Source organism: Equus asinus, chromosome 8 (genome assembly GCF_041296235.1).
Source record: "Equus asinus isolate D_3611 breed Donkey chromosome 8, EquAss-T2T_v2, whole genome shotgun sequence".
In the NCBI taxonomy this organism is placed as follows: Eukaryota; Metazoa; Chordata; class Mammalia; order Perissodactyla; family Equidae; genus Equus; species Equus asinus.
This window is the reverse complement of record NC_091797.1, coordinates 82,605,386-82,864,403: the sequence shown is the minus strand read 5'-3', so window position 1 is coordinate 82,864,403 and position 259,018 is coordinate 82,605,386. Positions and strand designations below refer to the sequence as shown.

Below are 259,018 nucleotides of genomic sequence, written 5' to 3'. Positions count from 1 at the left end.
CACCTGAACTTCTGTCTTCAACCAGGTCACTGAGATGAAGATCTAGAAGGATCTAGATCTAGAAGGATGGTCTAGACCAAGGAGGGCAACTACGTGACATTTCTGCCATCACTGCACCGTCCTGTCCTCTTGGTAGACATTGCTAATCGATCACAGCACGCTTTCCTGCTGCCCACAGATGCAGCCTCAGGGCATCAGAGTTGCCCCTTGATGGGGACACGAGTGAGCAGCGCTGATCCCATGCCTCCCCTCCTTTCACAGAAGGAGGAACTCAGGCCCAGAGAGGGAAGGGGGACTCTCCCAAGTTAGGTCCCTTCTTAGGGTCAGGGGTGGGTTTAGAAACTTCCAGAAGCCCAGTCATTTGAAGTCTTGGCTGTGGCCAGGGGAAAGTCTACAAGGGTCCTGAAGAAGTTAGTTTCAGTCAGGGAGCTTGGGAAATGCAGAAAGGAAGATTCTGTCCTTAAGATCCTGCATATGATCCTATCTGGTAATCCGCCCGCTTGGAGAGAAATCATTTGTCTTCCAGGGAACGGCTTCCCCTCAAAGCCTGAATGCTGCCCCAGCCATGTAACAGCTGGCCTGGGGACCTTAGGGAAACAGGGCACGCGTGCGCGCACGTTTGTGTGTTTGTGTGTGTGTTTGGGGGGGGGCGGGTACAGGGCAGGCCAGCCGGGAGGCCTGTTCCTTACTTGAGGTGGTTTGTAAAAGTTTCTGTGGTTCAATCTGGACATCTCTGAAGTTAAGGGATGTTGTATATAGAGAGGAGGGAAAGGAACCTGACTCCAGTTGCTTTTTGGTTTCTTCCCTGCATGGAAGGCTCAAAATCAAGTTTCCACCCGGCTAAAATTCCCTGGGGTCCTAGTGGACCACCAGCTCTACTTCTAAACTCTTGAAATGCCTCTGATAACCGGCTTGGTGGCTGAGGGTACTTTCCATCTGCTGCCTCTTCACTTCCTTCCTCATCCTCACCACCACCACCTCCTGTCAGATAACATCTCCCCCGGACCCTCAGCTACGGAGAAAGTTACAGTGGTAGGGATGAAAAATAGCTGCCATGCATTTGGCTTAAATTAGCTCCGAAGAACGGCTCCCCCTCCACTGAGCGGCAACAATTGTTCATGCCGTGCTATTTGCATCCTGCCTTCTGAGATTGGAAAATCTAATGATTAAAACCAAATCTTAGTGTCTCTTTTCCACACTTAAAAAAAATACCAACTTGGCTAGTTCCTCTAGTTTAAAAATACCTTGACCTCCAGCGCTAGAGTGAGAATTTTGGAAAAACTGATGCCAGGATAGAGGGAAGAAGCCAGACAGACAACAGGCAGAGAAGGCTTTGCCGAGCGGCGAGCGAAAGGCTGGTCATGGCGGGAGAGGGGCCCTCGCGTCCCCCACAGACACTGATGTCCCGGTCAGTTTGGAACCCTATGGGCTTATTTCTTCATCAGCCATGTATTCGATGGGTTATTTATTGAGCATTTACTACATCTTAGACCCTCATATTCAGTGCTGAATGAAGCACAGTCTCCCCCATTCTGAAGCTTAGAGCCCAGGCAGGGAGACACAAGAAGCCTGCCAACAACGGTATCTAAATGACAACTCATGCAGGCCTGTGGAAGGAAAACCCAGGGGGGCGAGTCACATGAGATGGGGGGACTCCTGTGGAGGGAGCTGTTGGCAAAGGTCTTTCCGAGGAGGTGACATTTAAGTTGTGATCTAAAGGAAGAGAAGGAGGAAGGGTGGATCATTCTAGACAGGGGTCTCTCAGCCTCGGCACTGCTGATATTTGGGACCAGATGATTTGTTGTGAGGTGCTGTCCTGTGCGTTGTAGGATGTTGAACAGCATCCTTGGCCTCTGCCCACTCGATGCCAGTGGCACCCTCCCTTTCCTGCCAGCCCCGTGTTGTGACAACCAAGGATGTTTCCCGACATTGCCAAGTGTCCCCTGGGGGGGTAGAGTCACCCCTGATGAGAACTAGCTTTCTAGGCAGAGGAAGCAGAAACACAGAGGCCCCAAGGGGAGGACGTGTTTGGCGTGGCTGGAGACCAGCACGGAGGCCGGGGAGGACAAAGTGGACAGTGGATGGGCTGGGCTGGGGGCCAGGGGCTGGGGAGGAGGAGTGCCAAGCTGGGGAGGGTCTCTAAGGTCTTCTGAGGGCCGTGGGAGAGCACTGGGAGGTTTTAAGGAACACGGTGTCGCCACCTGATTTTCACTGGTTTGAGCCAAGGTGTGAGGTCTTGAGCGCGCCGTCTCCCGGCCACATAGCTAGCCTTCTGCCGGCTGCAGCCTTTCGTGAGACAAAAAGGAAATCGGACAGAGCAAAACGGGAAAACTCAAGGAGGGGGCTCCTTGAGAAATGAGGGCATGGCAATGGGTTCTAAAAGCAATAATTAGCCTCTTCAGTGGTTTGAAGGCTGCCGAGGCGAGGAGAATGTTGACTAACCCTTCACCATCTACGTAGACAAGACAAGGTCTGAAATCCCAGCTTGTGGGGCAGGAAGTGACCCACGGGTCCCCTGCCCAATGCCCGGCTCTCCCAGCCACATTCTCCCGCTTTCCTTCCGCAGTGGCCACTCCGTCCTCCCACGGTCCTTCTATGAAGCCAATCTTCTTCTTGAGCTGAAATGTTAAGACTTGCATCAGGGAATCCCAGTGCTGCTCTCAGGGGGCTCCTCAGGGAGGTCCCCTCTGTCTTCCCCAGGAAGGAGAGTCCCCAGACATCTGAGGGCCTCCCCGACCCTCCTTCCAATCCCCAGTTATTTGTGGAGAAGAGAGTTATACTGGCTGCCTCTGGTGGAGACAGAGCAGTAAAATGGGCGATATGGACAAGAGGTGGCAGTTCAATCCCGTCCCACGTGGCTGATTTGGGGATGAGGCTGGTGGTGGGTATGGACAAGCTCTGTAGGTCCTGCTGCTCCGCCCCTAGACTCCGATCCAGGGCTTCCAGCAGCCCCAGGATTAGAGAGCAGGGCATCAGGCTTTGCAAAGGGCTGGCGCTGGGGAAGCTGTCTGGGGACTTGGGGACACTCAGCCAAGCACCTTCTGAGAAGGATGCTGAGTTGATTGGGGCCCCGTCCCCTGGTCGGTCGACCTCTCCCCACCCCAGCCTTGCCCGGGATGGGGCAGTGGCAGCTTAAGTGTGTCCTGGACAATTAATGCCATGCATTGGTCCTCCAAAATTGTAGCCATTTTGCTCTGTTTATTTTTCTATCCGTGTTGCTAATAATAATAATAAAACGGGTACATATGAACTCATGTAAGTTCAAGTAACTGCTATGTAGCTACAGTGTAGACACCAGGCTACCCTGATGTACTTGTCCTGCCACGCCAAGGGCCCCACCCTGGCTCACTTGCCCTCCCAGCAGCCCCTGTGGAGCGCGGCGCAGCCCCCTGCAAATCCTGGGCAGCCGGCGGGGCAGTGCCTGGCTGGCTTGGCCTGGGGCATGGAGTGAGGGTGCCGTCAGCCAGGCCCAAGCACAGCTGGGAGATGCACGAAGTCTGTTCTGGGCTCCTTCCTCCTCCTCTTTTTTTTTTTTTAGGAAGATTAGCCCTGAGCTAACATCTGCTGCCAATCCTCCTCTTTTTGCCGAGGAAGACTGGCCCTGAGTTAACATCCGTGCCCATCTTCCTCTACTTTGTATGTGGGACGCCTACCACAGCATGGCTTGCCAAGCGGTGCCATGTCCGCACCCGGGATCCGAACCGTCGAACCCCGGGCCGGGAACTTAACCGCTGTGCCACCGGGCCGGGCCCTTCTTCCTCCTCTTTGTCAGCAGTCTTTCCTCCACTGAGGCCCCTGGGCCCCCTGCCCCAGGGAGTGCTGTAGATAGTCGCTCCTCTGCCCGCACACACATCCCGACCTTGCTGTCAGGAATAAAGCCTCAGAAAGCCCCAGGCCTTGGAGCACCGAGGCTGGGAGCCCCCAGGATGGAATGTCAGGCATAGTGTCACCCGAACTTCTCTGACCCCCTGCCAGCCAACATCCAAGTGGGAGCCTCTGTTTCCTACAGGCTCCCCGTATCGATTGCACATCCCGCCAGACATTGCCTCCACACCATGGTCCTCTGGTGCCACCGTACCTCCTCCTTTTTGGCCCGTTGGTGGCCTTAAAAAGCTTCCAGTTGAGTAGCTGAAGGATTCTAAGAAAGTCTTCTCCATATTTCGAAAGTTTGTGTCCCCAGCCACACTCACCACACCCTCAGCAGAGCCCCACGTCAAGCAACCCCATCCCTTCATCCCCGAGACTTCATTTCATGCCCTCATTCAGTAAGTGGTCAGTAAGTGCCTCCTGGGCTCCTGGGAAAATGGGGAAGAAAAGCAGCCCCCGCCTTCAGGGAGTCTGAGTGCAGTGGAGGAGATAGAGAAGTTCTGATGGGGTCCTGAGGAGTTTCAGCCGCAACAAGGATGCTCAGGGAAGGCTTCTCAGAGGCGGGGACTCCTGGAACCTTGTCTTGAGGTTTGAGTAGAATGAGAGCTGGAGGTAGGGAACTGTGTCCCAGGGAGAAGGAACAGCCCATGTGCAGGCTCAGAGGCAAGATCATGATTTATTGAAAGCCTGCTCCTGAGCACTTGCTCTGCCCTCCCCTGCTTTCCCCAAGCCTGGTGCTGAACTCTGGGAAATTCCATCCCCAAAAAGAAGGTACCCTGGCTCAGACACGGAGACCTCGACTTCTCCTCCCACCATGCCCTGGTTCCTGCTATCGGCCTTGGTGTCCTGGGGAAGAAGATGTCCCGGGAGGGTTTTGTGCTTGCTGGAGTCAGGCCAGTCTTAGGCTGCCTCGGACTCCCTCTGCATCTCCCTCGGGGTCCTGTGGCCCTCCCTCTCCATTGCTGCCTGCCTCCTCACAGTCTCTGATTCTTAGCACCCCTGCCTGCGGTTCTGCAGTCCACGGGCATCTCTGCTGTAGAGCGACTGGCCATCAGCCCTGCTCTCTAAAGCTTCTGCTTCACTGTCCCTCTACCCCTTCTTGAGACCTGTGTCTCTGATCGCTCTGAGGCCCCCAGATCTGTCTTGCCACACAGAAAGCGTCCCTTGGCTATCTCACCATGGCCTCCTTCCTGGAGAGTTTATGTCCCTCTGTGCGTAGGCCACTGGCGTGTTGAGGCCAAAGACGTACATGAACGTGGAAATTTATTGATGGGAAGACATTACAGATGTAATGGGCAACATACTAGTTTGTTACAGAGTGACTGAAGAAGACCTAGGGATCATAGTGGGCCACAGGCCAAGTCTGCAGTACAGCCTAAAGGGGGAGAGAGAATGCATCAACCCACTTGGTGGGATGGTGCGTCCCACTGTCCCTATAAATATATGTCAGGGCTTGAAGAATAGGAAACACAGTGTCTTTGCTGACCATAGGACTCCCAGGGTGTGTGTGTGGTTGCTGTAAATTAGCAGGACCTGTTTCCCTGCTTCATCTGGACTCAACATGCCTTTCTTGAGCCACTCCCTATTGTGGATAATGACCTCACCATCAATTTCTCAGTGCCAGCACTTCCCCCGAAGCATTCCTTGGAGTTTCCTAGCTTCGTGCAGCCTGCTAACACTTAGCAAATCGCTAACCCTTCAGGTTATGGGGGAGTAAATGAAATAATCAATGCGAATAGCATCACACAACACTGGCACACAGTAGGTGCTCAGTAAATGTGGTTTCTCTTCTCAATAACCCAACTGAAATGTCCACAGGAATTCGCTAGGGGGACGTTCCTGAAACCATGGAGGGCTGGAATAGCGAGGCAGTGGGTGTTACCATTTTCTTGGATGCCGGTGCCCTGGTGGACATGGGGACAGACGCCCATGGCTCATAAGGCCAGCCCCCCAGCTGCTGTGGGGGTCAGCATCCACAGGGCAGAGGCTCAACCTTGGGGAGTTGGCAAGACCAGTTGCCCCCAAGGCCCCAAGATGGAGGCCAAGGGGATTCACTGGGGCCAGATGATTCTAGTCACACCAGGTGAATGGCCTTGCCCATGGCTGGACCAGGCTGAGAGCATCCCAAACTTGGGTGGTCAAGTCCCACCCCAAGCCTTTCATTTCTCTCTCCCTGAGCTTTGATCTTGCACTGGGGTCCATGCCACACACTTACCGCATGATTCATCCGGTTGATTATTCCCAAAGTTCTTGACCTTAGAAAATTCTCAATTGTAAAAAGGCTTTCTCTCTATGTAAATTATGCTGTTACCTTTTCTATACACAAAGTATATATATCTATAAATATTATACATATATATATTATATATATATATAAAGACGAATTCTTGTACAGACCAACATGGACCAATGGCCCACATTGTTTTCTCCTTGTTTGTGCTGACTGTTGCAGAATGAGTTCATGTAAGAAGCTGGTTTCACCTTTCCTTTTGGGGCCACTTCTTTCTTTTCCCTTTCTATCTTTGTCTGTCTCAGTCTCTGTCTCTCTCTCACTCATTGCCAACGTCTCATTGCTGGGAAAGAACAGTCGATTCAGATGCCGTCCGAGAAAGGAAGGCCAGATGGATGGAGAGTCCACTGTGTATATTTGTACAGAACCATTTATAAAGTTTTCTACACTTCTCAAAAAGTATTTCTATCTTGGGCTGTTGGACAGGTTGTGAGCCTCTGAGCCAGCAAGCCTATTGTTCTTGTGTTTAGTGCAATGTTTAGTGAGAACCCGATGTCTGAATTATTTATGCCAATAAAGAATTTGAGAATTACTGCATCGCACTGCAGCCAAAACAGGTCTGAATTCTACTGTTGTCTGTTGTACAGAAGGAATCTTGAGATGTGACATTGGCCAGTGTATCAGTCAGCTATTGCCACAGTAATACTGTGTAACAAATTTCTCCCAAATTCCATGGCCTACAACAACCAGCATTTATTCTCATGCTCCTGGGGCTGGAGGTCTAGGTTGGCTTAACTAAGGCTCCTCTTTAGGCTTTGGGCCAAGTTCAAGTCTGCTCCACATGTCTCCTTGTTTCAGGGTCCAGGCTAAGGGAGACACCCCCTGGGGCATGCTCTCCCTGTGGCAGACCACCAGAACTGAAGTGCCAACCAAACTGCACAAACGCATTCCAGGCATCTTCTCAAAGCACATCCACCACCATTCCCGGGGTCAAAGCAAGTCACACGACCCCGCCTTTCAACAGGAGGGGGCTGTCGACTCCACCCAGAGCAGCAGAGGGAGGGAAATGAAATTTGCTGAGCAGGAACGCGAATTATCATAGCCGGGCCAAGTGTCATAACATCCAGGCAGTCCCAGAGGAGCGTTCTCCCTAGGGGTGAATACGGTGTGAATGCATACGTACACACATGCACACACACACGTATGCACACACAAATATGGCTCTCCATATGGAGCACATGTTCTGTGCCCAGCCCGAAAAGTACTTAGCATTGTCTCATTAGTCCCCACAACCCGGCGATTCCAGTTGACAGATGAGGAAGCCAGGTGCAGAGGGATGAAGTAACTGGCCCAACACAAGGTGAGACCCCAAAGCTCCTGCTCTCTTGGGTACACACACCTGCCGACAGGCTCCTACATACCTTGGATTGCTAAGCCCACTTTGCAAGGTGCTTTTATGAAATGAGACCTCTTCTGATCTGGAAAACCAGTCCCTGAGGCAGGGACTAGTCACCTCATTCAAAGCAGAAGGAACTGAGCGCTGGAGAAACAAGCTATAGGGTAACTCTGACATGAACTCCTCCCTGGAGACCATGCTCTGAGCTTAGAAGAGCTGGCCTCATCTGCCCTAGTCAGTTCTTCCCGGCACACACGCCCGGAGCCAGAGGACATTGACAGACCTGGAATCCAATTCTAGCTCTACCACGTGCAGGCTGTGTGGCCTCGGGCAGGTCACTTATCTTCTCTGAGCCTCCATTTCCCGTTATTGTACTTCTAGTACCTACCTCCAAGTGTTGTGAGGTTTACACGAGTTCACATCAGTTCTCGGAGCAGAGCTGGCCTCTAGTCAGCTCTCTGCAGATGTTAGTTGCTGGTGTTAATTACAAGTCTAGTTTATTACTAACACGGCTGTGGTGCAGGGCCGGCCTTAGCAACCAAAGAGCGAACTCTGCCCCGAGTTTCTGCCCCATCTCTGCTGAGAGTTGACCCAGGCCCGACGCACCCCCAGCATCTCTCTCAGAGAACAGCACCTGGCTTCCAACACTCTACCCTGTCGACCCACCTTCACCAGCGTGATTTCTTCCCACTCACCACAATCAAATGGGGTGGGTGGTAGGAATTGCCGCATTTTACAAATGGGGAAACTGAGGTTCCAAGAAGCGAAAGTCTCCTGAAGCTTCTGAGTTTCAGTCCTGGGCTACACAGCTGTGTGCCCTGGCTGAGCAGCGGCGTCAACTCCCAGAGCCTCGGTTTCCTTAACTGTAAAATGGGGATAACGACGGCTCTCGCTTCAGAGAGCTGTGGTCCAGTTTGAAAGCAGGTAAGACACTTAACTGGCATAAACAACCAATAACCATTAGGTACTTCAAGCCCAGATCTGACGTTTAACTCTAGGACGGTGCTGACGTGGGGAGGAGGTGAGAGACAAGACCAGAACGTTCCAGCCCCGTCTCTCCTCTTTCAAGCAGAAGAGAAGGGGCCTGGAACTAATTGATTGTCCCGGTTCTGGCTTGTGGTCCTGGCTTGTGGTCCTCTCTGGCCTCGGGGCCACCATCAATCAGGCACGGCAGGTGTTGAGCTGAATGAGGGAGGCCTTGCAAGTCCTCAGAACTGCACAGCTCATTAACCTCCACACACAGGCTACAGGGAAGTGCCTGGGAGCCAGAAACAAGGCACAGAGGCAGCCACCCAGCTGCCCGGGTGGCGGGGACAAAGGCCTCTCAGACCCTTCCGGCCCCTGTGCTCCTCCTCACCTTTGCCCAAATTGAGACCCTCCAGAGGCCACCTTCCTCTGCCATCGCCCATCAGCCTGCTCCCAGACGCAGTGCTAAGCAGGTTACATGTGTCATCTCATTTCACCCAAACCATAGTCCTGTGAAAGCAAATACTCTATTGTCCCCATTATACAGATGAAGCAACTGAGGTTCAGAGAGGTTAAGTGACTTGCCCAAAGTTACACAGCGCTAAGTGTGGCGCCAGGATCCAAACTCAGACAGTTTGAATGTGGGGCCCCTGTTCTGAACTGCAATGCTGGATGCCCTCCAGGGAAGAAAATTGCAATGAATTCAAGCGATTGCCATGAATCAACGGTTCTCAACCAGGGGCGATGTTGGCCCCCGGGGACATTTGGCTGTGTCCCACTGGAAGATGCTATTGGCATCTAATGGCTAGAGGCCACGGATGCTGCTCAACATCCCAAAATGCACAGGACAGACCCCCCACCACAAAGAATTACCCAGCCCAAAATGTCAGCAGTGCCAGGTTAGGAAAGCCTGCTATAAATGTAGCCAGGCCCAGGGCAGGGAGGGGAGTGCTGGCTGGGCTTACAGGGGAGCCGTGTAGGAAAGCTTTTCTGGAAGGAGAAAGTAACTCATCCACATTCATTTTACAGATGTGGCAAAAGAAGTTATGCAAGTTGCTAAGGGACGGACTCAGACTCAAGCAATAATTCCTAAACACCTTCCCCGTGGCAGGCTCGGGGCCAGAGATGCCACCAATTCTCGCACTGAACAATCGTGCATTCATGCACCGCCTTGCTCAATCCCAGCCCCGGGAGGTGGGAATCACCGTCCTCATTTTGTAGCTGGGGGAGCTGAGGCTCAGAGAGGTGATGCATGCTCAGAGTCACACAGCCGGAAGGGGCACAGCTGAGGTGGGAGCCTGGTTCCCCCATCGTTGGCGCGGCCGCACTTTGAGAACAAGAAACTAAAGACGCTGACCTCACAGCGTCTGCTGCCTGCACGCGGGTCTGCGTCAGCCAGGAGCATCCTGTACGCAGAGTCAGGTAGGTAACTCCGGATGTGAGCTCGAGTTCTCGCGGTAAACGGCTTCCCAGCTCTGTGCCCTCCAGTAGTCACTCCACCTCTCAGAGCCTCTGTTTGCTCGTCTGCAAAATGGAGATCGTAGGGGTACCTCTTTCATCAACTTGTGAACACTCAATGAAGTGACGTAAAATACTTAATGTGTTTGGCACAGAGTGAGCCCTCCGTGTGTGTTTTAGTTTGGGGCATTCTGGGAAAGAGGGCTAGGACTTGGATGGGGGACACCTGTTGAGGGCCTCGAATGCCGGGATAAGGTTTGAGGGCTCCATCTGACAGGCGGTGGGAATCTGGGAGTCGCCAGTCGGGGGGTGGGACATGGTCAGACACGTGGATTCCACACAGCCCTGAGGTGTGTTTCCCTCCCTCATGAAATGAGCTCCAGGGTGAAGCGGCCCCCAGGGTCTTTCCTGCATCTCCCAAGAGGCTACCGGAGGCCCAGGCAGGGCCTTGTAGGGGCTGAAGTGGGTGTGGCTGTGCAGGTGGCTGGAGCTCCGGCTGGGGGTGGGGTTGGGAAAAGGGGGGCCTCTGGCCTCTGGCTCAGACCCTCTTCTCAAGGCCTAAGGTCAGAGGTGATCCTCAAGCCCCTGTCTTACCTGCCAGGAGCTGCCCTTCACGTGCTCACGTGGGCGCACACACACACACGCACACTCACCCACTGTGAGAACGGTCAAATTCCCACTGCTCCCCCCACAGGCCCGCATACCCTGAGCCCCACACACTCTCACTCACCCCCACGCCCTCACCCCTCTGCTCGGCCTGGGGACCTGCAGCCTTACGTGACATTTGCATTTGTGTTTCTGAGACATGCCAAGGGTCCGTCACCGTCTGTCTGAGCGGTCCGGGATCATTGCTCCTGGGGGTGGGCTGCTGGTTCTGGGGCTGCGGGTGGGCAGGCTAGGATGCCCCTGGATCCAGCTCTACCCGATGGCATCAATGGGAGCCCTGCCGTGCCAAGGCTCTAAACCATCACAGCCTTTGACAATTGGGTCATTGTTTCACCTGCACCATTTATAACTCGGGAAGCTCTCCTGGGGGCTTACGCACACATGAAATGCCATCTCAGCCACTAACAAGCCAAACAAGGGAAAACACAGTCTCTGGTCCCTAAAACAGTGACTTCAGCCAGTAGGTGGAATTTTCCTGAAATATGTTCATAGCAGGCTAGGGAGTGTGGTCAAAAAGCAAAAGGGCACCAGGGGAGAAACTAACTTAAGTACATTCCTTCACTACGGGACTTCTCAGAGCCTTTAATATGCTCATGTACATACCTCATAAACTCTCCCAGAGGGAGCTAGAGTCTGTGGGTTTCCCAATTTATCTGGCCCAGAAGCCTCTGTTCCCTGTATCTTCGAGGATTCGTGTTCCATGGAACTTTTAGAAACACTGCTCTCAGCCACGGGACAAACTCAAAGGACGTTCTCGGACCCTTTACAGACTATGTAGCTTTGATGGTCCACGTTTGCTGGAGTGTTAAATGAAAGGAAAAAAGAAAACCTTAAGGGAAGTGCTATATTGTCTCAGCTTTTTATTTTGCCAAGTAAAGCTATCAAAAAACAAGGAGAACCCAAACAAGATCTCTCCAACTTACGATCACCATTGTTTTATGAAAAAAAGGCTAGCTATCGTCAAAAACTTAAGGCAGCCATAATTTGAGGGATAAAAATTAAAATACCCTCACATTTTTCTCATTTCTGCAAAGCCGGGCAGACACTTTGGCACAGACCAAAATACGCGTCCGTATGCAAGTGTCTGGGGGCCACCAGCTTAGCGTGACAGTCCCAGGCCTTTGAACCCAAGCTCTTCTGCTTGTTGACCTTGGCCTTGAGGAGTTGCCAGGATGCGCCCCGCCCCGCCATGTGCCTCTGCTTCTAACAGCTGCTCCCAGGAGCTCTCAGGAAGGCTGCCCTCCTCCGGCTGCTGGAGCTGCTGTTGCATCCCCCAGGGCAGCCCTTCGCCGTGACAGCCTGGTGCAGAAGTCCCAAACCCAGCACCCCTGGCCTTGTAGCCTCCAGGATGTACCTTACAGTCCAGCCCCCCGCAGGGTCAGGCTGAGGCGGGACCTTGCAGAAACGCTCCTTGCCCAGCTTCTGCCCACTACCTCTTCCCCTTCTCTCCTGGGAAGATTTCTTTCATAAATGGCTTGCACCTGGCCTCTCATCTCAGGGTCTGCTTCTGGGAGCGCCCAAACCAAGATAGTCAGCATAGGCAATTCTCTGAGCCTCAGTTTCCTCAGGCATCATACGGGGATGATAATCACATCCACCTTCTCAGCCGGAAGTAAAGACCTTGGGGAGATGATGGGTGTGAACCATTTAGCATGGAGCCCAGATCACAATTCAGGAAAGGCTGATGCTGGCCATTTTATTAGGTTGTTATTGGAACGTATGTGTCTTTGGGGTTTTAGCAGCTCTCTGCAGGCCCCAAACTCACGAGATCAGTTGGCTGGCTGTGGAGTCACTGCCCACCTGGGATTGCCTCTCCCGGAAGCTGCAGACCCAGCATCTCTCCTGCCCCCGACTCCACCCCCTGCCAGGACGTGCTCCCAGAACAGGGGCTGGGGCTCAAAGCTCTGGCCTCAAGTCCCCTCTCCCACCCGGCTCCCTCCCCTCTGACTTTTCATTCAGAAAGAATGCCGCCTCCAGCAAAACCCCTAAGGATTTCAATTTATTTGTTTTCTCTTTTTTTATTAACTTCTGATTCCACACCCGAAGCCTGACCGTGGGGTAGGCGTCAGCAGGTGGGGGCGGGGCAGCTACGAGCTGCTATATTCTAGTCCAGTGCCGTCCTGGTTCTCTGTTCTTTGTGACATTTTCCAACCCCAGAGAGATTTTTTTTTAAAAAAAAGGAAAATCAGATCCCGCTTAAGGAACGACTAGAAGTTTTCCAAGAAACAAGAAATTGGTAATATCGCCTTGACAACGAGGCAGATGTGAAACACAGCTGAGCAATGTCCTCTGGGCACCGAACTGGGGACACAGGCAGACTGACCGCCCTCACTTAGCGACACCCAGATTTGTGATTGCTTTATTACACATTAAATTGAGTCCTCTTAAGGCTGATTTCGTTTTCGCTTGCAACATGTTTGAAATGATGTTTGGCAGCGCTGGGCAAACGACAAGGCCCCCAGCCCCATCTGAACCGCCACCAATTTTTGTACAGCATGCAAAATAAGCATGATTCTTATTAAATGGTTGAAAAAGATCAGGAGAAAAATATTCTGCGACGTATGAAAATTATAAGGAATTCAAATTTCAGTGTCCATAAATGGCGTTTTATTGAAACCTAGCCACGCCCACGGTGTGGTCTGTGAAGCCAAAAATATTTACCACGTGGCCCTTTACAGAAATCATTTGTGACGCCTGCATTAGGGAATTCTCAGCACTCTCCAGGGAAGGAGGGGGCAGGTCTGTTCGGGATGGGACAGTGAGAGGACATCAAGCCACAGTGGACTGGGTCTGGGAGCAAAGTTCTTTCCCAAACGTAAGGGTCCCCATTCTGCTCTCCTCCCGCCCTCTCTCCCCCATGCACAGGGACGCATCCCAGCATCCCTGTCTGCTCCACAATGCCTGACTCTGCCTGACTCTGCCCGCCCACCAGAGCTGATTGGTTCAGGGGCAGACACCTGACCTCGGTTGGGCCAATCAGATTTCCTTTCCTGGGAATGTAGAGTTCTGACTTGCAGGGAGGGTCTGGGCAGGCATAGGCGCTAGATCTGTGGCCCCGGTGAGGTCTGGGATTTGTGCTACTGACATCCCCAGAGCAGACTTGGTTTCTGCATTTCCTCGGGTTCCTTCAGTTCTCCAGATGCCCTATAGTCTAAGCCATTCCCCCCGCCCCCTTCCTCTTCTTTTCCCCTAAAGCTCAGTTAGAATGGTTTTTGTCACCTGCACACCAAACCAACCTGGATGACCTGGTCTCTAGCCCAGCTCTCTGCTCATCATTCATGTGATGCCAAGTCAGGTCTTAGCGTTATTTCTTCTCGAAAAGAGGCGAGGCGAAGCACCCAGAGCCAAGCAAATGAAGACAATGATCCTCTAAGTAAATTAGAAAGATCAGAGCAGAGCAAAAGATAACTGGTTTTTGTCTTGTTTTGTTTTGTTTTGGTGAGGAAGATTGGCCCTGAGCTAACATCTGTTGCCAATCTTCCTCCTTTTTTTTCTCTTTTTTTCTCCAAAGCCCCAGTACATAGTTATATATCTTAGTTGTAAATCCTTCTAGTTCTTCTATGTGGGATGGCGCCTCAGCATGGCTTGATGAGCAGTGTGTAGGTCCGCGCTCAGGATCCGAACTGGCAAACCCTGGGCCACCGAAGTGGAGCACACAAACTTAACCACTATGCCACCGGGCTGGCCCTGAGGTTTTATTTTTAAATATAAAAACATTGTGTAAGGCAATTTCAGAATCAATATCATTAACGGTGTCCTTAAACTAATATTCTGTTAGATAAGTTATTGAAACTATTGGTGACCCAGTTTTTTCATCATTACCAAATGGGCATGTGACATGACCTTGTAGGACTAATGTCAAGTTGATGCAAAATTACTGAGGAGCTATAGAAACATAAAGGGGGGTCACACAAGCGAACAATATCACACAGTGGAGAAGAAAGCAAGGGCTTCACAGTCAGTCGGACTTGCATTCGAATTCCACCTCTGTGGCTGTGTGACCTTGGGCAGGTTGCTTAACCTGTCTGAGCCTCAGTTTCACCCTTGGTCTAATGGAGACAATACTAAACTCTATGCCACAGGGTTATCGTGAGGAATAAATGATATGCTACATGTAAACCGTTTAGCCCAGTGCCAGGCACACAAGAAGCCTTCAATAACTGATAGCTACTGTTCGCAGTTTTATGACAGGTCACCCAGAGAGAGGTCAATGCTACTTCTTGGTAGGAGGCACCCCTCCAACCCCATTTCTCACAGTATAAGCAATCCCGTGACCTCCCCCTCCCTGCCTCCCCTAAGTCTGTGGGCTGCCTGGTACTGGCCATCCTTCTCTTTCCTTCTTATCTTCCCATCAAAGGTTCACTTTCAAGATTCAAAGCTTTGGCTGGAATGAGCTCGCAGCCTCCCAGGACCTCGGAACGAGCCGGCTCTTCTGACCCTTGAAGCTTTTAGTCCCCTCCTTGTCCCAGTAAGTTTGATCAGGATGTGGCATTCAAAGGGCCTCGCCCTACTTCCCTCCGAGGCTTCTTTCCCGGCCTTGGGCGACCCCCGACACTCGCCATCTGCCCTCTGCTGACCGCCCAGGAGGGACCTCCAGCCTGGCACACCAGGCCCCAGGTGCTGATGGCTGCTCTCTGCGAGGCTTTATCCTCAGCCCCCCAGCAGCTCTTGGAAGCTGTGCTGTCTGATGCGGTAGCCGCTAGTCACATGTGCTTACTTACATTTAATTAATAAAATTAAATAAAATTTGGAAATCAGTTCCTCTGCCGTACCAGCCACATTTCCAGTGCTTGGTAGACACACGAGGCTAGGGGCCACCCCTGTGGGGTCCACGTGGCCATGATGGCAGAAAGGTCTCCTGAGCAGTGCTGGAACAGGTGAGGAAACTGAGGCAGGGTCGTGCAGCTGTGCGGTCAAGCCAGGACTGGTGCCCAGGCCTCTGAGTCCAAACCACCAGACCTGTCACTTCTGCAAGTGCCCAGCACTGGGCTGGGGTCCAAGGACAGAAAGACGGGTGAACTTAGAGGACAGAGACGAGTAACAAAAAATGACAGTATCCCATAGCAACCCACGGAGCTGTTGGCTCAGGGACACCTCACCCACTGAGCTGAGAATTCCTGACCTCTGGACTTCACTCCCCTTGATCAACAGAACTTTCCAGAACTGCATTGCCCAATACGGAAGCCACAGGCTACAGGCAGTTTTCGAGCCCTGGAAATGTGATGGGTCTGCCTTGAGACGTAAGTGTGAAATATACACTGGATTCCTAAGATGCTCAAAAAACAGAAAGAGTGTAAAAAGATCTCATTCATCATTTTTTATAATAATTACATATGGGCATGATCATTTTCAGCTATTTTGGGTTAAATCAAATACGTTACTATAATTAATTTCACCTGTTTCTTTTGCTGTAGCTACTAGAAATTTACAACGAGGTCTGTGGCTCACAGTGTGTTTCTACTGGTCAGCCCTGCTCTAGATGGCCTACTGTGTGCTCGTCCCTGAGAGCTACAGAGGCCGCAGAGCAGAACCAGAAGAGAGTTCGGCTCCTGGCTGCCTGCAGCCGGCTGTGAGAGCCCAGACAAGGGACACGCTGCTCTGGGATCGGTCTCCGGAGCTGCCCACGCGCTCCGAGCGTCCAGCGGCCCTGCCTTCTGCACAGGGGTCCTGGGAAGCTGCGCACAGGAGAGCCAGGTGCCCGGATCTGGGGCCTTAAGCAAGAGACTAATCTTCTCTGCTTCCTCATCTGTAAAATGGAAATAATAATGATCCCTGCCTCCTGGAGTTGTTGTAGAGATTAAATTAATGAATGCAAACTGCTTGTCCCATAGTAGGTACTTAATATGAGATTGTGGTTTTCAACCAGGGGTGATGCTCCCCCAGGGCATTTGGCAATGCCTCAAAACGTTTGGGGGTGTCACAACTAGAGGGAGGAAGTCACTACTGGCATTTAATGGATGGAGACCAGAGATGCTGCTAAACATCCTACGATGCACAGGACAGCCACCCCTACACCACAAAAAATTATCCCATAGTGTTGAGGTTAAGAAACCTTGATATATGGCAATGGCTGTTATTGTTATTAATATTAACCCCTGCTATAAGTACAGGTACCTGGTTGTAAGTCCAGTCACAAGATGGTAGGCTCTATGAAGGCAGGGATTTTCATGAGTCTTGACCACTGCTATATCCCCTGTACCTAGAACAGTGCCTGGCACACAGTAGGTCCACAGAAAATGTTTGTTGAATGAAGAATGAATGAGTAAAATGACAGGGCTACTTGTCAAAGTCTCAGGTGCTCAAAGTTAGGACATTGGAGTTCATCATCCCAGTCTGTTCATTTATTAATATGAGAAACATTTGCTGACCACCCACCACGTGACACGCTCTGTGCTTAGGCACTGGGCGTGGAACGGTGTAGACGCGACGGAGAGGTGGAGACTGGGGCCCGAGGGAGCTCACAGGAAAGCTCCTGCCTGGGGTGGGGGATGGACTCAGAAAAAGCTCCCAGGAGAAGGTGGTGTCCACAACTCGTCCTGGAGAACGAGTAGAGATCAACCAGCTTTTGAGAACTCTCTCCCAGTTTCTGGAGTCCGCTTGACAGCACCCTGCTGGAACCCTTGGAGTGACGGAGAGCTCATTCCCTTACAGGGCAGCCGACTCTGTGATTTCTCACAGTTTCTTTCAAGAATATTCTCTTTCCTCGTGACTCACCACCAGGGCCCAGGGTGCAGTCACCTGAGCTCAGAGCCCTTCCCTTGCCATCCTGAAGCTTCAGTCCGTGCCCTGGGCACCTGCCCCACGTCTGGCTCAGGGGGGTGGGGTGGCCCTGGGCTGACAGCCCGGCCAGCTGCCTGCTCCCTTCTCAGCTTGACAGTCCAGACTGGCTGAGTCACGGGCTCGGCTTCTCCCAACCCACGTGGGGTCTGGGTCTGGGCCAGGGGGGTGAGCTGCCTGCCAGGGTGCCTATAAGTCAGACCAAAAGGAGCCCATGAGCCCCACTGAGGTTTAGACCTGAGAACGTTCTGGAATCCCACAGCCCACCTTGGAGTCCCCGAGGGGCACTCCCAGCAGACAGGCACAGGAACCTGTCCCCACTGCTCACTGCTGTGTGCCCCGTACCTGTAACAGAACCTGACACACAGTGGGTGCTCCCATGAGTTCTCTTGTTGAACAAAGGTACAAACGAAAACAGCCTCTTCTATTTTCTGAGGACATACTACACAGAATTACATATTTATTTGTGTGTGTTTTAATTTCCTGTCTGTCTCCACCACCAGGGCAGAGACTGACTCTGTTTTGTCCGCCATTATGTCCCCAGCAGGGTGACCCGCACACAGTAGGTGTTCACTAAGTGTTGATGAGTAAAGAGGTGGGCACTGGGCGGATTCCTGTGTGTCCTCACAGAGCGCAGGCAGCTCTTAGCACATTTCAGAGACGAGACATTGAGACCCGAAGAAGCGAAGTGACCTCTGAAGGTCGTGCAGCTGGCGAGGCGCAGAGCCAGGCTCTGACCCCGAGTCTGTGTTGCAGAGCCTCTGTGTGCTCTTCACTGCTGGGTCCTGCTGCCCCTGGCAGTGAGGGGAGAGGGCAGGCATGGAGATCTCTAGGAAGGGCTCCTGGGGCAGAATAGGGACTGCCTCTGCACCCCCCAATCCTGCCCTGTGAGTCCCAGTTACAGAGCCCTTTCAACATGGTGTCCCATTTGGTGTTCACTGCAGCTGCAACAAAGCCCAGAGAGGGAGAGTAATTTGCTCAAGGTCACACAGCAAGTATTCTGATTCCGTATCCAGTGTTCTTCCCCTTAAACCTCAGCCATGGCTAAAACTTGGAGCCCTAATATAAGCAGAGACTCATGTGGGTCAGGAGAGAAGGCTTACGTTTCAGCAGTGGACTTTGCTTTTCCAAGCAGCCTGGCCCAACACGTCTGGGAGAAAATCCAAATTCCACACTTTGCTGCCTGACCTTGAGAACTGACTTCCTCTTCTGAGCCTTAATTTCTTTATCTGAAAAATGATGACCCACTTTGCAGCTGGTGGTTAAAAATCCCCGACTTGGTGTCTCTCCTGCTGTGTGACATAAGGGAAGAAGCTTAGCTTCTCTGAGCTCAGTTTCTTCATCTGCAGAGTGGGGGTCATAAATACCCACCTCTCGGGGCAAGAAATGTTTAATGGGGGAGAGTGTGGCACTGCACAGGGCCTGGTACGTAGTAAGTGTTCAATAAAAGATGGTTTGGGGGCTCCTTTGCAACCTCAGTGGGTGGGCCTCCTCGGGATCTAGCAGGCCCAGCCCGGCCATTGCAGACCTAGTGCATGCACTCCTGGCTGCCCACAGCCATCTGGAGAGGGGGAAACCTGAGCCACCTTCTTCCTGGGCAGACGCTGTCGCTGTCGCTGCTGCCTCTGAAATGAAAGGTCAGAGCCTAGGGAATCAGGGCCGGGGTGAGCGATGAAGGCGGCCAGCAGGAGAGGAGGGGAGGGGTGGCCGGCGGCAGCCTGGCCGCCCTTGTCTCTCCCGGGGAGGCCAGAACCGGCTGGGCCTGGGTGCAGCCCCCCTGCCCAGGCCTTGGCCTCCTAGCCCGGCAGAGCCGCCTCCCAGCCTGCCCCTGGGGAGGGGCCACCTGGTGTCAATTAAACCCCAGCCACTCGGCCGCACCACGCCAGGCAGCTGATTAGTGCTGCTGGCCTCTCCAGATGGGGAGCCCTGCCTGAGAGGGGGCGGCCGCCACCACGCCAGGGGGAGGCTCGCCGGAGCCGGTGAGTACCCCAGGCAGGCGGGCTGGCGAGCCCTACTTGGGCATCATGGGGAGGGGGCGCATCGTGTGGTTTGCTCTCCTGGGGCATTGTGGGGCCTCCCAGCATCCCTGACCCCTTTGCCTCGGCCTTAGCTGAAGGGTACCCAAGGGGACCAAATGCCAGCCCAGTGTCCTTCGCCTCAGGTTGCACAGCTGCAGCGGCCACCCCTAGACTGGCTGAAGGAGACCTGATGGCTGGATGAGGGACCAGCTGGCACAGATCGAGGCTTTAGGGTCCCAATTCTCCTTGTCACCCCCCGGGGCAGCAGGTTCTTTGTGCCGGCCTCCGTGGCCTTCTAAGGCTGTGTTCCTTCAAGCTGCCAGCCCTGGAGCTCATGCTGGGCGGTGGCCCTGTTACGTTGGCGGGCTTGAGACCCCAGCAGGACGCAGGCACGGGGAAGCTGTTGGAGTTCACGGGGAGGCCTCTGGCTTCAGAATGCCACATGTCCTGGAGCACGGCCAGGGGCCAAGTAGGGCCCTGGCCCAGGATCCACAGATGCTTCCGAGGACACTGGTCCAGCCTGCAGACTGGGCAGCTCTGCAGGGTCTGAGCCGCCTCCTGGTTCCCGTGGAGAGTAAATCCCAGCAGGGGAAATGAGGGGGCAGCTGCTGCCCAGGCGCAGACTGGGAGGTCACAGAGAGGGACAGCTCCAGGACCCCCAAGCAGGGAGGTGCCACATGACTTGTCCCTGGGCCTGCAATGTCAACGCTAAGCCTCAGCTCCTGGCTAACAGGGGTCCTGTTATCCGTGAAAGGGGGGCCATGTGACAGATGGTGTTATCTCTTGGTGGTGCCACCAGGTGGTCTGTGGCCACTGCCCGCTTAGGGCAAAGGCAAGATGTGTTTGGGGCAGGATGGGGGCCTAGAGAGATGGAGCCATGCTGGGTGTGTGTGCACACGCTTGTGCCGTCTGGGGTGCATTTGGAGGCTGAGCAGGACCCCCTTTGTGAACCACCAGAGCCTGCTCTGGACAGCACCTCCAACGCGTGGCCTGGGGAGGAAGGCTGGGTCATGGGCAGAGAGCCCTGTGCCCAGCAGGGCACAGCCACATGTCCCCATCGGTGTGCATGTGCATGGTTGTATTGATGCCAACGCCGTGCAGATGATGGCTCCTTGGCTCTGTCGCTGGGTCACTGCGGTCCGCTCCTTCCAGCTCAGTCCATCTCGGGGGGTGAATGTTCCCCGACAGCAGCGCCCATGAGCTCCCTGCTGAGCCAGCCAAACCGTCTCTCAGTTGTGCACCTCAAGGAGCTTAACTTGCTCTGCTTCCCAGACCCCGTTTCCACCTGGCTGAGGCCACGCAGGGCGGGTGGCGGGACCTGAGGGCCCCGTCTCTGGAAGCCGTGTCTGTGAGTCTGGGCCGAGTGGGGAAGCGGGGAGGGCAACCGCAGCTGACGCTCAGCTGCTTTCTGGGAAATACTGGATCTAGTTCATTCGCTCCATAAATACTCGTCACAGGCCTCTTCCAGGCTAGGACTTGAGGTCAGAACTGAAACTGTGATGGCGAACCTAGAATTCCACCATTCACTCAAAAATATTTATGGAGAGACACCTATACCAGGTGCTGAAATTTCATGGTAGATCTCAAATTCATCCATTCCTTTGTGCCTTTGTTCGCCCCATGATATTTCTCGAGCGTCCACGGTGCACCCGGTTCTGCGGCAGATACAGGAGCGAATCTGGAAAATTAGAACCCATTGTCTCTGCCAGCTCTCCTTACCGTCTCTCCACAATGAGCCTGGGTCTGGACGATAGCCAGATGCTTAAGAAGCAGAAGGACATCGGGCTTCCTTCTCTGATCCCTTCACAGCAAAGGATGAGGGCCCTATTTAGCCTTGCGGCTGCCACTTAGAATGTCCCCAGTGTCCACCTAGAATTGGTGGCTTCCACTAGACCCCAGTGATCACGACCCTGACGTACCCTCTTAGGTCGCTGGGGAGGGTCCACACCAGACAAGATGAGCTCCACACACACCCGTGGTTTAACTTCCTTTTCCAAAGGAAAGTATGATAATTTTGATGATTAATTAATTACCAAGTATGCCCAAGGCACTTGCTCAGGTAATTAATAAATACTAGAAGTTACCATTTAGGGCCGGCTGCATGGGCCAGTGGTTAAGTTCACGCACTCTGCTTCAGCAGCCTGAGGTTCGCCGCTTAGGATCCTGGGCTCAGACCTATGCACTGCTCATTAGGCCGTGCTGTGGCAGCGTCCCCCACAGAGGCACTAGAATGACCTACAACTGGGATGCATAACTATGTGCTGGGGCTTTGCGGAGAGGAAAAAAAAGGAGGAAGATTGGCAACAGATGTTAGTGCCAGGCCAATCTTCCTAAAAACAACACCCCCCCAAAAATAGTTAAAAATTTTAAAAATACCATTTATTCTTTGCCATGAGTCAGGCACTGTGCTTAGCCCCTGACATGATTCACCATATTGAATTCTTGCCCAACTCTCAGAGGGTAACTCTATTGCTTTCCCATTTCACAGCTATAGAAACGGAGGCTGGAAGGGGCTTAACCACTTGCCCAAGGCCTTTCTGACTCCAAAGCCCGTGCTTTTAGCCTCTAGGCGGGAGCCTTCAAGGAGTTCCGGTCTAGATGAGGACATAAACAGGACATCTACAAAGAAAATTTAGACGAGGCAGCATGAGGGAGGATGTGCCCCGTGTCAAGGTTGGGGGGAGCAGATAGAAAGTGAAGCTAGCAGAGGGCTGCTTAGTCTTTGCAGCCAGAGAGCACTTTGGTTCAAACAGAATCTCCTGAAAATAGACTGAAGCAGAGCTGTTCTAGGTGAAACTAGGGTGTGGGTCCTGCCCAGCCCAGTCCAGGCTCCCTCTGATCCCCTGCCCTCGGGGGGCCCCTGAGGTCCCTCAGTGAACCCCTGAGGCATGTGGGCAGCTGGCAAAGCACTTTGGTAGAATGTCAAAGGCAGCCAGGATGACCATGGCGGGTGAGGATACCTGGCAGGTGAGGATGCCTGGCAGGTGATGGCTGAGGTGGCCTTGAAGGTTTGCAGGAAACCTGGATAGGAACTGAGAAGGGCAGACATCTGGGCAGAGGGAAGATGAGGCATTCATTCATTTAACAAACATTCGCCAAGCTCCTACTATGTGCCAGGCCTTGGTCTAGACACTTGGGACAGAGAGGTGACTACGGAAGACCAAGCTCCTCCCCTTGGCCAAGGACTGATTCTCAGCCCCACCTGACACGGAGGCCCGTGTGACTGGAACAGAGGCTTGGCGTGGAGGGCAGGAGAAATGGCTCGGTCATTCAGGAATGCACGTGAAGCTCCGACTGTCCGCTTGGCCTTGGTGCTGTGGTCGCAATGATTCAGGGGTCAGATTCCCTAGGAGCAGAGTCTGAGATGTGACTCTGTGCATGGGGTGTCCGGAGGGAGTGCCTTCTAGAAAAGGGCAAGTGAGGGAAGCAGGAGAGGGCAGCAGGAGGAAGGCTGGGGTCTCAGCTGGACCTGCCTCAGCTCCATCCCATGGGGAGCTGTGGAGCTAAGCTGCCCCAGAGCGGACCCCTCCCGAGGCAAGGGGGTGGGCCTTTGTATCCCTGTGTCAGCCAGTCACTGGCTCAGGCTGTCCCCAGTAGGAAGGAGAGGTGTCGTAATTCCCCTGCAAACCCGCTCCCCTGCCTGAGGCAATTCTCTCGAAAAAAGACCAGTAGCTGGGAAATGGGTGCGCTGGCCCCCCCCCCCCCAGCAGTTCCGGGCCCAGTGGGGTCCAGACAGCGGACAGATGAGGACCTATGCGGGGTGCGTTGCCTCAGTGGAGAAGCGCAGAAGGCTGAGGGAGCCCAGAAGCGGGAAGCCAGACCCCGTGTGGGAGTCAGGGAGACGCGGCACTGAAGAGTTCGGAGCCTGAGTTCCAATCCAGCGGTTGACATCGGGCCATTTGCTCGGCTCCGAGAGCCTCTGTTAAGTAGGCTCTAAGATGCAGATGCTACTCGGGCCTCCCTTCTAGAAAGGCTGGTAGGATCTGTGTCAGAATCGAGTAGCCCAGTTCCTGGCACGTGGTCGCTACTGGGGCGACGCAGATGGCGACATTGGTGGATGGAGGCTCGGGCAGGTGATAGAGTGTCTGTGTTCCTGAGGAATCCGGGTCCTGTCCTGCAAACTCCAGAGGGACCGGGAGGCCCCAGAGGTGAGCTGGAAGTGGCTGCCAGGGCACGTCCTGAACATTCTCAGTACTTTGGCTCCTTCAGGAGGAGGCATACATAGGGTGTGTGTGGACTGGGCAGAGCTGGTGCCCAGGGGCCCATGGCTTGGCTGAGAGCTGGAGGGGGCAGGGTGCTGGGACTGACAAAGAGGGGGCAGACCCCCCCATCTTCTCTCCATGACTCCCTCCCAAAGCCCAGAGCCCTGGCCTGAGCAGGTCATCACCCTCCCTAGGTCTCACACCCTTATTCATTCATTCATTCATTCATTCATTCAAATATTTCTTGAACACCAGCTACGTGCTAGGTTCTAAGGATGGATTCATGAAAAAGACAGAAAGGACCCCTGTACCTGTGGAGTTCAGAGTTCATGGTGGGGCCATCAAATGCCAAGGACAGGGTACAGAAAGAGGGACACCACTGAGGGGTCAGGAAGAGGAAAGCATTGAGCAGTTTCTGGGCATCGCAGGAGAGGCCTAGTGGCAGGGCTGTGAGGACACGGGCTTGGCAGGGAGGGGAGAGAGCACACGCTCTGCTTTCAGTTGGAAGAGGGGAGGGGATGTGGAGCTCCGCGAGTGACTGGCTGATTTGAAGAACATTGTGTGTGAAGACGTGTGTGCGGGGCTGTGTATGGAGGATTGTCACGGGGGGGCGGGTGTGCAGGTGTGTATAAGGGGGATGCCGGGGGGACGTGTGTGAGGATGGGTGGCATATATGAATGAGAGGGTTGTGAGGGTCTGTGTGTGTGAAGGATTGTGGGGAGTTTTGTGCAAGAATGTGTGTGTATGCAAGGGCGTGTACATGAGGATGTGTGTGTGAGGGCTTGTATGCTTGCAAAGCTGTGTTTGAAGGCATGTGTGTGAGAAAGAGTGTTGTGTGTATATAAGCATGTGTGTGTGTGAGGGAACACCTGTGGGGGGGTGTACGAGGAGTTGGGTGTGTAAGGGTGTGTAAGAATGAGCTTGCATGTGGGTGGTATATATATGGTATGTGTGAGGGTGTGTGAGTGACTGTACCTGTGAGTGTGTGTGTGTCAATGTATTTTCATCAAATTCCAGATTCTTCGAGCTAGAGTCTTGAAGCTCGTTCAGTCCACCCTTCCCCCCTCCACCTCACATGTGCACAGCACCCTACAGCTTGCACTCTCCCATTCCTTATTCCCTGGGGCCCTCACAGCAGCCCTGTGAAGATGGCTTCATCCCATTTGACAGATGCGGAAACTGAGGCCCACGGGCCCAGAGGGAGATGGTGGCCATGTCTCTGAGTCACAGGATCTGGTCTTTGGCCAGAGGTCGGCTCTGACTATTCATTTCTGTCTCTTTTCTAACTCAATGCTTACCCAGGTAAGAAGATGCCCGTTCGAAGCTCACATCCATCCATTGTATTATTTCTTTCTCCTTTGACTTTATTACTTTCTTTTTTTATCCTATTTCTCCCCTGGGTTCCACTTTCCTTCCACTTCATTAGAAATAAACGAGACTGGAACGTTAACACATTCCTCACCCCTCCCTGTCAAATGCATTTTAAAAATCACTTTTCAATCAAGAGGAAAATTTTTATAAAAAATGTTTAAATCAAAGTGAAGCTCATTATGCAAGAAAATCCAGTTAGGAAAAAAATTGGTTTGCAACGCTTACCATGATCCCCTCAGAACAATGCATCATAAGGAGACATTTAACACTCACAAAGAAAAACAAACGATCTCAAACAAAGACCAAATGTTTTCACAGAGTCGAACCCCAAAGCAGAGAAAACAAATTCAATCTTAAGGAAGCTGGCAGTGCTGTTGGCCAGCAATCCTCACAGATTCAGGAAACAAAATTGGCATTCTTCCGCCCACTTGATCCTGCTTGCTGAGCTGATGACCCCAAATGATCTTCCTGCTCACATGGGCACCACAACACCTACAGCTGGCCCTCCAGGTCCCCGCATGAATATATGGGAAGTGGTGACCCTATTACATTCTGACCTGCCAAGCAAAAATCTCCCAGGCACTGACTCATTTCTGATGAGGAGGTTAAGTGTGGATTGTCTCGACTCTGAGGAACTCCTGTGGCCATTAAAACCCTTGGACTTTAGAGCATCTGAAAGATTTAGCCCAATCCTTCCCCCACTTCTTACCCCATCCAACCACACACATGCACACACACACGAATGATTCATCCACCCACTCACCTATCTATCCATCCATTCATCCATCTATCTATCCACTCATCCATCCAACTGCCCACCCATCCATCCATTCATCCATCTGTCCTGTCATTAATCTGTCCATCCACCTAGTTCTTCATCTATCCATCCATCCAACTGTCTCTCCATTTACCCACCCATCCATCCATCTGTTTATCCATTCATTCATTTATCCATTTATCCATTTATCAGTTCATCTGTCCATTCATCTACCTGTCTTGCCATCTGTGACTGAGGTCCCAAAGACCATCCCAAGGTTTGATGATACTCTAGGATTCAGGATATAGTCGCATTCACAGACTTATTACAGTGCAAGGATACAAAGCAGAATCCACAAAGGTACAAGGTGCCTGGGATAAAGTCCAGAGGAAGCCAGGAGCAAGCTTCCGAGAGTTCCCTCTGAGTGGAGTCACAGGGGACACACTCAATTCCTCAAGCAGCAAGTTGGGGCAACATGTGTGGAATGGTTTCTACTAGGGAAGCTCTTTAGAGACTCAGTGCCCAACGTTTTTATCGGTGGATGGTCATGTAGGTACTCTCTGCCTAACACATACCAAAATTCCAGATTCCTGGAGGAAAAGCAGGCGTTCAACATAAACCGTATTGTACAAAGTTTAGGCACATGGAGCTACTTATTAGTTCTAGGAATGGTGGAAACTCTCCCAAAACCCAAGTTCCTAGATGCCAGCCAAGGGCGAACCTGGCAAGCAAGCCTTTCTAAGGACAGCCGTCTCGGGCCTGCCGTGTGAACTCTTTCTTTCACACCATCAAACTCTCTATCTGTTAATCCACCTGTCCATCCTTTCATCCATCCATTCATTTATCCATCACCCATTTATGCATCCATCCACCCAGTGTTCTGTCCATTCATCTGTCTACCTGCCTGCCCACCCATCCATCCATCCATCCATCCATCCATCCATCCATCTACCCTTTAATCATCCAATGTGCATTGAACATTGACTCTCTTCCTGCCTTACTGGGCTGTGAGACTGCAGAAATGGATGAGACATCCCTCACCTACCGCCATCAAGTTGCTCACATTCTCGGTGCCTCTAAAGAGCATCTCATTCCTTCTCCTCCTCTACTGGGGAGCTGAGGGGTGTGGCAGAGAAGGGCTCTCCTGGGGCACATATCTCTAGAAGGAACTGAGGGTCAATGCTGAGCTACAGGCCCCTGTGAGCCCAGTGTGGTCTGAGCTGAGCACAGAGCAGCCTTGGGCATCCCCTGCTCTGGGCAGTCACAGCTGTGTCTGCCACATGCGTTCTCCCTGCTCTTCTGATGGGGCTGTGATAGGACCCTTCCAGCAACCCAGTTGGGACCTCAGCTGCCAGCAAGGCAGCCGCAGGAAGTCTGTGTGAGATGAACCCAGTTGAGAGAGTGACCTTGGAGAAAGTCTCTTGGGGACTGTGCCTGAGTTAGCTCTGGGGAGGGGACAGAGACTCTCTCTCTCTCTCTGTCTCTCTCTGTCCCTGTCTCTCCCTCCCTCACTGGCTCTCTGAGCGTCTCCCCAACTCTGCCTAGTCATGGTCACTCTAGCGATAATAATGGCAGCCCTTCATGCTGCTGTCACTTACACCTCCCACATCCCTGACGATTGGTCCTCCCACCTGCTCCATGACATGGGCAAGGCTGGAATGATCCTTAGTCCTATTGAACATACAGGAACCAGAGGCTCATACAGGGTAAGTAGCTTGTCCCAGGTCACACAGCGCTAGGCTATACCCCGCAAATTGAGTGTTTTCCAATCCAGAATGTTCTTTCCCATGGCATCACAGAGTCTCCCTCATCTCCTTAGCAGGTGTTTATCTGCTCTGGCTGACACCTTTACTTTAATTTCCCTTCTATTCTCTTGACCAGGTTGTAAGATATAGAGACAGGAGCATGAGGAGAGGGTGTTACCATTGGCCATCTCTCCCCTCCGCCCTGTGAGAGAGCAATAACACTAGCCTTCACCTTGGTTCCCATTTATCAGGCACTGGGCAGTGCTTTAGGTGCTGATTTGAGGAAGAGGCACACCCCACCCTTACCTACCATTGCTGGAAACTGACCCAGACTAGAAGAATATTGAGCTGACCTGTTTGTCTGCAGTGGAGGGCCCGGCCCAGGCAGGATATAGGGGCCAGGCTAAGCATTTCGAGCACGAATTCCAAATGGGCAAGAATTTTCGAGCAGTGGGGGTGGCCTGCAAAACAGCACAGGGCTCAGTGTCTTTCGGACATGGACTACTTTTAAAGGGCACATATTCCGAAACACTCGCTCTCAATGTTGCCATGAAATATTTTTGTTACGATGCTGCTGAAGTGTGTACCAGTAAAAGGCAGGAATGAGTTCTTCATGCTTATATTCCTATAAAAGCAAAACAGATCCACAAACTGAATACAATCACAATTGCAAAACAGATAAAATTCGAATTCAAAACATGTATGCGATGGCAGGAGCGATGTTTTGCTCTCAGCGCGCATGTACAACAGGCTGCCTGAGGGCTCTGTGGATTTCCACTGGCCTCTGTACAGTGGGCCCTGCGGTGGCTCGATTTCCCCCACTTCCCCCTCCTTGCACTGCTGCAAATCCTCTCTCCATACAGTGTGGCCTTCCAGCCTTCGGCCTTCACCAGGCACGATGAGGATCATTTCTGTATTTCATCCACAGCTTTTCTCATTATTGCACTATAATTAAAGCAGGACAGCTCAGCCCAGTTGCCGTCACAACAGAACAGTCACTAGAATCCTGTGGCACTTCTTAGTGGTAAGAAGCTATCAGTGAATCCAGGAAAGGCTGATGGGAATGCCTTGCAAATAAAAATACAATTACAACTCTTAAAACATGCTCATAGTGTTTTTTGAACCCCAGGGGACCCCAGTTTCCGAAATTCAAGTTCAAGTGTGTCTTGCGGTCGTGGGGAGAATGCATTAAAGTTGGGGAGTCCAACTGGGAAGTTATGGTGACATTAAGGTTTGATGCCAGGAGGGCTCCAATGGCTGAAATGGGAAGGAAGATCTGAGCGATGTGCAATGGAAGATTGGGCAGGATTTGAGCCCTCATGGTGACGCCCAGAGAACGGGCACAGGGTTCCTTCAGCTTCCCAAGCCCTGGAGTGACAGGAGGGGTGAGGAAGTAATCAGCAGGCAGCTGGGCAAGGAAAAAGCTTCAGCTGGTTTTCCCCAAGACCCCTGGGATCCTAGGCTTGGCTTCACTTGATTTGTCTGATCCTTGGTGTCTTTATCAGTTACATGAAAATAAGACATCCCGCCACACTTGGTAGTGTAGACGACTGAGTAAGAGCACAAGCTGAGGAGTCCATCAGATCATAGTCTGAATTCCAGCTCTACAGCTTACCAGCCGTGGGTCCTCAGCTGTAGTCCCTGAACATGGTTGGGCTGTGTTTCCTGGGCTGTAAGAGGCAAACTATATTAGTACCTGCCTACAGTTATTGTCAAAGTTGAACGCAATAATGGTCACAAAGGGCTTGGGGCAACATCTAGAACCTTGTGAGCTCAGTAAATTACACCGGCTGCTCGTGTTGTCACTGTGACTCTAACTTTGTACCATCAGCAGCATCCCTTCATCAGCATCTCTAGCTACCTCTCCGTCAATCCAAGTCCTAGATGCCATCCACACATGGGTCCTGCTCTCTGCCTGTGAAGACTTTATCAAATGCCTTAACCTGCCAGCTGTTCTCCTGTCTCTAAAGCAAGTTCTCAACCTGCCTCCTGCCATTCCAAGTGGTCTGGCGAAGCCTACAGACCCCATCTCAGAAGAATGTTTTTCAACGCATAAAAAATCTCACACAAGGTTGCAAAGGAACCGATTATACTGATATGTAGTTACCAAAATATCTTTGAAAGAAACAAATGTGATATGGGAGAATGTGCTTCTTTATTAACGCATTAACTAACAAGACTAACGATGAGTCTAGCAAATGCTATAATTTTGAAGTAGTGGTGAGCATAAATATTTTGAGATATTTGCAACAATTGTAAGGTGATTTGAAAATACCTATGATTTCTATCGGTGATGAAGCCACAGGGCTGATAATACCAATGTGGCTTTTTGTCTATTTTCAAATGAAAGCAAAAGCTAAATTTCAGAGAGAGGTTAGTGAAACAAAGATGTAATTATTTTTCCCGTCCAAGTTCACGGTCCGTCTGAGTTGTATCCAATGTTGGGAACTGCCTGTGCGGTGCATTTGGCTTTTGCCACTGGTTCTGTTAAGCTAAGATTTAGCTCTATTTCAGTGTTCGAAATCTTTTATCTAAGAACACACACATGGTTAAAAAATAATCAAATGAGAGAGAAAGCCTTACAGTGGGGAGTAGTTTCCCACTCCACCTCTTCCTACACTTAGCCCACTTCCCTGGGGCTACTGTTCCTCTGTTTTCTAGCTGTTTCCTCTGTGCTTATCTCCAGATCTCTAAAAGCCATTCTTATATTTGATATTTATTGATTTATAGACCTTAGACCTTATCTATTGACATTTCCTGCCCTGTCCTTTCAATATAAGTCTACCACTATTTTTAGTTTCCCATTGGTTACCTTGGCAACTTGAAGAAATGCCTTTACTCTTTTATTTCTTCTTCCATCAACTACAGGCGGTACATTTGGACTCCACACTGTGTCAGATGAGATGTTGGTGTTCCAGCTCCTTTTCCTCCCCTCCCTTTCCCTGCCTGGTCAATATCAATAGCTCACTCTTTTTATGTTAGGTCTTGTATTCCTCATATCATTATAAGCTTCTGGAAAGCGGGGACCTGGTTTAGTTTCTCTTGTACCCAGCGCAGTGTTTGGCACATAGTGGGTGGCAGTAAGTCTGTGTCCTGTGCTCTGGCCCTTGGTTATGGATGTACCCCCTGAAGTGGCTGCCTATCTGGGCAACAAGCCCCCAACCACTATGACCAGGGGACGGCATAGGACTCTTGCAGTGCAAGCTAATCCCTATTGACTGGCCAGAGGGCATCGTCGCCCATGATTATGGACTATAGGAATTCAATCCTGGTCTTGGGTCTGAATTTCCCATTAGAGCTTCAAGGAAGCTTCTTCAGGGAGAATATTAGTGAGTGTATGAATCATTGGCTCTCCCCCCACCCTCCACCAGTATCACTAGATTTTCAGCCAGGCGTAAAATGATTCTGAGAAAGGAGACAGCAAGACCAAACTTCCGAAGGAAGAAGACTTTTTAGTATTGTTCTTAAGTTTGATGACTTGCCTCCTACGTGCTGTTCCTAGTTCAAAAAGGGAATCCATTTCCTGCGAGGGAGATTTCCTGCAAGAGACAACTTTCTGAAGCCTGCTCTCTTCACTCAAACCTCTTTAACATCCATCCAAGTCCCCCGGAGTCCCTTGGTCGGGGGGACAAAGCTCAAACTCAGCCTAAGGCTCTGGGCTCCAACCAACTCTCATTCCTTCTACCTTCACTTCCCGTAATCCAGCCAGACAGAACCACTCACGATTCCCCAGTCAGCATACTTTCTCTTGCCCTTGCACATGCGGTTCCCTCTGCCTGGAAGGCCCTTCTCCCCACAGCATCCTCTGCTGGTCCTCCCTGCCTCAGCTTAGACATCAGCTCTGCCTGAGAGTCTTGCCTGGCTCTCCTAGGTCTGTGTCCTCCCACAGCCCCTTGTACTCAGCCCTGTCGTAACCCATTTCATACTTAATTGACATTGCCTATTTACTTGTGTGTCTCCCCCTCTAGAATATAAATTCCTTGAAGGTGGGATCCATATGTTATTCCATGTTAGATCCCAACAGTGCCTGGAAGCTAGAAAGTGTTCGATAAAGATGTTCAAGATGGGTGTGTGGGCGGATAGATATACAATAGGTGTATGAATGGATGGCTGGTTAGATGGATGGACGGATGAATAGATGGACGGATAGATGGATGTTTGCATGGATATTTGGTTGGTTGGATGGATGGATGGATAAAGAACTGAAAGGATGGGATGGATACATAGATGGGTGAGAAGATTAGTGGTTGGAAGGATAGAAGAAAGCTGAACTTTTGGTCCCTGATTAAGGTGTAAATAATAAGAAATGCCACAAGAAACAAGATTTGTATTTCTTTCATCCTAAAACTCCATCTTTGATGGAGACATCAAAACATGTGCCATAGAACGACTTGATTGGCCCTACTCCATGTAGCCCTGAAGCTAATTTCATGCCCCAACTTCCCCCAGGCCTCCCAGTAACCCATGGAGGGGGGGATAGTTCACTCAAAAATATCTCTGAACCTTTATGGAACTTGTACCTTTATGGAGTGCTTTTGGGGCTCTGAATTTTAGATGTTTATTATCAGTGGTGTACGCAGGACTTTCTTTGCATGTATTGTCCAGCAACAAACATTTCCTAAGGATATATTATACCCGAGCAAGTATGGTAGGTACCATGGATGTGGAGTGGAACAGTTGCTGCCTTCCTGGAGCTTAAAATTTGGGCAAAGTGGTGGATGTAAATGTGCCCTCAGCTAAAGATAACACGATGCCAATAGCAGTCAACATCACTGCCTTTGAGTTCTTACTAACAGGAGACTAGGACACAGAGCGGGAAAGAAGAGAGGTTGTCCTGAGAGGAGAAAGTACAAGAAAAACATAATAGCCCATGGTGGGAGGTAGGTCCTATGAGCTTCATGGTATAAATGGACAAGGTGAGGCTCAGAGAGGCTAGCTGAGTAGTTCAAGGGCACACGGCTGATAAGAGGCACAGCCAGAATTCTTCCTACCTCCTTGATCTAGGCTTTCAACAATGACGTGGCCTCTGGCATAGCATGCAGCAGACCACGAGAGAGGGACCAAGAGCGGTTTAAGCCAGCTACCAGGGGAACACAGTGGAGAGAGGGATGAACCCTTCCTGGAGGACAGGTGGAGACCTTACCCAGCGAAGTGGGTTCTCCGTGGATGTGAGGGTCATTGTGCACAGAAATGGAGAGGGGTCGTCCCGTGGTTTCTGATGCCTCAGTGCCTGGCGAGCTCTGCGGTGTGGACCTTGAGCTGAGACCGACCAAGGGCAGGGAGAGCATTTTCCAGGCAGGTCTCATCACTCGGTTTCCCAGAGGCAGCACAGTGCCCAGGATGGGACCCAGCTTGGGATGAGATAGGCCTGAGCTGGCATCCCGGGTCTGTGCTTGCCCTGGGACAGGCACGTGACTTCCTAATGTCTGCCTCCCAGTTTGAGCTCTCTGAGCCTCCGTTTTCTCATCCAGAAAATGAGAGTCATGATGCCTACATGGCCCGATTGTTAGTATAGGGACAGTGTATGTCAGCCTGGCACATACAGCTCAGTAAATGGGGGGGGGCGTCCCTTCTTCTGGCTCTCAGGCACAAGCGACCTGCTCAGACCATTCTCAGAGGCAATCCCTGTGTAGTAGACATGGAACCCCTTAGGGAATCTGACAACAGCTGGAACCTCTCTCTGAAGGAAGATGCGCATACACCCTGAATTGCCTGTGCCAGCTCAGGAGGTCTGCACACCACTGGGGTCTTAGGGGGATGGCGTAAGTCCTGCATTTGCTCACATTAGCATTTTAGTGATCTCAGCTTTTGGAAACCCAAGGGACCATAGATGATTCGGTTTGAATGTCTCTATGGACAAGCAAGAAAATGCACTAAACATCTGTGAATTGATAAAAGCGACCGCCACCGCCATTGTTGGGACATTCCCCATGTTCTGAGCATTGCGTGGAGCCTCTTAGATGCAGCGGCATTTTTTGAACAAACAGAGCAACCCCACCTAGAATCCCCCTTTTACAGATGAAGACAGTGAGGCTCAGAGAAGGGAGGTTACTCACCCAGGATCATTTAGAAAGTGGCAGAGCCAGGATTCGAACCTGGGTCTATTTAACTATAATAGTCATGTTCCTAAGGGGAAGGGATTAATGTGACTTGGGGCCAGTTGTCACTGACACCCAAAGAAAAATGTAGTAAGATGGTGTCTTTGCTGGACTAGAGTTCGCGGGCCTACAGCAGAAGCAGAGTAGACGCAGTGGAACCCCTCAGTAAGAGGTCGGAGGGGCCCTAAGGACCGTGACGGAGGCCTGCTCTGCTCCCAGCCCTGGGACTCGCTGTGTGGCTGTGCAATAAGCTAACCTGTTGGAGCCCATCCTCCTGGCCGGTGACGTGGGCTGCTCTCCTCACAGCAGCAGAGAACAGTGGGACGACACCTGCTAATGACACCACATGGGCCTCCTTTAATCGGATGGTCAGTCTCATTCCTAGAATTCTGAGACTGTCTAATAATAGGAGAAGCCAGTGGGCCATGCAGTCATTGGAAATTGGTTGCCCAATGACTTTGCCTCCTAGAAGGGATGCGGTAGTGGGTTTTTCTCCACCATGACTTTGATAGGCAGAGAAGCACCAGGCTGACAGCCTAATGGCGATGTCCTCCCACACACAGGGTTGCGAGATCCACTGAAGTGGGTGGCTTCAGTCCCTGGCCCTCCTGGGGTCTTGGCCGCCATCGACAGGGAGTTCGCCTGAACGACCAGCTCATGCCAATTAGAGCCCTTGCCAGGGGACACCTTGTCCCCTCTGTCGTCTCCACCCACGGACTGTGGGAGATGCAGCAGAGCAGAAAGGAGAGAGGAGGCAGCCTGGGAATGTGCCAAGTTCCACCGCTGCTCGGGCCCGGAAGTGCTGAGGGATACCACACACATTCTTGACATCGCTGGGCACCCTTCCGAAATGCGAGGGGCAGTAGCAATCCACTTTGCAGTTGGGCTGTGGGGTATTGACTGTGTTGAATGAGAGAGGTGTTAGCTGGGGCTACCATAGCAAACTCCCACAAACTGGACAGCTTAAATAAGAGAAGGTTATAGGCTCACAGTTCTGGAGGCTGGAAGCTCAAGATCAAGGTGCCGGCAGGATGGCTCCTTCTGCTGTGGCAGAGAATCTGTGACTTGCCTCTCTCTGAGCTCTGGTTGCCTCGGGTGTTCCTTGACTTGTAAGTGGCACTCTCCGCTGTCGCATCACCTTCCCTCTATGCGGGTCCATCTCTTCCTATGGCGTTCTTTCTATAAGGACACCCGTCCTGTTGAATCCCCCCACCCCCTCGACTTCAGTATGAGCTCCTCTTAACTAAGTACGTCTACAATCACCCTATTTCCAAATAAGGTCACCTTCTAAGGTCCTGGGGTCAGGACTTCAATATACGATTTGGAGGTTGGGGGAAGCGCAATTCAACCCGTAACAAGAAGGGACTTCATGGTGACATAGGAATGTGCAAGAATGGCTTGGAACCTGTCATCCCTTCTATAAGCAGTCAACAGATAAGTAGATAAGGGGAAGGATGACAAAAGAGAGGGGAGAGAGAATGTGCTCATGAAGGTATGGAACCTGAGAGTAAAGGACACAAGGCCTGTCACCAGAGCTCGGCTACGGTTCTCCCTGCTTCTCCCTGCCCCCCTCCTCCCCTTCCTCCTTCTCCTCCCTGCCCCTCCCCCCTTTCCTCTTCCTCCTCCTCACCCCCCTCTGTCTCCTCCCTTCTTCAGATAAATGCAGAGTGAGGTCCTTGGGCATTCCGAGGATGGTTCTTTTATAGGAAAGAGGACACTTCCACCAACTAGAGAATTGAGTGCCCAGGGATGGGTGGACAAGGAGAAGCTGTTGGAAGTCTGGAAAAGAGACTGTGTTCGATGTACTTGGCCTTTTTAAATGAGAGGATTCAGAAACTGCCCTCCCCCCTCCCTGCTTAGGTTCCTGAGGGCTGAGCTCTTAAACCTCAGCATACATCTGATGCACTCAGGAACCCAGTTAAAAAAGAAAGAGGAAATTCCTGGGCCCTGCATCCAGAGATTCTGACCAGGACTAGCTAGCTGGTTGCAGGGCCCCAAGCAAAAAGAAAATGTGGGGCTTTTGTTCAAAAGTTGATAAGCATTTCCAGAGGGCGACAGCAGAAGCACAGGGCCCCTCTGAGCGGGGGGCCTGCGTCACCACACAGGTTGCATGCCCACGATTCTGATTCAGAAGGTCGGGTGGGGCCCTGGAATCTGCATTTTACCAGGTCCCTGGGCGATTGTGAGGCAGGTGGCTGGCGACCATCAGTGGAGAGACCTGGCCCAGTGGGCAAACTGCAGGGGTTTCCTGGACACGCAGATTCCGGCTGTGGCTGCCCGAGCAGCCCACGCCCCACCAATCTCTTAAAGATAGTTCTGACGGTATCACCTGTCAGGAAAGATGCAAGAACGTTCAGAGTTCTGAAGGGCTGCCCTGTGGAAGAGGGTCCCTCCTCCCACACACCCTGAAGGCAGTTGGGGGAAGGCGTAACCCGGGGCTCAGCCCCCTGCCTCTCTCATCTCTGCAGAGAACTTTGGCAGAGTCCAGAGGACAAATGTTTGTGCCCTGGGCTCTCAGCCCCTCATGACCCACAAGCCCCAACACAGTTTGCGAGGAGCTTGGACCAAAGTTGCCCCCAAAGTGATGTCAGGGAGGGTGAGCTTGACTTCGCCGTGAAGCTTTCCTGTGCTGGAAAGAAGGCAACAGCTGGCATACCCACAAAGGCAGGTGAAACAGGGTTCTCAGGGGAAGGGGCATCCCCAGGACTGTTTTTAAATGGACTTGTGCCAGAAAGCTCTGAGGAGAGAACTCTCTGGGATTCAGGAGACACTGTGCCTAAGATGGGCCCTGGAGCTGCTGGCCAGCTTTCTGAGCCTGTGATGGGTGACAAACCTATCCCAGTGCCTGGTGCGTTGAAAGGATGGATTATTAGCTGACAAGGGGCATGAAAAAATAAAGAACCAGTAAAGACAGACAGGCAAGGGGCACTTCCCTGGGTCTTTACCTGCTAAAAGTAGCCAGCAGCCCCCAGCCAAGTGCCAAAAGATGAAGAAGCGTTTTGCCCAGGTCTGCAGGGAGCTCTGAGCAGCAGTCTCTCAGCTGGCCAGTCTCGCCGCATCCTGATCGCTGACCCTGGAGGTGTGCACAGCTTCAATGCTCCCCAGGTGGGCGGAAATGCTGTGTCCCTGATGCCCCACCCCAGCCCCAAGCCCTGTTCCCAGCGCTGCCTTCTCAGCACGTGGCTGGACCCACAGGGGTCAATCTAGCTCTCCTGGTCCTGGACCAAGAGAAGTTCTGGGTGGGAAACCGAGTCATGGCAAGGCCACAGCCTCTGTACTGTGGAAGCCCGCAGTCCAGCCAGTGATATTAGATTTCACAGGAAACAGCTGGAGAATGAGACGATGTAATCAGTACTGAGGATTCGGGAAGAGAGAGGAGAGGTTGACGTGAGCTGGACCCATTGTGGGGGCTCCTGGAGAAGGTGCGGGTTGATGTGGGCACCTCCAGCCATCCCCCTGCAGTAGTCAATCAACAAGGTTCAGTATCAAATTGGATGCTTTCAATTCTCTTTCCTATCCTCACCTCTTGCTGAGGGTTGAACAATGTCCCCCAAAAAGATACGGCCAAGTCGTAACCCCTGGTACCCATGACTATGAGCTTATTTGGAATAGGGTCTTTGTGGACGTGGTTAAGTTAAAGATTTCATGATGACGTCATCCTGGATTGCGTAGTCCTTGAATCCAATGACCAGTATCCTTATAAGAGAAAGGAGAGGGAGGATTGGGGACACAGCGAAGGAGGGGCGCGAAATGGAAGGGCGGGAAATACAAGCCGAGGACACCAAGGATGGCCAGCCAACACCAGAAGGATGAAGGATACTCAGGACGCCCCTGTATTATTGTTTTACAAATTCCTGTATTATCTATAATTATCTCAAAATAAAGTTTTTAAAAAGAAAAAATAATAAAATAAAATAAATATGTTCTTAAAAAAAGAAGAAACTGAGGCAGAGGCAAGAAACGAATTCTCCTCTAGAAGCTTCCAAGGACGTGTGGCTCTGCTGATATCTTAATATGGGTCTTCTGGCTTCCAGGACTGTGAGAGAATAAATTGCGGCCGTTTTAGGCCACCAAGTTTGAGGTAATTTGTTACGGCAGCCCCAGGAAACCGGTACAGATGTGATGGACACAGACAACCCCGTAGGATTTGGCACAGAGTAAGTTCTCAGTAAATATGTGTTGGTTTTAGGGAGTTGCTTTTCGTTACACAGACTTTTAAACAAGCTTATCGGGGATCTTAAGGTCCAAATAATCGGCGTTGCTACCAGAACTTAAGGGCATAAGAGTGCGTTTGGAAAAAGAGGTTTTGTTGATACATTTGAAAAACACTCATCTAGTACCTTCCTTGCCTGGAGTGTGGTCACCTGGGAGTTGGTTAGAAACGCAGCATCTAATGATTATAGTCAACAATTCTGTATCATAAACTTCAAAGTTGCTAAGAGACTAAGTCTTAATTGTTCCCACCGCAAAAGAGAAATGGAAATTATGTGACATGATAGAGATGTCAGCTGACTTACGGGTGGGAATCATGTTGCAATATATAAATGTATCAAATTCACACGCTGTACACCTTAAACTTACACAATGTTCTATGTCAATTGTATCTCAATAAAAATAAATAGGGAATGCAGATTCTCAGGCCCTGCCTCAGACTTGCTGATTCAGACTCTGCATTTCAGGAAGAGCCCCAGGTGACCCATGTGTTCATCAGAGTTTGAGAAGCCTTGATCTCGAGCACCTGTCTCCACTCGTTTGGGTTTTTTTTTTTTTTTGAGGAAGATTGGCCCTGAGCTAACATCCATGCTCATCTTCCTTTACTTTATATGTGGGACACTGCCACAGCATGCTTTGATGATCTGTGCTAGGTCCACACCTGGGATCTGAGCCAGCGAATCCTGGGCCACCAAAGCAGAGCACGTGAACTTAACCACTGCACCACCAGGCCAGCCCCTGCCCCACTCCTGTTTTTAAGGAATTTTCTTAAACGGGGTTTCTGCCTCTCAACTGGAAGTCATCTACAGCTTCCTGAGCCTCTGATTCTTCATCTAGAACATGAGACCAAGACTGCTTATCTCACAGGGCTGTTTTGAAGATCGAATGAGACTGGTCTAGAACCTGACACTTGTCCCCTGCCTGGCCCTCTCCCTGTCCATCTTGTGGGCAAGAAGCTCTTTCCCCTGGCATCAGACAAGTAAAACACTGGCTTTTGCTCCCATTCCAGGGCTGATCCAGGGTGGCTCCAGAGTGAGGTCCTTCCACCAGGCACAGAAGAAATGACAGTGTCCATGGGGTAGGGTCCAGCCTCAAAGCCTGGACCACCTCAGCAGCCAGTAAAGCTTTGCTTCTCCTCTGCAGCTGCTATTGGCTGAGACAAGCTCTGTCCCTGGGCAGAGAGTCAGGCGACGTCGGCTGGGAGCTGCAGCCTGATGACAAGGGCCAGACCCTCCTTCAGTGAAAGACGCAGCAGCATTGGTGGGGCAGGGAGATGCAGTAACAGGCTGGAGGCTGGGAGCTGGGAAAAGGAGGAGGGAGGAGGGGTTTGGTCCAGGGTCACTGGGACCCTGAGAGCAAAGGCTGAGAGTGGCATTCCTAGGAGTTGGGGGGGTGGAGGGGGTTGAACTGAGCCCCCCAGATTCACTCACCCAGTCTCTACCCACCTGGCCCCATGCTCAGGAGTTTAATTTTTTACCCAGTCATTCACCAAATGTTAATCGAACACCTACTATGTGCCAGGAGTCATGATGATAAATATCTCAGTCCAGCTTTCAGACAGCTCCAAACTACAGTGGGATATTACAATCTAGTGTGATTGGTGCTCTATCTGAGGTACAGGTGGCAACAGCAGGATGTGCAAAGTCCCTGGGGTGAGGAAGAGGGAGATGCAGCAGCAGAACTGCAGGCAGCCAGGCATGGCTGGGACATGGAGGCTGGAGGGGGTGGGTGAGGAGAGATGAGCCTGGAGACAAAGGCAGATCTGGGTCAAGGTCGGGCCTGTCAGACATCTTAAGGAGTTGGGGCAATGGGGCGCCAAGGAAAGGATTTGAGCAAGGGAAGAGGGGAGATCAATTCAGATTTATACTTTAGAAAGATCCCACTGGCTGGATGGGAGTGAAGAGCAGCCAAGGGACCAGTTAGGAGGCATCCACAGTAATGCTGATGAGAGATGGTGGTGACTCAAGGCTTTCCAATAATGGCTAAGGAGTTGAGGGTAAAAATGCCACCTGTCTCACCTATGAACTCTCAAACTTGACCTAGTCAGATGGCAGAGGTAGAATGTGTCACCAGCGGAGTCAGGCACACACCCCAGTTCAAATCCTGGCCATGGAGGAACTTGCTGTGTGGCCTTGGGAAACATGCTTAAGCTCTCTGAACCTTGGTCCTCCTGACCATAAAACAAGGCTAATCACCTACCTCGCAAGGAAAATAACAGCTTCTACTCACATAGCCATGTGGATTGAATGGGAAAATGCACATAAAGAGTGGTGCCAACAGAGAAGAACCCAGCGTGGAGTAGCTGCAGTTATTTCATTTATCGGTTGTTCAATTCTCCAGTGACCCAGCAGCTACTTTGTGCCGAGCTCTGGGAACCTGGCCAGCAAGATGCTCTCCCTACCCTGAGGATATTACAGGCTAGGTGGGGAGGCAGACATGTATGTAAAAGGAAGAGAGGAGGCCCCCAGGCCTGGTGTACCTCGCAGGCATGGGCGACGGCCAGAGGAATGTTCGGGGGAAGAGGAAAAGCTCTGGACAGAAACAGGGGATAGAACAGCCCCTGGGATCCTCAGCCCGCCTGCTGGCCGGGAGCACCGAGCAGAGGAGCATGATCAGGCCTGGAAATCTCTGGTTGGCATGGGGAGACCACGGGCCGGTGTGTATGCACGCGCGTGTGTGTGTGTGTGTGTTGGGGTCGGCGAGGTTACCTAAATAGCCCAGATCACAAGGCTCGTGGTGCAGGTTTGTGACAGCCACAGGGTCACGGGATCCACGCAGAAGGTGCCACCTGAGATGAGAAGGCATCCGGGCCTCGCCTGGCCCTGGGCCGTCTGGGGAAAGGACAAGGGCGAAAATAACCCCGGATTGTCAGAAGCTGCATGCCGGGCCAGCCTTCAGGAGGGCCCCTGACAGGGTCTGTTAAACTGAACATGCTGCCCGCCGGTGACCCTGCCACGTCCACAGAAACTCCAGCCAGGGACACGTCGATTTAAAAGAGAGAGCTAGTCTATAAGAACTCACATGATGAGGTCTCAAACACATCCTCTGGAGAGAGAAAAGAAAGTTTAGAACAAAGTGCAAAAGTTGATAATATTCATGTATATTTAAACATTTGTCCATATACAAAATAACGCTATATACACTCTATCAATACATATGTTTATATGTATCAGTATAAAGCAAGGTTGAAAAGATACACACAAGACCCACAGCATTGAGCACCTTCGGGGAGGACTAAGATCAGAGGGTATTTGATTCCTAAAACGGATCATTTGATTTTTAGGAATAATTCTGTAACGATAAGTATCATTTTCATGGTTTGTTCTCAGTTTTAAAACCAAAGTTTTTAAAGAATAAATTTCAATCTTAAAGATATATTCAAATTCAGCAAAATAGATCGTGAAGGAACTAAAAACTTGCACTGAACAAAAAACAAAAAAATATTATATCTAGCAATTTGCACTGTTTCACTCTTAAATTTTAAACACCGGTTAATTTTAAGTACCACTCCAAGTGGTAGCGAATAAAAAGGGAAGTCACTCAAGTACCACTTCTTTGTATTTATCGTGACTGTTTATTTTGAATCTACCGTTTAAACTTAGCAATCTGTATTATCCCAGAGGTTAGAGGCAAAACTGATCCCAAAACGACTGAATAATTCTCAACTGTGATGAGCTTTTGAACTTTCAAAACAATCGCGTATAGCCGAGTCTGCCTGTGTCAGAGCCTGGTGTGCAAATGGGGATTCTCTGAATTTGCTTCCAGCAGAACACTATGTTCATTAAAGAAGAGGGAATAAAAATGGGCTAATTTGGAGCTTATTATTAAAACTTAGTAAGGCAGCCATGGTTTAGAATTTAGACAAACAAAATACTTTCTCAGGGAGAAGTATTTGATCACTGAATTTGGTTAGAACAGGTACTGCAAGGTGATAACAAAAAGCAGACGGGCTTTAGTTGGTTTTATTATCATTGGCAACTTTTCTACAGACAGCTCAGCTCATTATTGCCTGCCTTCAGGATGGGCCAGCCCCTCGGCCCCACCCCTGGTACCACATTGCTAGGAAAGCCTGGTAGGGACCAGGGTCGGGGCTAGGCATCAAAGGGACTTTAGGTTCACCTATAACATTCTAATTTGTTCCAGCACAGTGGCTAAGAGTATGGGCTCTGAAGTGAGACTCCTGGGCTCAAATCCCGGCTCCAAGTTTGTGTTACTGAGCAAGTGACTTTCTTTCTCCCAGTCTCCCTTTCCCGGTCTGTGATATGGAGCTAATAACGCCGTGTCAGAGGACTGAGAGCAGGACGTGAGCTAACTTGTATAAAATACGTAGAAACACCTCCTGGTACATAGTAGGCACTCAATAAATGTCAGCCATGTTTTTAGAAGGACAACCTACTCATACATTAATAACATAATTTTTAAAAGTGTCTACCTAGGGGCTGGCCTGCTGGTGTAGTGGTTAAGTTCGTGTGCTCCACTTCGGTGGCCCAGCGTTCGCAGGTTTGGATCCTGGGCGCAAACCTGGCACCACTCGTCAAACCACACTGTGGTGGCATCCCAATATAAAATAGAGGAACATTAGCACAGATGTTAGCTCAGTGACAATCTTCCTCAAACAAAAAGAAGAAGATTAGCAACACATGTTAGCTGGGGCCAATCTTCCTCACCAAAAAAAAAAAAAAAAAAGTATCTGCCTAAACATACTCTTAACCACATGATTCAGCAAGTGCACTCCTCAGTATAGACTCAAACGAGCTGCAATCTTAATGTCCACACAAGAACCTGTAGACAGCAGTTTAAAGCAGCTTTATTCATAATGGCCAAAATTTGGAAGCAACCAAAATGCCTTTCAGTAGGTGAATGGATAAATAAATTGTGGTCCATCCAGATGATGGAATATTATTCAGCACTAAGAAGGAATGAACCATCAGCCATGAAAAGATGAAGAACCTTCAATGCATATTATGAAGTGAAAGAAGCCAGTCTGAAAAGGCTGCATACTGTGTGGTTCCAGCTATATGACACTCTGGAAAAGGGAACACTATGCAGACAGTAACAAGAGGAGTGGCTGCCAGGGGCTGGGTGGGGGAGGGAGGGCTGGACAAGCAGAGCACAGAGGACATTTCGGGCAGGGAAGCCACCCTGTATGATGCTCCAGAGGTGGATACACGTCTGTCATCGTACATTTGTCCAAACCCACAGAATGGACAACACCAGAGTGAACCTGAAAGTTAGCCATGAATTCGGGGTGACAATGACGTGTCAGCATAGGTTCGTCCATTGAACAAATGGACCCTCTGGGGCGGGGCACTGATGGCGGGAGAGGCTGTGCGTGCTGGGGGGCGCAGGAGACATGTGGGAACCTGTACTTTCCGTTCAATTTTGCTGTGAACCTAAAACTGCTCTCAAGTATAAAATCTATTTTTTTAAAAAAAGCGTATGTCTAGAAAAAAGGCTGGAACATCAAAATGTTAACCAAGGTCAGTGCTGGGTGGTGGGAGTATGCAGGGTGTTATTTTATTCTTTGTGCTTTTTAAAAAATCCTGACCCAGCACCCCTCGCCCCTCATTTTGAGGCTGGAAGCGGGGGAGGTGGTCCCTCTAGGGCCTACCCTGCTGACAGCCCAGCCCTCAGCCCGACCTGTGGAACTCTCTTGCATGACCAGGAGGCAGCTTTCCTCTCTGAGTAGATTTTCTTTGTCTAGGGGTGGACATGGGGAGAAGTCAGGCTGCTGGGGAGGTGGGAGGGCCTCGGGCCAGGTTGGTGGGGGCGCAGGGGAGCAGCTTTAAGGCTCTGGGGGTGTCTCAGGGAGGAGAGAGAGGACAGGGGACTGATCAGGAGTCTGCCTGCAGCGCAGACCCTGGTGTCCGTCCATCCACCTGTCCATTAGCCTCTCCAACCCTCTGTCTGTCTGTCCATCCATCCACTGCCTTTCTATCTCCCTGTCTGCCTGTCCCTCCTCTCATGCACCCATTTCATTCATTCATTTAGTCCACGAATGTTTATTGAACACCTACTACATACCAGGTTCTGTGCTAGGCCAGGGAAATCACCATGAACAGGGCAAACCCAGTCCCTGGCCTCCTGGGGCTGACATTCTGGGACAGAGGAGGGGGACACAGACAGACAAGTCTATCATCACAGATTGGGCGAAGACTTGAGGAGACAACCAGGCTGCTGCCTGCCTGGCTGTCTGGCTGGCCATCCATCTGCTGGGGTTCCCGCCTCTCCTCCCATTTCTCAGTCCGTCCTGCTAACAGCCTGGCTGGACCCCAGGGTCCCACTCCCCTAGCGGCCTCTTTCCAGAACTCTCCTTCACTCTCGCCCCAACTTGCCCCATCGTGCGAATCACCGGTGCCCCTGTTAAAAATACGAACCCCCTTAGAGATAACCACGTGGGACGTGTTTAACAAGCTCCCTGTTGTGATGGCGGACAAGCCAGGGGGTGCTGCCCGGGCTGAGTGAGCCGTGACTCAGCTCCCCCTGCCCCCCCCTCACCCTCAGCTGCAGCCCCGAAGCCTCATGTGCAGCCCTAGGATCATGGGACCGCTGGGCCAGGGTGACAGGGCCTCAGGGACACACCTGGGCTGATTCTCACGGCTGGAGCCCTGTGGGGAGGGCTCCTTGAGGCCAGGGGTCAGACCTGCTCAGTGCCAAGCTGCCAGGAGCCCAAGGAGGCCAGGTCTCTGGGGGAACAAGGAGAGAGGTGCCCTCAGGATCTGCCAGGCACCCAAGCAGGAGGAGGAGGAGCCTCGAAGGGTCTCAGCAGCCTCCTCCGCAGCCACAGCAGGTACAGGCTTGGTAGGGAGGGGCCATCTGCCAAGACTCCGGGCGGCTCTCGGCTGAGGCCCCGCCCTGGTACCACCCCCCTTCCCCCGACAGTCCTGAGCAAGGTCTGGATTTGGTTACAGAAATCGCCTACGGTGGGCACTGGAGGGGTCAGGGCCGGTGTGAACGGGCAGAGAGGAATAAGTAAGGCGTTCTTGGTGGCAGCCACAGCGGGAGCCAGGAACAGGGCGTCTGAGCATTTAAGAGAGATTCAGACCACCCTCATTTCCTGAGGCTCCCGGTATTGGAAAAAAATGAAGACATTGCAAAACAGAGTTTAAAACACGCACTCGTATATTTTTAATGCTTGCAATGAACTAGTGAAGCTCCATTTAATACTTACCCACAATAGGGCAATATAAGTAGATGGGTCATAAGAAAATGAAAGGATTCGTTTTAAATATTAATTCAAAGCGCACCACAGGCAGCACAGCCTGGCACCAGGGCAGATGCTAAAAGTTGTTTGCTGATTGTCATCTGCTTGGGACGTTATCTCTGTATCTGGCTGACTGTATGAATGACCAAATTCAGAGGTAAAGTCAGGCCTCTGGGTTTGGGGCTCCCGCTCCCTGCAGAGCAAGGCCTGTGGGCAGATCATTAGGGAGACATGTGGGGTTTCTGGTGGGGGGAACTGGGAGATGTGCTTGGATGAGGCAGGGCACTGTGGGAGCATGGAAGAAGCATCTTGTCAACCTGGGGAAGCCGGGGGTGCTTCCTGGAGGAGGCAGCTCTAACCTGGAACCTCAAGGATGAGTCAGCATGAACCAGAAGAGGAAGGGAAAGAATAGGGATCCAGGAGGAAGCAACAGCAGGAAATGGCCGGAGGAGGCAGGAGCCCTAGGTAGGAGGACTGATGATGGAGAAGTGGGTAGGCAGATGCAGAGACGGAAGGCCCCTCAGATACTCGGGCATTGGGACTTTAGCTCCCAAAGTCAGTTCAGCCAGACTTTCTTTGCTTCCGATATCGCCAATGTAGTTTTGAAAAGTTGCACGCACCCATGTTCCTTGCAGACAAATTGGAAAATGCAGAAAAGCAAAATGATCAGGAGGGCTTGTCATCAGGAGAGAAAAAGTACACAGGGCTTGAGAAGGGCAACCTGTGGCTTTCTCCTTCCCACTCAAAGTAATAATGTTAAAAACAATGGCTTCTATTAATGGAGGGCATCAGGACTGTGTGTACAAGATATTTATATATATACATATAAATCTATTATATAAGTTATCTTTTGCTGCATAGGCAAATCACCAAAAACTTAGTGGCTTAAAACCACACCAACTATGATTGCTCAGCTTCTGTGGGTCAGGAATCCAAGCACAGTTCAGCTGGTTCCTCTGCTTCAGTGTCTGTCACGAGGCTGCAATCGGCATGTCGGCTGGGGCTGGGGTCTCATCTGAAGGCTTGACTGGGGAAGGGTCTGTTTCCAGGCTCCTGTGTTTGTTGGCACAAGTGAGTTCCTTGAGGGTTGGTGGACTGAGGCCTCAATTCCTTGCCATGTGGGCTTTTCCGGAACAGCTGTTTGCTTCATCAAAGCATATAAGCCATGAAGGTAATAGAGAGAGTCAGCTAGCAAGATGGAAGTCACAATCTTTTTTGTAAGCAAATCACAGAGGTGGCGTCCCGTCACCTTTGCTGTGCTCTATTGGCTGAAAGCAACTCACAGATCTTGCCAACACTCAAGGAGAGTGGTTACACGAGGGTGTGAATACCAGGTGGTGGGAACCACTGGGGCGACCTTAGAGACCACCCACCATAAGTGCCCACAACAGTTCCAAGAAGTCTTTCTCAATATCCCCCACTTGCAGATGAGGAAACTGAGGCACAGAGAAGTAGGAGAGGAAGCTGCCAGGATGACCTCTCACGTATGTCCACTGGTTCAGCACCTACAATGCGCCTAACACAATACTAGGCACTAGGAGATATGGAAATAATTAAATCAAGGTGCCGGTGTTCAAGGAGCCCCCAGAATAGTGGGGAGCAAAGATTGGCATAAAAATATGAGTGATGAGTGGGTGATTAGAAATATGCCCAAGTACAAGGTCTTATAGAGAAAGGAATAATTAATTCAGTCTGGAGGAGTAGGGGAGATCAAGGAAGTCTTCTTGGAAGAGGTGGCACCTGAATGAAGTTCTGAGCCATTTTCTAAGCAGACAAAAGATGTGGCTTCGGAAGCATGAGATGGCTTGTTTCACCTGGGGAGGCACCAACAGTCCTTCATTCATCCATTCCCTCCATTCATGCAATGTACATTTATTGAGCGCCTGCTGTGTGCCAGGCCCTGGGTGAGATGCTCTTAGATGCTGCCAGCCATCAAATCCCCACCAGCAGCTTTGTTGAGCAAGAATTGGGCAGAGAGTGCCTACTGTGTGCAGAGGGCTGCCCTGAGCACACCCCCTACCTGCCCGGAGCTTGCACACTTCAGGGTTGCACAAAGCAGCGGCTCCCAACTGCGGGTGACGTGTGGGATGCACCAAGGGTTGAAATAGTGACTAACATTTGTGCAACACCTGCCTGTCTTCTCAGCATCTCCACGTCTCAGGCGCCTCTGACGGCCTCCTCGTCCCATCTCCTACGTGTCTCTCACTCAGGACTGGTTCTGAGTGTCTTGGGGCTCCAGTTCCCAAGGGAGGGATTCGGGCCGGCTGGCTCGATTTTTAGTGCCAGCCGCTAACAGGGGGCTTGCCTGGGGTTTTAGCTGCCGCAGCGAGGGTCCCCAACCAGGTAACGTAGGAATGAACCCTTCCCTTGGCCTTGCTAACATGTGCTTAGCCCCTAGGCGGTCCAGCCACACCTGGGGGCGCGGTCTCATTCGCTCACTCGTCCGTTCCACACACTTTGGGTGTGCACCTACTGTACTAGCAGGCTCTGTGTGGCCTAAGAAATCTCCAGTTCCTGCCCTCCGGGAGTTAAGCCTGGGGAAAACAGAGGCGTAGAAATCAAGAAAGCAGCAGATTCCAATAAAGCTAGTTCTGTTCTGTGTGAGAGGGCATGGGGGCTGGCCTGACGCTGCCTTATGTGGGTCTAGAGAAATCAGCCGTGGAGTTTCCTCGCTTAGAATGAGTAGGAGCTGAGCCCGAGCGGAAGAGGTGAGGGAGGGGGAACAGCATGTGCAAAGGCACGGAGGTGGTATATTTGGGGCAAGCTGACAAGTTCATCATGTGGACATCAGGTGTAGTCAGAGGACAGGAGAAGAGAAGAGGAAAAGAGACATTGTTTGTAAAAAGTTAGGATCCTAGAAAGTGTGTCATACCGTGATGGTCTTACCACTTCCGTGTCCGGACCAAACGTCGGTCCCTTCTTGGGAGCTAAATCCAGCTGCACCAGAAGTAGTTGTTTCACAACGTAGAATTTTTATTTGCGGCATGCAGCAAAGAAAAACGGAGACCACAGGGAATAATTTCACAAAGCTCAGACCCCGGGCACGGGGAGGTGGGGGTCTTTATTATTTGGGGTGGAGAATGAATATTCAAAGGGGAAGTCTCATCATCGCGTGGAGAGGCAGGCATAAGCTTGCACATGCGTGGTTTGAAATCAGGCTTCTGCATACATCGCATGATCTAAAAACGGCTGCTTCACCCCTCCCAGAAGAGGGGCATTTACAATGTCAATGAGGGCAGGCTACTTTAGGACAAGTCTCTATCTGTGCCCGCGTCAGTCTTCTGGTTGCAGTCTGGGCCGGTCTGGTCCGTTTCAGAGAGACTGGGTCCAGGGCAGATGTCGCTCAGAGCTTCTTCCTGGAACAGAGCTGAAACCGCGTAAGCTCGAGGCCCCAAGGTGGTGGATGAAGGAACGCCTGCCCCTTGGAAGGAGACGGGACAATCAGGTCAAACACAAAGGTCAGAGTTTAGGCAGGACACGAGAAGCGGGTTACAGTCGGTGTGTGGTGACACTTCCCTGGCCGTTCTGTCCTCGCCTTATAAGCCAGTGGTCACGCCTGAGCAGCTCCCAGGTGCGCACGTGCCCATTAGACTGCAGTGTGACATCCTGTTGGGTTGGCTTTTTGAGGTTGGTTGCCAAGATTTAAACTTCAGGAGATTTTACATTTTAAAAAACAATCCCAATTTCCAGCTTCTTGTCAAAGACAACCTGGCCACACTGGAACCTCCACATTCCCACTGGAACAATTGGCCAGAGCTGAGGGGCAGCGATGGGTGCCCCCAGTAGACAGGGCAATGGGTTCTCCAGTTCAAGCTGGACCCCCACCCTCAGCCCATGGCCACATTTGTATACACCCGGCCTGGCCCCAGGAGGCATCAGTGGCTGGGATTCCTGCCTTGGGACCCTCCATGTCAGAGTTCCAACATATCCTACAAGTCACCCTATTTCCTGCAACCCCAAATGCTCATCCAGCATCCCCTGGGTGTAACAGGGCATCCAGGGTGGTCGTATGGAGGGTCCTAACCACTCAGCCACCCCTTCCAGCCCCCATACGTAGAAGGGCTGATCTGGGCTGAGTCATGGGCCAGGCTGGCTGAGTCAAGTTCAAGGCAGCTGTAATTGGGTGAGATAGAAGGCCGCAAGGAAAGGACAAAGGGGACCGTGGGAGAGAGGCCCGGCACCTTTGGCCTCATCTAAGACATCCCTCCCACCTCCTCTGATTCATCCATATCTCTCCTCATCTTCCCAGTAGCCCAGTAGTCATGGCTCCAATTTGGTGCCATGAGGAGCTCAGTTTGAATCCTGGGAACTCACTTCCCCTTAAGTGGGAACAACAATGACACCCACCTCATGGGGTTACTGTGGAGATGAGGTGAGGTTGTATACATTAAGGGGTGGGCGCAGTACCCGGCCCTTTGTCCAATGACAGACAGCTATGTCTGCGTATTATTATTTATTCAATGTAGTTCTTTCTCTGACTGTCTGTAGCAGACGCTGTGGGTGTCCCACGCACATCAAGATTTATTCTCCATGTCTGTGCACCCCAGCTCTCCGTGTGCATCCACTCCCGACAGCCAGGACCTGCTTTCCCTGGGAGAGAACCCGAGTGCCTGGGAACTTACACCCTCCCGGGCGTGACCCCTCACCAATGACCGGGGGTGCAGCTCCCTGCTCCCAGTGGGGGCAGTTCTGGGGCACTCACTACACCGTCTGCAGCTCCTCCCTGAGGGACTGAGCCTCTGGGAACTTCAGTGATAACACAGCCCTGCTTGGTCACCTTCCCTTCCCCCGCTCCCTGACCATTTTTCCTGGAGACATTTCCCCGTAAAGCTCCAACACACAAATCCTCACCTCGGGGTCTGCTTCTGGGGGACCCAACCCAAGACACGATCTCTTTTGTCTCGGCCTTCCAAATCCCCTGCCTCCCAACCTCATCCCCTTCTTCCTCGCTCTTACTGTCTCTCCTCCTGCTCTGCCTTCCCCTCCAGGCCCGCACTCGCTCGCTCGCACCTCCACCTCCGACTTGGAAGCAGATGGCATTCTCGGGGTGCGAGAGCTCCCTTTCAGTGATTTATGACCCTCGATTGGGCAACCGTTATTTTTAGCCGCCTCCCTCCACCTTCTGCCACCCTCCGTGGTGGAGCAAGTCCTGCCCTGTTTCTTGGGCATCAGAGGGCAGCTATGTCAGTGGTTTTCAACTGGAGACAATTTTGTCCCCCGAGGGACGTTTGGTAATGTCTGGAGACATTTTTGGCTGTCACAACTGGGGTTGAGGGTGCTTCTGGCACCTGGTAGATGGAGCTAAACATCCTACAATGCAAAGGACAGCCCCCAGCACCACCACCACCACCAAGAATTATCTAGTCCCAAATGTCACTAGTGCTGAGGTTGGGAAAGCCTGGGCTACGCATTTCTCTACTTCTTCTAACATTTGGTTACAGTATGAGCATGTCACGTCCTCCCCTTGTCAATACGAGAGAGCAGTCAAGATGCTCCGTGGCCTGCTGTAAGAGCCGGCAATGAGTGAGAGGCCCAGCAATGAGGAGACCTAACATGCTGATGTTTACTCTGTGCTGGGCCTGTAGCCAGCAGCTCATCTTATTAGGTAATTTCTGCCTCACAGCAATCCTATGAGGATTTCCCCATTTTGCAGGTGAAGAAAATGAGGATAGGAGAGAGAGAGGGGGCGTTGAGCATCAGAGCTGATCCTGGACTTGTCTGTCTGTCTCCAAACCCCATGATCTTACACACTGTGCTAGATTAGTCTGCTGTCTGGTGGTTTATCAAATGGTTTCTGCAGACGGGAAGCAGCTACAGGTGTTCACTGTGCGAGAGGCATCTGTGGTCCCAACTTTGGAAGTCCCCAAGAGGACTGACCAGGAGGCAGCAAGTATCAAGGCTCTGGCTCCATGGAGGAGTAAGGTCCTATCTCTGTGCATGCTCCAAGTCTGAGAGACATCGGGTCAATGACGGCCCTTTGCAACTGTCTCTCCTCGTGATGTATCAGGAAGCTTTGGCTGTGTGACAATCCACGCCAAAAGGAAATGCCTGTAATTTGAAGTCACTGTTTTGGTTCACAATTCTGCAAGTTACAAGTCTGGATCTGTGGTCAGCTACCAGGTCAGCCGGGGGCTGGCTGACCTAGAAGGCCCTTAGCTGGGATGGCTCGTCTCTGCTCCACCTGGTCTCTCGGCCTCTAGCAGACTGGTCGAAGCTTGCACACGTGGCAGTGGCAGGATTTTAAGTGCATTAGAGGAGGAATAAGGACTCTTGAAGCCTATACTTGGAAATGTCACTTCTGCTGTGTTCTGTCGGTCAAAGCAAGTCACATGACCAGCCCAGATCCAAGGGATGGGGCACTTGATTCCACTCGAAATGTTATTGCCATGCAATATACCACAATGGCCCTTTCCTTCCAGGCTGGGGTCAGCTATTCACGTAGCGTCTTCATGGTTGGTGGCACCAGCACTTAATCGGGCTCCACGAAGCTGTCAATTCCTTAGCTGTGTGGCCGTGGGCGGTGACTTACCTTCTCGGAGCCTCAGTTTCCTTACTTATGGTATAGGCAAAATATACTCATTCTGCCTGCCTCACGGGTTGTCCTAAAGATCAAATAAGAAAGTGGAGGGAGAGGGGGCTATTATTTTATTATCTGTCCTTGAAACAGAAGGAGGCCCGGCTGCTCACGCTTGGCACATGCGTTCCTCGCCCTGAGCTGAGTCTTCTGTAATTCATCAGTAGCCAAGCCTGACAAGCCCCCAGTGACGCTCCATCAATCCTCCTGCCTATTTTCGCAGGAAAAGCAAAGTGGCTTTGCCAGGAACTCTCGGGACCTTTTTCACTCAAGTTCAAATATTAAGCATTGGCCAAGGGTCTCTTTTATGATTTTGTTATGTGGTCTAAGAGCAAACCTTGAGATTCCTTGGCCTGAACTGCTCCCAATTAACCCCGCTCCCCGCCAAAAGCTTACACTTATTTAATAAACACAGCCTGCACGCTCTGAGACGTCCCATAGGCCACAGGTCCTGAGAGAGCAGGAAAGAGCTGTGTCCTCCCGGGGTGGGCCAGGTCTGTGGAAGAGGATCAGGCCGGCTCGGTGCGTGGTGGTCCTCCTGCAAGGGACCCCAGACATCAGCCAGCAAGCATCCCACAAGCCTGGGGAAACTGAGGCCAGAGGCATTAAAAGAAGAGCATGGTTATCCCAGCTGGGATAATGGGTCTTTGGGGGGTTTGGGGCAGAGGAGAGAGAACAAACACTGTCATTTAGTTATTATGATGGATTGATCCTAGTTATTGAGTGCTGCCTTTGTGACAGTGTCCCCTGCTCATGGTCAGGGACCATTCCTGTCCTGTTCACTGTTGCCCTCTGTGCCGGGCACCGGGCCCCATCTAGGAGGTGCAGGGCAGTGTGGAAGGGTCTTGCTTAATCCTCCAACCCCCTACCCAGCAGCTACCATTATCATAATCCCCATTTTGCAGATCAGGAGACTGTGACCCAGAGGGGAAAGGGTCGGCCCAAGTCACACAACTAGGAGGTGGCAGAGTCAGGACTCAGAGGGGGCCTGTCTGGCTCTGAAACTCACATTGTCTCAGCCGCACTGTGCCCTTCCACTCTGCCGGCTCCATCACAGTCTAGGCCTGTGGGCGGAATGCAGGGGCGTGCGGACAGAAATGTGCAAAGGAGGAAGATATACGTTATTATTATTATTATATTACTATTATTATGGCCATTGCCATTTTGGCTTCTCACCATATGCCAAGCACGGGCTGAGCATTTTATGTGCCCGAATCCTCACATCAGCTCTATGAGGTGGGGACTCTCAGGATCTTTTTACAGAAGAGGAAACTGAGTCACAGAGAATTGAAGAGACTTCCCCAAGATCACACAGATAATAAACAGCAGAGCCAGGATTCAACAGGCTAAGTCTGGAGTTCCTGGTCTTACCCGTTGTGCTGTGTTGCTCCCGCTGCAGGAATGGAGCCTGTTGAGTATGCACGCTACGTGCCACTGAGTGAAGAGATTAATGAGTGAGGGAATGAGTGAAGGGGGCACTTCCGGGCACCCCCGGCGCCCATCCCCAGGGACAAGAGGGAAAGAAGGTCTCAGTTAAAGAAGTCTGCGCTGGAGAAGAGGGCAGGGCTTCAGAAGAATCCAGGGAAAGGTTTCCTTACAGAAGCATCATCCTTTTACTAAGCCCCTGGGGAGGGGCCCCAGCTGGCCAGCGCTCCAGGGGCCCCATGACCTTTCCTGGCCGGGCGGGGAAGCGCAGGGGACTTGGGAGCAAGCTCATCATCCTCTGCCTGTGGAAAGGTCACCGGACGCTATGTTAGGGAGAACTGGCAGTGACCCTCAGTCCCCGCGGAGGGCAGGATTCCGTTTCTACCAGGGGAGTTGCACAGAGCTTGGCAGAAGCCACAGCCACGGAGCAAGGCATGCCATGTCCACAGTCCCCGCAGAGCCAGAGCCCTCTGGAAGGAGCACAGCCAGAGAAACAAGCGACTTAACGGATGTCTAAGGCGCCTCCTCTTTCCCCTCCCTTACAACAACGAGAACCCTGCTTTCTCCACGTACAGGGCCAGTAGCGTTTAGAGGATGTTGCCAAGCGATGGCTGTGTGCCCAGCTCTGTGTGCCCCACAAGCCCCCAGCAGTCCATCATATCCATCACATCCTTACAGCGACCCTATGTTTACGCTCCCGCATGGAGGGAGTCTATGAAACCTGAGTCAGATGGCATCGCTCCCCTGCTCAAGGCCTTCCAGTGACTCCCCAGCAGCCTCTGAATGAGGTCGCAAGTCCTCACCATGATCCACCAGGCCTTTCCCCCACACCCATTACCTCTGGGCTCTCTTCTCCCATCACCCTTCCCTCTCACTGGCTCCACTGCAGCCACCCTGCTCTTTCTCCAGCACACCAAGCACGCTTATGCCTCAGGGCCTTTGCACCAGCTGTTCCCTCTGCCTGGAAACCTCTTCCCCCAGGCAGCCACACGTCTCATTCCCTCAACTCCATCAGGTCTCTGATGAAATAATTCCTCATCACAGAGGCCTTTCTTGTGACCACTCAGCATCCCTGTCCCCCTCCATCTCTCCTCCCTGTTCTGGTTTTCTCCGCAGCACCATTACCCCTGACCCACTAGAACATCAGCTTCATGAGTGCAGGACCTGGTGCGTTCATTCTGTGTCCCTGGGACCTAGTACAGCGCCTGGCACTTAGTAGGTGCTCAGAAAGCATTTGTTGAATGAATGAATGAATGAATGAATGATCCTATCTCACCGATGAAGAATCCGAGGCCCAGAGAGGTGAAGGAAATAGTTACAACAGTGCCCTTAACTCCTGGCCTAGCCTGGCTTCCCTCAGGGGCAGCCAGCCACGGCAGCACCCCCAGGCGATCAGCTTCCATTTGGGATTCTCCACAGCATGGCGGTCCCTCCTAACCCCTTCCCAGAGCACCAGCTGGATTTCGATGAACTGTTTGTTGCTCACCATTCCTAACAATGCTAGGCTTTGGGGTGTCTTCTGCCAACTGTGTGGTGACTTATTCTTTCACATACGACCTTCCATGAATCTGTCCGGAACTTCCTCCAATCTAATCCTACTCTACTTTGCATAAATTATCTGAAGTTTTGTGCAATGTGGATCCATCCTTCCCTCATTTCCAGCATCGATAAAGCCTTCCCCTTGGTTTCTATATTCCGTTGGTAATTTGAACAGACATCCTGGAGAGGAACAAGATGGACCCTGCAAAAGTCAGCCACTAGCCCAGAATCCATTTGCTGTTCCCTGAAGCCATACAGAGCCAGCATCTAATTAAACAGGGATCAGACCTCACCTGAGAACGTGCTGCTTGTAGTTTATTACACAGACCAGGAGCCCTCCTATTAGATCTAAATTGCCCACGTAACTAAGTGTACTGTAGACATTTAATCATGGCCCAGGGCCCGTTTTCTGCTGGAACTAAGGCACTTCCAGGCTTTGAGAAAAGAGAAGAGGAGTTAGACTGAAGTTCCTGAAGCCTTGGAAGGGCTTTCATTTATTAAAAAAAAAAAAAAAAAAAAAGGCGGGAGGTCTGGGGCTGGCCTCTAGCTCAGAAATAGTTTCCTCCTTCTCCAAGCCCCACAAAGTCATGCTGAGTCCACCCCAGCGAAGTGGACAGCCCGGACTTCGGCAAAGTCACAGATCACGAGACCAGCCAGCCTTGATGTCCTTCCGGGCCCTGGTACGTGCTCCCAACAGCTCCATCAAGGACATGCATTTGCTATCCCATTCTACAGATAAGGAAACTGAGGCTCGGAATGGTCCAGTGAGGGCCACACAGCTGGCATGCAGCAGAGCTGGCATTTGAATCCATGTTTCATTGCCTTTCATTCTGGGAGCAGGCTGAGGAGGTAGGCATCATTGTTGCCGCTTTAAAGTCAGGCAACTGACACCACAGAGTGAAGTCAGCCGTCGGCTCACCCTGCTGGGGTTCGATGAGCCGAGAATCGGCCGAGGCAGGGCCTGGGGGCCTGCTGGCAGCTCAGGACAGAGGTGTGACCTGATGCGAAAGTCTGGGGATGCAACAATGGGTAGATGATGGTTGAAGCCACTGGAGTTGGAAAGAGGTGGCCTGTGAGAGAGAAAACGACGACTGATAAGAAACCCTGAGCAAAGAAACGTGCATGGGATGACACAGGAAGACGTTGAGGAGGGGCCGGGACAGGGCCGTCGTGAAAACCAAAGGGGGAGGGTCTTTCATAGAACGGGGTCCTCCAAGGCCTGAGCTTCCTCTGGGAGGGGCACTGAGTGGACAGTCTCCCATGGGAGCTGGCATCAGAATCACCCAGAAGGCTTGTGAAACTCAGATTCCTGGGCCCCGCCCCGGAGTCTCTGATTCTGCAGGTCTGAGGCAGGCCCCGAAATCTGCATTTCTACCCACCTCCCACTTGACATCCATGCAGCTGGTCCACGGACCACGTTCTGAGAGCTGCATTACAGAGGTGGCTTTGTTAAGGGGAGGGATGGGGTCAAGGCACTCAGCTGGGTCCCTGAGCTTTTCTCCCTTCTCCCTTCGCCCAGCCCTTTCTGCAACCCCCTCACGCTCTGTTTCTTTATTGCTCTCTCTTTTTGCACGGAGGTATAACGTACACCCAGTAAAGTGCGCTAATTAAAGGCCCACTGTTCTGGAAGGAATGGGGTCCTTCCTCCTGAACTTCATGCGACGGAATCACACTATGTTCTCATGCTGTGGCATCACACTGTATGTTCTCTTTCTGCCACAGCCCCCTCTGGATAGTTAGCCAGTTTATTTTTAACTTCTCACTCACTCTGAAAACTCCGTCCAGAAAGCATGAATGACTTTACCCCTCCACATGTCCTCGTGCCTCTTCTGTGTAAGGTGCATTTTCCTCAAGATCTTCTTGCTCCTTGTTGCCCTTGGCCAAACAAGGGTTTCTGCATTATCTGTTCCAATTCCCAAACAGTCCTCTAAGGAAGGTGTTTATATTCTTGCCATTTTACAGATGAGAAAACTGAGGTTCAGAGAGGTTAAGCCATCAGCCCAAATCCCACAGCCCATAAGAAGCAGCCTTAGGCTGTCTGAATTCAGAGCCTGCCCTTAACCCCTGGGCCATCCTAGCTCCCTCCCAAAGGAGCCTGTGACCCGGTAGACATGCTGTCAATGTTTGTTGACTGACTGAATGAAGTGAACCCCCTCAAAGTAGCTGTCATGCTGGTCTTTGAAGCTGCTACATTAAAAATGTCTGGGATCACTTCCCAGGGGGTGACTCAGAGCCAGGCCAGCCTTGCTCACGGGGTGAGCAGTGGATTTGTGTCCCCAGTGGTTCAGCCTCTGTTTGACTTGCACCCGAGCTGGCCAGTTTGAGAGGCTGAGTTCTGAGGCCTGGGCTTTGGGCTGAGTGATAAATGCCCCAGGAGCCATCAAAGACCGCTGCCAACACCACCGCCCCTCTTGAGACCTCCTGGAGCTCTGCAGGGTCCCCAGCTGTGATCCCTCGGGGATATTCAAACCAGCCAGAAACACAAGGCCGCTCAGTTAGGCCACGGAAGCGACCCGTGAGACAGCCGAGCAACCAATCGCATTGGTGCTAGCAAAAGAGACAAAAAAGGATGTCAAAAACAGATCATTTGTTTCTCCCCTAGTTTTTTGGAACAGAAAAAGAGAGAGAGAGAGAGAGACAGAGGAAGAGCAGGGAAACGGGCCTAATTATAAATGAGGAGTGGCATGAAGTTAATGATGACTCATTTTTTAAATTGCTGTTTGACAAGAACAAGAGAGAATTGAATCAGGACGATTAGGAAGTAATGAAGAGCTGAGAAACAGAGGCAGCAGGTAAGGGACGAGCCTGGAAGGTTACGACTGGAAATGGCTAAGTGTGTCTCTGGGCCAGGCGGGGGGTGGGCGTCCCGAGGAGGGTCTGTGATTCTAAAGATTCGGCGCAAATGGGAGGCCTCGGAAAATTCAGCCAGACCACGAATCCCAAATCTGCCCACTTCTTGTGATACCCAGCTCCCCATGCTGAGGCAGGACCCCATCCTCTCTCCCCAGAGCTCTGAAATGCCCACCAAGCTGGTGCTTGTTCCTCACTGACTCTCTCCCCCAATCCATTTGTCTCATGAGCCAGCGGAATCTGTCTAGAGACAAAGTGACTGTCCCTTGTTCCAGATCCTTCCATAGCTTCTCAGGGCACATCAGATAAAATCTCAATGACTCAATTGGTCTCCAAGTTCCAGTCTAAGTGGTGAGCCAGTGTCCACCTGTCCAGCCTCAGCTCAAGCCACGTGGGCCCCACCCTGTGCACATCAGGATTCTGGCATCCTCAAACATGCCAAGCTTGCTCCAGCCTCAGGGCCTTTGCATGTGCTCTTTCCTCTGCCTGGAATACGCTGTCTTCACATGATAGGCAAGGGGACTCATTCTTGACCTTCAAGTTTAAATTTCAAGTCAGAGTACCTAGCTGAAGTAAGCGCAGAAGTACCTTCAAGTCCAGAACACCTAGCTGAAGTAAGTCTTAAGTCTTCCAGATCATTCTCTCTCACTGCACTCTATGGCATTTCCTTATAGCCTTTATCATGGCTTGTAATTATAGCTTTCGTTCATTTGCCACCTTAACACTGTCTAGTTCCTCCTCTGGACTATGAAGGCAAGGACCAGTGATGTTTTATTTACCAGCATGTTGCCCAGCACCTAACACAATGAATTATACATAGTAAAGTAAATGAGAAAACAGCCATCTAATGCAGCGGTTCCAGTTCTGGCTTCAGGCACAGCTGGATCCAGGTGATCAGTGTCATCAGGAATCTTTCTCTGTTCCTTTCTCAGATCTGCTTTCCTCTGTGCTGTCTTCATTCTCAGGCAGGCTCTCCTCAAGGCAGCCTTTTGTTCTACTAGTCTAGCAACTCCAGTGGAAACAGAGGCTCTCCTTTCTAATCACTTCAGCCAGAGTCCAGCCAGCATTTATCCATTGGACAAGTCTTTACTGAGCACTTACTATGTGCCACGTGCTGTCCTAAGAATTGAGGAGACATCAGTAGACAAAATGGACAGAGTCCTTGCCCTCTTGGAGCTTATATTCTAGAAGGGGAGACAGATGATAACGAGTCAGGCTGATATGCTCTCTGAAAGAGGACAGTTACAGCTGGGAGAGGGGTGGAGAGTAACGGGCGGGGCTGGAGGGGAGAATGGGTTGATGTGTGATGCCTCTATCGCCCTGACTGGAAGCATTTGCTGCTCAACCAATCCCATGGCAATGTGAGTAAGGAGAGAACTGTTCCCCGAAGGAGAATGGGGAGGTGTTCCCAGAAAAGGGTGAGATGGAGACAGGCAAACCCAGGGGACGTCCTCCGCACACCGTGGCGGGAACAGCCTCAGGGAGCCGGGACTCAGGAGGGCGCTCCCTCAGCAAGCACTCATGGTGTGCACTCTCCGTGCCAGGCACGTGGAAGAGATTCTGGGGGCTGGGGGAGGGAGGGGTCATCTCTGACCTCGTGGCTTACGCCAGTGGTTCTCACCTCCAGAGAGGGAGCCTGGTGTGTCGGGATGGACCAGGAGACAGTAGAGTGCCGAGTGTGTAGATACGTGACTCACGACAAATCAGAGCAGATTCTAGGAGGTCCCTCTAAAAATGTCTCTTTCAGTCACTGGGAAACTGTCGTGAGCAGGAGAGAAGGGCCTGGCATCCGCACAGATGCACAAGGGTCCACACCCGCCATCCACCCTATCTCAGCCACGCCACACCTGGCGCCATGAAGCCCTGACTGGCGGGACTTGGCGGTCCTGGGTCGCCAGCTATTGCCCTGCTTGACTTCTCTGCAAAGTTGTTGTGGCCTTAATTTCAAGTATGCTTGTGAGGGGGCATCACCTCGTCTGTCATGTGGGTCTCGGAAGGATGAGAGTTGACAACTGCATCTTAGTCATGCTGAGGGACCATTTCTCCAGACAGGGTGACTCCCAGGGGTGGCTGTGTCTGGGGAGGAGGCCAAGCTTTGAGTTGACTTTATTTTCACCAATCTTGGAAGAGTTTTTGGGTCCTCCTGTCATTGAGAGGTCATCTGGGGTCCTGAGATTAGTGACCAAGGGATGAGAAACGTTGCCCCGTCCTCGAGATGACGATCTGGGACAGGAGTGACACCTGGTCTTCATCTCAAATGCCATCTCAGAGGATTTGATATTGACTGCCTGGACCACTGTGTTGAGCACAGATATGGCTCAACTGAGAAGAGTGCTGTGATCCACTAGTAATGTCTGCCAGGGACATGGGAAGAGTGGGTTGTGCACACATGCCAGATATTTACCACACCTGATCAAATGGATAACATTGTGCATCCTAGTGAAAAAGGCCCAGCTATAAACAGGTGCAGAGCAATAACAGAGGGACTGTCCTGAGCCCACACATCACAATGAAGAGCAGACTCTGAGATCAGACCACTCCTGGCTCCACTACTTGCATATACCCTGTGACCTTTGGCAAGTCGCCTACCTCTCTGGGCCTCAGTCTCCTCATCTCATTATTATAGCAACAACATCCCTCCTATCACATAGGATTTTTAAAGGATTAAATGAGATCATATACGCAAAATGATTCCTATGTGGTGGGCACTCCATAAACCCTACTTCCCTTCTTTCTGCCCTCTCCCCCATAGCCATCGATCCTGAAGAAGTGAGAAGTCAGGAAGGGGAGGGAGCAGACCCTGGAATAACTGGATAAGGAGGGTGCAGAGGGGCTGACCTGGAAACGAAGTCACATTGGAACCATTAGAAAGCAATGGGAAGCTCAAAAAAAAAAAGCTCAAAGTTTCCGCTCGTGCAAGCTTGTGCAGCTGGCGCACAGCTGCCTGGGGGGGCTGTTGGGAGTGGTGGCGGAGAGCATGAGTTTTGGAGCCAGACTACACGGGGTTAAGGCCCAGCTCTACCTGGTCCTGGCTGTGTGACATCACCTCCCCGGGTCTCAGTTTTCTCCTCTGCAGAATGGGGGTGGTCGGAGTGCCTTCCTCCCAGGTTGGTGAGTTAGTTATGTGAGATCTGTAGAAAGCACTGGTGCAGAGCCTGGCACATAGCAAATACTGTTATTATAGCAGTAATAATAATTAGTATTATGGCCTGGCAGCATTTGCTTCCTCGGGGTCTGGAAGTCCATCCTTAGGCTCCTACCTTTCTGTCACATCATCGCCACAGGAAAATGGCGGATGTTGAGGAAATCACAGACGAGAATTCCTCCTGCTCCATCCAGATGCACCCTCCCTGAAGTCTGCGGCCGAAGGATGTCCGAGGCCGCTGGGTGGCCATACCACACAGAGGCTTGTGAAGCCCATCCGGGCGGATGGCGGCCCCGGGTCCCTCATTAATTATCATACAGCAGAACCTTGCCGCTTCCCACTCTAATGCCCCGGAATCAACCAGAAACCTCGCAATTCGCTATTTGGAAACAATTAGCCCAGTTCACGGCCTCTGCAGCATCAATTAATGTGGACACAAACATAAATTATGGGGAAGCAGGACGGACACAGGAGGATGAGGTCACAGCCACCGTAAACCTCTGGCTCGGATGCGATTCCCCGGGGAGGGGGCTGCGGGCGGGTGCTTTCACCGCCCCCCCCCCCCCCCCCCCCCCCCCCCCCCGATCGCACAGGTGGGAGCGGCTCTGCGCCACGGGCCTCCAGGGACCACAGCCAGAAGCCGGAGGCCAGGGCTCTGAGCTCAGGTCCAAGAGGGTGTGGGAGGAACCCTGGTCATCCAGAACCCGGACAGGCCACGCAGCCACACCCCGACCTCCACGCAGGCTACCCCAGAACCCCCCTCCACCTAAGAGGAAGATGCCACAAACCCACCTATCTCTGGGTCTCTTGGGACCAGTCTCAGCTTTGGGTGACCCATGGGGCAAGACCACACCTATGCCCTGCACTGACCCTGGCCCTGGCTGAGGCTGCTTCCTGGGCTGAGTAAAGGGTTCCTCAGGGCCTGCTGCTCAGGAGGCCTAATGCTCAGGGGCCAGGTGGACTCAGGGTTGCATCCCAGCTTGGCCACGTACTGGCTGTGTGACCACACACAAGTCTCTTAACCTCTCCAAGCCTCAGTTTTCACAGCTGTCAAAAGGAGGCTTAAAAAGTTGACAAATGGGCTTAACACAGTGCCTGGCACATAGCAGGTCTTGGGTCAATAGGGGTTGCTGCTGGCAGTGGCCAGAGTGGTAGTTAACAGAAAATTAGCAAATATCTTAGAGGGCATCAGAGCTTACAGAACATGTTCACACCACGGTCCCCGTGGATCCTCCTAAAGGCCGGGAAAGGAGGAGGACCAGCAGTCATCTGAAGGCTCCACCAGGGAGGACCCTCCTCCCAGCTCACTCATGCTCTCGGCCCGCCCTGGGGGCCCTTGCAGGCTGTTGCACGGGGACTCAGCTCCTTGCCCGTGGGCCGCTCCACCGGGCGACTCCCAGCTCCCTCCCCCACCTTCCCCAGGGCAAGGGCTCTGAGAGACGGCCAGGCAGGGGCTCAACGCTTTGCAGGCATCATCTGATTTAATGCTCCCTAAGACAAGGGCAAGAGAAGGCAAGACAGAAGCCTCTGTCTTTCTAGAACCTAATCTCAGCAGCAACACCATCACTTTAGCTGCGTTCTCCTCCTTAGAAGCAAGTCACTGGGTCCCAACCACACTCAAAGGGGGAGGGTTCACAAGGATGCAGGCATGACTATTCAGAGGCAGGGGTCATCGGGGACGCCCTGGGGCTGCCTGCCCCAAAGGGACAGTTAGCATCCTCACAGAGGGCCAGGAACCAGGTTGAATACCCACCCCTTGGCTAGGGATGGGCAGGACAGATGATTACCCAGAGAGAAAGAGGCAAACACCCTCCTCAAAAATGGGTGTACTGGTAGGAAAGGAAAATGGATACTAAGAGGCAAAAACAATAAAGCCTGCCAAATACTTTTCCTAGCCCTATTTCATAGGTGGGAAAGTTGAGGCTCAGAGAGGGTAGGTAACTCGCCCGGAAGTCAGGAGAAGCTGCTGGAAGTGGAGCTGTGTTTTCATCATTGGCATCTCACTCCACAAAGGTCAGGCCACTGTCCTTTGGGACCCAGCCACAGACCGTCTGGGCTGCCCTGAACTTGGGAAGTTGAATATCTGACTAATGGGGTCAGGAAGCCAGCCTCTTGGCCGGTCAGGGGAACCTTGCAAACGAACCATAATTCAGTAATGCGATTTCCTTGCCTGGAGCAGACTGACTGTTCTGGGCCAGTGGGAGTGAATGCCTTAGCTTGTCTGGCTCAGTCTTCAGGTCAGGAGGGATGGAGGCTTATGCGCCAGTCAGGCCTGGGTCCCCACCCCACTTCTGCCACCATCTGACTGTAGGGCCCTGTCTCCTGACCTGCAAAATGGAAGCCGTGAGAATCTGCCCTCGCGGGACCGCCATGAGGATGGGGAGACACGCTCTGCAAAGCCCCTCACACAGAGGCTCCTCTCGGCACGTGGGACGTGCCAGGCAGAGATGTGCCGCCATCATGCTGTGTTCCCTGGTACTGCCGGGCACAGACTTGGCCCTAATAGTCACGTCTGGCTAGTCAATCAGAGAATCAAGGAAGAATGCGACTTCTGAACAGGGTGAAGGCTCAGAAGTTGCAAATTCAGGAGTGTGAACGCTTCTCCCATATGGAGTTGACCTGAAGTGGGTCGTGGCCCCATTTTTAAAGAAAGCTTTGACCAAATAAGTCAATGATGTTAACTCGCTGCCTAGCAATCGAGGCGTGTTTCTACCACCTCGAAAGAGCAGAGTGCCCTCCACGCCCGAGAGATTAGGAACAGCTCTTGTCTCTCATTGAAGCGGGCTCCCTAAGATGCCACTGGGACACTGATTAATCTGGGGTGCCTGCCGTATGCCAGCTCTACCCTGGACCCTTCTGCATGATCTGTGGCAGTTCTTGACTTACTGGACAACCCTGAAATAATGTACTTGCTCTGTGACCTTGGGAGAAACACTTAACCTCTCTGAGAATCAGAAAATGCAGTTCCTACAAGCACCTACAGAGCTGTCGTAAGGACTTGAAGGTGATACATGAATGACAGTGTCTGGTGCCTGATAGAAATCCTCAGTTACTGGCAGTTCCCATTATTATTAAGAGATGCGCTTCTTTCAAAGGATTCTGCAACTCGTAAGCGGCCCCTCGGATCCCAAGGAGTGAAGCTGGTTGTATTTCTCTGGAAGCAGATGAAGGAAGTGCAGAGCATTGGCTGGCTGCTCACATGGGGGAGAGGGCACTGGGTCTTTCTGAAGGATTAGGGCGGGCTGGGAACACATGAGGGAGACCTTCCCCCTTGCTACCTCCGAGTGCCCTCCTGGAGGCATCGTGCCTCCGCTCACAGCAATCTTGGTGTTGTCCCTTCTGCTTGGCCTAGGGGACAAATAGACTCTCCATCGTAGCTCAATATCCACCAGCTTCCTAAGGAAAGGCATTGAGAGAGGCGCAGGCATGGGATGGAGATGGATGGTTTCAGTGCCCACCAGGACTCCTGGCACCCAGGGGACCTTGTGTGTGTGTGCGCACGCACATGTGTCTATGTGTGTGAGACACTATCCTCAGCAGTCAGGTCTTCCAGGACGAGTGGCGGATCAAGCACACAGGGTTGCCGGAGGAGCCCTCTATCCACCGGGAGGGCTGCCTGCTTAGTTTGGGGGCTGCCAGCTGCAGATGGTCAGATATTAAATTCTGCTCAATCTCCCATCTGGTGGCTGCTCTGGCTGGCCGGGAGAATTCCCCATGGGCCAGCTCTGGGCTCTGGACAAGCCGCTCTGCCCCAACCTGACCCTCTGGTGACCCTCAAACAGGGCAGTGCTCAGCTAATCAGGAGGGTCCTCCCCCTGCCGCCAAGCATCCTCCATCCCTGGCCAAGGCAGCCTCCTCTGCTTTCCCCTCTGAGTCTGCTCCCCTAGAGCAGGGGCGCAAAGAGCACAGGATTTGGCATCAGGTCAATCAGGGGTCACATGCTGGCTCACGGAGCATTTGTCTGAGCCTCTCTGAGCCTGTTTCCTCCTCTGCGATCCCTACATCAAAGGGCCACTGGTCGGATGAAATAGGAGATACACATGGAGCAGCATCACTCAGGCTTGGCACTGTTGATATGTTGGTCTGGAGAATTCTTTGTGGTGAAGGGATGCCCTATAGGGTGTTTGGCGCCATCCTTGACTTTGACCCACTAGATGCCATTAGCATCCCACTCCCCCACTGTGACAACCAAAAATGTCTCCAGATGTTGTCCAATGTCCCCTGGGGGTCAACATCGCCTCCACCGAGAAACACTCGTGTGGAGAATTTCGTGCTGTGGTGACACACGGTAAACACTTGGTAGACAGAGACTGCATGAGCCCAGCCTCCGTTTTCTGTGTTCAAAAAGGGAGCACTCCTGTGGCGCATGGAAAACTTCCTGGGCACCTGGTAAGTGCTCAACAAATGTGAGCTCCTCTTCTTGTTATCCTGCCAAGGGATCTTTTACATCCTTTGAAACGAGGTTTTGAAACCTGTGGTTCAGCATTCATACATCAAACACATATGGAGAGCTCTGGGCCAGCCCAGGATGGATATGTATGTGGGCCCAGTTCTTAAGTAGGTAAGAAAAGGGGACCAGCGGGCAGAGGGGGACAACAGAAAGACAAACCGATAACCATTATCGTTGCCATATCTTATTGTTTTTCTTTTGCTGCTATTTCCTCGTTATGATAATTAACATTTATTGACCACTGACTCTGTTCCAGGCGACGTTCTAAGATCTGGAAACATATTATCTCATGTCATCATCCTAATAACCCTAAGAGGTCGCTTCTGATTATTTCTGTTGTGCGGGCAAGGAGACGGAGGTAGTTCCGGAACTTGCCATGGGCATCAGCCACACGATGGCGGGCATTCCGCAGCGTTCCTGGAGCTCTGTGCAGGGAAGGGTCAGGAAAGCGGGGGGGGGGGGGGGGGGGGGGGGGGGGGGCATTTGAGCCATTAGCTGGATTTCTTCTAGGGAGAGGAGAGGAGGAAGGCAGGTCCAGGCAGAGGGTACAGCCTGTGGCCGGAAAAGTCTCAGCTTTTTTTCCAAGGGGCAGCCAACTTTTGGGGGAAGATGTACAGAAGGAGAAACAGCAGCCCAACGCCAGTGGTGCCAGGTGGGCGGGGCAGCCCCTCCTGGAGATCCCACAGCCACATCTGTTCCCTTCTTAACCTTGTTATCCCCGGAAGTGTTATGATCCTGCTTGGGTGCCATCTGCTGTGCTAAGATGACCAGTGGCCCCGGGTTGGCCGGGACGTGGAGCTCCCAATGCCAAAACCAGGAGAGGCCCAGGCAAACCGGCACAGCTGGTCACCCCACCTGTGGCCCTTTAATCATGCCGTTCAGGGCTTCTGCAGGCGAGTCAGCTCTGGGGTGATGCCTGCCCACTTCCCACCCGGCCAGCCTTCTAATCCCCCCAAAAGGGCAGGCGCAGGCCAGGCGGTCCAGCAGCTGTTTCCCAGCTGCTCAGCAAAGCCCGCCTACCCGGGGCAGGAGAACCTGGGAACAGCTGGGGAGACCCAGACCGGGGCAGGGACTTGCTCAGGGCCACCGAGAGCGTCAGCACCAGAGCTGGGACTGGAGGCCAGGTCTTCTGGATAAGCAGAATAATTTTAATTTCCATTTAAAGCAGAATGATAAGAACTGAGGCTTCTCAAGCTCTTACCGCCTCCCAGCCCCACAGTGAACACTTCCTGCCATCCTGTCACTGAATGCCCATCCTGACCCCAAAGGTTAGTACTTTTCTTGTCAAGATCATTGTGCAGGGGGGGAGGCACAGATAAGTTAAATGGCTTGGCCACGGGCACCCAGCTTGGAAACAGTGGAGGCAGGATTCAAACCCAGGAAATCAGACACCCCAGGCAGAGGAGCTAACCACTGAGCAACATGACCTCATAACTAGTTTCTTACCCGGTCCCTGGTGGTACTGCTCTTGGCAAGTCTGAGTTTGGGACCCTCGCAAAGGACTGTGGTGTGGAACACACACACACACACTTTTCTGGGTCTTTCGTCCCAGGAACCACTTCCCTGACACCAGAAGGGTTACATATTTATTGTGGGGTCGCTACATGAGGAGGCCCCAGAAGGGACGATGCTTCCCTTAGGTAGTGACTTGCTCATGGTGGCATTTCTGGCACTGTGACAGGTTAGAGCAATGGTGGACAGGGGACCCTCCCAGGGCCTCTCCCTCCCTCCCTTGTGGAGAACCATAAACTCTCTTTATAATTCACAAGGCCTGAGGGATCATGGCAGGGGACAGGAGGCAGAGGTGAAAGGAGAGATGGAGTTCATTCAAAACTCTTTATTGGCACTCTGTTAGGCATTGCAGAGCCAGCCAGCTGTGAATAGGGCACAGAGACAGAGACAGACAAGCAGCTAGGGAGCCAAGGGCAGTGAGATCTATGCCAGGTTGGAGGTGAGCCCAGGGGACTCAGGAAGTGTGGAGGGGGCACCTGCCCCAGTCTCAGGAGGTCGAAGAGGCCTCCTGGAGGAAGTGATGTCTCAGCTGGGATCTGCTGGATGAGAAGGGGTGAGCCAGGTAAAGAGGGGTGGGAAGGTGTTCCAGGCATAAAGAAGAGCTTGTGCAAAGGCCCAGGGGTGGAAGACAACAGCCCATGCCAGCCTCTGCGAGTCACTCTATTCTCTATTTCGCTAGAGGCCAGGTCAGGGGGGAGGGGAGGGGAGAGGTGAGGCAGGAGAGGTGGGCAGGGCCTGGATCAGATAGGGCCTGTAGCTCACTCCATCTTGAGGGCAATGGAAGGCCACTGACGGGCTTGAAGTAAGGGAGTGACGAGATTATATTCGTGTTTTAGAATACCATTCACTGCTGTGAGGAGAATGGATTGGATGGGCGGAGTGAAGCTAGTGTGGACATGGGACTGATCTTCTTGATTCCCCGATTGTCTTCAATCTTATTACAGTAGATGGAAGGGCAGGGGAGGGAGGCAGGAGGGAGGGAGGAGGGAAGGAAGGAGGAAGGAGAGAGAGGAGGAAGGAAGGAAGGAAGGAAGGAAGGATATGGATGAATGGATAGAGCCCATAGAACCAATGAACACACATTCAAGAGAAAAATTTCAACTTAGAATGTGAAAGAATTTTATAATAATCAGAATGGCCAAAGATGGAAAGAATTGCCATGAGAGGCAGCAAGTGCTCTATTTTGGGGGGTATTGAAGCCCAGACGGAGGTAGGATTAAGTAGTACAGCGATAAACAGCAGTATTGGTACCCCACTTTTGAACAGGACTTCACATTTCTAAAACAGTTTCAAATACTTTATCTCCTTAAATTGTCATCGCAACCCCATATCTTGAGTACTAGCTCCTTTCCACAGATGAGGAAATTCAAATTCACAGAGGTTCAGTGACTTTTCCTGCTAGTAAGAAACGGAACTCGCCCTGGAAGCCTTCTGGCTCCACTCCCCTGTTCTTTGCAGAGAGCCCCAGCTCACCTCTGAAGGCCTTCCCACCCTGAAATGACGGAGTTCTTAGTAGAAGGCATTTCTTGCCTTCTGGAGCTTGCACTGGCAACACAAAATGCTACGTAAGATCCGTCCCGGAAAGCCGGTTCCTCAGGATAGGCAGAGGAGCCTCGTAGAAATAGGACAGGTCTGGAGTCATCCAAACTGCCTCCTGCTGGCTGTGTGGCTTTGGGAAAGTTACCTTACCTCTCTGAGCCTCAATTTCCTCATCTATAAAATGGGGGTTATTAATATCATCTTCACAGCATTGTTGAGAGAGTAGGTGAGACAAAGTATATAAAGGGCTCTATTGGTCAGGATTCCTTTGGTTGTAAGTGACAGAAACCCAACTCCAGACTCACAGAAAAAGGAATGTATTGCATCCCTAGTTCCCTCTGTGCTCTGCTGTCTCTTCTTCTTTTGCCCTGGGAACCTCAGCCTCTCCTCCTACAGATGAGCCTTTTCTGAATGGCATGAGCAATACTGCTCCCAGCTTCCGTTTAGCATCCTCAGCAGAGAGAGAGCTTCCTTCAACCAGCAACAGTATATCAGTCCCAGGGAAGGGCTCTGATTGGTCCTGCCTGAGTCACATGCCTGCTCTTCAGACCAATCACTTTGGGGGAAGGGTATGAGGTACCAGGAATGGCCAGGCCTTCGTCTTGTACTCATCACTACGGCCGAGGAGTAGGATGTATTAGGAGAGAAAAGATGACGAAAAAGTTACCCAAACCCATTACAAACTCTCTCACAGTTTCTGGCGTGTAGGAGCTGCATTAAATGGGAATGTCGTTGGCGCTATTGTCTGGAGGGGTCAGTGACAACCTGGTTCGTAGAGAAGTCTGGAGCTGCAGCTTAAAGGCTTGAGAAGATTCTAGTGGGGAGAGAAGAAGGGAAAAGAGAGGTCCAGGTCAGCTACACAGACCTTGTTAATGCTAAGTTCACGTTCCTCAGTGGGGACCATCATGCATTGCCCCAGCATCCGGTAGATGTCCTCTTCAGAGAATAAATGTGGCAGAACTAAACTGTGGGGCTTCAGAGACATCTGGGCCGCTACGGGTTCCCACACTCTGAAACATGCAAACTTGGGTCTGTGGTTTCTTCTCTTATATGTGCATTCCTTTCATTTATTACTTTATTCAACAATATTTTTATGCAGCTACTCAGGCCTGAAGATTCAGCAGTGAAAACACACACACAGCCCTCATACTCAAAACTGGTCACACTCAGTCACAACTTATCTTTACTTTTTTCTCTCCTGTAGAGAAACTTAAAATGTTTACCTCACCAAAGGAGGGATAAAAAGAACCATGATTAAGGTTATGATTGATGTAGCTGAGTCAATGAACTTGTGTTGATTCAATAACAATTCCAGAATGATTACGTACTTTCCCCTTGGGCAATTTCTTAGGAAGGAGGCCCCTGTCCATTCTGTAACTCACTGAGCGTTTCAAGCGGGTTTCAAGCACAGGAATTATATGCCCTGTACACATGCTCTTTGTTTGGCCCACAGAGCACTGTTTAAGTATAATTAGTTCCAAGCATTTAAAACTCAGATGATTTCATATAAAACCTGAATTGAAGGCTTCTCTTGAGAAGCCAGAAGACCTAGTGATCAAGGACTTGCCTTCCATATGGCAACAGTCAGCTGGAGCCACGTTGCGTCCACCCCTTTAGACAAGACCTGTGCTCTCTAATTCTCTGAGGTCCGCATGCAACCCATTTCTCAGAGTCATTAACTGGCTGGCTCCTGCAGCCATTCGAGTTTGCTACCCTGGGAATAGAGGCTATTGGGTGAAAGTGTCAGCATTGCCAAGGGTCTCTTCCTCACCACGCTGCCTGCCCAGCCTGCCCAGAAGCCCTTTCCTCTGCAGCAGCCCCTCCAAAAGCCCGGGGAGTAAAAGACCTGTAGCCCAGGGAGAGCGACCTCTGGATGAGGCTGGTGAAGCTCAGCCTTGCCTTTTCTACACCCTGTTTTCAAACCCCAGCCCATTAGGTGAAGCTGCTTTGGGGAATAAAAGGCAGAGATTCAAGTGGTTTTCATTGCATCAAAAATGAGTGTTTTACCCAACGCGGCAGGAAGGCGGTTTTAAGCATCATCAGAATCACCTTCATTCAGCCTTTGAATAGCTTGATTCTCAGGTTCGCTGAGCTCAGAGAGCCTCTTCAACAGGCACACGAGAGCAGGGCCAGGAATGGGTGGTTCTTTGACTTGCGATCAGGTTTTTGGGGTCGGGGGGAACTCTTTAATCACTTCTAGATGATTTTTGTCCATTAACTTCCAAACGCTGGGTAAAAATGAGGAAGAAGTGATTCACATTCTGATTCAAAGAGCACTTATTGAGTACCTAATATGGCACTTCAAGTGCCATTGACAAGACAACAAATCCCAAGACTGTGTCACCAGCTCGGACCTCTTTCGAATCCTTCTGTCTAACTTTCTACTTGACATCTCCATTCGAGTGTCTCCCAGACATGGTAAACATCTGTGTTCCAAACTCAGCTCTTCACTCTCACAAAAAAGAGAAAAGAACTCGCTCACATCTTCCCCCACTCAGGAAACATCAGCTTCATCTCCACAGTTGCTCAAGCTAAAAGTTGGAAGTTATTCTTGGCCTCGTTCTTGCTCCTCCACAGTAGTAAATCCATTATGGAGTTCTGCTAGGTTTTGCTCCTAACTGACCTGCCCGTAGGTTAGTGTAGTGCTGGCTACTGTGACAGACAGACCCTACAATCTCAGCAGCTCAATAGGATGGCAATGTATTCTTAGGTCAAATAAAGTGTAATTAAGGATGCAGATGATGATTCAGGGACCCAGGGAGCTCTCACCTATGACTCCACCATCCCCTGGGGACTTTGCTTCCAACCAATGTACAGGAACAGAGAACGGAGGGAAGACACATCTGCTTTTAACTGCTTCTGCCCAGAAGGGACGCCATCACTTCTGCTCCCATTTCATTGGTAAGAACCAGTCACATGACCTCATCCGGATGCAAAGGGTGCTGGGAAATGTAGTCTCTGGCTGGGCAGCCGCTTCCTGGCCACAACTATACACTGTGGAAGTGGAGTTCTGGTGGACAGCTGGCCATCTCTGCCTCAGTTCACTTCCTCTACCTTCACTGCCACTTCCCCAGGCTAAGCCACCATCACGTCTCACTTGGGTGCTGCAATAGTCCCCTTCTGGTCTCCCTCACTCCGTTCCTGTTCCTTCTCTGGTCTGTTCTTCACAGCAGCCAGCGTGGTCCTTCAAGCCATAAATCAGACCATCTATGTCACTTTTCACACTCGGAATAAAATACAAACCCTTCACTGAGGCATCCGACGCTGTGATTAGCTGATCCCTGCCACCTCTCCCACCTCATTGCCTACTTCCCCCATCACTCGTGGTTCCTCCAACAACCACCTCCATCCTTGACATGTTCTGTTGTCTACTCTTGGACCACCTTTCCTACCTGGCTGACCTGCCTCAACCTCCAAGACTCAGCTCAAACGTTAGCCGTTTCCTCAGAGGACAATGGTTTTGCACAGTGAAGAACTGGAAATCTATTTGTGTGGCTGCTTGTTTATGTCCCTTCCTGGCATAGGCTGGAAGCTCCCCAAGAGTAAGAGCAATGTCTGTTCTCTCTACTGCTGTGTCCCAGCACCTAGCACATTGCCAGACACTAGTAGGGGCTCAATAATTATTTGTTGAGTGAATGAATGAGTGACATGGTGTCATTGGAAATGATACCTTGGCACAACCTGATAATGGTCTGTTCTACTATCATTCCCTTTTTACAGATGAGAAGATGAGGCTCAGAGATGGGAAGTGGTTTTTTCCAAGGTCACACAGCAAGAAGTGGGGGACCTATAGCTCAGAGCTCTTTCTAGCTGGGTCTCTTCTTACTGCTCCCATTTTGGGGGCACGTGGGGAGATTTCTCTTTGTCTTCCCCCAGAGCTCCCATCCCCTTCCCAAGGAGGCTGGGAGGCTCACCACTGCTTCCCAGCTCCTCTAGATCCTAAGCTGGCACAGATTATGGCGGATACCTCCCTGTATCTGTCAGGGCCCTGGCAAGAAGGGATGTGCACTCAACCTGTGCGATGGAGGAGAGATTAATGAAGATTCTATTTAGAAAGGTGTGGTCAAGGTCAAGGGAAGCCAACAACGGAGGGTGCAGGACCCAGGACCATGGGGAGCCTCAAAGAGCATGAGGAGGGAACAGCTAGCAGAACCTGGAGAGTGAGCTGTGTGGAAAGGATGTAGCCACTGCTCTTCCACCCCACTGGGAGGGACCCAGGAGGGAACAAACCCAACCTCGCTGTCCTCCCACCCCCTATTGTCCCACCAATGCTTTCCATTGGCTAAATCCAACTGGAAGCCAGAGGCAAGGGACTCTGCTGATGGGGTCAGCCTCCAAGGGCAGCAAGCAGGGCACAGAAGGGGGCGTGGTTAGTGGATCTGGAGAGGAGAACAGATAATAGCCAGCCCACACCGCTTTTAAGCAGAAAGATGAGAGGCGACCCCACCCATTAGGGTTCCTTTGGCTTCAGCAGCCATAAGCTGACCTTGGCAAAACTCCAGCAACACGAGGAAGGTGTTGCAGGGATTCAGGGTAGCTCTAAGATTTCGAGGAAAAGCTGAGCAACTGAGCCTCAGAGGCAGGCAGCAGAGGCCCACCTGAAGGGGAAGGTGTCTCTGACTTGGATGGGGAGACTGGATTGCGGGGGGCAGGGAAGCCTGCTGAGGCTGATGAAGTGGCCCAGGTGAGAAAGATGGCGGCTCAGACTAGAGAGTGGCCGCAGAGAGGGAAAGAGGGTTATGTCCAGCAACTTGGAAGTTGGGGGCACAGCCTGAGCCTTTGAGACTATATACATATGACAGTTGATCAAGCTGCTAAATGCAGCTCAGAGCCCCATGGGTGGGCTGGGGGTGGGGGCTGCAGCGTTGGGTTGGGGGATGAGCAGCAGCAGCATATGCTGGCAAACTTGTCATGCTGTGGTCACCCCCGGCCCCCACAGCTGGTGACTCCCCAAACCCCTCCCCATGAACTGCCATGGACATCCCTCTACCTGCCAGGATGATGGAGCCCATCACTGGCCCAAGGGATCTCCCGTTCTGTTGGCACAGGGAGATGGGCACAGGGCTGACCTGGCCACCTGAAGGAGAAATGGGAAATCAGCCGGAATCATCCAGAAGATGCCCACACCCTCTACATAGCATTTCTGGGGAGTCGGGACAGCCCAGAATTAAACCATGGCTCCAGAAATGTGACCTTCATCCGGCTAACCCTGCGCCACACAAAATTAGGTGAGGGGTTAACTCTACCTTTGGCAAAATGCAACCTCCCAGGGGTTCCTAGGTGCGCCACCACTTCCAGGTCTTTGCATATTTCTGCAAGGAGCTCCTCTCTCTTCTCCCCGCCCACCTTCCCTGGGCCGACTCCAATCTTCTCCAGACCTCAGCTTGGAAGTTACACCCATGACGTGTGTGTGTGGGGTCGGCGGGGAGGGGTAGGGCAGGTGGAGGGCAGAGAGTAGGAGTTCCTTTGCCCCAGGCTGGGTAGCCATTCCTCCTCCACGCTCCCACCACCACCTCTCCTCGTCCCCCTTAATGCGCTGCACTGTCATTGCGTGACCTTGAGCAAGTTACTTAATGTTCTTGGAGCCTCTGTTTCCTCATCTGGAAAACAGGGTTCTAATGGCAGCCACCTAACAGGGTCTTTGTGCACTTTAGATGGTGTGGCCCTGGTGACACAGAGCGGAGTCAGCAGATACTAAGTCTTAGCTGCTGTGGCCTCAGCCACTTCTTGGTCATAAGACTTCCTGCAGAATCAGCTACGGACCTTGTTTCTCCAGCAATGTGATTTCCCAAGACCTCAGGCGGCCCCTCATTGATTTGGGCAGCTCTCCTATGAGTACTGATCAAATATCAAGGCTCCCTTCCTCTTGGGGGTGTTAATTGGCCCAAAAACGGTATGCTTTGGGGCCCTACAGATTTCTGAATGGACTCATTGATACCTTTCCAGTGGCATCAACTCACAGAGGAGTCAGGAGGCCTTGAAGTGCTTGGAAAAGCCATCCTTTTTATATTGAAGGTGCTGTCCTCGCCTGTGGCATTTATTCATTGGCTGGGTACCTAAAGCTTTTACTTCCTGTATTCAACAACCTTTTATTGGCACCAACTGTATGCACATCCTCCAAGAGGTCTTCTCCGCCACAGTATCTAAAATTACCCTCAGCCCAGTTCTTCTCTGCCCCCTTGTCCTGCTGTTTTTGTCATAGTATTTATCACAATTCGACATTAGGTTATTTGTTTGTTGACTTATGGGTTTTTATATTATTTGCGTCTTTGCTTGTTTGATGACTGGCTTCCCCGACCAGAATGTCACCTCCAGGGGGCCAGGCCTGGGTCTGTTCTGCTCATTGCTGTGTCCCCATGCCAGACAACATACAGTGGGTGCTCACTGAATATTTATCAGATGAATGAATGCACAGCACTGAGCTGGGCATTTTGGAGGAAAAAATAAGTATGAACACCAAGATGTGGATTCTGGCCTCAAAATGCTTATTCGTTTGGTGGTCAAGGGAAAATAATTATAATTCTGGAAAGAATTGGGTGCGATCTAAGAGAGGGGCCTTGACATTCTCCGAGAGGCAGGGAAGAGATGGGAAGGGGCCTCATAGTGACGTCATATGGGCACCCTTGTCCCTGTCTGTTTCCTCCAATGGCCTGACTATAGGCGATAGCCTGACAGCAGGGACGTGTCTGTCCTGTTCATTGTTAATCCAGGCACAGGATGGAGTCCCGTGTGTGGCACGTGGCGGGAGTTCAGTCAGTATCTTAGTTTAGTTTTAGTTGGCAGTTGAGGCGAGGGTCGGAGTGCATGGAATTTCTTTGGGATGGGTTCCCAGGAAATACCAGGAGGAGAACGGAGAGGTGAGACGGGGAGGGGAAAGAACCAGAAAAGTGTGCATTACCACTGTGAGCAGCTGGAGCTGAATCCTGCAGGGGGGCCCAAGGGGCCGGTGTAGACCCCACATCTCAGAGTTAGAATCCCACTCAAGGGTATGTGTACCCCTACTCCTGTCAGGCATTGGTTGAAGGCGCTCCAAGGAGGGTATGTTAATTTTCCAAAGTTTCTTCTGCAAAAGAGTTGCAGGTGCTGCCAGCTGGAAACTGGACCAGTATGCATGGGAATGGGAGGTGCCCGTGGGATGCGGGTGGAGCTCCGCCAGGAGGCGCTACAGTCAATATTCTTTGAAGGAATCAATAGATGAATGAATGGACGTTGGTTGAACGCCAATTACATAGCAGATGCCCTGTAGCTGTTTGTTAATGTGATTTTAAAGCTTTTGCAAGGCAGGTAGATACTGGGGCTCAGAGAAGTTAGGTAACTTGCCGATGGTCACACTACTAGCAAGAAGCAGTGCCTGGATTTGGCCCAGTCTTGTCTGGCCTCAGTGCCCTCTCTCTCTCTCTCTCTCTTTTCATAATGTCAGCTGGTGGGATACAACAGCAATGTGGATACACCGGGCTGGAATGTTCAGGAAAGGCCCCCATTTTTCTCATTCGTCCTCTTTCTCTCTCTGTCTTCTCTTGGGCTCCATGTCTGTGTCAGCCCAACCTTGTCCCAAAGTCCAGTCAATGGACCCCCTTACCCTGAGGTCACCGCCACCCTCCAGGGCTTCACCTCAGCCCGAATTCTCCATTAAGATCCGTGGGCTTTAGAGTCCCATAGACCTGAGTTCAAATTCTTAAGCTGCCACTGCTTAGCTGTGTGTCCTTGCATGGGTAATTCTACCTCTCTGTGCCCCAATTTGCTCCCAGTAGGCCAATAATACCCAACTCGCAAGGCGGCTGAAGATGAAGGGAGATTAGCATGGCCCGTAGTAATTGCTCAAGGAATGGTAACCACGGTGACCCTGAAGAAGCGATGCTTAGCTTATTTGTCACTTGCTACCCCAACTCAGTTGCTACCATCAACCATCATGCCGTGGGTAATTGCACAGACCCTGGAGCCAGTGTTCCTGGTTCAAAGCCCGGCTCTGCCACTTACCAAGTGGTCGAGAGCTAATGTATGTAAGGTGTGGCTAGCATGCTACTGTTATTATCATCATTCTTGTCATCGTCGTCACTAGTACTACCTGAAGTCCTCCGTGAGTCAGGAAACCTTTATGAAACACCTACCGGGTGCCGAACATCGGGCGGAGGGCTGGGGCCCAAGAGACGACGACAGCGGGTCCCTGCCCCAAGGAATGCTGGGTCAGATGCAGAAACAGAGGCCGCAGAGCCAGCTCATCCCTGGGGACAGTGCTTCTCTGTTCTAGGACCCCCTACGGTTCTGCGGCAGTGTCTTGGGGGCTGCCGTTGTGCAGGTGGAGGGGGGAGGCTGGAGAAGGGGGCCGTGGACCCCCTTGCCTCCGTCTCCAGAGCTGACCTGTTTCCATCTGTCTGCGTATCTGGCTTCCTCCTATAGGAAGGAAAACAGATTCCCTGGAAAAACAGACTTGAGAGCTGCTGGTGCTAGCAAACTTGAGAGCCTAGCCCAGCGCTGGTATTTCTGGAATACTGAGCTGGAATTTTCCCTGCTCCTCCCTTTACCACCTTCCCATCATCCTCTCCCAGGGCTTGGGCTCAGGATTTTCCTAATTCTTAGAAATAAGGCCAGGCGTGCCATCTTTTCTGGGCGTGTCTGTGGTAGGATGGGGAGCAGCCCTGGCAGAGATGTCTCCTAGGATGGGGGCAGGGGGATGTCACTGTTGCTGAGAAGCTGTGTCATCCTGGAGGGATGGAAGAACGTTGCTGTCACACCCAGGGAGAAGGGCAGGGAGTCAGTCCCTTCCCTGGGGACCCCTCACAGACACAGCCCCCTCTGAACACCCTGCTCTCCCTCTATCCAGGCTTCTCGCTTGACCCAGAAGCCCCCACCTCCTGCCTTACCGCATAGCTAGGGGCTCCGTGGGTCTCCATCCTTCGCCTTGACTGCCCAGCTGTGAGCTCTCTGGAGGCCACACTATGAGGACCACTGGTGTCGAGAAGCTGTCCCCGTCCCTCTGTGCAATTGAACTCAGTCACTGAGTGCCTGGGATGAGCTAGCACACTGCTGGGCATATCGCAGAACATAAAAAATGGATTCAGACGTGGCTCATACCCCTCAAAGAGCTTCCAACCTCAAAACAGAGACAAGAATCCCACACAAATCAATAATAATAATAAAAGGGGAGGAGCTACCCGTGACTGACGTACTACTATGTGCCAAAGACTGTGCCAAAGGCTTCACATGCATCATCTCATTTAACAAGCACAAGCCTCTGACGTAGGGGATATCGTCATTCCCAATTTTGACACATGAGAAAGCTGAGGCTCAGAAAGGGTAATTAACTTGCCTAAGGTCACACAGCTACAAAGTGGAAAACCCAGGACTGACTCCAAAGCTTTTAAACCACACCATATCCTTGCACACTCCCCTCTTTCCTGCAATTAGAGAAGACTATAAGACATTTTGCTCGAGTGTCAGTTTGAATAAATCAAATGCCAAAACGTATGAAGCTAATGGAGCTCTGAGCTGTCAGGCTGGGGAGGAGAAAGTGGGTTCTCTCATTAGGGCTTTCGAGTCAGGGTGAGGCCAGCAGGATCCCTTTCTGGGGTTCAGCGCCGTGTAGACTGAAGAGTGTCAGCACACTAGCAGGTTGGGTTGTCACTGCTTATGAGCTGTGAGCTTGTCTGACTTCTGCACTGGCCTGATACTCCAGGAGCCAGGAATCCTGCTCCTGGGGGCTCAGTCACCCCAGCCCCCAGCATGGTGCCTGCCCATGGCCCCCCAATAGAGAGGGGGCGGTAAAGGATTAAACGGACAGTGAAAGATGCTCCCAGACCAGCAGCTCTCAAGTTTGTTTCTCAAATGGAAGCTAAATAAGGAAGCCAGATACACAGCCAGATCAAAACAGGTCAGCTCTGGAGAGAGAGGTAACGGGGTCCTCAGCACCCTTCTCCAGCCTCCCCCTCCACCTGCACAACCGGCAGCCCCAAGACACTTGGGCCACAGAGCCGAAGGGGGTCCTAGAACAGAGGAGGAAGCTATACTCCCCTCCAATCCACTTAATACTGTAGATGGGAAACAGAGACCCAGAGAGGGCAGGAGCCTTGCCCAAGGTCACACAGTGGATGGAGGACAGAGTTGGATAAGAAGTCAAATACCTCAACCTGGGTTTGGGTAGCTTTCTGGAATACTGAACTGGAATTTTCCATGCTCCTCTCCCTACCACCTTCCCATTATCCTTTCTCAGGGCTTGGTCTCCGAATTTTCCTAATTCTTCGCAATGAGCCCAGGCATGTCATCTTCCCTGTGCATGTCTGTGGTATAATGGGGAGCAGAATTGTAAGAGATCTCTACTTGGATGGGGGAGGGGGATGTCACCGCTGCTGAGAAGCTGTGTCATTGAACTCTCAGTGTCTGCAAGCTGAGGCTCAGGACCCAGCCCAGCTGACTGGCATGGCCTTACCAGCACAGAGCAGCTAACCTGGGTCTAGAAGGCCACCTGCCTCAGTTTCCCCTAAGGAACTTGCTAAAAATACAGCCTCTTGGGTCCCACCTGAGACCTACAGCTCAAAATCTTTGGAAGCAGGGGCCAGGAACTGGTATTCCCCTTCTCAGGCAATTCTTATGCACCTGCCAGTTTGAGGACCCCTGTTCTATGTTCGGCTTAAGACCTTCTTTGCCACTCGAACATCTCCACTCATAGGTGCTGAAATCCATTGCCTTGATCAGAGTTCTCACACTGGTGGCCAAAATGGTCTAGTTTGGTGGAACATTGCTTCCAAAACATTTGAATGTGAATGCCTTTAGGTGGGGCATGCACTCCAGTTAGCCACAGGCCCCACTACTCCGCGATGTCTCAGACTCAGCCCATTTCATCTGTTCCCGGGAAGCCTTGGCCTCTCCCTGCCATTGCCTTCAAAACGCAAATACTTTGATGGCCCCCACACACCCAGTATGAAAGGCCAGCAGAAACTCTAGGTTTAGAGGATTTTGAGATACAGTGGGTACCTTGAGTTGAGATGGGGGAACACAGAGACAGGGTCCTGTATTGGGGCGCAGGGGAGAATAAAAGGGCTATATTGGGGGTATGAACAGCAAACTTAGGGCTCCTTCCTATATTTCAGTGGGTTCCCTTGGGCTTTCCAGACCCCCCACCCCTCCACTCCCCTCCACCCTAATGCCTCCACCCTCACACCCTTTTTGATGCCTCCTCTGTGGACTAGACAGAGTGGCAACCAGAAGATACAGGCAGACCCTGGGGCCGCCCAGCACTCTTATCCCACCAACGTCCAGGCCCGGAGGTCGGGAAGCTGAGCAAACAGCCGCGGGACCCACAAACAAGGTTCCGGAAAACAGGGCGGCTACGGTGAAGGGCTAGCGCCATCTGTCGGTCACTCCGGGAACTGCGTCTCTGCCGACCGCGCAGCGCAGAGCACAGGGCGCCTGCGGACTTGCCAAGCGGGTTCTCAGACAGGAAGTTGCCTCCTTTTTGCCCATTAAAGCGCCCTGAGAGGCCGTCTGGTTCCATCGCTTTTAACCTTCTCAAGGTCTCGACTCCTTTAAAAAGCCGCAGAACGCTATGAACCCTCTACCCCAGAAAAACACACTTGCACTTGATTTTGCATATAATGCTAGGGAGTTGGCCATCCTCCGGTTAAGATCAGCTTGTGAGACCCAGAGAGGCCAAGGGGTTAGCCCAAGTTCACACAGCCCATTAGTGACTGAGCCGGGTCTGGAAGCCAGATGTTCCAGCCTCAAATCTTGTGTGTCTTATGCACAGGCTGCCTCTTTAAGCCTTAAAGGACTCCTCCCTGTTTCTTCCCTGCCAGAGCCATGTGAATGTCCGGGGTGGGCGTGTTTGACCAGTCAGCAGCCATCCCAGGGACTGCGGCACCCCCACTCCTCCCAGGGGTTCTGGGCTTTCAGACAACACTGCTCCCTACTCCCTGGTCATGCTGACCCCAGGGTCCCCAGAGCCTGTGTGGTGACCCACCCCTCTTAGGGGCCCCAGAATCAGCACCCTGAGCTGGGAGCCAGGGCAGGGATCTGATCGGCCACTGACAAGCTGTTGCCCTTGAATGAATTGCCAAACCTCCCTGGAACTTGGCCTCCCCATGTGTAAAAAGCCAGAGTTGGGGACAGCCATCTGCAAGGGCCCTTTCGCAGTGCTGTCCCTCTGTCTCTAACTGTGCACACTGAGCCGCAGGCACCATCCTTCATAAGCACATCTGAGCAACTTCCCCAGCCAAGCACCCAGGGACAGGGCTGAAAGCTGAATTCTCTTCCAGAATTTCCAGGGGACTACTTATGGGAGGGGGCTCTATGAGCAAGGGGAGCAGGGGGCACACACAGGAGGCAGCCCCTGGGTCTGTTAACACCCCATGTGGGCCTTCACCTCAGGACAGAGAGGTGGACCAAGGGGCGTGGCTTGGGGATGGAGTGTGGGGGATGGTGAGTGGGGGATGGTGAGTAGGGGATGGTGAGTGGGGGATGGAGGCGGTGGCTGAGACAGACACAGGTTTGGTACACAGTTGATGGCTAATAAGAGAGAATTACTGTCATTACATAGCTGGACTCCCGTAAGCTCTTCATTCATTTATTCAAGAAACATTTCTTCAGTTTTTGGATGCAGCAGAGGTTCTCAAACTTGCGTGTGGATCGGGATGACCTGGAGAGCGTGTGTAAACCACAGATTGCTGGCCCCAACCTGAGCGTGTGGTTCGGCAGGTCTGGGGCAGGGCCCTAGAACAGACATTTCTCATAAGCTCCCAGGGGATGCTGAGGCCTCTGGTCCAGGGAACGTGCTTTGAGAAGCACTGGCTTCAAGTGACAAACGAGACAGACCTGCCTCGCCTTGAGGAGCTCTTCACAGTCCAGCATGACAGAGTAAACATCGTCAAGTGTGTTGTGTTATGAAAGAGGAGCTGCAGGGCACTGCGGGAGCTCAGAGCGGGGCTTCTCTCAAGAGGGGAGACCTGAAGGCCAAGTAGACCTGACCCAGCAAAGCGGCAGAAGGGGGAAAGTTTCACTAAACACCAAACACGCTGAGGATGTGTGAGCACGCCCCTTACACTTCTCATCCATTCCTCCCAGTCAATGGGAGGGAGGCAGGATTAATCCCATCTTACAGATGAGGAAGCTGAGGCTCAGAGAGGCGAGGGACTGGCCTGAGATCAGGTGGTGAGCGGGTAGCCCCAGCCTGCCTGTTCACGGAACACCTGTCGGCTGCCGCACCCCTCTGCCGCTTCTGCCCTGCACCCCCGTGCCCCCCTCCCTGTGGCCGCTGCCACGTTCACACAGCTGCAGAGGCCCGCCAGCCACTGTCTGCGCACTTCCCCTGCCTAAGTCCTTCAAGTGTTTTCACTGCTGGGTGAATTCAGCAGATGCCTTTCGATCGCAGCCTATTAAATTAGCCCCTCTCTGCAGCCAAAAGAAGATAATTATGTTTTCATTAGCCCTGGATAATGTATTACCCCCTCAGTGGCAGCCACATCGGCAAACCTCCTCCCTTCCCTCTCCTCCCCTTGGCTCCACAAGAGCCCTCGGCTCCCCTACCTCCCGGAGCCCACCCCTGAGCTGACGGGTGGGGGCTGGTTAGGGTCCAGGGTAGCAGGGAGGGGGGAAAGGGGGCAGCCTGTCTTTGGCTGGGAGAGTCCTTTTACCCACCCACCGTCCACTCGGGGATGCAAGAATAATTGTTATCCAGGTGACCACGTATGGGGAACTCGCTCTGTGCTGACCCCTAGAAGCATCTCAACTGCGTGAATCCTACAGCAATCCGGGAGAAGGGTGGCCTTGTCAGCATCTCCCCCTGAACAGCAAGGGATCAGATCACAGCCAATGCCCAGAGCCGCCTCCAAAGGGAAGGACCAAAAAGGGCACCTCACCCAAGGAGCTTTTGGAGGACTGTCCCAGAGCCCCCACGTGGCCGTGAGTCTCCCTGGTTGGATCCCCCTGGGGTCACTGCCCAGCACAGTAAAGTAGGGTCCCCGGAGCCAGGATCCACTCCCCAAACACCAGACACCACCCTGGTGCCCGAGAGGCGGCCCTGACATCACTCTCGGTCTTTCTTCAAGAGCCGCCGAGGGGAGGCAGGAAGAGCCCCACCTTGGGGTCAGTAGGACCCGAGTTCTGATAGCTGCTTTACCACCAATTGACCGGGTGACCTGGAGCAAGCCACTTTGCCTCTCGGAGCCTCTGATTTCCCCTCTGTAAAACTGGAATGAGAAAAGGGATCATCTCTTGCAATTTTGACGATGATTCAGTGAGACGTACGATACCTATAAAATGCTTGGCTGGAGACTGGCACAATGATAAGTGCTCAGTAGAGGAGCCGTTATTCTTTCTACGACTACAACCTCCATTCGTATTGTTACTTGTCCCTTAACCCCACGGAAACAACCAGAAGTGTGGGAAGGGGAGTGTCCCTCTGTCTCTGCCTCTCTCCCTCCCTCTCCATCTTTCTCTTTTCCCCTCTCCCTCTCTATCTCCCTGCTGATCTCTCTCTGTCTCTGTCTTCTTTCCCGCTTTCTCTCTCTCTGCCTCTCTCTCTCATTCTCTATCTGCCTCTTTCTCCTTCTTTCTCTGCTTCTTTCTCTCTTCCCCTTTCTCTCTCTCTCTCCCTCTGTCTCTCCCTCTCTTCCTCCCTCTTTTCCTCTCTCTCTCTCTGTGCTGATCTCTGTCTCTCTGTCATACACACACACGCACGCACGCACACACACACAGGACCCTTGTGGTGACTGGCTGCTACCATGGGTTCAGAGGCCCTGTCTTCCCAACTCTCTATCTCCAGAGCTACCTTCCAGTGCTTTGCTCTCAATTGCACCAGGACACCTGGTGGCGAGGACAGAATTGGAGGAGTGGGTTTCAATCCCCCTCCTTGCAAACCCAGGTCAACTCTGCCTTCTGCAGGCACAGTCCAGCCTTGGCCCCGACCCCACCATCTCGTGGCCCCCATTCCCTACCAATCACCCTTCTCCCCTAATCAGGAGCTCTGGGAGAGGAGGTGTCTCCACCGCGGGCCTCCTCTGGTCCTGACCTGCACAGGTGCATCTCTGTTTTAAGCAGGTGAATCACCAGCCCAGTGGAAGAGCAGCTTCCCTTCCCCTGGTTTCCTGATTTTTCCCCAGTTACCATGGTAATTGAGGGGAGCAGTGTTCTGAGTCTGACACCACTGAAGCCCAGAGCTCAACTTTGATATGGTTCAGGCAGGGGAAGCAGGGCCCAGGCTGGAAGGACTCAGCTCCAGCCTTGACTCCCCAGGACGCCCCATCCAGCCTTTGTGTCACTGTTCTGATCCTCATCATCCTTTTTACTATTTTTGGCTGCTGTTTACTGAGCATTTACTATATGCCAGACACTATGCCAAGAGCTTGGCCAGCATTCTCTCATTGTGTGCATCTTCCCATCTACCTCAGGCCCATCGCACCCCTGGGGAAACAGGCCCTGATCTTGCCCCATGTGGCACAGTCAGGAAGCGGCAGAGCCTTGGGGCTGAGAGGGAATTTCTCCTGTCTTCCTTCCAGCCTGTTGTAGACAACACAGACCTCCACGCACCCCTGCCAGCTTATTCGTTATTCCTTCCTATCCTCCTCCTCATCCCGCACACCCCTCTTCCTACCCCCAGAGTCACACCCCCTTCTCCCGTGCTTGATGTGCAAGACGATCTGAAAAGCATCTATTAGTGACAAAGGGGGTGGTGGTTTTCCTCTTTGCCTCCTCTCTGCACAAGTCAGAGCCTGAGTGGCTGGGAGGAGGGAAGATCAAGCCACCCAGAGCCAGGTGCTGAGTGTGTCCGTGTGTGTGTGTGCATGTGCGTGTGTGTGTGTCTGAATTCTCTCTTTCCTTGATATTCCCCCATTTCCCCAAGAGTGTGTGAGCAGCAGCAACAGTGAAATGCAAAATCCTTTGCAATCTGCCCAGGAAAAGACAGCTTTGGAGACGAGTTTATATGGTTACCCATATGTTAGGGCCCCTAAGAAAGGAAGGACAGCTCGGTTCTCTGCTTCTTCCCCTCCCCGCCGCCCAGCCCTGGGCCTCTCCCCACCTGGAGGTCTATCAGGCCACAGGTGAGCCTGTCCCCTCCGTCCTTCCGCATCCCCAGCTGCCAGGCCTAAGTGCTGCTCCAGGGAAGACCAGAACAAGGCAACATTCCCAGAACCGCCTCTCTCCCTGTCTGCCCACCAAGAGCCAAGGCCAGAACCCAGTCTGCAACCTCCTGGGGGCCCCTGGGGGCTCCCAGCCACGCCCAGGACGTTAGGCGGTGCAGCACACTGTCCCATTGAAGAATGTTATCCCTACACTGATGAAGAGACAGAAATAACCATCCCTGCCTCCCAGGGGGCCCTCTGCGCCCTAAGAGAAGTGCCCTGTGCCTACTCCATTCGGCCCCCTCCAGGCGCCCAGAAATTGTCATGGGGTGTGTGTGTGTTTCCTGATAGAAAAAAAAAATGGAAATTAGGTTATATAAAAGATGTATGCTTTGGAGCCCAGAGCGGCTCTTTTAATGAGGGTTGCGACGTCTCCCTCCCCACACCCATAAACCAGCCGGGTTGGACGTCACCGCTAATTCGTTTCAGCGATGATAGGATAAAGGAGGGACACTAAGAAATAAATTCCCCCTCACGACCCTCGCTGAGCTCACGGCTCCGTCCCTACATATTTATGCCGCGTTTCCAGCCACCGGGAGCTACTTAGCGCCGCGGCTCCTCCGAGGGGCGGCCAGGCGGCCGGGCGGACCGGGTGAGCCAGGGGCGCGCGCGGGGCGCCCGGCGCTGCGCGAGGAAAACCTGCAGCCTCCGTCCCGAACTTGGGTTCGCTGGGGCGGAGGGAGGGGAGGGGTCAAGGGAGGGGTGGGGGCTAGGCGAGAGGGGGTGGGGAGGGATCAGAGAGGCACAAAGCGGAGGGGAAGGGGGAGGGACGCGCGCGGCTCCTACCCGGAGGTGAGTGGGTGCGACTGGCGCCCGGCAGCCGCGCGCGCGGGGCGGCGGAGCCGGAGCATTCGGAGCTGGGAGCGCGGCGGCCGCGGGCGCCCGGGAGAAGGAGGAGGAGGCGAAGAAGGAGGAGGAGTAGGAGGCGGGCAGGCGAGCGGACCGGCGGGCGGGCGGGTGCGCAGCGCGAAGAGGCAGCCTCGGCGCTGCCTGGCTCGGTGGCAGGTGAGTTGGCCCAGGCGTCCCGCGCCCCCGTCCCTGTCCCCTAGGGCGCCCCGCTCCCGTGCGAGGCCCCAGTGCGAGCGGGAGGCGCGGGGTTTGCCGCGCGTCCCAACTTGATTCGGGCGGCCTCGTTCTCCTCGCAGCGGGCGGCCCCAGGCCCCGGGGCTCCGGTCCCCGGGGGTCGACGCGCCCTCCTCGCTCCAACTTTGCAGGGACCCCCAGTCCGTCTTCAGCCGCGCGCTCGGCTGCGAGCTGCGCGCCTGCGGTAATGGCGGACCCTTTGGCACCGCTCGCAACCCCAGCCGGCAGCCTGAGGCTGGGGGCCGCCAGTCCCTGGGGATCGTTGCACCTGCCCAACCTCAACTTTAAGCTTTCCTCCGTGCCCGGCCCTCCCGAGGTATGGCAACTGCGAGCCCGCGGCAATGGCGGACTCTTTGGCATGGCCAGCTACCCTCGGCGGGGGGCCCGAGGCTGGGAGGGCTCTGCTCCCGGGGAACATTGCTCCTGCCTGGCTCCCAACTTTGCGAGAATCTTCGTTGCGCTCTCGCGGTAATGGCGGGGCCGCCTGCACGTCTTACTTCTTCAGTCCGCGCGGGATTGGGGTGCAAGAGCGCGGGCTCCCAGAACCTGGGAAAGTTGTGCCTCTCGCGCGAAAGATGCTCTGGGGCTCCTGGCGCGTCCCCTGGACGGGCGAGGGACGCGATCCGCTGGGATTCGGGGCCCGGCAGTGCACCGCGCGCGAAGGGTTTGTTTCCAGGGTCCCCGAGAGACCCAACTTCCAGGGCCACCCGAGGGGCCCTAGGGTCCGAGGGTCCGGACGAGGCTCTCCGGACTGTGCCTTGGAGACCACGGGACCCTGCCCCCCGCTCCCAGGGCACTGTGGCCGGAGCGTCTGCGTCTTTCCGCGGGCTCGGACCGCGCTGACTGGGGCAGGCACCTGGAGAGGAGAGGCGCGCGCGAAGGCGGTAGAGCGAGGGCAGGGAGCATTCGAGTGACACCTCTGGTTCTAATCCTAGATTTACCCTTTGCTTGCTGTGTGGCCTTAGGTAAGTCCTTTCGCTCTAAGCCTCAGTTCTCTTGTCTGTAAAATGGGGGAAACAGTACCTTTCTCGTGGGTATTTATCGTGGTAAAGCCTAGGGCAAGCGCTGAATACGCAAGAAATGTTGCTGGTGTTTAATTATTATAACGCCGCGAGACTGGACCCGGGAGGCTGGAGGGTCGGGGGTTTCCTGCCAACAGGAACTAGGGGTCCGCCCCTCCAGGTCCCCGGGCTGCGGTAGGTCGGCTCGCTTCCAGTGGAACCCAAATAGCCCGGGGGAGGACGCGCAGGGGTCTTCCCCGCGTTTGAGACCCCCTCTACTCCCAGAGCCCAGCTCAAACCCGCGCTCAGGCCCCGGAAGAGCGCACGGGCGGCCACGGAGGGAGCGCCCCAAGGGCGTCCCTGAGCAGAGTGCAGTGTTGACCAGCAGTCCAGGGCGCATCGTCTGGCCTCCGGCGGCCTGGGACCCTGGAAGAGAGGAGGAAGGAGTTGACCCCTCAGGCCAGTCCCGCAGAGGAATAAGGGGACAGCTTCACCCTTTCTTCCGCCTGTTTCTTTAATTGGGGGTGGGGCAGATTCTGCGAGTTCACAAAGACACCAGGGAGCGTTGGTTTTTCCCATTGTTATTTTGAACTTAAGGTGAAACAGGGAAGGAGCTCCTGGTGCCCCAGCCGGCAGGGGTGGCGTCCATGCTCCTCTGCCCTCCGGTGTCTCAGCAGACTGACTGAGATGCTTTGGCAGGTCACGAAGGGAGGCATTCTGCCCCTCCGCTACCACCACTACCCCAGTCCTTTCCACCGACCCTGTGTGCAGGAGCTCTGGAAAAGGCGCACAGCTTTGTGCCATCTCCAGGGTGCTCTCACACACAAGGTAGCCCTGGATATCCCTGGCAATACTCTCCAAACCCCCCAGGTCTCCAGCATGATCTGAATCCCACTTTGCAGATATGGAAACTGAGGCAGGACAAGCCCAGCCTGCCCATAGTTACCTACCTGGTAAGTGGCACCATCAGAGGCTTCCTTCCTGGTTTTTGGCTTCTTAATTTGGGGCTTTTTGCACATGGCTGGGCACATGCCGTCTGACTGTGCCCCTGCCTTCGCACCCACAGCCTCATTTCCTGATACATCTGCCCAGCCAGAGGCTACCCCAACAGTCAGGGGCATGACTATGTCTCGAGAAATTGTGATTTTCCCCAACTCCCAGACCACGCAGGGAAAGAGCCAGCTGCGTAGTAGAGAGAGACGGTGAGGACCTTTGCTTGAGGCCAGGCTTAGCTCACTCCATGGCTGTGTGACCTCTGGCTGGTCACTTAACCCCTCTGAGTTGCAGTTCCCTTATCGGCTAAATGAGAACAATAACTCCCATTAGGGATTGTTTTGAAGGTTTTGTGATAATGCGTGTGAAGGGTGTGAAGGGAACAATAGTGTTAGGCCCAGATTGGTGATTGTAGAAGAAAGAGAAGCCCAGAGGGAAGTCTCCAGTGGCACCATTTGGGGCCAATAGTGTGTACATGGTTTCCAGACGAGCCTGCTCATCGCTCTTCCTGCCTCTTCTTTGTTTTCCTGCAGTGGCCAAAGCCAGCTGCCCAAGGGTTGTCTTCCATGGGGAAGGGAGAAAGGCTGGGAGGGGATGAGGGGAGTAGACTGTTCCCAGAGGGTCTTGGGCTGAGCCACAGGGAGCTGTCCAAGGTACCCCCTGGACACTTGTCCAAAACCTTGTGCTGATGGAGGTGCCAGTTTCCCAGCGTGGGATGAATTGGGGCTCATTTCCCCTGGGTATTGTAAGTACACACAGGTTTGGCTGTGCTGCCTTCTTGGGTGTATGTTTTGGGGTGTCTTATGACAAGACTCGTGTGTTGCCTGTCACTCAGGTTCTGTGGATCTCTGCACGGCTTGTTGAGCCTTGGAATGTGGTTGAGAGCCACAGGCAACAATCTGCGCCCTCTAGAGCTGGGACTTTTTCCTATTGGAAACCAGAGTGCGCAGAAGTTGAATTTGGCCTTCTAGGACCAATTTCCATCAGGCCTGTTTGAACACAGGGGTGTGCTTCCCACCAAAGGCCGGGGTAGATTTGTGTGGTTGACAACACAGAGTCTGCAACGACCGTAGACGTGATCATTTTCATCCTTCTCATGTATGATAGCATTGAGACATCATCTAATCTAGCAAATGCCAAACGTCAGCCCAGTGGACCATCAGCATCAGAATCCACCAAACAGCAGAGATGCCAGATCCTAGATCTGAGTCAGTGTCCCCAGGGGAGACTTGAAGTTTCTGTATTTTCTTTTTTTTTTTGAGGGGTGAGGAAGATTCACCCTGAGCTAACATCCATTGCCAATCTTCCTCTTTTTTTTTTTTTTTTGCTTGAGAAAGATTAGCCCTGAGGTAACATCTGTGCCACTCTCCCTCTATTTTGTATGTGGGATATCTCCACAGCATGGCTGATGAGTGGAGTAGGTCCATGCCAGGGATCCAAACCCACAAACTGGGGCTCCTGAAGCAGAGTATGTGAAACCTTAACCACTGAGCCACAAGGCCAGCCCTGAACTTTCTGTATTTTTAACAAGACTTCTCTAGGCGATTCCAATGCCCTCAGCTCTTGTCCATCAGCCTCATTTTATAGATGGAGAAACCGAGGCCCAGAAAAGGTAGGTGACTTGCTAAAAGTCACATAACACAAAGCTGGGACAGAACCTCAGTGTCTCGACTCTCTGCCCGGTGCTCATTTATGATAACTGCCTGTCTGCCTCAGTGCTGAGAAGCCTCAGATTCTGAACTTAAGGGAAATTTAATTCCATCTCTCTCGGTTGTTGTCGTAGATCGGACAGACTGTTTGGGAGAGACTGAGCTTGACTCCTCCCACCTTGACATTGGTGCACATCAACCCTGGTTCCCCGTCTAATGGTGGGCATTAGCCCCATTTGTTGATCCATCTGTCCTTTCAGAAAAGAGATTCGTTTTAAAAGTGACCTATTGGGTTTAATTTTAGGAACCAAGTGATCACAGGAGCTAATAAACCCAGTCCAACTACTGCTGATTTCACCAAAGCCATTGGTTTGAGCTCACTTTGACAGCTGAGTCAGCCCCGCATCCAACCTTTGCAAGTCCTGTGTGTATTTATGTCACTCACATGCCTGTTCCTGGGGAAGGAGAGTTATGAGCAGCCCCCTGAAATGCTGGAAAATTGAGTCTACTTGAATCTATTAAATGAAAACGATCTATCAACAGAAAATGCCCCAGAGCCCCTAACAGAAGTGTAGCTAACCGGGTGCAGCAGGCGTGGATCTTGGCATCATCGTATTTAGTGGCGCTAAGCCGATGACGAGCAGCAATTCTGTGTGGTTCTGTGGCAGACGGCAGCACATTTGTCAAGTGTGTAATGATGAGTGTTAAATGGCAGGCCGAGTGCCGGGCCCCAGGGGCAGGTGCCCAGATTAGCGTTGGGTGAGCCCTGCTCTGATGGAGCTTGCAGTCTGGTTGGGCAAGGGGCACCAAACAAGCCTTGTACCAGGTGTGAAGATTCTGCAAGAGAGGTGGAGGTGAAATGTTGCTGAAGCGCCCAGGATGGGTGACTAGAGGCATCAGGGAAGACTTCTCAGAGGAGGTAGCCTCAGAGCTGGTAGCCTTCTGATTTGTAGCACCCTCTCGGTGACAGGGTCTCTGGTGCTGAATGGTCAAGTGCAGCCAGGTTGAAAGGCAGAGGGCCATGCTGAAAATCAAAAGAAGACGTCATCTGGGGAAGCATCTGATGCCAGGCTCGGACACTTGTGGAATCTGTGACTCCGGGTGAGTGAATTAACCTCTCTGAACCTCAGGCATGTCATCCGTAAAATGGGGATTCTAGCTACCGCATGAGTTGTTAGGAGGATTCAATGAGATAGCGTATGTGTGACTGTGGCAAGGGGACATCATCAGGCCTGTCTCGTTGGTCGTAACACAGGAAAGAAATGCAACAAAGAGAGACCCTTTCAGGTAGCCAGCTGATGTGCACCATGCCCGTTCCCTTCGCTCAGCTCCAATTTTCTCCTCTGTGAGATGAAGGAGCTGGAATTGAAGGGCAATTCCAATCGGAAGCCTGCAGTTACATTCTACTTGGCTGGTCTAGAGTTTGTGTTTTGGTTTGGTTGTTTTTCGTGCCTTTGGGTCACAGGCCCCATCATTAAAGATTGTTTATGTCGCTTGCCTGGTTCTTCAAGACATTTCAGTTTACAACCCCTGGACTAACTTCCCTCAAAGACGTTTTCCACCATAACGTTCCATGCCTCGCCTGAGACAGATGTTTGCCCAGTTCTCATCCATCAGTCGCATTGGTGTTTTCTGCTGACAGTTCCTAAAAGAAAGGCTAGTCTGTTGTGATTGAAAACACAGAAGTGCTCTGCAGGGGCGAAGTTCCCATTTCCGGCCTGGGCAATGTTTTCTTTTTCCCCACCTCTGATTGGCATATTCTGTCACCTAGCATCATAAGATCACCTCTTCTCAATTGGGATTCCCCAGAAAACATGGGCCTCCTTCCTGGCCATCCAAGATGCTTCGGGAGTCTTGGACTAAAGACACCTGAAAGAAATCCCACTGATTTTCAAGGATGTCCTGAAAAGTGTCTCAGCTTCTGCCAGGAACCCTTGCCCACTAACCTTAAATAATACAAGGGATCTCTTCTTTATCAAAAATCTGACAACTAAGTAGCTACCATAGGGATTAAAAAGGTGAGATTTTTCAGGTAGAAATGAAGAAGGGAGCTTGCGAACTCAAAAAGCTTACCCAACTTCAGGTAGTATTGATGAACAGCCGGCATTTCTCAGCTAAAGGATTTCTTGTCATGAACAAGAGTCAGAATAGACCCTTCTTCATCTAACAGGCAAGCCCTAACTCCGGCTCTGTGCCAGACCCCATGAGAGAGGCTGGGGCGTAAAGAACTGGAAGACACTATCCTTGCCTTCAAGTAGCTCCCGGTGTCCGAGAAAGGGGTCAACTTGCCAATGACTAGAATGCAGTAGGGCAAGCGATGTGGGCAGTCCATCCTCTCGATCGTTAAAATAGATGTGTGGACCACACTGTACTGTATTTCATTCCAGGAATTTTAAGCATAAAAATGCAACCTACAGGGATAAATCAGAATAGTACTCGATAGCAACTGACATATTTTGGGCATGTTTTTCTCTTTGATATTTGAAGCAGTTTCTTAGCTCTGAAATATTCAATAAGGAAAATGAAAACCAATTATGTTCATGTACCAGAATTCAGTTAATGAAAAGAGTCAATGACATCCATGTGCTAGTTCATTAAGGTAAGTCTTAGCTGGAAAGACCCTCGGTTGTCATTTCTTTCCTAATAGCATCATAGTCACTGAAATGAAGTCCCCTTATTTCTCGCAAAGTGTGGTGTGAAATAATGAGACCAGATGGATTTTTTGGCTTGATGTTTTTATTGTTTTTGGTTATTTTTTAACAAACATGCAAAACTCCTCTGTGTAGATAAATGTTGTTTCCTTAAGAGCTGCCTTCAATGCACAGGATTTCTTGGGGGTGCCTTCTTCAAGACTTTTCCTTCAGGATTTATGTTTCTTTTGAAGTCTCCCTACTGGTGATCTCTTGTTGGGCTTTCAAGGGTGCATTTGCATTTCAGAAATGGCAACGAGTCATTGGGAGCCACAGATTGTGATAAAAATGGGTGATTGCATTGGAGGAAATCACGTGGAGATTTCGTTTTGAGAAGGGCTCTTTTTCAAAACATTATGTTGTAATCAGACTGGATTTCTTGTCTGGTTCCAGACTGGTGTCTCAGTCAAACACTGTGCCCTGTGCACTTCATCTTGAGACTCTCATGACAGGAACCAGCCCCCATGAAGTCGGAAATCTCCCCAGTCAAGAACCCCTTGACAGCCTATTTCTGTGCGGCAGACTGACTTCTCTCTCCTAAGCAGTGGGGATTAAACTTACTACTTCAGTTGCCGTTGTTTCAAAAACAGCCTTAAGTGAATATTTGGTGAAATTTTGCAAGTATAGTTCATTTTCTTAGGTGTAATAATGATAGTGTGGGTTTGGTGGGAGTCTGTCTTTATTCTTAGGCTGTGTATGCTTAAGAATTCAGGGCTGAAGCCTCATATGTCTGCAACTCATTTTCAAATGGTTCAGTGTAAAGAGAGAGAGACAGAGAGACAGATAGAGTCAGAGAGAGAAGATAGGTAAGTAAGTAGGTAGATAGAGTCAGAGGTGATAGAGGATAGATAGGTAGATAGATAGATAGGTAGATAGATGATAGAGTCAGAGAGAAAGAGTAGATAAGTAGGTAAATAGATAGAGTTAGAGGTGATAGGTGATAGATAGATAGATAGATAGATAGATAGATAGATAGATGCTAGATAGAGTCACGGAAAGAGATGATAGGTAGATGGGTAGGTAGAAAAAGTCAGAGAGAGACTGATAAATGGACGGATGGATAGATAGAGAGATGAAGTCAGAGAGAGAGACGATGGATGGATGAGTGGATGGATGGATGGATGGATGGATGGATAGAGAGACAGACAGACAGACAGACAGGGCAAATATGGCAAATGCTACTAATTGTTCGATCTAGTTGGAAGTTTATAGGAGTTGTACTATTCTTTTAAATTTTCTGTGTTTAAATATTTCATAATAGTAAAAAGGCGGCAGGAATAGCTTTAGACAGACTTTCCTCTGCGTTAAAAATCCCACGTTTCTTAGCAGGATAATAGTCAGCCTCTCCGTCTCTGTCCTCCTCCCCCCACACTCATATACACTCATGCACACACACACTCATGAGCACCTCTTTTCCTGGAAGAAATAATCCTGCGGTTTAGCAGAATGTCACTGTTTTCCATGGCAGCCTTTCTTTACATTTTTCCCTCAGCATTTTAATTAGGGCTGTGAGTCACTGTGCTTTATGAAGCCTGGTGACAATGTCATTTACGGCTGTTTAGCATCCCAATTGAGCCCTTTTCTGCGGTGCTCATTACATCAGGGGCATTGAGCAGTGAGCAGGCGACAGTTCCTTCTGTCAGCAGCAGAACAGGCTCTGGGCCTCTTGAGGAGTTGGGAAATGAGCCTGAGCTTCGTCCCTGGAATATCTTCCCGAGTTGCATCTTCCACCGCTGGCTTTATCGCCTGGGTGTGGCTGAACATGTAAGAGCTCCAAAGGGTGATTCAAAACCTCAGCTTTGACATCTTTCCTGGTGTCAGCAAGCTTTTCTTCCAAGCACGAGGGTCTGATTTGCCATGACATCGGCTCTCAAACGCATTAGACTCCTCTGGATGTGAGATGAGGGCGAGGGGGCAGGATTCTGGAGCCCATCCAAGCTGGATTCGAATCCAGCCGCTGCCACTTATTCACCCTGTAAACTTGGGCAAATTCAACCTCTCTTTAAACCTCATTTTCCTCTTCTGAAACGTGGGGATAATTCCACTTCACTGAGTTATTGGGACCATTAAATGCTTGGCGCATATTGGGTGCTCCATCAGTTTATTAGTAAGGATGAGGATGGCCATGAGGACAATTCAACCTAGACATGCTACGCCCTTGACCATTACCGTTGCTTCCCATCTTCCTCATCCTTAGACCCAAGGTGCAATGAGGATGAAGATTTATCAGTCAGGGTCCAACTGGGAAACAGAAGGCACCTGCAGCTGGGATTTCTAAGATGATTTAATGAAAGAATTATTTAAGGACACAGTTTAAGGCACCAACAAGGGAAGGTGAAGTATCCAGGGCCTAGCAACAGAGGAGAGATGACCGCCCCGGGCCTGATGAAGCCAGGAGAGGGAACTGTGTGACAGAAGCCCTTCGGGCCATGAAATGGTGGGGTCAGGGAGGATCTTAGCAGAAGCTGTGCAGGTGGGGAATGCAGCCGCCTCCAGGCCACAGCACTGAGACAGGAGGGAACAGAGGAAGAGGGAGCAGCCTCTCCCCCATCCCTCTGCCTCGTCTCCTTTGTGCCTCCCCTTGGCCTAACCCAATTGGAAGCCAGAGCGCAAGGAGCTTATTGATATCCCTAGAGGTCAGCCTCCTCCTAGGGCCCAGATAAGTTTGGAGAAGGGTGGAGAATGGATCTGGGGGCAGAGGATGGAGAAAAACCAGCACAGACAGGGGAAAAGAGGAAGAGCAGGCACATAATCATCCTTAAAACCAACTTCAACTTGTCAGCTCCGGGCAGAAAGATGTTTCCCTGATCTGGGATGCGCTGGTCTGTCTCCAGTTTTCTGTAGGATCCTCATGAAATCCTCAAAACCCATCAGGCCTTTGCTTTCCTTTCAAATACCGAAATGCATCCCAAGGTACTTTGATTCCTCAAAGGAGTGGGCATTATAAAATGGAGTGGGAATGGGCATTATAAAATCAAGTGAACGGCACCAGGGCGTTGCCACCTAACCAGCCGATTGTAGCATAGAGTCCTGGGTAAATGAAGCACTTGGTCTATTGAGGAGGTAAGGCTTGATCAAGAAGCTGTGGAAGTAGGTTTGGGGTTCAGTCGACAAGTAACCGGTTTAGTGTCTGTTGAATGTCCACTCTGCATTGTTCTGAACACATCTAGAGGCAATGGCTAGTGTGTCATACCAGCCAGGTGTGCACCTTGTGAAATGGGAAAAGTTCTTGGATGCCAAAGCAAGGCATTGGAGAGAGAGTTTCCCAGGGACCCTGGGATTGTATGGCTGACCTTCAAGGAGAGTAAGATTCAACTTGGAGGAACTTTCTTGGTGAAAGCAGTGTAGTAGTATAGAAAGAACCCTGGAGTGGGAGCTGGGAGTCTCGTGTGGCTCCAGCAAGGATGATAACACTGGCCAGCATTCTTCACACACTTGCTAGGGGCCACGTGCTCTGAGTGCTGGGCTCGCATGAGCACGGGCTTTCCAAAATGTGCTTGATACATATTAAAGTGTACAATTTAGTGGCACTTAGTACATCCACAATATTCTACAACCATCACCTCTGTCTAGTTCCAGAACATTTTCATCACCCCAACAGGAAACGCCGTACTCATTAAGAATTGAAAACAAGCGTTCAAACAAAAACTTGTACATGAATGTTCATAGCAGCACGACTCACAATAGTCAAAGGTAGAAACAACCAAATGTCCATCAACAGATGCAGGGATAAACAAAATGTGGTTATCCATACAGTGGAATATTATTGAGTGGCAAGAAGGAATGAAGTATGAAGAACCATATGCTACAGCATGGTTGAACCTTGAAAACATTCTGCTAAGTGAAAGAAACCAGTCACAAAAGGTCACATATTGTAGGATTCCTTTTATGTGAAATGCCCAGAATAGGCAAATCCATAGAGACAGAAAAGCAGAGAGACTGTTTAACTGGTACCCATTTTTTTAAACTTTATATTTTGAAGTAATTTTAGACTTAGAGAAAAGTTGCAAAATAATGCAATGAGATTCCTTATATCCCCTATCCAGCATCCCCTAATGTGCACATCCTACGTAGCCATGGTGCGATTATCAAGAACAGGAAACTGACAACGGCATGATATTAACTACACTACAGATCTTATTGGAATTTCACCCCCTTTTCATCTAATGACCTTTTCTGTTCCAGGATCTTATCCAGGATCCCACACCACTTTTAGTGCTTATTTCTCCTTAGTCTCCTCTGATCAGTGATAATTTGAGTCTCTTCTTGCTACTCATGGGTTTGACACTTTTGAAGATTATTGGGCCGTTAATTTGTAGAATGTTCCTCAATTTGAGTTTGTTCCATGTTTTCTCATGATTGAAGCGAGATGATATCTATTTTTTAAAATTTACTCATTAAATATTTGTTTTGATAGATAATAGAAAAGTGTAGCTGGCACCTTTGTACTTTGATTTCTTGGTATTATTCTTCGGGATGAGGCTATAGTAAGTACATACAGGAAAAAGTGAGTCAACTTTAAGGGAAAATAGTAAATAAATAATTGCATAAGGGAGACACAGGATGGCACAAAGATATGAAGGTGGTAAGACCAGTTTGGGAAACGTGACATTATTTCACGTTACCCTACAAGAGCCCTGCAGGGTAGATACTGTTATTATTTGCCATTTTGCAGATGAGGAAACAGAGGCACAGAGATGCTAAATGTCTTGCCCAACGCCACACAGTCAGTAAATGGCAGAGTCAGGATCTGAACCCAGGACCTACATCTTGACTATGACATCCCCCCATAAGCCTTCCTTCCCACCTCTGTGATATCAGCTTAGAGGCTGCTCACGAGGACGTCTTTCTCCTTTTCTGTGATTTTATTTCAAGGGGAAGTTTGCAGAACTGTGTACAGTAAGGCTGAATCAGGTGGGCATGTGTCACTCAGTGCCGCGGAAGGGTTGTCTTCTACGGGCTCAGCAGGTGCACTGGTACAGCGGGAGAGAAAGACCCAGCCAGCCCAGGTAACCGCAGGTGGAGTCACTAAGGAAAACGTCTGGGATCTGAGACTGTGTGTTCGTCCGAATGGAGGAAAGAGGCTGGGTTCCATCCGGCTCTTGTTGGGCTGAGGGCAAGGTGAACATTAGTTACAGGGCACAAGCTGTGACAGAGGCAGAGAGTTCTCAGAAGGTGGGGATATGGATCAACTGAGACCTGGAGCCACTGGGGGCACCTGTGACAGAACCCAGATCACTGAGCACCTCTGTTCCTTCATTGAGCAACTTCTAAAGATGACCTTCCTTGTTTGCCTTTAAAACCCAGTAGTTAACAGGGATCCCAAAGTCAGTTAAATACCTACAGGTACTGGTAGGAAACAAATGAGTGAGAGGGGCTGCATGGGGGCCGGGGGAACTGGAGAGCTTATGTTCTATCTGGCAGGGGCGCCACCACCCCCTCCAGCTATTCGCTGACATTCAGGGATACGGACCAGTATGAACACACCTTCCAATGTTCCAAGAAAGCCAGAAATTTGTATTTCATGTGAAACTTCCAGTTTTTAAACGGTGGTAACCAATTTGGAAAAAAAATTTTTTTTAACCGTGTTAACCAAACAAAACTCATCTGTATGCCTATGGACTATTGTTTGCGGGATCTGACCAGAGCCTTTTTGAAGCAAGCGATATCCTGGGTCTGAAGCACTTTTGTGCAGAACAGGTTATAGTTTGGGTTGAAATTGAAATTTCGTTTGAAATGGCTGTTTTTGTAAGTCACAAAATAGTTGAATATCTGTGGTTTTAGACGGTTCAACCTAAGGTTATCACACTCCCTGTTATACTCGGAGCTTCGTGGGGCTCAGAAAAGTAACACAGGCTTTTAGAGGCAAACTCGATCAGTGTTTCTTGAACTATAATGTGCACACTTGGGGGTCTTCCTAAAATGCAGACTCTGATTCATAGGTCTGGGGCGGGGCCTGAGACTCTACATTTCTAGTCAGCTCTCAGATGATGCTGATGCTGCTGGTCCATGGACCACACTTTGTGTAGCAAAGCGTTCGACCGTGTCCATCTTTGGTGATTTTACAAACTCCATTGAGACCCATCTTTGGCTCTTCTTTTCCTGAATCCAAGTGTTGCTCCCCATGAATGTGAAGTCTCAATTATTTATTATTTCATTTGTAGCTTGCCATGTTATCACCTCTCTGCAGCTGCTTGGCAGGAAGTGAACTGATAGCAGCCCTGCCTTCCTATATGGCGACCACCAGCTGGACTGGCCCTCTAGACGTGGCATGGGCTCTCCAGTTCTCTGCAGTCTCCACCACTCCCTCTCACCTCCCACCTCGGCTACTTCGTTCAATAGCTGTAGACTGGGAGATGGAGACGCTAATTTATTGAGCACATACGATGTGCCAATCACCTTGCCATGCACTGAGGCTGTAGCAACAGACCAGGGAACCATGGTCTCTGTCTCCAAGGAGCGTACAGTCTCATAGCTCACTAGGATGATCCGTTTCTGGAACGCAGTAGTTACTTGATAAAAGCCGAGTAAATGAAGGGGTTGTTGCAGGGGTCTCTGGTACTATGATCCTTGTTTTAATTTTATTTTTTATTTTAAAAGCTACATTATCATTTATAGTTCCCTTAACCAACTCTAAATAAGTGCAATCAGCTTTTTATCCTAATTATGAAATCTATCTTTTCAATATTTACCTTGACAGGCAACTAGTATGGGGTCTGTGGACCCCTACAGGGCTCTGGGACACCTGAAAGTCCTGGAACTGTGTCCACAACTTTGTCATAGTTAGCCTCCTCCCACCACCTGTCATGGGATCCTCAGACCTCCTGTTATCATTCCTGGAGAGGCAGACAGTAGTTGGGGGGGAGGGGGCAGCAGGGGGGAGGGGGATGAAGAGCTCCTTGACTGGGCTTATTTTGCATAACCAAGATCAGTATATGTGGCTAGAAAGGGCATCTACCAAGAAGGCTGCAGCTCACATCTGCAATGAGCATTACTTTCGAATACAGGACCCTCAGTAAATTTCCTAATTTCATGGGGGAGGCAAGGAAGATGGGCATGTAATCTGCGTTTGAGAAGAAACCATGCAAGAAACTTGAATCCTGGTTCTGACTCTGTCTCTAAGGACCTTAGCAAGTCCTTCCGCATCTCCGAGCCTCAAACTCAAACTTCATTTGTAAAATGAAGGTTTAATCCAGTGATTTCCACTCTTCTTGCTTATTGGGTCATAGACTGCTTGGAAAATCATATTAATGCTATTGACCCTCTCCTCATAGAAATGTATACATGCACATAGTCACAAAAGTTGTGCACATAATTCCATGATTTTCGAGGATCCCTGAGTACTGTAGGGGGTCCATAGGCTCTATATTATAAACCATTGGAATAGAAAATCTCCAGAGTCTTTTTCAACTTCCAGTGACTAATTATGGGTGATGATCAGGCCAACTGAAATAAAAATGCACAGTAGTATTTGGAAGGTGACAAAAGCAAAGACTTTGAACTGTCATTGTTTGTAGATGATGTGATTATCTGCTTAGCAAATCTGAGACTGAAAATTATTGGAGCTAATGAAACAGTTTAGTAAGTAGAAAAATAAATAAAGGAGCAAAGACTTGAGCTCAGACAACCTTGGTTTGACTCCCTGTCATTGTCACTAGCTGGGTAAACTTCTGTGACTTGATTAACATCCTTGAGCCTCAGTTTCAGCATCTGTAAAATGGGAATAATAGTATCATGTCTTTCATATGGTTGTTGCAAGAATGAAATTAGGTAATTCAATAAAATGTTTACATATAAAGATGTTCAAAATGTTAGGTTGAACTATGAACTGGTGAACTTGATCATTTGTAAAACTGCTAATCTCATATATTTTAGTCTAATTAATAAAAATTCCACAAAAGATATTGCTATGGATAGCTGATCATTTGTTCAGTAAATATTTATTTTGTGCTTACTAGGTCTAACATATTCTAAGAAGAGAGTCACTTATATCTTTCAAATCAAAGCAGACCTATGCTACCGTAGAGTCGAGTGATCATCAGCCTATACCTGCTTTGATGAGCTATTTTCCCTCCGGTGCTTGTCCCTTGTCCCTACATCTGTGCTAATGTGGATGCAATGCATTTAGCTAATCTGAGAGTCTTGATCTTTTCCTCAAGTTTAACCCATTTACATTTATTGTTATTACTGATATAGCTGACGTATGTGGAGCTATTCCCGCCACTGTAGTTTGTGTTTTCTATTTAATGTCTTCTCCTTTTGCTGAAATTCATTTGTAACTGATTCAGGCCCAAGTGGATGCTGCGATCTATTTATAGGGAACTTTCAAGTTAAGGGAGCAGATATTGTCATTTAAGATATGCTCTCTTAAAATAATCATTCTTACTTCTTTTTCCTTTCATGAGCTGGGTCCTCTTGACCCAACTTCCCTGTACCAGGGGCACCCAAGGACGCCAGATATGAGAGGAGAAACTTGATTGAGTCTCGAGTTAACACTGAGCTGCAATTTGGAGGATACTGTTCTTGATGTCTTCCTAAAAATAATGACTCCACGCTGCCCATTACAGTTGACACAGTGCTCCACGCAGCGTCCTTCCTATGTAATCTTCATGAAAACCTTGAGAAGTAGTTGTTATTACCTTTTCAATTTCACAAAAAAACACTGAGATTCAAAATGTGAAATGACTTGCCCACTATCAAATGGTCAGTAAATGGCACTGCTGGGGAATGAGCCAAATCAAGTGTATTTTCTGTAATCCTCCTGAATTCTCAGAACTTTGGAAATAATGATAGCAGGAAATGTTGACTCTTTCAACCTAATGGCCCCGGTGAAATTGTTGCTACTCAGGAAGGACAATTCTATCAAATGAGTTTCATTCATTCTTATCCTTTCTTTCACCCATTTTTACCGCACCCCCTCAATGTCCCCTCTCCCAAGAAATGGCATCATATTCCATCTGCTTGGAGAAGCCAGAAGCTGGCAAGTCACCATGGAGCCCTCCCTCTTAGCCCCTCCATCCCATCACTCACAAAATCTTGTTGTGATCAGCTTCCTGAGTATCTCTCAAATCTCCCACTTCCCTCCTTCCTCCCTTTCACTACCCTAATCCTAACCACCATCGTCTCTCATCTCTGGCCTGCAGCAGCCTCCTAGCTGGGCTCCCCACTGCCAGCCTTGCCTCTCCCACTCATTTTGCACCCAGCAACCAGAGTGATCTTTGTAAAATCTGCATCTGACCACAGAACTTCTCTTCTCAAAACCCTGCAGTGCTTGCCATCACTCTAAGAATAACGTCCAAGATCTTGAACTTGGCTCTCAAGAGACCTGCATGGTCCAGCTGCTGAAGACCTCTGTTGGCTTTCTTCTCCTGCCAAAGTTGACTTCGTGCAGTGCCTCAAATGTCTGCTCCCTCCAACTCAGTGCCTTTCTCACATGCTTCTCAGTGCCTTCTCCCCTTCACCCCTGGGTCCACCCCTTCATCTGGCTGACTCTGTATCCTGACTCTTCCTCCGGAAAGCCTTCCCTGACCAGAGTATGTTAGGAGTCTTGTCCATGCTCCCGTTAACACCCTGTATTTCCACTTTTTTCTACCCACTATGCTTGTTGCTAATATCTCTCTCCACTCCCACCCCTCCACCCTCAGGTTGTGAACTCTGAGAGCTGGGGTGCTGTCTGTCTCGTTCATCCCTGCATTCCCGGTGCCGAGCTCCTTGGCGATCCAGGCAGGAGCTATGTAAGAGTTAGTGAATGAATGGATGACGTGAAAGAATGAAAAGGAAGGAAGAGAGGACAGGAAAGAGGGTAAAGAAAAGAAGGAGAGGGGGCCAGCCCGGTGGCGCAGCGGTTAAGTTCACACATTCTGCTTCTCGGTGGCCCAGGGTTCGCCAGTTCAGATCCCAGGTGCGGACATGGCACCGCTTGGCATGCCATGCTGTAGTAAGCATCCTACATATAAAGTAGAGGAAGATGAGCACGGATGTTAGCTCAGAGCCAGGCTTCCTCAGCAAAAAGAAGAGGACTGGCAGTGGTTAGCTCAGGACTAATCTTCCTCAAAAAAAAAAAAAGGAGAGGAAGAAAAAGAAAGTAAAAGAGGATAAGATTTATTGGAAGTAGAAAATATGTGCCACCTTTTTTTAATGATTCTTAAGAAACGTTTCAGAGACCACTGATAATATGTTTCTTTTTTGTAGTAATGAGGTCTTGTCCCTGATTATGTTTATACATCTGGCCTGAAATTGTTTATTTTCCTTGAGGTGTAATCTAAAAGGACTCTAAAAATAATAGTTAGCGGTGCCACACTTCACGTGGATTATCCCATTAAATGATTCCCATTGAATTATCCCATGTAATTTATTAGTTTCTACCTATAAGGTAGAAACTACCATTGTGCCCATTTTACAGATGAGGAACATGAGGCTAATAGGTGATAGAGGTGGTTCACAAACCCTTGTCTTTCTGGCTCCAAGGCCCATGCCTTTGACCACTACATGACCCTTCTGGGGTGGAGCGTGTCTGGTGAGAATGGGGGGAGAGATACATCTCTGGGGATTTTTGTGCCGCTGAAGGGTCCATGCATGGAAGGAATTTAAGAACCTTAGCCCCAAACGCTGGAATTTTCTGTCTATATGATGGATATACTACTCTACACCCTGCTGAACTAGCTCATAAAAATGAGCTTTGCAAAATGAAGATGAAATGAAGGCTTCATAATTCCCCAGATCTATTCCAACACGAGGACGACCGCCATGTAGCTCTCTCCTGAGGATGGACTGAACCAGTGACACCCACCTGCTCCCCCCACCTCGACACATGATATTGATTCACCACCAAGTTCCAGAGCCTGAGTTTCTAGCTGCCACTCTTGAGGTCCACGTTCCAGCCACCAAACCCTGCTCCTTTGGTGTTCTGAGAAGGAGCCGGTGACAGTGCCCACTCCACTGGAAGGCAGGAGCAATCTGTGTGTCCACAGCATTTGCCGGGTCCTTCAACCCAAAGAATTTAAGTGATATGTGTCAGTTTGGCACCTTTGACAGCCAATAGAATGATGGCTGCTTGCTCGATGATTATTAGCAATAGTGGTAGGAAAAGGATCCATTTATTGGGCACTTACCATAGTGCATGGCACAGTGTAAGAACTCAGAAAATATTAACTATTATCTCATTGCATCCTCACACACACCCTCAATAGATGCTATTTCATCCCGGCAGAAACCGTGACTCAGAGATGTTAAGTGGCTTGCCCACTGTCCAAAAGCCAAGTGCAGAGGCTAAGGTTCAAATCCAAGACAGTCGGACTTCAAAGACCTTGCTCTTTTCTAAAGATGATCCAAAAACATAGTAAAAATAAACAATACCAAAGAATATACAATAAAAGTAAGCTTTCCTCCCACCCTACCCCTAGCCTCCCGGTCTTCTTTCCCCGAAGCAGCTAGTGTTACCAATATCTTGGATGTTTTCCCAGAGATCTTCACTGCGTCTCCAAGCTTATATGGAAGAATAGATCAAGACACAGGACGGATATGTGAATAGATTTATATAGTGCTCTCCATCTTGCTTCTTAAGTTTACCAATGTGTCTTGAAGATCGTTCCCCATCAGTCCTTTTAGATTTAATCCCCACTTGTTCATTGCCCGTACAGGATTCCATTGAATGGATGTACCATAGTTTACGTAATAATCCACTACCAATGGATACCCAGATTTTCATAATCTCTTGATATTCTGAACAACCCTGTAAGGAAGAGTCATGAATGTGTGTGTGTATGTGTGCATTTAAGGATGTTGCCTCCAGTGTATCTGCAGGAGAAAGTCCCAAAACTTGAATTGCCAGGCCAAAGATCTGTGTATTTTAAATTTGGGGGTCGATATTGTCTAACCGCCATTCGAAAAGGTTGTACGAAGCAGTGATGTGAGAGAGCGTGGGTTTCTCAAGGCCTCGCGGCAGGGCGTACGATCAAACTTTCAGCAATCCTTAATCCTCGTGCCCCTGACTCTGAACTGCACTCGTTCCTGCCCGGAGGTGTGGGCATTAGATCTGTGAAGATCAAAGTCATCGCCAGCCAATTGCAGCCGTGACACTGGGGGGAATGACGTGGCTGGGGAGACCCCCCCGGGACCAGGGTGCCCGTGTCTCTGGGATCCCCGAGACACAGCATGACAACTTACCCCCCTGATTTGCAGAGGTTGGCGGGGTTGTCGCGGTGACTTGCCAGCGTGGGAGAAAGCCCGTCAACTTGATGCCGAGCGGTCTTCCCTCTGGGGAAAGACTGCAAATTAGCAGTTGAGGAGATGTAAGGCAGTGGGTTGTTCTGCCGGTCTTTTGAAGAGCACAGTTGGGTTATGGTTTTGGTCTTTTGTTTATGTTGGGGGTGACAGTATTTTGTTTTGTTTTTCAGACCTGGAGGACTTGGTATTTGTTTCTAAATGAGATTGGAGGGAGATGGGAAATAGGGCTGTAACTCCATCAGAGCTTTTGTGGGTGTGTGAACTGAAGGTAGCAGGAGTTCACAGGTGGGCCGTTTGCATTAATATTGTTCATTTAAAAGGTAATACACATGTGATAAAAAAAATTTTAGTGATATTCAAATAGAAAAAAAAGTATTGTAGTGCAAAGTATGTCTGCCTCTGACTTCTGACTTCTCGTATTCCTTGTAAGATGCAACCACTGATACCCATTCCTTCTAGAATATTCTCTGCATTTACGTGTGCAGCATTTACACATTTGCACCTTTTTAATCACCTAATGGTATATTTTGGAGCTCATTTCCTACCTGTATATAGAGATCTGCCTCATTCTTTTTAAATAAACGTTCATCATACAGATGGGTTAGATTTCAGGTGACACTGTACCGCAGGATGTTCGATCCTGGACTGTTCGTTCATCCAGGTGACATCCTTCCAGTTCCTTTCTCTTCTTGTGGTTCTAGGTGGACTTTCTCTGTCCTCCCTCTTATCCCTCTCACGTCTAATTCCAGTGGTCAAACTCTAAAAGCGTTGAGGTGTTTGCTAAGCTTCTGTGTCATTTTTCTAGTCTCATTAGAAAGATGAAGTATCCTCTGTCTGGCTAAGTCATCGGTAGGTTCTCGAGGGGACCTGAGGACAGTGGGATCCGGGGAGGAGCTCTGGTCCAGGAGCCAGGAGGTCAGACTCTAGGCCTGAGCTGCCCAGTGGCAATATAATGGGAGCCCCATGTGTGATTTTTTAACTTCATAGTAGTCGCCTTAAAAAGCGGAAAAAGCAACAGGCGAAATGAATTTTCGTAATTTTACTTAACTCAGTGTATCCAAAACATTATCATTTCAACATGTAATCGATATTGGAGAATTATTGAGATATTTCATGTTCTTTTTTTCATGCGATTCTTTGAGACCCAAGGTGTATTTGCCTCTTACAGAATGTCAGTGGAACCAGCCCCAGCTCAGGAGGTCGCTGGCCACGTGTCCTGTTAGACAGCTGGGCTCTAGACTACCCGACTGTCACTGATCCATGTGGAAAGAAGCCCTCACATCTCCAGGCCTCTTTTTCTCATCTTTGAATAGGGGAGCTGGACTGGGCTGGCTTGACAGCTCCACTTCACCCTAACTTCATCCTGACCCCTCCAAGTTTCAGTGCTAAAAATGGAAAGCCATGGGCAAGCCAGGACCAGTGGGTCTCCCTGTGGCAGCTTAATTTCTCCATCTGCAAAATGGGCACAATCAAACGTGACCTCGGTCGGGGTGAGGATGAGAAATACCGCAGCCAATGAGGCTGTGTTTGGGGACAACAAGGACAGAGGCATTGGGTTGTGGGGTTGTTGTTAGGATTAAGATTGACCCTGGTGATGCTCAGAATCCACTCGCTGAAACCCAGGGCCACCTCCTCGCTTTCCTTCTTTGACCCTTAGTCAGCTCGTCCGTCTGTCAGCTGGGGATAAAAACAGCACTCACTTCATAGAGTCACTGTCAGGATTAAAGAAATCCATGCAGAGGGCTTGGCGCCATGGCCAGCACACAGTAGACTCTCGATCCCTCAAAACTGCTGCCATGACCATTCCTCCGGTCGCACAAATGCGGCCCAGGATGGGGAGCGGCTCGCCCAAGGTCACACAGCGAGACAGTAGTAGCAGACGCTGGCCTATTTTGGCTCCTTCCTTCTCACTGGCAGTCATCTCCAAAAGCCAGCCACTAATTTCCTCGCAGCAAGGTAAATGAAATAAATACACCCAAAACCACTGAACGACTCGAACGAGGCCTGGGGCCAAGTATTGTTTCCATGGCATGTACTCTGGAGTGTACACGCACGTGATTTGGTTAAAATCACAGCTCCAAAGGGCAGAGGCTGGGTTGGCAGCATATGCTACTCTACACCCGTCTCCCTCATTCAATGCCCGATACCGTGACCAGCGCGAGATTCCTCAGTGTGATTTCCAGAAAAGGGCCCCCTTCTAGATGGCACCTTGAGTCCCTTTGGCGAGACTGTGATGGAGTAGAAAGCGCGCTGAATTAAAAGCCAGGAAGCCGGTCTCAGTTGATATTATAGAACAATGACAGGAAGCCATTTCTTCGGAGCATGCACTCTGTGCCATTGCTGAGTACTCTGCATTGAGTACTCTGCATTCACCATTCGGTTCACTCCCCCGGTTACCCAGGGAGGTGGTCATTACTGTGACCCCATGTATAGATAAGGAAACTGAGGTTCAGAGAAAATAAAGAACTCACCCAGAAACACACAGATAGAACCAGAAGGGGCTTTAAAATGTTCCCTGGGGCAGAAGGGGGGCCAGCCGTCCTGGTTGGCCCAGCACCGAGGCGGCTCCTGGACAGTGGACATGGACGAGCTGGGACAAGTGGGTCTCCAGCTTATGTAGCAGCTTGATTTATTCATCTGTAAAATGGGCTCATGAAACCTGACCCTGGTCAGGATACAGATATGGCAGCAGATGAGGTGTGCTTTGGGAATGGAAAGGAGGGAGGCCTGGTGTTGTGGGATGGGTATTAGGTCCGTGATTGACCCTGGCAATGCTCAGAATCCACTTACTTCAACACACAACTATTTTCTCTCTCTCCCTCTCTTCCTCCCCCCCAGCCTCTTTCTAATCCCTTCCAAAGATCAAGTTGCCTTTCTAGGGCCAAAATCTGAGAAACAGCACCCCAATTTCCCAAGCACCAGCGAACAACCCTCTCTGATTTAGAAAGAAGCTGAGAAAGAGAGAGGAAAAGCTGAGAGTGGCTGAGGAGGTTTCTGGATTGCTTTATTTCTTTTTTCCTTTTTTCGTAAGCCAAGTCCAGCCTCTGTCCTTGGGTGAGGCCTGGCCCAAGGCAACATGTGGAAGAAGTGAGCTGGAGGGCCTCGCCTCCCGAAGAGTTCACCTTCAGGTCCTTCTTTAATTAAAGAGCAGAGCCCAGTGCCAGACTTGGACACTCAAGAGCGATCTGGAGGTCCCAGCTACCTCTGTCTCCAGCTTAACGATGAACATCCTGGGTCTGGTACCCGGAAGAAATGGAGCTCAGGGAGAGTTAAGGAGGCTGGGTGGGGGAGGTAGACCAGTCCTCCCCAGTGGGGAAGAGCACAGTGGTTCTGGATGGTTTTCTCTGCAAACCGGGACCCCAGCAGCAAGACGCTGAAAGACACTCAGCCAGTTGACACACGGACCGCACACGCTCACACACGCAGCAGAGAAATGACACAGCATGAGGGCGATGCATGAATACACAGAGAAAAAAAAAAAAACCACACACACACACACAGCGACGCCAGATGGAGAACGCAGCCTGGGTTGGGCCCGGGTAGTCATTATTCTCTCGCCCACACAGAGGGGCTGGCGGAGTTACGTAATGCAAGCTGCAAAAGACGGAGGCTGAACTTACTAACCAGCCCGCCCTGGGGGGATCTAGGAGGTGGCACCTCCTTCTCGGGGCGGGGGGGATGTCTGCACCCACCTCCCACTCTCAAGAGACAGCAGGAGCTTGTCAGCTGCCTCAGCCCTGGGGTGACCCCGGGAATTCACTAAAAGGGAAGCGAGAGAGTGTCACTTTGTTAGTGGTGGCAGATGGGGGCTCCCTCCTAGTGAGGATGAGGACAGAAAGGGGTGCTGAGACGGAGGGGGCACTGGAACTTAGCTGGGGGATAGGGAAAGAGACGGAGGGGTTCTCTGCTGCCCCCTACCCGCCCCCACTCCACCCACACCCAGAGCTCACCTGCCCCAGCCCAGACACCTGAGACACACTTACGTAGCTGCCCGCTGTGTACATGCCACAGGTGCACACACCTCGCCTGGGCCACAGCGTCTCCAACTGGGCCTCCTGGTGGCCTTTGGTACCCCAACCGTATACCCCATTTCCCTGAGCCTGGGGGAGCTGGTGGGAATTGCAAAAATAACTGGAATGTAAATTTTTAAAAACTAGAGTAGAACTTTAAAAGCTCGGGCCCAAGAGCAGGACCAACCTGAGTTCAGATCCTCCCTCTGTCATCATTCTGCACGTGACCTTGGACAAGTGACGGAACCTTCCCAGGGTTGGTCTTTTTGTCTGTTACTATGCAGATCAAAGGAGAAAAAAATATACATTAAGAGCGTTATGTACTCAATCAGTGTCTGCTATGTTTAGTCTTTGGGGATTTTTCTTCTTCATTCAGTAAACACTCATTGAACTCCTGTTATGCCCTTATGCTAGGGGTACTCAGTCCACTCTTCCTAATGTTTCTCCATTAGGGTCTCAAGCAGTCTACAGAGTAGAGATGTCCTCCAGAGTTTTGTGTGGACCCACATCTTTAGTAATTACTATACAAAATATGGTTTATAATAGTTTGTAATGTGGCCAAATCTGTCCTTTTGAATCCAAAATAAGTCAATAATTACAAAAATGGTCATAAAGGCCAACTGACATTGCTCGTCGGTGGTTCCTCAGAAGGTGGCATCATTCACCTTCTAGTAGGTTTGTTGCGGGGGCTTGGAGTGTGGCCGAAATGGAGAGCCCAAAGATCAGTGTCAGCTGAGCTACTGACCTGTGAATGGGAAATGTTTGTGAAACACACTGAGCCAAAGGTCGCGTGACAAGTTGGAGTGGTGACTTCTTGCGGTAGGAAAGAGATAAGAGAGGTCTTATGACTCTTGCCATCTGATTTCTGGGGCTGACTGTCAGTGGTTTCCCCAGGGAGACCCTTGGTCTCGGAGGGCTTTGATGAAACCAGGCAATTTGCAGCTAACTGGGGAGGTCTCTCCCTCGAGGAAGAAGGATTTCACTTCTGTGTTGGCTTCAAAACTCCAGAGCATCTCATGGCTAGACTTCTCAGTTGGCTGCGTTTTCCATCTTAGTTTTGAAGGTGGTTTGGGCACTCCACATCAATCTTTTTAATTCTCTTCATCCCTTCCCTGTTCCTTCTCTTCAGCTCAGGAAGCCCCAGATCTGATCTGCATCTAGTGGGCTGGCGATGCCCAGAGAAGAGTCCACACTAGCATGCGTCACCTCTAGACACATCTAGACACATCCACCAGACACTTCTCCCCAGTCCGCCTGGCCTGTTGCTTAGGGACACGTCCCACTGCTTCTCCTGACGTCTGCCTGATCAACCATCGCTTCCTTAGAGAACAGGGAAGGAGGCAGACGCATGAGATCATGCCACCGATGGCCGAACAGCAATGAGTGGATGACGCCGAGTTGACGTCAAAGACAGAGAAGACCAAAGCCCCAGAGCAGCTCGCTCTCCAGGCTCCTGCAGCCCCTGCAGCACCGGCCCCCAGCTCCTTCTCTTTGCACAGCCTGAAGCCTGGCTCCTCCTGCTGAAACGGTCTTGGCTTGACATATTTGGAGGTCGTCAGACCTTTGGACACTGGATGCCATGGAGAATCACATGTTTAGTGTTCAACAAATCCAACCCAATGTCATCTCCGTCCGCCTCTTCAAGCGCAAAGTGGGGGGGCTGGGATTCTTGGTGAAGGAGCGGGTGAGCAAGCCGCCCGTGATCATCTCAGACCTGATTCGAGGGGGTGCCGCGGAGCAGAGCGGCCTCATCCAGGCTGGAGACATCATTCTTGCTGTCAATGGCCAGCCCCTGGTGGACCTGAGCTACGACAGCGCGCTGGAGGTCCTCAGGGGCATTGCCTCCGAGACCCACGTGGTCCTCATTCTGAGGGGTCCTGAGGGCTTCACCACGCACCTGGAGACCACCTTCACTGGAGACGGGACCCCTAAGACCATCCGTGTGACACGGCCCCTGGGTCCCCCCACTGCAGCCATCGATCTGTCCCACCAGCCATCGGCCAGCAAGGAGCAGCCACTCACCGTGGATGGGGCCACAGGTCCTGGCAATGGGCCACAGCATGCCCAAGACAATAGACAGGAAGCTGGCTCGCTCTGCCACACCAACGGCCTGGCTCCCAGGCCCTCAAGCCAGGAGCCTGCCAAGAAAAGTGCCGGGATCGCCCTCCAGGGCAGCGGGAAGAACAATGAACTGCTCAGAGAGATAGAGCCTGTGCTGAGCCTTCTCGCCAGTGGGGGCAAAGGCATCAATGGAGGGGGACCTGCCAAGATGGAGACAAAAGATGCAGAAGTCCAGGTTGACAGGTAAGCTCCACTGATGCGTGTGTGTGTGTGTGTGTTGTGCACAGGCACGTCCCAAACTCCATCTCACAGCCCAGAAGCCAGCCTGAGCTGTCCCAGACGTCTGCACAGGCACGGCCACTCGCCTCCCTTGCCTCTTTCCCTTAAAATTGCAATTGCAAGAGCGGAGTGGGCATAGCTCCTAGGATGTTCCTCTTGCCACAAATCCCGGAGCTAATCATCATGGCAGCCCACATCACGTCTTCCGGTCTTTTTCCCATCTAATCCTCCAGCCACCCCACAAGGTGGATCTTTTCGCAATCTGCATTTCACGGGTGACAAGACTGAGGTTTGGGGCAGGAGGGCCTTCCCTGGGGTCACCCAGGGAGTGAGAGGCACGTGTGCATGGCAGACCCCGGCATGGAGTGGATGCCAGGGCTCTGAGAACAGAGAGGGGACGAGCTGAGTGCTGGGCAACCCGCACCCTGAACCAGCACTCTCCCTGGGACAGCAGGTCGAGGGCAAGGCAGTTCTAAAGGAAGGGAATGGAATCAGAGTAGGGAATTGGCCCTGGCTCCCCAGAGCAGTGGCCCTGCTCAGATCATGCGGGAGCTGATACTAGAACTCAAAGAACTGGGTACCAGCCCCTCTGTGTTTGCCAGATTGGCATTTTCTGATTCTGTGGGGGAGGAGAGCTGGCAGCACAGTGGGCAATTCTAGCTCCTCTGGGGAAGGCTCGGCAGCTGGGCCAGGTGGCCCGAGACTGGTGGATCAGGAGGTACGAGAGAGAGAAGATCCTTTCTGCCTCCTTTCACTGTCATCTCAGGTCTAGCACTGACCCCACAGCCCCCAGGGCTACCAGGGTGGGTCTCGGCAGTCCCTTCCTACCCACCCCTGACTGTAGAGGGAGGTGGCTCTGGGGCCAAGTCAGGTCTGGGGCCACCCAGAAATCCAGGCCAAGATTCCCCAACCCCCTCCCCAAGGACCCCTGAGTGTCCCAAGAACATTTAGAGGTCACCAGGAAGTCCCTCCGGGGCCTGTAATAAATAAATAGCTTTGCAGGCCCTGCATTGATTCATTTACCAAATGTTCGTTGAGGACCTACTGTGTGCCCGACACTTCTGGGCTCCAGGGATGGAGCAGTGAATGAAATAGACAAAGAATAAACACGATGAAGAAGCATAATAGGTAGTCCATTCGTGATACGTGCTAAGGAGGTACCCAGAACAGGGATGGGGTAGGAAATGTTGGGCAGCGTGGAATTTCAGATAGGGAGTCTGGGAAGGTCTCATTAGGAAGGCGACATTGGAAGACCCTCAGAGAATGGGGAAAGGGAGCCTTGCAACTTTGTGGAGGAGGAGTGTTCCAGGCAGAGGAAACGGCAGGTGCCAAGGTCCTGGGGTGCGAGAGTACCTGGGGTGTTTGGGGAACTGAGTGGGATCCAGTCCTCCTTCCTGATGGGGCAGCCCCAAAACTGCCCTTTGGCGGGCCTCTAAGTCCATGGCGGCCCACCTCAGCCCCCATTACATTCTGGGCTTGCCCAATGTCCCACACCTGGGCAAAAAGGAAGCTGATTCCAGCAAGACCCCAGAGCCCACCAGTAGGAAGATGAGGCTCTGCTGGAAGCCCCTGGGCAGAGGGGAAGCACGGTGACTTCCTGCCCTTTGAGCCCCGCCCTCCAACCTGCTCCTTCTCTCTTCTTCGAGTTCCCTGGGGTCACCCTGGAGTACCCCCCACACCTTTGGTCCCATGTCCATGAGTCGGCAGACAGGGAGTCTTGACCCCGGTGCACAGGACGTGGTGGGACCCTCTTGGTGGGGCGACGGACCGGGCCCCTGATGTCCACTTCCAGAGCTGGGGGCCAGGATCAGTCCTCGGGGTTCTCCTGGCTGGCAGAGATCTGGGGCCTGGTTCACGCATGACCAGCACAGGAGGCCACCCAGGCTAGACCCCAGCCCTCAGGGCGGCTGCCACCTCCCAGGGGTCCCTACAGCAGCAGCGCAGGTGGCATGTTTAGTCTCCATGTAGCTTCTGGGCCGCCAGCATCCCCTCGGGTCTCATTCCATGGACTTAAATTGCAAAGCAGCTGTAAAATCCAGCACCCATCGTTGGTCTTGTTGTCCGGGGGCATTGAAAGGCCCTCCTCAAAGGCTCATGGGCACGACCCCTCCCTCCCGATCCTATGTATGCCTCCTCACCCTCACACCGCCTCTCGCACGAGGACCAGTGGGACACTGAAGGGGGCCCTCTTGCCTTGAGAGGGCAGTCCCCTCCCCACGGGCAGCTGAATCCTGAGAGTAGCTAATGTTCCATATGCTTGCTTCTGATTCTTGAGTGGGCATGGGCTGCTGAGCATCAGAATTCCCCGGGGCTCTGTTTCTGTCACACCCCCACCCGCCCAGGAGTCTGACTCCCCGTGTGTGGTATGGACAAGTCCCTCCCATCGCTGAGAGCTGGGCCCTCCCCTCCGAGGAGCCAGTGTGGCCCTCTCCCAGCCGACAGTCCGGGACACAAAGGGCAGGTGCAGGCCGCCGGGCGCGGACAGGATCGTGGAGTGGGAAGGAGTTTAACGGGAGCCCGACCCCGAGGGGCCTCTCCAACACCATCTTGGGGCAGCAGCCTTTGCTTGCCCGAGGACGAGGGAGGGACAGGCCGCTCTGACTTGGGGTCCTGCTCTGGCAGACCTGCATCTGAGCTCTCCGCCTGCCCTCATCCATCACGGTCCTCCCTCCATTGACCTCGCGGCAGCCTTGCACACAGCACAGTTGTCTGAGCAAAAGGAGCAGAAAATACCGTTCTGGGGGCAGTCAGGTTCGGGAGAAAGTGACCCAGGGTGAGTAAGGGCTCCATGAACCCCACTAAGGTGAGTGGTTCTAAGGGTGAGTAATATTTAATAATAGAGGGTGCCCGCCTGGCTCAGTGACTCACCGTGCCGGACTCAAAGCCCCCCATTTTTAATAAATATTTTTAAACTATTTTACCCTTTACTAACCAGGTGCTAATTCAGAGATCATATAACCTACCCACGCTTTACACTTTTTAACCAATATAATGCCCTAACTGTAAGATAAAAGTGACGGAGCATAAAAGTAATTTATGATACCAGAACCTATCAGTGAATATATCAGTGCTCAGGCCAGACTCCACCAAAATGGTCAGACGTTTGTCCCTAGACACAGAATTGCTGTAGACACGACAGCATCAAATGCGGATTGCCACAGGTGTATGGTTTTGGCAACTCAAATGCCACCAGCAGTGTCGCCTTGGTGACGTGCTTTTCCAAAATGGTGAACGACTCCCAATAAAACGATGTCCTGTCTTTCTTTGATTTACCCAACAGTTGCATGCGTGGAAAAGTCAGTCTGCCTGAAAGCCCTATCTATACATAAGCCCACATTGGGACCGTGGCTCAGGAATTTAAGCCTGTTTTTTATCTGTGTGGATGTCCAAAGGTCGTGAGGCAGCCAGGACCTTTCTTCTTTATGTGGGTTTGTCGCTGGCGTAGCAGGGTATCCACCACCCCTGAGGCCACCTCCCTCCCACTGTCATGCCAGGAGCCTTCTCACCATCATCGTTAACAACCCAACGTGCACTCACAAATTGCCACACTGCCTCCTAGCGGCTGAAATAAGTGCCTCATTGAGAATCAGCATCCCAAGTCAGGAAATGGAAGCCTGGAGACAGAGGATTCTTTGGGGTCACTCTCGGAGTTGGCAGGCCTGGGAGGGTGCAAGCCCCTTGGAACACGAGGCTGCCTGGAAATGACTCATCTTCCCAGGGGCCACTCCATCCGGGCTGCATTTTGGGGTGGGGGTCAGAACTGGCATCCTGGATGCTGGATGGACAGGTGACCATGAGGCCAGCTGCCCTCCAGGCCGGGAGCCCCACATCCAGGTCACACCCACCTTCTGGGGCCCGAGCCGAGGCTGCAGCCATCGCTGGTCCTCAGTAATGCCCCCCACTCTCCCATTCTCTTGGCCGCATGTGCTTCCTTCCATCGTCCTCTCCTCGTGGACACAGACTTACTCTCTGGCTCTGTCTTGCCCCTTTCTCTCCTGAGGCATCCCTGGTCCTGTTGTCCGGGGATTCTCGCCCTGAGGTGGGGGAGAAGTGATGTTTATTCTAGACACAGACTCATCCCTTCCTCCCGGGGGGCGGTGGCCCTGGCAGGTGGTGGCAGCATGAGGATGCGTAAGGAAGAGAAATCCAGGAACTTCCTGGGCCTGCTGCATTTGGGAGCGGTCCCTTTAAACGGCTGCATGTCAGAAGATATCCAGGTTGCTCAGCTTGCTGCCCTGAAGGAGGGTTTTAAAGAGGCCAAGGTCCCTGGTCCAAGCATCCATCTGGACCAGCCGGCCCACCTCGCCCTGCGCTCTGATAACTTCTCCACTGCAGGGCACTCGGTTTCTTAGATTACCTTCAGCACAGTCACCTCCTCAGAGCTTGCATGAATTCGGCTCTCTAAGTAGAATGTGTGGTTTCAGCCCCCTTATAGATGAGGGAACTGAAGCTCAGAGAGGTGAAGCAACTTGCCCAGGGTCACACAGCACTGGCCACAGGGTGCTGGTCCTGGTTCTACCTAGAAATCTCACTAGGAGTGTCTAAAATTAAAGAGAAACCAGATAAGAGAATGTGGCTGGAGAAACAGAAGTCAATTTTGACCCTAAAGAATCAGCTTAGTTGGGGGGAAGAGGCCTTCTGTGACAAGCCCAAGTTTTAAAATCATTCTGCTGGGTAACCTCTACTGAGTACTCCAGGTGGGCCTGGCCCCAGGCTAAGGTCTTTACATCAAGTACTTCATCTGCTCCTCATAGCACTCCATTTTCCTGAGAAAGAAACTAAGGCTCAGAGAGGAGTGGTCACTTGTCTCAGGTCACACAGCTAGCAAGTGACAAAGCCAGGACTTGACCGCAGGCCTGTGCTCTTGACCTCTCCTGACTTTGTAGATTGCACTTTTGGCCACTCGCCATCCAGTTTCTGAAGACTTCAGAATATTTTCTCAGTCTGAAAGGGAAACTGAGGCCCCAAGGTGCTGTCTATGAAAGACAGCCCCCCTGGAGAACCGACTCAGCGCGGCCAATGACAGCGTGGCTTCCAGGACTGTCTGTGGTGGCCGATCTCCCCCTGGCCGTGCTTGGCACGCCTCAGAGCCTTGAACGACTCTGCTGGGAGTTTCCCACCAAGGAATTGACTCACTGACAGTGCTGTCATAGCAGATCTCACTGCAGCTCTGCCCTCTCACCTCAACCGTCGGGACGTGTGTGGCTCCCCGGCCGTCCTTTCCTGGGTGGAGCAGAGAGGTCCTATTTGTAGTCGTGACTCTCCCATCACACCCTCTTTCCATCTGTGTCCCTGCCATCTTGTCAAGTGGCACCCAGCCCCTCCTTCTGGGAAGAGCTATGGAATAAACCCACCCACCCCAAATGGCGCGTAACCAGGCTGTTTCTCACCATCTTTCATTCAACAAATATTTATTGAGCATCTCTTCCACCCCAGATATCGTCCTCAGAACTGGGGATCTGTTGATGAAGCTCTGCCGTTTGGAGTCAGATCATAGACTAGAAATGAATAATAAACAACTGGACATATGCAATTGTTTTAGATTGTGTTGCGTTCTAGGAAGGAAATAAAACAGTGATTTGAAGGAACACAGCCTGGGTTTGCGTAGATTGAAGGGTCAAAGAAGGCCTCTCTGAAGAGGCGACATTTACACTGAGGCCAGAAGCTGCGAACCATGTGCCATCTAGGGAAGGGCATTCCTGACAGAGGGCACAGCAGGAGCAAAGGCCCTGAGGTTGGGGCATTCAAGGAACTGAAAGGAGGCCTTGGGGCTTGAGTACGAGTAGGCGAGTGTGGCAGGCCATGAGAACAGACAGAGGGGCAGGGACCACCAGCCCTCCTGCCACCATGCCATCCTGTCCCTGTCCCCACCCACTCACTGTATCAATTTCCCATGGCTGCTGTAACAAAAGCCCACAAACGTGGTGGCTTAAGTGACACACATTTATTCTCTTATAGTTCTGGAGGTCTTAAGTCTGGAGTGGGTCTCACGGTGCTAAAATCAGGTCAAAGTGTCCACAGGCCTGCGTTCCTTCGGGAGGCTCTACAGCAGAATCCGTTTCCTTGCCTGCTTCACCTTCTGGAACTGAATTCCTTGCCTTCCTTGGCTTGTGTCCCCTCCTCGATCTTAAAGCCAGCAGTGTGTGTCTTGCTTCAGTCATCAGTGCCCTTCCTCTTCTGTAGTCGAATCTCCATCAGCTTCCTTCTTATAAGGACACTTTGATGGTATTTAGGCCCATCCAGATAATCCAGAATAATCTCCCCATTTTCAAGACCCTTGACTGAATCGCACCTGCGAAGCCCCTTCTTCCATGGGGACGTATGTGGGCTCCAGGGACTTGGACCTGGTCTCTTTGGGGCCATTATTCAGCCTCGCACACTCATCCGGCAAGCCCCATTGAGCAGTGCTGTGGCCAGGCCCTGCCGCTGACCCATAGCTGTCCCCGTTGCCGTCACCATGAGGTCTCTCTGGACTGGGTTTAGTGACCCTTTGCCTACGTCTTTTAGGAAAACCCCTTCCCCTCTCTGGGCCTTAGTCTCTCCATCTGTAAAAATGGTATGTGGACCAGAGGAGCCCCAAGATTCCTTCCAGAACTACCATTCAGGTTCCTCCCGAGGTCAGTGGTGGTCACTGCTCATTGCAGGCGAGCAGCTGACCAGCTCACCCCCTGTCGAGCCGCACCCAGAAGGTTTACCGCTCCAGGCGCCCTCTCCATCACTCCAGGAGGAGGAGCTCCAACATCCCTTTAGGTCAGAGGTCACAAACTGGAGGTTGAAGGTCACACCCCATTCTCCCATGACTTTTATTTGGCCTGCAGAGTTTTCTGGAAAAGTGAATTTGTGGCAAAATAGAGAAATCAAGAGATTTCACATTAAAACTGGTTTCCAGCCTCTCAGAAAAAAATAAAATATATTAGAAGAGCTGTTAGCACAAAGTCCACATCCTGGTCAGACAACCAGCCCCGGGACCTGGACAGGGGCTGTCCTGGGCTCTCCAGTTCCCCAGCATCCAAATTCAGCCTGATCGGCCCAGCCCGGACCCTGTAGACGCGAGTTTGAGGATTCTGCCAAGCTTGTGTGACATGAGGAATGAGAACCATGGTTGTTCCTGAGCCCAGAGGCCCTCTATCGAGATCTCCTTTTCTCTATCGAGATCTCCCCTACACCAGGATGATGAAATCTAGGAGAAAAGCTTTGCAGAGACCCCAGAGCCAGCTTCCATAGCCCCCAAGTCTTCCTGCTTTAACTCCGCTCCCAGCATCCACGGCCAGGTGGAGGCAGAAACCAAAGGCTGTTGGCGCGGGGAGGGCGAGAAGGGGAGTGTGCTGAGAGACGCAGGCAGGCTTCCTGCCAGGACCAGCTGCTCCTCAGCAGCCTCGTCGCCTGGTTGAGCAGGCAGGCCCCGTCTGCAGGCCTGGCCCACCTGCTTCCCGTCCTGGGTCCTCGGGGTTGGTTAGTGGTCAGCACTGGGCCGACTAACACCATGCAAACTTCCTATGGAGTCGGGCCCAGGACCCCGTCCCCGCTTTGTGACAGGTCAGGGGTCCCTGGCTCCCACCAAGCCTCAGTTGAAAGGATCTGGCAAAGGTTCTCAGAAGGTTTCGAGATGCTAGACCGACTCTTGGCTTGAGTACGATCATCCAGCTAGCGAAGTGGAAGAAAAAGGGCTTTAGCTGAGTCCTTGCCAGAGGCGTAGAAAACGCTCACCAGGTGCGTGCTGGTCTTATAGGAGGAAAGCGGAGGGGAGCAGGAGAGCTGGGGGGCGGTGACGTTTCTAGCCAGGAGGGAGTCGTGCTCTTCACTGCTAGAGTCGGGCAGAGCTCTTCCAGGGAGGTGGGGCTTCAGGGGTGTCCATGCCCCCTGTGGGGTGCTTTTGCCAATGCAGATTCCAGGGTTCCCACATACACCCCCTTCTTCAGACTCGCCAGGGGGCGGGCTCTGGCAGTTTTCCAACCCCCTTGGTTGATTCTGATGAAGTTTGAGAACCACCAAATGTGACCACATGATGGCTCTGGAGACACTGGTCCACCCAGACTGCCAAGGTCATGGGAGGATGGCCTTTCCAGAGGGATGAGAATGCCTGAGAGGAGGTGGGAGCCACTGAGTGAGGCCTGGGAATAAGGGCCTAGCAAATAAATGCTGGCGAGCCCTTGGGTGGGTGTAGAGCAAGGATGGGAGGCAGTAGGAAGCTTGAGATTGGCGTCCTCAGCTGCATCTAAGCCAGTGCTTCTCAATAGGGAAGAGTACATGTTGCTTCCTCCCCAAAGGGACACTGGGTGATGTCTGGAGACGTTTTTGGTTGTCACAACTGTCAAGGGCACTGGGGCAGTTACTGGCATCTCATGGGTACAGACCAGGGAGGCTGCTAAACATCCTACAATGCACAGCACAGCCCCCCACAGCAAAGAATTATCTGGCCCAAAATATCAGTAGTTCCAGATTGAGAAACCCTGATCTAAACTGAGACCACTCTGGGCAGCTGGGCGGGACCAGGAACCCTGAGCACTGACAAAGGAGAGCCACTGTCCAGGCTTCTGAGACGTCAAGACAGGCCCATCCGCCTCCATCTAGGGGCTCCCAGTATATTTATTTAAGGGAGGAAATGATGCATCAGAGTTACCAAAATTGCATTTAACAGATAAATACATTCAGCAGCTCTACTGCCTTTGGAGGGAATACCCAATATCTAAATTTGAGGTTTTTTACAAGCATAAGGTCCCATCAAGCCACTCCCCCACCCCTAAAAGCCCTGTTCTCGGTGATTCTCAGCTAGGAGAACAGCAAGAAGGAGACAATTGACTCAAGCTTTCCCCACTGCTCGCTGGCAGTGTGACCTTCGACAAATGACCTAATCTCTCTGAGCTTCAGTTTCCTTAGTTGTCAATGAAGATAAACATAGCTCTTGTTTAGTTAGTGCCGACTGTGTGCTAGGCATTTTACGTGCATGACCTTATTTAACCCCCAGGAGAGGTGGGCTGTGAAGTGGGCCTTGAAGGGTGAGTAGGAGTCAGCTCTCGGCAGAGGGAAGATGAAAGGGCATCCTGGGAGGGCAAGTGTACATGTCAGAGTGGACACAGTGTGCTCCCCGGGAACAGTGGAGAGTGGAGGTCAAGGCTGAGAATGGTGAGAGGTGGGAATCTAGAAGGGAAGCAGAGAATTCTCAAATTCCTGGGCTCTGTGAACAAGACATGACAGCTCAGAAAGGGTCTGAGTACAGACATCCCTGCCTGGGACCCCCTCACCCCAGGGAAGACACCCCTCTCTCAGCTGGAAGCCATGTGTCCCTTGATTTCCCAGTCCTCAGAGACATTAAGGCTTCCAGCTGCTCTGTCCAATACTGTCGCCACTGGCCACATACGGCTACTTAAATTTAATTGCAGTTAAATACAATTAAACATTCGGTCCCTCACCGACAGTAGCCAAGTGCAAGCACTCCGTTGCCACAGTGCCTAGTGGCTGGAATGCTGGACAGCACAGATGTAGAATGTCTCCGTCGTGCCGGAAGGTTCTCCCAGAGCACGCTGGCTTAGAGAAATCTTGGCTGTTTCCTACAGAACCAGCATCTCCCTTTCTGTTTCTGTCCGATCAGCCCATAAGCAAATGAATAGTACGAGCGACAGCAGGTGCCACGTGGTAGTGCGGTAAGCTTTAGATCATTTAACCATTGCAGCAACTCCCTGCACTGGGTATTATTTTTAACCCTATTCTAGAGATGAATAAACTAAGAATTGGAAAGCTTAAGTGTCCAAAATATCCAAAGTTGCACAGCTTGTAACCAGCAAAGTCAAAAGTTGAACCCGATTCCACCCTATCCACCGTCCAGTGCCACACTGCCCACAAGAACCCGTCCAGCAGCTGGCTTCCCGGGTGAGCAAATTCTAGCAATGAGCCAGATATTTCCCTCAGACCTCGGTTATCGCTGCCAGACGCAGGGTGGGGAATCTACCTAAATCTCCTGGTTTTGCTCCTGGATAAATAAAAGCAAAATAGCTCAACCCGGATGTTCCCCATGGTCCCATATTAAAAATATTCTTCCCCTGCTCATGACACAGGACTCTTAAATAAGTTCGTGTTGACAAAACACTTCAAATGCATTATTTAAACAAAGGCGTTAAAGGCTTAAAAACAAAAACAAGGATGACAGTGACAGCAGCGCTGCCTGCAGATTCACACAGGATGAGCCGCGTGAGCCGTTTCAGAATTGCCTGGGTAATTGTACCCTGGCTATTTTGTAAACTGGCCTCATTCAGTAAAAGATGTTGGATAACTTGCTCCTTAGCCTCTGGCTTAACGTGAATAGGTTTTCCTGTCACTGTTTAAAAAAAGGAAGGATCTGGGCCCAGCAGCCGTCAGACCCAGTTTCGAATTCCAGCTCTGCTGCGCGCTTACTGCACAGCCCCGGGAAACTTACGTAACTTCTCTGGGCTCAGTTTTTGCGTCTGTAAAATAGGACTATGCATGTCCATTGAGGTTAAATGAAATAACTTCTGTGCAAGTGCCTGGTACATTACAGATGCTCGAACAATATCCACCTCTTCCCTCCTCTGCCGAATCCCCATTTGTGGCCACGTGAGATCCTAGAATCAGGAGTTTCGGAGCTGAGAGGGAGCTGAGTGACATTTAGAGCAGCCCTCTTGACAGACAATTCGTCTGTTTATCACCACGTAGGTAAACCATTGACTTGGAAAATATCTGTAATCAAGAACGACTCCCAGTGTGTTTCGGTGACATTTTAAAGAGGGTAAAACAGAATGTTCCGTCTGACAATTGCTGACCTCTCCAAGCAGAAGAGCGGAAGTGGCTTAGACGTGGGCCGCCGGGACTTTGTGAAATACAGCAAAGAGAGGGGTCTGGCAGCCCCCAAGTGAGCAGCCAGAGGGGCCGCTCGGGACTATGCACTCCCCTGGGCTCTGGCTTCTAATTCATCCCAAATGACCATCAGCACCGGATCAGGGGTTGGTGGAAATTATGGAGCCAAGACAGGGCGTCCTCAAAGCTGAGAACATAGAACAAAGGGCTAGACGAGGGCCAGCCTTGACACCTGGGACCAAAACCGAGATGAGCCACAGAGCAGCCACATTGCCCAAGGCTGGAGAACAGACAGATGCCGTAGTCAGAGTAAAAGTGGATGCGAGGATTACAAAGAGGCAGGTTGTCAGGAAGCAGAGGGTAGAGCTCAGAGGGTGGAGGAACCGAGGTGAGGCGGGGCTGGCAGGGAGATGTGGATTTTAATGCGAAGTCAGTCCCATCTCAGCCGTGACTTCTGTCCGTCGCAGAGGGTGGCCAGTGTGTGGAACCTGGCTGAGACAGCCTCCTCCGAACCTATTAGAGGTCACAAGCGGGCAGCCAGGAAAGCTTCACGGTTAAGAAGGCAGCCTCTAGAATCAGAAATAAGCTTGGTTTTGAATCCCAACTCCACCATCACTAGCAGTGTCGCTTAGGCTGGTGACTTAACCTCTCTGAGCTTCTGTTTCTTCATCTGGTGGAGATTGTGAGGATGATGATGGTGATAATAGAGGAGGGGGGGCGATGCTGGTAATGATGGTGCTGGTAATCAAGATTATGATGGGATGAAGGTGATGAGGAGGATGAGGTTGATTACGGCAATGGTGATGGTGATAATGAGGATGATACTAACACTGGCGATGATGGTCGTGTGTCTGTGGTGGTGATGGCTATGCTGATAAGGAGGAGATGTTGGATGATGATGATTATGATAGTGATGGTGATGATTTTAAGAATGATGGCAGTGGTGATGGTAATGGTGGTGATGGTGACGGTAGCGACAATGATGCTGGTGGTGGCAGCAATGGTGGTGGCGATGATAATGATAATGCTGATGATAAATGATGACAGTAACGAGAGCCTCCACTTCAGAATGGGTGAAGAGTAGGCTGCAATACTGTGACCTTGGGCAACTTAGCTTCTGTCTCACTCACTCCATCTGTAGAATGGTGATTAATATTCATACCTACCTCATAGGGTTGTCACAAGGATTAAATTAACTAAAACTTACATAAAGTGCTTGACGTATAGTAAGTGCTGAATAAACGATAGCTGTCACTATTAATAGTAGCAGTATTTTTCTTGCTCTGTTCCCCTTATTTGCAGACTCATTCCTGTTTATCCTGGCCAGTATCCTCAGTCTTATTATCAGTGTCTCAGCGATGGAATGACTTACCACCCTGGCCCCCAGGACTGGTTTCCTTCCCCACCCCTCCCGCCTCCTACATTTTCCACCATTAAATCTTGTGGGCATTAAGTTGTCCTGGGGTTCTGCTAGGAGATGGGCCTCCTGTGTTTCTAGATCTATGAAATGGGGGAGGGGAGCAAAATGCACATCACAGCCCTTCTGAGATGATGTTCACAAAGACGGGTGTGTGTCAGCCATCGGTGCCGACTTGATGAGCTCATGTTCACGCCTGACAACAGGGCTGCTTCCACCCGTCTCTGGTGACCCTACGCAGCGTCAGGCTGGGCGCCCAAGGCACGCTGGCTCCACGTACGGTGCTGTGGGTGAACCGTGGAGGTTCTGTGCTGACTCAGGACTTCCAGACCAGGGCCACCAGCCGGTCCTTCCGACATCACACCTTCCTCACCTCCCCTGCCTTGCTTTGCAGAGACCTGGATGGCAAGTCACACAAACCACTGCCCCTCGGCGTGGAGAACGACCGAGTCTTCAACGACCTGTGGGGGAAGGGCAACGTGCCCGTCGTCCTCAACAACCCGTATTCAGAGAAGGAGCAGGTAAGCGGGTGGTGCCAACCTGGCACCCATGCTCCACGGCTCCCTGAACCCTCTCGGGTGTGAAGATGCGGTGAGGGGAGCCAAACCCCAAAACATGCTGGACTGGAATCCGCCACCATGGCTGGAGCCCTCGGGGGGCTGGGGCCAGGAGTGCTTATCCTGGAATATGGATTTTGGCTTTTGCTTTGTTTTGTTTTCTTTGTGAGCTTGCCATTTTTCAAATTTTAATTGTTTCTACCATGAAAGGCATTCACATGGTTCCAAATTTAAAGGATATAAAAGATGCATGGTGAAAAGCTTTTCTCTCTCCCCTAAACCCAGACACACAGTTTCCCTCCACAGAGGTAAGCAATATTCATCATTTTTGTGGGCCTTTTAGTAACATTTTATGCATAGACAGACACAAACATTATTTTGATATATTTTTTACACAAATGAGAGCACATTATACATATCATTTTGTACCTTGCTTTTTTACTTATCAACGTATCTTGGTGATTAGTCCCAATTAGTAGATAAAGAGAGTCCTGGTTCTTTTTCACAGCTGCATAGCATTCCCTTGTTTGGTTCTGCCATAATTTGTTGAGCCACACCTCCATGATGGACATTTAGATCATTGCCAATATTTTGCTATGACATGGCTGTGATGAGTGACATTGTATAACTACCTCATTTGGCATATGGGCAGGCTTATCAATAGAATAAATTCCTAGAAGTGGAATTATTGGGTCAGAGGTCATGTATGTTGTGATTTGGGCAGAAATTGCCAAATTGCTCACCATAGAGGTTGTACCCGTCCTACCAGCCAAGCAGAAGAGTGTTTCTGCACAGCCTCACCAACTTGCTGTGTTATCAAACTTTTTAGTCTTTGCCAATTTGCTGAGATGTGTTTTGACGGCTGAGTCAACATGGTTTCCTGAGAGTCGGGATTTGGCTAGAGATCAGTGGCACTTTTTTCTCACCTGCCCAGGCGGCTGTGGGACCAAGCCAGAGCATCCCTAGTGAAGCATGTGGATTTCCCGCCCCGCCTCTGCATTGCAGTGGGTCCTGATGGACCGACCAGCAGGAGGTCAGAATGGGGAGATGGCCCAGGTCGCCTCCTTCCTTCCCTCCACCTGCCCCAAGCCCTGGATGGCACAGGCGGGGTTGCCATCATCACCTTCCATCCCCATCCCAACTGAGTGATGGCTTGGAGCCTCTCTACATAGCTTCACGGGGAGGATGGGCCATTCCAGTCTCTCAGTGGGGATGCCTTTCTCAGCTGCTGTGGCTGGCCAGGAAGATAAGGACCTGAGGGATTCTGCAGTAGTCAGATTCATGCTCCTGCTGGCCCATTACTCTCCCTCTTGCAGTGGCATCTGGGAGTGTCTGGAGGATGAGCACAATGTAGGTTTCTATGATGCTGTCCTCAAAAATCATGGCCACGCTGTGAGCGTGAGAGGACTATTATCCATTAATGATTAAAGGAACAATGTTAGAATTTTTCTTTATATTTTCTTTCTTAATTGAAAATAAAACGGTGTTGCCATCATTCAAACCCTCCCAAGACAAAGAACAGAAAGAGGCAGCCTCAGGCCAGATACAGGCTGTAGACATGATTTGTTAGGTTTGCACTGTATTGTCCTAAGAGACAATTGATGTTTACACTTGGAATTTATTGCCGATGTTTCAAAATTTTATTTAAATATCATATTTACAGCTTCTCTTAAAAATGTGGGTGATCTGACCGCATTGAGCTTATGTTCTTATGGGGCAATAATCCGCCTGGACTGAGTAGCAGCTGCCCCCTCTAGACACAGCATGGGCTCTGCAGTTTGCCACAATCCCCACCACTCCCTGTTGTCTCCCTCTCATTAAGGCCAGTGTCTGTTGTCATTTGTTATAACGTTAGTGCTGTTGATTCTCTTATAATAGGATGAAAGTTAGATCTTTTGTATCCATATCTTTATGATAAGGGATAAGAAGAGACAGAACAAGAGGTTCATATGTTTCCGGAAAGAGGAGAAAGATTTGTTTTATGAAAATGAAGAATAGTCTTTTGTGTTTAATAGGCAACCTCATGTTCTATCTTGAAATTACTCCCTCACACACGCACTTTACTAATTTCCCTTACCTGCCTGTCCCCTCTCGGTATCAGAGTTTGTAATTGGTGGTCCCCAGCAGCCTCTGAGATCTGGGTTATAGGGAAGCAGCTGAGGAAGCCTAGACCCCACTAAAAAGACCCTTAAAGTCATTGCTTAAATCTGAGCAATGGCAGAATTATGGCCATTTCCTCTCCTGCCGTCCACCTCGGTTAGACAGTGACAGCCTGAGAAACGTGACCTTGAACTTCAAGCCTGAGGAGTCTGGGTGGGTGTCGGGAACAGGGCAGGCATGAGTAGTAGGACCACGGGCCTTCTTTGCAGGGCATCGTGATGAAGTGACCACGTCTCAGTCCGGGCAGGCTGCTGTGACAGAACATTGTGGACTGGGGGGCTTATAAACAACACAAGTTTATTACTCACTGTTCTGAGGTTAGAAGTCCGAAATCAAGGCGCCGGCAGGTTTGGTCTGGTGAGGGCCCGCTTCTTGGTTCATGGGAGGCATCTTCTCTCCTTGTCCTCACGTGGCAGAAGGGGTGAGGGAGCTCTCTGGGGTCTCTTCGTATAAGGGCACTAATCCTATTCATGAGGGCTCTGCTCTCAGGACCCGGTCACCTCCCCAATGCCCCTCCCCCAAGACCATCACATTGGGGGTTAGGTTTCAACATATGAATTTTGGGGACACACATTCAGTCTCTAGCAATCAGGGAGTGGCGCTGGGCACTTGCCCCAGGGCCCCCTCTAACACGGCAATTCCATGGCCTTAGAATTCCGTGTCCCTGGGGAGACTGAGTCTTCCTGAGGTCACCTGCCAAATGTCTTTAGACTTGGGAGCTCCTGGCAGCACAGCATGGAGACCAGCAGCGCCTGGGGATTACGTCCCTCCTTTGTCATCGTCAAACCCTCAGTGTGCTCCATGACCCAAGAACAGGTTCGGAACCACTGGCCCGCGAGATCCTCCTGGCTCTGCTGTCTGAGACTCAGTTTTCCAGATGCCTCTCAGATGCAGAGCTGCCAGGAGGCGGAACCGCAGGGCCTCAGTTGTCGCAGAGATGGCCCTCTTACCTCCTGCTGGATGTCTCCAGACCACAGGGCTCAGAAATGTTCCAGGCTGAGCAAATTGATAGAAAATGCAGTGTTCTTCTTTCTGGCCCGAAGACCGGCTCCTAGGCCCAGCTTCTCCTCTGCTGCTGGAAGGCACTTTACCTGGAGCTCCTGGAATTGCTTCCCTCCTCCCACTTGTAACCCACGTTGGCTGCTTTTTCAGGCATCTGTTGGGGGTCAGCATTGTTACTAACACAAAGAGAGACCCAGCCACCACCTGCTTCCCTGACTCAGGAGGACACGTAGGAGGGAGAAGGTCTGCATTTTTCCCAAGGACCGGACAAAAGGCGACAGAGCCCAAGTGAAGCAGGGCGGATGCAGGCTAGACATGAGAAAGAACTTCCTGACTCAGAAGACCGTTAGCTCCCTGAAGAAATAGTGAGGTCTGGCCCATCCTCCCTGATGCTCTCGTTTGTCCAAATTCCAGGAAAATCGGCCATAGAGGCAGCTTCTCCTAAATCAGTCTCAGAAGGCTGAGACGTTAATCTGTATCTAGCAGTCATTTCTCTTGCCAGTAGTCTGGGTCAGCCATGGGTGGGACCAGTGAGACCCAAGTCCCTGGTCACTAGGATACAACGTGTGAATGACTTCGTGATGCTCATCTTTAACATCCCCTTGCCAATTGTATCTGGCCTGGGCTGGTAGACAGAATGAAGCAGTTTGCCCATCCCCCAGCATTCGCCCAATACGTGCCGTGTGCATAGCTCTGGGGTGGAAGCAAAGATATGCGAACATCATCCTCCCTGCCCTTGAGACGCTCATGGATGAATGTGGGGAGACATGTGTACAGTGCAATGAATCCTAAAATAGAGAGAGACACAAAATGCTGTGGGAAGTGCAGGTGTCAGGAAAGGTTTACCGGAAGAGGTGACATTTGACCTGGGTTTTGAAGATCACATAGGAGTTTGCCCAGAAGAAAGTGGGAAAAGGTGTTACAGTAAAAGGAACAGCTGTGGCTGATAATATTGCCTTTTTTTTTCTTGCTGAGGATCCTTATCTTTAATGCTAATACCACCTGAGACAGGTATTGAGTTTTGACAACATTCTAAAGGCCGTTTACATAACAACCCCTTTAAGAGAGGATGCTACCTGAGATAAATGACATGAGAAACTGCTGTTTGTACATTCTCCCTGAAAAACCTTAGAGTTTGAATCAAGCCCTCTCGCCTTCCCTTCTTATTAAGCATCTATTCCCCTTACCTGCCTGGTTTGCCCTCCTAAGGGGCGAGAGGTGGACCCATGCCCTGCTTCAGGGCAGAACGTCTGTTTGCAGGTACTAATTAAGCATCCGTCCCATCCTTAGTTGATGCAAGAGGGGGTCTCAGGCCTCAGGAAGTGGGATTTCCATTTGGGGTTCTCCCCTCTTAGCCCGCTGCCCCCCCCCAGCCTCCTACTGACAAAGGGGATCAGGTAGTCAGACGACTGTCATATTGAAATCACCCCCCATCAGAAGCCTGGCAGTTCCTCACCCCTGGGGACTCAGGGCTTGCCGGCTGCTTTCAAAATGTCAAAATCTGTTGAGAAGCTATTCTCTACTTCCTGGTAAGTGTCAACATCAGCCCAGCCTCTCTGGAGAGCTCCAAATTATGAGGCGAGCAGGGCGTGCTCGTGGGTCCCCATTCTTCAGAGAATAAAGGTCTCCGGGGCCCCTCTGTCCATGAGCACACGCCCCAACTGGCCGGCTGGTGCTGGCTTTGCTGGAAACCAAAAGGGGGCCGGCAGAGCCAGCCTGGCTGCTTCTGAACGAGGGCAAGCCAGCAAAATGCTCTGCCCCTCAGCGACAAGCCACGTGCCTTGGGGAAACCTCCTCAGCCAGCCCTGACACACTTCCCATGAATATGTGAAAAAATAATAATAACGGGATAACCGGACCACCTTGTGGGGGTGTGGCCATTCTCGCTCTTGGCCTCACTCACTCCGGGGTCAGCCCAGGTTCTGCCTCCTCCTACTGGTGAACTTGGTCAGACAGCTAATTAGCACCTGTGCTGAGCCTCATTTCCCGGCAGGGGCTAATGGGCCCAGGGAGTTGTGGGGAGATGAAATGAGAGAGTGCAGGAAATGCCAGCATCAGCTGTAACAGTAACAGCAAATGTTTGTTGAGCAGTGTCAGAGCGGTGCTGAGCACTAAGTCCACAGTCTCATTTAATCCCCAGTCCAACCCAATGAAGTGCTATTTTTGTCCCCATTTTACAGATGAGTAAACTGAGGCACAGAGGCTTTAGTAGCTTGATGATGGTCACGTGACTAGTAAGTGGGGGAGATGGGACTTAGACCCAGGCTGTGGAGCCCCCAGAGCCCACTCTTAACTCTATAGAGCCAGGCACAGAATAAGTGCTCCAAAATTGTGTATGATTATTATTATTGCTGTTATTCAGCTAATCATTATATTGCTAATTTAGGCATAGCTATGTTACTAATTATTATATCGCTAATGTGAGGCACAGAATGCAGGAAGCACTGTCCCCATTTTACAGATGACACCCGCTGAGTCTTGGCAACTGAGTGCACCTCTTTCCCCGTTTGACTGCACCGTCATCCCTGTCGCTCATTCGCATCAATGGGGCGTTTGTGGTTTATGCCTCCTGGGGGCCAGGCTCTAGGAATGCACAGCAGGGAGGGCAGGCAGGAGGTGGGAGGGCCTGGATTCCAAGCCCAGCTCTGTTGCCGGTTAGCTGTTAATTGGGGGACGATCCCCTCACTTCTCAGAGCCCCTGTTTCCTCATCTGAAAAACAGGTTACCACGAGGGTTCACTGAACCCGTGGACGTGCAATGGGCTAGCCCAGGTCAGGCACAAAATAGCATTTCCTAAAAGTTACTCAAAATGAAAAGAAACTGAACCTGATCACTGCCCTGGAGGAGTTCACCGCCAAGACATCTTTTCGTCATCAAATATTTGCCTCGATTTCCAGAAACTTCCACTTCCAAGACAAGCTGCAGACATAGACACACCCACAGCAGTTACGACGCTGTGATATTTGGGGTTTCGTAGAATCGTGCATGCACGCTTCCCACACAGCCACAGGCTGGCTTGAGCAGATTCTCTTGGCTCCACTCAGGTTGACATCTTGCCTGTTGAATTACTCCATCCCCTAAGATTCTCTCTAGAAACCTCGTGTGTTTTGAGATGAATTTCTCTCTGTGGGAGGTGCCCCCAGTCCCCAGAATAAGATGCCGTTAAACTTCTTCATTCTTCACCCCCAACTCCATGGAGCCAGCTATCCTCTGCCTTGATCTGGCTCATGGCTAGAGTTAGACACTGTGTTGGATTTTCCCAAAAGCATCTTCAGTCGCCCCTCTTCGCGAGTTACCCAGTGTTCCCCGGGTGCCCTCAAAGGGGACAAAGGCCCCTCAACAAGGATGCTTTCCAGGAATATAGGTTGAGCTGTCTCCCTCAGTCCCCAGCAGCAGCAGACTCCAACTCTTGCTAACGTTTCCCTTCCCTCCACCCAACCATCGCCTGCTCAGTGACCACCCGGGTCTCTGTAGGTCACTTAGTCAGGAGACCAGCCTTCCGTGTCCCGCTGCCCTAGGGGCTCAGAGCCAGGGTGGAGCCAGGAAGTGGGGCCTGAACTGATGGTCTTTGAGTTTAACCCCGCTGGAATTTCCACATATTTTGCTGGCTGTTTGTTTTAACAGTGAATATATTCAATGCAAGCTGTCCCAGCTGTTGTCTGAGGGGGACAATGACATTCTGGTTCTGGAATCGGTGACACCACTCTTCATGCCCATTCATTCATCAGACGTATTCAAATGCCTTTCCCGGATAGGCCAAGTTGGGGCGAAGTCATTTTTCCCCCCTCTCCTTGCAAATTGATGTCCGTTGCCAAGACCCCATCCAAAAAGAGATTCTCGGAGAGCCCAACCCACTCCCATTTTCTGAAGGTCCCAGGACATTTTAAGAGGTAGAAAGGCCAAAACATAATCATAAAGTTTCTTGTGCATTTTAAATATTTACATTTAGCAAGTTAATGCTTTTAATAAATGCACACACACAGTATAATGCAATGTAATGGGGGTGGGCCGCAGGATAATTACAGGATTTCTTTTAAAATTAATTCGCAGTGCACGTAGACATTCTGGTCTGGTAATGGAACCAAGTTTAAGGTTGTCTAGTAACCTCTGGTTATCTTGTGAGCTCATGGCAACTATAAGCATAAACTGATTTGGAGAAAGCATCGATGATGTGTCTTAAAGGCCTGTAGTCTCCAGAGACCCTCGTCCGTGGACCCAAACCGATGGGTCAGACTCCAGAGCACCCACTTCCCTCATCCTCCTCCACACACCGGAGGACACGGACCTTTGTCAGCAGCAGAGAGAGAGAGGAAGAATAAGTGATTTCAAGTTTCCGTGGAGTTATTATAAAGAATGAATCACTGTAGAAATAATGCTTTGAATACACTACAAGGAAATTATACTTTGAGGTACTAAACGCAGTGGGTCATGCTTTGTAAGTAGCAATTTTTTAATTGCATGGATAGGTGTGTACCTGCTGGTTTGTGGTCCTGGACCCTGAGCTGCCACAGCTCGTAACCAGGCTACACTTGCTGCCGTGAAGAGGTGGTATCTGCAGGTTGGAGCCGGGCTGCTTGGGGTTGCAGAAGGGCACGATGTGTGGTCTCTGTCCCTGCTGTGGATGGGCTTCTGCCCAGCTCGGCCCCAGCGTGCTGCATTCATTGTAGGACAAGCCAAGCGGGGCAGGTTGCTGCAGGCCTGTGACGGAGGAGCTGTCACTGGCGCCAACCAGGAAAGATTGAGAAACTACTTGCTTTGTACAGGTTTGGGCCTTGCCTCCGGGGTTAGCTTCCTAGGGCTGTCGTAACAACACACACACTCTGGGTGGCTGAAACTACAGAAATTGGTTGTCTCACGGTGCTGGCGGCCAGAGGCCTGAGATCAAGGTGTGGGCAGGGTTGGTTCCTTCTGAGGCCTGTGGGGGAGACTCTGCTCCAGGCCCCTCTCCTTGGCCTGTAGGTGGCTGTCTTCATGTTCATGCGGCCTTCTCCCTGTGTGCGTGTCTGTCTCCAAATTTCCCCTTTTCTAAGGACACAGTCCCATTGGATTCGGGCCACCCTAATGACCTCATTTTAACTTAATTACCTTGTTAAAGACTCCAAATTAGGTCATATTCTGAGGTTCTCAGGGTTAGGATGCCAGCATATGAATTTGGGAGGGACTCAGTTCAGCCCATAACTGTTCCTGAGATGTTCTCTGTCTCGCAAGGGCCTCCCTCGCTGCTGTCAGGCTCTCATCCCTGTTTTGCTGTGAGGCTCCTGACGGTCACAGCCCATGACTGGGGGCGGGGCAGGGTGCTTGGCCTCTGTGTCTGGATCAGATTCTGATGTCTAGTGTCCATCTTCCTGCCTTAAAACCCTCCCTCCCTCCCTCCACCTTCCCATCGCTCCTGCTCCTTACTTCCCAACTTCTGCTGCAGGCCCACCATCCTCCACTTAGACCAGAATCCTCTGAGCCGATGTTGACCCTGCCCTTTTCCCTCCATCCTCTCACACCCCCAGCTCTTGTCCTGCTTCCCACACCCCAGTCTCCATCCCCTCCCTTCCTGCCTCGCTGCTCCTGCAGCTGTATTTTCCACCCTCACGCCCTCTTGCCTCCATTGGCGCAGCAGCCCCCTCGGGGGTCACTCAGCCTTCGCCCTCTCTCCATGGCACCCCTTGCAGCCACGTTTCCTAAAACTCGGCTTTGATAAGGTCACCCCCTCGGTCAGGCCACTTCAGGGGTTCTCCATTCTCTGCTGAATCAAGACCAAAGTTTTCGGCTTAGCATTTGAGGAAGTCCACAATCTTGAAGTGTATTTACACCTTATATTAATCAGCTCAGACTGCCATAATAAAATACCAGACTGGGCAACTTAAACAACAGAAAGTCATTTCTCACAGTCCTGGAGGCTGGAAGTCAGAGACCAAGGCACCAGTGTGGTTGGGTTCTGGCGAGGCCTCTCTTCCTGGCTTGCACATGGCCGCCTTCTTGCTACTTCCTTATATGGCCTTTCTTCTGTGCATGTGCAGGGAGAGAGAGAGAAAGGATGTCTCTTTCTCTTCTTATAAGGGTACCAATTCTATCAGATTAGGATGCACCCTTATGACCTCATGTAACCTTAATTACCTCTTAAAGGTCCTGTCTCCAAATACAGTCACATTAGGGGTTAGGGTTTCAACATAGGAATCCAGGAGGGAAAAAATTCAATTCACAGCCGAGTTCAGATATTTGTTGGATATGTACCATGTGCTGGGCACTGGTGTAGGGGCTGGAGGTGGAGCAAAATGAGCAGGGGGTAGGCAGACAACTATATCTAGGTCTAAATATCTATAGTGACATATAAATCTGTATCTGTAACATATAGAGATATATACATTCACGTGCAAATGCATATACACTCCCAACAATCGTTGGCAGTGATAAGTGCGATGAATAAAAAGAAAGCATTATAGAGGTCGTGAAGGAGCAGAGAGGCACAGGGGTCGGGCGCTGTTTTAAAGAATGATCTGGAAAGATCTCTAATGCAGCGACATGTAAGCAGATGGAGACGTAAGTAAGATAACTTAGAATTCAGCTACTGGAATTTGATCCTTTAGGCCAGGAGTGCAGAAACTATTTCTGTAAAGGGCAAGATGGGAAATGTTTTTGGCTTTGCGGGCCCTGTGATCTTGGTCTCCATTGCAGCTCCCCGCTCTGCCCTTGTATCCAAAAGCAGCCGTAGACGATATAGAAACAAATGAGCGTGGCTGTGTGCCAATAAAACTTTATTTGTGGACAGTGAAATTTGAACGTCGTCTAACTTGCATGTGTCACGAAACAGTATTTTTCTTTTGATGTTTTTATTCAACGAGCTAGAAATGGAAAAACCATTCTTAGTTCATGGGCTGTATCAAAATGGGCCGTGGGCCAAATTTGGCCCGCGGGCCGCAGTTTGCAGAGCCCTGCTTTAGAGCTCGCAGCTGCAAGATGCTTCTCCCAGTTGTGAGATGAGAATGGGGACCACTGTAGGGCCTGCAACACAAGTTCCTGGCACACAGTAGGTACTCAATATGGATTTGTTGAAGGAGAGAAGGAAAGGAGGGAAGGAGAGCGGGGAAGGAATCAGGGTGTCACGGATCCTACAAAGCTGAATTCCTGGCACGGGGCCTCAGGCTGACACCACCTCACCTCGCTGTCTCCTCTTGGGCTGCAAGACCGTTTCCTTCTAGTTCCTCAGGGTCTCTACAGGCTCCCAAAGCAAGAGGTGTTGACACAGCCTTTGAAATGCCCGCAAGCTCGGAGCCTCCTTTCCAAATTTGGGAGTGGGCATCCCAGGCAGACCTGACAAACCCCCTGAGATGGAGTCAGTGTCTCTGCCACCCGAGAAGCTTCCATAGTCCACCCTGGACATGAATCCAGAAAAGGATACACATAGCCACAGCCGTGTCCCCAGCATAATGCATACAAGTACCACTAAGCTGCATTTTTAGCGTGAGCACTTCAGTCCCCACTCAGAAAAGTCATTTGCATCCCCCGTGCAGGGGCTCTGACTGCCGTATTAATCTCCCGCTCGTCCCCTCCTGAGTCACCTAATATGACTGCTGGCTAATTAAAACATCAAAGGCCCAAGTACAACAGCCCTGCCAGCGGCCTCCTGATGCCTGGTTTCAAGTGTGCGGTTCCCCGCAGCCCAGCGTGGAGAGGGCACAGCTCGCGCTCGGCGCCCGATTACTCGGCTCGTCATGACCACCCCTCGCACATCTGGAACCTCGACAGATGGCCCCTTTTATTAGGCCTGTTGCCTTGCTCCCTCTGCTCCCTGCCAACGAAGGCTGCCAGCTGCCCACCCACCGGCCACACCCCTCACCTCTTCCTCCCGCCTCACCACACTCCCCACCCAGCCCTCCCACCCCATCCCTGGGCCCTGGGCCCAACCCCAAGGCCTACACTGCGTCTGTTATCCCCACTCTGGGATTCCAGCTGCTCTCAGCCTCCAGGGCGTTAATGTGTGTGGCCGAGAGAGCTCGGAAAGGAGCAATGCCTAGTATTTGGGGAGGATGGCTGGGGTGCCTCCCACATGGGCAAGGTAGGATGTTTTTTTTCTCAAGGGTGCAGGGTGTCCACACAGTCAGAGGCATTGGTCACAACAAAGGCCTGCCCAGATGTGACTTCCGTCACCTGCATGTCTGCTGGAGGAGACAGAAACCTAAGGAAGTTTTAGGATGTCCGGCCAGACCTTCAAAGGAAGAGGGGCCATTCAAATGTGTCTTCACACGGGGACATAAGCAAAATAACTCAGAGCTTAGCACGATAGACAGGGCCCATGAGAAATGAAGGCAGGACTCCAGATGCTCCTCCCCTGCCTCCCAGGGAGGTACTGTAGTAATAAGACTTGCAGCCGTAGTACTAGTAGGAGTATGACTAGAAGTTGCACTCGTGGCAGCAGCATAATGACCCCAGGAGTCATCAGTAACGGCCAAGTTCAGGGGACTGCCGTCATCCCAGGGGGAGATGGTGGTGGCTCCAACAGAGGAGTGGATGGAGTGTAGAGCTCCTGAGAAGGCTAACGTGATGGGAGTCAGGGCTGGATTAGGGGCGGGAGAGAAAGGGGAGGAGGTCCAGGACGGCTCCCACCTGTGGCTTGCACAGATGGATGGGTGGTGGTGCCCAGCCCTGAGGTGGGAACCACTGGGGATGACTGGGTCTGCCCAGGGCGGGGAGGTGTGGAAGACCGTGAGTCATAGTACCTTCCGTTTGTTCCTGGCCATCGCTCCCTGCACTGTTCTGGAACAGTCTTTAACAGTGGCGTCCTGTTTGCCTGCCTCTTCTCCCCCAAACTCCAACATGCTGCATGGATATTTTAGCACAGAGCTCCTCTTACACTGGCCAGAAGGGTGGCTATGACATGCCTCTCACCTCAGGACCTTTGCACAAGCTGTTCTAGCTCCCTGCAAGACCCTGCTCTTCTTTCTTTGCCTGGTTAACACCTACTTGTCCTTCAGGTCTTGACTTAGAGGTCAAATGCTCTGGGTTAGGTGTCTCTTCTGTGCGCTTCCACCGTCCCCTGTACGCTGCCAACGTCCCATGTTACGGCACCCATTGCACTCATTACAATGGCTCATTAAATTATTGGCACCCCCCCTTGGACTGTGATCTCCACAAGGGGAGATCATGTCTGTCTAGTTTGTCACTGTAGCCCTTGCCCTTGCCACCTTGCCTGGCGCATGGGAGATACTCAATAAACATATATTGAATGAATGAGTGAGTGAATTATGCATAATGGCCAAGAGGCAGGATAGTCAAGCAGTTAAGGGCATGGTTTGAGAGCTAGACGGCTTGCATTTGACTCCAGGCTCCAGCGTACTAGCTCTGTGGTCTTAGACAACTTAGCTAACCTCTCTGTGCCTCCATTTTCTCATCTGTAAAATGGGGATGATAAGGCTGTTGCTTGGTGCAAAGTAAGTGCTCCCTGAATGCTAGTTTTCAGTATTAGTCCTTCAGAGTTCTCTGTGGTTTCTGTGCTGGACTTAACCCATTTCACCTTAATTCACAGCTCCCTTACCAGCCTGAGCTCCTCCAAGCTGAAAAGATGTGGACCCTGTCTCCTGCCTGCCTGCATCTCCTTGCACTCATCCTCACTCGGACACTCCAGCCACACTGGCCTCTGTGCTGGTCCGTGGAACCTAGCCAACCCTTCCCGCCTCAGGGCCTTTGCATGTGCCTTTCTCCCCTCTACTTGGTCATCATCACCTCCCTCTGTTTTACATTCTCATCACCACCTGAAACTCTGTTGTCTGTGTTTAGTTTACTTATTATTTATCTCCACTTCTCCCACAACAATGTTCCAGAAGGGCAAGGACCACGTCTGTCTTGTCCACCACAGTGTCATCAGTGCCTAACAGTGGCTGGCACAGAGTAGGTGCTCAATAAATACAAGTTTGAGAGTGTGAATGCTGCCTCCAGGTCACAGCCCACTGCTCTACTCTTTGGCGTGAGCGTCACTCACATCGGCTCGTCTTCCCTCCCCTGCTCAGCTAGCACATCAGGGTGTACCTGCTGCCTCTCCCTCAGCTGCTGACTGACTGATGCTTATCTGATGCACGGGCGCACCTCTGCCCAGGCGGGTAGACAGTGACTCAGAAACACCTAAGACAGAATGTGATCCTTATGGATGAGGTCTAAAATGCACAGGCCAACATTGGTCAGCCCACGAACTCATCCCCAACCACCCACTGGGCAGTTTGTTTACAGAGGTGAAGATAAATGAGGGAAGGAAGGAGTTCAAGACAGAGGGAACCATAAGTGCAAAGGCCCTGAGGCAGGGACATGCTTCACATTTTTGAGAGGCAGAAACCTGAAATTCGGGGAAAATATTCCATGCTTTGAACCTTTCTAATTTAAACCTTCTGTTTTCCCAGTATTTGCCAGAAATGGTGAGTTTGGGCTGTAGCAGGAAAGCCCAGAAATCCAAGTAACTTGACCCAGGCTCAGGTTTGAGTCCTCGGCCCCGAGAGCTTTTATCATTCAGAGAGACTGCTGGTGTCCTTTCAGTCATCTATTCATTCAACAAACATTGATTGAGTCCCTGCTAGCACCAGAGAGACCACCTTTGAGTTCCTGACCCCTCTCCCCGGAACAGAACCCAAAAGGCTCTCCCACCATGCCTCCTTCTGCATGGGTGGAGGCACCGGGTCCCCAGCCACCTTGCACGTGTCAACTGGGGCGAGTCGGATCCCTCTCTCTGTGCTGACAGTTGGTACCTCGGAGTAGATTCCAGGAAGAGCAACGCCTCTTCCCGTCCCAGGGGAGACGGCTTTCCAGTGCCCTCAAGACCTGCCTAAGGTCCCATCTTCCTTCTCTCCTCCAGCCCCCTGCCTCAGGAAAACAGTCCCCCACAAAGAATGGCAGCCCCTCCAAGTGCCCCCGCTTCCTCAAGGTCAAGAACTGGGAGACGGACGTGGTTCTCACTGACACCCTCCACCTCAAGAGCACGTTGGTGAGTGTCCCCGAGCGGGTGGACCAGGGTTTCTCCGCCTCAGCACTGCTGACGTTTGGGGATGGGTAAGTCTCTGCTGTGGGGACTGTCCCGTGCATCGTAGGAGGTTTAGCATCACCCCTGGCCTGTACCCACCAGATGTCGGTAGCCCCCTGATGTTGTGACAACCAAGAATGTCTCCAGATATTGCCAGATGTCCCCTGGATGGGACATTCACCTCTATTTGAGATCGACTGTTGGACGCTCACTCATGAAAATACTTTCTATGTGTGTACCTTGTACCCAAAAGACTCTCAGGGGAGTTACTGGCTCCTAAGACATTCTCTCCGTCTTTCCCAGTCTGACCACTGATGGAATATTGACCAGACCCTCCCTTGCTTTCACCGCATGCCCTCTGAATTTTTATCTCGCATTTTCAACAGTCAACAAATCAACATGTTGCTTTAAATGTTTGTTGAGAACAGGCCTCCTGGAGGAAGGTTGTATCAGTTCGCTATTGCAGAATAACAAACTGCCCCAAAACTTAGTGTCTTAAAAAACCTCCGCTTATTATCTTTCAAAAGTCCACAGATTGGCTGGGTGGTTCTGCTGACCTCAGTTGATCTCCCGCATCTGCATTCGTCCAAGCGTCAGCCTAGGGCAGGCTGGTGTAGGCTGGCCGCGGCGGGTCAATGCCACTCTGTTCCCTGTGGTCTCTCATCCTCCGGCAGACGTACTTGGCAGGGTTCTGAGAGGATGAGCAGAAGCGTGCAAGAGCTCTTGAGGCCAAGCCCGGAGGGGGCACAGCATCGCTTTTGCCACATTCTCTTGGCCAAAACCAACCCAGAGTCACGGGGTGAGGGGCCAGGCTCCGCCCCTTGATGGGAGTTCCAGTCAAGTCACAGTGCAAAGGGTGTGCATACAAGGAGGGGAAAATTGGGGCTATTTTTTGCAATCAGCGTCCCACAGATGTGTGCAAATGAGTTACTGTAGCCACTCATCCAGCTCCCTCTTCATCAACACGGGATCAAAAATATTCTGGGATCTGGTACCAGTGGTTCTGATTCCCAGGAAATGCCACTCACAAAGCTCCTCTTTCCCCCGTTGAATAGAGAACCTTCAGAACCTTAAAATGCCACGTAGCGTTCTTTACCCTGGCTGATGACCACGTCCAAGAAGGATTTGAAGCTGGTCCTTGAGGAGTCCCCTTTAGGAATTAAAGCCCAGATAAACTCCACCGGGAATGTCAGAGCCAGGTCCGCAGCCCAACGAGTGCCACGCTTGGGTTCAACCCAGCAATAACCTAAACCTCTGTTTTCCTTCCAGGAAACGGGATGCACCGAGCACATCTGTATGGGCTCCATCATGCTCCCTTCTCAGCACATACGAAGGCCTGAGGACGTCCGCACAAAGCAACAGCTCTTCCCTCTCGCCAAAGAATTTATTGATCAGTACTACTCCTCAATTAAAAGGCAAGTTTGTGTCGACTCCAGGGACCCAGGATAAGTTACCGCATCCTGGGGACAAAGGCTTCAGCTCCAGCTTTGCAGGCAGTTGAACCCAAGCCTGAGCATAGGGCCTCTGCTCGCCATACACAGAGGTCGAAAACTGGTGGCCCAAGGGCCATATGCGGCCCCTAGACATGTTTTTGTTTGGCCTGCAAAGTATTGCTTAAATTTGAAACATTTCAAGCCATTCCACAGCTACACTTAAATCCCAAAGAATCTCTCACACTTGTTTACAAGATGGCATGCTTAAAAATGTTCACTGAAATGTTGTTATAATAGGAAAATAATGAAAATTAAAGAACCAACTGGAAACCCTGTCAAATCCATCGACAGGAGAATGTGTAAATAAGTTGTGGTATTTTTCCAAGTAATGAAATACCATACAGCTGTGAAAAATGAATGGGAGCTCTGCACGTTCATGGGAATGAAGCTCACAAATAACTTCGAGCAAAAGTAAGAAGGATGTATTCAGGACAGCATCATTTATATAAACTTTTTAAACATGTAAAATAATACTGTGTGTGATTTGGGGGATATACACACATGTGGCAGAAATATAAACAAAAGCGTAAGAATGGTAAATGCCACATTCAAAATGGTGGTCACTTCTGGAAGGAAGGTGGGCTATGATGGGGAGTCGTCCCCAGGGAACTATAATATTATTTCTTATTTATTTCTTTCTTATTTTCTAGGCTTGGGTGTTCATTATATTTTTCTCTATACCTTGTGTAAGCCTGAAGGTTTTCATAATAATTTTTTTTAACTCTCTGAAACTTAATTCATTGCCGACATTAAAAAATTAGAAGAGTTCCCTTTAGATATCAGATTTCTAGTTTCTCTTGCAAGAAGATCTGACAACCCTGGGCCTCCAGTCCTATCAGGCGACAATGGGCTGGAGCAGCATTGTGGCTGCCCTCTTTGGACCAGGCACGGCTGGCCTGTTTGCCGCAGTCCCCACCCAGCCAGTTCAGTCACTGGGCCTTTGTGGGGATCTGAGTTTGCAGTCTCTGCATTATGCTTAAACTATTGTGTCTAGATATCAACTCAGACTTGCTGTGGCTTCGGGCTCCTGTCATAGCCCGCTCTTTCCACCAACCTCTAGTTCAGGAGGGAGGGTGATGCTCCTGTGTGCCTTCCCTCCTCACTCAGATCTGGCTCCAAAGCCCACATGGAGCGGCTGGAAGAGGTGAACAAAGAGATCGAAACCACCAGCACCTACCAGCTCAGAGACACGGAGCTCATCTACGGGGCGAAGCACGCCTGGCGGAACGCCTCCCGCTGCGTCGGCAGGATCCAGTGGTCCAAGCTGCAGGTGGGCAGGAGACTCAGCTTCCTTGAGGAACCCTTTGGTGGATGGGGAGGGCTGAGCTTTAAAAAGCATCATCTCCTACCAAGGGTGCCTGGAGGCCATGGTGAACTGTCAGATGATGGTCATGGGGTCCCAAATTCTCCGATTATGACCGAATCTGGCTTATGGTCATGTCTTGTTTAACCAACACAGTGGTTTTTTCAAAATGAATTTGCATGTCTTTTGGTAGGGCTTATACTCTTCAGTTTACCGCAGACCCCACCACTCCCTTTTGTCTCCCACCTACACTCTTTGCTTATTTATATTTTCTGCCTACTCCCTGAAAGCATCAGATTCTGTGCACCCTGATATGATTTTTTTTCCGGGGAATAGTTTGAAGGTGGAAGCAGGTTATCAAGTTCAGGGGTTTTTTTGTTTAATTTTTGTTTGTTTTGTTTTTAAATCCCTAATCCCTAGAAACCTAACAGGAAATATAGCCAGCCCGTTAAAAGTCCCTCCTTTACTCACCATCCCTTTCCCACATTCACTTACACTCCATGCCTACTTTTAGGGGATTTTTCCAGGTTTGATTAACCGTGGTTATTAGGATAGAAAAAGAAAATATAAAATGCAGCCTGGGACTCCCTAGCAAGGCACTGGATGGGTACAGCTGGAGTATGTGCTCTGGGCTCTCCTCCCATGAGAAGGGGGCTCGGGGGAGCCGAGGAGGGAAGGAGGAGCCACTCAATCCCATGATGCACCCCTTCCAGGTGTTCGATGCCCGCGACTGCACCACGGCTCACGGGATGTTCAACTACATCTGTAATCATATCAAGTATGCCACCAACAAAGGGAACCTCAGGTGAGCCGACCAGCTTGGGGGAGGGAAGCCAGCATCCCCACGGGGCTGACCCTTGGGTCTGGAGTTGGCCCACTGGCCAGGGAAATGCTCCCTCTCTCCTCCTGGGGAGATGCTCCAAGCTGGGAGAGGTGGCCTGGCATCCTTGTTGCACACGCCGTGTCCCTCCTCTTCTGGGAAAAACAGACTCCCGTGTGGCTTGCAAAGCTGCAGCAACCAAAATCACATTCAACCCACAGTCCAATATCACCCATGGAGGGGGCAGGAAGGAATGGTTCCCATTCCCGGGAATCAGAAAAACTCATTGCCCGTGGTGACCTGCTTTTCCAGCTCCTTCTCTGTTGCCTGGAGCTGCCTCAGAATCTCCCTCGGTTTAAAAGGCAACTTCTCTTCCTGCTGCTGTGGGGACCACTCCCTCAGGTTCCCACCAAGCCAAGCCACACCTTGGACCCTTCTTGCGCCATACAAAGAACGAAGCCCCAGGGAGCAGGCCAAGGTGGAAAGGCACCGATGTGGGCTGGTGGCTTCCACACTGTCAAGTCGCAGCTGGGAGAGGAGCAGCTGGAAGGGAACAGCTGGGCCATGCAGACAGGCCGTTACACTTGTTAATCCTGCTCACTGAGTCCTGCCCTGGCATCTGTTCCCAGCTGCTGAGGACCAGCCCCATCTGGGGGCCACTGCAGGGATATTCCCACAAGCCCCCAGGCCAAGCTGAGCTCATCTCCAAAGTGGCTTGTTGGTGTGGGTTTTCTTGGATGTGTCTCTTCCTTGAGGTGGAAGCCGTGTTTGCCAGCTGAGCCCACCACTAGGAAAAGGGGCTGTAATGTCAGCCCAGGGCCTGCTTGGTGAATCGGTATCTAGATCTTTTTCCTAAAGACCTTGGCCCTCTGAGAGCTTCAAAGAACCCTCCTGCATATCCTGAGCCTTAAAGAGGGCCCGGTCAGGTCTCAGCCCTCAAGGAGCTTATGGGCCATTCTGGTAGCTCCAAATAGTGGAACAAGTGTGACAAGGCAATCTGGGGGGCTCACCGTGGGCCAGGCCCTATACCTCCACTTTTTTCAATTATCTATTGAAGAGCTTCATGAGATTTTCCATTGAAGAGAATATTCAGCTGATTCTTTTTTTCACACTTTTTAAACCACACGTCTGGACATGATGAGAAAGCCGTAAGAGAATGTATACCATGTTTAGAAATAATCTAAATATAGGAGAGGAAGGCAGACAGGAGAGAAGACGGGAGGGAGAGAGCAGCGCAGGGCATGGGACCTGCCCGTTCAGTGAGATCGTGCTGGGGAGCTGCGGGGATGGGAGGCGCGAATGTGTTATATTTCTTCCATTGGCCTTGGTTCCCACACATAGAATAAGCGTTCCACCCTGCCGTGTGTGATTCCGGTGTCACTAAAGATGCTTTTTAAATGTACATACTACCCAAATCCCCCTTATCTGCTGCTCAACCAAAGGAACAGCCATGGGTTTTACTGCTGGAGGGAAAACTGATGGTTTGACCCATTCTCTGTTCATCTCCAATATGGCACCTTCGCTACAAGCTTTTTAAGAGCATCTTTGGTTCTATGCAACTTTCGCCTTCAGCCCCTTTTCTAGACTCGCCCCCAGGTGTGACGCACCACCCTGCAGTATTAAACATGGTATTGTCTTGTGCAGATGATAAGACCTAAATGTGCTCAGAAAGAAGGCCTTGGGTACTAGACAAGACAAGGGATGCCGTGTGGAGAAAGTGACTTTGAATGGGGCCTTGAATTTGGATGCATGACAGCAGAGACGGATTCTAACCAAGGGAACAGTGAGGCAGAGTTCCAGGGCTCGAATGTGTATGGGAGAAGATCTATGAGCTATGAGTTGAACCTACCATGTCATTCCCACGTTGACACAAGCCGAGATAGTGTTTCCATCGCCTTGGATTCGGGCCACTGATGGCACTGACGAGTCTGAGTGACAGAAGCTCCTGGCATGAGATAACACTGAACCACAACCTGCAAAGTTACTCTCCTTTCAATTTTTTTGAATCCTTCTGATGATGCCAAGGAGAAAGTCTCAGTGTGGTGCTAAGACATCATTAACGCCGCCGTAACACTGCCGATCTCCCCCAAAACAAAAAGAGAGCGGGGCTCCAGCTAGGTGCCTTCAGCAGACAACATCATCTTTCCACAATTTAGTAACGCTATACGCTCTCATAGTTGCCTAGTTCGGTAGGCGAGGACAGTGGCAATCTATAGTTTTCTTTTCAAGTAAATAAAACTGAAAGCAAATGGCAGTTGGTTCCCCTTTAGTTGCAAGTTTGTAGACTTTGGTACGGTAGGGAGGGTGGGCAAATTGGGTGAGAATTGATGATGGGGGCAGGAGAAAGAATGGAACTGGAAATTGATGGTGCGTTCTTAAAGGGAAAGAGGGTCGGAGATGCTTGGAGATGAACTCTCTGGAAAACTCAAGATCGTTTGAGTCTCCAGTTAGAGAAGCTCCCTCCTTCAGCGGGCTGGCGTGGGGCCTCCCATCTTCCACCTTTCCTCACACCACTGGTCTAGTGGAGGGATAGAGCAAGGTCCCTCCCTTCCAGCAGCTGCTCCACGGGCCTGGGGACCTTGGCACAAATGTAATCCACCCTGAACCTCAGGCAGTTGTTGACCTGGTGACGTCTTTTCCATTATGCCCCCAAAATGCAAGCCCCGCCCTGACACCAGATGTCCCCCTCTCTCCATGACAGGTCTGCCATCACCATATTTCCCCAGAGGACCGACGGCAAGCACGACTTCCGAGTCTGGAACTCCCAGCTCATCCGCTATGCCGGCTACAAGCAGCCCGACGGCTCCATCCTGGGGGATCCAGCCAATGTGGAGTTCACAGAGGTGCGTGGCCCCCACGTGATCTCTCATCCCCAGGATGGTCTTTATCCATAGTCTTCTTAGTTTCATGTTAACATCCCAGGGAGAGCAGCCAGTGGAAGGCAGCTTACTCTTCTCCATTTCGCCACCCCGGTCCAGCTGGTTCTGTTACAGCTGGTCATTGGGTCATTTTCACGGCCCTACCCCACCTGACCCTCATGATGGGAACTATTGTCCCATTTCACAGATGAATAGACTGAGTCTCACCATGGCCAAATGAGTGACCCAAAGCTACTGAATGAGCAGAGGGAAAGCTGAACTATAGTCCAAATCTCCTGCCTCCCACCAGGAGGAGAGGAGCTGACATATGGAAGCTGCGTCTAGCATTCAGCTTTTCTGAGTTGGCTAATATGTCAGACTCATAGTATTCATTTCTTCATTCGTTTTTACAACTATTCTACCCACCCATCCCCTCTTTGGGTGGGCTGGACTCTCTGTGGTACCAGCACTGTGTACCACAATTGCTGGCAGCCCGAGTCAATTCATAGGAGCCACCAGGAAAATGAACACCACCATCTCCCCATCCGGGGGTCCTTCAGGTGCTGATGTGGACAGGCTGCGCAGGTAAGGCACAGTCGCTCACAGTGACCGTGCCCATGGGAGACCCACCGGCAGACCCCATGCCTATAATGATCCCGGCACCCAGGCCTGGAGCTCCTGTTATTGATCACCATCAGCCCCAGCCGAGCTGCATCTTTGTTCTTTCCTCCAATGATGCCCCCCACACTCCACGAGCACCTTCCTCCTCCCACCCCACCCCCCCACCCCATGGAACCAGCAAGGCCCCTCCACAAGCTCCTTGCTGCTGCCTTCCTTCGAACGTGGCTTTTCTTATTAAAATGTTGCTATCGTGAGGAGGGGGCTGTAACCAAGGTGACCAGGAGTCGCACCTGTGCTGTTTTAGACTCAGCCAGACTCTCTGCTCCACTTGGCTGAGCGCTAACTGTATACTTGGCTGACCTTGTCCTCGTGGCCACCGGAACATGAACGCCACGGCCCCTTCCTCTCCTTCTGTCTCCAGAAAATTCACAGACGGGTCGTGTTCTCCCAACCCCATGATTTCGTGTTTCCTCTTTCTACTGACACAGCAGAAAGAGTCACCCCAGACCTACCCATGTAGTGGGATCTTTTGAAACCCACTGTCCTTGTACTGTCCAATACGGCAGCCACTGGCCACGGTGCCTAGTGAGCACTTGAAATGGGAGTCCAAGTTGAGACGTGCCGTAAGCATAAAATACACACTGGATCTCAAAGACAAAGAACAAAAGAGATTGGAAGATATCCCATTAGTAATTTTCTTCTTGATTCCATATTGAAATAATAATATTGTGAATAATATTGGGTTGATCTATTATATTTATTCATAAGTTACACACTTATTGGGTTAATAAACATTTAATTATGTTAAATATCTTTAAATATATTAACATTAATAATTTATTTAATAATTTGTCATTAATAACAAATGGTGATATTTAGCACATTTAATTTTGTTATACAGTATTTGATATATTGGATTAATAAATACATTATGTATTTAATTTTAATGTCAGTTGTATTCTTAAAATATGTTAATATCAATACCTTAGTTAATACAGTATTAGTAAATTAATGTAATCAATATATTATGACAAGTAATTATTTAATAATTAAGTAGTATTGAAATTAAAATGTATTATTTAAAAATGAATATATTATTTCATTATACTAACTAGTATAATTAATTAATCTGAATATATTATGTATTTTGCCTGATTTTGTTTGGATTTTTTGTTGTTTTTTACTTTTTTCAATGTGGCGACTAGAAAATTCTAAATCACTTATGGGGCTCGCTTTATATGTCAGTTGGGCAGCTGATCTAACAGGTGCATTGTACGCACTAATTCTAATAGCTCTGCCCTCCTCAAATTCGCTATATTTTCTTCGTGTCTCAGGGCACCCAGTGCAAACACTGGAGTGGGCGCCTGTGATGTCCCAGGCCCTGTGCCCCAGGGTGCTGGAGACACGACAGTCAGAGTCAGTTGTTGCCCTCTGGGGGTTCTCAGTGGGCAGGGAAGACCTGGTAAACATAACACAGCCCGTGCAGGAGGACACCCTGTCCCCCGGGCCCACGAGAAGTTACGCGAGATACCTATGATGTCAGGGAGGACTTCACGAAGGAGGTGGCCTGGCCCGCAGCCTCCAGGGGATCACGTGGGGATCTCTGCCCCTCCCCCACTGCGGTCGTGTTTGGAGGGTCTGGGGCACCTGGGCGTGACCTGGCCGGGTCTGGTTGCAGATCTGCACACAGCAGGGCTGGAAACCCCCCAGAGGCCGCTTCGACGTCCTGCCACTCCTGCTCCAGGCCAACGGCAACGACCCCGAGCTCTTCCAGATCCCTCCAGAGCTGGTGCTGGAAGTGCCCATCAGACACCCCAAGTAAGAGGGGCTGGCATGCAGTGGGTGAGGGGGGGTGGGCTGGCCCAGGGCCCCTCTCTGCCCATCCCGTATCCCCCTGCCTCTCTCTCCAGCCCAGACAGAGGCTGAAAGGGGGTCTTGGTTCCTATACTCACTGTGGGGCCGGGGCAGACCGGGCTCCCTCGAGAATCAGTAAATCTTCCTTGACCAGCCTGGGGCCCGCCGTCTTTCCTGACTCAGTCTCCCTTCTCACCCCACTCCTGAGCGATCACCCCACATCTGCTCTTCGTCCAGCCCCAAGGGCTGGAGGAGCAGAAGCACCCACCATCTTGTTGTGTGCACAAATTTTAAAGAGAGGGAGCCTTTTAAAACTCTACCTGACCCAGCGTGGGCCAAGTCCAAGAGGAATTTGGAGCCGGGAAGGAGCTGCGAGAGCTGGGGCCAGCAGCACGGGCAGATTGTGCGCTTTGAGAGTCAAGGAAATCCACAGGGAGACAGTGGCCCCGGGGGCAGAACTGCGGGGGCCACTAGAAAACGCGATCGTCAAGATAAATATCATTTTAATGCAATATTTTAAAAAATCAAAATTAACTCTTTTAAAGATCCATGATGCATAATATTTCAAAATTTAACACACGGGAGCCAGCTCAGGGTTGAGAGGAGGGTGGAGTGAGCAAGGTGAATCCTGCGAGTCCAAGGGGGAATCCTGACTTTATTTAAAGTTTCGATGATTTATTCATCACGGACTTTTTTTGCATTAATTTTGATTTTTGTAAACATTGAATTAATTAAAAATGTTGATAAATATATAAGTAATAATAATGATCATGATGACTGGGTTCGTCGGTGCCCCGTTCATTTTGCGCCCAAGGCTGGTGCCCTAGTCCCAGTCCTGGAGAGGGAGCAATGTCCTGAGGCTCCTCACTCTGCCCCATATCTGGGAACTCACTCAGTCTGCCTGATGACACTTGGCCTACATTCACTCATTCATTCATTTGCTCATTTATCACAATCTCTTATTCCCACTCTGGACCAAGCATTGTGTTAGCTTTGGGGCTGACTTGGTCCCTGCCTCCGTGGCGCTTTCGATCTCACAGATACACATCTTACACATATAGTTACCCAAATAATCGCTTAATTCCAATAAAGTCCTGCAAAGGAAATGTTATGGCACTGAAAGGCATGAAGTCACCTGACCCAACCCAGAGTGAGCATCAGAGCAGGCTTCCCAGAGTAAGCTGCATTTTAGCTGAGAACCAAAGTGTGGCTAAGAGCTGGACAGGCACAGACGGAGGCAGAAGATCCCAGGAGGAAGGAACTGCTGTGCAAAGGCCCTGGGGTAGGAAGGAACTCAGTGAGACTCGCTTTCTCCTGGACTAACCTTCAGGCTGGGTTTGGGAGATAAACAGCCCCCTAAGGCAGTGGTTCCCAGGCCTGGGTGTCCATCCAAATCACCTGGGAAATGTGTTAAAATGCATATTCTCAGGCCCCAGCTGTGGAACCTGAGATTCCAGAGGTCATAAGCAGAGCCCAGGGATCAGGCTCTGACGTGGTCAGTTGGTCAGTCGCTGGCATTCCAGCATCCCCAGACTAAGGCTGTCCCACCCACTGCCTGCCGACGAGGCTCCTGCCCCCTGGCGAGCGGGACTCTGCTGCTCTCTGCAGGTTTGAGTGGTTCAAGGACCTGGGACTGAAGTGGTACGGCCTGCCCGCTGTGTCCAACATGCTTCTGGAGATTGGCGGCCTGGAGTTCAGTGCCTGTCCCTTCAGCGGCTGGTACATGGGCACGGAGATTGGCGTCCGTGACTACTGTGACAACTCACGATACAACATCCTGGAGGTAAGGTCCCTCCCTGTCACGTGATGGGAAAGTACAGGCAGAGGGGCTGGGCTCGGCAGCCCTTCCCCACAGCTGGGCGTTGGCGCTTGGAAACTGGAAGGGCTTCAAACAGAACCTGCCATCCTGCTGAAGTCCTTGGCGGTTGCAGAGCCGTCTGTGGCGTTAACAATGCGTGTGCTATGTGCTGGGCCCCGTGCAAAGTACTTTGCGTGTATTACGTGCTCATTTAATCCTCACCACAACCTTTGGGTATGATAATCCCCCTTTCACAGTTGAGGAAACAGGTCTTTTGGAGGGATGAAGGGACAAGCTCAAGGTCACACAGCTAGCAAGCGGCAGAGCTGGGATGCGAACCCAGTCTGGCTTTGTGGTCCAAGTTCATAACCACTCTGCTACACTGCCTCCCAGCATCAAACCCTGTTAGAGGGGTTTGAGAATGACCTGTGAACTTGGGGCATTTTTTGTCTCTTTTCTGAAAAGCAAGAGAGGAGGGTTGGCAGTGATTCCCCACCATACGCATCTCTCAGTGAGGGTCTGCTTCCCTCCCTGGCTGAGTCATCCTCCTCTCCTAGAGAGTGCTGGGGCCGAGTGCTCCCTGGAGCTGAGCTCTGGTGAAGGCATCAGGGTTGCTCCGGTTTTGTCAGCAAATGTTGTTCCTACAACGGTCTGCTGTGGTCGGCCTTGTTTCAAAGAGGGCACTGAGAAACAGAGAAGTTAAGTGCTGGGCCTCTGTCACCCAGTAAACAAGGTACAGAACCAAGATTAGAACCAGACCCAAGCCTTGGGTTGATGTTGTTAAGATCCGTGGATGTTCACACGGATGGACCTCGAGGGGGTGATGCTGAGTGAAATAAGTCAGACAGAGAAAGACAAATACTGGACGATCCCACATATACGTGGAATCTAAAAAACGCCAATCCGTAAAAACAGAGAGAAGAATGCTGGCTACCAGAGGTCGGGGTGCAGGCATTAGGGAGGAGATGTTTAAGGGTGTAAACTTGCAGCTAAAAGATAAATAAGCTCTGCAGATCTAACACACAGAATAATAATTATAATCAACAATACTGTATTATAAACTTCAAAGTTGCTAAGAGACTGGATCTTAATTGTTCTCACCGCAAAAAAGAAATTATAATTATGTGACATGATGGAGGTGTAAACCAACACTCTGGTGGTAATCATATTGCAATATATAAATGTATCAAATCAACACCTTAAATTCACATAATGTTGTATGTCAGTTACATCTCAATGAAGATAAAAAGTCCGTGGGTGTTAGCCTGGAAACAGAAGCCAGGGGTCCTGAGCCTTGCCACACATTGGATACCTAGGGAACTTTATTATGCGGGGTCCCACTCCCCAGGATTCGGGTGTCCTTGGTCTGGGGTAGGCCCTGGGCATCCGCATTTTTCTAAGCTCCCCAGAAGATTCTACTGGGCAGCCACTGATCTCTACAAACTTCTGGCAGGAAAGGAAAAGACACTTCAGGCAATTTCCATAGATGTGGCTCAAGTTACCTTTGGGGATTTTTTTGGTCACATAGTCTTCTTTTCTGCAACTAAATTCTATTCTTTTAACCAAAATAATGCTGTAGAAGTGACAATAGCATCCTGACTGACTATACACACTTTCCTCTCTCATAAAATAACTCCAGTTTTATATGTATTTATGTAAAGCAGCAAATTGCATATTTTCTGCATATGTATCACTGCCAATGACCCCCAAGCAGAACCTGATGCCTCAGCCTCAAAGAGTGAATTAATAGGTCTGCTTTCATGATCTCTGCTTACCTTTCGATTGCGAAGAGTAGTCACTGGGTGATTTAAATGACACTCCCTCCCACCCAGCCCTCTGATTCTAGCTGCCATCGTGTACAAATGTTGACAGCTGGAGCTGGGAAGCGATTTCCCTAAACCTGAGACATTGTCGCATTCGAGCTCCGTAATGAGACCTGGGTTCCCACAAGTGACTAGAATTGACAGAGGAAGTGAAAAGCGAGGATCTAATTAATGAATTTTCTACTGGGTCTTCCCCACTCCTGACATCAGCGCCTGCTTCAGCTTGAGCTATAACGTAAATGTCAGGGGTTGTTTTTTCCAGGTAGTTTTTCCAAAGGAGTGAGCTGGCTGGGGAGCAGCTCCAAGGTCTTTGTCATTATGCGTCTGCCTGGGCTCCAGCTCCAAGGCCACCTGGCTCTGTGGGCGTTGGACAAGTCCATGCACCTCTCTGAGTCTCCGTTTCCTCTCTGCCAGATGGAGTAGGCAGGTGTCCCCATGAGCTCAAAGCACCCATGATCCAGATTCCAAATAGTGGCCATTCCAGGGTGGAACAGGATGAGTGGCGAGTTTTTCCTACTACAAAGCAGATGATGTCACTCCTAGACCCACACCTCTGTTTAAAAACCCTCCGAAGACACCCCATCCCATTTGGAAGGAAATCCTGACTCCTTGGCACATCCTTCAAGATCCTGCATGATTCAGTCCTGCCTCTCTCTCTCTCCCATGAGCTCCCCTTGGCTCACTATCCTCCAGATCCACTGGCCTTCCTTCTGTATCTCAGATGGCTCAAGCCTGATCCCACGTCAGGGTCTTTGCACGTGCTGCTCTTTCTTCCTAGAAGCTTCCCTCCCTTGCTCTGCAAATGTCTTGCTTCTTATCATTTCGTTCTCACCTGGCATCCATCTCCACAGTGGGCCTTCCCTGACTATCCTGGCTCCATTAATCCTGCCACCGTATGCCTCTTCATCCCATTTCCTTGACTTATTTTCTTCCTAGGAATTACACTCATCACAATATTAACCATCTCTCTCCCCCACTGGAAGGTAAACTCAACAATAAAAGGGCCAGCCACTGCTCTCTAGTTTCCTGCTACCAGTAGGTTCTCAATAAACAACCTTGTGAGTGAGTGAGTAATCAGTCTGCCAATGGGTTGATTAACTAATTAAGAAATTCATTGGTGACACCAGCTAGCCCTGCCCCTCTTTAGTCTGAAATCCAGAGGCGCCCCAGCCTGTGAGTCTGTCTTTCCTTCTCCTTTCAGGAAGTGGCCAAGAAGATGAACCTGGACCTGAGGAAGACGTCCTCCCTGTGGAAGGACCAGGCGCTGGTGGAGATCAACATTGCCGTTCTCTACAGCTTCCAGGTAGCGCCAGGGCGCGCATCCCGGCGGTCAGGCCTCAAAGGGGCACCAAACCCTTTCAGAGCCTTGGAGCAGAAGATCAGGAGACCTAGCACCTGGGGGGAGTCTGTCCCCAGGAAGGGTCTGCCCCCATCATGCGTGCCTGCGTCTCCACTGTGGATCTTGGGTGGGCACCGTTTGAGGCAGAGATGAATAGGTAGGGGAGTGGGTGATGTTGCTTACAATTTTTTAGAACTGAGATGGCAAGACGCCCTCTGTGTCTTGTTGCCTCTCAGGGATTCAGACGATCGCATAACAGAGGCAAATACTCATCATCGTTCTCAGAAGCATATAGGCCCCTCCATGCATGCGGCTCTGTGGTAAATGGTATTAAAGTAGGATGGCTGTAAACTGTGTCATCTAAACCATGACGCTTTTGAGAGCAATAATTGTCCCTGCTAATAGCTGTGCCGGGACGATGGGCATAGCTGGGATTCTCCTGGGCAAACCAGGAGACTTATAGTATAAAGGTCGCTCTCTACCATAGAGACCAGCTCTGTCCTCTGGGGGCTGACCATCTGGGGAGCTAGACCCTCATGGACATCCATGGAAGGCACACACAGACAGTAGAATGAACGTAGCAAGTCATGGGTAGACATGGGTATGGACCAGAGGTCCCAGTCTAGAGTAGGGAGAATGGGGACACTAAGGAATATCCCAGGGAAGAGACAGTGGAGATGAGGCGAGGGGGACGGACGTGCCCTCCCTTCTCCCTCAGCCACGGAGGAGCGAGCTTTCCGGAGTTGTTGAAATGATGGAGCGTGGTTTGGTGGACTGGTGGACCGGCATGAAGACCGGCGAGTCAGAGACAGCAGAGATGAGAGGGAGATGAGTGATTGAAAAGGAAAAGTGCAGGAAGGGGACACGGTTTTGTGGGCAGAGATGGACAGCACTGCTTGGATAAGGTGTGAATCCAAACCAGCCAACCACAGCGGGCCCCGGGGCTGGGTACCCAATGTTCAGGCCACCCGCCTCTGCTGGGATTTCCTTGCTTTCATTTTACTAAACTCATCCTTATGACTTAAAAATTTCTATTTTAGGAGGCTGTTGTATCAACATCATAAATGGAGAGCCAATATCAGTTGTCATATTAGGAAGAGAATTTTAAATGTAAATAAATACACAACACAAGGAAGATGAAACCAAGTTGTTGAATTCTAGCTAGATAAGAGAGAGGTTCCTCTCTCTTATTAAAAAAAAAAGAGAGAGGGGCTGGCCCAGTGGCCTAGTGGTTGAGTTTGCGCGCTCCCCTGCAGGCGGGCCAGTGTTTCGTTGGTTCGAATCCTGGGTGCGGACATGGCACTGCTCATCGAGCCACGCTGAGGCAGCGTCCCACATACCACAACTAGGAAGACCCACAATGGAGAATATACAACTATGTACCGGGGGGCTTTGGGGAGAAAAAGGAAAAAATAAAATCTTAAAAAAAAAAAAAGAGAGAGAGGGGTAAGGGGGAGGAAAGAGGAAGATTGGGAAGAGAGGCGTTAAAGACACATTAGCACCAAACAGAGACTTTCTCCTCGGTGTAATCAGAGGGATTGAAACAGCAGTGTGGAGAATCACTTTATACCGCCTAAAATCATCTCCAGGACCAGCCTTTGGGAACCACTGCTCTATGGGGGAGGGAGTCCCAAAATACCCCAGCTTCTCTTACCTCCTGACTCCTTGTCCCCTCTCCTCCCACAGAGTGACAAAGTGACCATCGTTGACCACCACTCTGCCACTGAGTCCTTCATCAAGCACATGGAGAATGAATACCGCTGCCGGGGGGGCTGCCCCGCTGACTGGGTGTGGATTGTGCCCCCCATGTCTGGCAGCATCACCCCTGTCTTCCACCAGGAGATGCTCAACTACCGGCTCACCCCCTCCTTCGAATACCAGGTCCTGCCCCGTCCCTGCTTCTTTTCGGGCTAAGTCTTCAATATCCGGTGTGTGGGTTATGCTTAGAGCACATCTCAGTTCAGACTAGCACTTTGAACACTCAGTAGCCAACATGGCTAGTGGCTACCGTGTGGGACAGCACAGCTCTAGCTGGAAGACTGATGGAGCCGAAATGAGTAGTCTGGGGTCACAGGAGAGTGTTTGAGAGGGACTAAGAGTGGGTGGGAAGGTGTAGCAGGACAATGCATGGAGGCTGGACCAGCCACTCTGTCCTGGTCGCCACTGGCAGAATCACTGGGGACTGGGCATGGGTGGGCAGCCACAAGCCCCCAGGGAATCCTGAGCATCTCCAAAGAGGACCCACATTCCCTCGCTGCCTACCATAGTCCTCTCTTTCCAGCCTGATCCTTGGAACACCCATGTCTGGAAGGGTACCAACGGGACCCCCACAAAGCGGCGAGCCATCGGCTTCAAGAAGCTGGCAGAGTAAGTCTCCTGGACTTGGAGTGGGGGGAGTAGATGTGCCCAAAATCTCAGAGAGCTCCAGGAAAGGAGGCAGGCCAGGTGCTTGTGCCTCTGACCTCTTGTGTGATGTGATTTCTCCATTTTCTCCAACCCCCTGCGCCTTCTTTGCCTCAGAGTATGGGATGTGAATGTCGCCACAACTCTTCCCCCACCCCAGCCTCCCTTTCCTTGCCCCATTTTCCTAAATTCTTGTCCTGGAGGCAGTGGTGTGTTGGTAAAACAGCTCTCTGAATAATAATAGTAGTCATAGCAATAATAGTAATAATAGGTTTGTAACGTTGGCCAATGTCCATGGTGTAAATATTCCCACTATGGCCAATTTCATGTCAACAAGAAGTCACTGAACCCAGAGCAGAGGGGAGCTGGGATGAGCCGGCTCCAGCACACCGCTGCCTAGAGGGGGCTCTCGTCCAGGCCTGAACTCTATCTTCACTCACTCATTCATTTATTCATTCATTCAGCCAACAAATAAATACTGAGCGCCTACTCTGTGCCAGGCACTGTGCTAGGCTCCAGGGATGCCATGATGAGCCAGATGAATGTGGTCCCTGCCCTCATGAAGCTCGCAGCCATTCATTTGTCAAAGAATCACACAAATACGGTAAACGTTGCGAGTGCCATTGGGAACACTTCATGGCCGCAAATTAGACTTAACCAAGTTGGGGAGGGTAGAGAGGGCTTCCTTCAGGAGATGACAACTGAGCTGAAGAGATGAATAAGACTTAATTGACAAAGAAGGGAGGGAAGGGGGTTATGGACCAAGACCACTGAAGAGCGATTGCCCTGAAGAATGCATGGATAGCCAAGGGACCGGCTGACAAGTGGGATGGAACCAATGATGATGATCCAATGGGGATGCCAGCCTTCTCCTAAAAAAGAGAGCCCCACTGGTCCATTGAGCACAGACCCCTTATTTGGAGCTCGCTTTCTGGCAGAGGAGCTGGGTATGCACTGACTTCCTTCCTTTCTTCCCTCAGCCCCCTTGCACCCAGAACTCTCTACATATGGCAGCTAGTTGTGCAAAAAGTGCTGTCCGTGCCATGGACCCATGAAGCAAGATACTGGTGGGCCTTGCAGGGACTCAAACCTAGGTCCTGGCTCCATTAATATGGCCCATGGCGTCTCTCTCCCTCTCTCCTAACCCCATCTTCCAGCCAAGCAAGAACATATCAGCAGCCATTCTTTCCCTAACGAGAGAATCGCAAATATTCGCAGGGAGGGCAGCGTTTGGCTTCAGTTCAGTTCAACTGTCTCTGGGGGAAGAAGGGAGGGAGAAATCTAAAACGTTAATTGCACTATTGCATTTGGGGTGGAAACAATGGGAGTTAATTATAGATGCCTTTTTCTGCTCCCATCATTCAAAGGGAACCCTCCAGGCACCTTTTATTCTTTTCCATTTCTCCCTCCTAGCTGGAGTGCTCCTGCAGCGTGGGTGGTTTCCCTGATTCTAAAAAATGAGGAATTTGCCACCAATAATCCCCAGGTGGAGGTAATTAGCAATTTGTCTACACTGAGAGCTGGATCAGGGATGCTCGCTCAGAAGGAGAGTCTGGGCCTCTCGCCTGTCTGCTAGCCCCATGCCCTCCTAGGCAGGGAGGAAGGAACTCTGGTTCTGAATTCTCCATGTAGCTAGAAAGAGCCTAGACTTGCCATTTAAACTCTCCAAGGCTTTGATGTAGCAACATCTTTAAAATTCATTCCTTCTTTTGAGAGATGCACATTTAGCGCCCACTGGGTATCGAGGTCTGTGCAAGACCCTGGATGTGCAAGGCTGACTGAACCAGACCTGGTCCTTCCTTTGGGGATCTGTAAACCTCTAAAATTCCTTTTAACTCAACACATGGTGATTTCTTAGTGATTTGTTCCCCTCTCTCTGACACGTGCACACACGAATGTAAGCCCCATGACAGCTGCTTGTCCATAGCTACGTTCCTCAGCTGCTATAACAGTGCCTGGCACATAGATAAGCACTCAACAAACATTTGAGGAACGAATGAATGAGTGAATGAGTGAAGGATCATCTTTTGGGGTGATGCTTGGTAAACCAAGGTTCTCAAGCCGGGACTCGATCCATCAAGTAACAGACTAACAGAACTAACCAACCATTTTAGCTCATGACTAGTTGCTCTGGAGGGAGTTCATAAAGGGGTGAGTATGGTGCCTAAACTCAGGCCTGCTCTGTCCATGCCACCATCAAAGACCAGGAGAGCAAGTAGTCTCCTGTTTATGTCATGGGTCATGGGTCATGTTTCTGCCCCAAAGGCCCAACCTGGCATTTCCCATTTTCCTCTCCATTCTCTTCCCCGCAGAGCCGTCAAGTTCTCGGCCAAGCTGATGGGGCAGGCAATGGCCAAAAGGGTCAAGGCGACCATCCTTTACGCCACAGAGACGGGCAAGTCGCAGGCCTACGCCAAAACCTTGTGTGAAATCTTCAAACACGCCTTTGATGCCAAGGTGGGTGGGGGCAGTGCCTGCTCTCGGGCCCCTCGTGGTAAATAAGGGGAGAGAGGGAGGTCACCGGGCAAGAACCCTTTGAGAATGGGTGAAAACACTTTGGAAGGTGCCCGTCAGCATGCACGTACACATCTGCATAAATTTCAGGGGACCGTGTTGCCCCTGTCCCTGTGAGCCCTCCAGGAGTCCAGAAGTCACAAAATGAAACCCCCATGTCTAGAGAAAAATGTTAGAAAGTTTATGAAAAACTGGAGTCAGTTTCGAAACTCTACATTAAATACAGTTTAATGGGTTTCTTTGCCACAGGACCTCTCAGAGCCTTTCATGTGCAAGTATGTGTTATGATCTCCAAAAGAGGAGGGGAGAGAATATGAATGTTTCCCAAACATTTCATGGCTCACTTATTTTCAAGGAGCATCTCAGGAGACAGGGCTTCCCTAGAACCCACTTTGGGAAACGTTGCTCAAGTGATGCTAAGATATAGGGCAGGAATTTTTCCCTGAAGCAGGGGTCACAGACTGGTTTGGCCCAGGTCCTCCCCACTGCTGGAGGCAGGATAAGAAAGGAGGCTGAGCAGACTGGGTCAGACCCAGCCATCGTTCCCAGCCTAAATGTGGTCAAGAAGATTCCAGGATCAGTTGATTCTAAGAAGCTCAAAGGTCTCAGTCAAGATCTGTCTCTACTGGCAGCTGACCCCTTGTAACATTGCCCCAGATTCTCTATGGCCCTTCAAGCCACAGTGACCATAGAAAGGTCCCACACCACCAAAAAGCTTTTAGTTCTACCCAGTTGAGCCCACTGAAATTGTGATGCCCAGAACTTTCGTTCTCCTTCCAAAGGAGATGGCTCAAGATGGGTCACCATTTTCCTCTCTCTCTCTCTTTCTCCTTCCCCCATCACTTTTGGTTCTTTCTCATCACCTTCCTCCTTCCTCTCCCTCCGCCGTTCCTTTGCCCTCTCCCACATAGGTGATGTCCATGGAAGAATATGACATTGTGCACCTGGAACATGAAACTCTGGTCCTGGTGGTTACCAGCACCTTCGGCAATGGAGACCCCCCTGAGAATGGAGAGGTGAGCTGAGCTTTCAGCAGTTCTAGCGTGTGTTTCCATTAGTGGGAGGAAGAAGGGGCAGAAGCTAGACCTCCTATTCAGTAGCAATCCTCCCAGAGGCCTCAAAGCCGGTGACTTCAATTTGAATCCAAGTTCTGCAAAGATTGGACAATTGCGTGTCCTCAGTCTATTGGTGTCCACCGACTAGCTGATCCCGGGTGAAAATGTTGTCACCTGAGTGAATTACTTCTTTGGAATGGATGCTCCAATCAAGAGCTTGGTGTCCCCTGCTCCAGATAAGAGGAGTGGGGACAATATTTTTATAGAGAGAAAGCCACAAAGGGGATTTGTATGCTGAGGGTGGAGGAGCCCACAGCTGTAGTCCTTTAAAGAGCTGGCCTTTCCATGTGCATGTGCAGCTCAAGCGTTGCTGCCCAGCCCGAGCCCCTGAGCGTCTCTGACATCCTGAGACCCAGGCATCAGCTCCTCTTTGGCCACCTAGGACCCTAGGTCCTCAGCACCCGACCATCTGCCAGGTTTGATGATACGAGCTTTACATCCCACTCATCTCTTTTGCCTCTAGAAATTCGGCTGTGCTTTGATGGAAATGAGGCACCCCAACTCTGTGCACGAGGAAAGGAAGTAAGTGGATGACCCTCCAGTGTCACAGGACATCCCATGGGAGTAACTGAAAGTTGTCTTTTGGCACCTAGTATTCACATTTGAGTTCTGGATGGCAGTTGTGACCGACCTAAGGTCCATTTGTGACCTATTTTAGCCGGTGGGTGTCTGCGGCCCACATTTTGATGACTAGGAGGTCTTGGTCTGGTCGCCTTACAGCCATGTGCCTCACTTTCTTTTTCCACCAAATAGGGCTTATTATACCTGCCTGAACTTTCTAATTTGTGAGAAGAAAATTAGAAAATAGATGGAAGCGTCTTGGGAAAAATGAAGAGCTCTGTGTAAATATCAGCTCTTATTATCTCCTCCCCCTTTGGAAACATACATTCAAAGTTGGTGAAATGAACTTGTTTCTGTAGAACTTTTCCATTTGATGCTCATGGCGGAGTTGCAGCTTATGTAGAGTTGAGTCCAAAAGATACCTCGTTAGACGAAAAATGCCTGCAGTCCAAAGATGTTCATGGTGAAATTACATCTAACACGGGGTTGGCTCCTAAAGATGTTTTGTAAGATGACAAACACCTGTAATCAGAATTACCCTTGAAAAGCCCTTAAAGCCCCCATAAAGTAGAGAACATATGGCGCATGCATACTGAGCTGCCTGTCAATGAGGCCAGCGCAGCGTCTCCTCCAGCGTGGAGCAGAGCCCCGTGTCTTAAGTCGAGCATCCAGTGCCAAAGCTGGCTGGTGTTTGGATGAGGTGTTACACAGACAATCCCTCTTGGTTTTCTTTTAGCCAAGAACGTGTTGCCAAACTCACATACACTCCACATCCAGGAGATGCACCATAGCTGAGTCCCTTGTGGGCAGCCCTTGTTCTGTGCCCAGTGCCAGCTTCTTAGTGCTCACTCTCCCTGCCCCTCTCCTTCCCACTCATCCTGGTGGTCTCCAGCTGGCTCCCCCTCACCCCTCCTTCAGGGAGAGATAGGGCACCATCCATTCTCCCCTCTAGGTACCCGGAACCCTTGCGTTTCTTTCCCCGTAAAGGGCCTCCCCTCCCCCGAGGTGACACAGAAGTCCATGGTCTGGCTGCAGCCCGTGACAGCCAGCGCAGGTAGAGCGTGTGTGCACATGCATGGGTATGCCCTGTGTTTGTGTGTAGCTGTGTGTGCATATGTGTGCCCGCATGCCCAATGCCGGAGCATCCAAGGCCACATCTGGGTCTCAAAGAGACCTGAGTTCTAATCCAGGCTGTGCCACTAACTCACGAAGCAAGCTTGAGCAAGCCGCTCGACCCCTCTGAGCCTCAGTCTTTCTCATCTGCCAAATGGGGAGAAACTATCTCTGCCCTGACCACCTCTGGGAGCTGTTGTGTGGACCAAAGGATAACAACGAAGCATTTGGAAAAACCTCATACAAATACATGTGCTGGTATTTTTATCTCACAACCAGCAACCATCCCTCCCACACTAAGAACACAGCCACCCCCTGATATGTTGCCTGACTTATTTGGAGAAGTGACTCAATGTGCGACTATTTTAGGGCAGAAAATACACTTACGTATATTTAGAACTCTCCTGATGCTGGAGCGAAAACTTTGAAGAACATCCAGCTTAGAAACTCTGCTGCCAGAACGCGCAATTTCTTTTTTTGTCTGTTGCACTCAGATTTGTGTGTTGAGTTTTTGTGTTTTGTTTGTGGGGGGAGGGGTGTCTTTTTGGTTTGGAGGTTTTTCTTTTTTTGGTCTTGGGGATTTGGTTTTGGTTTTATGTTTTGTTTTTGCCTTTTCTGAGAATAAAACTTACCGCTTTCAGAGGAAAACTTGGAAAGCGGATTTTTGTTTTATTCTCAAATCTCCTGAGTCTCTCATGCTGAGGTCTGAGTCCAATGACATCTTCTTTCCCCTTCTAAACAATTTAATAAGAAATCCAATCTCTTTTCATGCCATGTGCCAATGCTGAACTTTTTTCATCTTTACTTGAAATGTGAGATGTGACAGACCCTTCAGATGTCTAAGGACCACAGCTTTATGGGAAGAGAGTGTTAAACGGGTTGTTCAACACCATGCAAGAAAACCTTCTATGATGATGTAAATATTCTGTGTCTGTGCCATCCGATGCGACAGCCACTAGCCACACGTGGCTATTGAGCACTTGACATGAGGCCAGTGCAAGTGCGGACCAGAATTTTTCATTGCATTTAAGTTGAGTTGATTTAGCTTTAAATTTAAATAGCCACACGTAGCCGAGGGCTACCATACTGGACAGCACAAGTCTAGTTCCTGGCTACTCAAAGTGAGGTCTGGGGGCCCGCAGCTTCAGCATCTCCTGGGAGTTTGTTAGAAATGCAGACTCTCGGGCCTGCACCAGACCTGCTGAACCTGCATTTTAACAGGCTGATTCTTGTGCACTTTAAAATTGGGGAAGCCAGGAACTCTGGTCTGATGGTCTGTTCTATTCCTGACTTCTTGCTGATTAAATCCTTTTGACTGGTTCTCAAGTTTCCTGAGTCGAGTGTGGTCAGATAGCGCCAAGCACAGGTGGCTAGCTGTATCATTGTGGTGGGCGAGGGTATGTTGATATGTTCCAGAAGAGGCCATAGGAGTGTTATGGTTTCACTCAACATGCAAGAGAAGGTGCCAGAAACAGGACTGATAATTTGAAGATCCATGAGGATGTTGACTTCAGGTCGGGGCTCCAAGCCAGAGCTCACAGACTCTCTTTCGTTTTGCCAGGAGCTACAAGGTCCGATTCAACAGTGTTTCCTCCTATTCCGACTCCCGCAAATCATCAGGCGATGGGCCAGACCTCAGAGACAACTTTGAGAGTACCGGGCCCCTGGCGAATGTGAGGTGAGCAAGGGTCCCAGGGCATCGGGGAAGATGAAGGCTCTTGGGGAAGTGGACATAGCTGCAAAGTGGGCTCTTCGTTAGGGGGTCTCCCATCCATTCCATTCATCCCTGGAACACCCAGCTCCACCCTGGCTTCACCTGACTCTTCCTATACCCACTTCCTCAGAGCCCCATCACCTGTGTTTCACCCCATCATCAGTCCCTCATTTGTGCCGAAGAATGTTAATCCCTAGAAATTGCTCAATGAGCTGCCCTTCCCAAGTGATATGTTTTACACTTAATAGAAGCTTCTGGAAACACCTTGCCATGACCCAGTGGTTCTCAACCCTGGATGCTCATCAAAATCAGTTGGAGATGTTTGCAACGTACTAAGAACCAAGCCCCATATCCAGAGATTCTGATGTAATTGGTGTAGAATTGGGCCCAAGCACTGATCTTTTTTCTCAGTCTCCCCAGTTGATTCCAACGTGCACTCAGATTTGCAAAAAACTGATCTAACCCCATGTTTTCCAGAGCGTGGTCACATACCAAGAGATAATTTTAGGTAGTCCATGGGCAGATATTTTGTATTTCAACCATTGTGCATTCAATTTAGTGGGTATTTGGAGGGAAACAAGACTGGATGTCAAACCCTTGGTTTCACAGATACTGGTCAAGATGAGGCTGATGTAGGCAGTGTCCAGGCCTGGCCACGAACCTCTCAGACCTTCACTAACCGAACCTCCTCCACACCTGCTCAGGACAATGCTTAACAGACAGTACAGATCAGAGGGTTCCTAGATATTGAAGTGTTATGTCCATCAGCACACTTTTTAATAGACCCATTTTTTTAAGGCAGTTTTAGGCTCACAGCAAAATAGAGGGGAAGGTACAGAGATTTCCCGTATACCCCTGACCCCCCAACACACACAAACAGCCTCCTCCACCATTAGCATCCCCCACCACAGTGGTACGTTTGACCAACTGATGAACCTACAGTGACACGTTATTATCACCCAGAGTCCATAGTTTACATTGGGATTCACCCTTGATGTGGTACATTCTGAGTTTGGACATCAGTGTATTTTTTGACTTGACATTGAAACATCGGTTCTGTGGTTTGACAGTCAGACCCATTTTTCCCTTACTAAATCTATCGTGGCTTAAAACAGGGGTTGGCAAACTACAGCCGTGGGCCAGATCCAGCCTGATCACTGTATATTTTTGTACAACCCGTGAGCTAAGGATGGTTTTCACTGATGAACACTTGCAATTCATTTGGTGCTAGAAAACGTTACCTTTAAACCCCAATTAAGCAAAATGTTATCCTCCCCCCAAAATTCCATTCTTCTCACTAGTAGACATATATTACTAAAAAATTGTATTCAATAATTGTTATAGTTTGGGGCTGGCCCTGTGGCCGAGTGGTTAAGTTCGCACGCTCCGCTGCAGCGGCCCAGGGTTTCGCCGGTTCGGATCCTGGGCGTGGACATGGCACCGCTCGTCAGGCCATGCTGAGGCTGCGTCCCACATGCCACAACTAGAAGGACCCACAACTAAAATATGCAGCTGTGTACTGGGGGGGATTTGGGGAGAAAAAGCAGAAAAAAAAAAAAAGATTGGCAACAGTTGTTAGCTTAGGTGCCAATCTTTAAAAAATAAATAAATAAATAATAATTGTTATAGTTTAATTTTGCCAATGAAAAAAGTGTAGGAATTTGTTTTCTTTCTTGTTCTATAGGTATCTATATAATAACTTCAATTTTGCTTCTTGGCCTACAAGCCAAAAAATATTTACTATCTGGCCCCATAAATAATAAGCTTGCCAACTCCTGGTTTGGAGGTTTCAAGTAGGAGTTTTGAAGTCGTAAGGTGAAGAATGCGATGGCAATGTCCATCTGGGAGGTGGCTGTGGTGTGGGCCTTCCGGTGCGTCGGGAAGCATATTAATGAGTTAATCACCTGAGCCATCTGTTAGTGAACACAAGTGGGTTTGATGCACCAGTGAGTACAAATTAAAAGCAAGTTAAATGGTGCTAACAAGTAACTAACAGTAATGGTGGGATTCAAGTATGGCAGACGTCATGAACATGAATACTGGAGTTTTGGGGCACGAGGCCTTGACCACAAGGCCTGACTAGTACTGGGAGTTTCCAGATCGGTGTTCGGCGAAGGCTGAGGGGGATGGCTTGGGGCAGAAGTGCTCCTTCCTGGCACCCCTCCGACCAGTCCCCTCCGGCACCAGCTCTCTCTACCAGTCAGGCCACCCCCTGCAGGAAGGGTGAGCTATGCAGTTCCAGGAAGATCATGGGTGGAGGAGTGATGGGGAAACACTGCTGAATCCCACATCATTTCCTTGGAAAGGCTCCAGAGCCCCAGGGAAAGGAGGGCCGGAAAGAAGCGGAGAGTGAAATGAGAAAGCATGACTGTGGATTTGAAAGGAGTGGTATTGACCCATGTTAACCTTCATTTGACCTGTGAGACACCTGGACCCATCTCAAGTTCATTCTCCAGTGACAGAGAGTCCCTTCCCAACTTTCCCCACCTCCTTCCCTCATCCCCCCATCTCAATCTGTCACCACTTCGGCCCCATGATCCCTAAAAAGAGATTCAGGGGCAGAGGCAGCCTCTGTATGGGATGGTTAAACAGCTCCACACCTTGGCTTGTCTGAGGTGACAGTCTACAGCAGAACATACCGACCTGGGAAAGAAGTGGGGTGGAGTGTTCTTGTCCCACTTGTGAACTCATCGCTCCAGTTTCAATGAAGTCAAGACCCACAGCCGGGACCAAGCCCGAGAAGTGTGACACAAAATGTCTGTAGGACTGTGAATTAGCAAGAGGTCCACCTGGGACATGGCCCTCCACTTCCCAGACTTCAGTCAAAGCAGCCCCACCTCCACGCAGAGAAAAATCCTATCAACTTCTCTCCCACTGCTTCAAACGCCAACATTTTCTTGACAGTATCTGTGCAAAGAGGGTTTGTGAAGCAAATTAATTTCACGGACACGGCAAGGGGCGGAGCCAGCATATTTATAAATCTTCCCCCCCTTTTAGAAGAACCTGTTTACACACCAACATTTGATGTGTTAATGACAAGTCCTCCTGATCTTCTCGTTAATACAGGTCCCTGAGGACCTCTATGTGACAGTTCTCATTATCTTTGTACTTAAAACTAATCTCATTTGCTAGAATTATAAAACTTGTAGAATTCAAACCTTTTGATAATGTAGACTCATTTCCCCAGTGAGTCCAGCTTAGAAAGGGACACGGAAGAAACAGCCAATGGTTCCAGGTCATTGCCATCCCTAACTTATCCTCCTTAGGACCAATGGGGAATTTTTTCCTGAGGACAGTAAAACCTAGCAGAGACCAGAAGGAAGCGACAAGAGGCCTCGGGGGCTCCCAGGTTTAAAGATGGCCTTCCTCAGTGGGACCTTGGGATTGCCTGACCTCCGTGGGCTAAACGTAGTCCCTCTGGAGATACCAGATGTATGAGTCTGCTCGGGCGGCCATAACAAAATACCACAGACTGAGTGGCTTCAACCACAGAACTTTATTTCTCACAGTTCTGGAGGCTGGAAATTCAAGATCGTGGTGCCAGTAGGATTGGTTTCTGGTGAGCCCTCTCCTTCTGGCCTGCAGATGGCTGCCTTCTCATCGTGTCCTCAGACGGCCTTTCCTCTGCACATGCCGGGAGGGAGAGAACGTCTCTGGTGTCTCCCCCTCTTCTTACAAGGACATCAGTCCTATTGGATTAGGGCCCCACCCTTCTGACCTCCTTTAACTTCAGTTACCGCCTTAAAGGCTCCATCTCTCAATACAGTCACATTGGGGGTTGGGACTTAAATATATGGGACGGGGGGGCATAGTTCCGTCCATAACACCTGACACCCCCCACAGCCCCACAGTCCCCTGGCATGAACTTCTGTTGTCTCCTCGGCAGGTTCTCAGTGTTCGGCCTTGGCTCGCGGGCCTACCCTCACTTCTGCGCCTTTGGACACGCCGTGGACACCCTCCTGGAAGAGCTGGGAGGAGAGAGGATCCTGAAGATGAGGGAAGGCGACGAGCTCTGTGGGCAGGAAGAAGCTTTCAGGACCTGGGCCAAGAAGGTCTTTAAGGTAACCATCTGCCCAGATCTCAGAGACTCCGGAGGAGAAGTCGTGCCCCGCAAGACCCCCAGAGACAAAGTGCCTAAGCCATCAGAAGTAGAAGAAACTTGGGGGAATTCCCGGGACTTCCCACATTTCTCCAGCCAGGGTACAGCTTTAAACAACTCAGATGATTTTGGGTGGTCTTAAAACACACGTTTTCTACCTAGAATCCAAACTCCTGCATTATGGGTAAGGAGTTAGTCTATACAAAATTACGGAGTCTTGGAATTTCAGGGCTGGAAGGAATCCCTCCGTCACTCACATTTGGCAGACAAGTAGACAAAAAACACAGAGTTGGTGATACCAAACCGGGAGGCCATGCCACGACCTGGAACTCAGATCTCACCAATTTGTCTACTTTGACAAGCTGATTCCTCTTGTGCTGGATCTTCATCCAGCAGCCACTAGCCACATGTGGCTACTTAAATTTAAATTTAAACTAATTAACATTAAATATCATGCATGGATAAATACATGTAGTGTGTCTGTACAATGGAATATTATTCAGCCATTAAAAAGGAATGGAGTGCTGACACATGCTACAACGTGGATGAACCTTGAAGACATGGTGCCAAGTGAAAGAAGCCAGTCACAAAAGACCACATAGTGTATGACTCCATTTATGTGAAATGTCCAGAAGAGGCAAATGCAGAGAGACAGGAAGCAGATTAGTGACTGCTAGCAGTTCAAGGGAGTGGAAAATGGGAGTGACTGCTAAGGGGTAGAGGGTTTCTTTGGGGTGACAAAAATGTTCTGAAACCGGATAGTGGTGATGGTTGCACAACCTTGTAAATATGCTAAAAACCACTGAATTGTATATTTTTAAGTGGGGAATTTTATGTTACATGAATTCTCTCTCTGTATATATACATAAGACTGTACATATATAAAATAATATAGAGAGAGAATATAACTATATAAATATATGTTATATTTTAATTATGTATTAATTTTATATATAAATTAGCTAGAATTAAAAATTCCATTCCTTGGCTGCACTAGCCACATTGCATGTGCTCAGTAGCCACAAGTGACTGGTAATTACCATATTACAGCATAGAACATTTCCGTCACGTTAGAACATCCTGTCCAACACGCTATTCTAGATATGAGGTCACAAGAGAGTAAATAAATAGCGGCCTTCTCTCTGCATGTGGGACATGATTCAGTTGGCCATCCTGGACACACAAAAAGGCAAGGAGAGTGGACCCACCCCCTTTCCCTGCTCCTGTCTGGGCCCTGGGATGTATTCTCATCAGCGGCCCCAGGAGAAAGGGGACTATGCAACCTCCTGTCACTCAGCTGACACTTCACTCTGCACGCAAATGCAGGTAGAGAGCAAAAGGGGAAACTGAGGCGCCTGACCTGTAAGGATATCTATGTGGGGAGGCTGTGTCAGTAGACAAGGAGAGTCGAGATAACATGGCTTTCTCATGCCTTGAGATAATTGTGTGGTTCTATCAGCAAACTCCAAACACCCCAGAAGCCGGACCTGTTACAAGCCATGAACACTTTAGCTATCGCCCCCATCCTCTCACGCCACCCCCAGCCCTGACAACCACTAATCTACTTTCTGGCTCTATAGGTTTGCCTGTTCTGGACATTTCATATGAAAGGAATCATATAATATGTGGTCTTTTGTAACTGGCTTCTTTCTCTTTAGCATACTGTTTGCAAGGTTCATCCCCATCGTAGCACATCTCAGTACTTCATTGCTTTTGGTGGCCAAATAATATGCCATTGGGTGTAGATACTAAATTTTGTTCACCATTCATCAGTTGATAGACATTTGGATTGTCCGAAAATCAACACGAGGCCAAAAATTGGTAAAAGCAACCCTTGAAAACCTTTGAATTATCTATCCATGGCTTTATCTCAAGAAACCTGAAGTCCAAACAGTAATTCTTAGGGTCACTAAAGTTGGAGAACTTATGAACTTGTCAAAAAGAAAAAGAAAAATTTATATGCTGGTATTCAAACATTCAGTGTATTCTGCATTTAGTATAATTTTTTAAATCTTTAGAGGAAGATGGATCGGAAATGCCAAGGTGTTTACTTTCCTGTTTAATGTTCAGCCTCTACACATGTTGGTTTTAGGAACAAATGACATAATAGAGTTACATATTAAATAGAGGTTACATCCTAAAGTCAATAGTAAATGTGCTATGTCCAGCACATCAAAGACACTCAAAACATATAGGATGGATTAGTGGATGGATTGATGGATGATTGGGTTGTAGGGAGGTGGGTGGATGGATGAATGGATGGGTAGGTAGATGGCTGGGTGAATGAGTGGATGGATGGATGGATGGAAGGACAGAAGGAAGGGTGGGTGGGTAGGTAGGTAGGGAGATGGAGGGATGGGTAGATGGACAGAAGCAAGGGTGGGTGGAGGGATGGATGGTGGGTGAATCGGTGGGTGGATGGATGGATGGGTGGTTGGATGGATGGATGGATGGATAGATAGATGGATGGATGAATGGGCAGGTGGATGGATGGACGGATAGGTGGATGGATGGATGAATGGGTGGATGGATGGATGGATGGCTAGGTGGATGGATGGATGAATGGGTGGGTGGATGGATGGATGGATAGATGAACGGATGGAAGGAAGGAAGGAAGGGTGGATGGGTAGGTAGGGGGATGAAGGAATGGATGAAAGGATGGGTGAATGGATGGATGGATGGGTGAATGGGTAACTGGATGGATGGATGAAAGGAAGGGTGGGTGGGTAGGTAGGGGGATGGAGGGATGGATAGAAGGATGGGTGGATGGATGGAGAGATATATGCCATGACTTGGAGTTGTTGGGGAAGAGTCCCTCTGGGCTGAAAGAGATCACTGAAAGCCAGTGTGTGCCACAGGCGGCCTGCGATGTGTTCTGCGTGGGAGACGATGTCAACATTGAGAAGGCAAACAACTCCCTCATCAGCAATGACCGCAGCTGGAAGAGGAACAAGTTCCGCCTCACCTATGTGGCTGAAGCTCCGGAACTCACACAAGGTACCTCCCACCACCCTCCCAGGGAGGCATTCATGGCAATGGGGAAAAGACAGGTGCTCTCGCTTCTGAAAGGCACTTAGAGAAGGTGGGGTTCATTGCCCGCTCCCCCTTTAGTGCCGTCCTCCCAAAATGAATACGCTGCTCCTGCCCCCTACTCAGGAAAACATGTGCTTGAAGCTTCTCTCTCCACCAGTATGCATGTTACCTCGAACCATCCTCTTCTCAACTCAGTTCAAGCAGATTTGCTTTTTGTTCTGCATTAGCCACAACTACCCCACCCACCCCATCCACTGCCTGCCTGACCTCTTTTCTTTACTTCTTCCCCTCACTCCAGAGGACACTGGAAGTGTGCGTAGAGGGTCCATAGAAGCTGGAGACTTTTTATTGACAGCTGTTTAACCCATCTCAGGAAGACTGTCGTTTTTCTCCCCGTAGGTCTATCCAATGTCCACAAAAAGCGGGTCTCAGCCGCTCGACTCCTCAGCCGCCAAAACCTTCAGAGTCCTAAATCCAGGTAGGAGCATCGCGCTACTCACCTCTGCTCCAGGTGCCCCCCACGATGAGGGAGGAGCCCTTGTTGACTCCGAGGACTGGCTCCCTAATTCCAGACCATTCCAAGTGTCATCAAGCCCCCCTTGCTGCTTTGTAGCGTCTGGGTTTTCTGCTTTCTCTTTGCCAAGCTCTGACCCAGAGAGATGGGAAAAGGAGAGCGTGATGATCATTGTGGAAAGAGGAAAGAGAAAGGTTTTGCAAAGAATCCTTAACGTAGACCACACCCTTGTTGAACGGCTAATGTTCATCATGCCATAGCATCTTAGTCAGAAATCACTTAGTCCAGGCGTTTCCTCCTTGTGGATAATTATTTATTCAATGGAGAGCTGCAAAATGGCTACCCAGACTCTGCTTAAATTCCTTTGGAATGACAGGAAGCTTGTTGCCTCACAAAACAGCCCACTCTGTGTTTTGAAGTCCTAATTGCTAGAAATGATCTTACTATTGCTTATGGCCAAAGCATCTCTTCCTAGCACTTCATTTTGATCCTAGTTACACTCTCCATTGCCACCCAAAAGAAATTCAGTTCTTCCTAATGAGAGACATGCAAATAGCCAATGACCTTGACCAGTCTCTCCTGGGTTCCTTCCAATCATCCTTCCTCGGACCTGGTTTCCCAAGCCTTGTGCTTTAGTAAAAGGACACAGGCTGTCCTGCTGGAAGTGTCATTCTCAGACCTGGTCACAGTGCAGTGGAGGTCCTGTGATTGCCGCTGAGCGCACTGAGGCTATTATTACCATCCCCGATCCGTACAGGACACGCTGATGCTGCCCGCGATCGCAGGAGCTGCTCTGACAGGCAGGTCGCTCTCCCATTAAGCTCATGTCCTTGCTGCTGTTAGACATCAAGTCTTCTCAGAATGGTCCAGCCGGGTCTGTCCATCCCCCTGCCTGGATAAGTAATTTTTTTTAGCATTAATGAAAGTCTTTGCATCGATCCCTGTGGAACAGAATCTTTTTCACTTTGCGTTTACAGCCCGTGAAGATCTTTTGAAATCTTGATTCTTTGCATGGCATAGTACAAAGAGTGGGCTCTCGAGCTGGACAGCCCTGGGCTCTGACCCCAGCTCTGCCATGCACCAGCTGTGTGACCTCGGGCAAGCCACTTGGGTACTCTAAGCCCCTATCTCCTTACCTAAAATGAGAATGGTGGCTATAAAGATTGCTCACATTGATCTAGTGCTTTCTGTGTTCCGAGCGCCATTTTGAGTCTTCTCAGTGCAGGATCACCCATAATTTCTGACCAGCCCAGGAAGTAGGCACCATTATCGTCCACATTTTTAATGTGAGAAGGGACCATTAGAAAATACAAGTGACTTTTTCAAGGTCACACTGACCCGATTCTCTGACACCAAAGTCAGCATGCCAAATGACTATACGTGTGGCTTCCACAGCATTGCAAGCCTGCTGTAAGTATTAAAGATGATGTACACAAAGCAACTAGTATTTCATACGTTCCCATCACTGTTCCTTATGCATCCCAGCTTCATACACCTGCAGAATTGATATGCATGCTTTCCACGTGGACTTCAAACCTTTGATAAAATGATCAACAGGACGGAGCCCCAGAGCTTTCATGTTCTCTGCTAGATCCTCAAACATTAAAGAACTGGATTGGAAAATGAATCCCTCTGAATGATTAAATGCCATATTCAGAGCATAACCACCTCTGATATAGAGGGACAGTGGATGTGAAAAACACATCTCTCTTCCCACTTCTGTCCTGTGGAATGGTACAACTTAAGTAGTGTTGGAAGAGGAAAGACTAAGAATTCACTGGAAATTTCTTTCAGCAACAAACTGTGAAAGATCAGATCACAAAAATTACTCCTTAAGCTATACTTGATAAAAAGCAAGATAATTTGCAAATGTTTTAAGGCTGGGTTGGTCCAAGTTCCCAGAATAACTCTCCCCCCCCCCCCACTTCTGGAAAGGGCAGCTGGCCCTATGCTGAATGACTTACAAGGGACTATCTGAGCAAGGTTAGGAACTGGAAGATGGTATTAAAATCAGTTATGGACTAACACAAAAAGGATCAAATTGTGTCTAGGTGTTGACCTCTTTAAAAGCATGCTCTAGGGGCTGGCCTGGTGGCGCAGGGATTAAGTTTGAAAGTTCCACCTCAGTGGCCGGGGGTTCGCCGGTTCGGATCCCAGGTGTGGACCTATGCACCACTTATCAAGCCATGCCGTGGCAGGCATCTCACATATAAAGTAGAGGAAAATGGGCATGGATGTTAGCTCAGGGCCAGTCTTCCTCAAAAAAAGTAAATAAATAAAAGCATGCTCCATAGCACTACCTATTCTCAGGCTTGCTGCCATTTCCAGCTTTATAAGGTTTATTGCTGTTTTTTTTTAAAAAAAAAAAGAGGAGAATGGCATGAAAAAGCAAGACTGTCTCCCGTTTCCCCCGCTGAAGGCCAAAGTCGGGCAGGAAGCCATAAGCAAGATAACACAACTCAACGCCCTCCCCCGCCCCAGAGACCCTTAATTGCAAGCAAAATGCTTAAGAAGTAAACAGCTTTTTGAGGGTGATCCTGGCAAATCTAAAGAGAAAAGTGATCACTGTTACTGCCTGGCCAGGAAATAAATTTTCTACGTACACCAATTAGCCAACAATACAGAAGAGAGTGTAATGGAGCCCTCGGGGGGGTGGGGTGTGGAGTGTGAGTCCCGGAAGCCAGAAGCAGGAGGGAGGATGCAGGCTAGGCTTCAGAGGGGCAATGAGACAGAGCAGGACTTGCAGCAAGGGAGACCGGCAGAAGCAAAGATGCAGGATGGGCCCGAGCACCGGGTGTCTTGGAGAGCGGGGGGCCTTACAAGGGAGTAAGGTCTCCCCTGGATAAAACTCGTCTCTCCAGCCTTCGCCATCTCAACATGGACATTTGCCGGAAGCCAGAAACTCAGGCATCCTCCTTGCCTCCTCCGGCTCCCTCCCCCTGCACATCGCTCTCAGCTGGCGTGGTGGGCCTTGTCTTTCAACCACATCTCAGATCTAAGGCTGCCGCCTTGAGCAAAGTCAGGATCGTGTGGTCTGCGTGGCTGCAGCAGACGCCTAGCTCGTCTCCCCTTGTTCTCTGGCTTTTCTCTCAAAGATCCATTTTCCAAACAGCAGCGAGAGTCATCTTTTAAAAATGTAAATTGAAGCCTATTACTCCACAGCTTCACACCCTCCAGTGGCTTCCCACTGGGCCTGGGGAAACCTCCAAATTCCTTGCCATGGCAGGTCATGACGAGGCCCTCGTGATCTAGCCTCCGCCCAGCTCTCTGACCTCCTTTTCCCACCACCCACCCTGCGCTGACCATTCTCCAAACACACCAAGCGTCTTTCCCTTCCTTGAACATACCACACTTTTTCTTACCTCAGGGCCTTTCCACATGCAGCTCCCTCTTTCTAGAACACTCTTCCCCTAGATCTTTGCATGTCCACTCCTTCTCATTGTTCTGGTCTCTACTCAGATGTCAAATCACCCGAGAGGCCTCCTTGACCATCCCGTCTGATGGTCACTTAGCCCATCACCGCCCACCCATCCACATCACCAACCCCATCTGAGAGCATTTTAGGATACTTCTCAATGAGAACAGAGCGCTTTGTTGTCTTTATCCATCACTCTCTCCCCAGTGCCTAGAACAGTGTCTGACACTCAATAGAAATTTGTTGGGGCCGGCCCAGTGGTGCAGCGGTTAAGTTCACACGTTCCGCTTCTTGGCGGCCCGGGGTTCGCTGGTTCGGATCCCGGGTGTGGACATGGCACCACTTGGCACGCCATGCTGTGGTAGGAGTCCCACCTATAAAGTAGAGGAAGATGGGCACGGATGTTAGCTCAGGGCCAGGCTTCCACAGCAAAAAGAGGAGGACTGGCAGTAGTTAGCTGAGGCCTAATCTTCCTCAAAACCAAAAAAAAAGAAATCTGTTGAATGCATGAAACTTATTGACTCAAACTGCTCACAGGGGACAATGTTCACTCTTTCCGTTGACGAATGAACATCAACTATTGTTTTTCCATTTAATGCTGGACATCGGCAGACTGTTCTTCCATCTGTGAAGCTGTCATTGAACCACTGCCAAGTGCGTGTGCACACACGTGTGTGTGTGTGCGAGATGCTCCTGTATGTGGATGTAAATACACCACACACAGCGGATACTCTGGCCGAGGGGTCGAGAGGGCACAGGTGGCTGCTGCCTTCCGACTTCTGCCCTTTCTCCTCCCCTGATTCTTCTCAATGGCCCGTATGTGTTCCAAGCTTAAAAAAAAAAAAAAAAATCCTATACTTAGAAACCCCCAGCAGAACCGAGGTTGAAGACAATTGGTCTCCAGGCTAGCGCTGCCCCCCAGGGATCGCCTCCTCCTGGGGACGTTCCAGGAGCGGCCCATCACAGTGCCCCGGGGCCACCCGGCCATTCAGTGCTGGGTTCTCACCAAGCCATGCCTGGTGGGCGGCTTGCGAAGTCCCCTTGGTTGAATTGCCAGCACGGGCAGAGCCCGGGCCCCCTTCTAGCTCCCCTGCCAGCTGCATCCCCGTGCCTGCCCCTTATCTGCCTGACCACCTTCTGCCACGTCCACGAGGACTGGGAGGAAGTGGCTGCGAGCGTGAGCCAGCTCAGCAAGTTCGGGTCCTCCGCGTTTCTATTTTGTACCCGCCAAAAGAACGGAGGCAAATATACTTCTGAAAGAAATCGTGATGATCCGGGAGAAAGTGGGAATTGATTTGCGGGGCCTTTCAAGGCTGCCTGGGGTTCGCTCCGGCGGCTCCCACATGAGCGGCCCCACAGCGCCCCCTGCTGGCCGTCGGCCTCCGCGGGTTTCCTCCTTGACTCTCCAGGAACCGAAAGGCTGATGTGAGCTCAGAGCAGCATGAGTCATGCAAGTCCGTGTGGTCGACAAGATCGGTGTCCCAGAGACGGCAAAACCTGCCCAGGGAAGGAGAGGGGGACCCCAGACCCTAACACCACCATTCACAGTTTCAGCCACCAGTTCCCCACCATTCTCAGGACAGGGGCACCTTGCTTCAAGAAAATGCTTGACACCCCCAAAAAATGAATGTGCCAGCGCAACTACTTTTAATGATGGTGGCTATTTGCAGCACAAAAGGGCTCCTGGTTATGCCGAAAAACTCCTTTAAATAGCGAGTCCCATGGGTCTATTCAAGTTTGATTCACGTCCCACGGAGAATGTGGAAACTTCGTGTTTCGTATCAAGGATCTAAATGAACTGAAAACCAGGTGGCAGGGAAGGAAAGGCAGATCAGAAATGCAAACGTAACTCAAAGAGTACAGAGGATTTGATTTACCAAAGTGTGATCGATCCCCGAGATTTCAGGTGTTGTGTGAAATGCAGTATATCTGTACTAAAACTTTTTAAAGAACCAGAATAATCATAGTCTGGGAAGTTATTCTGGAGGCCATTCACTTAGCATAGGTCTCCTGCACCTGAAATACAAAACTCAATGTGGAAGGGCATGACCCAGCAGGTAGAAACCAGTTTCTCTCTGGGTTTTCTCCTTAGATCTCTTGATTTTATCATCTCAGTGGATTTGTGTATAACAAGAACCCGAGCTTGAGACCAAGTCCTTTTCCCTTTTCCATGACAATTTGAGGACCCCCACTCCACTGTTGCAAACAGGGGTGGAGCTTGGGGTTCCTAGGAGAGATGGAATTTCACCGCTTGGGGACACCACTGCCTGTGGCTCCAATGGGATAGTGGCTCCTGAGAGAGCCCCAATTGGTACTGGGAACAGAGCTGTTCTGGCAGGTGGTTAATCCTGGGAGTCTGAGATTCTTTCAATCAACAAATGTTTCTGAGTACCTACTATGTGCCGTGTACTGTCCTAGGTGCCAGGAAGAGAGCCGTGGACAGAACAGACAAATTCTCTGCCGTCTAGAGTTTAAGTTGTCCTGGGGGCTGGGGGAAGGGCAGGGGGACAGATGCCAAGCCAGATAATGAAGTCAACTCTGCAGGAGGTCAGAGGATGGTAAGTGCTATGGAGAAAAAAAAGGCAGGAGCAGGAAGATGGAAAAGCAAAGAGGTCTGAAGACTGAACCCTGGGGTGCTCCAATGTCTAGAGTTAGGGGAGCTGAGAAGGAACCAGCAAAGGAAACTGATCAGGAGCAGCCAGAGAGAGGACCAGGAGAGCCTGGCGTGCTAGGATCTAAGAGAATGGAGTTGAGAAGGAGGAAGTGAGTGGCCATGTCCAGTGCCGCTTCAATGACCAAGATGAGCACTGGGAACTGGCTGTTGGATTAGCCGTGGGGAGCTCCTGAGTGAGCTTGCTGAAAGCCACGGTATGGAATGATGGGGGCAGATGTCTGGCTGGCATGGGCCCTAACAAGAATGGAAGGAGGGAAGTTGCAGCCATAAGGACAGACAAGGGAGCAGGGAAAGGGGACGCGAGCAGGTGGCCCTTATCCGATTGTTCCCCGCCCTTCCCTCCAGCCGATCAACCATCTTTGTGCGTCTCCACACCAATGGGAATCAGGAGCTGCAGTACCAGCCCGGGGACCACCTGGGCGTCTTCCCCGGCAACCACGAGGACCTCGTGAACGTCCTGATCGAGCGGCTGGAGGACGCACCCCCTGTCAACCAGCTGGTCAAAGTGGAGCTCCTGGAGGAGCGGAACACAGCTTTGGGTAACTATGGCTGGGCCGGGCGCCCCCCCGCTGGCGGCTCCCTAGGGCCCTTCCCTGCTCCAGGGAGTTCCAGAGGCCATGGGAGGCTAGGAAAGTGGAGACCCGTTCTTCCCCATCACCAATCCAGGTAGGCGAGCGGGTCTCTGTCGCCTCCAGCTTCTGAGACTGAAGACTCCCCCTTTCTCATGACCGAACAACCTTAGCCCAATGGGCTCCGTCAATGTCCATGAGGCCAGGACATCGATGGTTCATCATTAGGGGAGGGGGGCTTCTCCCTTCCTTCATCAGCTAGAAACTGATCTTAGTAGTGCCCACTCATCCTTCCTTCTTGACCACCACCCACCACCCACTGCCCACTGTGTAGAAAGCAGCTGAAGTCTGACCCCCTCCTCCTCTTAGAGTCCAGTGACACCATATGAAGCTCGGTGGCCCGCTAGGGATTGAACCACATTTCTGACCTCATTAGATCAAGTTCCAACCTGTTTCAGTGACCGTCCTTGACCTTCCTAGTGAAGAACTTTCTATGGCAAATGGGGCTCAGTGCTTCGTCTCAGTGGGCGCAGGTACAAAGTGAGCTCAGGGCTCAGGTATGAGGAACTTTGTGGACCTTACGTGGCAGCCCGTGATACGGTGACGTATCACCTTGACAAAGGAGCCAGGGCAGAATGTGAAAATAATACAAAGTCAAAGCCCTATTGAAAAATCCCTTCGAAAGACCCCACTTTGAGAGGCACACCTTCTCTTAATAAATCCAGCCCAGCCAGTTCTTCCTCTGTGTTGGAACAGTACTTTTAGCTCAGGTTGAGCCCCTGATGAAGTAGAAGCTTGTGTTTTGGGGTTATATTGACTGAAAAGTACACAGAGGCAGTACTGTATAGTAATTAGAACAAGGTCTGGAGCACCACTGCCTGACTTCATGCTTGTGAGCTGTGTGACCTTGGGCAAATTCCTTAACCTCTCTGTGCTTCCATTTTTGTCAACTGCCAAAGGGGGATAATAACAGCACCCACCACCTAGGATTGTTGTGAGAGTTAAATGAGTTAATAATTAAAGGGCTGAGAATAATACTTGGCATATAGAAAGTGCAAGGTAAGAGTTCAGCATGTCTCTAATTGTAAACACTAGAACAGCATGCAGAGGGGTAGGAGGCTGACACCAGGAGAGGACAGGCGGAGCCAAAATAGATTCATATCTCATGCTCTGTTGACAGCTCACCGCTTAGAATGCCAGGGGACTGTCTCATGCTATTGTAATATTTGTTTATTTTTTAATTTTTTGGACTAGTTTGCTCCAGTGATAATGGGCAGGTTCCCTGCACCAGGAGGGGATCCCGTAGTCCCCGGGACCCCTGGTATAGCCGAGAGGTTGCTTGGCTCAGCCGGCCCCATCCTGGGCCCCTGGAGCCGGGCAGCCCTCCCCGACCTGGAGCCACACCCTCTGAGCTCAGCCTCTATGCCCCCACCCACCCCTCGCCCCCATCTTGCCTCCACAGGAGTGATCAGTAACTGGACGGACGAGCACCGCCTCCCGCCCTGCACCATCTTCCAGGCCTTCAAGTACTACCTGGATATCACCACACCCCCAACACCGCTCCAGCTGCAGCAGTTTGCCTCCCTGGCCACGAGCGAGAAAGAGAAGCAGCGTCTGCTGGTCCTCAGCAAGGTGGGCCCCGGGCCTCAGGCACTCGGGGGGGCGCCTTTCGTGTCCTAGTCCTTGGAGAGTTGCATGTTGATTGCAGCAGTTTTCCAGCAGATGGCAGCCTTGAGCAAGGGCTGCCGGGTTCTAGTTTGTAGAAGGTCGCCATCTTGGCTAGTCCATTTTGGCTGGTCCTGACCATCTCCCCTCGTTCTAACTAAGGTCTAACAGGACAAGAGTGACCCCCTCGAATCTCAAAGTTCCATGGTGCATAGAAATTGCTGTTCTTACTCTTTTCCCTCCTTCCTTTGGAACCCTTGAGCTCCCATTGGTTCCATCTGAGCTCAGGCTTAGAAGAAACAGAAACAGAGAGAATCCCATAGTGCCCTGTTTTAAAAATCAGCCTTTTTCAATGCCGAGGAGCTGTAGGTAAGACTTCAACGTATAGGAGGCCTCTGATGGTGAGGTGAAGCAAAAAAACACAGCTTCCATCATCCTTGCTTAGAAACCAAGGACTCGCCTGCCCCAGGCTGCTGCAGAGCCTTGCTCAGGAAGAATCCAACCTGGGAAGACCACCCAGGCTTCTCCCAGGGGGCAGGTCCTCCCCAGTAAGGAAGCCACCAGCACAGGACGGTTCAGCTTTCTTCTGCTGTGCAAGGCGGGGACTGCATGACGGGCAGTAAGGAGGAGGCTAATTCAGGGAGTGTGTGTTCTTTAGAAATATGAAAATAAACACCCAAAGAAACACTTAAAGAATTGCAAGTGGTTACCTCTGGGGAGCTGGAAACACATGGGAGCGATGGAACAGGAGAGCATTATTTTTCATCACGTTTCACAGAATTATTTAGCTTTTTAAACTATGTACACGTATAACTTTGATTCAAAATTTTAGATTAACAGGGGAGGCTGATTTGAAGAGGGGCCAGAAATTGCACTACTGGCATGGTATTATTTAAAGCAGAATTTGATCTAACTATATGTATTAGTCTTCCGAACAGCACGAACTCCAAGATGGGGTTAAATGAGCAAGGATTTTTATTAGGGGAAGCACCTGTGTGAGAGAAAATGGGAAAGAGTCAGATAAGGCTGGGAGGACTGTCAGACCTCAAAACAAGTCCAACCCCAGGTGAAGGAGAGGGAAGGGAGTTTGAATGGAGGTGTCAGGGACTGCACGTCCAGTGGAGGAAGGGCCGACCCAGGGGATCAGTGTCAGGTTCAGGTGGATGTCGGTTTCCCAGAGCAGCTGCTGGGGCTCGTGTTCCATTGCACCCCTGCAGGTGGAGGTCAGCGCGGCCGCAGGTCTGGGAGGCGCGTTCTCAAGGATGCCACGTCCTATCAGTAAAGCCAGGATGGTCTTTAGGAACATGGGAAAAGGCTTTGTGATACAATGCACTTATAATAGGCTTTGCCCCTCCTCATAATCTGAGCCTCCTGTAAGCAACATGGGACTGCCCAGGGCAGCTTCTGAGATGTAGGAAAAATAACCCCAGAGCCCCAGAGGGTTCCTCTGTTCCCCGGTAACAGCTGGGCTTGGCTCTCAGCATGACCCTGCACATGGTCCTCTGGACCCCAACCTAACCTGTTCCTCGGGGGCCGTCAGTTCCCATCTTGAACGGGAACCAGGCTCTCACAGGATGCACCTCCAGCCTTACAAACCACAAATCGCAGGTCTGCATTCTCTACCTGCAAGTCCTGACTCCTCCACAGGGCGTCTCTCTTGCCCTTCACACGCAGCAGGAGAGTGTAATGGTCAGGAGCACAGATTCTGGGGCCAGACTGCCCAGGATGGGGGGTCAGCAAACCTTCTCCATAAAGGGCTGAGTAGTAAATATTTTAGGCTCATGGTCCATTTGGTCCCTGTCACAACCCTTGAGCTCTGCCATTGTAGCACAACAGCATAGACAATGTATAAATGAGTGTGACTGGGTTCCAATCAGACTTTATTTCGGGACACTATTTGAATTTCATATCGTATTCTTGTCATGAAATAGTATTCTTCTTTTGATTCCTTTTCCCCGAACCATTTAAACATGTGAAAACAACTCGTAGCTCTGCCATACAAAGCAGGTGGCGAGCCAGATTTGCGGGCTCGAGTTTGCCACCCCCTGACCTAGATTCAAAACCCAGTATCACCCCCTCGTAGCCGTGTGACCTGTATATCCCTCAGTTTCCTCATCTATAAAATAGGGACAACAATCGTACTTATTTCATAAGGTCCTTGTGAGAATTGAAACCTGGCGTAGAATAATTACTGTGTGTTAATTGCTACTATTTTTCTTTACCTTCTTCCCCGGACCCCCTGAAACGCTCATTGGGAATTTGTGCCAGGAGCTGGTGCAAACTCTCCTCTGTCCCTCTCCTTGGCACAGGGTTTGCAGGAATACGAGGAATGGAAATGGGGCAAGAACCCCACCATCGTGGAGGTGCTGGAGGAGTTCCCGTCCATCCAGATGCCCGCCACCCTGCTCCTCACCCAGCTGTCTCTCCTGCAGCCTCGTTACTATTCCATCAGTTCTTCCCCAGACATGTACCCCGATGAGGTGCACCTCACCGTGGCCGTCGTCTCCTACCGCACGCGAGGTGGGCAGGGGCTCTGGGGGGACCTCCACAGGTCTGACAAACTACTGCCTGATCCCAATTCCCTGGGCAGAGACCCACCCTCAAGGCCAGGAAACTGAGGAAGGAGCAGAGCCAATCCTGTGCAGATCAAGAAGGAGGGGAGGTGGGCATTTGGGAGCATCCTCTGCTCCCAAACCCCGAGACCCCCATTTACTCGCTTCATCCCCTCGTCCCCCCCAAGGCAGCACTAGAACAAGCCCCCCCACCCATTTCCTCCGAGGAGGGAGCTTTCTGCTGCATGATGTCGAGCTGGCTGTAGGTCAGCCAGATAACCCGACCTCTGCTCCTGTATTTTGCTCCCTGATGAAGCAATTAAAATGCACGGTGCCTGAGAGAGCTCTGAGACCAGGATCCCAGCAGGCCCCAGAGAGCCCGGTGACCACACCCTTTCAGCCGGCAGGAGTTGAATCCCACCCCTATCCAACAGGATCCTGGGCAGTCTCACGGCCAGGAGCTCACCCCAGCTAGACCATGTCCTCTTCCCCTTCAGAGGAAGGGATCCAGACAAGGAACTCCCAGGCAGAAGCTTGGCCATGGGCTGTGAGCCTTCTGTACTAGAGGGAGGGGGGAGGCCCGTGACCGGGAAGGTGGGGGCCATGGGTGAGCCAGACCACCTTGGTTATTCCGCTAGATGGAGAAGGGCCAATTCACCACGGCGTGTGCTCCTCCTGGCTCAACCGGATACAGGCTGACGAAGGGGTCCCCTGTTTCGTGAGAGGGTGAGTGGCAAATGAAGAGAAATGAGCAGCTGTCCCAAATCCTCATAGTGATGTCCTGAGTTGGGGTGGGTGGACCAGCCTGAAGGGTTCTAGAGAGATGGCCGAGTCAGACGGAATCGAGATCAACGTTCTGCGTCTCTCCTAGTTGTGAAGGAAACGGGATCATGGGCCAGAGCAACATGGCAGAAGCTAAGCAAGCCCTCTGGTCAAAATCAGGTCAATGCGACAAATATTTATCAAGGGCATGTGCTGGGCTAAGCTGGGGCTCCAGCAGAGACTCAGGAAGATGCAGTCTCAGCCTTCATGGAATTTGAAATTCTATCCCAGTTCTACTGGACACCCCCTCTGTCCCCAGTTTCTTAGAGATGGACAGATCCAACACCCCCTCCCCATCCATCAAAGCTTTTCCTCCCAAACTCACTTTCGAAGGGTACTCCTGCCAATGGTTGACGATATTGTATGGCGCACTTAGAAATTTATTAAGAGGGTAGATTTCACGTTCAGTGTTCTTATCATAATCAATCAAATAAAAATATAACTTTAGGAAAATAAAAAATAGGGGCCAGCCTGGTGGCGCAGCAGTTAAGTTCGCATGTTCCGCTTCTCAGTGGCCCGGGGTTCGCCAGTTCGAATCCCGGGTGCAGACATGGCACCGCTTGGCAAGCCATGCTGTGGTAGGCGTCCCACATATAGAGTAGAGGAAGATGGGCACGGATGTTAGCTCAAGGCCAGTCTTCCTCAGCAAAAAAAAGAGGAGGATTGGCAGTAGTTAGCTCAGGGCTAATCTTCCTCAAAAAAAAAAAAGAAAAGAAAAGAAAAAATAAAGGCTATACCTGAGCCTAGAGCCACTGTAGGTACCTGCTTTATCAGCCAGTAACCTCTGTCCCCGAACAGTGGCCTCGATCAACCGTCTTTCTCAACTACGGAGCGTAGAATGTCCATGGTACGGTCCTCAGACCGTCAGCATCAGAATCCCCTGGGGTCCCTGAAAGATATAGTCCTGAGCCCAGATATACTGCATGGCCCGAGAGTCCGTGCCCTTCTAACGCCCTCGGGGGTTCTTTTGCACACTGAAGTCTGTGACACCCTGACTGTAGGAGATCTCATGGGTGGTTACATCAGGGGTTCTCAGCCAGGGGAGATGCCTCCAGGGGACAGTTGGCAATGTCTGGAGGCATTTTTGGTTTTCCCAGCTGGAGGGTGCTATAGGTAGAGGCCAGGGGTGCTGCTCAGTACCCTAGACTGCCCAAGGCAGCCCCACAAAGGGGCTTGCAGCCCCAAATGTCGGCCATGCCGAGGCGGGGGAACCCTGAGTAAAGTCGATCCTGCTGTCCTTTGAGGCTTAGCTCAGCAACGCCAAGAAATGGGAAGTAGAGTGATAGCCAGACGCTGAGGGCCTCTTGTTTTTGGCATTCCCCAAATCTGTGGGTCCCTCCACCCTGAGAAGGGGCCCCTGCAAGTTCCACTGGATTTCTGCCCGAGACGGCCACCGGGTCTACCTAAGACCCAGCCGCTCTTGATCACATTTGACTCAGCAAGCCTTCTGACTCCGCCTTCCTTGTCCAGCGCGCCTAGCTTCCACCTGCCCCGAAATCCCCTGGTGCCGTGCATTCTGGTTGGCCCGGGCACCGGCATTGCCCCTTTCCGAAGCTTCTGGCAGCAGCGGCAGTTTGATATCCAACACAAAGGTGGGTCATGGTCCAGCAGCCACCTGGGTTCTAGCCCCTGGGCCTGGGGAGGCCGCCTGTGTCCCCACAGCCTGGAGGCATGACGGAGCCCTCTCTCTATTGCATCCCCGCCTGGGGAGGGCCGGGGCGGGGGGGGGGGGGGGGGGGGGGGGGGGGGGGCGGGGCGTGTACTGACCTGACCTAGGTGAAATTCATGGTGTAATTCAAAGAAACCGTCCAAACAAACCTTCCACACAGCTTGTCCCAGGGCCTGAAACGCCGTTCCCAGAACATGTTTCCTAGATAGTTAAGATAGGACCCCATCTTAACGTCCAAGTGCCCCCAGAAGGGGTAGGCATCAAGGCTTATCAAATGGATGTGTTTACGGGCTCGTGCCAGAGACTGTTATTCAAGAGTAGGCTTTGCTGTGTGAGAGACGCAACAGCTCAGCTTTGGGAGGAGAGAGAGAGAAACCCGCAGTTGCAGTGTGCGTTAAACAGATTTATTGAGCATCTGATAAATGCCAAACGCTAGTGTAGGCGCTGGGAGCAGAGCAATGAACAAGACAGAAACAGCTTTAAAAACCTGCTCCCACAGAACTGTCATTCTGGTGGACCAGCTAACATTCATAAAGGAGTCGCTGCATACCAGGCGCAGGTCTAAGGTGTTGCATTTATTTCTCGCAGTAACCCAATGAGGTAGATGCTGTCATTGCTATTTTGTACATGGGGAAATGGAGACACAGAAAGTTAAGTAATTGGCTCATCCTCACACAGAGCTGGCATTCGAACCCAGGAAGTCCAGCTCCAAACCCTGGGTTTTAGCGCCACCCACCAGTGGGGGCTGCTAGGTAGCCAGGGGGCAGAAGGAAAGGTTGAGACCCGGGGCGCAAGGGTAGGGGGGGTCTGCCAAAGTCTGAACACACTTTACCTGCTTCCCTCAGGGTGTGCGTGTGTATACAAATGGGTACACCTGCCTGCCCTGGTGTCCATGTGTCTGTATCTCCGTGGCACATGCTAAGGTGCCAGCACCCCACCCCTGGCACCACCAGCCACCTCCCCCCAAACCAGGCATCAGAGCTGTCAGTGACATGAGATCTTCCTGGTCCCCAGGAATGAGTCCCTGCCCCATGGTCCTGGTCTTCGGGTGCCGGCAGTCCAAGATAGACCACATCTACAAGGAGGAGACCCTACAGGCCAAGAGCAAGGGGGTCTTCAGAGAACTGTACACGGCCTACTCCCGGGAGCCAGACAAACCAAAGGTAACCCCTGGCCTGTATGACCCCGCCCCAGCCCGACACTCACGTGCCCTCGTCCACGCAGGCACATCCCGCTCCTAGAAAGCCCCTCACCCTTTCTGAATTCTCCCCATGAAATTGCTCGGTACTTTGGGAAGCACGGAGAGTAAAAATGCCGATTCAAAATATTTAACAGTCCGGGGACCGGCCCCGTGGCGCAGTGGTTAAGTTCCCACGTTCCGCTTCTCGGTGGCCCGGGGTTCGCCGGTTTGGATCCCTGGTGCGGACATGGCACCGCTTAGCAAAAACCATGCTGTGGCAGGCGTCCTCCATATAAAGTACAGGAAGATGAGCGCGGATGTTAGCTCAGGGCCAGTCTCCCTCAGCAAAAAGAGGAGGACTGGCAGCAGATGTTAGCTCAGGGCTAATCTTCCTCAAAAAACAAAAAATTCTGAAACTAGATAGTGGTGATGGTTGCACAACATTGTGAATGTACCTAATGCCACTGGGTACATTTTTAAATAGCTAAATGGTACATTTTATGTTGTGTGTATTTTATCACAGTAAAAATGTTTAAAAACATGAATTAAAAAATATATTTAACTGCTCACAAGAAGTACCACCAATCAGAATGGACACAGGACTGGAGCACGGTCCAACCAGATCTTGGGGGAACCCAGGGGGTTCCAGGAAAGGGGCCAGGACAGCTGGGGGAGGGGGACATTCAGAGGGTCTGGGCGGTGGCCACATGACAGCTGGTGCGGAAGAACCTCAGTATTTTAACAACCAGGACAACCCTGCCAGCCGTAGCAGCTGAATGTCAGCCTCCCCTGGGGGCAGTTTCTGGACAAGTTAGAGACGGGGAAGCAGATAAGACAAATCCCGTGGAGGGCATATTGGACCCCCTGCGGCCCCCCTCATATTCTCTTAGCGCACCTTTGACTCCAGCTGTTGCTGCAGCAGCTGCCTTTGCACAGGTGTCAGCTGACAGCCCCCCGCCCTGGGGCCCCTCTGGCCCTCCAGCGTAGCATGCCTGCAATAACCAACCGCCACCTAGATTGCACGGGGTTAACACCCTGTGGGTGACCGACCTCTGGCCATGGGAGGGAGGGGCCGGTAGATAATGCCCCCCTCTTATGCCCCTCCAGGGAGCAGTTCTGGTGGGTTCTACATGGCTCCCTGGAGACCCCTCAGCAGAGCTGAGCCCACCGTGGGGAGCAGATCATTCACACACCCTCCCCTACTTCTGTCCTCACACAATACACCACCTGCCCACGAGCCCCTGTGCCAGGCTCTGCTCCTCCCTGGGGGGCAGTGAACTACACAGGAGCGCCCCGCGGCCTGGCTCCTTCTCACTGGTCCTCCTGCTCCCCGCAGAAGTACGTGCAGGATGTCCTGCAGGAGCAGCTGGCAGAAACCGTGTACCGAGCCCTGAAGGAGCAAGGAGGCCACATTTACGTCTGTGGGGACGTCACGATGGCCGCCGATGTCCTCAAAGCCATCCAGCGCATCATGACCCAGCAGGGGAAACTCTCGGTGGAGGACGCCGGCGTGTTCATCAGCAGGCTGAGGGTGAGTGACGGGCTGGCTTCTTGGGTCCCTTTTCCAGCATCCAGTCCTGTCTCCTCTTTCTCACCCTACCTGTCTAGATAACTAGCCATGATAACGTCTCTGCTCCCATTTTTGCAATTATGACTGGAGGTAGAGGATACAGTGGTCCAAACCATAACTGAGAGAAGGAAGAATGGCTGGGCATGCAGGTGTATGTATTAAATATGGTTGGGGACTGTGGTGTGTGAAAATAATAAGTGGGTGGATCACTGGGTAGCTAGACCGAAACCTCCTAACCTAATTTTTCCTGTGCTTAGTACCAAGTGGTAGCACTGCCCTGTGCAGTTGTGCAGGTTGAGCACTGCACAAAAAGGTCTATCCAGGTGGGGCCAGTGGGGACTGAAAGCCACCCTGTGCTTGGTCTCCAAGCTGTGCACCTTGGCATAGAGCTACGTCCACCCCAGAACAGAAGGAGGGGTGCCTTTTCCTGATTTGCACAAAGGCTAGCCGCAGCCCAGCAAGCAAAGTCCTAACTGTGTGACCAACTGCCCCAAATAGAAGAAACTGAGTCCAGGCCTCTACAAAGCTCCAGGGGTAATCCCATCCTTCCTGCTGCCTCCCTAAGAAAGCAGTCATCAAACAGTTTTGCAGAAGCCCTTGCTCTCAATCTGATGCTAAACCCCCGTAGGTTAAAAAAAGAACTTTCTGGAGGGCAGAGGGTCTTGCTGCAACAGAGTCTTGGAGACCAAAAGTACTCCAGGATGCACCGGGTTACGCCTCCTTTCTTTAGGAACCTTCTCTGTGGATATTCCATTCTAGGGTGTCAGTGTGTCTGCCCCTCTCTGTGCCCTTGGCTGGCATTTGAAGGCTGTTCCCTGGCTGTTTCTGTCCCCTAGGATGACAACCGGTATCATGAGGATATTTTCGGGGTCACCCTGCGAACGTACGAAGTGACCAACCGCCTTAGATCTGAATCCATTGCCTTCATCGAGGAGAGCAAAAAAGACACGGACGAGTAAGCTGGTTCCATCCCACGGTCACAGGGTTGGCAGAGCCCTCTCTTGCAGGTCCTGATGGCAGGGATGTCTGACTTCATTTACCATAGCTTTCCCATAGTGGGCTCCCCAAACTGCCAGCATCAGCACCCCATGTTAGAAGTGCAAATTCCCAGGCCACACCAGACTCCCTGAGTCTGAAACTCTGGGGTTTGGGTGCAGCAGTGTGTGTTTTCACGAGCCTTCCATGGAATTATGAGGCCCCCGCAAGTGGGGGAACCCCAGTTTTGGAGGCCAGCTTCCACCTGGGGTACCCCCTAGAGGAATGATGACTCTCGCCTCTGAGAAGTCATAATCCTAGCGTTTACGTCACCTCCCTCACCCCCCAAATTGCTGGGAGCTTTCTCACTGATGCACGTTGCAATTGGTATTATTCGGACAATTTCACTTGTCCTCTAGAAATTGCTTGAAACAGTCTGAGGCACCACGAGTCTCTTTAAACCTCACTGGAATCCTGTGACACATCAGCCTTGTTTGTCGTCTCACTCCCCACCTTCCCTGCCACGGAACACCTTGAAACCACTGCCATGTGCCCTTTGTGTTAAATTAGGTAGGAATTCAGCTGTCTCGTTATTGGTAGCCTAGGGCACACACTCTATTTCTTTAAGCATCCTCATTTTTTCCCCTTACAATGACACGGCAGTCTCAAAAACATACTTTTTTGTCCAGTAGGCTCATGTTTTTGCCTTTAAGATCACAATTCCTTTGGTATCACAAAGCCTCTTACGTGTCCCTCTTCCTTGCTTGTTGTGTTGGTGAGCAAGCTTTCATTCATTCATTCATTCATTCAAGCCTTCATTCATTCATTCATTCAAGCCTTCATTCATTCATTCAAGCCTTCATTCATTCAAGCCTTCATTCATTCATTCAAGCCTTCATTCATTCAAGCCTTCATTCATTCAAGCCTTCATTCATTCATTCATTCATTCAAGGTGAGCCCCAGCTAGGTGCCAGATCCTGTCCCAGACACTGGGGCTACAGAGGAAACGCAGGAGATGAAGGCTTGTGCCCAGAGCTTGGTGGTGTCCTCTGGGTCTTTAAGGACACAGAGCAGCCTTGCCCTGGGGCGCTGACTCTCTCCCACTTCTCCTCCCACAGGGTTTTCAGCTCCTAACTGGATCCTCTTGCCCAGATGGATGGCAGGGGCCGTCCCATGCACCGGGCGGGGCGGCTGCAGGTTTCATCGGCGTGGACACTGCTGAACCTTTTCCTACGGGACCCCCGTGGCCCCGCTCTGCCTCTCGTCCTGTCCCCGTGTCCTTTTCTCCTCTTCTGGGTTCTCGCCCCTCAGTGGTTCCTGTGGCCCTTGGGCTTTCTCCTGGCATTTTCCCGCTGCAATGCAAGGCCTTTATGATCCGCAGTGGCTCTTACACAACCGTTCCCCCCTTCCTGACAAGGGCAAGCCACCGGTGCATGAAACCACTGTTACACGGCCATCGCTTGTGTCAGGGCTTGTTTCCTGGGGTTCCCCTGGGCAGGCTGCAAGGACCGGACAAAGAGTTTTGTGAGCCGGTCCCTCGGCTGCTGAAGTCCCCCCATATCCTTTTTGGTGGTGACGTTTTGGTCATGCCTATGTGTGCGTGTGACGGGCCTGGCTCTCCGTCTGGCCTCTTGCCTCTGCAAGTGTGTGACCTGCAGACCCTCGGAGCCAAGAAACGTGCCCTGGCCCGTATTGGTCCCTCACGCGTCCATAATGAAGGTCTGTGCTAATGTCCCTGGCACACTGGGAAGGACCCTAATTGTCCCTGTTCTAAAAGGTTGGAGCGTGGAGAGGGGCTGTGATGATTAAGGGAGGAATCTCCAACAAAAGGGGGGATCACAGAACGAGATGCGTTTAGATTCTGGCACAAGTTAGTGGAGCCCACCTAATGGACTGGGCAAAACCCCTCCCCAGCCCCCCCACCCCCACCCCGCCCAGCCAGGACCACCTTCCCAGGCTGTCCCACTCACCAGACCGGAAGAAGTGTCCCAGGGCATGTGCTGGAAATAAGAATCTTCCCATCTCTGTCGCCAGGTGACTTTGGGCAGATCACTTGTCCTCAGTTTCCCCTCGTTGTAATGTTATGAAGCTAAAAAGTATGAATGGATCAAACTTTGAAGTTGTAGAAACTGGAAACAATACCGAGGAAGAATCATTGCTATTTTTTTATTCCCCCAAACGGGGCTCGCTGTTTCACCCTGGGGGATAAAGTGACGGCAGCCAGTTAAAGCAGGTCAGGCAGGGGAGGGAAGCTGTACAAGGCACCCCACGGCTTCTTCCACAGGACACAACCCAGGATGGAATAAATTATCCTCCACTCAGGTCAAAACTGGGCGGCAAAGTCTTTAGCAGAAATCAAGGCCTGGCAGGCAACCGGCTGTGTTTACCCTCTCGGAGTAAAGGAGGTGGGAGGGTCCCCTTCTATACTTAATGGCAGGCAGTGCCCAGAGAGAGCCAAGAAATTCTGAGACCCCCAGGGGCTGCCTCGAGGGGTCTGCTCTGGGGCCCCCGGGGTTGGAAGGCAGGCAGTTCCATCCTCTGTTTTGTTCTGTCCTATAGAAAGAAGCATTTTGTTCTGTCCTATAGAAAGAAGCATTTCCTTTATATACTGCACAATGGGCGTTTCCTTCCGGATGCTCCATGTGACAGCGTGCCACAGAGAAAGTGCCTGGCCCTCTTTGGAAGGGCCTTAGAATAGGGGTGCCAAAGAGGTGTCCCCAAGAGGGGAAAAACTCCGAGACTCTTCAAGTCAAAGAGTAGCTGTATCTCACCCTTCCCCACCCTCCCTGGCGGCCCCTGCTGGTGTCCCATCCCCGGCATGCGGACTTGGACTTCATGCCAGTGATGACCTCCCTGCCTTCCTTAATCCTATTTCCTCCTGCTCTGGCTTCCACAGTTTAGAGAGCCACCCCCTCCCACCTCCCCAACCTCCACCCCACCCCCTCCCCCCCCCCCCCCCCCCGTGCTCCGCCTCCCCTCTCTAACCTGGAGGGAAGCCCATTCTTAACCCCTTGTTTCCTGCAAACACAATTCCAGCGCCTAGAACCTTCCTCCAGGGGCTTCTCTCCAACCCTGTGAGCCTTTTGGAGATAGCTCCTAAGATGTCGCTAGCTCCCCAGGGGCTCAACTGCTGGGTCCAACCTCTGTCAAAGAGGAATGGATCAGGGCTGGCCTCCTACAATCCGGCTGTACGCGTGAATGCTTTTCCATCGCCGAATAAATACCTGTGAGCACTTACTGTGTGCCAGGCGACTTCGTCATAGATCCCTGCCCTTCTGGTAGCAGGTAGACAGCTGGAAACATCGCTTTGTTTTGTCAGGGAGTCCAAAGAAGTGACTGTCTAAGCAGCATTCATCTTTCTTCCCAAGAAGGGTTTTTTTAAGTAAACACCTTTCACCCCGCAACACAAGCTGCTTCGTATCTCCTGTCTAGAAGATGGTCTGGTGTGTTTCTCTCATTTGCCAGAATTCCTGATACCCAAAGCCTGGCTGTACTGAGCCTATCTAGAGGCAGAGAGCGGAGTCCCAATTTAGGGTTTAGCTCTGATCCAGGGTGGGTAAAGGCTGCCCTCTTGTGGTGGTTTTTAGTTCAGTCCCAGTAGCCAAAAATAGGTGCAAAATTTGGTTTAACAATAGATGAGCAAAAATAGGGTTGACTGAGCATTTGGGAGTTACCCGAGTTACACTCGTTTTATTGCCCTCTCTCCCTTGAATTGGCCAGCAGTAGCTCCAACGCCATTTAGCAAAAGTGAGTTTGGCCAGGAGGAAGGAAACGTCCCCTGCATCAGGAAAGCCGGCCTAGAGTGCTCACCTGTCGTCACTATGAAGCCAATTCCTGCACCCCATGTTGCGAAAGAAGCTGAAGTAGTTAACTAGACTCCTGAGAGGAGACAGCCAGGCATCTTTCTTTGGGGGGAGTGCTGCAGCCATGGTTCAGGTAGATGGGATGCGTAAGTCACCATTCAGAGTCTACGTATCCACAAATGAGATAATGCCCCTGAAATGCCCAGTGACAGGACCTGGCCCATGGCAAGCTGTCGAGTTTTTTTTTTCACTTAATTTATAACATTTCTTGCTTCTCCAGTATACAGAAAGCACTATGGTGTGTACAGAGCAAAACACAGTTCTTCTCGTATAGAAGGTTAGAATCTGATATGGACGGACACGATTCTGAGAATCAACATAAATGTCTGGGGTTTGAGAAATGAGTGGGTTCCCACCGGTGGGCTTGGGGAGACAAGATTGCCAGGAAGCAGGAGCAGTGAGAGGAAAGGCCTGGACTGGGGGGTGGGCAGGGTAAATCAGGGCTGGCTTCAGATGTAGCCCAGCTCTGGAAAGCTGAGGATGGTGGGGGTGGGGAGAGAGACACTGGGAAGATGGGCAGGGACCAGACGGTGGGTAGAGATGGAGGGCGTGTCAGGGAATTTTGACTTTATTTGGTAGACAATGCGGAATCCTTAAGTGTTTTTTAAAGGGGGAAAATAAGGTGATTGGAGTTATGCTTGGAAAAGAATGTTCTGGCTGCGGCATAGAGCGTGGATGGCTGGCCCATTGAACTATGGGTAGGTTATTGCAGTAACCAAGGCTTGAAGGAGGGGAGAGACAGATGTAGTGATAAAGAGATTCCAGGGGTTGAGTCAACAGGACCTGGAGACCCATCTGTTGTGGGGGATGAGAACCAAGAAAAAAATCTAGAGTCTTGCCTCAAAGCTGAGAAAGGGGTCTCGTGAGAAAAAAACAGGCTCAAGAGAAAGATGAGTTTGCGGTACTAACAAGCTAGCCAACTTCTCTCCGAGTCAACAGGGTGAGTCCTTCCAAGGTCCAGCCATGCCTAGCTGCACAGAAAGAGAACTGACCCCAGGCCAATAGTCATTGGCCCTAGAACACAGGATTTTCTTGCCAAACACTCTCTCAGCAGCCACCTGCTTTGGGCTTCCAAAAGAAGGTCAGGTTTTGCCCTGAGTCCAAAACAAGTGAGATCTCTGACCTAGATCATGGGGCAGACGGTTCCCGCCAGGATGGGCAAGCTGGATGTCCGGGCCCTTCACCCCTCCAGCATCAGCCCCCAGGCTGGCCTTTTAATTCATGCCCTTAGGAAAACCGGCCATGTTTGCTTATATATTTCCATCGCCACTGCCCCTGACCTGCAGGATGTCACTGTGCCCACCTTACCCTTAAAGCCTTCTTTCTGAATTGGCAAGTTAATCTGAGACTGCCTGCAGGTGACAAAGGGAAAAAAATATTCCTCTGGGCTTCCTACATGACCTGTCCGTACTCCCTGTCTTCCCTCAACCCTCATAAAGTCCCCCACATCCAAATGTGCTGTCTGACCGGAGAATTAAAGGCTGGGAGCTCGGATGGAGGCAAGCAGATTGGAGAGGCTGAGGGAGGGGCCTGGCCCCCCAGGGACTCGACCCAGATGGTCCCCGCCAACCTGAATTTGGCCTTTGGGGGCTGACACCAGCCTCTGCTCTTTCTCTCATACCTGCCCTGTCCTCGGTCCACTGCCCGTCCCTACCTGGTGTCAAAAGCTGCCTCTCCCCAACAGTGACGTGTCTCAGATGTGAGGACGTAGGTAAACGTTTGCCCCTGGAGGCAGGTCTGTCTGGAGGGTCTGTTCTCTACTAATACTTATCAAAGCCACAGGCAAGGGAGGCGGTCTGCAGTCCATATGCCTCAGGATGTGTCTGAGTTGGTTTTGACCTGGAATATCTGAACAGCTCTGAACAAGCAGGGCATGTCTCTCTGATCCAGGACAGAGCCCCTTCTTAACCAGGTGGCCCTGGCAGGCGGCAACAAATCTGCCCTAAGATGCTGCCTTCCACAATCTTCTAGAAAATCACTCCAGGCCATCACAGTGCCCAGCCTTGGTTCCTAAGTTCTAGGAGACGCTAGTCCAGGGATCTCTCATCTCAGCACTTTTGGCTTTGGGGGCTGGATCATCCTTTGTGGGGGGGCTGTCTTGTGCATCGTGGGATGTTGAGCGCATCCGTGGCCGCCACCCGCTAGATGCTAGTAGCAGCCCCGACCAACTGTGACAACAAAGTACGTCTTCAAACGTTGCCACGTGTCCCTTGGGGGCAACAGAATCTCTACTGGCTGCCCAGGCCTTCTCAGCACGGACCTTGTGGAGTAAGCAGTGCATCTCATCTCCTCAGCCCGAAGGTTTTTTCCATTATCTGATGCCCAACTGAGGCCTGAAGGCTTTTGAGGGGGAATAAAAAGTGTGGTTTCACAAACTCCCACCCGTGGAAGGATGACAGTTCCATTTCTGTAAGATGCTGTGCCCTTGGTGTCTGTTCTGATTAAGACCCATGGAGGCCCAGTGCCTTCCGTGCCCCTTGCCCTGCTCCTGCCCTGTTTTCCTCGTTGTTGTGTTGTCATGGTGATTGTAAGACCCACTCCGGGCTCAGCAGTGGTTTTCCGGAAGGCGCGGTCGGTCGCTCCTCGTTGCTGTCCCCATGGGTTTCCCTTCAGGGTTGGGGAAGTGGGAGGTGGCCAGAGCAGGAGTCGCCTCTCCCCACACACACGCTGTCAGAACTCGGACTTCCCCTACCTCTGAGCTCTCGATGCTGCTAATTCCGCCAAGTGTCCCGTGTGCTCCAGCACCTTCCTCTAAGGACTGACGCCCGCCCCATGCTCTCTGCGAGGTTGTCCAGGCTGTGTTCGCCGCATGCTCTTCTTCTGTATAGTTCTCATCTTCTGATTTGATGGAATTCAACAAAAGTCTACTTATGCCTGTTTGCATTATGGTTAAAACATTAAAAAGTGGACTCAACTTGACTGACTGCTGTCTTTTTTTTGATTTGCTTGGAATTTCTTACGCCTTTGTCCACTGCCAAAGGCCAGGTGACCCCAGGAAGCCCACTCTGAGACAAGGTGGCAGAGGCGGATCGGGGAGTGCTTCGGGGAAAGGAAGGGAAGGTCATTCTGAAGGTGACCTTCCAGAGCTGTCCCTATTTGGGACAAGAAGGTGGCTTCATACCCCTCCATCAGTCAGTCTTGGACCAGGCAGCTCCCTGCAGTGGACGCCACCCCCCAAGGGGCTGACCCACAGAGGGCACTGCCAGCAGCTGCAAGAAGACTTCTTGACCCCTGACATGGATCTGGGTGGCACATCTCAGCATCCTCTCCACCCTCCTCCCCCATCACAGCTGCCTCCGTACAAAGGGCCCCAAGGAAACTGTACCACCTTCGCCCTCAGCCCTTCTCCCCTGTATATACAACCCCAAGGACCCTGAAACCTAAGTCCTAGCTGGCTTCAGACCCACTTCCAAAAGGAAGAGACCTTGATGCACTGAAAGGACGGATGAGGCGCTGACCCCAAATGCCCTGACAAGGTGGTTTCTATAAGAGGGAAAACTGGAGATGGGGCCCCTAAGGCTTCATCACGCCCTTCAGGACATGGCCATTTGGTTGCTGAGGCCATCTTGACCTTCACACCTATTTCCTGGTCATAAAGCACAAACCACTCAGTATTCAGCCTTTTAAATTACAAAGTAATTGGCCCCACACCACACATTCCCCACACAGCATTCCTGACTCCTCTGCCCCATCCCTGAGCCTCAGGCCCAAATTCAAGTGTGAGGTGCGGGTCAGAGAAGGAGCAAGAGTCAGGGAATTCCTCAGCACCCGGCTCCACACTACCTTACAGAAATCCATTAGTTAATGAAAATAATAGCTAACGGTTATTAAATGCCAGTCTTCACAAGAATACCTTGACGTGTTGTCATTGCTCTCTCCAGTTTAAAACTTGGGAAACGGAGGCACAAGGAGATCAGACAGCTTGTGCAAGGTCAACATAGCTAGTAAATAAATGTTAGAGGTGGAGTTTGAACCCAGACCGTCACGCTCTAGAATCTGCATCCTTTTTTTTTTTTTTTTTGAGGAAGATTAGCGCTAAGCTAACATCTGCTGCCAATCCTCCTCCTTTTGCTGAGGAAGACCGGCCCTGAGCTAACATCCGTGCCCATCTTCCTCTACTTTATATGTGGGATGCCTTCCACAGCATGGCTTGACCATCGGTATCATATCCGCACCCGGGATCCAAACCGGCGAACCCCAGGCTGCCGAAGTGGAACGTGTACACTTAACCGCTGCGCCACTGGGCTGGCCCCTAGAATCTACATTTTTAACCACCACCCAGGGCTGCTGCTAAGAGACCCAGACTGTCGCAGTTCAAATCCTGGCTCGTCCACTTTCTAGCTGTGCAACTTTGGATAAGTTACCCAGCCTCTCTGTACCATTTGTTCACCATAAAATGGGCTGTGATTGTTTCAACTTCATTGCGTTGTGTTAGGGTTAATATACGCAACACACGTAGAACAAGATAGAAGATGAGAGAGTAGCCCTATGCACGAGTAGGTCCCAACTCTGGTTCCTTCCAACCCTCCCGGCCCTTTTCCCTTATTGAAGCTCAAACTGTCCCATCTTGATGTCATTGGCCATTTGATACTTGCACTGGGTTTCTCAGGCCTCCACAGACCACCTGCCATCACAGGCAACACTCATTTTAAAAGCCAGTTCCTAGCCTCTCCTTCCACCTGCCCATTAGCACTCGTGGGGCATAAGGTCTGACACCCGAATTTTTTTTTTTCCTCTTAGATGTAAGCAGGTTTTCCTTTTTTTTTTTTATTAAGGTTATGAAAGTTAACATCCTTGTGAAATTACAGTTATACATCATTATTAGTCATGTTGGAGGTACACCGCTTCACCCCTAATGCCCTCCTCCCACCCCCCTTTCCCCTGGCAACCACTGATCAGTTCTCTTTGTCCGTATGTTAACTACCACCTATGAGTGGAGTCATACAGAGTTCGTCTTTCTCTGTCTGGCTTATTTCACTCAACATAATACCCTCAAGGTCCATGTTGTTGTGAATGGGACGACTTTGTCCTTTTTTATGGCTGAGTAGTATTCCATTGTATATATATACCACATCTTCTTTATCCAATCATCAGTTGCTGGGCACTTAGGTTGCTTCCATGACTTGGCTATTGTGAATAATGCTGCGATGAACAGAGGGGTGCATGGAACTTTTGGAATTGCTGATTTCAGGTTCTTAGGATAGATACCCAGTAGTGGGATGGCTGGGTCATAAGGTATTTCTATTCTTAACTTTTTGAGGAATCTCCATACTGTTTTCCATAGTGGCTGCACCAGTTTGCATTCCCACCAACAGTGTATGAGGGTTCCCTTTTCTCCACAGCCTCTCCAACATTTGTCACTCTTGGTTTTGGATATTTTTGCCATTCTAACAGGTGTAAGGTGATATCTTAGTGTAGTTTTGATTTGCATTTCCCTGATGATTAGTGACACCCACATTTTTAACTGGCTCCCCCCACATGATTCACACACACACTGTAGTTTTGACAGGCCCAGCCTCAGAGGTGGCTGGGGACAATTTAACATTTATATGCCTCCCTACTGCAGTGGCTTCTGTTGCCTGGCAACCAGGTGAAAAATCCAAGTTTACACCAAAACAGAAGCTTCCCACCCACAATGGAAAGGAAAAGGGGGCGGGGAAAAAAGTGGAGGAGGGGGAAAAAGGATTTTTGAGTCACTGCAGATCAATATAGAATACACGCTTCACAGTCAGTTACATAGTAAAAATGTACCTATTTTTTTCATCATACTCTTCGCAGAATCACCAAGAGAGCGAAAACAGGGAGAGTATTTACAATCAGTTGGCACAATCTAGAGCTTAACTCCCATCACTAAAAAGAAACCGCGTTAGCCGTGGCCCCGGAGGAAGATAAGATTAAGTTAATCAAATAGCAGAAGATTACAACTCAAGGAATTAGTAAAATGATTTTTAAAAAACACACTTAAGTCTTTTGTATTATTAGACTTGAGGTGGAGGGAATGGGGGTGGGTGGTCTCCTGGCTTCTCTGCATCTCGGTTTTCTCCGCTGGATCTCGGAGGTGAGGTGAGAAGTTGATATTGGAAACCTCGCCCTCTCAGCTCCTCCCTAATTTACTGTTTCCGAGAATTTTGAGATCTTCAAGGGTGGTGAGCTTCACTTTCCTCCCCTCCGCTCCCATTTCTGGTCCCGTGGGGGTGTGGGCAAGGGGGTGGTAAGGAAACTCAGTGTGAGAAAGCCTCTGACACATCCTATAAACTCAAGGTGTAGTATCTGTGGCATTAATTAAACCTGATGCAGTGAGTAATTGAATCCGTTTTCTTTTGAAGGCTTTGAAAAGAGTCGCTCATGGAAATACAGTTATTAGCAGAAAAGCTGCTGGTGAAATCCGTGGGGAGAGAGACACCTGGTCCTTTTTCCTCCAAGCTAGTGGCATCGCCTTCCTTGAAAAGCACACACTGCTCTTCCAGAAATATCTCTTTCCTCCCATCATGCCTGTGCTCAAAAGGCATTCGGTGCCACCAGGGACCAGAGGAGGACCAACCCCTCCAGCCACCATTCAGTGCCTGCGCTGGCCACAAGCAGCCGTCTCAGCTGCAGCTTCCTCCTCTGCTCCGCACAGAGCTTGCCGTCTGTGGATTTGCCCGAGTGGTTCTAAACGCACCTCTTATTTTCCTTCCTCCCCATCTTAGCTTCTGCCATTCCTCTACCCTCCAACTATACTTCCTGCCTGTACCGACTGCTTGGCGTATTGGAGGTATTGCTTTGCAATAGCTGTGTGTGTGTTTTATCTGCCACTATGTATTCATTACCTATTGCCACAAGAATGCTGAGTAACAACCACAAAATCTCCCTGGCATGCGGCATTATTGCTGTGGAGGTCAGAGTCACGCAGCTACGAGCCAAGGAATGCAGGTGGCCCCTACAAGCTGGAAAAAGCCAAGAAGGGATGTTCACCTATAACTTCCACAAAGAACACAGCTCTGCTCACACCTTTATTTTAGCCTCATAAGACCTATTTGAGACTTCTGACATCCAGAGCAGTAAGATAATAAATTTGTATTGTTTCAAGCCACTAAATTATAGTAATTTGTTACAGCAACAGTAGAAAACTAAAATCTGTATTAATTCTCTTTTGCTTTCCTATTGCTACTGCTGTAGGGAAGAACCCATTTTCTTATGTTTTCCATCTTCGAGAAGCTGCCCACATTTCTTGGCTGGTGGCCCAGCATCACTCCAACCTCTCCTTCCTTCTCACATCTCCTGTCTCTGACTCCGTCCTCCTGTCCCCCGCTTATAAGGACCCTGGTGATGACATTGGGCCCACCCAGATTATCCAGGATAATCTCCCCATCTCAAGATTCCTAACTAAATTACATCCCTTTTGCCACGTAAGGTGACTGTGATACTGTGATTTATAATTAGTATATATTTGCTCTTCCTCCTCGTTCCAGGCAGTGAGCTCCTAAAACCCTTGGAATTTCCTGTAATGACAGCAATAAAGGTGTCTTGTGGGGCCAGTCCTGTGGCGGAGTGGTTAAGTTTGCACACTCTGCTTCGGCAGCCTGTGGTTTTGCCAGTTCAGGATCCTGGGCGTGGACATGGCACCGCTCATCAAGCCATGCTGAGGCGGCATCCCACATACCACAACTAGAAGGACCCACAACTAAAAATACACAGCTATGTACCAAGGGGCTTTGGGGAGAAAAATAAAATCTTCAAAAAAAAAAGGTGTCTTGTTACTCTTTTTATTTTTCCTCCTTCTTCTCCCCAAAGCCCCCCAGCACACAGTTGTATATTCTAGTTTTGGGTCCTTCTGGTTGTGCTACGTGGGACGCCGCCTCAGCGTGGCCTGATGAGAGGTGCCATGTCCGCACCCAGGATCCAAACCAGCGAAACCCCAGGCTGCCAAAGCAGAGTGGGCAAACTTAACCACTGGGCTACAGGCAGCCCTCAGCCTTATTACTCTTAGCAAACCCCTTTCAACCGCACCTGAGTTTATGTTAATGAGGTGACTTTCAGAAAGCACCCGATGGGCATGGGTTGCCAGGGGAACCAACCATGTGATTAGAAGGTCGAAAGTTTTAGTCCCACCCCCCCCCCCCCAGACCTCCAGGAAGGGGAGAGGGGCTGGGGGTTGAATCAGTCGCCAAGGGTCAATGATTTAATCAATCACTCCTATGTAATGAAGCCTCCATAAAAACCTAAAGGTCGGGGTTCAGAGATGGGGGTTGGTCGGGGTTGGTGAACACGTGGAGATTCAGGGAGAGCGGCGCGCTCCAAGAGCATGGGAGCTCCGAGCCCTTCCCCCATACCTTGCCCTGTGCATCTCTTCCATTTGGCTGTTCCTGAATTATACCCTTTTATAATAAAATGGTAATATGATGAGTAAAATGTTTCTCTGAGTTCTGGGAGCTGATCTAGCAAATTAATCAAACAGAAGGAGGGGGTTGTGGAAATCCCAATCCTTAGCCGTCTATCAGAAGCACAGGGACCACGTGGACTTGCAAAGGGTGGTCTTGCAGAACTGAACCCTTAACCTGTGGATCCGTCTCCAGGTCGATGGTAGATAGTGCGTCTCAGGTAGATCGTGTCAGAACTGAGTTGAATGGTAGGACACCCAGCTGGTGTTGGAGAATTGTTTGGTGGTGTGGGGAAAAAATACCCATCATAGGAACTATTCCCAGGTTCTAGAGATTAGACTGTGAACGTGTTTGGAGGCCATTTTCAGCCTAGGCTAGTCCGTCCTCGGCCCTCCGAGATTCATGTCCACCCACATGCAAAATACTTTCAACTCAATTGAGCTGCACTTAGAGGATTAATTCACTCACTCAATAGAAATATAATGAGGACCTGCTATATGTCAGGTCCTTTTGTAGGTATTGGAGATCAAATAGTAGAGCTCACATTCTACCGGAAGGAGAGAGAGAATAAGCGTTTAAAAAAAAAAATAAAGCAATATGTTAGGGGCTGGCCCAGTGGCACAGTGGTTAAGTTTGCATGTTCCTCTTTGGCATCCTGGGGTTCACCGGTTCGGATCCTGGGTAAGGACCTACACACCACTTGTCAAGCCATGCTGTGACAGGCGTCCCACATATAAAATAGAGGAAAATGGGCACAGATGGTAGCTCAGGGCCAATCTTCCTCAGCAAAAAAAAAAAAAAAAAAAAGAGGAGGATTGGCAGCAGATGTTAGCTCAGAGGTAATCTTCCTCCAACAAAAAAAAAGGAGTATGTTAGATGGTGATGAGTAAGTAATTTTGGAGAAATACAAAGCAGGGCAGAGTGATGGAGAGTTTAAATAAGGTGATCAGGGAAGGCCTCCATCAGTGAGGTGACTCTGATGAGAGTTCTGGTAGGTGAGGGAGCAAGCCACACACATACAGCGATAGTAGGGGTTCGTAGGTCTGAAGAAGAGTCTCATAGGAGAGTGTGAGGTCCTCTCACGTACCCTAGCAGTACATTCAACAAATATTTGAGCAAAATTGGACGGAGGTTCTGCTGTGTCAGAGGTTACCATTATATAGTAAGAGACATGTTTCCCCTTGAGCTGATGAAGCTCAACCTCAGGGCCTCTCACTTGCAAAGACCCCACCCAAGGCCCTTTCATTTCTCATTCTACGTACATGCTCTCCTCTTATGAACTCATCCTTCTGTATTCCTTCTCGAAAATAAGGCCTCCAAGCAGTCTAAGCTTCAGGCCCCACAACACCTGGATCCGCCCATGCTGGGGGGTGAATTCAACAATCACGCCAAGGTGAGCTTTGTGACAATCTGGGAGTGTGCACTGTGCGAAAGGAAGGGGCTTCTGTCAGGGCACAAGACAGAAGCAGCTCACCTCGTCCAGGTCAGCAGATGTGCGTTCCTGCAGGCAAGCGCTTGAGTTGAAAGCTAAAGGATGAGTTAGGAGCTAGGAGCCAGCACTCCGGGAAAATGAAACTGTATTAACAAAGGCTCGCCAGTGGGAGGGAGAGTCTGGGGAGATGGACCAGAAGAGAGAGGATGCGTATGTTTATTCTGAGAACAAGGAAAGCCATTGAAGAGGTTGAAGGGGGTTGAAATGGGCTCTCTCAAAGATTGTGGAGACGGATGTTGAAGTCCTCCAGCCAAAGATATCCAGAAAGAGACGTCTAGTCCACAAATACGGACTTATTAGCTTGCCTCATCAGGGAGAGGGCGCCCTGGAGGAACTCGGGGTGGGAGGAGGGGCAGGCAGGACGGGCTGGGAGGGGATTACCCCAGGATTTGGGCTTGTGCTGGGTGATTTTAAGCAGGAACTTGGGTAGTGGGGACCAGTTCTTCGTTGAATACAGGCAGCCATCCAGCAAGAGGGTTTTGTAGGGTACATTTAAAAACTGATCATGTTCCCTGTTGCCCAAAGGGGAAGAGATCCACTCCCTCCTTCCTTTCTTAGAGCATTTCTTTGTGAAATTGTGTATGTGTAAATCTTTCCTGTCTCTTTGACATGTATGTAAATCCGTTTTGTGAGTGCTATTTTTAAAATTATGGTAAAATACGCATCACGGAAAATTTACCGTTTAACTATTTTTAAGCATACAATTCAATGACATTAAGGCATTCACGATATTGTGTAATCGTCACCATTGTCTCTTTCCAGAACTTTTTCATCACCCTAAACAGAAACTCTGTACCCATTAAGCAATAACTCCCCATTCCATCCTCCCTCCCAGCCCCTGGTAACCGGTCACCTATGTTCTCTCTATAAATTTGCCTATTCTAGATGTTTCATGTAAGTGGGATTGTATTTGTCATTTCGTGTCTGGCTTATTTCACTTAGCATAATGTTCCCGAGGTTCGTCCATGTTGTAGCGTGTATCAGGGCTTCATTTTTTTTATGGCTGAATAGCATTCCGTTGTACATGTATACTACATTTTGCAAATCTTTTTAAAGGCTAAATACGCCTCCTGCCACTATTACAACCCAGGAATGTTTTTCTTAGGGACCTAGGAACTATCTCTTTGAAATGTAAATATCAGGGAAGATAGTGTCCTTATCTCCCTGTGACCATGGGAGTTTAACCTGAGCATCTTGTTCTAAGGGGTAAGCACCTGCTTCTCACAAAGATGAGAAGTTTTATTATTCTTTGAGACAAGGGCAATTAGCTAGCACAATGGGTGCCCCAATTACAAGGTGAGCTAAGGATGAACTAGGAAAGAATGAATAACTAGGACAGGTGTGGTTGGGTCCTCTTACCTGAGGACAAGTTTCCATTAATCTCGAGAGCATGGATGTAATGCAGTGGCTGGGTGTATATACAAAGGGAGGGATTTCTCTGTCGTTGTAATCTCATCAGCAGATAACCTGTAACGTACATCAAGTTCTGGTTTAACGCTTGTTCGATAAAACTGTTCTCCATCTTTTCTAGAGTCGTGGAGAGGATTTTGTGGAAGGGCAAGAGATTTTAACTTTTTCCTGATAGTATCTTGGTCATGTTTGATCAGAAGACAGGAAGAAAGAAGGAGGGCCAGGATATCATTGATAAGAAAGCAATAGTCGTTCATAAGAATGGCTTACCAACTGTCTGTGCAGTTGTGGGTTCTACCTTTTGCCCGACTGGGTGGAAACTTGGTTTATCAAGGTCTGAATGTCATCAGGGCTGACAGGGCTTCCCAGTTTCTTCCCTGTTTCCTGAAGAAACTAAGGCACTGAGAACTTAGCCTCTGCTGGGCATTTGAATGTGGAGGGTGCTTCCCAGGACAATTAAGATAAAATCTCAGCCCTTTTTCCAGGCCTGTGGGATCTGACAGCAGTAAGTACATGCAGTGGTTGAGAGCACGGGCTCTCGAGCTGCCACCTGCTTCCAATTCGGAGCTGCCCAGCTGAGCCCTTCTCCATTTCCTGGCCCACAAAACCAAGAGCACAACAGAGTTGTCCTAAGCTGCTGAGTTTTGGGTCTATTTGTTATGCTGCAAGAGTAACTGATATATCTGTATTGTTTCATTTAATAGGAAGAGCTTTGTTATCCCCATTTTATAGATGAGGAAACTGAGGCACGGAGAAGTTAACCTCTATGGGGCATTTGGATATGGATGGTGAGGGAGAGAGAGGTGCCAAGGATGGTGACAAGTTCTGGTTTTGCAGGAAAGGATGGATGGGCAGCCTTTCCCAAGGCAGCAACCATTGGGAGAGGACAAGGTAAGTGGAGGGGGGTTGGGGGAAGTGAGTTGCTCTCGGATGAGTTAATTTTCAGCACCCCAAAGGGAATGTCAGGTGAGCAGTTGGCTGAGCGAGTCTAGATCTCAGAGAGGCAGGCTGGGCCGAAGAGGGAAACATGGACATTTAAACCGGGTCTGGATCATCATTCCAGTTGTAGACAGGGGGGAGAAAGTGAAAGAAGGGGGCCTGTGGCTGAGCCCCAAGGTACCCCAACGTGTACCATCTGGGGGAGGCGGCAAAGGAGAGAAGGAGCGGCCCTGGAGGTAGGAGAAGAGCCAGGAGAGGGTGGGGCCACGGAGGCCAAGGGGAGCCAGCATTTTGAGAAGAAGCAGGTGGTAAACAGCGTCTGCAGGGGCAAGGCAAGAACAAGGCCTGGAATCTCCCACTGAATTGAGAAGCCTCAAGGGCCAGACTCTCTCCCAGATCTGCCAGACACCAGCAGCTCCTCTAAACTCTTCTGTGTTAATGACAGCAGGAGCAGTGCCCCCACCCCCACCCCGCACACACATTCTTACGTGAAGCCCTAACCCTCAGGACCTCAGAATGTGACTATATTTGGAGACAGGGTCTTTACAGAGGTCATTAAGGTAAAATGAGGTCATTAGAGTGGGCCCCCAATCCCATATGACTGGTGTCCTTATAGACACACACACCACGTGAGAACACAGGGAGAAGACGTCCGTCTGCAAGCCCAGGACAGAGGCCTCGGAAGAAACCAACCCTGCTGACACCTTGATCTTGGACTTCCAGCCTCCAGAACTATGAAAAAATAAATTTCTGTTGTTTAAGGCATGCAGTCTGTGGCATTTTGTTATGGCAGCCTGAGCTGACTAATGCATGCAGTCACACAGTTTTAAAAAAATTTATGGAGGTGAAATTCACAAAACATAAAATTAAACCACGTAAAGTGATTCAGAGGCATTTAGGACATTCACAGTGCTGGACCACTACCATCTCTACTTAGTTCCAAAACATTTCCGTCAGTCCAAAATAAACCCTATACCCACTGAGCAGTTTCTCCCCATTCCTCTACAACACGGTTTTATTGAGCACTTTCTCTGTACCAGGTACAGTTCTTTGCACTTTATGCAAATGTACTCATTTAATTCTCACACCAGCCCAGGTAGCCAGCATTATTATTATTATCGCCATTTGACTGACGAGAAACTGGGCCTCAGGCTAAGTGACTTGCTTAGCTAAACAACTGGTTAGACAATTGCAGTCAAAGATAATTATTGAGACTTTGCTATGTGTAGGGCCTGGGCCAAGGGACGGAGCATCCGGGGTTAATCAAGCACAGTCCTGACCCTGAAAAACCTTCCCATCTAGCCAGAAAGACACAGGTTGGACAAATAGTTATAAATTAAGTAAATAGTTACAAGATTGCACAATGCTGGGGAAAAAGCTATAGCTGGTGCCACGGCTGGGGTGAGAGAAGAGAGGGCATCTGGAGAGGTTAAGCTAAGGCACAGAGGCAGAGGAGGAGCAGCTGGAAGGAAGACGTGCTGGCACAAAGCACATGTCGGGCAGTGGGAATAGTTTATATGTGAGGGTCAGAAGCAGGAGGAAAAAGACCAGCCTGGCTGGGGCATGGCTAGTGAGGGAGAGAATGGCTTCAGAGAGGTGAGGACAGGCAGACAGGAGTCTTTCCCTTTCCAACAACGTTAGGGATTTCAGATTTATTTCTAAGGGCAATAGGGAGCCATGGATGGCTTAACACCATCCCTTGACAATAAGCTTACTTGTTGAACTCCTTCAGCGCATTCTGATTTCCAAGCTGGGAGGAAAACATTACTGAGCCTCCAGATACTGACAACAGATTGTTCTAAATCTGTGTGCTCCCCGAATTGGACTTTGAGCTCCTGGGAGGCAAGGACACCATCTCACTCCCCACTGTATCCCCAGGGCAGACAGCACAGGGCATGACACTGGATTGGGTTTAAATATGTACACACAGAAGGCCCCACTCACACCTGAGTGGTAACCCCTGCTCTGAGGGTTCAAATCCACTTTTGTCTCTGCGACTTTGAACCAGTGACTCCCACCTGTATGAGTCTGGCTTTCCTTATTTGTAGCATGGGTATAATTACGGTACCTATTCTAGAATGCTCACATGAGAATATACGTCAAGTGCTTGGCACAGTACCCACTCAAGAATACTAGGTTTGTTGTTACTACGGTCAAGCAGAAGTCAAGCGCGTCTGGATTAGAATCTAGGACAAGGGACTCTGAGCAACTCTGTGCATCTCCCAGAACCTCAGTTTCCCCATCTGTGACTTAGGCGGAATAACAGCTCCTAGGGTTATCGGGACAGTGTGATGAGCTCATGCACAGGAAGCGCTCAGCCCACAGGAGAAAGATGCGTGCTACCACGACGGTCGGTTCCCGGCTCCCGGGCCCACGGCGCAGCTGTTTCCCAAAACGCGTTTCCTTTCCTTGGCTGCGGTGCAGTCCCGGCGCGCCGCCCGGGCCGAAGGGGCGTGGCCGCGGGCGTGGGCGGGGCGATGTCGTGCCCGCCCCTCGAGCCGGGTGGGCGGGGCCAGGCGGGGCGCCCCGGCGTGCGCGCGCGCGCGGCGGCCCCAGGTACGCGGACAAGATGGCGGCGGCAGCGGTCGACAGCGCGATGGAGGTGGTGCCGGCGCTGGCGGAGGAGGCCGCGCCGGAGGCGGCGGGCCTGAGCTGCCTGGTGAACCTGCCGGGCGAGGTGCTGGAGTACATCCTGTGCAGCGGCGCGCTGACGGCCGCCGACATCGGCCGCGTGTCCAGCACCTGCCGGCGGCTGCGCGAGCTGTGCCAGAGTAGCGGGAAGGTGTGGAAGGAGCAGTTCCGGGTGAGGTGAGCCAGCGCCGCCGCCCGCGCCCCCGCGCTGCGCCCCCGGCCCGGCCTCGCCGCCCCGGCCCCGCGCGCGGCCCCCGCCGCCCCCGGCCCCCTCCCGCGGACGGACAGACAAAGGCCTCAGGCCGCCGGCCCCTGGGGCCCCGGCGCGCGGACCCTCGGGGCCCAGCTTGCGCCTCGGGGGCGCCCGGCCGCCGGCCCTCCCCAAAGGGTGACGACGGTAGTGTCATCGCGCGTCCAGCCCGCGCGCTTCTTTTGTGCCCGACTCTGTGCTAGGATGTTTACATGGATCCGGGGATGCGGCGATCCTCCGCCGTGGAGCCGCGGGCGCAGCATCCCCGGGTTGGTGGCCGCGAGCGCAGATTTCCGTGGGGGACCCGGGATGGAATCTGGCCCTGGCACACTCGCCGGATGACCTTGGGGGTAGCGGCTTCCCCTTTCTGAGCCCCATTCATCGACTTTGAGAGGTGTTCCTGAGACCGACCCGTATGGTTGTGAGATGAGAAGATGTGTAGGGAGCGTTTGCACAGGGCCCGGCTCTTAGGAGGCGCGCAGTAAATGTTAACTGTCATTGTCGTCGCTATTATTGTTGCTGCGCCTGTCCCCATTTTATAGATGGGGAGTGGAGACGCGGCGTTGGTTTCGCGACGCCAAGGTCACACCGTGAGCGGGTGCCCGCGTGCCGGGTGGAGATGGGAACTAGGGCGGTCGCCGGGGGCACCCCCGACCACCAAACCCTCCTGCTTTCCCTGGCTGTCTTTGACTCGTGTCTGCCTGCCCGCCTGCCTTTGAGTCTCTCTGAAGCTGAGGGGGTGTTTCTCTCCTTGTAGGTGGCCTTCCCTTATGAAACACTACAGCCCCACCGACTACGTCAATTGGTTGGAGGAGTATAAAGTTCGGCAAAAAGCTGGCTTAGAAGCCCGGAAGATTGTAGCCTCCTTCTCAAAGAGGTTCTTTTCAGAGCACGTAAGGATCTGTTGCTGTCGCTCGAAGCTTCTGCCTGGTCGTGGTGTCTGCGTCTGGGTCTGGAGGCATTAGCTCATACATAGAGCGCTTTTGGATAGCTCCCTTTTCAGTGCTCTCGCGATCCCTTACTCACTTAAACGGCTGCAAGAGTCCTTGTGTCCTTTTCCTCCTCTCAAACAACATGAAGCCATTTGTCCCTGCCAGCTTGACTTTGCTAAAGCCAGAGAGAGAATGGGGGTGGAGACGGAGGGAGGGACCTGTAACACATTGTGGAGGGAATCCAGATCAGCATTATTTCTCTGCAAGTGGGTTAAACATATTTTTTTGCAACCTCTGCGTGATTTGGGCGATCATCAATGATTGAACACTATAAATTTCACCCAGTTGTTTTCCCAGAAGGGTTGCCAAAATTAATATGGTTCTTGTCTCTGGCTTTGCAGGTTTTACAGTAGTAAACTGCATTATTTGTTAAGGTAACAGGATTAAAAGCTGTCTGTAAATCAGAACTATTACTCCCTCGCCTAAGTTGTCTTGCATTCATTATCTTGATAAGTTTGTTTGTTTGAATATTGCTGAAATGCATGGGGTTTTGGGGGTTTTTTTCGTTCCACAAAGTATCTCACAGATGTTTCCGCATCAGGTCCTGATTCTTAACTTTTTGTAACTCTGGAAAATAGTCCACGCTAATATTTTAAATTTATTTCCCATTGGGGGTCTAGAAATAGAGCCCATCTGATTTGTTTTACTATACTGGTTTACTGAAGGTGAATTCCTATTTTCTAATTTTAGTTACTGTTACTTAATGGAGTTCACATATTTAAAGTGTTTTCAAGGCTTTTCAGGTTTTGAAAGGGAAAATTTGAACTTGGGACAAATTTGACCTTATTCCCGTATGGAGAATAAAGCTAGATATTCCCAAGAGTGCGTCATTTCTGTAAATAAATGTTTGTTAATGTTGGAATGGATGAAATTTGTGTTCTACTTTGGATAAACTGCCTGAAAGCATTCATAATCACTGATTTTAAATCCTGGTTTAAATGTGTTTGTACACGCATGTATTTGGGTGCTACATGTGTTCCATGCCCTTGGTCATGGGCCACTAGTTTGCAGCCTCTACTTCTAGTCGAGCTGGTTTTGTGTGCATTTTGAATACCCTGTGCCTTTGTCTAATAATGATGAATTGTGTTTTTTCCTTAGCTCCCTTTTTCCCTGTACCATTGCTTAATTAGAAGCCTGTCAAGGACTTTGAACATAGCAGGAGTATACTTAAGATTGATCTGTCGGGGGGTGATTACTTTGGCTCAGGACCCTTGTATTCCTGCATTCTCTGCATGCACACAGGTTGCCATGAAATTTCCTGGCTACTATCAAAAAGAAAAATGAGAGAAGCAATAGAATATTAAACTGAGGGGACAAAAGCTCATTGGTACCACCACCTCAATTTACAGAGGAGAAAACATGCGCAGTGGGTTGAGTTACGGAAAGCACTAGACTTCTCTCTCTGGTCCTCCTCTCCTAGTTGAGTACAGCGTAGACTGCACAAAATAGGTATTGTGAATTAGGAGATTTTGTATTTCTACTTCTTTTTTCAGAGCTATTTTTTTTTCACATTAGAACTCTGAGTTATCAGTTGCAGAAATTCTAGGCTATGAAAACATAATTAATTTGCAACTAACATGAAGATCTGAACAAATTGTTACTTTGCATGTTACTTTCCACCCAGGGTGGGTGGTGCAAGTTAGTGTGGGATAGCTGGTACCACTTCCGTGAACACAAGCATCTTTGTTTGCAACTCAGATTTGTGTATGAGAGTGACAGCGACATTATTACTTGTTATTGAGGCCTGTTTGTATATGTCTTCTTCGTAGGTCCCTTGTAATGGTTTTAGTGACATTGAGAATCTTGAGGGACCAGAGATATTTTTTGAGGATGAACTGGTGTGTATCTTAAATATGGAAGGAAGGTAAGCCATAGTTTTAGCAGACATTTTGTTTGTTTGTTTGTTTGAATAATAACCCCAGAATTAATTGCTGTAATTTGTATGTGGCTAAACCATGGCACTTTGTTTCCAAATATTTCATGTGTTACTATAGTTATATTTTTTTTAGAAATTCTCTGTAAATTAGGTAAATACACTGGGGCAATTGATGTTTAAAGAAACTGTGCAGAAATCCTTTTGAAAAGAAAAGAAAATTAGTATTTAGTCCTACTATGTGCTCTGTGCTCCCAGCCCTTGTGTCTGTTGTGTCTTTGGAGTAATATAAACTTCCTTTTTTAACAGCTCTCCACCTACCACCACCAAATTTGCCTGTCATGAATTGAATCTTTTTTTAAAAAAAAATAATTTTTTAGGCATGTCTTAATTTAATGGATGATTTCTTACAATTTCTGAATTTTGCTAAGAAATAATCTTACTTTGGCCATGAACATTTATACATACTTGGTTGAGCCTTTCTTTTATCTCTGTTAATCAAGAAGAATCCATTTTCTCTTGGTTGTTGCTTAAAATTTTTTATGCCTTATATTTTCTGCTACAAAGGTTAATTTCCAGGTTAACTGAAAAATGACTTGGCTTCCAGCCTAACTTACCTAGGAAAAAGATTTTCTGATCTAAAAGTTCTGGAAATGTTTACTAGTGATGGAAGATAAAAATGCTAGTTTAGCATCTTCCTTAAGAGAGATCATTGTGAAATATCTCACCAATAAGGCCTAAGATGTTTTCCTTGTTTTTAAGGGGGTTTAGGAGAGAAATACCTATCAGTGACACAACCGTAGGAGAGGTAAGATGTGTCAGTATTCTAGTCCTTGGGTAAGTTCAGTGCAGAGGTCATTTTTCCGTTTCTATTTTGGTTTATCTATAAATGATTTGAAGTATGATCTAAGAGTCAGTGTTGTGAAGCCTTAAAAATAAAAGCTGACCTGTCTTTTTTACATATATACACATATACTTTTAAATCCATAAATGTAATATCATACATAGAGTTTATTGGTTGTTTTAGTTTTGATTTGATGTTTAGTGCAGACTTTGTTTTTTTCTTATTTATGCTATTTTTCCCTTCCTCCCTACTCCATTTGTATTGGCCTTCCCTGCCCCCACCGTTGTAATTACGATGACAACCTAGGTTGTATTGTTCTGTACTAATATACACTGATATATATAAGGGTGGAGGGGGATCGTTATTTCATGAAATTGTGATCATAAAATAGGTACTTTTCTGTATCTTTTTTTCCTCATTCAAAATTACCTTATGGAAATCTATCCTAATCAACTGGTAAAAATCGAATTCACTTTTGTTAATGGCTGCATGCGGTTTTGTAGTATATAGCATAATTTCTTTAATCTTCCCAATATTGATGGATGACCGCTTTCTTCTCCATTTTGCGTTACTGTGAAAGGTGATGTTTCTAGTGGTTTCATTTCTGAGTAATAGATTCCTGGGAATGGGTTTCCTAGGTCAGGGTATAGAATGTTTTGAAAAACTTAAAATAAAAGATAGCATGTTCTTGAACCGGAAGACTTAACATCACAAACTGTCAGTTCTTCTGAAATTAATACAGAAACCTAGTGCCGTTCCACTTAGAATCCAAAAAGAGTTTTGGGAGAGGAGAGTTTTTTGGTATGTTTAATTGGATAATATTGTCATAAAATGTAAACAGAAGAATAAATTCAAAAGAAGAGCCAAAAAAAAAATTTTTAATTATTGCGACAGGAAACTTGAATCACTAGATAATGCAACATATGATAACGCTAACTGTAATGAAAACAATACAGGGGCTGGCCCGACGGTCGAGTGGTTAAGTTGGCATGCTCTGTTTTGATGTCTAGGGTTTTGCCGGTTCAGATCCTGGGCATGGACCTAGCCCGCTCATCAGGCCATGCTGAGGCAGCGTCCCACGTAGCAGAGCCAGAAGGACCTACAACTAGAATAAACAACTATGTACTGGAGGGCTTTGGGGAGAAGGAAAAAGAAAGAAAAAAAAGGAAAATGATTGGCAACAGATATTAGCTCAGGACCAATCTTTAAAAAGGAAAAACATACAATGTTTAATAAAAGTAGATAGCCACATCAGTGGCAAAGGATAGTTCATGTCCCAGCTGTAAAAGATAATAATATATTTAAACTTGGAGGGGAAAAGATGGATTAGTTAATGAATGGTATTGAACATAACTGAATATCCATCTGGGAGAAAGTAAAACTTGCATCATGTAAAGCAATTAAATTCCAAAAGATTAAGCAACCTGAATTTAAAAATTATCACATTGAAAATCCCTCAAGGAAATAGGAGACTTCATGCACAGTCTAAGGAGACCTCCTTAACCAAGACTGATAATGCAGAAGCAGTAAGAGAATATAAACAAATTATTTTTCAATAAAAAAATAAACTGTATGACCTAAGAAACCGTAAATGAAGTCAGTAGAATGCCTAAAATTTCTAAGAAGAAATTAAAAAATGGACAAAGAATAGGAGGATGACATTCTGAGAAGAGCAAATCCAGGTGTCTGGCAATCATGTAAAAAGACCTTTAAGTTCACTCTGAAATGTTGAATAACAATGAAATACTGCTTTTTCACTTATCAGATTAGCAAAAAAGACTGATTATGCACAGCCAGTAAGAACATACATTGTTTTAGTCTTTTTAGAAGTAATTATCATAAATATGTTACCCCTCGACCTGATATATGTGTTTTGAACCTAAAATAGGGTTGATTTTAAATGACAGGGAATACTCTCACATTTGTAAATATTTTGGGATACTGGTTTCCATGAAGGACCATATTCGTATTCATTCCTGGCAAAGCGTATTGTTTGGATGTGGAAAACATGGGGAGGAGAGGGGTCGTTTCTGCAAACGTTAAAGCTCCAATCCCTGGATATTTGAAAACAATTTGCATTTATGGTGTTCTCTGTGCTCTTTTTTTAAAAAGAGTACATTCTGCAGTAAAGATTTGAAACAGCATATTAAAAGGGTATACACCGTACCTGAGAAAATTCACCGAGAATGGCCAACACTGACATGAATTTCAGTAAAACTGTTGGATTTCAAGACAGAAGAGTCCTTTAGGCATCCAAGCAAAAATGATGAAGTCCCTTATAAGGGAAAGAAAATCAGAATATCATCAGATTTTTCAACAGCAGTTCTCTATGCCAGAGGGAAAAAGAGTATGTAAGATACTCAGGGAATGAAAATGTGAGCAGAGGATTTCTAGATCCAGCCAAACTAACTTCCAGGTATAAAGGCTGCAGAGAAACTAATCACCTCACCGGAACTCCGGGGACTTTTGAGCTCTTCCCGAGAAATGTGCTAGAAAACGAGCTTCAGACAACCGAAATAATCAGACAGACATTGACATAAGGACTAGTGTGAGCATTAAATACTTGTTTAAATCCAAATGCCAGTTAATAGAGTAGAAGGTTTTGTATGTAGTAGCCTTAAGCCCTGACAATGTAGAAACAGTACAGCTGTTTAAAAGAATAAGCAGAGAATTGGGGAAAACATAAGCAAAATATTTAGCTGTTTTCAATAATCATCAAGATGATGAAAATATTGGTTTTATTTTTCTGAGGCTGGTGCATATGTGTATGTGTATAAGAGAAAGAGATGTAGGATAAAGCAAACGAGTAATTATGTTACTGCAGAAGCAGGGTTCTCCTGGAAGGAAAAAGATATAGATATAAAATAGAAGAAGGGAGAGCCTGGCGCCACGGCTGAGCTGTTAAAGTCTTGTGCTCTCCGCTTCAGTGGCCTGGGTTTGTGGGTTCAGATCCTGGGTGTGGACCTACTCTATTCAGCAGCCACACTGTGGAGGTGTCCCACATAAAAGAGAAAAGCAGAGGAAGATTGGCACAGATGTTAACTCAGGCATAATCTTCCTCAGCAAAAAAAAAAAGAAGAAGAAAGTAAAAACTGTATAGTTCTGAATTTGAATCAGAAACATCAGTAGGAACTCGTGAGGTATCTTATATTTAAATATGTGTAGGGGGTGTGTGTGCATGCACACATATGCACACTAGACTTACTATCTCCACTGAAAAGTTCTAGCAACAGCAACAACTTAGTAGAAATGATTATCCCTAGTACCCAGATTGTGGTCTTGATCTACCATTTCCCCATCAGAAGCCACCAGGGTTTTTGGGGAAATGGCTGCTTCTAGGTCCAATGCAGGAAATGTAAAAGATGAGCCTTGGAGCATCTTGGAAGCCTGGACCAGATAGCAAGAAAAGTAACAATACTTCATGTCAGAAGCATTCAGGGGCCAACATGAAGAGGCTTCCATTGGATAATAGCATCAGTGTGGATAATGAATAGAATGGATTGATATGCATCAAATATATTTAGCTCCATGAGTTCATAATAATACTTAAGAGCAACTAATTGGTCACCTTTGGAGGATAATAAGAACATAAATTATTATTTTGAAAAATGATAAATAAAAGGAAAGAAATGAGCATTTACCTTGCCTTTCTTATATACTATGCCATTGGGGGACCAAACAACAGATAAGGGAAAGTTATTCTTTATAGGGGTATGCCAACTAATAAATGAAGAACGGATGGTCTAATGAGAATATCGCTCCTTTGTAACCGCTAATGAGTGAACACACCTGGGCATTGAGTAGCAGTGGCTGCTAACATCACAAAAAGAAACAGTCAAGTGTGGTTGCCTCCTGATGGAAGAACTGGTTACCACCTGTGAAGTAGTCTTGCCAAATGAATGGAGTCCGAATCTGATCAAGCCTCTACATCCAATTTACAGGAAATTCAGAAGACAGAAGAGCATTTTAAACTACACCATATGAAGGCAATGAACAACTTCCAGACTCTGGGAAACTGCAGGTCAAACAACCAGGTTTCTTCAACAAATAAAATGCAAGGGGAGAAAAAGATGTAGAGGGATCCTGTAGGTTCGGAGACTTAAAAGCCGTCAGAGCAGACCAGTCCTGGGTGTTTGGGGAGTCACATTTGGTGAGAGCTATAGAGAAAAGCAAGGTGGCGATGACCAGAGAGGTGCGGATTGTGATTCTTGTGGAGGCAGGAGGGGAGGGCCCGTGGAGGCCTTCTGGGGTGTCTACAAAGTTCTGTTTCTTGGCCTGAGTGGTAGATACAAGGATGTTTGCCTTATAAAAATTCACTAAGCTGCTCATTTGTTTCATGTAGTTGTCTAGATTGACATATTTTGCAACTCAAAAGTTAAAGAGCTGGTAAAATGTAGCTCTGATGATTTTCATTTACTCCCTGCGGAGTGAGAGTCCTTTGTTTCTTTATGAAGTCAGGCAGATAAGCTGATCGCTGTCTCCCTCCTACTTGCCATGACGCTGTGTGTATTTGGGAGATCTGGTGAAGAATCTTGTTGACTCACCAAGTATTTGTTGAGCATCTGCCATGTGCCAGACACTGTTCTAGGCACCGGGGGTACAGCACTGAACGACACAAAAACACTCTGCCTTCATGGAACTGACGCTCTATGGGGAAGTAGGCACTGAACAAAATAAGATATTTATTGCATTGGAAAATGAGAAACGCTATAGAGAAATATGAGTCAGGGAGGAGGGGAGGGGAGTGCTGGGGGGTACAGTTTTAAATAGGGAGGTAGGAGAAAGCCTTACTCAAAGGGACGTTTAAGTCAAAACCTGAAAGGAGGTGAGGGCACAGGTGGCAGCTCTCCAGGCAAAGAATGTTCCAGTCGGAAGGAACTGAGAGTACTAAGGCCCAAGGGGAGCACTAGCCTGGTGTGATGAGACAACAGCAGGAGAGCTGGCATGGCTGGGGACTGGACTAAGGGGGGAAACAGTAGGAATTGAGGTCAGAGAGGTAATGGGGCAAGAGTTTAAAGGGTAGGACTTGGGCTTTTACTTTGAGCAAGGTGGAAAACCATTGGAGAATTTGGAGCAGGGAATTTTCGTACTGTGATTTGACCTGTTGGCTGGAGCCTTCTGGCTGCTGTGTTGAGCATAGACTGTGAGGGGCGAGGTTTGCAGCAGGAAGCTCAGTGAGGAGGAGGATGCTGGGACACAGACAAAAGATGCTGGTGGCTTAATGAGTTAGTGAGACGTGTTCGCTGTTTTGAAGATAGAACTAACAGCATTGATGGATGGATTGACGGTGGCTTATGAGAGAAGGCAAGGCGTCAAGGATGACTCCAAGGTTTCTGGCCTGACTGGAGTGATGGAGTTGCCGTTATCTGAGAGGGGATGACTCTGGGAGGGGAAGAAAGTTAAGGTGCTCGCCAGGTATTCGAGTGGGGAGGAGGAGTAGTAGTTGGGTATATGGGTCTGGAGTTTAGGGGAGAAGTCTGTTCTGGAAAATAAACTGGGGGTTGTCAGTGTGGATCCTGTTTGAAACCAGGAGACTGGATGAGATTAAACGGCAGTGAGTGGAGCAGGAGAAAAGCTGCAGGTGCCAAGGGGCCAGCACAGGCTTCCAAACCCCTCGGCCCTGTCTTTCGAGAGCCCCCCCCCCCCCCCCCCCCCGTCCCCTGACTTGTCAGGTTTCTCTTTTATTTCCATTCACTCAATCTGAAGGCAAACAGATAACTGTTTCTTGAATTTCAGCATGACTCATTCAATGTTATATCACAAATGCAAGTCCTAAATGGGGCTTTCTGCTCCCTGATAATAACTGCTCTGTGATTGTGAACGAATTGTATTTTTCTCGTGAAGTAGACTCTTTACATGGTATGATTAGTGCGAAGTGAAAAACAGATAATTGAAAGTTTTAGTATCTTAATTCTTACTGACCTGTTTGTTTTTCCAGAAAAGCTTTGACCTGGAAATACTACGCAAAAAAAATTCTTTACTACTTACGACAACAGAAAATTTTAAATAATCTTAAGGCTTTTCTTCAGCAGCCTGATGACTATGAATCGTATCTTGAAGGTGAGACTTTAACAGCAGTGTTTCGATACGCAGCTAAGTTGTCCTTCAGAGCAGTAGTGGAAACTGTCCCTGATGAAGGAGCAGGGGGAAGGGGGACTGCACTCCACAGGCTCCTGGAGGTCTGATCGGTTAGCTAGGCAAAACTATTCAATTTAGAGCTAAGATTTTATCAGAATCTTTACCTGTCAGCTGAAGAGCCAGTTTTCTAAAGATGTGTTTCAAAGCTTTAAAGCATCATTCCAAATCAGAAATAAATTTGTCCAGTTTTGCCTTCATGTGACCCCAAGCAAATCCCTTGACCTCTCTGGTTGGAGTTTAATGAGGACGAAATGTTCTTGCGCGTCAGTGAGTCTGCTTGTCCGTAATGAGAAGTGAGTAGAAAGAAGTCGAGTGGACAGGCAAAATGAAGGGAATAACTTTTTGTTCCTGCTAAATTGAACAAGAACAAAATGTGACTTTATTTTTAAAAACTATTTAAAATTCCTAGCATATTACACAAACACTCCCATAACTTAAGGTTATGAAATACAGATACGACCGTTCACTTTTGTTCCCTGTTCCAGTGATTTACCCAGTTGGTTGATTTTTTCCTTTCCAATGTTTCTCAGTCATGTCTCCATTCTATCACTGTTCTTGGGAGGGCTGTCACCACCTCTCTCAGCCACAGCTTTCTGAGTAATAGTTGCTTTCACGAGCATCACGCCCTCCTGTCCTCAAGTCAGCCAACATACCACTGCTGGTCCACTGTGAAACCCCGCCTTTTCACCACTCCATGTGAACCGGCAGTGTGGCCACTGATCGCCGTTCTTATTAAATCTCTGCCTGCTTTTTAGTGCCCTCCGTAATTCGGTCCTCCCCCCAACTCCAAGCCTTTCCTCATTCCTCTACAAAATGTCCCACTTGCTCCAGCCAGGCCCTTGTCCTCAGTGGCACCCTACAGATAGCCCTGGCTTCACATCCGCATTGTGGTACCCCTTTTCCTCAGAACTCCCTCTTAAATCCTACTCACCCTCCGGAAGTTCAGTTCAGGTCTCACTTCCGTTAAGTTTCACTGACCTGCAGGATCTACTCCCCTCAGAACTAAGCAGCACTGACTGGTAGACTGTACCACATCATTTCTGTCTCACGTGTGGACAGGTTGTTTCTCCAACTAGTCACTAAGTTTCTTGCGTTCCTTCTCCTTATGTTGCCATCACTGTGTTCTTGACAGTGCCTAGTGCAGATTCTTTTTGATTATATGAAAGTCTTATCCAAAAGGAAATGAAAAATCTGTTTCTGTTCACGAAAATAAAATATCCTCCCCACCCTGGAATCTTCTAATATGCATACTGGAGTCGAGAGTCATCCTTCTGTGTATTCCACAATCGAGAGTGATTTGACAAGCTTTATATTCTGTAGCTTACTTATGAAAACAAATACTTCTTTTTCATCTTCTAAATATAAAGTAATATTATAATTTTCAAATAACCCTTCCAAATCAGTGCTGTGGGCGTTGGGAAGCCTTTGAGGTTTTTAAGTAGTTGCGTGAATGGAAGTTGGCTCTGGGTTTTGATGCTTGGTGACTGAGTAGAATAATCTGATGGCACTGATGAAGTCGAGGAGTCAGAGCGGTAGGGTGGAACAGGCTTCAGAGAAGGGCGGTGCAAATTCCCTCAGCCTACAGCTGCAGAAGCTTGGTTCCCAGGAGGCCCAGGAGCCAGTCCCTGGCTGGCGGCAAAACTGGAACTGGGGTCTAGGTAGATTGCCGCCCATTCAGCTGCTTTCAGCTCCATAGGGTATGGGTAGGGGGTCAGTATCCTGAGCTGGTTTGAGACCTCTTGAGTTTAAAATGACTCTCTGGCTTCCCAAGTGAAGATGTCCTGTAACCACATAATCAAGTTAGCCCTTCCTTCTCTGGTTGCAGAATTACCGAAGGCCATGAAGAGTGCTGATCTCCAGGAGGCAGGGTCTGCAGGGTGCTTTGTGCAGCCTGTAGCTGCAGGCCCCTGAGCGTAACTGTCTAGTGTGAAAGTACAGTCACCTCCCAACTCCGCTGACTGGTTCCCCTCCGAGAGGTATAATGTGTGGGAAGGCGTATCTGTCAGTGAGGCTGTCAACTGTTTTGTTTTTTTTAAGTAAAGAAACTGTCTTATCCCATTAAGGTTTTGGAGTTGTTGGATTTTGAACTGCGAGAGAATTAGGGAAAGAGAAGTAGCTTGAAAAGATCACCTTGATAACATTTCTCTCTCTTTGCAATAGAATATAGGAATATGCCATGTATCGTGCAGTTGAGTCCATGGCCTCTGAGAGAGGTTGGTTTATTTAAAAGAAAAATAATCTATGCTCCTTTGTTATGAAAATGTTTGTTGCTCCTTCTGAGTGTCCTAGCAGCAAGGCCTGGCCTCCAGGATGTGAAGCTCATCTGGTGGGATGGCGTAAAGGGCTGTGGCCTGGGTGTCTAGGATAAGTGATAAACTAATAAGAACAGGATGAAAATAGGAATTTATCCTGTAATTCTTGCTCGTTTTCAGGTGCCATTTATATTGACCAGTACTGCAATCCTCTCTCCGACATCAGCCTCAAAGACATCCAGGCCCAGATTGACAGCATCGTAGAGCTAGTTTGCAAAACTCTCCGGGGCATCAACAGTCGACACCCCAGCTTGGCCTTCAAGGCAGGTGTGGAATTGCTTTGGATCCAGCTGTATTTGTAAAAGAACCTAGAGTAATTGGTTAATTTGGGAAATTCTGCAATGTGTTCTCATCATGTCACAAAAAGGCAATCAACCGCATGTTCACCTGAATAATGCAAAAGACTTGAAATACATATTCTTTTCTCCACGTGGATTGGCAACACCTGATGAGTATTGTTAGGACGTTACCATATTACGGGTTTGGGACACTCGTCACAGCCTTATTTGTGCTTATGTCCTCAGAGTAGATCTCTGTGTTTCAGGCGAATCCTCCATGATAATGGAAATAGAGCTCCAGAGCCAGGTGCTGGATGCCATGAACTATGTTCTTTATGACCAACTGAAGTTCAAGGGGAACCGAATGGATTACTATAATGCCCTGAACTTATATATGCACCAGGTAAATGTGGATATATTAAAAAATAATAATATTTTAAGCTCATCTCTGATAAACTGTATATTTCTTGAAAGCAAATACTGTGTCCTTTTCATCTCTCAATGCCCAGTGAAACTCATTTTTGCCTCTCCTGTAAGAACACTGCTGTGGATTTTATCTGTTTTGTCACCGAGTGTCCTCTATATGAAAACCCCTGAGAGAAATTCCTGACTGGAAATGGGTGTTTTTCTGACTCTGTCTTGTCAGCTGTATTTTATGAACAGCAGCGTGAAACTGATGAGGTCTTCTTTTTGCCCAGTTCCTGCAAAGCTGGAGACAGTCTGGCCAGCTATGTCATTGATGCTTAGTTTTTATTTGCTTCCTACTTGGCTCCATTTTCATATCTGTTCTTTTGCTCTATGCTACTTGTATTTTCTTTGGTCATATCTTACACACTTTCCTTGAAATGGCCTTCAATTCCTTCTGGAAGAAGGAGGGCCTAAAAATCATGAGTCTGCAGACTTCACCTGTAAAAGGCCAGACAGTAAATTATTTTGGCTCTGTAGGCCGTGTGCTCTCTGTCCTAGCTGCTCACTTCTGCCCTTGTAGTGTGAAAGGAGGCACAGACAGTACAAAACAAATGAGTATGGCTGCGTTCCAGTGAAGCTTTATATATGGACATGGAAATTAGAATTTCATATAATTTTCATGTGTCACAAAACAGTATTTTTTGACTGTTTTTTTAAACATTAAAAAAATGTTAAAACTATGCCTGCCATACAAAAACAGGTGGTAGGTGAGATTGGGCCTACAAACTGTAGTTTGTGGACCCCTGATCTAAATAAAGAAAATATTCATCCACTTAAACCTTAAAGCCTAACATCATGCCTGATGCACAACAGGAACCTCGTAAGAAAGTATATTGAAGGAATGAGAAGATATGGTTCATTTCTGTGAAGCTAAAGCATTGTTCTCTCCTTTAGGTTTTGATCCGTAGAACGGGAATCCCAATCAGCATGTCCCTGCTCTACTTGACAATTGCCCGGCAGTTGGGGGTCCCACTGGAGCCTGTCAACTTCCCAAGCCACTTCTTATTAAGATGGTGCCAGGGCGCAGAAGGGTGAGCCATCTCTGACTCGTTCTGGTCTCCACTGTGTTGAGAGCAAGTGTAACTCAGCTGAGGCTGAAGAGAGCACCAGGTGGTGATGGAACTGTTTTGTTTCTTGCCTGTCAGCGTCGGTATTCTGGTTGTGGGACAAGGGCACTCTGGTCTTCCTGTATTGTTTCTCACAGCTGCATGTGAATCTACTCTTATCGCAAAGTCAGAAGTTTAATTTTTCATAGGACTAGGAGTTCGAGGTCTTGTGGGGATCTCAAAGGCTCTTTGTTCCAAAGCAGATCAGATCAAAGAGTTCTTAAAGACACTCTCAGTTTCAGTCTTCCATAAAATCTCCTCCCCCAGCCCCACACAAGGGTGGGGAGAGACAGGGTAGCCAGATGCTTCATTCAACTACAAGGCGAATATTCGCGTTCTCATCGTCAGTGACGCTTGTTTTAGGCCAGGTTGGTGACTGATGTACATTTTCTAAAGCAGGTTAATGAGTTCTGTTTTGTTCTCTTTTTTAAACCTGGTGTCCTATTGGGCATAAAGCTCCTTTTCAGCTGTAGCCTAGCTTTTCTGAAAGAAATAGTTCATCAAATAGGTAGAAAAATCTTGTCTTTAAATGTGCCATTTAGAGGAAAAAGAAACAAAGTTATTTAATTATATCCTGTTCTTTGAAACTGCTTCCTAATGGCGAGCTGTGATAGCCTGTGGTAAAGTGATGAGCAGTCGAAAAGACGTCCCTGAGCTTTGAAGCCTGACTGGGTGTAAACCTCGGCTGCCTCTGAAGCCCACTTTCTTCCTCTGCAAAATGGGGCTAATGTTTTCCATAATGTGCTTTGCAGGATTAGATGATGTCAGTGCTTTGCACAGCTAGTAGAGTTTCTGATGCCTACATAAAAAAATGGTACCTGGTCTCTGTATTTCTGCCTCCTAGTATAAGAAAGAAGACCCATATGGAGTTGGAGCCTCCTGGGGATTCTTTCTTGCCCCTTTCTCCCTCCTCTCCTCTCCAGAGGTAACCACCAGTTAGTTTGCAAGTACTTATTATTTCTGTGCAAATTTTTACAGTTCGTTACCTTTATACATTTCTTTAAATACTGTGTCCAGGCTTCCCTTGTTTTCCGAATATGATCTGTTCTTAAAATGTATTGGATGCTTTCTTTATTGGATAGCAGGCACCCATTTTCCATTATTTTAAATGGGAAAAATGCTGTTTCAGCTCATTCCCTCTCCCTAAATTTTTTCTGTGCTGTCAAGTTGGCTCGGACTCCTAGCGACCCTGTGAATGAGTGCTGTCCACAGTGTCCCATCCTCAGCAGCCCGGCTCAGCTTCTGTAGACTCATGCCTGTGAATGAGTGATGTCCACAGTGTCCCGTCCTCAGCAGCCCGGCTCAGCTTCTGTAGACTCATGCCTCTCGGTGGCTTCCTTGATCAGTCAGTCCATCTCGTACTGGGTCTTCCTCTTTCCCCAGATCTCTCTAAAATGTTCTTAAATGCCTGTATAATAATCCACCGAGGATTTCTGCCTGATAGAAAGCATTTAAAACACCAATTACCATATTATTTACCACAGTGACTTATTATTGAGTACATTGGTGTGTGGTAAGAGGATCATTTTTCCTTTTTAGGCTACAATGAACAGACAGTACAGGGCAAACAAACAATGAAATCATTTGTTAACACCCCAGGCACTTGGCAGAACAAACGTTGAGACCCATAAAGGGCTCTGCCCTCAGGGACAGGCAGGGAAGATAGTGGGAGAGTGCACACTCGTGACCCAGCAGCTGGGCTGCAGGCCTTCGCGTCCTCGCTTGTCTGTACCTGCACTAGGGTCATGTTGTCTTAATTACTGTGGCTTTGCCATTAGTCCTAGTTTCTGGTACGCTGAGACCCACATAGGGTTCTTCATAACTGCCTTGGCTCTTCTTAGCCTTTTGCTCTTCTGTAGATTCAGAAATCAGCCACAACTAGAAGGACCCACAACTAAAAATATACAACTATGTACTAGGGGGATTTGGGGAGGAAAAGCAGAGGAAAGAAAAAAAGATTGGCAACAGTTGTTAGCTCAGGTGCCAATCTTTAAAAAAAAAAAATCAGTTTATCAGTTTCCTTCAGAACCCCGTATGGATATTGATTGGCCCCAGAGCTTACTTTAGAATGGATTCATAGATTAATGTGAGGACTGTTGCGGTGTTTCACTTCTGAGTCTTTGTCTGTGAACATGCTATCTCCCTACACGTTTAAGTCTGCTTTAATGTCCTTAAAAAGATTTTATCATCTTTTTCATCAAACTCTGACATCTTGTTAAATTTATTCCTAGGTACCTTAAATTTTAGTTGCTATTGTAAATGGTAATTTTTGTAATTACATTTGTCTAAGTATTGATAGCATACGGGGATATGAGTAGATCTTTAGATATAGGTCTGGCAATCTGATAATTTGCTGAATAAATTATTAGTGCTAATAATTTGTCAACTCTTGCCTTTTCTGTGTGGACAGTCGTATTGTCTATGAATTGCACCAGTTTTGTTTCTTCATTCTTTCTAGTCCTTATGTGTTCTTCTTTCTTATACTTGTCTCACTCTGCTGGCTAGGTCCTCCTGTACAAAGTTGAATAGAAGGCACCTTTGCCTTAGATATGACTTCAAATGGAAGGCCTTTAAAATTTCGCCATCAAGCACGATATTTGGGGGCAATACCTTGCATTAGGATTATCAAAGCTGCCTTCTAAATTCCTGGTTTGCTAAGAGTTTATTAATAACTAGCCATTAGATTTTTTTTATCCCCAAATCTCTTTTCTGTGTCTACTAATAAGATCATATGGTTTTTCTCTTTTAGTCTGTATGTGCTGAAATAGATTTCTTGATGTCCAACTCTCCTTTCATTCTTGGGGTGCATCTTACTTAATCTTATGGATTTTTAAAAATACATTGCTATGTTTGATTTGCTTATGTTTTATTTAGGATTTTTGCCTGCAGATTTGTGTGTATATGTGTGGTTCTCCTAGACTCATAAAAAGAATTGAAGAGCATTCCTTGTTTCTGGAACATTTATATATGTCTTGCTAAAGGTGGGCTATTAATATGACTCAAGGAAGAAATCTAACTGGGCTTTTTTAGCACCCAAGAGAAAATCTCTTACGTGATTTGTAGTGGGCATAAGATCAAAGCGAAACAGTTGCTCAAGAAAAAAAAACAGAACTACTCCTGAAGCAAAGACACACCCCCCCCAAACGGCTCAGGAGTCCTCCTAGAGTGTACTGGGTAATGCTCTGAGAACGTGCTCATGTGACCACCTCCCACCACTCCACTCACACGAGAGCGTGGTTTGTGGACAGCACTTCCACGGGAGGAGCAATGTGATCTAGTCCAGGGACACAGCTCTCCGTGGCCTGGAGCACGTTCCCAGCCTGAGGCCATGATGGGCTCGGCAGACCTGTGACCACCTGAACTTGTCTGCAGAATTTCTGTGGGTCAGAGCGCTGTGACTTGCCTCATAGCCTCCAGGGGCCCGGGATCCGCAGACGTTTGCTAGTGCTAATCTCTGGAATTAATCCGGGGAACGCCTCAGGCATTCCGTAAATACTCTCTCAACCAGACTTGTGATAGATATTCCTGGCAACGAGTTTTAAAATTAATCTCCCTAAAAAACTGTATTAGATGACATTTATCAGTACTGTTCCTTAAATATCAGCGTATTACAATGTTAACACGGTAGTGGGTGTATAAAAGGTCAGAGTTTAAACTTGAGACCTTGATATTTTAAGTAGCAATGCTGCTGTGTTAACATTTAGTCTCTGACTTGAGCTGCTTGTTGGGGTTTAGATCTTGCCTTGTCCGGCTCTAATCTGAGGTTGGCTAACTGCGCGCACTCTTGGATAGGGCGACCCTGGACATCTTCGACTACATCTACATAGATGCTTTCGGAAAAGGCAAGCAGCTCACAGTGAAAGAATGTGAATACTTGATCGGCCAGCACGTGACCGCAGCGCTGTACGGGGTGGTCAATGTAAAGAAGGTGTTGCAGCGAATGGTGGGGAACCTTTTAAGCCTGGGAAAGCGGTAAGGTTTTCCTGGTTTGCCAGTACCTGTGCGAGTGTGTGTCTCTGGAGGCTCAGAGTGCCTTATCGAGGACTGTACTTAATGAGCCTGCCTATGACGTGGCCGGGCAGTGGCTGCTGGGTGGCACACTCGGCATATCCGCACCGTCTGCCCACTGGGGAAAACACTGCTCCGCGTGACACAGTGCTATCCAGATTTAAGATGTGCTAAGTGACTTTGCTCTGAGGTCTCTGCAGTGGACCTGGGCACGTTCTCCTTACAAACGCTGAAAGCATTCTTCTGAAACAGGAATATCTGAGACCGGCACAGATTATTTTGGGGGGGCAGGCTGTTCTCATGTCCAACTGCTTAGTCATCTTTTAATTTTTACTTTCTTATCACTTTGATAAGAAAACAATCAGAAGTATGACACTGTCTTGCTTCTGAGTCAAAGGAAATTTGTCTTCAGGGAAAATAGAAGGTTGTACTTTGTAGTAATAGTTTTCTGCCTACTGGCAGAATTCTTTTTTTTTTAAATAGACTTTATTTTTCAGAACAGTTTTAGGTTCACAGCAAAACTGAGCAGAAGGTGCAGAGAGTTCCCATACATCCCTGCCCCCACACATGCATAGCCTTCCCTGCCGTCACCGTCCCCCACCAGAGGGTTCATGTGCTACAGTTGACGAGTCTCCATTGAGACGTCATTGTCACTCGGAGTCCACAGTTCATGTTAGGGTTCACTCTTGGTGGTGTACGTTCTGTGGGCTTTGACAAATGTATATGCCACGCGTCCACCGTTAGAGTATCATACAGAACAGCCTTGTGCCTGAAAAGTCCTCTGTGCTCCACATACTCAGAATTCATTACAATTACGTCCAGTGTGATTGAGGTGACTACACAATGAACATGCTTCTGATTTTAATTTGGTGCCCATCGCCAGAGTGGGATCCAAAATTTATATTTCTTGTGTATTTTTTTTTTATTAAGAGCATTGTAACTATTTGCTGAACAGAAAGGAAGTATCAGAATGATAAAACATATGGACTTGTGTCGATTACATTTCAAACCTGGGCCTTGAACAAGAGGGTCTTGGCTCACAAGCAGGCAGGGTAAGACAGATTTCTTCCCCCCCAGGGAAGGCATCGACCAGTCGTACCAGCTCCTCAGAGACTCGTTGGATCTGTATCTGGCGATGTACCCGGACCAGGTGCAGCTCCTCCTCCTTCAAGCCCGGCTGTACTTCCACCTGGGAATCTGGCCAGAGAAGGTAATTATTTTACCTTGATGCTTTGCACTTGCCTTAGAGAGGGAAATCCCAGCTTGAAAGGCGGCTCTTACAAGTGTATCCTTGTACTAACAAGGGAGATAAACACAAATCTATCCCCAGTCTCCCAGTCTTGACCCATCAGTTGAATTTTTTTGTCTCCTTTATTCTAATAAAAAACTGGTTCTGTTGCCAAAGAGTTCTCTTTGTGGTCAGTGCCTTAAACTCCTGGAACCGTAAGGCCTCTGCCCTGCCACTCACCCACTGGTGCCCCACAGGTGTGTTTTCCCTGTGTCACCCTGACTCAGCAACAGGGAAGCAAAATTTTAAATGTTCACCGTCCAGCTGTGCTGTTAGAAACTTAATTGAGCATACATAAATACCCCTGCTTGACGTGGGGAAATTAGATCTCAGGTGTGTTCAGTCCGCCTGCTGACTGTCTGAGAGACGGGAAGTCTCTGAGAACTGTTCGATTTGGATGCTGTCCGAGTGGATTTCTCAGCAGCCCGTGTGCCCGCAGCAGGCACTTTCAGAAGGCCACTGTGCTCGAGGCAGTTGCTCCTCAGCGAGCTGTGCGTGTGGCACGTGTGGAGCGGCTGCACGTTTCCATCACGCACTTGTTTTTCCACGAGAATACATTGTTAATCCGTTCTGTTTGTTTAGAACGGCCTGATGAGAGAATTGGATCCTGAGCTCTCATAGGGACATCGCCATAAAATCATCTGCCCGTATCATTGGAGAGTGGGAAAACCTTCCTCGAGAGAGTAAATAGTCTAAACAACATTGCTTAGATTTAGCTAGTCTCGTTTATCCGCAGCTCAGAGACCTAAAATAGTTCTGCAAAAGGACGCATGAGTAGGAAAACCCCTAGGCTCCTAGGATGCCATCTGTGGCCCAGGTGGCAGGTGTCCTCCCGGAACACCCTGTGACCAGGAGAAGAGTCATGGGAAAACGAGGCTCTGCCGAAGCCACCACCGCCTCTCAGAACCTGCTGTCCAGGAGCCTACTGTTTATTTCTATTTTTTCACTTCATTTGTTTTTAATACTAGGATATACATAACTAATTCCTGTCACTTTTTACTTTGCATTATTTACGGAATTTCATGATAACTCGTAAAATGCGAGATTGTTGTAAAGCACGGTTCTTTATAAGTGAGTTCCGTACTTCAGTTACACGTCAGCCATTGACAGGCTGCGGCTGACGGGAGATCTGCAGGCGCTCTGGCCTCCTTTCCTTCCTTCGACCACTGACTTAGTCTAGTGCCCACACTGTAACGCTGCCTCCTGGGGAGTTACCTCGGTACCCCCCTCAGATGGTCAAGACTGCCTTTCTGCCAAGCAGCCGTCACTAGAACAAGTTCCCAACTTGTTACATGCAGAAGAGTTTTCCTCATGACAGCCATTTGTCTGCTGCTGGGGTTGAGCACCTCGACCACCCCTCATTCGGAGATCGGGAATGAAAGGTGACTCGTCTGCCATGCATCAGACTCCCCCCAACAAACACGCACTCCAGCAATGGGGACGAAACCCCAGGCAGTGAAGGAAAACTGGGGCCTCCCGACGGGCGAGAATCCAGGGGGTGCTGAAGCACATAGAAGCGGTTCCTCTCCAGAGGAACCATTCGAGGTGACCTTGAAGGATGGGAAACACTCAGAGGGCAGACAAGTGGGTCACTGCAGTTACCGCCTGGGCATGGCACAAAGTGGCAGAGCTCGGTGTCTGCAGAGGGGGTCAGCTTAACCAGGGTTTATGTACACACGTGCGCATGTGTGCCTGTGAGTGTGTGTCTGCCTTTCGGGGTATGAGATGAGCCTGGAGGGCTTAGAAGCTTTTTGAGTTTATTAGGTAAAGGGAAGCATTCCCAAACTGGGAACACCAGAAGGTTGTTTTCAGATGAATTAAATCAGAAAAAGCTAAGAAATACTAGTCCACTTGGTCACTACCTTCATACTCCAGGGTTATTGTGGCTGCGATGGAAATAGTGTAGGATGGTCAAACTTTAAAAAGTCGCTAACACTTACTGAACACCTCATTCCAGCCCTCTGAGGTGGACACTGTTTTTTGCCCTATTACAGATAATGAAACTGAGGCACCAGGAAGTTAAGTAATTTGTCGAGGTCTCCTACGCAGGAGTTCAACCCGGGCTGTTTGGTGCCCGAGCCCAGCCACACCCTGCACTCCGTGGGACAGTGGGCCAAGGCAGGATTGCTTCAGAAAAAGCCAGCAGACGGGCACTTTCTGCTTCCTGCTGCCAAGCCTGCAGCCTTATTCTGGTCCGTGGTTATTCTTTCCCACTAGCTCTACATTTCAGCGGAGACGATGTCCCTCCTGTTTCCTAGGCAGAAACTCCTCCATGCTTAGATCCCACTCTCCTGCCTTTTCACGGACTACTGTTTTCCTTTATTTCTTCTCCTGTATCTTCAGCTTTCTCTTTCTACTGTGTGCTGTCAGCATTAAACATATGCAGGTCTCTCCTATCTTTGGGAAAAAAAAACAAAAAGTCCTCCCACGGCAGCCCTGCTGGCATTTCCCTGCGGCTCCCTCCTTATCTCTCTGCTCCCTGCACAGCTAAGATCCCCACTCGCTGGCCATGCGTGTGACCACACTGCGACGGCCACCTGCCTCGCTGCCCACGCACTCCTCAGAACACAGGGATCCGTTCCCATCCCTCCTCCATGGGAGCTGCTCTTGCCAAGGAAGCCAGTGACCCCTTTTTGCTAAATCATTCTCCTTGTGCCAGATCCAGTAGATACTTATCTTTCCTTGTCTTGATCACTGGGGGCCACTCCCCACTCAGCACACTCTGTTCCTTTGACTCTGGGCCCCTGGGTCCCAGGCTCCTGCTAGTTCCTGTCCTCCGTCTCTCCCTTAAAGGCTCCACACTGGAGGGTAGTTTCTGGACTTCTCTTTATCTGCACCTTTCCCCCAGGCAATCTCACCTCATCCCCTTCGTTCAGTTATCGTCTGTAGGCTGTTAGCTGCCGAGTCCTTGATCTCCTGTCGACCCTGGGCTCCAGACCGACCTATCCAGGTGTCCACCATACATCTGGGCATGGCTGTCTCCTAGATTATTGCGGAGGCCTCCTGCGTGGCCTGCTTCCCTCTGCTCTTAGACTCTTTGAACCGTCTTATACACTGTAGTCAGAGTAATACAATGTCGGTTGTGTGTCTTCGCTGCTCAGAACCCTCTGAGTGGCTCCCCCATTGCCTTAAAGATAGGTGTTCTCTCCAATGTGACCTGCCAGGTTCTTGGTGGTCTGGCCCTGCCGGCCTGAGCCTCCTTGTACTCTGTGCCACCACAGCCACACCCTCCATTTGCCCCTGCTCTCTTGCGTCAGTCGTTTGCACGTGCTGCATCTCTGCCTAGAACCCCTCTCTCTGTCCCTTGACTCCATCTCTGGGCTGACTTCTGCCGAGTCGTCAGCGTAAACCTGAGCCTCTGAAACCCTTCCCTGGCACCCCTGCCTGAGGTCAGCTTCTTCCGTCGTGCCAGCCCTGTGCTTGCCCTTTCACAAAACTTTTTTTAAGTGTGTTGTAGCTGCTCGTTGAACCGTCTCACTGGACTGTGCTCTGTAAGGACAAGGACCGCATCTGTTTTGTTCTTCATTGTAGCTGGTCCTCCTGCTCTCAGCACAGTTCCTGCCACACAGTAGATGCTTCAAGGTCTTTTTGAATGAATGGTTAAGAAATGACAGAACTTCACTAGATATGAATGGGGAGAAGGCTCAAAGAGGATATCCAGATTTCCCAAAAGGGTGACTGGCCACGTTAACAGTGGGTATTTGGAGAACAGACCTGTTTTGGGGTAAAGAAAGTGTTCCGTTTGGGGGATGCTGACTTTGATAGGACCTGGAGCCATCGAGTGCCGCATCCTAGAACATTTGGCAGGGGCTCCTGGCATCGGCATGTCGTAGCTGAAGCCCCGAAAGTGGAAGAGCCGCAGACAACGCAGGCTTCATTGGCCTACAGCCATGCCCATTTGCCTACTTATTGTCCCTGGCTGCTTTCCAGCTACAGCGGCAGAGGTGAGCGGTTGAGTCAGAGACCCTATGGCCCACAAAGCCTAAAATATATATGCTGGCCCTTTAGAGAAAAAACTGCCAATCATAGGTGATAGACCCCCTGTTCGAAGATCTCCGCCCCGAAAGTTGTGGACTCTTGGGGTTCTAGGTTTGGACATTGGGTTGGAGACCTGGTGCCCAGCTGTCAGCACGGTCCTTTGGGAGCACGCTCGGCCCCATATGACCATACCATAGCCATTCTTCCCTCTCCCTTCACTGCCCCCGACACATCAGGAGAAGGCGGGACTAATTATCCCTCAACCTTATCTCCTCTGCTGCTCTGAGTCTGAAACTTCCTTGGGCTTTGAAGATTCCAGGTTATGTGCGTTTCACTTCTCTGGTGGGGAGGGGCTGCTAGGAAGGGAGGGAAGCTGTGTCTGTAGGATGTAGCAGAAGTGTGGTGAAAAGTAGCTAATTGGAACTGCAGAGGGGCAGGAGGAAGGCTGTTACACAAGCCTGGTAAACAGAAGCTTGCTGCTAAATCTGATGCTTTTGGCTACTGAGGATAAATGTTAGTGTCCCCCAGTTAAAGTTACACTACTGCGGGTGGGAGCGGATGAGGATCAGCTCCCAGCTGATGCAGGATGAAGCTGGGTTTGGGGTACTTGGGGTTATACCGTTCTATCTTCATGTGTTTGACATTCTTCATAACAGTTCATTAAAATTCTCCTCCTCTGGCTTTGGTATGACAGTGAGTGGGACCTAGGGTTTAGTCGGCCCTGGGTCCACGTCCTCTCTCCAAGTCTTCATAACCCCGTGGCTGGGGCGAGTGACTTACCTTCACAAAAACTGCTTCCTCCTCTGGAAACTGAGTGACTATACTCCTGCCCTTCAAGTTGGGAGGATTAAAGGAAATTTAAAATGTGCCGGGCTTGGCACAGTGACCAGTGGAGAGTAAGTGTTTAGTACATATTGAGAGCCTGCACAGCTCAGCCTGGAACACAAGACTGGGTTCTGGAATAATAATATCTCACATTGCATAAAACTGTGGTTTTCACAACACTTTTACTGGGTCAAAATATATCAGGAAATAGGGCAGTTATTAATCATCATTGGATAAGTGAATAAACTGATTCAAAGGTAAAAACAGTGAGTTTGATGGATCTGGGACTAGAATCCAGGTTGCTCTGCCTTGGGACTCAGTAAATAGGAGGCAGTCCTGTTTCCCAAGGAGAAGCCTGTCGGAGACCCCCTGCTAAACGCTGTAATATAATGGGTGCCAAATAATTGTGTGTGCGCATCTTAACTTTATTTGAACTTGTACTTTCCTGTAGAGGCACCAGGCACAGTAGAAAGAATGTAACCTTGGAGCCAGGCAGCCCTGCTGCTACCACCTAGTCGTTTAAATTCCACAGAGATGTGGTCTGTCCCTGCCCAGTGGAATGCTGGATTCCATCGTGAGTTAAAATCGTTGAAATGACCAGTAGGATTTCAGAACCCTGATGCACGTCTTTGTTCAAGTGTCACATCGTAACTGAGCTAATTTGCATTGTTCCGGTGGCCTCTCTGTGACCCCTTCCATCTCGGCAGCTCTGAAGCAGCTCTATCAGACGTCCTCTTGATCTTTATTGAAGCAGCTTAGTGTTTATTTTTCCTCCCAATTCGTGAGTGGCAGGTTAAAATTGTTCCTTTCTGTGTATGAAAAATTGAGTCCCGACACTGACCAAGAATGTTAGAACCTTTTAGAGTTCACCCAATCTAACGTGCCCGTAGAAGGCAGACCCTTGCCTCCTGACCTCATGCTTCTTCCAGTCCACTGTGTTTCTAAATATTCCTTACGTTCACGCCGGCTTCACGTGGCTGTCTGGGGCCAGTTCCCATTATAAGAAGTGAGTCGCCAGCCAACTCTGGGTGCCATACATGCTGACTGGGAGAGCCCACCGGTCACGGAGACCCAGCTGTCAGCACGCCCCGCCTTGCCGTCCTTTGTCAGGTTATGTAGGTCTAAATCCTGTGCGAGGAAAAAGAAAAGGCCTAAATGAAAATATTATCTCCTAGTCTTTCTGTCTTGTCTTGAAGGTGCTTGACATCCTCCAGCACATCCAAACCCTAGACCCCGGGCAGCACGGGGCGGTGGGCTATCTGGTGCAGCACACGTTAGAGCACATTGAGCGCAAGAAGGAGGAGGTGGGCGTGGAGGTGAAGCTCCGCTCCCATGAGAAGCACAGGGACGTCTGCTACTCCATCGGGCTCATTATGAAGCATAAGAGGTGAGTGCCCCACGGCGGCCGGCCAGCCACACGTGGCCGCAGAGGACACGCGTGCCTGTGAGCAGCGCTTCTTGGGAGCGGCAGTGACACGCCTGAAGGGGACCTCCTGGATGCAGCAACTGGTGCCCTCGCAGGAAGGACCAGCATCTGTACCTTTACCCTTCCTGTTTTCTAAGAAGGAACTTGCTTTCCTAGCTGGGAGATGGTCTGATGTTTTTAGTGACCTTTAGACGTCTGACCCTTCTCTGTGTGGGAAGATGGAGCAACTATGAGCAAAGAGTTTTCTCTCATTTCTTCTGTCAACCTGTTGACAGACAGAAACCAGTTTAAGAGGCAGAGCGTTTATTTGGGATCAAAGAATTGCAGTTTGGGGAACACAGATTCAGTAGTGTCCCACTGAAGAGTAAGTCAGGGGCTTTTAAAGGCAAGGAAGGAAGATTGTGTTACAAAGAATTTTAACTGGCGTTGGAGGCGTTGAGCTAGTCCTGGCTAAACTGACTGCCCGTTGATTCCGTCTGTGGAAAGTCCACCATCCTCAGTCTGTGTGATCAGGACATCCATTCTCCTGCTGACTTCTCAGATAATTGCCTGTAAAACAGTTGCCGTTGTGGACCAGTCCAAAGGTGTGGGCCAGTCCAAGCCTCAAGACAGCAAGCCAGTTTCTCTGGAAAGGCAGCTCTGACTCCATTTTCAAACAGCTCCACTAAAGGCAGTTTTGACCCTGACCCTTCCTTGTCCTTACTGTCTTCTTTTAACCTCGCCCTCCTTGAATGTGAGATGTGGGTAGGGATTTCCTGGATTGTAGGGTATGCTCTCGGTCGCTTTACTGGGCAAAACTACACCACCTGAAAGGCGAATGCACTGACTCACATCCCACCAGCAGGCTCGGAGCCCAGAGCTCCTGTTCTCGCCGACTTGTGTCATTGCCAGACCTTTAAAAATGCACTGATGTAGGAAATGGCAAATGGTATCTTGTCATGGTTTTAATTTGCATTTCCCTGATTACTACACAGATTGAGTTTACGAGCCATGCAAGTTTTCTTTTACTAAGCACCTCGTCAAGTGTTTTGCTTATTTTTCCATTGAGTTATTAGGCTTTCTTATTGATGTTAATAGTTCTTTATTCTGTATACTAGTCTCTATGTGCAGATAAGTTGCAACTCTCTTTTCCCAGTTTTTGTTTTGTTTTGACTTTTTTTTTTTGAGGAAGATTAGCCTTGAGCTAACTACTGCCAGTCCTCCTCTTTTTGCTGAGGAAGACTGGCCCTGAGCTAACATCCCTACCTATCTTCTCCTACTTTATATGTGGGACACCTACCACAGCATGGCGTGCCAAGTGGTGCCATGTCCGCACCCAGGATCCAAACCGGCGATCCCCAGGCCTCTCAAGCAGAACATGCGAACTTAACTGCTGTGCCACTGGGCCAGCCCCTCTTTTCCCAGTTTTTGGCTAGTGTTTTTCATTCTTTTTTTTTAACTGTGTTATGGAAATTTCAAACATATAAGCAGAGAGATGAGTGTAAGGAACCAGGCGATGTTCCCATAACCAGCTTCAACAGTCATCATACGAGGGCAGTCCTCGTCTCACCTCCACCCCCATGTCCTCCTCCTCCTCCCTGGAAGCAATGCCAGATGTCATTTCATCCACAGCTATTTCTCGCTGTCTCTAAAAGGTAAGGGTGCTCTCTTTTTAAAGATACGTTCATCATCCTGTTGTCATAGCTAAGAAAAAATAAACAATTCCTTAACCTCATCAAATATCTGGTCAGTGTTCGCATTTCCCCAGTTGTCTTGTATTTTTTTGATAGTCTGTCTGAGTCAGGGTCTCAATGCTGTCATTGATCAGTCTCTCCCTTTACGGACTGTATTTTTAGTGTCTTCTTTAAGAAATCTTTCCTCATCTCAAGTCATGAAGATATTTTTTAAGGTCTGCATTTTACATCTAGGTCTTAGTTCTAAGAACTGATTTGTGTATTGTCAGGCCTGGGTCCTGATAGCTTTTTCCGCTTGGATAACCATTTTTGTCCCATCACTCTTTGTTGAAAGCTTATTCTTTTCCAAGAGAAGTGCTGTACTGATAAGACGAGTTTATAAAGAGGGGCGGGAGTGTCCTGAAAAATGGTTCAACATAGGGTAAAAGCAGGTAAATTTGTAGGACTGTGGACTTAAGAGGGGCCAACCCGTTGTCTATACTTTTCAGAGTTGCCGAGACAGGGTCCCAGGAGTTGATTTGCCGTGTTCTTGTGTTAATTAGGTATGGCTACAACTGTGTGATCTATGGTTGGGACCCCACCTGCATGATGGGACATGAATGGATTCGAAACATGAACGTCCACAGCCTGCCTCATGGCCACCATCAGCCTTTCTATAATGTCCTGGTGGAGGATGGTTCTTGTAGATATGCAGCCCAAGGTGAGTAGCTAGTGCTGTCTGTACTTTTAATGACACCCGGGCATATTTTAAGAACTCAGTTGAGCACTCAGATACTGTGGGCACAGGTCATCAGTTTTTTCATAAGTGACACTTGTCCCGTGACTCACCTCCTCAGGGCCGATAGTCAGCTAAACGTGGTGGGTGTGCTCTGGTGTGGGCATCCCATGAGTTAAATAGTCACCGCCACGGCGTCTCCCTGTCAGTCACCACCACAGCCAGGACCCTATTCCAGTGCTGTTGCTGACCTCTCTTCTGATTGGGCATTGCCTTTGCCAATCAAATTCCCATCAATCCTACTTCCCAGGCCCTGCCATTGGCTCCCTCCAGGCAAGGAGGGTCAGCTTGTGCCCTGCCCGTACTGCCTGCCTGAACTGGAGGGCATTGAATGGACACTTGGGGGAGCCACCCTAGCACCCACTGGCCTCCTGAGACTGGCAGCCAGCTGTGCTCTGGCAGAGATGCCCTCGAGTGGCCACTGTGGGGACTGCAGTCCACAGCACCAGCTCCAGGAGCACCTGGGAGGGTCAGCTGGTGCTTGGTAGGTGTTTGGGGCTAGCCCAGGGCACTCGTGGGGCGGAGACAGATGGAGCCTGTGGGGGCAGGTTAGAGACAGATGCCCTGAGGGCGGGTCTCCCCTTTCTCAGTCCCTCCATTCTGCGGGATGCATCTGTTGCAGGCCTGCCTGTCAGGGCTTTCACAGCATGCACTGTATTGATAAAAATGAACATGAACACTGGCGTATGCTGCTTGGCCTCGGGCAGCGTTCTGATGTGCGTGACTTCCGTTGGAGAACACGATCGCCGTCGTCCGCCTCATTTTATACACGAGCAGTCTGCAGCGCATGGAGTGCTTCAATTCTAACCTCAGGGTGAATCGGAACCCAGGTGGCTTGGCAGAGAGCCACGTCCTTGACCATCGTGCTGCGCCTTTCTGTGTCTGACCCACAGCCTCAGGTTTGACCCTGCTCAAGGTTGTGTCAGGAGAAATGCAATCACAGAAATACTGGGTGTGTAAAAGTCTCAGAAGTATCAGAAAGACTAGAAAAAGTTTCACGTTAACTATTGGTAACTTACCAGAAGCTGAGAGAGGATCGTATACATTGCCAGGAGTTCTGCTCCTGGAGACGACAGGTCACACTGCAGTGAGAGGTTACAAGAGGGCGTGATAGGTGCCGCGTCCAGTGAAGGCGCTGACGGTGCTTTCACTTAACTTTGAAGCTGTGTCAAATAAAAAACCATACTGACGGTTTCTAGAAACCAACAAATGATTTGGAAATTATAGAATGGTTCATGGACCATTTGCACTCCCACTCATCACTCTGCACGTTTCACAGTCCACCTCATAGCGTGTGTCACAGGAGTGAAGGGGACGGTCGTCAGCACTGTGGGCCGGTGTCGATGGCTTCACTGTGGGCATTCATCCATTGCCCATTATGTAGGGTTGATATTAAGACTTTCTGTATTTAGTATTTGAGTTCCTGGAAACATTTATATTAACTTAAAAATGGGCTTTTTAGAATAGGTGGAACTGGGTATTTGGTTTTAGGTGTTGTGAATTTGTCCAGTGTCTATGGTGAAGATTCAGGAATTTGTCTCTAATCGTATCTTACATAAAAGTGCAATGTAAGTTTTAGAGTCATAATATTGCAATGACTTTGTAAAAAAATTTTATCTTGTTGTCAGCTTTATGCTCTTAAAGTTGAGATTGAACTAAGTGATTGTGGGTAATGTTAGCAAATTACCTTTTTTAATTTTAAATTCTGAGACCCGTAGAAAATTCTTGGAACTGAAGAGCCGGTATGCCACACGGTAGCTGTCTGTCTTTGTCCGCTAGCGGTTCTGTTGGCCTCAGTCAGTGTTTCTGGGCGTCTGTTGGGTGCCAGCCAGGTGCTTGGCAGCAGGGGTGTGGACATGGAGAGCCGCGTCCTCGTAGCTCCCTGCAGAAGGACCTGACGTGACGTGGGGCTCCCCGGGGCCCTCTCAGGTCTTGTGGCCTCGGTGACTGTTGATATGCTGGTGCCATAATCTCAAAGCCTCGTTTCCATCCCCTGCTCCTCTCTGGGCCCATGCCCACCTCTCCAGGAGCCCCCTGGGCATCTGCACTTGGAGGCGCTCAGCAGTGTTGCCAGCTGAACTCGTCTTGCCCCTCCCTTGTACCCACCCCAACCTGCTTTTCCCATCTCCTCAAGTATTGCCGCCTGGGCACCATCTCTTACTTCTCTGTCCCGCCCCTCATCATACATCAAGTCACTCGACACATCACACTGTTTCTGTCTCCTGAACGCGTCCCTCGTGTTTCCATCTACTTATCTCCATTCCTGTCGCCCTCCTCTCTGTGCCATAACTATCTCTTGCGTATGTTGCGCCAGCTTCCTGACTGGTACCTGCCTCCAGACTAACCCCTGCATAGGGCGTTTTCCTCAGCAACAGCTAAAGGATCTTTCCAGCGTGCACTTTGGACCAGGTCATTTGTGGCTTAAACTACCTGTCAGGAGTGTCTTAGTAGCAGACCAGACTCCTTTGCGTGGCCCAGAGGTAATCTAGACCCTCTCCCACAACTCCTCTGTTCCCATCCCTGTCATACTCCAGCCGGATCAAGCCTCGATGTTCCTTGAGATCGCCATTCTCACAGGTGGCTGTCCCTCACAAACAGGCTGTTTCCTCCTGCCTCGCGTGCTTCAGGTCCTGCTTCACGTTTAACGTCACTTCCTTCAAGACGCTGTTCTCACCCCACCCTTCCCCCTCTACCCCCACTCTGGGCCGTCTGTCCCTGCCCCGCACTCCCTGAGCACCCTGCCCGCTGAGTCCCTGCGCCCTCACGTCCAGGACTTCCTCTCGGACGGCCTGGCTGCCTCGCTCCATCCTGAGCTCCCTGAGTGCAGAACCGAGTCTGCCCTGTTCACTGAGGGATCCCTAGCCCCATGGGTCATTCCAGACAACACCTAAGTGCTCCCATTCGGCTGGAGGGAGGGAATCCCTGTCTGAGAGAGAGAGATGCTTGTAAACAGAAGTTCAGAACCATGAGGTGAGTGCATGTAACGTGTGGTGTTTTGCAATTTTGGATTAAGAGCACTTTCAGACAGTGAATACCCTGTATACCCACCACTACATTCAGCAGGTAGCATTCACCATATCTGTTTCATCTGTGAAAAGAGATTTTTGTTTTTTGCTGAACCATTTGAAAGAATATTGCAGACGTCATGACCTAAGTGCTTAATCATGCTTCTTCTAAGAGTAAGGACGTTTCTTTGCATTACCACAGCTGCATCATCACAGCTAACAAACAGAAATTATTTCGTAATGTCTGATATTCGGTCAGTATTCAAATTTCCCAGTGGTCTCAAGCATAACTTTTACAGCTGTTTGTTTGTTTGTTTGTTTGCTTTTAGATCCTGGTCTAACCAGGAGGCGTGCCTTGCATTTGGTTCTTGTGTCCCCTAGTCTCTTATTAAAGAGCAGTTTCTCATTCTTCATCTTGTTTTTTCTCTTTTTCACAGGTCTTTGACTTTTTAAAGAGTCCAGCCCAGTTGTCTTGTAAATTGTCTAACATTCTGGATTTGTCTTGCTGTTTCCTTATCTGTGTGTTGTGTGTAAACTGGAAGGTCCGCCTGAGGCCTGACTAGCTCGGGCTGATGTTTTGACGTAGTACTTACTGTCGGGTGCTGTGCGCCTCACCTTGCGTCTCGTCCAGAGGCCCATGGTGTGCTGTGTCCCACTGCCACTGCTGCTCTGTTCCCTCTACTTCTGCAAACAAGAGCATTCCTCCCTCCCTCTCCGCTGTCTTCCTCTCTCCCCCTCTCTCCTTCCCCCTTCTCCCATAGACTCCTGGGTTTTTACTTAGTCACTGTGTTATGATAATTTGGGACAATTTCATGCTCAAACTAGCTCATATTTAGCTGCTGGGAGACCTTGAGAGGCTAAATATTAAAAATACTTATGTTTTTGAGCATTTCTGCGTTAGTTTATTTGCATTGTTATTTGTTTTTAAACTTTTTCTTGATCTAAATTTTTGACTTTTAGCTCTAGTGATCCTAGTAACCTGGGTAGAACCCATTAATGAATGCTTTTCTAATTATTAGCTCTCCACAGAGAGTTCAAGAGTGAATTATAGGCCATATACATACATGACATCTTCACATAATTTTAATCTGCACAATTAAGAGAGAATTTTTCCTTCAGTATGTTAGAGTTCACCTAAATCCTAATGGGATATACAGCATCTTGCGTATTTATAATTTTTCTTCCCACTAGGGGGCATGCTGTTATGCTTTCTTGGCACAGGTAGGAGAGGAGCAACTCCTGTCTCCCCATCCTCCCTACTTCGCTACTACGGAAAATGAATTTCACAGATGCTCTGAATTCAGGTCAGCTGCCCGCATCGGAAGGCCAGGAATTCAACTGCAATGCGAAGATCTAATTCTTGCATATGTTCTGTCTGTAGTGATGGGGCACCTTGTAGAATGCTTGGTGCATGCAGTGCCCTCACCACGTTAGTCTCCTCTCCCATAATTTGTCATACACTTCCAAGCTAAAGTTTCTCACACACACACACACACACACACACACAGAGTCCATGGCAGTCTTCACGTGCTGGCACGTGTGTGAGGATTTCCTACGTTGGGTGGAGTGTAAGTGTTCAGCCATTTCAGAGGGCCGTCTGGCTCTGTCTTTTAAATTGTAAAAATCTCAAGTGCTCCTTCTCTGACCTGGCTTGCGCAGACTCCCGTGGGCTGATTCAAGTGATAGGCTGGGCAACATATGGCTGCGTATTGATGGGAACTGAGACTGGAACATAGTCAGACTGGGGAGCATCTGCCTGGCCCAGCTGCTTTCTGGTGCCAGATCCTGGGGTACATGGCTTGGCTTCTCCTGGTTCGAGGGCCCACACCCAGTCTAGGGCCCGGCCTCTGTGGCCAGTAAGGAAGGGCACACAAGATGTCATCCATTCATTGGGGCCATGAAGGAGCCATTTTTCAAATAGTTTTTTAGAGAGAAGCCATCTAAAGGGATTTCAGCCTTTAAAATACCTCATATGTATTGTCACATTTTTTTTTATCATTCCACTTTAAAGGAATCTTATCTTTTATTTCTTTCTATAGTGGCAAGTTAGAGAGCAAGGAGAGGAGGTAGTATGGTTTTCCTAAGCGATTATACAAATGTCATGTAACCCATATCCATTTAGAGCCTAGTGTTGCGAGCCACTTTTCCGTTCCTCCCACTGGATCCCACGACTGCCCTGTGAATGGCTGGCTCACCTCTGGACGTACGCAGCCACACTCAAAGGAAGGCGGGTAGAGAGTGATCTGTGTAGGAGGGACTCACATCAGTAGACAAGAAGGATGCAGGTCTGAGAGTTGTAACCAAATGTGTGGAGGCTCCAGAAGCTCAGGCATGGGCGAAAGATGAGCGGGCTAGGATACCCTAGTCCCATACGTTTGGCTGTGTGCCAGATCACGCACAGGAACATGCTGAGTCTCCAGCTTGCCAATCCCCAAGAGACTGCTGGAGTTTTGCTGGAACCAAAACATCTTGCTCAGAGAATAGGAAAATACTTCTGTTCAGTGTGGAGCTGTTGGGGACCCCATGCCACCACCCCTCCGGCCCCTGATTGCCACTCGCTGCCTTTTTCCTGTCGCTTCCTCCAAATTCCCATAAACATCTTCTGTCTTTCCTTTTGTCCCCACCTCTGAAATGCCACTCAAAGGGGTAATTGGAAGTTCTCTGGATAAAAGATGCTGCAGAAATGTCCGTTTTAACAAGAATGTCCATGTGCCTCTTTATCAACAGAAAACTTGGAATATAATGTGGAGCCTCAAGAAATCTCGCACCCCGATGTCGGACGCTATTTCTCAGAGTTTACTGGCACCCACTACATCCCGAACGCAGAGCTGGAAATTCGATACCCAGAGGATCTGGAGTCTGTCTATGAAACAGTACAGAACATTTACAGTGCGAAGAAAGAGGATGTGGAGTAAAGTCTGGTCGGGGACCTTGGACCTTTGCTGCTGCTGCTATCTTCCAAGAGAACAGGTTCCGGAAGACGACGTCTCTACGGACCCCTCTGGACTCACACCACCAGGAAAGCCACTGGACCAGTAGTGCTGGCTGCCTCCTCCCAAGTTTAAACGGCGCGTGCCCTCCCCCAGCTGCAAAGACGATGTCGCTCTCCGCGTACACTAGTGAATTCACTTGAAAGGCACTGTGTTCAGTGGCATGGCTTGTATGCTTGTCCTGTGGTGACAGTTTGTGACATTCTGTCTTCATGAGGTCTCACTGTCGACACTCGTATCATTCTTTTTATTCACTTGCCATTGTGTCTGTCTGCATTTGTCTCAGAGCGTTTCATTTGCTGGACAGATGGGGTTGTTTGCATTAATTTCTTCCTGATTTCTCTGTGGAACATGTGTGGGCCTAAGTCAGAACTGTGTGTCATTTTACCCTGAATCGAGTTGCTTATTCGAAGGTAATGCTGTAGGAGATGTGGCAGTGTCTTGCAGATGGAGACATTAACAAACTAATGGTAATCAAAATCATGTGAATTTATTTTTTTCTAATTTTTAAAGCAGATTTCACATGTTTATCTTTTTCTTTATTTGAATTGGGAGAATGACACGGTTTCCCTTCCATATTCCTCTCTGGATTTATGCTTGTATCTTAACGAATCATTAGTCTTCTATTTTATTACATAACATTATTTGAGAAAATGCATAATAATGATTTTTGTGAGTGGATTTTCCCACATTCATCTACTGTTCTCTTTAAAATAAGTACTTTTTTAAAATCCAGTATCATGAGTAGATCTTAAATTAGTGATGTGTTCTCTTTATAAGAAGTACAATCTGATGTTAAAAGGTTTGCCTTTAGAAACCATACTCCATGGTCTCCAAAGACCTAAAAATGAGTTTCACTTTTCTAATCAGAAAAAAGAAGAAATAATGAACCTTAAAATTTTTGAAAAGAAAAGAGGAGGTTTCATGTCCCCTGTCATTCCTTAGAATCACTTCAAAACCTTTTCGAATATGGCACGGTAGAACCAATGAAACATCTTTAATTTTGATAGTGTTGGGTCAGTGGGAGAGAAGACGTGAGTGTGACCTGCCCCGCAGTAGCCATTGCCGTGAAACATGAGCAGGAGGAAGCCGGTTCCTGAGCCCCCGGGGCTGACTTCCGGTTCACACTCGCTGGCTTCTCTGCCATGTTCTTGGTAACTGGGTGTGAAGGGCCCGACTCTGTGCCGCTCTGGAACGCGCACCCTTCTAGACCTGCCACTTCTCTGGCGAGCTCATCTTGTAGTTAACCAGTAGGAACGACGTTCTGGAGTCAGGACCTAGTTACTCTGCTCTCTCAGTCTAGAAGCAGCCCTGTGCTCTAGTGAAAGGCTTTAGGGCTGTGGCCCAGTCGCGCCTCGCCACCTGTCTTCATTTGCATGCAGTATTTTCACACCATGTTTGCTGACTGCCTCTTGTTCAGCCCTCGGAAACCCTGGGATGACTGAGGTCTGGGGAAGCCACCTGAGACCACTTAATGGCAAGTGACAGCTATTAAGAAGTTATTAGAAAGAGACGGGGATTTGGCCAGGGGCTCCTTCCAGCCTGAATTAGCTGTCGCCCAGGGTCCGTGTTCCTCGGCAGTCAGAGCCACAGTCGGGAGATCTGGACTTGCCCCCTCCCGGCGCCCATCCCACCCGAGGTGGGGCTTTACACTACTCCCGTGCGAAGGTGGAAGTTAGGTCACATGGGGCTCGTGCTCGGGAGATGCATTGCTCGGAAACCGTGGAGCATGCTGAGAGTTATAACTGTCGGTTTTCTGGTTTGGTTTCCTTTTTCCTTAGAGTAACATCACAGCCAAGAGAGATGGTTGACCTTTGCTGACCCTGTGTACATATGTATCTAGACTGTTTTTAAGTGTGTTTCTTCATGAACGCTTCATTTGGCTCCAGGAAGCCGGTGTCACCTGTGTAAGTTGGTATTTGGGCACTTTATATTTTTCTAAAAACGTGTTTTGAATCCTGTACTCTAATAAATCACGTTTCTTTTTAAAATTTTTCCAAAAGTTTTCTCCATTTTAAAAAGCCCTGTTATAAAAGAACTTTCACAATGTTAAAATATTAAATATTTGGATATAATAACTTCTTTTCTCTTCAAATGAATGCCAAGATTTTTTTGTACAATGATTAATAAATGGAACTTACCCAGAGAAACCACACAAATGGCCTGCCCGATTTCGTTCCAGAACAGAAAGTCCAGCCTGGCAACAGCGGGATGTCCCCACTCCTCTTCTCATCAAAATGGGCACAAATCTGCTACTGAATCTTTCTTAACGTTGGTGAGTGAACAGGGACCTTGCTACTAGGATTTCCCCCAAGCGCTCATGTTCTAAGCTTGCTGGTAACCTTGGGAGTATCTGGTTATGACGCAGAGGCCACAGCTCTTTCGTTCTGTTAAAATGCGTGCTGTGAAATGGGAACTGTGAGTGCTGTGAGGGAAGCCCAGGGTCGCAGTGCGTCCTGACGATGGCCTGACGGCTGCACGGGTCCTCCAGGGCTCCAGTTCTCCGTGATGCCACCACAGACAGTGGAGAGGAGATGTTCTGGGCTAAACTAGGCACCAGTTTCCCACACCGCGGCGCTTCTCAGAACTGTTAATGTGCAGTTGTGCGCCGTGATCTTCCAGGAGGAGAGCGGTGTGCCGTGTCTTCCTAACTTCTCAGGCCCTAGAACCTCCCTCCCCTGGCGCGCGCGCACACACACACACACGCACACACACAGCATCCCCGAGCGCCAGGGTTTGCAGATGAGCTCTGGGAAATGCTGTCTCAGTGAGACATCACTTATGTCCCGGACTCTACATTATCATCTGACCAGTTTGGCCAAGCATCTCATTGGAGAACATTCTCCATCTAATCGGATTTTGAAAGGCCAGCTTTATGTTGTCTCTGCCTGAACCTCATAACAGATCTCCACTAGAAGTGCATTTACACGGCAAAATTGTTTTATCACGAAAACCAGCATCAATACTGTTGCTGAATCAATTTTATGTTTTCTAATATCTCCTTCGAGTCTTGTTCTAATTTTAAAATGTCTCGGTCTTTCTTCACGTGTTAAACGGAGTCCAGCTTTCATGTTTGAGGCTTTCCTCTGCCACACTAGGGCCCTTTGCTATAAAGGAGAAATATTTCTTCTCCTTAGTCCATATTCCAAGTAAGTGAAATTGGACTACCAGCAACTTTTTAATTCAAAAGTCTTGTGGCCATAAGAATCAGAATGTAGCTCTTCATGATTTTCATTTGATTTTTGGAAGGAAGGAGAGAGTGTTCACCTAGACGGAAAGCAGGATTTGGCTACATGACAATTGATTTTTGGCAGACGTTCGTAGCTGTGTTGCATGTGTGACTTTGTATTGTCTGCTTAACCCTGAGCCACGCACGGGCCTCACCTGTCCATAACCCCCACAGCAGCCCCACAGGGCGGGGCCAGGCAGTGAGTATTTTCGCAGGCCACATAATGTTTGTGCGGTCTCTGTCACATATTCTTCCACACAAAACACTCTTAGCTGGAGGGCTGGACGAAAACAGGCCGCAGGCTGGATTTGGCCCATGGGCCCTCTCTTGCTGAGCCCTGCTATGGGATCGGCCGGCCAACGGAGGAGCACACCGCCCAGAGGTGGGGACCCAGCCACGCACCAGGTGTCCGACCCCCGACCCCCAGCCCTTGACACCCGCACGACCGACCACTTCAGCAACTACCTCGCGATGTTCTTGCCCTTTGCCTTGGCGGTGACTCTAACCTCTAACATTTCAGTTCTGGAAATTTAGAACCTTAGGAGAAAAGGACATTCCTTTGGTGAATAAAATTATGTGCAATTATAGAATAAATGTATTATGGCCATTTAGCAATGATTGTATTAGGGTAATGCTAGTTCTGTAATAAATAGACCCAAAAATATATGATGGCTCTATCACAAAAGAACTTTCTTGCTTATGTAACACTGGGGAGGGGAATGGGTTGGTGGGGTGGCCCTCGGGCAGCAGGGTGACCCAGCCTCACTGTCTTCAGCCTGTGGCTTCCAGGAGCACCCTGGGGCTATCTCCCTTCACCCAGCCTGGAGGGGAGTGAGCGTGGAGGGGCAGCTGGGGGTGCTCTGGAAGCTGAGACTGGGAGCGGCACTTAGCCCTTGCACTCGTGCCTCGAGGGAGGGTGGGAATGCGGAGGACACTAATGTGGCTAGCGCTGTGGTCCAGTCTCAGTCTGCTCAGGGAGTGCTCTTCCTGTGCGGGACATGCCCCCTTCCCCGGGAGGCAGCCTGTGTGAAGTAGGCTGGCTGTGGTGACAGATGTCGCCAGTGTCAGTGGCTCAGTCCAGAAAGGTACTGCTTGCTCCTGCCGCAGCACGGCCACCAGGCAGGGGGCTTACTCCTTACAGGTCGTGCTGCTGTCTTACACCCAGAGTCTTCTCCACAGGGGGCATGGGAGGGAAGGAGGAGACCTCACAGGAAAAACTATAGTCCCTTACGTCCGCCTCGGTAGCTAGATCTCAAGTCACTGACTCACAGCCTAACTCCAGAGGAGGCTGGGAAATGGCCTCCGGGGTGCCCAGGAGGAAAAGGAAAGGTCTGGGAGCTCTGCCTTGTCTGTGCCCTGAGCCTCTCCGCCCCACTTCCCCCGTCCCGCCCAGAGTTCAGTTGTTCTCCGAGGGCTGCTGTCCTCTCCATCAGTCCACGTGGCTCCTTGAGGACAGGCCTCCATGAACTAAAAGAGTTATCCGACCTCCCACCCTTGTCACATCCCCCCGATTCCCGTTCACTGGTGAAGCAGGGACAGGACCACTGCAGTAAAAACTCCCACCTGGAAAAAGAAAGAATGAGACGCAGCAGAAGCCACCAGCGGAGGAGATGGCGGGATTCTGCCCTCTGGGAGGAGTCCCTCCTCCATTGTTCCCAGATCCTGCGCTCTGGGTCCACTGCTTCCTGGTCTGTCACAAGTGGGTGTTGGGGGTGCGTCCTCCCCAGGAGCTGTGCGGCTCTCACAGTCAGTCCCCTTCCGGCCTGGTGCAGGTTTGGGGGCCAGTGCAAGACTATTGATTTTTACAACAAGCTTGTGATTCCTCTGCCCATGATTCCCTCAAAAACTTAGCAGCCTGCTAGCCTATCTGTGCCAGTAATCACACCCAAAGTTCTTTTCCAGAACTTTCCAGCCTGCTTTACTTCCTTGCTTCTCTGCCCCATGCCTGTCTCTTCCCCCCGACTTAGTGGTGGTTGCCTTAATCTGATAGTAAGTAGGCAATGCCGAGTCTCTGTTGCGTGGAACATTTTCACCGGCCTTCATTGCTCTAACTGATTCCCTCCTTATCTCTTGCTGTGGATGCACAGAAGCCATTGCCCTTTCTAGCATAGGAAGCCTAGGATTTCTGACTCCGGTTTCAGGTCTCAAACCAGCACATTTTTGCCTGAACATCTCTTTCTCATCATGCCCTGCTGTCAGCAGCAAAGAGCGACCAACACACACTACCTTCTGTCCCTTATCAGCTACTCCCCTAGACTAGCTACAGTGCCAGTGACTCCACCTTCAAGTTATGCACAGCAGTTGAACCGAGTGTAACCCCCCAAACACAGCCTCCAACCTCCCAGCCTGCCCCGGGGCGTTTCGTTGCCGCTTGACTGCTAAGCTGACACCATATAGTTTAGGTTTTTGTCACAGCGGTTCTCCTTTCAAGGATTCTTTGTTTTATTTTTAAGTTTAAAGTGGGCTCATGTTTCCATAGGAAGTTTACTTCCTGTTTGGCTGTGCAAAAAAAGCTGAGGCCAGTGATGGCAGGTTTTCTGAGGAGTGGAAGGGGCTAAAGCCAGTGCTTTAGTGAACTTAGGAAAAGAGGTTGCACCGAGTGAAGGAAAACCGGAGCGGGCAGCAGTTGGACAGTCTGCGTTATAGAGTCCTGGCGTGTCAGAATTTCCTGCTCCTTCTCTTAAAGTAACAGAACTCTTAATGGAAATGTTCATATCTAGGTGTTGAATTTGGGGGACATTAGAGAACACTTTGAATGACGATTGCTTTTCGTATCTCCAAACACTATCATGTCGAGGGTTCAGAATTCTTTAGTAACCTCCCATTTATGACATGGTCATGTGCCCAGTCACGGCTGTTGATGAAAATAATCCATAACCAATCTATAAATGAAAATTTGGGTGACTTTATTCTGAGCTAAAATGTGAGGACCATGGCCTGGGGCCTTTCATCCCAAAGGAAGAAAGGGCACCGAAGAAGTGGGGTGCACAGAGTGGTTATACACCCCCAAAGAGGATGTTTCACATAGGGTTGAAATGTCCCTTTTACAATAGTCACGAGACTGCTCTGTCGGCACAGCGATTGATGGACACAGCAGGTAGGTCTGCTGTCTCGGTGGACACAGCAGGGTGGCAGGTCTGTTGTCTCGAGCTGGGTGGTCACAGGTGAGCTGGGTGGTCAAAGGTGAGCACAGCAATCAGTTCCTAGCCTAGGAAGAGATGCTTATCCTTAAGGAAATGCGGGGGAAGTTGCACCTTTATCTTAAGGGCATTTGTTCTTGCCGTAGGAAATGTTTAAAGCAGATGTACAATGCATGCTCAATGGTCATGTCAGGCCCTTTTGGAAAAACAAAGTCAGGCCGAATTAGGTTTACACCAAATGGCTTCCTCATATACTCCAATATGTCCTATTGCTTGCCATTTCTATTTGTCATTTTCCTCTTTTGATCTATAAGCTTTTGATAGAAAGCATTGATGATCAAAATATTGTCCCTCGGTGCCAGGGTGGTTGCTACCTGCCCTGGGTCCATCATGTCCCTCGGTGCTAGGCTTTTATCTCATTGATTTGCCCAGTTGTCCACACTGGGGGGAAATAGTGGACAAGCATAGAGGTATATATATTCACAGAGGAAGCATTTCGTAGGTTATGTAATTTTCAATTAATTTTAGATTGTTGCACAAACATTGTATATGTGCTTTTCTATGACTCTTCACATTTACATTGTATATGATCATAGAACAAGTATAGTAACGATGATAATAGTTCAACATCTTTGAAAACATTAGTTTAAAATGAGTTCTTAGGCATAGTCTTTATCAGAAAAGGAAATTTGTCCAGGGTTGTAAGATAGATCAACCATCTGGAGTCACCACGCAACCATTATTCTAGTTTGTATGCCAGTCTTACAACACTGAGTAAAGAAAACAACAGTTAGTTTGAACATTATGACTAGTACAAGAATTCCAAGAAGTAGTAGAAATAGGAATTGCAATCGGGATGGAAAAAGAGAACCGATACTGAAAGAGAGCCAACCAAACACATCAAATTGGGTGTAGGATCGCATAAGGCATTCACCTGTTCTTTCACGTGCTTTAGCAGAGATGACACATTGGAAGACTCATCACGCATAAAAACACAGCATCCAGTCTGAATGATTGTGTACCACCGTGGGATGCAGTAAGAATATCTAAAGCCATTCTGTTTTGAAGGACAGCCCTTGTCATTAAAGACATTTCAGTCTTTAATAAGGTTGTTCCTCCTTGACTATCATTAAGGGCTTCTTGAGGAAATTTAGTCAGAGCTTCCATATGTAATATTGACATCTTTTAGCCCCAAACAAGGAGCAAATATAGCTGCAAATATAGCCATAGCAGTGAACACTGAACGAGTCCATCTGGCCTTAAAGAGAGGGAGATTGGCAACAGGTTTTAATGCAGCCTGACTCCTTCACTGCTTTTAAAGGTAACTCAGGGTGCAGTGTCTTAGCCATCCAGGCGGTACCAAGGCCAGGGATTTGTTCCACATAACCACTGAGTTCCATCAGGAGTCACTCGATAAATGCCTGGCTTTCAACACCAGTCTGTTCCAAATTAATCCCTTTAAGTATGATAGTATTCCAAACAAATTGTAAAATAGGTACACAGTTTAAGCATAACAAAGGTTTAAGTGAGGAGATAGAAGGTTGGGAATGCAGGCCTGGTCCGGAGTCTTGGGACAGCTGTCTACAACAGATGCTGTCTTCTTCTCCTCCTGGTGTGGGTCCTTTCCAACTGGGCTGTATAGAGTCTTTTATTGGATGTCTCTTTCAATAAATAAATTCTCCTGGTTATAGTCCATGATCCATGAGTTCTGGGAGTTCTCTGTGTAAGAATGAGCTACCAATCTTTCATTTCTTTTAAGCGTCTCAATAAGACCATGACAACAATTTAATATATCCCTTAAGCAAAGTTGGTTCATATATTTTTTTATCTAATTGCATAGGCTGTTTTATTATTTCAAAAGGAGACAGGTGATGTTTACAGAAAGTGTAGATCTAAGGTTAAGGAGCACGAGCACAAGAGCTTTTGGCTGTGAGAGAGTAAATGCTTCTGAAAGCTTTGCCAATTAAGTTTTGGTTGTGTCTGTTAGTTCTTTCCACCAATCCTGAGGATGGAGGATGGTAAGAGCAGTGGAAATGCTGCATTATTGGCCAAATATTACTAATAGATTTAATGAGTTCCCTAGTCACTGTGTAACTCGGTAGGAATGCCTCAAACAGGAGTTATCCTTTTCAATAATAATTTACCTAAAGCCATCACTCTTCTGCAAGGAAAAACCTCAACACAATGTGAGAACATACAGATCATTACAAGATATATTTATCCTTGAGATGGTGGCATTTGGACAAAGTCCCATTGTCATACCTCAAACGGTCCCTTAGGAAGGGAAAGTGGCCTTGTGACTCATAGAGTGGCTTCTCTGGATTATACTTTGGGCATATAGCACAAGTAGAGGCCATATGAGCCACTGCGGGAAAAAGTTTCCCAAAGTATTGTTTTCCCTTTTGTTGCAACCTATATATATTGATGATTATTATTATTTTTTCTTCCGTAGCGATTTCTTGAGCCTGTAGAAGGAAATCTTTTACTGGGTTAGCAGAGTTAACAGAAAGTAGCAGGCATTTGAGGCTGGACAGCATATCCAGCTTGATAACGTTGCTTATGATTTAAGTAAGACCCATTTGTAAACCAAATTACACAATAGAACGCAGTCGTGGTCTTCTCCGCTTGTGATGTTGGCAGCCAACAGGGTTAAAATAGTGAATAGTATTTACCTACACAATATAACCTAAGGTTTATTATCATTTACTTGACAATGCTTTCCATGCACTTTAGCATACCAAACAAGCCTAATTAGTATCCCCTCCTTTATAGGAAGAGAGAACAAATTTCTTTGAGAAGTCCCAGGGGCCCTCTGAAAGTCCTCAGAGAAATTCTCTTCCTTCATCCGGATCAAGCCTTTGTTCAGGATTTGAAATTTTTTTTTTTTTGAGGGAGAAGCTTGTCAAAAATATCAAAAAGTTTTAAAACACTGATTTAAACAAGATAAAGGGGTTGCTGATCTTGTCATCGTGAAATAAGGGTCACTGAAACAATGTTTCATAGTAATATTTAACCAAAGTGACAACAGAAACAGTAAAAAAAACCGTAATAGAGACACCTTTGTCTTTTTGCACAGAGGAAATTATCTCAACAAAACATGGATCTTCTGTCCTTTAGGTCAACTTAGAAGGAAAAGCCTTTTATAGCCTCTTTATCAAGAGCAGACTAATAGTTTCAGAAAATTATCCCTTTAAGAGAGAAAGCCAAATTCTAACTTTTGTACCAGTTTACTTTTTCATATTAAAACCCATTTACTTAATTAGATTCATTTCAATCGTAGCCAGTTTGACCGTGTACAAAACTCTTTTCAGAATTTCTTTCACAAACCTTCTATAACTTTCTTTTACATTCAGAATTTGTCCAGTCTTTCTTTTTCCCTCCTAGTACTTTAGGACAAATTTATCTTTCTTAACCAAACAAATAAAATATTTCCATTCTTTATACCTTCTTTACTGAAAACTTACACCTTACTTTCCTCAAATATAAATGTTTTCCTTGTTAATTTCTAGTAGCTTTAATCACATATATTAGAACTCTTTAACTTTTAGTAGACCCTAGTAAACACTAAAAAAGGTAAGCAATTACTAATTGTCTTTTATACCAGCATTCTAAACACTCTTCATAATTTCTAGAAATGCGCCACTTTACAGTAAAAGACCCAAACACTTTTAGCATCTCTGCAATAAGAAGCCAAAAGTAGATAAACTTACCTTTAGTAATTAATGTCTATTTCTCTATGTTATTTAAAGATGATCTAGATACTTAACGAATCTTTATCACTTAAGTTAACCTAGAAAAACTTCTAAATTTCAAGTTACCGAAAAGATTTTGGAAGTTATTTTAAATACACATGCCATTAACTATAATTATTGCTAAAAGTTTATCTATAAACTCTTATTTCATTTATATCCAAATCATTTGCTCCCACTGGTGATGTTTAAATTACCCGCAAAAACTTTATGAGATATTAGGCAAAATTAGTTATCATTTAAAGCTATTATTTTGCTGAGAAATTTCTAAGAGGCAACGTGAGCTTATTTGACTCGTAAACCCAGGCTGCATGTCTGCATCATATTCAAATACCAACAACTCTTGAGGAGTTTTTTTTTACATCAAACCAACAAACTGAAACTTTCATTAACCAAAGATTAATCTATATCATGTTAACTTGAAAGACATTTGGGTTAGGTCTATTTAGAAAAACTTTTTGTAAGCGCTTACTTTAAGTCAATGGACTAGAGCTCTGTAGAAATTGTACCATCTGGAGGTAAGATACCACACATTTATAACATACATAGAGACACACACATAGAACAGACAGCTGCAACAAAGATTTTCCTTAGATTTCTGAGTTAGGTGTTCTCATAGCAGATTGCGGTGGAAAAACTTGTTTTCCCAGTTTTTTCCTTCCTCCCTTTCTTTCTTTTCTCTTTCTCTCTCTCTCTCTTTCTCTTTCTTTCTTTTCTTTCACCTTGCCTTAGCAATCTGGCTTGGGATCCCCCTTTGTTAAGCAATTGCAGTCACAGCATGAAACCCACCAGAGTTCAGAGAGGCTGCCCATTCGGGAACTGATTGAGCTGTTTTAGAAGCTCGATTTCCCACTTCTCTTTTAATTTTGTTTTGTTATAAAGTTGGAACAACTTCTAAGGACAGTGTAATGGGTCAGAAAATGTGCTGCTTATGAGTGTTACTCCCTATAGAAAGGTCATAAACGCTCTCTTACGTGCCTCAGTTTCTCCCTCTGGCAGTCTAACACTGCTGTAGGGGCTCGGAGCGCTGGGTGACCAGCCCTTATGTGCGTGTCCCTGGATGAGGCTGTAATTAATTACCGTGAATGAGAGTGGAGTTCCCTATGGGACCACTGCACGTCGAGAGGATTGGTCCTCTGACACACCCACTGAGGTCCTCAGTCACCTAAGGACGCCTTTTGGTAAAGGCCAGGAGGAGCTAGTGTCCCTTTTCTTCAGAGCTGAACACATTTAGTCTCTCATTTCTCTATCAAGCAGTTTGTTCAGACTTTATAAACACAATTCTTTCTAATTTAAAGCCAAATTAAAAAGGGTCAGCCTTCCCCATTCACTCCCAAGTTCCGCTAGGCTCCCCTGGCCTAGGAAATTCCTCCTAGGTTCCTCTTACCGAGGGTGTGTACCCGTACCCCTTAAGACACCTAGTCTTAAGACCTTAACCAGCTCATATAAACTCTTGGACTGTCAACTTACACTAAGGAGGTCTGAGTTTCAGAAGAACTCACCAGGGTCACCTGAAGAATGCAGTGATCCAGGGGTGCTCAGTGGGCCCCTATTGGTACCAAATGCTGGTTCAGTGTAGATTTCAGGTGGTCTCCGGTGGGTTTCTCTGAAATCCTGCTGTGACTACACCAAGAAATGTCAACGAAAATAATTCATAACCAATCTATAAATGAAAATTTGGGTGAGTTTATTCTGAGCTAAAATGTGAGGACCATGGCCCAGGGCCTTTCTTCCCGAAGAAAAAAAGGGCACCAAAGAAGTGGGGTGCACAGACTGGTTATATACCCCCAAAGAGAATGTTTCACATAGGATTGAAATGTCCCTTTTATAACAGTCACGTGACTGCTCTGTCGGCACAGCGATTGATGGACACAGCAGGTAGGTCTGCTGTCTCGGTGGACACAGCAGGGTGGCAGGTCTGTTGTCTCGAGCTGGGTGGTCACAGGTGAGCGCAGCAATCAGTTCCTAGCCTAGGAAGAGATGCTTATCCTTAAGGAAATGCGGGGGAAGTTGCACCTTTATCTTAAGGGCATTTGTTCTTGCCATAGGAAATGTTTAAAGCAGATGTACAATGCATGCTCAATGGTCATGTCAGGCCCTTTTGGAAAAACAAAGTCAGGCCGAATTAGGTTTACGCCAAATGGCTCCTTCATGTCCTCCAATATATCCTGTTGCCATTTCTGTTTGTCACGGCTGGTACTGTGCAGAGGGCTTTTCCCACGCTGTCTCTTACCATCCTCCACCACCCTAGTCTTTCTCAACCTTTTTTTCAGTAATCTCCCCTCTGAGAGCCTTTGTAGATATTTTTTTCCTAATCATCTTCCTCCCATGAAATTGTTTTGACACTTTTTTTCCTGAGGTGAAATTCGTGTAATATAAAATTAACCATTTTAAAGTGTACGAATCAGTGGCATTTAGCACACTCACAACGTTGTGCAACCATCACCTCTGTCTAGCTGAAAACATTTTCATTACCTCCAAATGAAGCTCTGTAGGGGCCGGCCCGGCGGTTCTGCGGTTAAGTTCACACATTCCGCTTTGGCATCCTGGGGTTCACCAGTTTGGATCCTGGGTACGGACCTATGCACCGCTCATCAAGCCATGCTGTGGTAGGCGTCCCAAACAAAATAGAGGAAGATGGGCACAGGTGTTAGCTCAGCGCCAGTCTTCCTCAGCAAAAAGAGAATTGGCAGCAGATGTTAGCTCAGGGCTAATCTTCGTCACAAAAAAATAAAAAATAAAAATAAATAAATAACTCTCTGTACCCGTTACGCAGTCACTCCCCATTTCTGTCTCTCAGCCCCAATCTGCTTTGTGTCTCAATGGATTTGCCTGTTGTGGACATTTCATATGAATGGAATCATATAATATGTGTCCTTTTGCGTCTGGCTTCTCTCCCTGAGCGTTGTGTTTTCAAGGTTCGTCCACTTTGTAGCGTGTGTCGGCACTTCATTCCTTTTTTTCTTTTTTTTTGAAATGTTAGTACCGCAGCCAACTGTCTATCTGCTTAGGTATTGTGTATGTCTGTGCTTTATACGTTAAAAGAGTAATGGGTTTTTCACTCCCTCCAAGAACTAGTTTTGCCCTTTTGGGGCGATATTGCCCCCTTGAGAATTCAAGCCCCACCTGGGAGGAGGCACTGGGAAGAGCAGCTGTGTGTCCTTCTCTCTGGCGGACCACTGCCGTCTTATCCTCGGGTGTCTTTTAGTGCACCCAGCTTTGTGCCAGGAGTGCATTTCTATCATCTACAAATGTTAGAATCTATATTCTAAAGACCTATTTAGATGTGTATTGCGTAATCTTTTTTACTTAGTATATTGACTTGACCCCAGGATCTTCTAGAACCTATTTTGTAAAAGAAAAACCCACCTTGATTAGTTTGAGAGTGCTATACCTCTTATAAAAGTGGGATAAAAGAAAGTACAGTTGCAAGACTTTCTGAGGAACAGCTGCCTTTGGATGAAACTGTTTGCTAAGTTGTCTCCATGAGATTAGAGAATTTGAAAGCCACAGGGCCCCTTAACCGTCAGCTGCTGGTCCACTGCTCCCACTTTTTACAAAGAGCAGTCCTGAGGCCCGTGGAGGGTAAGGGCCTCGATCTGGCCAATCTCGAGCCTGCACCTTGGACTTGAGCCCAGCCGTGTTTCTTCCTCTGCAGGGTTTTCTTGCCCTGTGGAAAGTGTCTTGCTAATAATATCATCTTTATTGTTGGGGATTCAAAACTTACTTATTTCTTCCTCGCTAACTGTGCCGTGACGACCTCCTGGCCAGCTTCAGTCACTCTGTTCCTGCACTCACGTTTACTTTGTTGAGGGAAAATGAGGAATGTTTATCCCTCACCATCTCAGCAACTGTCCTCTTGAAGTTTGGGGAACCCCTGTTCAAAGCCTACAAAGACTTTTTAAAGGAAGTGGCTTTTCCCCCCAGCTTTATTGAGGTATAATTGGTATACAAAAAACTGCACATAATTAATGTATACAATTTGGTGAGTTTGGACATATATATATTCCTATTACCATCACCATAATCCAGGTACTAAACATATCCATCACCTCCCAAAGTTTCCTTGTGTCCCTTTGGGGTTTTTTGTGGTTTTAACATGAGACCTACCCTCTTAACACATTTTTAAGGACACAATACCTTATTGACACTCTTTATAGCTGACCTCTGGAACTTACTCATCTTGTATAACTGTGACTTTAAATATGATTTCTTCTAAAGTAAGGGTCGACAGAATTTTCCTATAAAAGGCCAGACACTAAATGTTTTTGGCTCTGAGGGCCATATGATTACTCAGCTCTGCCATCGTAGCAGGAAAGCAGCCATAGACGGTACGGGAATGAGTGAGCACACCTGTGTGCCAATAAAACTTTATTTAAAAAACAGCCTGTGAGCTGGGCTCGGGCCCCAGGCTGTAGATTGCTGAGCCCTAGTGGAAAGTTCACTTGAACGTTTTTCTTTTAACAGAAGTCTAAGCACAAGCAACATCAACAAGTTGAAAGAATAGTGTAATGGAAACCCATACCCTGCACTAAGATGTAACATTTGCTATATTTTTTTTCTCTCTCTCTCAATGTATGTACCATTTTTTTGTGAACCGCTTGAAAGTGTCTCCAACAGCCCGAGGCTTCTCCCTAAAGGCTTCAGCGTGTGTCTCCCAAGAAAAAGGACACTTTCCTACGTAACCGCAATACCAGTCGTTCCTAAGAAAATTAACAACAGTGAGGCAAAAAGTGCATCTTAAGTATGATGAAATCGGGTGTTTAGGAAAAACTCAGATTTCTCCTAGAATCGTATGCCACTTCAGTTTGCTCCATCCACCCTGGCCACGGCTTGAATCAGTAGGGTAAAAACTGTCAAAGAAAAACAGTTTAAAATCACTCACCGTGAAGTCTGTGTGTCCCTCAAGGTGAACCCTGTAGCTGTTCGAACTAAGAAAATAACTGCTGTTTCAGGTAAGTTCAGAAATGTCCTTTTACAACAGCTATAAAATTCAGAGGCAACAAATTTCTTCTTAAGCATTTGCTCATTTAGCCTTGAGGATGCTAAATTTGCTACTTTGCTAAATTTGCTAATTTAGCATCCTCAAAGGAACGGGTTGTTTACATTTTCCAATCGAAGTTTAGTGGGAGCCCACAGAATTCGTACTGTGTCCCCGTCACCTGGGAGCCAGGGCATTGGTCCCTTAGCCTGTGTCTTAGAAAGCTGTGCACACTAGGAGGTAGTGGAGCTCACTTATGATGGCCCAGGCATGATCTTGTGGCTCCCTTATTTTTTAATTGGTTACATCTAAGACCCCAATTCAATCTACTGCCTTGGCTAAGCAAATGGTTTGGGCTGAGGGATAAGAATAGCCCATCTGAGGCCAGGCTGTGCCTCCTTCCTGCAGGACAGCGCGGTTAGCAATGCTGTTTGCGTCTGCAGAGAACGTAACGGTCTCTCTTCTTCTGAGCCCTCGGCGTCCTACAAATGAGCCGGTGACGTACTGACGCGCTGAAATTTTCATGCTCCCGCCTCGGACCCCTCCTGTGCCTTACACTTCCACCCTTCTTGGCCCACTCAGGATGCACAGCGAGTGATATGGCCATGCGGCTGGCTGTTTCTTTCTTAGAAGCAAGCCAGCCAGTCACATCTTCCACGATCCCCTGTCTGCAATGCTGTTTAACACGTCTCCACTTCTCCACTTCCAAACTCATGGGACCTTTGTTTTTCTGAGCACTGGATCATAGACACGTTGTTATATATGTGTCAGTCTCCTTAATGCTTTCAGTTCTTAGAGACTTCAGAGCCTTTGTCTAGAGAGGCCAAAGTCTTGTAAGGACCGGAGATACTGCGTGCTGGGGCTCAGCCCTGTCCCCCGGCCTTGGCTGATATCGTTCCCGAAAACCGCAGCTTTGCACGTGCGCCTGTGAAGCCAGTTGGGCCAGTTGTCGGTTAGCGCTTGGCGTGGGTTGCTGGGCGTGGAGCCGCGGTGCTTCTCCATTGCGGTGCGTCCCTTCTTCCTCTGCCTTCAGGACCTGGAGCTCCTCGCATGGAAAACACAGTCAGCAGAGGCTCAGAACCAAATGGGACTCTCCTCTCCGTCCTGGAATAATCGGGTTCAGTTGGGGGGGGGGCATTTAGACTCCATGTGGCTGCAGGTGCAACGTCGTGGCTGTTTAGACCACGTCTGGCTCTGGGAGCAGGAGCCCATGCCCCCAGTCTGGTGGCATCTGTCATTCCCTTGTGCCAGGAGGCAGACCCCCCCTTCTGCCTGGGGGAGACCTTGTTCTTCTTTCCTGTAGACTTCAGTGGGAGGGTGAAGTCTGAGGTCCGGGGGTCAGCCTTCGCACTTACTCTTCTCTGGGTCCACAGTGCTGACACATAAGAGGCAGACGGATGCTTCTAGAATGGTAGATGAAGTCACTTTGCCTTCCTGTGACAGGACAGTCTTTGTCAAAAAGCACAGACATTCCACACTCTTCTGGGCGCTTATTCTGGGCCAGCCCTGGGTGGGCTTGGAATGGTGCCGGTTTCACATCCGAGGAAACTAAGGCTCAGAGAAGCTGACTGCCTTGCTCAGATGACACACCTACTGAGCAACGGGGCCCAGATCCCAACCCAGCCCAGCCTGACTCCAGAACCCGAGCTGCTCTTTACAACTGCTGTGGACTTAGTGTGTGTCCCCCCCGGGGAATCTATATGGAAACCCACCCTCCAAGGTGATGGTGCAGGAGGTGGGGCCTTTGGGAAGTAACTAGGTCTTGAGTGTGGAGCCCTTGTGAATGGGATTAGTGCTCTCACAAAACCCCAGAGAGCTCCCCCACCTTCCGTCATGTGAGGTCACAGCAAGAAGCTGGCCATCTACGAGCCAAGAAGCGGGCCTCACCAGACACCGAGCCGGCCGGCACCCTGATCTTGGACTTCCAGCCTCCAGAGCTGTGAGAAATAAATGCTTGTTGTTTAAGCCAGCCCACGGTATTTTTGCTATAGCAGCCCGAACAGACTAGGATTACCACTCTCCCGGGGGAGTTTAACTCCTCTCCTCCTGGAAACACGTAGCCTTAGGCAGCCCTCCCTGAACAGAGTTTCAGCCATCACAGTCTGGTCGGGTTAGTGGCACTCAGAGGCGTAGCCCCAGGGCGCCCGCTTTACGACCTGATGCCAAAGCATGATTCATTCGTGTGCTCGTCCTCATCTTGCCTTTCCAGGGACTAGAAGCTGCCAGCCAACGATGTCAGAGGGCCACCTGCTGATTTCTCGTTTTCTCAAGATGGTGACTCATCATAGGTTTATCTGCTTGTCATTTATCCACAGCTGAGATCTCCTCTGTGTGTGTTAGATGTTCTACCCTCCTACTCTCTTAATCAGAAATCGTCCAAGCACCATTTACCGTTTGTTACTCACTTTAGTTTGCTTTCACCTTCTGCTTGGAGCTGGGGGCGGACATGCAGCTGCTGAACAGAAGGGCTGGTTCCAGGTCTGAGATGCTCACAGGTCTCATGCGTGGAGGAGCAGTCCCGAAGGGAGCAGACTTCTCCCTCCTGGCAGCGTTGTGCACTCGGTAATAGAGACAAACAGATGGTTCTGGAGTGAGGGGCTCTGGAACAAATGTTTTGTAGTTTCATCTGATAGTGATAGATTCTGCTAAGTGTCACCATCTAGGCAAGGTCCCTTCAGCCTGAGTCACCCCCCGCCAGGCTGCACAGTAGCCCAAAGCAAACCGCGCCACTAACCTTAAAAGCTCATTAAGCTCCAGCACTCTGAGACCTGCCAAGAGAAGACTCTGCTGAACAGGGACACCAAGAGAGCCAGGAAAGAGCGAGCCGCCGCACAAGATGGCCCAGGTATGCTGCCAGCTGGTCACACACCCAAGGCTGTGCTGTTCCCTCCGAGGAGCCCATGTTCCATTTGGGAACAAGAGTGAAGGAGAGTGGTAATTTTCCATTTTCCTCCCCTGGTGACTCAGAAGAAAGCAAAATCTGTTACCAGCTTGTTTTACTCCTTGTGTCATTTCTCTTGCTGAGCTGCGCAGATTGATGCCGGGAGTGGTTCGTCTACCCCCGCTCCGCCTCCTGATGGTGAATCCTCTTCACGATCTGCTTCCCTCTCCACCCGCCAAAGCCTCGCATCTGCCAGGGGCCTGCTCATCTGCCTGGAGATGCTGTCTCTGTATCCCCTTTTTATATTAAATGAAAATACCGCTGCCCCTTGGTGGCCAGGGACGTGTGAGGTGTGGGAGGCTCAGATGGGAGGTTTTGGTCCCCATCGCTGCCTCTGTGGCGTGTCCCACGAACCCACAAGAACACAGCACGAGAGAGGCCGTGCCTTCTGAACTACTGTCTTGGGGACGTGGTTTGCAGCCCCAACCTGGATTCCCTCGGCTCCAGTGAGTGACTCAGAGAAAAAGGACACAGTTCTTCCCCCCAACGTCCCCCATGGACCAGGACCGGCTATCTCTCACTTAGGCGCATGCATCTGGGTGTTGCAAACAACTTGCTGCCATTTCCGCATCGGTGGCTGTCAGGCACTTGGAGGCGGCACACTGAGTAAATCAGAGTGGTCTTGGGAGGGAAATTGGTCATGTGGCCCCGCAGCCTGAGCTGGGACATGCATGCAGGGAAATGAGGACCCTGCCTCTGGGGAGGGCCCTGCTGAGTCCCATCCGTGGCTCACTGCCCCTCCTCTCGCTGCTCACATTCATCCATCGCCGAGGGGACCGCATGGACCTGGGTGCATCCCGGCTGCCACCACCCTGGTCCAGACCACCAGTGGGAGTTCAACCGCCTCCAACCCCGTCTTTCTAAAATATGTGTTTCCTCCAGGCACTGCCTTGCTTGATCGCTCCCCCATTGCCCTTGGGAGAAAGTCCACGCTCCTGAGGGCAGCTCACCGCCCTCCAGCGCGCAGACTCTGCGTCAGCCGTACATTACAGGCCCCCTGACTTCTCTGCATGCACTTACCTCTGGGCCGCTGCATAGGCTGTTCCCTCTACAGGGAACACCTCACCTCCAACATCGCTGTCCTGCATCCAGTGCGGCTTCGACCTCACCTTCTCTCTTTCTCCTGCTGCCTGTGCTCCTTGTTACCACCCCACCACTCCCCCTGGCTGGGCGGGGCATCCCACACTCCCTTAGCATCCTCTGCTTAACCCTATCGGAGCACCTGCCACTCTGAATTTTCATTTCCGGCCTCTGTGTCTCCCAAATGCTTTGAACTCCTTCAGGGCAGGCACTGGCTGGATCACTGTTATATGTGTACTTCCTGCACCTAGCATGGTGCCTGGCATTTGCTAAACTGAGTGGAGAATGCCTTCGTGACGTTCTGACTGCAGCTGACATCAGACAGAAGAAGTAACTTTAGAAGGAAAAGGGAAGTAGCCATTCATCTCAAGAGTTGCCCCAAAACTGTTCCAGACATATAGACTCTAGGGGCGTGTCTACTGTTTTCTTATTCTCTGCATGTTATCTTCCTAGCCTGAGTATTGCCAACCTTAGGGCAGGCACAGCTCTGTCTTTTAAATAATGGGGCTTATCACAATAAGGCAGAGGTTGACAAAGTTTTTCTGTAAAGAGCCAGGTAGTAATGTTTTAGGCTTTGCAGGCTGGACAGTCTCTGTTGCAACTACTCGGCTCTGAATGCTGAATACTATCGAGAGAGGATGCAATGCATGGTGCTGCTGCAGCCACATTACAGCCATGAGGGGAAGGCCCCAAGAATTACAGAATTGTCAGCCCAGAGCCCCGACTTTGCTGAGTTTCTGTGCCAACACCGGAAATGCCCATCTCCAACTTCTCACTAAAAGGGATAACATCCATCAGTGATGTTTACACCAAGTATTCTTCACTGGAAGTCTACCAGGTCCTAAATACCCCAAAAGATGCTCTATTATTGTATTACAAATTCATGCTTATTAGTCTAAAGAGAAGGCAGCTGAATACCTTTCCTCCTACGGTGGCTTCCCAATCTTGAATGTTTCCCTCTTCACTTTCCAACCAAACGTGAATCCTCGAGAAGAAGTTTTGTGGTGAAAACCTAGATCCCAGGGAACCAGGGGCCTGAGGAGTCCCAGCTGGGGGAGCCATCTGTCTCCTCATGTCGCTGTTAGAGAAGCCCCACTCGTGTACCCCCTCTGCGCTTTAGATCCAAGAACTAGCTGAACCAAGCGTGGCACGGGCGAAGGGTGGGATGACAGAATGTCCTCACACAGGAACGGTCAGGGGAGACACTGCCGTGCTGTCTTCCAAGTGACCCGGAGCAGGTGTGGGGACCCACCACGGCCTCGTCAGAGTGACAGCCACACCCCAAGAACAGGGGAACCTCATCCCACAGCCCGCATTTGAAAAGTCGCCAGGTGTCTTCAAAGGGACTACTCCCCAGATGATGGGCTGGTTGTCACTTCCCGTTGTGTCCTCTGTGCAGGCACTCCGCGTGTCGCCTGCGTACATGGCGCGTCTCGTTGACTCCTCGCAGCCACCTGCATGGTGGGTCTGCTCTCCCGTCCTGCAGCCAGGGTTGGTGCTTGGAGCCAGGCGGGCGGCTCTACTGAATCCGACATTGCCTTTCGGTTCCCTCAACACTCAACAGAGAGTGAGCTCCCGCTCTACAAGCCACAGCCGGGGAAACGGCCCAGACAAGGCAGCCTCGCTGTCTTCTGCCACTGGGCATCTTCAGTTCCCCACCTTCAGGAAGAAAGCAATCCCTGAGACCCAGGTGCTCTTAGTGAGGCCACCTGGAATGACACGTAAGTATTGTCCCTATAGCCAACCCTCCATCGTTCACAGTAGGTGGGGAAGCATCCTTGACATGGGTATTTATTTATTTATTTATTTTGGTGAGGAAGATTGTCCCTGAGCTAACATCTGTGCCAATATTCTCTACTTTGTTTGTGA

The 259,018-nt window shown here is 49.8% G+C and overlaps 2 protein-coding genes across 7 annotated transcripts; both read left to right on the top strand.

Moving 5' to 3' along the window:
* Nucleotides 1-19,010: 19,010 nt before the first annotated feature.
* On the top strand, nucleotides 19,011-191,880 carry NOS1 (nitric oxide synthase 1). 4 transcript variants are annotated; one of them, XM_014854713.3, is made up of 30 exons: nucleotides 19,011-19,339; nucleotides 108,891-110,065; nucleotides 122,722-122,848; nucleotides 136,875-137,003; nucleotides 138,309-138,454; nucleotides 139,640-139,802; nucleotides 140,549-140,640; nucleotides 143,357-143,498; nucleotides 145,813-145,952; nucleotides 147,597-147,771; nucleotides 150,811-150,912; nucleotides 152,635-152,829; nucleotides 153,230-153,315; nucleotides 155,664-155,808; nucleotides 156,777-156,881; nucleotides 157,444-157,502; nucleotides 158,494-158,595; nucleotides 160,216-160,332; nucleotides 164,255-164,429; nucleotides 167,326-167,464; nucleotides 167,900-167,978; nucleotides 174,449-174,642; nucleotides 176,135-176,304; nucleotides 178,647-178,857; nucleotides 179,528-179,615; nucleotides 181,182-181,303; nucleotides 182,395-182,543; nucleotides 183,897-184,091; nucleotides 184,967-185,085; nucleotides 186,224-191,880. In XM_014854713.3, exons 2-30 carry the CDS (start codon nucleotides 109,341-109,343, stop codon nucleotides 186,237-186,239), a joined length of 4,407 nt encoding a protein of 1,468 aa, XP_014710199.3. In that variant the 5' UTR covers nucleotides 19,011-19,339; nucleotides 108,891-109,340; the 3' UTR covers nucleotides 186,240-191,880. The 4 variants fall into 4 exon arrangements, with proteins under 4 accessions (XP_014710199.3, XP_070372251.1, XP_070372248.1 ...); XM_070516147.1 differs by lacking the exon at nucleotides 19,011-19,339 and adding an exon at nucleotides 84,964-85,115; XM_070516149.1 differs by lacking the exon at nucleotides 19,011-19,339 and adding an exon at nucleotides 89,820-89,937.
* Nucleotides 191,881-203,646: 11,766 nt separating this feature from the next.
* On the top strand, nucleotides 203,647-241,924 carry FBXO21 (F-box protein 21). 3 transcript variants are annotated; one of them, XR_006531553.2, is made up of 13 exons: nucleotides 203,652-203,977; nucleotides 204,808-204,943; nucleotides 206,812-206,906; nucleotides 213,698-213,819; nucleotides 216,330-216,476; nucleotides 216,754-216,890; nucleotides 217,850-217,986; nucleotides 221,854-222,033; nucleotides 223,147-223,279; nucleotides 229,336-229,547; nucleotides 231,802-231,959; nucleotides 237,767-239,936; nucleotides 240,212-241,924. XR_006531553.2 is itself a non-coding variant. In XM_044775798.2 (12 exons), the coding sequence occupies exons 1-12, from the start codon at nucleotides 203,739-203,741 to the stop codon at nucleotides 237,952-237,954; spliced, it is 1,863 nt and encodes a 620-aa protein (XP_044631733.2). In that variant the 5' UTR covers nucleotides 203,647-203,738; the 3' UTR covers nucleotides 237,955-240,020. The 3 variants fall into 3 exon arrangements, 2 of the variants coding, with proteins under 2 accessions (XP_044631733.2, XP_044631732.2); XM_044775798.2 differs by lacking the exon at nucleotides 240,212-241,924 and having other exon boundaries at nucleotides 203,647-203,977; nucleotides 229,357-229,547; nucleotides 237,767-240,020; XM_044775797.2 differs by lacking the exon at nucleotides 240,212-241,924 and having other exon boundaries at nucleotides 237,767-240,020.
* Nucleotides 241,925-259,018: the final 17,094 nt, after the last annotated feature.

Excerpts from the sequence above, each read along its gene's own strand:
- NOS1 (XM_014854713.3), top strand. The coding sequence starts at position 109,341 with ATGGAGAATCACATGTTTAGTGTTCAACAAATCCAACCCAATGTCATC. Across the intron at positions 110,066-122,721 it reads GCAGAAGTCCAGGTTGACAG|AGACCTGGATGGCAAGTCAC; the intron begins GTAAGCTCCACT and ends CTTGCTTTGCAG. Across the intron at positions 158,596-160,215 it reads GCCCGTGACAGCCAGCGCAG|GAGCTACAAGGTCCGATTCA; the intron begins GTAGAGCGTGTG and ends TCGTTTTGCCAG.
- FBXO21 (XM_044775797.2), top strand. The coding sequence starts at position 203,739 with ATGGCGGCGGCAGCGGTCGACAGCGCGATGGAGGTGGTGCCGGCGCTG. Across the intron at positions 204,944-206,811 it reads AGAGGTTCTTTTCAGAGCAC|GTCCCTTGTAATGGTTTTAG; the intron begins GTAAGGATCTGT and ends TCTTCTTCGTAG. Across the intron at positions 231,960-237,766 it reads TTGTAGATATGCAGCCCAAG|AAAACTTGGAATATAATGTG; the intron begins GTGAGTAGCTAG and ends CTTTATCAACAG.